We start from the raw sequence: 252,226 nt of genomic DNA, 5'->3' as shown, positions 1-252,226 counted from the left end.
AGTTATTTCCTTGTTGTGAAATATAACAAATGTGCAAAAACAATAACTTTCAAAGTATATAGGAAACAAGTAACTATATAGGAAATTTCCAAAAATGTTATGAGTTACAGTACCATAGTATCAGTTATTTCCTGATGGAGAAATGTAACATATATACAAAAAGCTAGTAGCTTTCAAATTACAATTTAACAAGCAGCTATGGGTTATAGTTCCACTATGTCTGTTATTTCCTTCTAGCTATTTTAATACCCTAACAACTAAGAAGAAGAAAATTATATATAGATTGAGTATTCGTAATCCTTTGTTAAATTCCATCTTGCATGTCTGCTACCCATTCATCTCCTTTAATCACTTTCAGGGATGAAGATCATGATCTTCCGGGATGTGTAGGCAGTGACCAACCTAACTTGTTCATGTTGAAAAGGGGTGTCAACATTATGGGAAAAGGGGACACATCTGGTTGATGTTCTTTAAGAGGCTATTGCCCCTGGGTTTTGGGACTTAGCTGGCATAGGAGCTCTCTGGAGGATTGCAGTTTCTTAGCAATATACTTAATGAGTGAAACTTTTATAGAGCCTCACCTAGAAACATATTCTGTAGAGATTTCAGGACTATGGTTGACTTGCATTGATCATACTGTGGCCATTTGGCATATCTATGTGAAGCCTGCATAGGAGTAACCTCCAGGACAGTCTCACCTGTATTTGAAATCTTTAGTCACTGAAACCTTATTGTGTTGTCTTTTTCTTCTTCTGGTAAAAAAGGCATTCAATTCCCCCTCAATGCCAGGATCAGTTTCCATCCCAGAATCCATGTCCCACATCACCTGGGAGACTCATTCATCTAGTGGGTCCTGTACCACATCAGGGGTGCGTGATTAATTTGTGGAGTTGGGCATAGAGAAAGTCTGCATTAGAGCAACAAAAGAAGTTCTCTGGAGGTGACTCCTAGGCATAAATGTAGGTGAATTTAGCCTCCCCTTTAGTACCATAAGTAGGGGTCCTAAGTTCATATAGCATGTTCTGCTGAAAATTCATCAGTATCTCACATTAACACTTAGTTGTACAGTCCTCATCTACATTTTAAACAATTCTGATGACAGAAACATCCCATAGCTCTTTGAAACCTTGATTTGTCTCTAGTATTTGGTACTAGTAAGGTATTCCTATTAATTATACTCCCTGGTATTCAATAGGTAGATTTTCCCCATATACCATTCTGTTCTCAATTCTCTTTTCCAGTGTCATACTTTAGAATTTATATCATGCTAGCACCTATCTATGTTTGTAGTTCTAGTCTGTGGGATATATGCCTTTAAACAGCCTCTTTCAAATGCTATTCCCCTTCAATGCAGGTCTGATACATATAATCCCAGTAACAGTCATCACCCCATCCAATTTCATATCTTTGAATTCACCTCATTAACATATGTGAACATATTAGATTATAATCCCCCCTTGACTAGTTTCTGTCTGTCACTAAGTCTCCCATATTCTCCATTATAAAACATTGATTTTATATTGTTCATGTATTTTCATAGTAGTGGTAACATACAATATCTCTCCTTTCATGGGTGTCTTATTTAGCTCATTTTATTTTCAATGTTTTATTTTCAAAGTTCAACCATGTTGTCATATGTTTCAGGGCACTGTTTCTTACTACTGCATAGTATTCCATCATATGAATGTACCACATTTTGTTTACTCATCTGTTGAAGGACACTTGGATTGTTTCCATCTCTTGGCAGTTGTGAACAGTGCCAGGATAAACATCAGTGCACAAATATCTGTTTTCACTGCTTTCAGATCTGGGTATATATCAAGAAGTGGAATTGCCAGATTGCAGGATAATTTGATATCTAGTTTTCTGAGAAACCACCAAACCGTCTTCCACGGCAGCTGTACCATTATACATTCTCACAAGCAATGAAAAAATTCCAGTTTCTCCCTTTCCTCTCCAGCATTTATTGTCTCCTGTTTGTTTAATGGTGGCCATTCTTATTGGTGTGAGATGGTATCTCATTGTGGTTTTGATTTGCATTTCTCTAATAGCTAGTGTAGATGAACATTTTTTCATGTATTTTTTAGCCACCTGAATTTCATCTGTGGAAAAATGTCTTTAAATATTTTTTCCCCTATTTCATAACTGGGCTGTTTGTACTTTTGTTGTTGAATTATAGGATTTCTTTATATATGCAGGATATCAGTCTCATAAGATAAATGGTTTCCAAATACTTTCTCCCATTGAGTTGGCAACCTCTGCACCTTTTTGGCAGTCTTTTAAGGCATAGGAGTTTTGAATTTGAGGAGTTCCTATTTATCTGTTTTTTACTTTGTTGCTGGTGCTTTGGGGTAAAGCCTAAGAGGCTACCTCCTATTACTAGGTCTCAAAGATGTTTACCTATATTATCTTCTAAGTGTTTTATTGTACTGTCACCTTTATTGAGGTCTTGGTCCACTTTTCTATAGGGTGAGGTAGGGGTACTCATGTTCTCTGGCTTTTGGACATCTAGTTCTCACAGCCCCATTTGTTGAAGACACTGTTCTGTCCCAACTCCGTAGATTTGTGGGCCTTATCAAAAATCAGTTGACCATAGATCTGAGGGATTATTTCTGAACTCTCAGTTTGACTTCACCGATCAATATGTCTGTCTTTGTGCCAGTACTGTGCTGTTTTGACCAGTGTGGCTTTATATTAGTCTTCATTGTCTGGAAGTGTAAGTCCTCCCACTTCATTCTTCTTTCTTAGGATGTTTTTGGCAATTCAAGCTCCCTTTCCCTTCCAAATAAATTTGATAACTAACTTTTCCGTATCTGCAAAGTAGGTTATTGGAATTTTGATTGGAATTGCATTGAATCTGTAGATAGTTTAGATAGAATTGACGTCTTAATGATTTTTAACCTTCCTATCCATGAGCGTAGAATATCTTTCCACCTATTTAGGTCCTTTTTTATTTCTTTTAATATGGTTTTGTAATTTTCTGTGCTGAGGTCTTTTACATCTTTGACTCAGTTTATTCCTAGGTACCTACTTTTTTTAGTTGCTATTGTGAATGGAAACTTTTTGAGTGTTCCGGTTTGCTAATGCTGCTGGGATGCAAAATATCAGAAATGGATTGGCTTTTATACAAGGGTTTATTTGGTTACATAGTTACAGTTTTAAGTCCATGAAGTGTCCAAAGTAATGCATCAACAATCGGGTACCTTCAAACTAGAGGATGGCCAATGGCATCCAGAAAACCTCTGTCAGCTGGGAAGGCACATGGCTGGCATGTGCTCCAAGTTCTGGTTTCAAAATTGCTTTCTCCTAGGACATTCTTCTTAGCTGCAGCTCCTCTTCAAAATGTCACTCTCAGTTGCTCTTGGGTCATTTTGTCTTCTCTTAGCTTTTCCAGGGCAAAGGCACTGCTTTCAACAGTTGTCTTCAAACTGTCTCTAATCTGCAGCTCCTCTCTCAGCTCCTGTGCATTCTTGAAAGTGTCCCTCCTGGCTGTAGCTGTGTGCTTCTTCTGTCTGACCTTATATAGTGCTCCAGTAATTTAATTCAGACCCACCCTGAAGGGGTGGGCCGATATCTCCATGAAAATTATCGAATCAGTGTCATCACCCATTACTATTTATTGTTATTACTGTAATGGCATTACTTCTATCATTTTGTTTTTTGGATTTTATGTTATGTCTTATTTTTTCTGCACTCTTTTTATATCTTTCTCCTGTCTTTTCCTATCAGCCTGTAGCACTCCCTTTAGTATTTCTTGTAGTGCCAGTAGCTTTGTGAGAAACTCTGATTGTGTCTGAAAGTACTTTAATCTTTCTCTCATTTTTTTAAAAATTCAGTTTTATTAAGATACATTCACATACCTACATTCATCCATAGTGTACAATCAGCTCTTCACAGTGTCATATTATAGTTCTGCATTCATCACCCGAATCTATTTTTGAACACTTTCCTTGCACCAGAAACAATCAGAATAAGAATAAAAAATAAAAATAAAAAAACACCCAAATCACCTCCCACATCCCACCCTATTTTTGATTTTGGTTTTGTCCCCATTTTTCTACTCATCCATCCATACACTGGATAAAAGGAGTGCTATCCAGAGGGTTTTCACAGTCACACTGTCATCCCTTGTAAGCTACAGTGTTGTACAAACATTTTCGAGAATCAAGGTTACTGGATTGGAGTTTGGTAGTTTTAGGTATATTTTCTTCTAGCTATTCCAATATATTAAAACCTAAAAAGTGCTATCTAGTGCATGAGAATGTCCAACAGAGTGACCTCTCAACTCCATTTGTAATCTTTCAGTCATTGAAGCTTTACTTTGTTTCGTTTTGTATCCCCCTATTCATCAAGAAGATATTCTCACTCCCATGGTGCCTGGTCCAGATTCATCCCTGGAGTTACATCCTGCATTGCCAGGGAGATTTACACCCATAGGAGTCAGGTCCCATGTAGGAGGGAGGGGTGTGAGATCACCCGCAATGGTGCCTTAGAGATAGCCACATGTGAGCAACAGAGACACTCAGGGAGAGACTTAGGTACAATTATAAGCAAGTTTAACCTCCTGCAGCAACAAGCCTCATAGGGGCCACCCCCAAGACAGAGGGCTCAGCACATCAAGCTGTCAGTCCCCAATGTTTGTGAGAACATCGGCAGCAATTGAGGTGAGGAAGTCCAACACCTGCATCTTCCCCCAGCTCTTCAGAGGGGCCCCGAATATATATTTTTATTCTCCACCCAAATTACTTTAGCATGTGTTGCTGTTTCATTCTAATCTATACAGACCTACCATAGCTCACTTCATATTCAAAGTTCCATGTAATTGTAGTGTTTGAACAAACTGTAGAAGTTATATTGTTTAGAAAATATAGATCCGACACCAAATAGACATCTCTTCCCTTGTTCTCACATGGAAGTTGAAGGTTTAACACACAGTTTCAACCTTTACCCTTTGGCCCAATTTTTTCTAGTCTTAACCAGATCTGTTTTATTCATATCTCTGAAGTCTGGGCTCTATTTCAGCTTTTTTTGTTTTTTTTTGGTTCCTGTATGCATTAATAGTGATATTCATATGTGCTGAGCTCACCCTCTTGAGTTTCAGGTGTAACACAGTTACCCAATGTTTCAGAAACTAATTGGGTTATAGACTAAGGAATCAGTATCTCGGAGTTTGGAGATTGCCATTATAATTCAGGAAGAGATTTGACTGTTCTAAGAGCTTACAATCCAGGGACCATTACAATGATTTCCCTGTTATGCTGTGCTCTAAGATTTGATGCTGAGTTTACACATTATAGTTAGTCCATATTAGTGAAGCATTATAGTGTTTGCCTTTTTTTTCTGGTGTACTTCACTCAACATGCTGTCTACGTATTCCATTCACCTCATTGCATTTCTTACCGCTTAATTCCTTATAGTTGCTCAATATTCCATTTATGCATACACCAGTTTATTCTGTTCCTCAGTCGGTGTACCCTTGGGCCACCTCCACCCATTGCAAATCATGAATACTGCCTCCATAAACACCAATATGCAAATGTCCATATCTTTGATCTCAGATCTTCCAAGTACATAGTCTTACTGAGCTTGCCTTGTATGTGATGGATTCCTTTTCCCTTGCTGCTTTCAAAATTCTCTTTTTGTCTTTGACATTGGACAATCTGATCAGTAAGTGTCTTGGAGTAGGTCCATTGGGGTCTGTTCTGTTTGTGGTGCACTGTACTTCTTGAATCTCTAATTTTCTGTCTTCTATAAGAGTTAGGAAATTTTCAGTGATTATTTCTTCTGTTATTTTTCCTGCCTCTTTTCCCCTCTCTGTTCCCTGAGGGACACCCATAACATGTATATTTGAGCATTCATGTCACTCCACTCCCTTAGTCCCTGCTCATATATTTCCATTCTTTTCACCACCTTTGTGTGTGTTTGTGAATTTCGATGTCTGATCTCCCAATTCATTTATCCTTTCTTCTGCCTGTTCAAATCTGTTGTATCCCTCCATTGTCTTTTTTATTTTAATTCAATTTTGAGATATATACATACATGCAGTCCTACAAAGTGTACATTCAGTTTACAGTAGCATTACATAGTTGTGCATTCATCACCAAAATTAATTTTTGAATATTTTAATTAGCCCACACACAAATAATAAAAATTACAGTGAAAAAGAACAAAGTAGAAAAGAACACTGGGTTCCTTTTTTCCCCCATTTTTCTACTCATCCATCTATACACTGGACAAAGGGGAATGTGGTCTCTATGGCTTTCCCAATCACATTGTCACCCCTTATAAGATACATTTTTATACAGTTGTCTTCAAGATTCATGGGTTCTTAGTGGTAGTTTGATAGTTTACAGGTATTTAGTGCTAGCTATTCCAATTCATTAGAACTTAAAAAGGGTTATCTTATTGTGCATAAGTGCGCCCAGCAGAGTGACCTCTCGGCTCCATTTGGAATCTCTCTGCCACTGAAGCTTGTTTTATTCCCTTTCACATCCCCCTTTTAGTCAAGATATTCTCCATCCCATGAAGCCAGGTCTAGATTCCTCCCCGAGAGTCATATTCCATGTTGCCAGGGGGATTTATACCCCTGGGTGTCAGATCCCATGTAGGGAGGAGGGCAGTGGTTTCACCTGCCATGTTGGCTTAGCTAGAGAGAGAGGGACACATCTGAGCAACAAAGGTGAAAAATGTGAAAGGTGAAGAGGCAGCCAACTCAATGGAAAAAATTTTTGGAAACCATGTAGCTGATAACTGATTGATATCTTGCATGTATAAAGAAATCCTATAACTCAATGAAAGTATTACAGACAGCCCAATTATAAAATGGGCAAAAGATAGGAAAAAGAAAAGACGGTTCTCTGAAGAGGAAATACAAATCCCAAGGAACACTTGAAAAGTTCAGCTTCACTAGCTATTAGAGATGCAAATTAAGACCACAATGAGATACCATCTTACACCCATTAGAATGGCTGCCATTAAACAAACAGGAAACTACAAATGCTGGAGAGGATATGGATGGATCAGAATGCTTATTTATTTTTGGGACTTTATAATGTTTCAGCTACTCTGGAAGTCTGGCAGTTCCTTTATCTTTTTCTTCTCCTCCATTATGCCCTTCATTCCCATAAGTTCTGCCATTTGTTTTTTTCAAGTCTGTGAATTCTTCCTTATGGTCATCCATTGTCCCCTTATATCCTCCTTCTCTTTTGCTTTGTCTTCCCTCAGTTCATTTACTAGGTTTTTGAATTGATTTAGCTTTGTTTAAACATCTCCAGTTCTTTCAGTTCATTGAATTGATTTTGCAATAATTGCTTCAACTCCTGTATTTTGGTTGAACTATTAGTTTGTTCCTTTGGCTGGTCCATATTTTGGTGTTTCCTAGTATGGCTTATCTTAAGTTATCTAGGCATCTGACTTTCTTGATTAGTTTATTCTGGAGCTTGTTTTCACTCTTTTACCTAGGGTTTTCCTGTTGGTTTGCTTTCTTCTTTAACTTTGGTATTCAGTTCAGCTTATTCGAGAACTTTAACTTAGATTCTGTTTTGTTGATCAGTTTTTCACCTCTTGTTTTTCTGTTTCCTGCCGTCTCTCTATGTAGCCTTTTTGTGTGATGTTCTCCACAGATATTGTCAACCCCAGTCTGGTTTTCACAGTCCAGAGAGGCACAGCTCTCATGAGGAGGGTATGGAGTTTCCTTGAGAATGAGACCCTCCTGTGAGGCCTTTAGCCTCTATGCTTCTCCTATGCTGTCCAGCCGGTAGTGCTTGCCAGCTTGCAGTTCCACCATTAGTGTAAGGAGGCATGGAGACTTTAGTTCTCCCTGTGACCCTGACCTTGTCAAGGGTGTGGCTGATGCTGGTTTCTCAATTCCAGCCCCTGGGGTCTGAGTTCCCAAAAGTAGGTCTACTCCTGGATCTGGGCAATGCCGTCTTTTTCTTGGGAACTACGGTGTTTAGCAAATTTTTTCCATATCTACACTTATTGCTTTATCTCTCACAGCTATCTTAGCTCTGCTCTTGCCTGGGACCAAATTGCAAGTCTTTGAGGCTTTGTGTAATGGGCTTCTTAGAATAATTATTTTTTGAAAACAGAAAAAGGTTTTTAAAAAGGAACAGAAAAAGGATGGCCCAGTATGGACTATGTACACTCCTTGCAGTTCTAGTGGGCTATTGAGATGCTAAAAGACAAGGAGTTGAGGGTGATTAAGGAACAATCAAGAAAGCAGAGGAGCCAGCTTTTCATACAAGGGTTCTCCTCTCCTGGATTTGCATATGTGTCTGATTCTGTTTGAGCCCTGCCCTTCTCAGTATTATGTTCACCCTGAACTCCAAGAAATCCCCCTTTTTTTTTTTTGTTTTTTTGTTTGTTTGTTTTTTGCCAGCCCTATCTCCTCTTTGCCGGGCTCACTGCTTCCCGATTAGCTGGTTTCTCATCTCAGTTTATTTATGGTTGGACTTTTTGTTAAGGAGTCTGAGCTTTTCAGTCAATTCTGCAACTACAGTTCTCTCTCCTGGTTCCTAGCACTGATGGCTCCTCCTCCCTCAGGACTGTGCCTGGATGGGAGGGATGTGGGCCCACTATCCATGAGAACTCACAGATTTCACTGATCTCAGCTGGTCCATGCATCTGTGAATGTTGTATGAAGCATGCCCAAGCTCAAACTCCTCTGTTATGTCTGGTCTGTGCAGTTTCTTGCTTTCTACCACTTGCCCTGGATGAGTAACTAGAACCCACACCTCAACACTCTGCCATTTTATCCTGCCCCTCTAGAATGTTTTTTAGCTATTAAAGGCATGTTTTTCTTCCAAATAAATTTGATAACTAACTTTTCCAAATCTGCAGTCGGTTTGTTGGAATTTTGATTGGAATTTCATTGACTCTGTAGATGAGTTGCAGTAGAATTGACATTGTAATGATATTTATGCTTCCTATCTATGGACACAGAATTCTTTTCCATCTTTTAAATGCCACCTATGTGGGAAAATCTTCAGTCAATATTCTAATCTTAGATAACATGAGAGAACCAGCTGAAGAGAAACCTTATGAATACCATACATGTGGGAAGGCTTTCATTGTTCCACCCTCATACAACATGAGAGAACTTAAACTAGAGAGAAAACCCTTGAGTGTCATCTATGCAGGAAGCTTTTTCTTATACTTCCCCCCTCAGGCAACATGAGAGAATGCGCAGTGTACTGAAGCCATAAGAATGTCATCTGTACGGAAACACCTTAATTTTTGTAAATTTAGGTGTCATGAAATTATTCAAACTTGAGAGGAAACCTATGAATGTCATCAGTGTAGGGAACCCTTCTGTTAGTATTCTCACCTTAGATGGAACAAGACAACTCACACTACACATCTCGAATATGGAAGAGATTTCAGCCATTGTTGTAACCTTTAAACACAGAAATTCACGTACTGAAGAGATGGTATGTAATCAATGCAATAGCATCTTTAGTCATCAGTTTCCTTCTAAGATCTGGAACAAGACAAGGATGCACACTGCTATTGAAAATTATAGCATAAGTTCTAGCCAGAGTAGTTAGGCCAGAAAAAGAAATAAAAATATATATAAAAAATTAACCTCTTGCAGAGATAATGATCCTATATGTAGAAAGTCTGGAAAAATCTACATGGGAATTAGAGCTAAGAAATGAATTAAGCAAAATCAACACTGAAAATCAGTGATGTAATGAGCAATCTGAGGAGAAAATTAAAAAATTAAACTTACAAGAGCAACTTCAAGAAATGAAGTATCTAAGAATAAATTTAACCAAGGCAGTAAAGGATTTATACACAGAAAACTACAGAACATTGCCTTATTTAAAGCAAAATATGACTTTAAAGCATATTACAAAGCTGCAGTGGACAAAACAGCGTATACTGGCACAAGGATAGATATATCAACTAATGGAATTGAGATTTCAGAAATAGTCTCATATCTATGGCCAATTGATTTTTGGCAAGTCTGTCAAATCCACTCAATTGGGAAAGAATAGTCTCCTCAAGAAGTGGTGCTGGGAGAAACCATACAGACGTATGGAAAAAAATGAAAAAGGATCCCATCTCAAAACGTTATACAAAAAGTAACTCAAAATAGTTCAAAGTCCTAAGTATAAGATTTGTGAATATAAATTTCCTAGAAAAAAATTTTGGAAAGCGTCTTCAAGATCTCTTGTTAGGAATGATTTCTTAGAATTTACAACCATAACACAAGCAATGAAAAAATAGATAAATGAGACATCCTCTAAATTAAAAAAACTATTGTGTCAAAGGACATTGTCATGAAAGTGTGGAAACAATTTAGTGGGAGAAATATTTGGAAACAACATAGCTGAAAGCGTTCAATATAAAGAACATTCAAGGAAATCCTAAAACTCAACAAGAAGTAGACAAACAGCTCAAAACTATGGGCAAAAAAAGCTTTGAATAGTTATTTCTTCAAAGAGGTTATACAAATGGCCAGAAATCACATTAAATGATGCCCTACATCATTAGCCACATATGACTACATGCTGACTACTCATTGAGCACCATGGAGGGAACAAGACAGTGGTAACATATATTTAAGATTTTGAAAGAGAAAATTTGCCAGCTAAGAATTCTTTATCTCCCTTCAAACCTGAGGGACAATTCAAAATATTCTCAAAAAAAAAAAAAAATGCTCAGAGGATTTTTTAACAGACCTGCCCTACAAGAAATAAGAAAGGGAGTTTTGTTAGCTGAAAAAAAATGATGAGAGAGAGTTCTGGATGAGGGCATGGAATTGTAGGCTACTAGTAAGGGTAACTTAAAGGATAAAAAGAGAGGGGAAAAATAGATCTGAGAAGTAAAAATGAAAGAAAAAGTGATTGTCAAGAACTGCCTTTAGAGAAATAACTTTGAATGTTCTCACATTCTTCAATTAAAAGATGCAGATAAAATGGGTTTTTAAAAATGATCTGTATGCTGCTTACAAGAGACTGATCTTAGACCCAAAGATGCAAATGGGTAGAAAGTTTAAGAGACAAGAGAAAAATATTCCATGGAAGTACCAACAATGCAAGCTGCAGTAGCTGTATTAATATGAGACAAAATGGACTTTAAATGTAAAGATGTTATTAGAGACAAGGACAGTCAACATATATTAATAAAAGGGGACATCCACCAAGAAGTAATAACAATCCAAAAGGATTATGTACCCAGTCAAGAAGCCCCAAAATACCTGAGGCAAACATTGGCAAAACTGAAGGGAACAGTTTACATTTCTACAATAGTAGATTTCAACACACCACTCTTCTACAAATAGAACCACCAGAGGATCAATAAGGAAATATAGAACCTAAACACTATGATAAATGAATTAGACTTACACACACATTTACACTGTAGAACACCAGGGTATACATTTCTCTGAGCTGAATGTTCACAGAACATTCTCCAGGATAGATCATATGCTGGGGCACAAAGCAATTCTTAATTATTTTAAAATGATTGAAATCATTCAAAGCACTTTCTCTGATCATAGTGTCAAGAAGCTGGAAATTAATAACTACTGAATAATTGGAACTTTTACAAATATGGAAGTTAAACCACGCAATCAGTGAGTCAAATAAGAAATCAAGAAAAATCAGTAAATATCTGAAGATGAATGAAGTAGAGAATGCAGCATATCAGAACCTATGGAATGCAGTGGAAGTGATACTGAGGGAAATTTATAGCTCTAAACAGCTATATTAGAAAGGAGGAAAGCACTAAAACCAAAGACCTAAGTGAACAACTGAAAAAATTTGTAAAAGAGCAAACTAACCATAAAGCAAGTAGAAGAAAAGGAATATCAAATTGAAAATAAATGAACTGGAGAAAAAAAGCAATAGAATGATTAAAACCAAAAGTTTGTTCTTTGAGCAGATCAATAAGATTGAGAAACCCTTAGACTGACAAAACAAAAAGATGCAAATAAATGAAATCTGAAATGAGATGGTGGTCAATATCATGGATCCCAAAGAAATAAAAGAGATGACATGATTTTTCCCATTCGATTTATTAATGTATTGTAATACATTGATTTTCTTGTGTTGAACCACCTTTGCGTACCTGGAATAAACCCCACATGGTTGTAGTGTATTATTATTTCAGTGTGATTTTGGATTTGATTTCCAAGTATTTTGCTGAGAATTTTTGCATCTGTATTCATTAGATCTGTAGTTTTCCTTTCTTGATGGCAAAAAGACATTCAACAAAATTCAGCATCCCTTCTTGATACAGACACCTAAACACTGGGAATGGAAGGAAATGTCCTTACTATGATAATCGACATATATGAAATACCCACAGTTGAGAGACTGAAATCCTTCCTCCTAATACTGGGAATGATACACGATGCCCACTGTCAACGTCTTATTCAGCCCTGTGCTAGAAGATCTATCTGGAGCAATTAGGCAAGAAAAAGAAAAGGCCTCCAAATTGGAAAGGAAGAAATAAAACTCCAATTATTTGCAGATGATGTGATCCTGTATTTGGAATTCAACAAAGCTACTTGAGCTAATAAATTCAGCAAATTGGCAGGATACACGATTAATGCACAGATACCAGTAATGTTTCCATAAACTTAGTGACCTAACTGATGTGATGAATAAGAAAGGAAATCCGTTCACAGTAGCAAGTAAAAGAATCAAGTGTCAAGGGATAAGCTTATGCAAGTATGTAAAGGACCTGTACATAGAAAAATACAAAACATTGCTAAAAGAAATCAAGGAAGAACTACATAGATGGAAATACATTCAGTGTTCCTGCACACGAAGGCTAAATGTCGTTAAGATGTCAAATCTACCCCAATTGACCTACATTTCAATGCAATACCAATCAAAATTCCAAAAACCTACTTTGAAGTCTTGGAAAACTTTCAGATGTATTTGAAAAGGAAAGGGGCCTTGAATAGCCCCAAAATGTCCTAAAATAGAATGAGGTGGGAGGACTTACACTTCCTTACTTTAAAGGTTTTTTTAAAGCCACAGTGGTCCAAACAGCATTGTGCTGATAGATAGACATAGTGATCAATGAAATAAAATTGAGAGTTTGTAAATGGACTTTCAGACCCATGGTCAGTAGATTTTTAACAAAAGCCCCAACCACAGTACTAGGACAGAATAGCCTCTTCAGTAAATATTGCTGGGAGAACTAGATATCCATATCCAAAGGAATGAAAGAGGACCCCTACAACACACCACAAAATGGCCTTAAATTCTTTATTTTTATTCTTGTTTCTGTTATGGAGTGATGAAAATGTTCTGAAATTCATCATGGGGATGTATGCACAACTATGTGTTGATACTTTGAGCCAGTGATTGTGTACTTCAGATGGTTTGTGTCATGTATGAATATATCTCAAGAAAAGTAGTAAAAAAAGTATTGAAGAGGATGTTAAGAAATAGGAACACTCATTTATTGCTGGTAGTAATATAGCATGGTGCAGCTGCTGTGAAAGATAGTTTGGCTCTTCCTCAGGAAGCTAAATACAGAACATCCATATGAACCAATAATCCATCTACTATGTATATATGAAGAAGATTTGAAAGCATGGACTGAGACAGATATTTGCACATCAATGTTCAAACTTATTATTCCCAATTCATAAAAGTTGGATGCATCCCAAGTGTCCATCAACTGATGAATGGTAAAACAAATAGTGTATAAATGTGGAATATTAAGCTGTAAAAAGGAATGAAATCCTGATACATGCAGCAACATGGATGACATGCTGTGTGAAATAAGCCAGACAAAAAAGGACAAACATTTTCTGATATCACTGATATAAACCTATTTTAATAAGCAAACTCACAGATTTAGTATGTAAAATATAGGTTATTAGGGGATAGATTGGAGGTAGCAAAGAGGGAGCTGATGCTTCATTTGTACAGAATTCCTATTTAAGTTAATTGTAAAGGTTGCTAAAATAAATCATGGAACTGTATAACAATGTACCCTTTTGAGCACAAATGTACTGGGGTTAATAGTACAAGTGTAAGAATGTTCTTTCATGAATTAGAGCAAATGTATAACAGTAATACAAGGTGTTAAGAATAGGGTGGAATGTGGGGAAAATACACCTACTGCAAATGGTGGACTGAAATTATTACTACTATATTAGAATTCTTTTGTCAGTTGTGACAAAGATAACACACTAATGCAAAGGGTCAACAATATGGGGTTTAAAGGAATGCTGTAGTTTTACATGATTTTCTGTGAACCTACAACTTTTCTAAATAATTGTAATAATAACAGGACATATTTCACAGGCCTGGTATTGGGTATTTTAAATGAAGTAATCCATGTGAATTGCTTCATACAGTGCCTAGAACATAGAATCTCTCACTAAATGCAGTGTATTATGGTTAAAAGAAGTGCAATTATAAAATGCACTGTCATCAATTATAACAAAAGTTCTACACCAGTGCAAAGTGTTGGGGCAGTGGGGTGTATGTGAACCCTGTATTTATGAGTGATTGCATACATTTGAGTTTATTGACAAAATCAAATTAAGATTTGGAAATTGGATGTTCTTGTTTAAAAATAAGGTGTTTTGAAACCATCAGTTTTTGTCTGAATTAGCTATAGCACATGCGTGTTGTCCTATTGGTCTATTTGTTTGAATTATAGAGGTCTGCAGACTGTGTGCTGGAATAGTTTCTGTAGAAAGGATTTAAAAAATCAGGTGGGAGTGATAAAAGATGGCAGATTATGAGTCAGGGCAAAAACGTCTCCATGGAAAACACTAGATAAAAGACAGAAAAGTGTTCCAGAATAAAAGTTCCAGTATTGCACTGATGACAAGTTCTGCTAAATCCCCAGGGACTGTGCACTTGATGAAACCAAGGTCTTCATTCAGAAACTAGTGAGTGAAGATTCTAGGGAGCAAGGAGCAACACTGCAGTCAGGAGAAACTGAGGTTTGACATTTGTAGAGGGATTAGTTTAAAAAAACCCAAAGCAGCTGTGGATCTGGCAGTGAAAGCTGTGGATTCAATCATGGGTGGTGTGCCTTCCACCCCCTGGGCACCTGCCTCAGGATCTGTTGTGCGTGATAGCCTTTCACACACCTGGAGTTTGTTGTACCAGACCTAGGAAGATGGAGGTCCATGAAAAGGGAATTTCACACCCATACAGTCATCTTTTCAGGGGACTGGGAATGCCTCTGCATGCAATACGGCCCAGAGCTATGATGCATAGTCAAGTACAGCAGGAAGTGCCTTCCAGTCTGTGGGCACCTGCCTCAGAATCTGGCATGGATAATAGCCTTATGGACACCTACAGCTAATTGTCCTAGAGCTAGGAAGGTGGAGGCCACTGAAGGGGGAATTTACCATGCCCCATACTTCTCAGTGGGCTGGGAATGCTCCTGCATGGTGCAGGAGCCCAGAGCTTCCCTTGGAGACTGCACTCACCTGTGATGTGCTGTGTTAACCACATGGAGGCCATTGGAGGGGGGACCCACACAGAAGTCCCAGGAGCCCTACTCTAATACCAGTGGCTTGTGGGTCCACAGCAGAGACAGACTATCTGGAGACTGAGCCAAAGCTTTGGACTCATGCAACAGCTTTGAAACTCAAGGAATGCCTGGGAGATTTGATTCTTAATGATACCCTCCCCCCATAACCACTCAGAAAAAGCCCCCATATTCAGGGCTGGCAGCACCAATTACACATGGAAATTTAGTGCACTGATTGGACACCCACAAGACTTGGACCCCCATTCACCACATAGACAAAGTTGGGGAGAACTGGCTTGAGGTTAATAGGTGGCTTGCAGTCGCCATCAGCTGGTAACTCAGAGAAAGTGCACTCCACCAAGCTGTAGCTCTGACAACTTAGAGATGATTGTTCAAATAAGACTGCATATCCTAAAAGAACTCTATCAAGATAAGCAAATGCCAAGAGGCCAAAAACAACAGAAAATTTTGAAGTACTTGAAGAAGCCAGAAAATCTGGATAACATAAACCCAAACACCCAATCAAAAGATTAGAGGAGACACAGTACTTGGAGCAATTAATCAAAGAGCTAATGAAAAATAATGAGGTCATGGCATAGGATATAAAGGGTATGAAGACCCTAAAAGAGCGTAAGGAATTTGCAAGAATAAATTAAAAAAAGATCTAATGGAAGTAAAAGAAACTGTTGATCAAATTAAATAGATTCTGGATACACACAGTACTAGACTAGAGGAAACTGAGTAGAGAATCAGTGAGCTGGAAGAGTCCACAATGGACAGTAAAAGTACAAAAGAAAGAATGGGGAAAATTTTTTTAAATGAATATGGAAGTCAGGGATATTATGCACACCATAAAACACCCTAATATAAGAATCATTGGTGTTCCAGAAGGGGAAGAGAAGCATAAAGGTCTAGGAAGAGTATTCAAAGAAATGGTAGAGGAAAACTTCCCAAGCCCTCTAAACATAAATACACAAATCATAGCTGCCTGGTGAACTCCAAAGTGAATAAATTCAAATAAAACCCACTGAGACATATTCTGATCACATTGTCAAATGCTGAAGAGCAGGAGCAAGTTCTCAAAGCAGCAAGAGAGAAGCAATTCACCACATACAAGGGAAACAGCATAAGACTAAGCAGTGACTACTTCCCAGCCAACATGGAGAAGACAAGGCAGTGGCATGACATATTTAAAATTCTGAAAGAGAAAAATTGCCTATCAGTAATTCTTTATCAAGCAGGGCTGCTCTCCTTCAAATTTGCAGGAGATTAAATTTTTCACAGACAAATTTGAGAGAATTTGCTAACAGTCCCTCCCTACTTGAGGTGGTGAAGGAAGCCCTACCACAAGGGAGAAAAGAGAGATGGAGAAAGACTCAGAACTAAAGAGATTTAGTAAGGGTACATTAAATATTAAGGGGGGGGGGAATATTTCTGAAAAACATGAACAAAAGGATTCATTAACCTTGAATGTAAATGGATTAAACTACTCAAAAGATATAGATGGGCAGAATGGATTAAAAATTATGAACTATCAATATGTTGCATACAAGAGACCCATATTAGATACAGGGACACAAAGAAATTGAAAGTGAAAGGATGGAAAAAATATTTCATGCATGCTATAGCCAAAAGAAAGTAGGAGTATCAATATTAATCTCTGATAAAATAGACTTTAAAAGCAAGGATATTAAGAGAGACAAGGCCACTACATACTAATAAAAGAGGCAATTCAACAAAGAAATAGCACATAAATGTTTATGCACCCAATGAAGGTGCCTCAAAATACATGAGACAAACACTGGCAAAGCTAAACAAAGCAATTATTGTTTCCACAATAATAGTGGGAGATTTCCACACATCACTCCCTCCAGTAGATCGACCAGACAGAAGACAATAAGGAAACTGGAAACCTAACAATCTGATAAATGAATTGGATTTAACAGACATATATAGAACATTACAACCCAAATCACCAGGATACACATTCTTCTCTAGTGCTCATGGAACTTTCTTCAGAGTAGATCATATGCTGGGACATAAAACAAGCCTCAATAAATAAAAAAAAAATGAAATTACTCAAAGCACATTATCTGACCACAATGCAATACAATTAGAAATCAGTATGAATAGAGACTTAGAAAATTCACAAATACCTGGTGGTTAGGCAACATGCTCTTAACAATCAGTAGGTTAAAGAAGAAAGAGGAAGAGAAATTGCTAAATATATAGAGATGAATGAAAATGAGAATACAACATGTCAAAACCTATGGGATGCAGCAATAGCGGTTCTGAGGGGGAAATTTATAGCACTAAATGCATACATCAAAAAGGAGGAAAAATGAAAGAACTAATGGAGCAATGGAAGAAGCTAGAAAATGAATAGCAAACCAGTCTTAAGCCAAGTAGAAGAAAAATAACAACATTAAAGCAGAAATAGATGACAGAGAACAAAGAAACAATAGAATAAATAACAAAAGTTGATTCTTTGGGAAGATCAAGTTTCACATGCCCCTAGCTAGACTGACAAAATCAATGAGAGAAGACCCTTACAAACAAAGTACTAAATGAGAAAGGTGACATTACTGTGGATCCTGAAGAAATTTAAAAAAATCATGAGGATACTATGAACTGTATGCCAACAAACTGGATAATGTAGAGGAAATGGACAATTTCCTGAAACTAAATAAACTTAGACTGACCAGTGAATAATTAGAAGACCTCAGCCAACCAATCACAAGCAAGGAGATCCAAATAATCAACAAAAAACTTCCCACAAATAAATGCCCGGGGCCATCTGGCTTCATGGGAATTCTACCAAATTTCCCAAAAAGAACTGACACCAATCTCACTTAAACTCTTTCAAAACATCGAAGAAAATGGAACAGTGCCTAACATTTTATGAAGCTGACATCAATCTAATGCCAAAACCAGGCAAAGATGTTACAAAAAAGGAAAACTGCAGGCTAATCTCCCTAATGATTATAGATGGAAATATTCTCAAATACTTGCAAATTGAATACAAAGACACATTAAAAAATCATACACCATGACCAAGTAGGGTTAATTCCAGGCATGCAAGGATGTTTCAACATAAGAAAATCAATCAATGTATTACAACACATTAACAAATCAAGAGAAAAATCAAATGATCGTCTCAATAGATGCTGAAAAATCATTTGACAAAATCCAAAATCCCTTTTTTTGATAAAAACACTTCAAAAGGTAGGAACTGAAGGAAAGTTCAATATGATAAAGACCATATATGAAAATCCCACAGCCAGCATAGTACTCAATGGTGACAGATTGAAACCCTTCCAAGATCAGAGATGAGAAAAGGATGCCCACTGTTACCACTGTCATTCAACATTGTGCTACAAGTGCTAGCCAGGGGAATCTGGAAAGACAAAGAAATAAAGTTCCAAATTGAAAAGGAAGTAAAACTATATTTGCAGATATGATCTTATATCTACAAAAACCTGAGAAATTGATGGTACAGCTACTGCAGCTAATAAATTTAGCAAAGTAGCAGAATACAAGATTAATACATATAATTCAGTAATGTTTCTATGCTAGAAATGAACAAGGTGAATAGACATTCAAGATACCATTTTCAAAAGCAACTAAAAAATCAAGTACCTAGGAATAAACTTAACCAAAGATGAAAAAGACCTATGTAAAGAAAACTACATAACTCTACTAAAAGAAATAGGGACCTTAAAAGGTGGAAAAATATTCCATGTTCATGGATAGGAAGGTTAAATGTCATTAAGTTGCCAATTCTACCCAAACTCTCCAGATTCAGTGAAATCCCTATCAAAATTTCAGCAACCTACATTGCAGACTTGGACAAGCTAGTAATCAAATTTACTTGAAAAGTGAAGACGCTTGAATTGCTAAAAACACTCTAAAAAAGAGAAACAAAGTGGCAAGACTTACACTCCCTGACTTTGAAGCTTATTATAAAGCTACAGTTGTCAAAACAGCATGGTACTGACATAAAGATAGACATATTGATCAATTGAATTGAACTGAGAATTTGGAGATAGACCCCCAGAGCTACAGCTGACTGACCTTTGATAAGGCCGCCAAAGCCATGGAACTGGGTCATAACAGTCTTTTCAACAAATGGGGCTGGGAGAGTTGGATATCCATATCCAAAAGAATGAAAGAGGACCCCTACCTCACACTCTACACAAAAATTAACTCAAAGTGGATCAAAGACCTCAGTATAAAAGACAGTACCATAAAACTCCTAGAAGAAAATGTAGGGAAATGTCTTCAAGACCTTGTATTAAGCAGTCACTTCCTAAACTTAAACCCAAAGCACAAGCGATAAAAGAAAAAATAGACAAATGGGAAATCCTCAAGCTTAGAAGTTTCTGTACCTCAAAAGAATTTGTGAAAAAGGTGAACAGGCAGCCAACTCAAGGGGAGAAAAGTTTGGGAAGACATGTATTGGACAAAAGACTGATATCTTGAATATATAAAGAAGTCCTAGAACTCAACGACAATAGTAAAGACTGCCCAATTATACAATGGCAAAAGATATGAAAAGACAGTTCTCTGAAGAGGAAACAGAAATGGCCAAGGAACACATGAAAAAATGTTCAGTTTCAAGTGGTGTTCTAGTTTGCTACTGCTGCTGGAATGCAAAACACCAGGAATTGATTGGCTTTTATAAAAGAGGGTTTATTTGGTTACACAGTTACAGCTTTAAGGCCATAAAGTGTCCAAGGTAAAACATCAGCAACTGGATACCTTCAGTGGAGAATGGCCGATGAAGTCCAGAATGCCTCTGTTAGCTGGGAAGGCATGTGGCTGGCATCTGTTCCAAAGTTCTGGGGTCAAAAATGGCTTTCTCCTGGGATGTTCCTCTCTAGGCTGCAGTTCCTCAAAAATGTCATTCTCACTTGCTGTTGGAGTGTTTGTAGTCTCTTAGCTTCTCCAGAGCAAAAGTCTGCTTCAACGGCTGTCTTCAAACTCTCTTTCATCTGCAGCTACTCTCTCAGCTCCTGTGCATTCTTCAAAGTATCCCTATTGGCTGTAGCAAGCCCACTCTTGTCTGAGCTTATATAGTGCTCTAGTAAACTAATCAAGGCCCATGCTGAATGGGCAGGACCACAACTCCAGGGAAATTATACAGAGGTGCCACCTGCAGTTAAGTGGGTTGCATTTTCATGCAACCAACCTAATCCAAACATTCCAACCTAATCCCCAGAAATATGTCTACCCCCACAAGATTTCTTCAAAGAAGTTGGCTTTTTCCGGAGGACATAATATACACAAACTAGTACATTCACCCCCTGGACCCCAGAAAAACATGATCTTGCCACACACAAAATACATTCATCCCATCACAATATCAAGAAAACTTAAGTCATTTCAGTAACAATAGTTAACTACAAGATCCCATCAAAATAAATTACAGGTGTCATTAGTCCTAAGGTATAATTCCCCTCTGGGTCTGTACCTGTGAAACTTAGAGGAAGTTATCTGCTTCCAATATACAAAGGAGGGACAGTCATAGGGTAAACATCCCCATTGCCGTAAGGGCAAGCTAAAAGGAAAACGGTTTAAGGAACTAAAACAATTTCTAAAAACCACATGACAAACCCCATTAGATTTTAAAGTCTGAGAGTAATTAACAGAGTGATGTATCCTTGGGGCTTGAGAGAGCGGGAGTCTAATCCTTCCTAAGGGTCTTTGTGGCAGCCCTTTTCTCTCCAAATTCTGGGGTGAGAGCTCCAACATATTCACACACTGGGGAGACCACCTTCTCGATCCCACCCTCCTCAAACATTGGGGCAGCACCCTGATTCTCTTCCTTCTCTGGGGCACATGCTCAACCCATTGAATACAGTGGATTGGTGGCCAGGCCCCAGTCCCTTGGGAATGTTCTCCCCCTCTTTGAGGCCTGAGGTGGCAGCACCTTTCCTGAACATTGAGGTGAAAGGCCCAACCTCCACCTCCTGGGCAAACTCACCCTTTCCATGTGTGTGTGCCACTCCACTCTCCCAGCCTGAGGTCTCTTGACTCCAGACTTCAACCTCCATGGTTGCCTCTTTGAAGAAACTTTTCCTTCAATATGTTCCTTGTCTGTCTCCTCCAGTCCAGACCAGCAGCATCTCCATTTATAAAGATCTTCCAAAAATTATGTTGGCTTCACATGCAGCACACAGGTATCAAAGCTGCCAGACAATAGGACATTCCACATAACCTTTCTGGATAACTGCATCCAATTTTGGCTTGTACTGGAAGAGGGTTGGGCTCCATGTTTGGTTACATCCTCACATTGGGCTGTAGCTTCTGGGGTTTCATCCACTGGAAGCCCAGAGTTTTTCAGGCCATCAATTTCTGGTTTCTTTGAAACCAAGAGTTCATTTCTCAGCTTATCTCTGTCCTCTCACATTTTACTATATGCTGCAAATAAAAGCCAGGCTGCTGCTGTATTTTGCTTGGAGAGCTCATCAGCTAAATATTCCAGGTCATCGCTTTCAAATTCTGCCTTCCATCCAACACCAGGACTCAATTTTGCCAAATTCTCTGCCACTTTAAAATAAGGATTGCCTTCCTCCCAGTTACTGACAACACTTTCATCATTTCTGCTCAAATCCTCATTAGAAGTATCTTTAGAGTCCATATTTCCACAGTCTCTTCATAGCAGTTTAGACCTTTTCTATCAAGCTCCTCACAATTCTTACAGAATCTTCCCCTTACCCATTTAAAAGGTCTTTGCAACATGTTTGGTATTTGGAAACTCAGTAGCACCAGCACCCCACTTCTCTGTTACCAAAATCTGTTCTAGTTTGATATTGCTGCTGGAATGTGAAATACCAGAAATGGATCAGCTTTTATAAAAGGGGATTTATTTGGTTACACAGTTGCAGTCTTAAGGCCATAAAGTGTCCTGGGTAACACATAAGTAATCAGGTAGCTACACTGTAGGATGACCAATGCTGTCTAGAAAATCTCTGTTAGCTGGGAAGGCACATGGCTGGCATCTGCTCCAAAGTACTGGGTTCAAAAGGGCTTTCTCCCAGACATTCTAGGCTGCAGTTCCTCAGAAATGTCACTCTCACTTGCTCTTTGGGCGTTTGTCCTATCTTAGCTTCTCTGGAGCAAAAGTCAGCTTTCAACAGCTGTCTTCAAACTGTCTCTCATCTGCAGCTTCTCTCTCAGCTCCTGTGCATTCTTGAAAGTGCCCCTCTTGGCTGTAGCAAGCCTTCTCCTTCTGTCTGACCTTATATACAGACCTTATCTGCACTATATAAGGTTGGGGTGCATTTCCCATGGAAACAATTTAATCTGAAGGTTCCAACTTAATCCCAACTAATACATCTGCCCCACAAGATTACATCAAAGTACATGGCTTTTCCTTTCGGACATAATATATACAAACTGGTAAAATAGCTTTTGGGGAGATATACCATCACACCAATTAGAATGGCTGCCATTAAACAATCAGGAATCTACAAATGCTGGAGAAGATGTGGAGAAATTGGAACTCTTATTCATTGTGGGACTGCATAGTGGTACAGCCACTCAGGAAATCAGTCTGGCAGTTCCTTAGAAAACTAGATATAGATTTACCTTTTCATCCAGTAATTGCACATTTTAGTATATACCAAGAGTTTCTGAAAGCAATGACATTAATGGATATCTGTATGCCAGTGTTCATAACAGCATTATTCACAATTGCCAAGAGATGGAAACAACCCAAATGTCCTTCAACAGATGAGTGGATAAATAAAATGTGGTGTATACACACGATGGAATACTACGCGGCAGTAAGAAGGAACGATCTCAACATGGATGAACCTTGAAGACATAATGCTAAGCGAAATAAGCCAGGCACAAAAAGAGAAATATTATATGCTACCACTAATGTGACCTTTGAAAAATGTAAAACAAATGGCTTATAATGTAGTATGTAGTGGAACTAGTAGTGATAGGGAGCAATTAATGAAGGGGTAATGATAATGCAATAAGAATTGATAAGCTATCATGGTTAAATTTATCATTCTGGGAATGCCCAGGAATGACTATGGTTTGTTAATTTCTGGTGGGTATGTTAGGAACAAGTTCACAGAAATGTTGCTATGTTAGGTTATTTTCTTGGGATAGAGTAGGAACATGTTGGAAGTAAAGTAGTTATTTTAGGTTATTTGCCTTTTTCTTACCCACTTGTTATGGTTTGTTTGAAATGGTTTTTTTGAGAAGAGCGGGGCAATTCGCAGTTAATCAGGGTCAGCCATAACAAGCAACCCCCAACTTGCATTGGTTTGTTATACTACAAAATTTAGTTCTCACACACAGAGTCCAATCAGAAATTTCTGGTTAGAAGCTTTCATCTAAACAATGACAAAATCCCAGATATTCCCATTCAGTGATTCTTACATCCACTAGGATCTCTTCAGAGTCCTCTTCTGAATGTTCTGCAGTCAGCCAGTCAACAGGCAAAAAGAATGAGACCTTGGAAGATTGAGTGCATAATACTAACCACTTCGGCTTGTAATAGATACACCTATATCTGTCTGTAGTGCATTAGCAAGAACTAGTTGTATAGCCCCACCTAGATGCAAAAGAAACTGAGAAAAAGCAGTTGGGCAGCCACTTCCCAGAAACAACTGTAAGCAGTGGAAGGGAAGTGTGAGTCTGTGTTGCTCAGTTCGCCATGTCTGTCACAAACACCCAGGTGCTAGGAATAGATCAACTTTTAAAAGAAAAAAAAGTCCCTCCTCTCATGTAGCTTACAGTCTAGTTCATTCTAATAAGGAGCACCCTTCTAATTGTACAAAGTGCTGAATTGCCTTTTTTTAATTTTTATTTTGACATAAATTCAAAGTTATAGTAACAGTTGCAAAAGCAATATAAAGCCCATACGCTGACCTCCAGCATACACTGACCCCCCTCCCCCGATACCCCAATCCACCAACTTCAACATGCTGTCACATCGCTATTTCTGTCCTGTCCCTCCCTTGCTCCCTATCATCCATCATCTGTTGCTCTGTCTTCTGAACATATGAGAGCTAGCTGCACATATCCTTGAACAAACACTATAATTCACATATACACTTCCATGAACAAGAACATTGTTTTATGCAATCCCATTAAGTGCAGCTAAGAAGTACAAGAGATTCAACAATGATACAAAGCTTACTTTCTATATTTCCTTTTCCTTATGTCTCAACTGTGTCCCTTTGAGCCTCGTGTCCTCCATTCTCCAATCCCATCCAGGTTCATCCTTGGCATTCAATTGTCATCTATTTAGACTGTCTTTTTAATATTTTTTTTCAATTGTGGAAATATATATATACAGCCTAAATCTTCCCATTCCACCCCCTCCCTAGCATTCCATTAGTGGGATTAATCACCTTTAGAATGTTGTATTGCTCTTTCCCACCATCCATTACTAGAAATTTCCCTTCACCTCAAACAGCAACCCTACACTCATTTCTTAACTCCCCATTGCCCCTTCTCCCACTTCTCATAAAACATACTCTACTTTTCATCTCTATGGTCATATTCTCTGATAATTTCTTTGTGTTTACTGTGGGGCTTAAATTTAACCTCTTAAATCTATAACAGTCTTGTTTTTCTTTGATACCCCCTTCACTTCAATAGGACACATAAACTATGTTCCTATACTCCTCCATTCCCCCACCTTTATATAGTTGTCAAAAATTACATATTTTACATTGAGTTCAAAACTACTGATTTGTCATTAGAGTTTCTGTATTTTATATCATGTAGGAAGTAAACAGTGGAGTTAACAATTCAAACATTATTGACTTCTATTTGTATTCCATTGTGGTCGGAGAATGTGCTTTAAATATATTCAATTTTTTAAAAAAATTTCTTGAGGCTTGTTATATGTCCCAGCTTATGGTCCCTTCTGGAGAAAGATCCGTGATCACTAGAGAAAAATGAGTGTCCTGGTGATTTGGGATGTAAGGTTCTATATATGTCTGTTAAATTTCTCTATATCTCTTTCTCCTTTCTTTCTTTCTCTGTTCGTAGGGCTCCCTTTAGTATCTGAATTAGGGCAGGTCTTTTATTGGCAAAGTCTCTCAGCATCTGTTTGTCTGTGAAAAATTTAAGCTCTCCCTCAAATTTGAAGGAGAGTTTTGCTGGATAAAGTATTCTTGGTTGGAAATTTTTCTCTCTCAGAATTTTAAATATGTCATGCCACTGCCTTCTTGCCTCCATGGTGGCCGCTGAGTAGTCACAACTTAGTCTTATGTTGTTTCCTCTGTATGTGGTGAATTGCTTTTCTCTTGCTGCTTTCAGAACTTGCTCCTTCTCATCAGTATTTGAGAGTCTGATCAGAATATGTCTTGGAATGGGTTTATGTGGATTTATTCTATTTGGAGTTTGCTGGGCTTTTATGCTTTGTGTATTTATATTGTGTAGAAGGTTTGGGAAGTTTTCCCCAGCAATTTCTTTCAATATTCTTTCTGTTCTAGTTTGCTAATGCTGCAGAATTGAAAACACCCGGATAGTCTTTTATAAAATGGGGGTTTATTTCGCTACACAGTTACAGTCTTAAGGCTATGAACCATCCAAGGTAACACATCAGCAAATGGGTACCTTCACCGGAGGATGGCCAATGGCGTCCAGAAAACCTCTGCTAGCTAGGAAGGCAGCGAGTGTCCGCTCCAAGGCTCTGGCCTCAAAATGGCTTTCTCCCAGGACGCTCCTCTCCAGCAAGCTTGCTCCTCTTCCGGCGTCTGCTCCAAAGCTCTGGCCTCAAAATGGCTTTTTCCCAGGATGCTCTTCTCCAGCAAGCTTGCTCCCTTCAAAACATCACTGACAGCTGCACTAAGTTCCCTCTCTCTGAGTCAGCTCATTTATATGGCTCCACTGATCAAGACCCACCCTGAATGGGCAGGGCCACACCTCCATGGGAACATCTCATCAAAATCATCACCCACAGCTGGGTGGGGCACATTCCGAGCAAATCTAACCAGCACCAAAACGTCTGCCCCACAAGACCACAAAGATAATGGCATTTGGGGGACACAATACATTCAAACTGGCACACCTTCTCTTCCCCTTCTGGGACACCAATGAGTCTTAAGTTTGGACATTTTGTCTATTGTATTGCTGAGATCCATTTTGATTTTGATTTTTTCCCCATTCTTTCTTTTATTCTTTCATTTTCTGTTCTGTGGAATTCTAGGACACTGATACATTGTTCAACTTCCTCTAATCTTGTATTGTGTGTATGCAGAGTCTTTTTAATTTGGCAAACAGTTTCTTTTATTTCTATAAGATCTTCTATTTTTTTATTTACTCTTGCAATGTCTTCTTTATGTTCTTCTAGGGTCTTCTTTATGGCACTTATATCCTGGGCCATGGTCTTCATGTCCTTTAAATCCTTTGCCATGTTTTTGTTCCTTGATTGTAGTTCTTTGATTAATTGTGCCAAGTACTGTGTCTCTTCTGATATTTTGATTTGGCTGTTTCGAATTGGGTTCTCTATATCATCTGGTTTTATCATATGCATTAAGATTTTCTGTTGTTTTTGGCCTCTTGGCATTTGCTTTGCTTGATAGGGTTCTTTCAAGTTGTGAAAAAAGATACCAGTCTAGTTTTTCAGAAACAGAAGTTGGTGGCGTACACTTTAACTAACCAGCAGATGGCATCTGTGAGTCACCTGTACCCCTCAGGTCAGTTGTCCTCAACTTTGTCCTTGTTGTGTGTGGGGAAATGATTCTTGTGGGGTTCAGCTGGTGAACTCAGTTTGGGTGTGTTGCTGGAGCTGTCTGCCCTGTTTGTGGGGCGTGTGTCCGGGTGGCCAGGGAGGAAGGACAGCTATAATATTCAAACCCCCAGGTGTTCCCAGAGATTCAAGGCCACTGCAAGAGTCTAAGCCTTCATTTCAGTTCTGCCCCATACCCTCTCTCGCTGACCCACAATCTGTGGACTTGGCATAGCATCCCTGGGTTTTCCGAGCGGGCCCCCTTTCTCAGCTGTGATCTTCCAGGACCTCTGCTGAGGTAATGCTTGCTACATCACCAGTGCACGCTGTCCCTCAAGGGAAGCCGTGGGCCACCGCCCCATGCAGGGGCGCTCTCAGCCTGACACAAAGGTGGCAAATGGGGTGTCTCTACCCCCCTTCACACAGTTCCTCCTTCCCAGCTCTGGGACAACTGTCAGGGCTCTGGGCTGTGGGCATGGCCCTGGACAGGAGTTCCTCCAGCCATCTCGGGAGCCAGCTTCAAGCCGCAGGGTTTCTTTCTGCTTCCAGCTCTCCCTTCCACTCCCCTGGCCCTGAGGGTATCTGCAGCAGGCTATCCTCCAGGCCAGATACCGAGAGGCTGGCTCAGCCCTCTCCTGCCATTTTACTGCATGGTTCCCACTGTCACAACTGCAGCCGCTCTTGGGTTTTTCTCTCTTTTTTTTTTAAAGGAACCAGTTGGTCTTGAAACGCCAACCCATGACTTCCCCACACTGCAGTGCGGCTGCAGGTCTTCCAGCCAGCTTACTCGTTTCAGAATACAGACTTCCGGTTTCACCAAGTATACAGCCCCTGTGGTACTAGCAGACCTCGTCCAGCTGGCGCTTCACTGAAAACAGTATTCTGGGACACTTTCTGGTTTTTATCTAGTATTTTTCATGGAGGTGTTTTTTTGCCCTGTCTCACCTAGCTTCCATCTTAGGTTCTCCTCTGAAATGGTTTTTTAATGTATGTTTTTAAAAAAATTTTTTTTAAAAAGTTAATAGTTAATTTTAAACAAAGAGTTAATTTTCTAAAAGATGAAAAAAATATGCAGACCACCCCTGAGGAGCTGGCGGAGAATGCAGTGATGTTGGGCTTCCCCACCCTGATGGTTGCTGATGTGCTTACAGACACAGGGGACTCTTAATTTGATGGGCTGAGTCCTCTACCACAGGACTTGCCCTTGGGAAGACTTGCTGCAAAGGAGAAGCTAGGCCTGCCTGTAATTATGTCTAAATGTCTCCTCCTGAATGATTCTTTGTTGCTCAAATGTGGCCCTCTTTCTCTAGCTAAGCGAACTTGGCAGGTGAAATCACTGCCCTCCCCCCTACTTAGGATCTGACACCCAGGGGAGTAAATCTCCCTGGCAGCGTGGATTATGACTCCCAGGGATGAATCTTGACCTGGCATCATAGGATGGAGAACATCTTCTTGACCAAAAGGGGGATGTGAAAGGAAATGAAATAAGCTTCAGTGACAGAGAGATTCCAAAAGGAGCCAAGAGGTCACTCTGGTGGGCACTCTTATGCACAATATAGACAACCCTTTTTAGGTTCTAAAGAATTGGGGTAGCTGGTGGTGGATACCTGAAACTATCATACTACAACCAGAACCCATGAATCTTGAAGACGATTGTATAAAAATGGAGCTTATGAGAGTTGACAATGTGATTGGGAAAGCCATGTGGATCACACTCCCCTTTGTCCAGTGTATGGATGGATGAGTAGAAAAATGGGGACAAAATAAAAAGGCACTCAGTGTTCTTTTTTACTTTCAAAAATCAATTTTGGTGATGAACACACAACTATATAATGGTACTGTGAAAAATTGCACGCTTTGTGTTACTATATGGCATGTGAATATATCTCCATTAAATTGAATTTAAAAAAATGCCTTCAGAGTGATAACATTGAATGTGAGTGGATTAAACTCCTCAATTAAAAGACATAAATTGGCAGAATGGATTAAAAAATATGAACCATCAATATGTTGCTTACAATATTCTCATATTAGACACAGGGAATGAAAAAAATTGAAAGTGAAAGGATGGAAAAAATATTTCATTTAAGCTACAGCCAAAAGAAAGCAGAAGTACCAATATTAATCTCAGGTAAAATAGACTTTAAATGCAAGGGCTTTATGAGAAACAAAGAAGGCTGCTGCATACTAATAAAAGTGACAATTCAAGAAGAAGAAACAATCATAAATGTTTATGCACCCAATGTGCCCCAAAATACATGAGACAAACATTGGGAAAGCTGAAGGAAACAATTGATATTTCCACAATAATTGTGGGAGACTTTGATATATCACTCCTATAGCAGAACAGCCAGACAGAAGACCAATAAGTAAATTGAAAACCAAATCAATCTGATAAATGAATTTGAATTGACAGACATATATATAACATTATCTTCCAGATCACCAGGATACGCTTTGTTCTCTACTGCTCATGGAACTTTCTCCCAAAAAGATCATATGCAGGGCCGTAAAAGAAGCCTCACTAAACTTAAAAAGATTGAAATTATTCAAAGGACATTCTACTAAACAATCAGTTGGTTAAAGAAGAAATGACAGGAGAAATTGGTAAATATATAGAAATGAATGGAAATGAGAACACAATATATCAAAACTTATGGGATGTAGCCAAGGCAATATTGAGCAGAAAATTTATAGCTCTAAATGCATACATTGAAAAGGGAGAAAGAGCTAATATCAAAGAACTAATGGAGCAACTGAAGAAGCTAGAAATTGAACAGCAAACTAATCCTAAACCAAGTAGAATAAAAGAAATAACAAGGATTAAAACAGAAATAAATGACATAGAGAACAAAAAAAGAAAAATAATAAGGCTAAAATTTGGTTCTTTGGAAAGATCAACAAGGTTGACAAGCCCCTAGCCAGACTGACAAAATGAAATACAGAGAAGACCCAAATAATCAAAATAATGAATGAGAGGTAACATTACTGTGAATCCTGAAGAAGTTAAAAAAATTATGAGGATACTGGGAATAACTGTATGCCAACAAACTAGATAATTTAGAGGAAATGGACAATTTCCTGGAAACACGTGAACAACCTAGACTGATGAGAGAAGAAATAGAAGACCTCAACCAACCAGTTACAAGTAAAGAAATCCAGTCATCCAAAAGCTTCCCATGAATAAATGACCAAGACTAGATCACTTCACAGCGAATTCTACCAAACATTCCAAAATGAAATGACACAAATCTTGATTAAATTCTTTTAAAACATTGAAGGAAATGGAACACTACTTAATGCATTTTATGAAGCAAACATGATTCTATTACCTAAACCAAGTAAAGATGCAACGAGAAAGGAAAACTACAGGCCAGTCTCCCTAATACAGATGCAAAAATTCTCAGCAAATACTTGCAAATCGAATTCAAAGACACACTAAGACATCATACTCCATGAGTAAGTGGGCTTCATTCCAGGCATGGCAGGATGGTTCAACATAAGAAAATTTATCAATGTATTACAAACAATTAACAATCAAAAGGGAAAGATTAAATGATCATCTCAGTAGATGCTGAACAATAATTTGAAAAAATTCAGCATTCTTTTTTTTTAAAAAAAAAATCATTTCAAAATGTAGGAATTGTTCTAGAAGTACTAGCCAGAGCAGTACGGCATGATAAAGAAATAAGAGGCATCCATATTGGAATGGAAGATGTAAAACTGTCATTATTTGCATATGATTTGATCTTATATGTAGAAAACTCTCAGCAATCGACACAGCTACTTGAGCTAATAAACAAATTTAGCAAAGTAGCTGGATACAGGATTAATGCACACAAGTCAGTAATTTTCCTATACACTAGACATGTCCAAACTGAATAGACACTCAAGAAAAAGATACCATTTTCAATAGCAACTAAAAAAATCATGTACCTAGGAATAAACTTAAAAACCAGAGACATAACAGACCTATACAAAGAAAATTACATAACTTTGCTAAAAGAAAGAGAAGGGAACCTAAAAAGATAGAAATATATTCCTTATTCATGCATAGGAAGGCTAAATGTTGTTAACATGTTAATTCTACCCAAACTCGTCTACAGATTCAATGCAATCCCTATCAAAATTCCAACAACCTACTGACATCTTTCATATATAAAGAAATTCTACAGCTCAGCGACAGTACTACAGACAGCCCATTTATAAAGTGGGCAAAAGATACGAAAACACAGTTCTTTGAAGAGGAAATACAAAGGACCAAAAATCACATGAAAAATGTTCAGTGTCACTAGCTATTAGGGAGATGTAAATTAAGACCACAATGAGAATCCATCTCACACCCATTAGAATGGCTGCCATTAAACAGGTAACTACAAATGCTGGAGAGGGTGTGGAGAAACTGGAACTCTTATCCATTGTTGGTGGGACTGTATAACGGTAAAGCCACTCTGGAAGACAGTCTGGCAGTTCCTTAGAAAACTAGATGCAGAGTTACCCTTCAATCCAGTAATCACACTTCTTGTTATACACCTGGAAGTTCTGAAAGCAGTGACATGAATAGATATCTGCACGCCAATGTAAACAGCAATATTCACCATTACCAAGAAATGGAAACAACCCAAATGTCCTTCAACAAATGAACGGGTAAACAAAATTTGGTGTATGCACACAATGTAATACTACACAGAAGTAAGAAGGAACAATGTTGTGAAACATGACAACATGTATGAACCTTGAAGACATAATGCTGAGCAAAATAAACCAGGCACAAAAAGAGAAATATTGTATGTTACCACTAATGTGAGCACTGAGAAGATGTAAAATACTTATTTTATAATGTAGAATGTAGGGCATCTAGCAATAGGTAACCAATAGTTAAGGGGGAATGACAATCTAATAAGAACAGATAAGCTATTGAGGCCAAGTTATTGTGGGTAAACAATGTTCTGGGAGTGCTCAGGACTGTCTGTGGTGTGTTAATTTCTGGGGGAATGGTAGGAACAAGTTTGCAGAATTGTAGTTATTTTAGATTACTTGTTTTTCTTATTCCTTTGCTTGGTCATAATCTGTTTTCTCAGGGTAGAGTAGTAAACTTTTGGAAGTAATGTAATTATGGGATTTTTTCTTATTTCTTTATTTTGCTTTTGTTTGAATTGTTTTTGTCTGTTGCTTTTAATTTTCTGATAATGTTAAATGGAAAAAAATACAATGAGAAAAATATATATTCAAAGCCCCCCTGAGGAGCTGGGGGGAAATGCAGAGGTGTTGGGCTTCCTCACCTGAATGGCTGTTAATGGTCTCACAAACATTGAGGACTGGTGGTATGATGGGCCAAGCCCTCTATCTCAGGACTTGTCCCTATGAAAGTTGTTACTGCAAAGGAGAGGCTAAATGTGGTTGTAACTGTGGCTAAGTCTCCCCATGAACACCCCTTTGTTGCTCAGATGTGGCCCTCTCTCTCTAGCTAAGCCAGTTTGGCAGGTGAAATCACTGCCCTCGCCCCTAATGGGATCTGACACCCAGGTGTGTAAATCTCCCAGGCAACATGGAATCTAGCTTCTGGGTATGAATCTGGACCAACATTGTGGAATTGAGAACACCTTGACAAAACAGGGATGCAAAATGAAAGGAAATAAAGTTTCAGTGGCTGATAGGTTTCAAATGGATTCTAGATGTCACTCTGGTGGGCACTCTTATGCATTAACACTTTTTAGGTTTTATTGTCTTGGAATAACTAGAAGCAAATACCTGAAACTAGCAAACTGCAATGCAGTAGCCTTGACTCTTCAAGATGTATGTATAACAGTGTAGCTTACAAGGGGAAACAATGTGATTGGGAAAGGCTTGGGGATCACACTCCCCTTTATCCAGTGTATGGATGGATGAATAGAAAAATTAGGACAAAAGGTAAAGGAAAAATAGGGTGGGGGGATGATGTGGGTGTTCTTTTTTTTTTTTCCCCACTTTATCAGGTACAAGAAATAATGTTCAAAAAATAGATTGGGGTCATGAATGAACAACTATATGATTGTAATGTGAAAAATTGTTTTTATACTTCGGATAATTTTATGGCATGTAAATATATCAATAAAATTGAAAATAAAAAAGAACATTTTGTGCAACCCTAAATATTGGTGATTTTTCCCCACTTAAAAAGCAGGGTGTTGGAAGAACTAAGCCTATGTATTTTTGTTTTTGCATTGCACTTATTAGGTATCTTATAAGTAGTGGTTTGTTGTCACTCTTGATCTGCCAGAGGTTAACATTTTTAAGTTTATTCACTTTATTTTAAGGAGTATGGTCTTATAATTTTTGAAGATGTCTTGACTTTTAAACAGAGTTTGTATACTCAGGGCTTTAAAAAAATAGCAGTATGTGTTTAACAGTAGGAATTTATGCCAAAAAAGTTTTAAGTTTTCAACTGAGATAATTTGCATAGCAGCAAAATGTGCTTTGAGTAAAGTACAAATATAAAAATGACCCAATATCTTATTTGATAATTTATCAGAGTATAAGAATTACCCAATAGTTACTACATAATGCCATAAATTAACACAAAAAATTGTAATACATTATGTAAAGTGATACTTCTGATTTTGCTGTTGAACATTCAGTTCTCACAGTTTGAGAAAAAACAATTTCTGTCTGCATAAGTCCTTATAGGAACAGGGCCTTCTATGACATAAAAACTTTTAAAAAGTCATTAGGCAGCAATTTTATACATTGAGTGTATCACCACAGTTTCCCTTCTGTTCCAAGTAAATGACTTAGGACAAAAGATGACAAACTCAAATGTAACATTTTTTTCTAGTGAATCACTTAAAAAGCTTCATTTACCAAACTATCAGCTTATTTCTTAGGAAACCTAATGTACTGGTTTGTATATATTATGTCCCCCAGAAAAAGCCATGTTCTTTGATGCACTCTTGTGGGGGCAGACATATTAGTGGGGATTAAGTTACAACATTTGGATTAGGTTGTTTCCATGGAAATGTGCCCCACCCCACTGTGGGTAATAAGTCTGATTGGATAATTTCCATGGAGGTGAGTCCCCACCCATTCAGCATGATCCTTGATTAGTTTACTAGAGTACCATATGAGCTCAGCCAGGAGCAAGCTTTCTACAGCCAAGAGGGACACCTTGGTCATGCACAGGAGCTGAGAGAGAAGCTGCAGATGAGAAACAGTTTGAAGATAGCTGTTGAAAGCAAACTTTTGCTCTGGAGAAGCTAAGAGAGGACAGGTGCCCCATGAGCCACTGAGAGTGACATTTTGGAGAGAAGCTGGCACCTAGAGAGGAACATCCTGGGAGAAAGCCATTTTGAAACCAGAAATTGGAACAGATGCCAGCCACATGCCTTCCCAGCTAACAGGTTTCTTGATGCCATTGGCCATCCTTGACTGAAGGTACCGAAATGTTGATGCATTACCCTGGATATTTTATGGCCTTAAGAGTGTAACTATGTAACAAAATAAACCCCCTTTATAAAAGCCAGTCCATTTCTGGTGTTCTGCATTCCAGCAGCATTAGCAAACTAGAACAGATTTTGATACAAGAGAAGTGGGGTGCTGCTGAGTTTGCAAATACCAAACATGTTGGAATGGCTTTTTAAATGGATAAGGGGAAGCTTCTGGAAGAATTATGATGAACTTGATAGAAAATGCCTAAACTGCTTTGAAGAAACTATTGGTAGAAATATGGACTCTAAAGATGCTTCTGAAGAGTCCTTGAACAAAAATGAATGTGTCATTGCCAACTGGAAGAAAGGTGATCCTTGATTTAAAGTGGCAGAGAATTTGGCAAAATTGAATCCTGGTGTCAGATGGAAGGCAGAAGTTGTGAATGATTAGCTGGGATACTTGGCTGATAAAATCTTGAAACTAAAATTTGTGGATATACCATGACTTCTTGCAGCTTGTAGTAAAATGTGAGCAGAAAGAAATAAATTTGGAACTGAACACTTGGGTTCAAAGAAACCAGAAACTGATGGTTTGGAAAATTCCAGGCTTCTAGAGGGTGGAAGCCCAGAATCTATAGTGCAATGTGAGGATTTAACCAAACATTGTACCCAAGTGCCGTTCCAGTACAAGACAAAATTGGAGATGGAATTATCCAGAAAGGATTTGTGGAAAGTCCTTTTGTCTGACAGCTTTGACTTCTTTGTGCTTCATGCAAAGCCAACAGAATTTTTGCAAGATCTTTATAGATGGAGCCCACTGCTGGTCTGTACTAGAGGAGATAGACAAGAAACAAATTTAAGGAAAAATTTCTTCAAAGAGAGCCATGGAAGTTGAGGTCTGAGTCAAGAGGTCTCAGGCTGGGAGAACAGAGTGGCCCACATGCATGGAAAGGGTGAGTTTGCCCCAGAGGTCGAGGGCAGGCCTCCCACATGGATGTTCAGGAAAGGTATTGCCACCTCAGGAGTCAGAGGATGGATCACATTCCCAGAGGACTGGGGAGAACCTGGCCATCACCCCACTGTTCTGAAGAGTTTGAGCATGTGCCCCCAAGAAGGAAGAGAATATAGGTGCTGCCCCAATGTTTGAGGAGGGTGGGGCTGAGAAGGTGGTCTCCCCAATGTGTGGACATGTTGGAGCTCTCACCCCAGTGTTTGGAGAGGAAAGGGCTACTGCAAAGGCCCTTGGGAACGTTTGGACTCCTGCTCTCTCAAGCCCCAAGGATGCAACGTCATTTTGTAAATGACTCTCAGACTTTGAAATCTAATGGAGTTTGTCCTGCTGGTTTTAGGAACTGTTTTGTTCCTGTGAACCCTGTTTTGCTTTCATTTTCTCCTTATGGCAATGGGAATGTTTACCTTATGACTGTCCTTCCTTTGAATATTGGAAGCAGATAACTTGTTCTAAGTTGCACAGGTACAGAGCCAGAGGGTAATTTTACTTTTGGACAGACCATGCTTGTAACAGATTTTGATGGTATCTTGTATTTAACTATTGTTACTGAAATGATTTAAGTTTCTGTGATATTGTGATGGGTTAAATGTCTTTTGTATATGGAAAGATAATGTTTTTCTGGGGTCCAGGTTTGGAATGTGCCAGTTTGTATGTATTGTGTCCCCAAGAAAAAGCCACGTTCTTTGATGCACTCATGGGGGCAGACATGTTATTGGGGATTAAGTTGGAACGTTTGGATTAGGTTGTTTCCATTGAAATGCATCCCACCCAACTGTGGGTGGCAACTCTGATTGGATAGTTTCCATGGAGTTGTGGCCCCAGCCATTCAGCATGGGCCTTGATTAGTTGACTAGAGCACTATATAAGCTCAGACAGGTGAAAGCTTGCTAGAGCCAAGAGGGACACTTTGAAGAATGCACAGAAGCTGAGAGAGAAGCTGCAGATGAGAGTTTGAAGACAGCCATTGAAAGCAGACTTTTGCTCTGGAGAAGCTAAGAGAGGACAGATGCCCCAAGAACAGCTGAGAGTGACATTTTGGAGAGAAACTGATGTCTAGAGAGGAACATCCTGGGAGAAAGCCATTTTGAAACCAGAACTTGGAGCAGATGCCAGCCACATGCTTTCCCAGCTAACAGAGGTTTTCCAGATGCCATTGGCCATCCTCTAATTAAGGTACCTGAAAGTTGATGCATTACCTTGGACATTGTATGGCCTTAAGAGTGTAACTGTGTAACCAAATAAACCCCCTTTATAAAAGCCAGTCCATTTCTGGTGTTTTGTGTTCCAGCAGCATTAGCAAATGAGAACACCGAATGTGTACTATTTTCAAGATAAAGAAGAAACAGCATGTCTCTGCATAAAAGCATTTGTTTCCAATTCATTTGTCTGACTTAAATATTCTACTCTTGTGCTAAAAGAAATGCAATTTAGATTGCACAAAGCCTTTCCTTTAAAGAAAATATAACTCAAGTGACTATTTGCAGTATTTTTTCAGATGAAATTCTAACAATCAGCTGTGAATGGCATAAAAAATAGAAAATTATTAAAATATTAGTTTTGAGGGTTTTCTAGAGGGAGAAAAATAAAACAGGACCAAAGAGTATGTAATTTCTTCAGTACTCTTGACTTTCTGTTCCTATTTCAGAGTAAAGGTGTCAATATTCTGGTTTTCAGCATATATGTTCAATATTTTTTTAAATGTCCCACAGATTATTCATACAAGCAAAGAACTGTAACTGTATAAATGTGGTCTCGGTTATACTTTTGCTTTATCAAATAGTATTCATTCTATAGCATTGTGCAGGTATCCTGTAAGAAAGCTACTCTCCATCTTTCTGGTAGTTCAGTTTTATAACCTGAGACATGTGTTACAGAGGAGGGGGATATCTGTCTCATCCAGTGACCTTAGTGATAATATTTATGATTGAAAACAGCTTATGGCAAGCTGAAATCAACACTCCAAGGCAATTTTTATTTTCAGTTCTTGAGTCTATGTAGTAGTTGCAGGAATAAATTCAAAAGTAGCTATTATTTGGTGCCATTTAAATAAATCATATTCTGGCCTTTCCCCACTCTTACCATTATTATATCATTAAAAGTCATTCCACATCCTAAAAGTTCTAATTATAAAGATTGGTAACCAAGCACAGTTTTACGTCAAAATGTCACCTTATTTTGCTGACCAAAGAAAACTCCTCTCTGTTAATCATTTTTCTCCCGTGCTCCTTTCTGAAGGAAGATCCAGTGCAATGTGGCCGTTACTTTCTGCTTCCTATTGGTGAATAGATTACTTAGGGAAAATGGAAGTTTAAATGTGAACAGAATGGATTAGGATGACAAGGTTTGATGGACATTTTCAGTACAGTATGGCATCCAATGGAAAAAAAATAGAGCTAGGATCATCTGACATTGTCTCATGTTTTACATAGTCTGTTCATAAAATTCCTTTTTACTATTTCTAAGAATGTTCATCTAACAGAAGAAATGCTGTACATATTCGTAGCAACATTTTAACCAGGCCAAAAGAGAAAAAAAAAAGGTTTTGGAAAAAAAAATTATTAAGTGGTTTTGTGTAAAACACTGATTTTTTTGTATATTTTGATAAGCAGAAGTATCAGCTTTCATTTGCAACCATTTGTGGCATTGGAAGGATTCAGTGATTTTTGAAATATGTAAAGCAGAGAGATGAAATATTTAAAAAACATAGTTTCACACACCATAGAATCTATCCTAAGTGTACAATGGCCTTTTGTATAATATCGTCTTAAACATATAACAATGTGGTATGCTTTTAATAAATGATATCTGTACTCTCTAAAAAAAGAAACACTGGAATACTTAGTCTACATTAAGAAAAAAGAAGACCTACAAAGGATAGGCTGAAATTTTGCAAGTAGTGATATTAGACTTCCCACTCAAGTTCATTTTAATTGGCATCATGTTCTTGCTCCCAACTATCCTCCCATTTTGGTCTCATCACTTTTCTTTCCTTTTCTTTAACAGTAGCATGAGCTTCCAGGAACTTTGCATGTGATCTGCCCCTCCTCCAACTTCACTGATTTATATTTACATAAAGTAAATTCAATCCCTGGCTCCTGATTTCTAGGTCATCCACATCCCTATCTCTTTCAAACATTGATATACCTCTACTTGTTTCACAGGCACTTGAATCTGGAGCTCTTGGAGAAAAGTATTGTTTTTACAATAAATGTAACTTACCTATTTTTTTATCTTCATTTTATTGAGATATATTCACATACCATGCAGTCATACAAAACAAATCGTACATTCGATTGTTCACAGTACCATTACATAGTGTACATTCATCACCTAAATCAATCCCTGACACCATCATTAGCACACACACAAAAATAACAAGAATAATAATTAGAGTGAAAAAGAGCAATTGAAGTAAAAAAGAACACTGGGTACCTTTGTCTGTTTGTTTGTTTCCTTCCCCTATTTTTCTATTCATCCAGCCATAAACTAGATAAAGTGGAGTGTGGTCCTTATGGCTTTCCCAATCCCATTGTCACCCCTCATAAGCTACGTTTTTATACAATTGTCTTTGAGATTCATGGGTTCTGGGTTGTAGTTTGATAGTTTCAGGTATCCACCACCAGCTACCCCAATTCTTTAGAACCTAAAAAGGGTTGTCTAAATTGTGCATTAAGAGTGCCCACCAGAGTGACCTCTCGGCTCCTTTTGGAATCTCTTTGCCACTGAAGCTTATTTCATTTCCTTTCACATCCCCCTTTTGGTCAAGAAGATGTTCTCCGTCCCACGATGCTGGGTCTACATTCCTCCCCGGGAGTCATGTTCCACGTTGCCAGGGAGATTCACTCCCCTGAGTGTCTGATCCCACGTAGGGGGGAGGGAAGTGATTTCACCTTTCAAGTTGGCTTAGGTAGAGAGAGAGGGCCACATCTGAGCAACAAAGAGGCATTCGGGAGGAGGCTCTTAGGCACAATTATAGGGAGGCCTAGCCTCTCCTTTGCAGCAACCATCTTCCCAAGGGTAAAACCTATGGTAGAGGGCTCAACCCATCAAACCACCAGTCCCCTATGTCTGTGGTCATGTTAGCAACCATGGAGGTGGGGTAGGCCAATACCCCTGCATTCTCCACAGGCTCCTCAAGGGGGCTCTACATATTTTTTTCCTTGTTTTTTTTTTAGCTTTTTTTTTTAAATCAACTGTATGAAAAAAAAAAAGAAAAACAAAAACCATACAATAAAAGAACATTTCAAAGAGACCGTAACAAGGGAGTAAGAAAAAGACAACTAACCAAAGATAACTGCTTTACTTCTACCATGTTCCTACTTTACCTGAAGAAAGTTACCTCATATAGCAACATTTCTGTGAACTTGTTATGCTATATCCATCAAAAATTAAAAGACCATAGTCATTCCTGGGCATCCCCAGAGCATTAAATAGCTTATCTGTTCTTCCTGGATTATTGTTCCCCCTTCCTTAATTGCTCTCTATTGCTAGTTCCCCTACATTCTACATTATAAACCATTTGTTTTACATTTTTCAAAGTTCACATTAGTGGTAGCATATAATATTTCTCTTTTTGTGCCTGGCTTATTTTGCTCAGCAGTATGTCTTCAAGGTTCATCCATGTTGTCATATGTTTCACGAGATCATTCCATCGCGTGTGTATACCACATTTTATTTATCCACTCATCTGTTGAAGGACATTTGGGTTGTTTCCATCTCTTGGCAATTGTGAATAATGCTGCTATGAACATTGGCGTGCAGATATCTGTTCGTGTCACTGCTTTCCGATCTTCCGGGTATATACCGAGAAGTGCAGTCACTGGATCGAATGGTAGCTCTATAGTTTTCTAAGGAACTGCCAGACTGACTTCCAGAGTGGCTGAACCATTATACAGTCCCACCAACAATGAATAAGAGTTCCAATTTCTCCACATCCCCTCCAGCATTTGTAATTTCCTGTTTGTTTCATGGCAGCCATTCTAACCGGTGTTAGATGGTATCTCATTGTGGTCTTAATTTGCATCTCTCTAATAGCTAGTGAAGCTGAACATTTTTTCATGTCTTTCTTGGCCATCTGTATTTCATCTTCAGAGAACTGTCTTTTCATATCTTTTGCCCATTTTATAATTGGGCTGTCTGTACTATTGTCATTGAGTTTTAGGATTTCTTTATATATGCAAGATATCAGTCTTGTCAGATACATGGTATCCAAAAATTTTTTTCCCATTGAGTTGGCTGCCTCTTTACCTTTATGAGAAATTCCTTTGAGGTGCAGAAACTTCTAAGCTTGAGGAGTTCCCATTTATCTATTTTTTCTTTTGTTGCTTGTGCTTTGGGTGTAAAGTCTAGGAAGTGGCCACCTAATACAAGGTCTTGAAGATGTTTTCCTACATTATCTTCTAGGAGTTTTATGGTACTTTCTTTTATATTGAGATCTTTCGTCCATTTTGAGTTAATTTTTGTGTAGGGTGTGAGGTAGGGACCCTCTTTCATTCTTTTGGATATGGATATCCAACTCTCCCAGCCCCAGTTGCTGAAAACACCAGTATAACCCAGTTCAGTGACTTTGGGGGCCTTATCAAAGATCAGTCGGCCATAGATCTGGGGGTCTATCTCTGAATTCTCGATTTGATTCCATTGATCTATATGTCTGTCTTTGTGCCAGAACCATGCTGTTTTGACAACTGTGGCTTTATAATAAGCTTCAAAGTCAGGGATTGTAAGTCCTCCCACTTCGTTTTTCTTTTTTAGAGTGTCTTTAGCAATTCGAGGCATCTTCCCTTTCCAAATAAATTTGATAACTAGCTTTTCCAAGTCTGCAAAGTAGGTTGTTGGAATTTTGATTGGGATTGCATTGAATCTGTAGATGAGTTTGGGTAGAATTGACATCTTAATGACATTTAGCCTTCCTATCCATGAAAATGGAATATTTTTCCATCTTTTAAGGTCCCCTTCTATTTCTTTTAGTAGCGTTATGTAGTTTTCTTTGTATAGGTCTTTTACATCTTTGGTTAAGTTGATTCCTAGGTACTTGATTTTTTTAGTTGCTATTGAAAATGGTATCTTTTTCTTGAGTGTCTCTTCAGTTTGTTCATTTCTAGCATATAGAAACATTACTGACTTATGTGCATTAATCTTGTATCCCGCTACTTTGCTAAATTTGTTTATTAGCTCTAGTAGCTGTATCGTTGATTTCTCAGGGTTTTCTAGATATAAGATCATATCATCTTATGGTAGAGGGCTCTTTTTGTGTGTGTGCTAATGAAGGTGTCAGGGATTGATTTAGGTGATGAATGTACAACTATGTAATGGTACTGTAAACAATCGAAAGTACAATTTGTTTTGTATGACTGCGTGGTATGTGAATATATCTCAATAAAATGATGATTAAAAAAAAAAAAAAAAGAAGGGAAAGTTAAAAAAAAAAAAAAGAAAAGAAAAAAGACAAACAAGGAAAAAAAAAAAAAAAGATGTAGTGCCCCCCCTTGAGGAGCCTGTGGAGAATGCAGGGGTATTTGCCTACCCCACCTCCATGGTTGCTAACATGACCACAGACATAGGGAACTGGTGGTTTGATGGGTTGAGCCCTCTACCATAAGTTTTACCCTTGGGAAGACAGTTGCTGCAAAGGAGAGGCTAGGCCTCCCTGTATTTGTGCCTAAGAGTCTCCTCCTGAATGCCTCTTTGTTGCTCAGATGTGGCCCTGTCTCTCTGGCTAAGCCAACTTGAAAGGTGAAATCACTGCCCTCCCCCCTACGTGGGATCAGACACCCAGGGAAGTGAATCTCCCTGGCAACGTGGAATATGACTCCCGGGGAGGAATGTAGACCCGGCATCGTGGGATGGAGAACATCTTCTTGACCAAAAGGGGGATGTGAAAGGAAATGAAATAAGCTTCAGTGGCAGAGAGATTCCAAAACGAGCCGAGAGATCACTCTGGTGGGCACTCTTACGCACACTTTAGACAACCTTTTTTAGGTTCTAAAGAATTGGGGTAGCTGGTGGTGGATACCTGAAACTATTAAACTACAACCCAGAACCCATGAATCTCGAAGACAGTTGTATAAAAATGTAGCTTATGAGGGGTGACAGTGGGATTGGGAATGCCATAAGGACCAAACTCCACTTTGTCTAGTTTATGGATGGATGTGTAGAAAAGTAGGGGAAGCAAACAAACAGACAAAGGTACCTAGTGTTCTTTTTTACTTCAATTGCTCTTTTTCACTCTAATTATTATTCTTGTTATTTTTGTGTGTGTGCTAATGAAGGTGTCAGGGATTGATTTAGGTGATGAATGTACAACTATGTAATGGTACTGTAAACAATCGAAAGTACAATTTGTTTTGTATGACTGCGTGGTATGTGAATATATCTCAATAAAATGATGATTAAAAAAAAAAAAAAAAAAAAAAAAGATCATATCATCTGCAAACAATGACAGTTTTACTTCTTCTTTTCCAATTTGGATGCCTTTTATTTCTTTGTCTTGCCGGATTGCCCTGGCTAGCACTTCCAGCACAATGTTGAATAACAGTGGTGACAGCGGGCATCCTTGTCTTGTTCCTGATCTTAGAGGGAAGGCTTTCAGTCTCTCACCATTGAGTACTATGCTGGCTGTGGGTTTTTCATATATGCTCTTTATCATATTGAGGAAGTTTCCTTCAATTCCTACCTTTTGAAGTGTTTTTATCAAAAACGGATGTTGGATTTTGTCAAATGCATTTTCAGCATCTATTGAGATGATCATTTGATTTTTCCCTTTCGAATTTTTAATGTGTTGTAATGCATTGATTGATTTTCTTATGTTGAACCATCCTTGCATGCCTGGAATGAACCCCACTTGGTCATGGTGTATGATTTTTTTAATGTATCTTTGGATTCGATTTGCAAGTATTTTGTTCAGGATTTTTGCATCTATATTCATTAGGGAGATTGGCCGGTAGTTTTCCTTTTTTGTAGCATCTTTGCCTGGTTTTGGTATTACATTGATGTTAGCTTCATAAAATGATTTAGGTAGTGTTCCATTTCCTTCAATATTTTGAAAGATATTGAGTAAGACTGGTGTCAGTTCTTTCTGGACAGTTTGGTAGAATTCCCCTGTGAAGCCATCTGGCCCTGGGCATTTATTTGTGGGAAGGTTTTTGATGACTGATTGGATCTCTTTGCTTGTGATTGGTTTATTGAGGTCTTCTGTTTCTTGTCTGGTCAGTCTAGGTTGTTCGTATGTTTCCAGGAAATTGCCCATTTCCTCTACATTATCCAGTTTGTTGCCATACAATTGTTCATAGTATCCTCATATAATTTTTTTAATTTCTTCAGGATCTACAGTTATGTCACCTTTTTCATTCATTATTTTGTTTATATGGGTCTTCTCTCTTTTTGATTTTGTCAGTCTAGCTAGGGGCTTGTCAGTCTTGTTGATCTTCTCAAAGAACCAACTTTTCGTGATATTTATCCTATTGTTTTTCTGTTCTCTATGTAGTTTATTTCTGCTTTAATCCTTGTTATTTCTTTTCTTCTACTTGGTTTAGGATTGGTTTGCTGTTCATTTTCTAGCTTCTTCAGTTGATCCATTGGTTCTTTGATTTTGGCTCTTTCTTCCTTTTTAATATATGCATTTAGTGCTATAAATTTCCCCCTCAGTACTGCTTTTGCTGCATTCCATAGGTTTTGGTATGTTGTGTTCTCATTTTCATTCGTCTGTATATATTTAGCAATTTCTCTTGCTACTTCTTCTTTAACCCACTGATTGTTTAGGAGTGTGTTGTTTAACCTCCAGGTATTTGTGAATTTTCTAACTCTCTGATGGTTATTGACTTGTAATTGTATTTCATTGTGGTCAGAGAATGTGCTTTGAATAATTTCAATCTTTTTAAATTTATTGAGGCTTGTTTTATGTGCCAGCATATGATCTACTCTGGAGAAAGTTCCGTGAGCACTAGAAAAGTATGTGTATCCTGGTGATTTGGGATGTAATGTTCTGTATATGTCTGTTAAATCTAATTGATTTATCAGATTGTTTTGGTTTTCAGTTTCCTTATTGGTCTTCTGTATGGTTGATCTATCTATAGGAGAGAGTGATGTGTTGAAGTCTCCCACAAGTATTGTGGAAACATCAATTGCTTCGTTTAGTTTTGCCAGTGATTCTCTCATATATTTTGTGGCACCTTGATTGGGTGCATAGACATTTACGATTGTTATTTCTTCTTGCTGAATTGCCCCTTTTATTAGTATGTAGTGGCCTTCTTTGTCTCTCAAAACATCCCTGCATTTGAAGTCTATTTTGTCTGAGATTAATATTGCTACACCTGCTTTCTTTTGGCTGTAGCTTGCATGAAATATTTTTTTCCATCCTTTCACTTTCAGTTTCTTTGTGTCCCTGTGTCTAAGATGAGTCTCTTGTATGCAACATATTGATGGTTCATTTTTTTTTATCCATTCTGCGAATCTATATCTTTTAATTGGGGAGTTTAATCCATTTACATTCAATGTTATAACCATGAAGGCATTTCTTGAATCATCCATCTTATCCTTTGGTTTATGTTTGTCATATATATTTTTCCTCTCTCTCTATTAATATCCTTTATTGTACCCATACCAAATCTCTTTAGCACTGAACCTTTCCCCAAGTCTCTCTGTCCTTTCTTTGTTTCTCTGTCTGTAGGGCTCCCTTTAGTATCTCCAGTAGGGCAAGTCTCTTGTTAGCAAATTCTCTCAGCATTTGTTTGTCTGTGAAAAATTTAAGTTCTCCCTCAAATTTGAAGGAGAGCTTTGCTGGATAAAGTATTCTTGGTTGGAAATTTTTCTCACTCAGAATTTTAAATATATCGTGCCACTGCCTTCTTGCCTCCATGGTGGCTGCTGAGTAGTCACTACTTGGTCTTATGCTGTTTCCTTTGTATGTGGTGAATTGCTTTTCTCTTGCTGCTTTCAGAACTTGCTCCTTCTCTTCCGTGTTTGACAGTGTGATCAGAATATGTCACGGAGTGGGTTTATTTGGATTTATTCTATTTGGAGTTCGCTGGGGATTTATGATTTGTGTATTTATGTTGCTTACAAGATTTGGGAAATTTTCCCCAATAATTTCTTTGAATACTCTTCCTAGACCTTTACCCTTTTCTTCCCCTTCTGGAAAACCAATGAGTCTTATATTCAGATGATTTATATTATCTGTCATATCCCTGAGGTCTGTTTCAATTTTTTCAATTTTTTTCCCCATTCTTTCTTTTATGCTTTCATTTTCCATTCTGTCATCTTCCAGGTCACTGATTCGTTGTTCAACTTCCTCTAGTCTTGTAGTATGAGTGTCCAGAATGTTTTTAATTTTGTCAACAGTTTCTTTAATTTCCATTAGATCTTCTATTTTTTTTATTATTCTTGCAATGTCTTCTTTATGCTCTTCTAGGGTCTTCTTGTTATCCTCTGTATCCTGTACTATGGTCTCATTGTTCATCTTTAGTTCTTTGAGTAGCTGCTCTAGATGCTGTGTCTCTTCTGATCTTTTGATTTGGGTGCTTGGTCTTGGGTTATCCATACCGTCTGGTTTTTTCATTTGCTTTATAATTTTGTGTTGTTTTTGGCCTCTTGGCATTTGCTTAACTTGACTGGGATGTTTTAGGATTTGTAGACCAATTGAAGTCCTTATCTCTAATTTATCAGATCTACAGCTTCGTGGAGTACACTTTCTCTAACTAACCAGCAGGTGGCATCCACGAGCCACCTGTTCTCCACAATCCAGTTCTCCCCTGCTTTGCCTTTGTGGTGAGTGGGGGAATGAGTCTTGTGGGGTACAATTGGTGTACCAAGCTTGCGTGTGTAGTTGGTGTTGCCCGCCCTGTATATGGGGCATGTGTCTGGGCAGTCAGGGAGGGGGGTGGCTCTAACAATCATATCTCCCTGGTGATCCTGGAGCTTTAAAGCTGCTGCAATAGTCTAATCCTTCAGTTCAGTCCTGCCACTGTTTGTCTCTGCCACTGGCCCACAAGTCCTTGGTATTGGTGTATCGCTCCTTAGACTTGCAAGTGGGTCCCTCTTCCAAGCTGTGCACCCCGGGTCCTCTGTTGAGGGATGACTGTGCTATGTCACAGGTGAGTGCCGTCCCCCCAGGGCAGTTCTGGGCTGCTGGGCTGTGTAGGGAGGCTCCCAGTCTGCTGAAATGATGGCTGAATGGGACTTTGTTAATTCACACTGCTCCACCTTCCCAACTCTGGGACAATCAGCTGAGGTTGCAGGGAAGGCTCATGTCCACGCCCAGTTTTGTGGTGTGTGCCTGTTATTTGAATCACTTCCGTCACACTGGGTTGTCTGGGGCACTTCTGGGCTATGGGGCTGGCGATGGGCAGGAGTGTTTCCTGTCTACCAGGATGATGGCTGTGAGCGGACACCCCCCTTTTCTTGGGAAGTTGTGGTGTTTAGTGAATTTTCTCAGCCACTGGATTATTGTCTTTTGTCTCAGAGCTCTGTTAGTTCTGCTCTTGTCTTGACCTGCCCAAATTGCAAGTCTTTGAGGCTTTCTGTATTGGGCTTCTTAGGGTAATTGTTTTAGAAAAAGAAAAAAGGATTAAAAAAAAAAAAAAGGGCCCTCTTCACAGATCTAATGGGTTATTGAAATGCTAAGAGACAAAGCAATTTGGGCCATTAAGGAAAGGTCCACAGGGCAGAGAGATCAGCTTTTCTTTGGGATTTGCATATGAGCCTGAGGGCCTGAGCTCTGCCCTTCCCCTTTCTATGTTCACCAGAACTCCAAAAATCCTCTGCTTGTATTTTGGAGTTTTTCGTGCTGTTTTTTTTCTATGCCTGTCTCCTCTCTGCTGGGCTGGCTGCTCTCAGATTCTCTGCTGTCTGGTCTCAGTCTGTCTATGGTTGGAGTTTGGATCAGTAGAATGAGTTTCCGATAAGGGCTGCCGCTGCATTTCTCCCTTCTTCCTGGAGCTGACAGCCCCTCTTCCCAGGGGACTGAGCCTGGCAGGGAGGGGTGCGGGTCCCCTGGCCACAAAACTTACAGATTTCGCTGATCTCAGCAGTTCCACGTTTTCATGAGTGTTGTATGAATTATGCCCAAAGTCAGATTGCTCTGTGGTGTCCAGTCCACGCAGTTCCTGGCTTTCTACCTACTTTCCTGGAGGAGTAACTAAAACATACAGCTCACCAGTCCTGACTTACCTATTTTTAAGATAAAATACAAGCCCCTAACCCTCCAGGTGATGATAATTTTAAGGTATTTTCAACAGCACAGTATTTTCTTCATCAGCAACATGTAGTGAGAAAGTTCTTTCATACTCTGCTTCATGCTGGGAGCCATGCTGAGGCAGTCATGCCCAGTGCCAGGCCCACAGAGGTCCACAGCATTCTGGATCCTCTCATCCCTCAGGGACTGAAAGGGTTTGTGGTCTGTAGCAATCACATAAACACCCTGTCTCCCCAACTTTCTACCTCCTCTTGCTGGTCACCATGGAGTTCTACATGGGGTTGTTTGAAACCACTGTGATAAATTACATTTAGACCAATTCGAAGTCTTTAATTCAATGCTTATATTCTTTGAAACCACTGAGGCAACATCTGAGAGAGAAGTGAAGGAAATGAGCATGTATGCATATCGGGGCATGGTTTCAAAACAAATGAGCAGAAAATTCAATGGAAAAAATGTCAGGGGCATAGCTGACACATTCAAGGAATGGCAGGAAGGCCTGTAAGCCTGAAACAGTGTGAGTGAGGGTGAAATGTGGAATGACATGAGAGATTTAATTGAGTCCGATCAGGTAGGATCTTTTGGGTAAAATGTGCATTTCTGCTTTAACTTTGATGAGCTGAAAATGGATCCTGTGGTTAGAGTCAAGGAGTGATCTGACATGATAATTGTGGTGTTTGGTAGAAAGCAGACTGTAAGTGTGAGTGTGTGAGAAGGAGCATGGTAAGGAGGGATCTCAGTTATCCTGTCAGGAGATAATGATGGCTCTGACCAGTGTAGAAAATGGGGAAGAAAAGTGGTCAGTTGACATATTCTAAAGCCAAGGTTGGAAAGTCAAGAAAGACTGCAGAGGTATGACCTGAAAACCTGTCCCAATGGAGTTCTTATACATGGAAAAGGGGAGATTAAGAGCAGCCTTGGGGCAAAAATCTAGTATGCAGTTGTGGTATGTTAGAAGTACATGTGGAAGTGTCGAGAAGTCAGCTGGATTGAATGGAAAGGTTTGTGATTGAAATATAAATTTAAAATTCATGGCAGTATAGAGGATTTTTAAAGACAAGGGAGTGGATGAGATCAACAGGGGAATGAGTTTCTGAGGTAGAAAATTTTTCCTAGGACAGATTCCTGTGTCAAATTTAATGTGTATTTTTTTTAGAAAAATAGAAACCAGCAAAATTAAAAGGAAGAAAAGCATAGTGAGGTCACATTTAAAAGAAAACAAGGAAGCAGGGAAAGATGGCAGCATAGAGAGAGGTAGAATTTTTTTTTAATTTAGAAAATGTGTTTATATTTTTAGTCACTTTATTTTTATTTTTTTAAATTTTTTTTATTAAATTCAGTTTTATTGAAATACATTCACACACCATACAATCATCCATGGTATACAATCCACCGTCCACAGTATGATAACATAGTTATGCGTTCATCACCACAATCTATCTCGGAACATTTTCCTTACATCAGGAGAACCAGAAGAAGAATAAAAAATAAAAGTGAAAAAAGACCACCCAAATCATCCCCCCATCCCATCCCATTTGTCCTTTAGTTTTTATCCCCATTTTTCTATTCATCCATACACTAGATAAAGGGGGTGTGATCCACAAGGTCTTCACAATCACACTGTCACCCCTTGTAATCTACATTATTATATAATTGTCTTCAGGAGTCCAGACTGCTGGGTTGGAGTTTGGTAGTTTCGGGTATTTACTTCTAGCTACTCCAGCGCATTAAAACCTAAGAGGTGTTATCTATATAGTGCATAAGAATGTACACCAGAGTGACCTCTCGACTCCATTTGAAATCTCTCAGCCATTGAAACTATTTAGTCTCATTTTGCATCCCCCTTTTGGTCAAGAAGATACTCTCAGTCCCACGATGCCGGGTCCACATTCATCCCCGGGAGTCATACTCTGCATTGCCAGGGAGATTTACACCCCTGGGAGTCGGGTCCCACGTAGGGGGGAGGGCAGCAGGTTCACCTGTCGAGATGGCTCAGTTAGAGAGAGAGAGGGCCACATCTGAGCAACAAAGAGGTAGAGAGGTAGAATTTTGTTAGTCTTCTAAAGCAGCTAGTAAATAGCCAGGAACAACTAGTACATAGTCTGGAACAACATTTGGGGGAAGTCTGTAACGGCACACATGGTACAGCAGTCTGGAATGGGGGGAGTGCCTGAGATTGTAGCACAGAACTGCAGTTTGGGGAGCTTTACTTACAGTTCTATGCTGCAGTCTCAGCTATCACCCAATATTCCAAATAAGGATCTAGCAGGGGAAAGTAAATAAGCTTCCAAAGCCATCACATAAGATGTCTTTTTAGCCCTCCTCCAGACTCACTGTCAACAGCTTTCCATGGGAACACAGCTTATCTTGCTTGCTTTTTACTATGAGGTGTTTCCTCAGGGCTACCTTGGTGTCTCTGCCAAATGCATGAGATGGTAACTGACCCCCTTGCCAAAGGGAGGTTTTAATAAACAGCCTCTGTTACCATTTGAATTGAATTTATTTCTCGCCATCGAACTCCAGTCCCCTAGAAACAGTTAAAAATGGAGAAAAGGCAGGAGAGGGGAGTAGGGTACCAGGGGAAACAGCAGTTTGGTCTCTGCCATCACCCTCTTGGAGTGAATGGCCACCTGGCAGCTATTGCCTGTAATCCCCTTCTCTAGTTTCTCAGGCAGTTCCGCACAACATTTGAAAGTTGAAGGCTGTATAATTTGGAGGCAATGCTGTTGAAGGCCATGGAGGTGCACATACACTCTGCAGGTGAACCCTGCTGTGTGGGCCACAGCATCTGCATGTCTCCATCCTCCAGTGTCCAAAGTCCTCCAGAACAGTGTGCTGCTCATGCCCAGCAAAATGTTGTTTGGGCCAACATATATCTATGAATCCAGCACCTGCCCATCTCCAACATCCAACATATATCTATGAATCCAGCACCTGCCCATCTCCAACATCATCTTTTTGGGCACTGTGGAACTTGTGATCTTTCTCCTCCATGGAAGGTTACTTAGAACAGCTTGGCCTCTTGAAGCGTTTTCTTTATTTGGTTGTTGCCTCTACTGCCCACCAAATGTGTTGGGAGTATCTTTTCTCACTCTTGCTTTCAGGTTCAAAATCAGAAGCTCTGGAGGCCTGTACACAAACTGCATTGGAGGGTCCTTTCTGGATGGAAGCCAAGGCCAGTACTTTGCAAAAGTGCTGACTTCCTACTTTGATTTGTGCTGTTGTTGAGCTCACTGTTCCCTGAGGAAATAGGGATGGTCTTTTCCATCTCCAGGCAAAGTAGGGGTTCTGCAGGCACATAGTTTGTGCTGCAGGCCTACCCACCTGATCTCTATCCCTCCACAGGTGACTGATTTTCTGTGCATATCTGGGTATTCTTTAGGATATTGATTTGTGATGCCAATTGAGCTGGTTTAGGGTTGGCAGAGACCCTTATGCTGTAACTTATTGCCTAGGAAAGGATTAATGAAATTTCAGATAACTGAAGATTTTGAATTCCTGGTTAATTGGGAGGAGGATTCCAGCTGGAATCTCCTATTCCCTAATGACTAAAGAGGTAGAATATATTTTCAAGTGCCTATTGCTCATTTGTATATATTGTATGAGGAAGTATCTATTTAATTCCCTTGCTCTTTTTTTGTCTTTTCTTGTTGAGTTTTGAAGTTCTTTATATATTCTGGAAACTAAACTCTTGACAGATATATGATTTACAGTTATTTTACCAAACTCTGTAGCTGGTCTTTTGACATTTTGATTGTTTTTTGAAATAAAATTTTTTTTTAGTTTTGATCAAGTCCATTTAGCTACAATTTTTCTTGCTTGCAGTTTTGATGTCACAGCCATTGCTAAATACCAGGTCATTGAGATGTATTTCTATCTTTTCCTCTAAGAGTTTTGTCAATGGAGGTCTTATATTCAGTCAACAATCCATTCTGAATTAATTTTTGTTCCTAGTTTAAAAGCAAGTACACATCTTCATTCATTTGCATGTAGAAACACAGTTGTCCCATAAGAATTTCTTAAAGACAGTGTTCTATTCCCATTGAATGGTCTTGGAACCCTTTTCAGATGTCAGTTGCTCATACAAGTCTGGGATAGTTTCTAGACTATTGATTTTATTCCTTTGGTCAGTATGCCTGTCCTTAGGCCAGTACAACATTCTACAATTATGTTAGCTTTGTAATAAGTTCTGAAATTTGGAGATGTGAATCTTCTTCTTTGGTTCTTCTTTGGAAATATTGTCTTAGATATGCAGAATCTCAATTTCATATGAATTTGAAGATCTGTTTTTGCAGTTCTTAAAAAAATGGCTTTGGAATTCTGATAGAGATTGTGTTGAATAGAAGATTGCTCTGGGGTTTGTGGACATTTTGCAACATGAAATCTTCCCACCCATGAACATTGTTTCTCTTTCAATTTATTTGTCTTTCATTTCATACAGTAATGTTTTAAACACACAAGTCCTTAATATCATTGGCAAAACTTAGTCCCTAGGATTTTATTCTTCCAGATGATATTGTACATACAATTGCTTTCTTAATTTCCTTTTTGGACTGTTCAATGCAGGGTTATAGAAAAAAAATTCTGCTGCCATCTCCCAGACCCGCTCACCAGCACCAGGAATCCAAGATAGCTGGCTACACAGCTCACAACAGCCCATCACAGTCCCTAGATGCCCCCATAGAGACTCACAATGAAGGGCTATGATCCAGCAAAGACAGCAGCATGGTTCTGTGGCCTCCCCTCCATCAACATCAGCAGCAGGGATGGAACCCCAAAGGGGACCATTCTTTCATGTACTGAGTTAAAAGAGAGCTCTGTCCATGTTGGGCATCTCCCAAAGGTAGGGAAGCAGGAGAATTTTCCTTGCAGTGGGACCCCAGACTTTTGCTCTAGCAACAGCCAGGGCCAGCATGGGGCTTGTGGGATGAGGGCTTAGATTTTATAAGACAAAGTAGGAATGGCCTTTTCCTAGGTAAAGCAGGAGGATGATGGCATAGGATGATTGTTCCATTTTCCTAATGCTGCCATTTTGCAAAACACCAGAAATGGATTGGCTTTTATAAGGGGGTTTATTTTGTTACAAAGTTAATCTGAAGGCAATGAAAATATCCAAATTAAGCAATCGACACAAGTATACTTTCACTGAAGTAAGGTCAGTGGCATCCAGAAAAGCACTGTTAACTGGGAAGGCACGTGGCTTGTGTCTGCTTATCCCAGACTGTGTTTGAGCTCGACTCTCAGCACCTGTGCATTCTTCAAAGTGTCTCTTGGCTGCAGCAGCAAGCACCTTCTGTCTGAGCTCTTATATAGGACCCTAGTAAATTAATCAGTGTCCACACTTAATGGGCAAGGTCACACCTCCACGGAAATTATCTACTTAGAGTTATCACCTACAGTTCAGTGGGTCACATCTTCATGGAAACAACCTATTAATTCAAAGGTTCCAACCTTATCAACAATAATGCATCTTCCCAAAGAAGATTGCACTTTGAGGGGCATAATACATCCAAAACAGCACAAACATTTAACCAAAAAAGCAGCAGAGACCTTCAGGATCTATCTGGTTAGTGTCTTTCAGAGCAAACTTTCTTTTTTTATTTTTTTAACTTGTTGAATCATCTCTCCATTTTACTGTTCCATGTTTCTCATTTAACTTCAGTTCACCTTCATACATACTTCATAGGATGGGCAATGTACTCCTTTCTCTGCCCAAGTCCGTTCTGTGCAGTTTCCTTCGTATGCTTGTTCTACAAGTAAGGTCATTGTTTTGTTTTTGTTTCCCTTGTTTTGTCATTTTTGCCCCTTCTCTCATAATTTGTAATTTAAATAGAGGAAAATATTTTTTGGCAAAACTAAAATACTTAGTAGTATATATTTTATTTCCATCAATGACTTTTAGAGGTTTTTATTACTAGAGTGCACTTTACATGATTTATAAATTATTTGTACATGAACTGTTTCATGTACTTATTTCCAAACTACTATATGCATTGCTTCATCACATTTTCTTCACTGAAAGATGGATTTTCTGATTGCTGAAAGATGAAAGGGCTTTTTTTCTCGGAGACATCAAGTAGGAAACAGCATGTGTACATCTAAACAGGCACTTATGAATGGAGAGAATAGAATATTTAAATATTTTGAGAAAAGTGAAATATCTGTTAGTTGATATTTGAAATCAGTGAAATACATGTTCCTACAAGTAATACTGTTTATCAGTGACATCCCATTAGGACAGAAGATTCTATGTCACCGTGGTATCTTGTGTTTATTGGAATCCTATGCCATCTTGGTTTTTCTTACAAATCCCTCTTGGTCTTTCTGGTCACTCAGGGTTTCCTTGCTTCATTAACTACTGGATATTTTCATAGACGTTTCTCTAGAATGAGGAGACGTTCCTGTCTGGTAGGACAAAGTATTATCTGAGCACTTTTCATTATCCTGGTCCTTCAACTCTCAGGCCAACCTTTCCTTGCATTTGCTTATGTGGGCTCCCTTCATAGTTTTCAACTCATCTCCTACATAAGTGTGTAATTCAGTTAGGACTATTAAAGACAAAGTATGCATTTCTAGATAAATATTGTGTTCTTTAGAACATTAACTCCTCTGACAGTCAACAAATACACTTCTTTGTTTCATTAAATATAATGGAAACTGGTCAACTGATTTTCCACCTGTCTTTAAGGGTCTTAAAAACATCACAAACATCATAAATTGCCTTAAAAATTCACTTTATGATTCACGAAAAGAAATGGTAGAGGGAGAACCTAAGATGGTGGCTAGGAGAGACAGGGCAAAAAAACACCTCCATGAAAAATACTAGATAAAAGCCAGAGAGTGGCCCAGAACACCAGCTCCAGAGATGCACCAGCTGGACATGGTCTGCTCCACAGGGACTGTGCACTTGGTGAAACTGGGAGTCTGTGTTCTGAAATGAGTGAGTGAACCTGCTGAATGTCTGGCAGCCATGCTGTGTGGGGAAACCATGGGTTGGCGTTCGGAGGCAGACTAGTTTTTTTTTTAATATTCATTTTATTGAGATATATTCACATACCACACAGTCATATAAAACAAATCATACATTCGATTGTTCACAGTACCATTACATAGTTGTACATTCATCACCAAAATCAATCCCTGACACCTTCATTACCACACACAAAAATAACAAGAATAATTATTGAAGTGAAAAAGAGCAATTAAAGTAAAAAAGAACACTGGGTGCCTTTGTTTGTTTCCTTCCCCTATTTTTCTACTCATCCATCCATAAACTAGACAAAGGGGAGTGTGGTCCTTATGGCTTTCCCAATCCCATTGCCACCCCTCATTAGCTACATTTTTATACAATTGTCTTCAAGATTCATGGGTTCTGGGTTGTAGTTTGATAGTTTCAGGTATCCTGGTTAAAAAAACAGGTATCCACTTTAAAAAAAAAAACAACAAAACAAAACAGGATCACCTGCAGATACAGCAGCGAGAACCACACAGTGAAGTGCAGTGGGAATGGGCTGTGCCAATGCCTCATTATCTGGCATGGAAGATAGCCTTTCATGGACCACTGCTAATTGTCTCAGAGTGGGAAGGGCAGAGTTGAGCCACAAGGAGAAAAAAATCCATGCCCCTTGCAGCCATCTTCCCAGCAGTCTGGGAACACTCCTGCCTGGTGCCAGAGCCCCAGATGAGAGCTGCACCAAGGGACCCAGTGTAATGGGAAGTGTTTCCCACAACACTGTGCACACACCACAATTTTGGATGTGGACAGTGGCCTTTCATGCACAGCTGGTTGTCCCAGAGCTGGGAAAGCAGAGCTGTGCAAAAAGGGGGAGGTTAACATGCCCCATTCAGCCATCTTTACAGCAGGCTGAGAACACCCCTGCATAGCCCAGTGGCCCAGGGCTTCCCTTGAGGGATGGCATGCACTTCTGAAATAGCAAGCCTTCCCCCAGTAGAGGCCCTGGAAGGGCACAACTGGGAAGAGGAATCCACTCAGAAATCCCAGGGACCCTAGGCCAATACCAAGTACTTGTGGGTCAGTGACAGAAACAAACTTTGGCAAGACTTAAATGAAGGTTTAGACTCTCTTGCAACAACCTTAAATCTCCAGGAACACCTGGGAGGTTTGATTATTAAAGCTGCCCTGCCTCCCTAACTGCTCAGATACATGTCCCACATTCAGGGTGGACAGCACCAACACACCCAAACTTGGGGCACCGGTTGGACCCCACAAGGACCAGACACCACACACCACAAAGACAAAGTTGGGGAGAACTGGCTTGAGGGGAATAGGTGAATTGTGGATGCCATCTGCTGGTTAAAGTGTATGCCACCAAGCTGTAGATCTGACAAATTAGGGATTGGGGTTTCAGTAATCCTTCATATACTAAAAGAACACTAACAACTAAAGCAAATGCCAAGAGCCCAAAAACAACAGAAAATTTTAAAGCAGATGAAAAAACCAGATGATGTGGATAACCCAATCCCAAACACCCAAATCAGAAGATTAGAGGAGACATAGTACTTGGAGCAATTAATTAAAGAACTAAAAACAATGACAGTATGACAGAGGATATAAAGGACATGAAGAGGAGCATGGCACAAGATATAAAGAACATGAAGACCCTAGAAGAGCATAAAGAAGAAATTGCAAGAGTAAATAAAAAAATACGTGACATGGAAACAAAAGAAACTGTTGACCAAATTAAAAAGATTCTGGTTACTCATAATACAAGACTAGAGAAAGCTGAACAACATCTCAGCAACCTCGAGAACCACAGAATGGAAAATGTAAAAATGAAAGAACGGGGAAAAAATAAAATCAAAGTGGATCTCATAGACATGATAGATAAAACATGCAAACATAAGACTCATTGGTGTACCAGAAGAGGAAGAAAAGGGTAAAGGTCTGGAAAGAGTATTCAAAGAAATTGTTGGGGAAAACTTCCCAAACCTTCTACACAATATAAATACACAAAGCATAAATGCCCAGTGAACTCCAAATAGAATGAATCCAAATAAACCCACTCCAAGACATATTCTGATCAGACTCTCAAATACTAAAGAGGAGCAAGTTCTGAAAGCAGCAAGAGAAAAGCAATTCACCACATACAAAGGAAACAACATAAGACAAAGTAGTGACTACTCAGCAGCCCCCATGGAGGCAAGAAGGCAGTGGCATGACATATTTAAAATTCTGAGAAAAATTTCCAACCAAGAATACTTTATCCAGCATGGATACTTTATCCAGGTGGAAAGATTGATAAGGATGCAAGCAAGTCCTTATTTAAGAAACCTGTATACAAGGATGGCATATTAAACATCACACATATTAAACATTCTTCAAATTTGAGGGAGAGCTTTAATTTTTCACAGACAAATGCTGAGAGATTTTGCTAATTAAAGATACTAAAGGGAGCCCTACTCACAGAGAAAGAAAGAAAGGAGGGAGAGATATAGAGAAATTTAACAGACATATATAGAATATTACATCCCAAATCACCAGGATACACATTCTTCTCTAGTGATCACAGAACTTTCTCCAGAATAGACCATAGGCTGGGACATACAAGTCTCAATAAATTTAAAAAACATGAAATTATTCAAAGCACATTCTCTGACCCCAGTGGAGTACAAATAGAATACAGTAACCATCAGAGACTTTGAAAATTCATAAACACCTGGAGGTTTAAAATGAGGGGGAGATGAAAACATTCCCAGACAATCAAAAGCTGAGGGACTTCATCACCAGTAGATCAGTCCTATATAAGAAATGCTAAAGGGAACTGAGCAGGCTGAAAGGAAGGGACACTAAACAGTTGACTGAAACCACATGAAGAAATAAAGATTTCCAGTAAAGATCACAAGTTAAATATTAAATACCAATACTATTGTATTTTTGATTTGTAGCTCCACTATTTACTTCCTACAGGATCTAAAATACATAAAGTGTAATGATAAGTCAGTGGTTTTGGACTCAATGTAAAATATGTAATTTTTGACAACTACATAAAGGTGTAATGGAGGAGTATAGGGACATAGTTTATGTGTCCTGTTGAAGTTAAGTTGGTATCAAAGAAAACAAGATTGTTATAGACATAGGATGTTAAATTTAAGCCACACAGTAAACACAAAGAAAGTATCAGAGAATATGATCATAGAGATGAAAAGTACAGTATGGGTTATGAGAAGTGGGGGTAGGGGCAATGGGGAATTAAGAAATGAGTGCAGGGTTTCTGTTAGGGTTGAGAGGAAATTTCTAGTAACGGATGGTGGGAAGGTGATGGCATTGCAACATTGTGAATGTGATTAATCCCACTAAGTGGAATGCTTGGGAGGTGTTGGAATGTGAAGATTTATGCTGTAGATATGTGTCCACAATTGAAAAAAAAGTCTAAATAGATAATGACAATTATATGCCATAGATGATCCTGGACAAGATCTAAGAATGGAGGAGAAAAGGCTCAAAAGAGGCTCAAAAGGACAGAATTGGGACATAAGAGGAAAAAATGAAATAAAATGTAAGCTTTATATCAATGTTCAATTTCTTGAACTTCTTAACTACACTTAATGTGATTACAGAAATGAGTATTCTTGTTCATGGGGAATGTATATGTGAATTATATTGTTTGTTCAAGGATGTGTGAAACTTGCTCTGATATGTTCAGAAGACAGAGCAATAGATGATGGATGATAGGGAGGGAGGGAAAGAACAAAATGGTAAAGTGACAAAATATTAAAGCTGGTAGATCGGGGTATTGGTGGAGGGGGGTTGGGGTATGCTGGAGTTCTGTATATGGGGTTTGGATTATTTTTGCCTCTGTTCCTGTAGCTTTGAATTTACTTCAAAATAAATTTTAAAAAAGTAAAATTAAATAAAAGAAATGATAGTCATTGATCCTCATGAATGTGGAAGATTGCTGTACTGGAGAAATTAAATTTTGACAAAATATTTTCAGGAAATTGATTGTAGACAGTGTATTGAGTTCAGCAGTTATGATGGAAGTGGCTTTCCAGAGCAGATAACTGTGCAGATAGAACACATTTCTCTGTAGAACCAAGTTATTACTAAGAGCACTTCAATTTTTGGTGTCAAATGAGTTTGCACACCTGAAGAAAAATTGATATAAATCTGGCAATGTACATAATTTAATTTCTTTGTTTCCACTGAGATCAATGCCCCATGGATCTAACACTTTTTGGCAGAAGGAGCCTTGCTTATTATGGCTGTGTTCAATTCCATTTGAGCATAGTTTAAAGTGATGTTTTTCCCATGTGTGAATTCTTCCCCAGAAATTTTATCTACAAACATAAAAACATGTATAACTTTCTAAGATGAGTAGATCAATGCCAGAAAACTCTGTCATATCCCTTCTCTACTTTTTTAGCACTTTGTTGTGAAGAAAATTACTGAGTCTATCTGTGTGTTTATATGACCATAAAGGAAAAGGATTAGATCACTTTCTTTAAGCTTTCTATTTATAAAAAGACATCAGGGACAGTGCTCTTTAAACAATTCAAGTTCTATATGTAAAACTGGTAATAGAGAATCTTTGATTTGAGGAAGCTGTAAACCTATAACCGAAGCCCCCACAGCACCTCTGTGTTGTCTGCCGTGTAGAGAAAGTTCTCTGATGTCCAGTGGATTTTCTTCCTGTGGCCATGTCTTGTCATTTTCTGAACCCTGTATTTAAATCAGCATAGCAACTGCAACTAAAATGAGTGAGATAATACTTAGTCTTCATATATTAGCTAAAGTCATCCTACATTTTCTCATATTAGAAGACACACCTAAAAATTTGGCAAAATTCTGCTAAATATCTTTCCCTGTGTGTGTAGGGGGGTGTGTTTCTGTATTTCACTGTCCTGGTCCCAGGTCACTCTTGTTGGTTTAGGTTCCCGAGGTACCTTCACCCTAGACCTAAGTTGGGTGTTCTGGGCTTTCTGGTAGTGAGATAAGTAAGTACCTTTTCAAAAAGTAGATGCATGTGATACACCACTTTGAAGAATATTTCTAATAAAATAATCTTACAACTGTGCTATATTTTAAACATTCTCTTTTATTCAAATGTCTTTTTAGGATTGCCATGACTTGGAGAATAAAGGAAAAATTGACATATAGAAGTTAAAATTAGATGAATAGATAAATTTGTACATTTTCAGTTTTCATTTCTCATAGAATTGTAAAACTACTCTATAACAAAATATTTGAATTTTTATAGTGACTGTGAATTTAATAGTGAGTATCAGTTATGAAACCCAGGGAGAACAAAGAAATTAGTTTAAAAATTAGCTTTACTATTTCTTGATATGTATTTGGGGTCCACAAATTTCAATTGTTAATCTATGCACAGTCACCTGGTCCTCACATTTCTCATAGGTAAAGTGGATATTATGATAAATAACTGTATCATTGAGTGAATTCTCATATAGAATTCCATAGTTCTTACTGTCTTAGGTAAAGAATTTCTTCATTAAAGGAATGATGGTATAGTCAAGAGAAATGGAGAGGAGCAGAGATCTAAGAAAATTATGGGAGCTAGAAATCTGAGAATAGGAAAGTACACATGCCAACCATCCCAAGGAGTATATTGGAATCTCCAGTTACTTAGAGTATGTAATTTAATACAGAAATTGCTGAGTTGATTAAGGTTTCCAATTAATGACTCAGATGGGCATAAATTGGGAATATGCTGTGAAAACCACAACAAATATCAAAGTATATATTTAAAAATAAAGACCTTTAATTATTAGAGTGATTTGATAATGAACTTTGGCACACAGTATATCACATATCTTCTTAAACTGCCTATCAGTAGGCTGGAATCACATTCAATACCAACAACTATTACCACAAATGGAAGAAGAGACAACCAGAAAAGACCCAGGCACACTTCTGGAGACCCACTGTTGTGTAAAATACAATGATTGTAAAACAATTATGGGTGAGTCTTTATATACAATTGTTCTTTTATGATCTTGGCACTTCTTCAGCTATATGTGAATGATGAGGCACTGTGGCCAGTCCTGAGTATCTTAGTGCTATATCAATCTTGGTGTTATCACAGTGAAAGATGAGTGGGTTTTCAATGCATTTTTATTGAGATATATTCACAGAACATACAATCAAATTGTACACAGTCAATTGTTTGCAGTACCATCATATAGTTGTGCATTCATCACCATAATCAATCTTTGAACATTTTTATTACTCCAAAAACTAATATAAAATTAAAATAAAGTTTCCAAAGTACCCCCTTTCCCTCCTCCCCTTATTGTTCATTTACTTTTATATTAGTTTTATTGAAACATATTCACCCATCCTAAGAAATTCAGTGTACAATCTTATTCATAGCATCACCACACATCTGTGCATTCATCACCAGAACCTTTTTCTTACTCCAAAATAAAAATAAAAGCACAAAAGAACACCTAGATCTTTCCATCCCACCCTATTCTTCATATAATTTTTGTCTCCATTTTTCCAATCATCTTTCCATACACTGGATAATGGGAATGCAAGCCACAAGGTTTTCACAATCACTCAGTCTCACTGTGCAAGGTACAAAGTTATATTTAATCATCTTCAACAATCAGGGTCACTGGATTGCAGTTCAACAGCTTCAGGTATTTCCCTCTAGCCATTCCAACACACCAAATACTAAATGGTGATACCTATATAGTGCATAAGAATGCCCTCTGAGTGACCTCTTGATTCCATTTGAAATCTCTCAGGCACTGGAACCTTATTTGGTTTCATCTCTCTTCCCCCTTTTGGTGAAGAGGATCCTCAATCCCACAATGCTGGGTTCAGGCTCATCCCCAGGAGTCATTTTGTCCATTGCCAGGGGTATTTACACCATTGGGTGTCATGTCTCACCTAGGAGGGGAGGGTAGTGAGTTTAGCTGAAAATTGTGCTTAGAGAGGGAGCCACATCTGAGCAACACAGAAGCTCCCTGGGGGTACCCCTAGGCACAATTTTAAGTAGGATTGGCCTCTTCCTTGCAGCAACTAGCCTCATAAGGGAGAGCTCCCAGATCGAGGGCTCAGCCCACTAAATTGGCAGACCTCAATGTTTATGGTAAAATCAGCAATAACCCAGGAGGGGAAGTTCAACCTTTCCACATTTCTTCCCAAATACACTTTTACTCTCTGCCCATATCTGGGATGTACTGGGATTTCACCCCAGCCTGTACAAACTCATAAAGTCTCACTTCCCTTTCAAATCTCCATGCACTTAATGGTGTTCAAACAACTGATCATACAGGTTAAATTATCTAGTGAGCTACAGAAAATGTAGATTCTGCACCAAATAAATATCTTCTCCCTTGGTCTCACAAAAGTTGTAGTTTTAAAACCCAGTCAGTATCATCCTTTACCCTTGGGCCTGATTTGCCTTAGTCCTAACTGTATCTGCTTCACAGAAGTCTGAACTTTTTTTCAGGTTTCTCAAAAGTTGCCTTATGGGAGGATGCAAAATGGGATGAAATAGTTTCAGTGGCTGAGAGATTTCAAATGGAGTCAAGAGGTCACTCTGGTGGACATTCTTACGCACTATATAGATAACACATCTTAGGTTTTAATGTATTGGAATAGCTAGAAGTAAATACCTGAAACTACCAAACTCCAACCCAGCAGTCTGGACTCCTGAAGACAATTATATAGTAATGTAGATTACAAGGGGTGACAGTGTGATTGTGAAGACCTTGTGGATCACACCCCCTTTATCTAGTGTATGGATGAGTAGAAAAATGGGGATAAAAACTAAAGGACAAATGGGGTGGGATGGGGGATGATTTGGGTGTTCTTTTTTCACTTTTATTTTGTATTCTTGCTCTGGTTCTTTCTGATGTAAGGAAAATGTTCAGAGATAGATTGTGGTGTTGAACACATAACTATGTTATCATACTGTGGACAGTGGATTGTATACCATGGATGATTATATGGTGTGTGAATGTATTTCAATAAAACTGAATTTAATAAAAAAAACAAAACAAAACAAAGTTGCCTTATGGGATAACAAAGACATCCATAGCTGCCAAGTTGTAGCTCTGAGTCTCATGTTTCACACACATACCCATAGTTCCAGAGATTGACAAGGTTATATGCAAGGAGTTCAGCATCTCAGGATTTAGAGATAACCATTACAACTCAGGAATTGAGGTGACTGCTGTAAGAGCTCACAATATAGGGATCAGTATAATAAGCATTTCCCTGATACAGAGTACCCTAAGATTTGGCTCTCAAGGTTTAAACACTGTCATAGTCTATATTAGTGAGGCATTTTAATGTTTGTTCTCTTATTTCTGGCATGCTTCACTCAAAATGCTGTTCTCAGATCCATTCACCTAGTTCTGTCTCACAGCTTCATTTCTTGTGTGCTCAATATTCTACTGTATGCATACACCACAGTTCACCATTCTGTTCACCAATGTACCCCTAGACAACCTCCATCCATTGCAGATCATGAATATGGCCACCATAAACAGTAGTGTGCAAATGTCCATTCATGTTCCTGATCTCAGATCTTCCAGGAATATACCCTATAGTGGGATTGCATGACTTTGTGACACTCACATACCTAGCTTCTTGTGAAAACACCACTCTCCTGCATATGGGCTACACCATTCCACTTCTCCACCAAACAGTGAATACATACATCTCTCCAAGATCTTTCCAACACTGTGTCCCTCTGTTTATTTTTCCCTGCAATTTTATAAGGATATATTGAAATACCATACAATATCCATGGTGTGCAATCAATTTTTTACAGTATCATCATAGAGTTCTGCATTTGTAACCACAATTGGTACTTACATATATTCATTACTCAGAGAAGGAATTGAAACAAAAGAATAATAAAAAGAATAAAAGGAAAAGTAAAAATAAGATACAATAAAGCCACAAAGAAAGAGGAAGAAGCAAAAAAAAAGTACAAATACAAAAGAAAAATGAAAAGAAAGAAAACTTGGCAACTAAAAAGCCACAAAGGAAAAGGTTAAAATAAAATAAAATACCAAAAAAAAAAGTTAGAGAACAACACTAATGCCCAAAATCCCATACTCCTCACATATGTCCCTCTCATATGGGCATTTAGCCTTGGTGTATTGCCCTTGTTACAGCAAAAGGAAGTATATGGAAATGTTACTCTTAACTATAGATTCTAGTCTGCACTGATTGTTTTCCCCCAATATCACCCTCTTTTTAATGCCTTGTAAAGTTGACACTCATTTGTTCTCCTTCATGCAAAAACATATTTGCACATTTTATCACAATCATTGACCGCTCTAGGTTTCACTAAGCCACACAGTCCCAGTCTTTATCTTCTATCTTTCCTTCTGGTGTCCTACATGCCCCTTACCTTTCTCTTTCAACCATGCTCACTGTCATATTTTTCTCAGTTTACTTACATTTTTGTGCTACCATCTCCCAACACTGTGCTCCAAACTTCTCTCTTGTCTTTTCCTATCTGTCTTTACTGTTCCCTTCAGTATTTCCTGTAGAGCAGGTATCTTCTTAATGAACTCTCTCATTGTGTTTGAGAATATTTTCAACTCTCCTTCATAATTAAAGGATAATTTTGCCAGATATAAAATTCTTGGTTGGTGATTTTTCTCTTTCAATATCTTAAATATAAACCACTGCCTTCTTACTTCCATAGTTTCTACTGAGAAATCTGTACATAGTCTTATTGATCTTCCCTTATCTGTAATGGATCACTTTTATCTTGCTACTTACAGAATTCTCATTGTCTTTGACATTTGATAATCTGATTATTAAGTGTCTTGTAAGTCTGTTTAGATCTGTTCTGTTTGAAGCTCACTGCACTTCATCTGTAATTTTATGCCTTTCATAAGGGATGGGAAATTTTCAGTGACTATTTTCTCCATTATTGCCTCTGCCCATTTCCCTTCTCTTTGCCTTCCAGGATACCCGTGACATGTACATTCTTGGCTTCATGTTGTCACTCAGTTCCCTGAGATCTTGCTCATATCTCTCCATTCTTTTCCTCATGTGTTCTTTTGTGTGTATGGTTTCAGATGTCCTGTTCTCCAGTTCATGAATTTTTTTTTCTGCCTCCTGAAATCTGCTGTATGTCACCATTGTGTCTTTCATCCCTTGTGTTGTGCTTTTCATTCCCATAAGTTTGGCCAATTGTTTTGAGAAACTTGCAATTTCATCCTTGTGTTCACCCAATGTCTTCTTTATATCCTTCATCTCTTTTGCCATATCCTCTCAACTCATTGAAGTGATTTTTGGATTGGTTTTTAATTGACTTAGGAGATTTGATTAATAATCAGTTGTTTCAATTCCTGTATCTCAGTGGAAGTGTTCCTTACAAAGGAACAAGTTTACACTTCAACTGAGATACAGTAATATCTTCATTTTCCCTTGTGTGATTTTTTTGCCCAGGCATCTGGTTTCCTTGAATGCCCCAATCAGATTTTCCCAGATGAGAGGAGCTCAGGTCTCAGGAGGAGGATGTGTATTCTGTATTAGGTTTCCCTGAGGGTGGGTCCTAGAAGATTGATAGACTTTTCTGTGAGACTTCTGGACACTGTGCTTTTGCTATCCAGCCCAGCAGATGGTGCTTGTCAGCCTGCAACTCCCCTCCAGCATAAGCAGATTGGTCCCTTTAACTCACAGTGGACCCTGACCTCATGAGGGTTGATGAAAGAATATTAAAATATTACTCTAAACTATACTTAGTTTGCAATAGGTGCATTTTTCCATATACTTTCTATTGACTCCTTATAATAGTGATGTACTTTTGTTCTAGTTCATGCAATAATTTTTTTATTTGTAATATTTATTACAATATCAACAAGCACAGGAATCATTGTGTCATTCTTTACTGTGTTGAAACCTCTACTGTCATTCTAGTGACATACCCAACTCAAAACATCCACTTTTAACCAAAATCAAACACATAATTCACATAATTAGTTATATAACCATAATACATTACCATCACCTTTGATTCCAAACATTTAAATTCAACCTAGTTAAAAATTTTGCACACATTAAGCATTCACTTCACATTCTTTAACCTCATTCTATCTCCTGGTTGTCAATATTCTGGATTTTAACTCTATGAGTTTATATACTATAATTAGTTCATATTAGTGAGATTCTACATTTGTCCCTTTGTGTCTGACTTATTTTACTCAATTTAATGTCATCAAGGTTCATCCATGTTGCATTTGTCAGGTCTTCATTTTTTCTTACTGCTGAATAAAAATTCAAATGTATTGCGGGGGGCAGGGCAAGATGGTGGAGTGGTGAGGTGTACATTTTAGTTACTCTTACAGGGCAGTAGGTAGAAAGCCAGGAACTGCATGGACTGGACACCACAGAGCAATGTGACTTTGGGCATACTTCATACAACACTCATGAACATGTGCAACAGCTGAGATCAGTGAAATCTGTGAGTTTTCCTGGCCAGGGGACCTGTGCCCCTCCATGCCAGGCTCAGTCCCATGGGAGGAGGGGCCATCAGTGCTGGGAACAAGGGAGAACTGCACTTGTGGCCCTTATTAGAAACTCATTCTACTGAGCCAAACTCCAAGCATAGAAAGACTGAGACCAGACACCTGAGAATCTGGGAGCAGCCAGCCCAGCAGAGAGGAGATAGGGGTAGCAAAAACATCAAGAAAAACCCAAAAATAAAAGCAGAGGCTTTTTGGAGTTCTGGTGAACATAGAACGGGGAAGGGCAGAGCCCAGGCAGAGTCAAGCTCATATGCAAATCCAGAAGATGAGTTTCTTTGAAAAACCTGTTTCTCTGTCCCTGAAGCATTCCTTAATGGCCCTAATTGCCTTGTCTCTTAGCATTACAATAACCCATTAGATCTGCAAGGAGGGCCTCCCTCCCCCCCTTTTTTAAAAATCTTTTTCTCGTTTTCTAAAACAATTATTCTAAGAAGCCCAATACAGAAAGCCTCAAAGACTTGCAATTTGGGCAAGTCAAGACAAGAGCAGAACTAAGAGAGCTCTGAGACACAAGGCAATAAGTCCAGTGGCTGAGAAAATTCACTAAACACCACAACTTCCCAAGAAAAGGGGGCATCCCCTCACAACCATCTTCCCAGTGGGCAGGGAAAACTCCTGCCAGTCACTGGCCCCACAGCCCAGAGCTGCCCCAGACAGAAAACCCAGTGTGACAGGAAATGTTTCCAACAACACATGCACACACCACAAAATCAGGCATGGACATTAGCATTCCCTGCACCCTCAGCTGGTTGTCCCAGAGTTGGGAAGGCAGAGCAGTGTGAATTAACATGCCCCATTCATCTGTCCTTTCAGCAGACTGGCAGTTGATGAAATGAAAGTTGTTTTTTCATTTTCCGTTCTGTTATCTTTCAGGTCATTTATTTGTGTTTCAACTTTCTATAGTCTTGTTCTATGAGTATCAAGAATCTTTTTAATTCTACACAGCCCTGCAGCCCAGAACTGCCCTGGGGGGAGGGCACTCACCTGTGACATAGCACAGTCGTCCCCCAACAGAGGACCTGGGGATACACAGCCTGGAAGAGGGACCCACTTGCAAGTCTCAGGAGCCATACGCCAATACCAAGGACTTGTGGGTCAGTGGCAGAGAAAAACTTTGGCAGGAATGAACTGAAGGATTAGACTACTGCAGCATCTTTAAATCTCCAGGAACACCAGGGAGATTTGATTGTTAGAGCCAACCACCATCCCTGACCACCCAGACACATGCCCCATACACACGGTGGGCAACCCCAACTGCACATGCAAGCTTGGCACACCAATTGGACCCCACAAAACTCACACCAACACTCACCACAAAGACAAAGCAGGGAAGGACTGGCTTGAGGGGAATAGGTGGCTTATGGATGCCACCTGCTGGTTAGTTAAATAAAGTGTATTCCATGAAGCTGTAGATCTGAGTTAACGGTTTTAATCAGTCTACAAATCATAAAAGAACCCTATCAAGTAAAGTAAATGCCAACAGGCCAAAAACAACAGAAAATTTTAAGGCATTTTTTAAAAAAAACAGATGATATGGATAACCCAAGCCCAAGCACCCAAATCAAAAGATCAGAGGAGACACAGTAATTGGAGAAATTAATCAAAGAACTAAAGATGAACAATCAGACCATGGCACTGGATATAAAGGACATCAAGAAGGCCCTAGAAGAGCATAAAGAAGAAATTGCAAGAGTAAATAAAATAATAGATGATCTTATGGAAATTAAAGAAACTGACCAAATAAAAACATTCTGGATACTCATAGAAAAAGACTATAGAAAGTTGAACAACAAATCAATGACCTGGAAGATGACAGAATGGAAAATGAAAAAACAAAAGAAAGAATGGCAGAAAAATAATCAAAAAAATTGAAATGGACCTCAGGGAAATGATAGATAAAATAAAACATCCAAATATAACACTCATTGGTGTTCCAAAAGGGGAAGAGGAGGGTAAAGGTCTAGGAAGAGTATTCAAAGAAATTGTTGGGGAAAACTTCCCAAAACTTCTAAGCACCATAAATACACAGATCATAAATGCCCAATGAACTCCATATAGAATAAATCCTAATAAAGCCATTCTGAGACATGTTTTGATCCCACTGTCAAATATGGGAGAGAAGGAGCATGTTCTGAAAGCAGGAAGAGAAAAGCAACTAACCATATACAAAGGAAACAGCATAAGACTAAGTAGTGACTACTCAGTAGCCACCTTGGAGTCAAGAAGGCAGTGGCATGACATATTTAAAATTCTGAGCAAGAAAAATTGCCAACCAAGAATTCTTTATCTAGCAAAGCTCTCCTTCAAATTTGAGGGAATCAAAGGCTACAGGTTGCAGTTCAACAGTTTCAGGGACTTCCTTCTAGCTATTCCAATACAGTAAAAACTAAGAAGAAGTATCTATGTAACACATAAATGTAACGTCAAAAATGATTTCTTGACTCCATTTAAAATCTCTCCATCACTGAAACTTTATTTTTTTCATTTCTCTTCCCCTGTTGGTCAAGAAGTCTTTCTTTATTCCAAGATGATGGGTCCAGGCTCATCCCTGGGAGTTGGATCCCACAATGCCAGGGAGATTTACACCTCTGGGAGTCACATCCCACATGGGGTGGTGAGAAGTGTGTTTACATGCTGAATGGGCATAGGGAAAGTAGCCACATCTGAGCAACAAAAAGGTTCTCTGGGGTGACTCAAGGACAATTATAAGTAGGCTTAGCTTCTTTTTTGCAGCAACAAGCTTGATAATGGCAGGCCCCAAGATCAAGGGCTTGGCCTTCTAAATCATTAGTCCTCAATGATTGTGAGAATATCAGTAATTTCCCAGGTGGGGAAGATCATAGGTTTGAGGTGTAAAGTGACAACCCATGACAATTGGCACCCAATGTGGGGCTGGAGACAAGAATAATTTTGATTTGTACCTTGGTTAATTTTCCCTAGGGACTTTAGGCACTGTCTGAAATAATGGCTCAACCTCAAAATTTAGATGTTGCAGGATTACATGTGTTAATAGGGCTGTCAGGAGGTAGGACTCCATGGCATCATGATATTCTTACAGTAAGAGTTGATGCAGGGCTATGGGGAGTAGGCAGCAAGTTTGCTAGGAATCAAATTGATCTTCAGGATGGAAATGGACAGCTTTTACTACAACCAACCTATAAACCTGCTCCTGGACCTGTTGATTTAATTACAGATATTTTTCTGAATGTTTCTTATGCACAATTAATGGCTAAATTAGGGATGTACCATTTTTAACTGAGTATATAGACATGGACCATTATATTCTGGTCATTGGCTGCCAGGGGATGATATAAGCCATCATTTCCTACCCATAACAATGGCTGAATTATCACTCTTAAATAACCAGCAGATACAATAATAAGTTTCTTAAACATATCATATCACTGCCTTTTCACGTCCATTTTCTGTGGCGATATCTGTACATAGTCTTATCAAGCTTCCCTTGTAAGTTATGGATTCCTTTTCTCTTGTTGCTTTCAGAATTCACTGTTTCTCTTTGACTTCGGACAATCTGATTTGAAAGTGTCTTGGAGTATGTATATTGGGATCTGTTCTCTTTGGGGTATGCTGTACTTCTTGAATCTGTAATTTTATGTCTTCCATAAGAGTTGGGAAATTTTCAGTGGATATTTCTTCTATTAATCTTTCTTCTCCTTCTTCCCTCTCTTCTCCTTCTGGGACACCCATAACATATATATTCTTGGGCTTCATGTTGTCATTCAGCTCGCTATGTCCTTGCTTATATTTTTCCATCCTTTTCCCTGTGTGCTCTTTTGCGTGTATGAATTCCAGTTCACTGATCCTTTTTTCTGCCTCTTCAAATCTACTGTTGTAGTATGTCTCCATTATGTTTTTCATCTCTTCTATCATGCCTTTCATTCCCATAAGTTCTGTCATTTTTTCAAGCTTATGAATTCTTCTTTATGGTTTTCCACTGTCTTCTTTATATCCTTCATTTCTTTTGGCATAGCTTCCCTAAATTCATTGAATTGATTTTTGAATTGATTTTGGTGGTTTGTTTGAACTTTAGTTAGTTGTCTCAACTGCTGTATCTCAGTTGAACTATTAATTTGTTCCTTTGGCTGGACCATATTTTTATGTTTCCTAGTATAGCTTGTTATTTTAAGCTCTCTAGGCATCTGATTTTCTTGATTAATTTATTCTGGAGCTTGTTTCTTTCTTTTTCCTAGGGTTTTCTTGTTTGTTGACTTTTTTCTCTCTCTTTGGTGTTCAGTTCAACTTATTCTGGACCTCTACCTTACCTTCTATTTAGTTGATCAGAATTTTTCACCTCTTGTTTTTCTGTTTCTTGCCCTACCTCTATGTAGCCTTTGTGTGAGAGGGTCTCCTCAGATATGATTGACCCCAGTCAGGTTTTCCTCAGTTCAGAGAGGCACAGGTCTCAGGAGGAGGCTACATAGTTTCCCTGAGAATGAGACCCTCCTGTAGGCCTCTAGACTCTATGTTTTCCTATCCTGTCCAGCAGTTGGTGCTTGTCATCCCACAGCTTCCCTGTTGGGGTCATGGCTGACTGAAGCTGGTTTCTGTTTTCCACCCCCTGGGTTCTGAGTTCTTTGAAGGAGGGTTGCCAATTGAGCTGGATCATGTCCCCCTTTTCTTGGGGAAGTTATGCCCTTGAGAGAATTGTCTCCCCCACATGGTTCATTGATTTGTCTGTCAGACCTATCTCAGCTCTTCATTGCCTGGGTCCAGAGGCCAGTTGCAAATCTCTGAGACTTTTGTAAAGAGCTACTTAGAATAGTTATTTAAAAAAGAAAAACCTCCCCTTTTAAGGTCTTTCCCCATCCCCCAAGTTGTGTCAGTCTCAGTATAGCATACTTAAAGGTATGTGCTGTAGACAATAGTCTTTCACCTGGATAGTTACTCTCCAACACCTTTAATTCTGCCCTTTCCAGGGGTTATTGAAGTGTAAAAAGATAAGGAGTCAGAGAACAAGGAAAGAAGATGGCAAAAAAGTAAAAAAAAATAAAAAGTCATTTCAGAGCAGCTGAATGAGAGCCTGATTGGTGCCTCCTTCTATGAGTCCTTCTCCCTGGAGCCCAGTCCTTCTCTAGCACACCAAACACCCCCAACTTCAAAAGTTATTTCTGCAGTTGAGGCTGCTTTGAGCCCTCTTTCTTGTTCCCAGCACAGATTGTTTCTTTTTCCCTCAGGGAGTCAGCTTCAAGACCATTGTGTCTGGGGGAAGGGGCACCGGTTACCTGGCTAGGGAAACTTATAGGTTTTTCTGTGATCTCAGCTGTTACACCCATTCCAGGCTAGTGTACAATGCATGACCTGTCACTGAAGATCCCAAATATGCTGTTTCATACTGTTCCTATGTATCTACCAGCTGCCCTAGAGGAGTACCTAAATTCCACATCTCACCACTCTGCCATCTTGCCCTGCCCCCTCCTATGATTATCTTGGTGATAATCTTCTGAAAAATAGTTTCCCTCTCTTGTCTAAGATTTTGTTGTTGTTTGGGTTTCTCCTAAAGCTCTTATTTGGCACAGGATTTGTATTTCCCAACAAAAACAGGGACAAAGTCCAACATAGGGGTTGCAGAGCATTTCCAAATGGTCCTGGGGAGAGGGTCAGGAAAGCACCTTCCCAAGGTGGCACTTTCCCAGCCTTCTAGCTGATGCTGCTCATTGGGAACATATTCCTCATGGGATTTACAAAGACAAGTTATTCTTAGTCCTGTTTCTTAGCTGGATGGAAACAATGGCATTGCAGATGACTGGAAAAAGCCAGTGAAGAGGGACTCAGAAGTCCAATTTCACTGGCCAACAGTTGGACCAGAACTGTGCTTCACACCCCTCTGTTCCTGGGGGGAGGCTTCCATGACTCCCTGTCTGCAATAACCTTTTGAGCAACAACAAATAGAAACTGGAGGCCTAAACTGTGCGGGATGGATGCTGTGAGCCATGGCCAACTGAGTCATTCACTGCAGTTTCTCCGTCTGTAGGAAAAATGGTACCATACGCATCACAGCTGACTGTCTGGAAAGAGCCAAGGCAGTGGGACCGAGATGTCCAGTTTTGCCAGGCAACAGTTGGATCATAACTGTGGCACTTCTTACTGTGTTCCTGGAGGAAGTTCTTCCCTAACTCTCCCAGTTTGCAGCAGTCTCCTGGGGAAGAACTGGTATGGAAAGAACCAACTGTACTTGAGGGTGGGAGTGGGTGCCAGGAGGAAAAGCTGAGCAAGTCACTCACTTTAGTTTCTCAGGCAGAGCTACACTATTACAGTTTCTCTGTCTCCTTATCTAGCATAATACTCTGCTGGTCTCCTGAGACCCAGAAGAGATGTTCTGGGCCATTTCTGCCTGTCCCCTGGGGGTTTTTGGTGAAGAATTGAGCTCTGCCACTCCTTATTCCACCATCTCCTGCTCTGGAGATTTTAAATGCAAGTTTAGGGATCACCATCAGTTGATGTACTTTCACTCTCATGATTCTGTAGGTTTTTCTCTGCTTGGAAACTGCCTGATTTTGCCTGCATCCTTATGGGCTTCCCCTTGTCAGTGGGGTCTAACCCTGTGCTCCCTGGGACAAGACTCAATATTAGACATGACTACTGGACACATGACTAAGTACTGATTTTCCTCAAGAAGCTCTTGATGTTGAATATTACTGACTGACAAAGTGGAGTCCAGGACAAAGCACAATGCAGATCTAGGTGAATTACCCCTTGCCAAATATCTGATTCTCAGCACTCCATTCTGAGCTCTGTGTCTACCAATATCTTTATTGTTCTGTTTGCAGCTGTATCTTTTTCTTTGACTTAAGTTTTCCTTCTTCTTTAAGCAACAGGATACATATAATGGGTTTTCATATGATGTAAATTGAATAAAGGAATTTCTTAGGATTTTTTAGGAGGAAAATGCAGCAAATGGAAAAGCAACCTCTAGAATATGCATCCAAGATAATTTGAAAGATATGTGGCATGATTTCAGTGTCCTTAAAATAAAAAACAAAATATTTTATGTTAATTAGAATAATTGCATAAACTAAGCTGCCAATACAAACTATGCAATACAATTTTCAGTATATCTGATCAATTTCTTCCACTAAAATTTTTGCTTCCTCAGTGGTCAGGGAGAGATTTATAAATGATTAAGGAGATAAATGATAAAATTGGAAAATGAGAAATATTTGATGACTAATTGGACAGAATATTCATTTCCTATACCTTATAATAGAAATTTATGAATCTTTATGTTTCCCAAAGACACAGTGGGTGTTTTGAAAGAAAGTAATGAAATAATATTATCAGGATTTTTTTAGCATTCTATAAATTTGAACATGGACAATGATATAGATATTCTTAAAAGATATCCTTATACATTTTCATTTCATTACAATGGGAAAACAATTTTTGTATGTGTGTTGAGAAACCTGGAGAAAGTTCACAGTTAGCAAGTTGACATCCCCAAAGTTGGGGTAGGTGGATTTTGGGCCCCTCCTGATGGGATGAATTGAGATGAGGACAGCATCAGGCTTGGGTTTTCTGTTGGAATGCAGGCCTGCATCTGTTCAGAAGGCAGTGGGAAGATTTGAGTTGCTGTCATCTTTGCCTGCCAAATACGTCAAAGACATGAAGGAATATATCAGTGACAGTTCCAATTTAAAGGAGCATAGACTAAAATGAACAATGAGACATTTCCCCATTGTAGAGACAATTGGTGAAACTTGAAAATGATCTGTGGGTTGAATCATAATATGGAAAGTATGTTGTTTCCTGATTTTGGTTTGTATGGTTACCTAGGTGAGTATTCCTGTTTTCAGGAAACATATACTGGAGTATTTTGTGTTAAGGGCTAGATGTGGTGAAAGTATACACATTGTGGTATCTGAGGGGATCACAAGTTCTTTATACTGTTATTGAAATTTTTATATAAGATCTGTAAGTTCTATAATTATTACAAAATTATACATATATTACAATTACTATGTGGATACCATGCTATTAAAGGGAACAAGATTAAACATCATTATAGAGACTAAACTCTACATAAATCCAGGTCAAAGTTGTGAAATTACCCCTCTCCTGAGAGTTTGAATTTAATTAAAGAAGCAGGGTGTGAATATTATATGAATGGTGGCTATGCCTTTGGTGTTATGATGTGGGGATGCTGTGGAAACAGCACGATGTTTGGATTCCATTTTTGCCCATAAGGTCATTCTCCAACTGGGCCCTCTGATGACTGCCCTATACCCAAGGAAGAATGCTGCAGAGAAAGGCAGTTACTTGTGTAGCTGCCTCTTCTAATCTAGCCACATGACCCTCTATATTTTCTGACACATTTCTCTCTCCATTATTGCCAAAGGCTGCTTGGACACACTTCTGATTTTCTCTCTTTGGCTGCACTGCTGTGAGTCTGTTGCATAAATGTGTGATTCATAGTTCAGGCAAGGAGATGCTTGGACAGAGTCTGGTGAACCCTCACTGACTCTTCCCCTCCAGGCTCCTAGTGGAGGTTTTAGGGTTTATGAGGTCAGAAAGCATTGACTTTTCATGACTGCCATTTGCCAGCTGATAATGTGCTTGAGCGTTATCAGATACTAGCATTTTCCCATATGTGTCAATGAAACATAACTTTCTGTGTGGCCCTGTGCAGGGAGCTTGTTTGGGGCAAACTCTAGAATTAGCTTAGAAAAGGGTTAGGGGTGTCCATCAAGAGAACTTGTGCCCTCTCCTGGCCTCTCAGAGGAGTCATGTGGAGAACAGTTTTAGGAAGCCCTGAGACTCAGTGACTATTATGGGATGTAAGGTCCTTGGAGGGAAGAGCAGGCAGGTGGAAGGGGATTGGTGAGGTCAGGATAACTAGGCCAAGCCAGAAACTCCAGGGCAGCTACAGTGGGAAAGTGATCCAAGATGATGGAGGAGAAAGGAGAGGGGAGAAGCACCTAAAAGAGGGCAGGTGCCTGAGCATCCAGGAACAAAAAGTACCCAAGGGAGAAGCCAGGGGAGACAGTGAGAAAAGAGCCTGGGATTTCCTACCCTGGTGACTGGGGACAGGGAGTTATTGAAAAGCATATAGGTAGGAAGTAAGCACTTGGAAAAGGATGGAGAACTGAAGGACAGAAAAGAGTAATGACATCTTCTGAAAAATGAGGTGTTATGAAATGTGATGAAACCCATGTAGACCATGGTGTAAGCTGACATGTCTTGATAGTTCCTAAAACAAAGGCAGGGTGGGGTGAATGTCTACCTGAGGGAAAGAATAAAGAGTTGGGGTAAAATAAGGGGAGCAGTGGTGCAGGGAGAATTGAAGTGTGGAATGGGAAGAAAAGTTGTTGCACTCCAGGAAGGTGAGAGGCCAAATAGTCTTCCTAAGTGAGATGCATCCATGAGAGAGAAGAACTGGGGTGACCCTTGAGGCATGGTGATGTTGGGCCAATTTTTGTGAGGGAACAGGCAGAATTAGAAGAGTGGTCCAGTGAGAGTAGGGGATTCTCTGCATATTTCTGGCAGGGGACAGTGGTTCAGAGGCTCATGGTGGGCAGATGAGTTGAATGAAGGAGGAGAATGGAGAGTGGGCCTGGGAGGAAAAGTCAGTTAATGGGGGAGAGCTGATTGACCTGAAGTGAATGGGATCTAGAAATGAGGTCAAGGCCATAGAGGAGAGACTATCTCACAGAAGGTGAACAGGTAAGTGGGGTTGCTGAGTGAAGGGCAGAATCTAAGGGATGTAAGGTGGGCCCAGTGAAACTTTCTGATGGATTTTACATGAGAGGCAAAGATGAGAGTTCCCTGAAAAGCAGAGTGACTGGTGTAAGCCTGATTGGAAATGAAGGGACAGTGAGAGAAACTGGTGGGTGAGAGGAAAAACCTAGGTGCCCAGGGTGATCTGAGGCAATTGTTGGGCAAAGGTGGAAGGAGAGAGTGGACAAGGTAGGCAGGATGGGATCCAGGGGAGACCACGACTGATTGGGGCAAATTCAGCAATAAGAACTGAGGCCATGAATGTGAAGAGGAAAAGAGAGAAGAGGGTCATAGAGTCCAGGCCAGAGAAGAAAAACTAACTGAATGTAACTACATCTCAAATTATATAAAACATGCCATTTCTCTTTGAATTTATGAAGAGATACCTGTGGCATATTGCATATACATAACCATGATATAGATGGGTCCTGGTTTTTATTCCATTCTGCCCATCTATGTCTTTTTATTGGGGAGTTTAATCCATTAACATTTAGTGTTATAACTGTAAGGGCATTACTTCTATCATTTTGCCTTTTGGATTTTATGTCATGTCTTATTTTTTCCTCTCTCTCTTTTGAACTCTTTCACCTCTCTTTTCCTATCAGCCTGTAGCACTCCCTTTAGCATTTCTTGTAGTGCTGGTCTCTTAGTCACAAACTCTCTCAGTGTCTATTTGTCTGAAAATATTTTAATCTTTCTCTCATTTTTGAAGGACAGTATTACCAGATATAGAATGCTTGGTTGGAAGTTCTTCTCTTTCAGTATCTTAAATATATCATACCACTGTCTTCTCCCCTCCAAGTGATTTCTGGAGAAGAAATAAATGACCTCAAAAAACCAATCACAAGTAAAGAGATTCAGTCAGTCATTGAAAAGCTCCCCAGAAAGAAATGCCCAGAACCAGATGGCTTCACATGTGAATTCTACCAAGTATTCAAGAAAGAATTAGTGCCAATCCTACTCAAGGTCTTCAAAAAATTGAAGAGGAGGTAAAGCTACCCAACTCATTCTATGAAACCAACATCACCCTAATACCAAAACAAGATAAAGATACTACAAAAAAAGGAAATTATATTCCAATCTTTTTAATGAATATAGGTGCAAAAATCCTCTACAAGATACTCACAAATTGAATCCAGCAGCATATTAAAAGAATTATATAGCACAATCACATGGGGTTTATTCCAGGTATGCAAGGCTGATTCAGCAAAAGAAAATCTATCAATGTAATACACCATATCAATAAATCAAAGCAAAAGAACCACATGATCATCTCTATCAATGCAGAAAAGACATCTGACAAAATTCCACATCCTTTCTTGATGAAAACACTTCAAAGGGTAGGAATAGAAGGGAATTTTCTCAATATGATAAAGGCAATATATGAAAATCCCACAGCTAACATCATACTCAATGAGGAGAGGCTGAAAGTTTTCCCTCTAAGATCAGGAACAAGACAGGGATGCCCACTGTCAACATTGTTATTCAACATTGTGCTAGAACTAGTGCTAGCTAGAGCAATTAGGAAAGAAAAAGAAATAAAATGTATCCAAATAGGAGAGGAAAAAGTAAAACTTTCAGTATTTGCAGATGACGTGATTCCATATGTAGAAAATCCAGAAAAATCTACAGTAAAGCTATTAGAGCTAATCAGTGAATACAGCAAAGTGGCAGGCTATAAGATCAACATGCAAAAATCTGTAGTGTTCATATACACAAGTAATGTGCAACAAGAGGAAGAAATTTTTTAAAAATCCATTTACAATAGCATCTGAAAGAATCAAGTATTTGGGAATAAGCTTAAGGAAGCCCACAAAAGACCTGTACAAAGAAAATTGTAAGGAACTGCTAAAAGTAATTGAACAGGTCCTAAAAAATGTGGAAGAGCATACTGCGTTCGTGGCTTGGAAGACCAAGTATAACTGTGGTATATACACATGATGGAATATTATGCAGCTGTAAGGCAGAACAAAGACATGGAACATATAACAAGGTGGATGAACCTTTAGGACATTATATTGACTGAAGTGAGTCAGAATCAAAAGGACAAATGCTCTATGGTCTCACTGATATGAACACTGATGAGCAAACTTTGAGAGTTAAAAGGTGATAACACAGGCTACCAAGAAATAGAAAGAGGGTAGAGTTTGGGCATTTGATGCTGAAGGACTACAGAATGTTCAGCAAGACTGACTGTATAGATCCAGAAACAGCATGATACTGTGTGAAGGTAACACAATATTGTAAGCACACTAAACAAATATGTCTGTGAGTAAAGCTGAAGGAGATGGGGTAGGGAAATGTATGACACAAGAGGCAAAGATAGATGAAAAAGACTGGGACTCTATATTTTGGCAAAAACTGGAGTGGCCAATGACTGCAGCTAAATGTACAAATATAAAAATGCCTTTACATGTGAGAGAACAAATGAAGGTCAACCATGCAGAGTGTTGAAAAGGGGATGGAATTTGGGAAAAAGTATAATCAAAGCAAACTGGAGTCTATGGTCAACAGTAACATTGTAATATACTTTTACTGAATGTAACAAAGGCAATATACCAAAGTTAAATGTGTACAAGAGGGTGATATAAGAGAGGGATATGAGACTCTTGGTAGTGGTGTTGTTTTCTGTCCTTACTACTATATTGTACTGTATGACACTTTATTTTTCGTTTTATTATCTTTTTATTAATTTCCAGAAAAAAAACTTTTTTATAGTAATCAATATGTTCAAGTGCTGACTATGCTGATATACATATAACTATATGATGATACCATGAACAACTGATTGTACACTGTGTATAATTGTATGATATGTGAATATATCTCCATAAAATTGTAGGAAAAATACAAAAATGGGTAAAAGCACCAGAGAAAATATGGAGAAAGGGATGTACCCTTTACTGTTGATGAGCAGGTACAACGGTATAGCCTTTCTGGAGGTCAGTGTGGTGGTTCCACAAGAAGCTAAGTATGTAGGGGCCGTAAGGTCCTGCAACCCCATTATGGGGTATGTACTTGGAAGAAGTGAGAGCAGAGACATGAATGGACATTTGCACACTGGTGTTCATGGAGGCAGTATTCATGATTTGCAGTGGGTGGACGTGGCCTAAGGGTACACTGACTGAGGAACAGAATGGTGAACTGTGGTGTGTGCATAAAATGGTATATTGGGAAACAAGAAAGAGTGAAGCTGTGAGACACGCAATGAGGTGAATGGATCCTGTAGACAGTGTTTTGAGTGAAGTATGCCAAAAACCAAGGAAAACACTATACTGCCTCACCAATATGGACTAACTACAATGTGTGAACTCAGAATTGAATCTTAGAGCACAGCCTAAGTATTCCACAGCCTAAGAGTCTCCCACTGAGTGCCTCTTTGTTGCTCAGATGTGGTCCTCTCTAGCTAAGCCATACTGGCAGGTGATCTTGCTGCCCTCTACCCTACATGAGGCCTGACTCTCAGGGTTGTAAATCTCCCTGGCTATGTTGGATATGACTCCTGGGGATGAATCTGGACCCACCATCATGGTATTGAGAACATCTTGACCAAAAGGGAGATGTGCAGTGAAATGAAATAAAGCTTCAGTGGCTGAGAGATTTCAAATGGAGTTGAGAGGTCACTCTGGTGGACACTCTTACACACTATAGAGACAACACTTTTTATGTTTTAATGTATTGGAATAGCTAGAAATAAATGCCTGAAATTATCAAACTCCAATCCAGTAGCCTTGACTCTTGAAGATGATTCTATAACAGTGTAGCATAAAAGAGGTGACAGTGTGATTGTGAAAATCTTGCAGATTGCATTCCCTTTATCCAGTGTATGGATGGGTAAGTAGGAAAATGGAGACATAGACTGAATGAAAACTAGGGTGGGATAGGGGGATGATTTGGGTTTACTTTTTAACTTTTTTTCCTTATTCTTATTCTGATTCTTTCTGGTGTATGGAAAAGGGTCAAATAGATTGGGGTGATGAAGGCACAACTATATGATGGTGCTGTGAACAGCTGATTGTACACCATGGATGATTGTATGGTATGTGAATATATATCAATAAAATTTAATTTAATCAAAAACAATAAAAAATAAAAACATTCTAAAAAAGAAAAACAAAGGGAGAGGACTTACATTTCCTGATTTTCAAGCTTATTATAAAGCCACAATACTAAAAAAAAAAACAACAACCGCATGGCACTGGAGAAAGATAGACATATTGATCAATGGAACTGAATTGGGAATTTGGAAATAGAGCCCCAGAACTACAGTCAAGTGATCTTTGATAAGGTCCCCCAAACCACTGAACTGGGACATTAACATTCTCTTCAACAAATGATGCTGGGAGAACTGGATATCCATATTCAAAAGAATGAATGAGGATACCTCAATATAAGAAAAGACCTCAATGTAAGAAAGTACCATAAAACCCTAGAAGATAATGTAGGGAAATATCTTCAAGACTTTGTATTTGGAGGTCACTTCTTAAACCTTACACCCAAAGCACAAGCAACAAAAGAAAAAATAGATAAATGTGAACTCCACAAAATTAAAAGCTTCTGTACCTCAAAGGAATTTGTTCAAAAAGGTGAAAAGGCAAGCAGCTCAATGGTAAAAAAAATTTGCAAAGCATGTATCTGATAAAAGACTGATATCTTACATAGATAAAACCTACAACACAAGAACAATAGTACAAAGAACCCAATTATAAAATGGGCAAAAGACATGAAAAGTGATTACTCTGAAGACGAAACACAAATGGTAAAAAAAAAAAAAAAAAAAAAAAAAAAAAATGAAAAAATATTCATCTTCTCTATTAGGGAAATGGAAATTAAGACCATAATGAGATATCATCTCACAACAATTAGAATGGCTGCCATTAAACAAACAGCAAACTACAAATGCTGGAGAGAATGTAGAGAAATCTGAACTCTTATTCATTGCTGGTGGTACTCTGTAATGGTACAGCCACTCTGGAGGACAGACTGGTGGTACTCTGTAATGGTACAGCCACTCTGGAGGACAGTCTGGTGGTTCTTTAGAAAACTAGATATCAAGTCACCCTTCAATCCAGCAATTTCATTTCTCAGTATATACCCAGAAAATCTGAAAGCAGACATGAACAGATATTTGCACCACCAATTTTCATGACAGCCTTGTTCACAATTGGCAAGAGATGGAAAAAATTCAAACATTCTTCAACAGATGAGTGGATAAACAAAATGTGGTATATACACATGACTGAATACTACCTGGCAGTAAGAAAGAATGAGGTCATGAAGCATATGACAACATGGATGAAAATTGAAGACTTAATGCTGAGTGAAATAAGCCAGAACAAAAAGAGACATATTGTTTGTTACTACTAATGTGAACTCAGTGAATATGTCAAATGTTTTATGTTCTAGAATATGAGAAACCTAGAGATAGCCAGCAACTAGTGAAGGGAAACTATAATCTAATAAGAACAGAAAGTCATGGAGGGTAATCTTAATGTTATGGGATGCTCAGGAATGTCTATGGTTTGTTAATTTTCTTGGGGTATTGTAGGAATATGAAGAAATGCAGTTATTTTAGGTAACTTGTTTTTCTTATCCCTTTGTTTTGTTACAGTTTGTTAATTTTCTTGGGGTGTGGTAGGAATATGTTGGAAGCAATGTAGTTATTTTAGGTTATGCTTTTCTTATTCCTTTGTTTTGTTTTGTTTGAAAATGTGTTTTTTAAACTTTTTTGATAAACACAGTTGAAAATAATAGTGTTTCTATGCACTACTACTTAGCTCTCTGAGGTGGTAATGAAGAAAAAAATTCCATTTACAAAAGCAACTAAAAGATTCATATGTCTAGGAATAAACCTAACAGGGGATGAAAAGGACTTGCATGCAGAAAACTACAAAATATTACTGAAAATAATCAAAGAAGACCTAAATAAATGGAAAGACATTTTGTGTTCAGGGAGTGGAAGGTTAAATGTCATTAAGATGTAAATTCTACCCAAACTGATATACAGAGGCAACACAATATCAACCAAACACCAACAGCTGGCTTTGCAGCCACAGAAAAAAAAAAATCAAATTTATTTGGAAGGGCAAGGTGCCCTGAAAGCTAAAAACATCTTAAAAAGAAAAATGAAGTTGGAGCTCTCATACTTCTTGACTTTGAAACATTAAAATGCAACAATGGTCAAGGCAAAAAGTACTGGCCTAAGGATGGATACACTGACCAATGGTAATATCTTAATGATCATGTGGTAGGGGGAGGTTTCCCGGACCTTACACCCACAGAAAATCAATGAAAGAAGAAAACAAAGGAATTAGTCAAGAAAATAAAAGGGCAGCCTGCACAATTAGGAGAAAATATTAAGAAACTACCTATCTGATAAGGGTTTAATATCCACAATATAAAAAGCAACCCTGCAACTCAACAACCAAAAGATGAACAGCCTAGTTAAAAAATGGACAAAAGACATGGATAAACACTTTTCCAAAGAGGAAATGCAAAGGGGTTTTCTTTTTTTATGTCTATTAGTTTTCATTTGGGAACAATGAAAATTGTTCCCAACTAGGGCTGGAAACACAGTCTCTGTCCACATTTTTTTCACATTCTTAGACCATCACTGACCTGGGCCTTGAAATGTCCTCCCCTGTCCCTCAGGTCCCCAAACAGCTGATTTGGGTATTTTCTGCCTGTCTGCTCACTGATTTTAGGGAAGGCTTTGTTGTTCCCTCCCTATTCCTACAGTTTGGAAAATCATCCTTACTGCCTTCTTGTATTCTGCCCTCCCCAGGGGTTAATTCCTGCTGTGGGTCTCTGTGGGCTTGGGTCTGTGTCTGGATATAGGTGGGGATCTGTCTCACTGCTGTAAGAGATGTTATGGACTTTGTCCCTGATGGGAGGTGGGACAGATCCTGGCTGCTGCCTCTGTGAATTTCCTGATTTGTGTGGGACTGATGGGGAGGGGAGAGGACCAGCTGGTCTTGGACAAAATTTCCTAACTGATATTTTTCTCTTTGATTCAGCCTTTGTGGGCTCCTTCTCCAGTCTATAACTTCCTCCAAAGTTCTGAAAAAGTGAGAATTGTCCTGTTTTGCTTTTTTTTTTCCTGCTGAACCTCTGGAGAGAGGTTTTCATTAGCTCTTTTTGTCACCATATTGATCTCCCCAACACTTTTAGTTTCCTGATTCTTTTTAAAACATTAGCAATTATAGTGGGTGTGAAATGATATTTCATTGTGGTTTTGATTTGCCTAATAGCTAGTGATGTAGATCATCATTTCATGTGATTTCTGGCCATTTGTATCACCTCTTTGAAGAAACACCTATTCAAGGCTTTTTTTTTGGCCATTGTTTCATTGAGCTGTTTATCTACTTGTTGAGTTGTAGAATTTCTTTATATGTTCTTGGTATTAAACCTTTTAGGCTATGTTGTTTCCAAAGATTTCTCCCATTGAGTAAATTGTTTCTTCACTTTCATGACAATGTCCAATGCAAATTTTTTTTTTTTTTAATTTAGAGAATGTCCCATTTATCTATTTTTTTTGTTGCTTGTGTTATGGTTGTAAATTCTAAGAACCCATTTCCTAACATGAGATCCTGAAGATGATTTCCAAAATATTCTGGGAGATTTATAGCCACAGCTCTTATATTTAGGTCTTTGATTCATTTTGAGTTAATTTTTATATAATATTTTGAGATGTGGTCCTCTTTCATTCTTTTCCATATGGCTGTATTGTTTTCCCCAGCACCATTTCTTGAAGGACTATTCTTTCCCAAATGAGTGGACTGGAGAGGCTTGTCAAAACTCAAGAGGCCATGGATGTGAGGGGCTATTTCTGAAACCTCAGTTTGTTTCCATTAGTCAATATATCTATCCTTGTGCTAGTACCATGCTGTTTTGTTCACTGCAGGTTTGTAATATGCTTTAAAGTCATACTTTGCTTTAAATAAAGCAATGTTCTGTAGTTTTCCATGTATAAGTCCTTTACTTTTTTGGTTAAACATTCATAAATATTTTATCTTTTTATTTGCTCTTGTAATTGCAATTTTTTTCTGAATTTTCCCCTCAGATTGCTCATTATATCACTGATTTTTGGGTGTTGATATTGCAAATTCATTTAATAGCTCTAGTTCCCTTGCAGATTTTTCAGGACTTTCTACATATAGGATCATTTCCTCTGCAAAAGGTTAAATTTTTAATATATTTTTATTTCTTTATCTTTCCTAACTGTTCTGGCTAGAAATTACACTACAATTTTGAATAACAGAGTAGACTGTAGGCATCCTTGTCTTCTTCCAGATCTTAGAAGGAAAGCTTTCAGTGTTTCACCATTAAGTGTGATATCAGCTGGGAGCTTTTCATATATTCCCATTATCATGTTGAAGAAGGTTTTATAAGTTTTTTTTTTTTTTTAAATTTTATTTTGAAATAAATTCAAAGTTATAGGAAGATTTGCAAAAACAATACAGACCCCATACACAGAACTCCAGCATACCCTGATCCCCCTCCCCTGATACCCTAATCCACCAACTTTAACATGCTGTCACACTGATAATTCTTTCCCTCCCTCTCTCCCTATCATCCATCATCTGTTGCTCTTTCTGAACATATGAGAGCAAGCTGCACACATCCTTGAACAAACACTATGATTCACATATACACTTCCCATGAACAAGAATATTCTTTTATGCAATCCCGTTAGTGCAGCTAAGAAGTACGAGATTCAACATTGATATAAAGCTTACATTCTATATTTCCTTTTTTATTTCCTTATGTCTCAACTATGTCCCTTTCAGCCTCCTGTCCTCCATCATCAGATCCCATGCAGGGTCATCCTTGGCATTCAATTGTCATCTATTTAGATTTTTTTTTCCTCAATTGTGGAACCATATATACAGCCTAAATCTTCCCATTCCACCCCTCCCTAGCATTCCATTAGTGGGATTAATCACATTTAGAATGTTGTACTGCTATCACATTCCCACCATTCATTACTAGAAATTTCTCTTCACCTCAAACAGCAACCCTACACTTATTTCTTAACTCCCCATTGCCCCTTCCCCCATTTCTCTTAACCCATACTCTACTTTTCATCTCTATGGCCATATTCTTGGATAATTTCTTTCTGTTTACTGTGGGGCTTAAAATTAACCTCTTAAATTCTTAACAATCTTGTTTTTCTTTGATACCAACTTAACTTCAATATGACACATAAACTATGTTCCTATACTCCTCCATTCCCCCACCTTTATATAGTTCTTGTCAAAAATTACATATTTTACATTGAGTTCAAAACCACTGATTTATCATTAGAATTTGTGTATTTTATATCATGTAGGAAGTAAATAGTGGGGTTAAAATTAAAAAATTATTGACTTCTATTTGTATTCCATTGTGGTCAGAGAATGTGCTTTGCATATATTCATTTTTTTTTTTTTAAATTTATTGAGGCTTGTTTTATGTCCCAGCATATGGTCCATTCTGGAGAAAGATCCATGATCACTAGAGAGAAACGAGTGTTCTGGTGATTTGGGATGTAAGTTTCTATATATGTCTGTTACAATTCTCTATATCTCTTTCTCCTTTCTTTGTTTCTCTGTTGGTAGGGCTCCCTTTAGTATCTGAAGTAGGGCAGGTCTTTTATTGGCAAAGTCTCTCAGCATTTGTTTGTGAAAAATTTTATCTCTCCCTCAAATTTGAAGGAGAGTTTTGCTGGATAAAGTATTCTTGGTTGGAAATTTTTCTCTCTCAGAATTTTAAATATGTCATGCCTGATGCAAAGATGGCTGAATGGGGCATCTCAACTCCCCCCCCCCCCCCTTTTAGCACAGTTCCTCCTTCCCAGCTCCAGGACAACTGGCATGACTCTGGGCTGTGGGCATGGCCCCAGGCAGGAGTGTCTCCAGCCCACCAGGGAGCAGGCTGCAAGCAGTGGGGTTTCTTTCTTTTGGCTCTCCCCTCCAGTCCCCTGGCCCTGAGGGAATCTGCAGCAGGCTATCCTCCATGCCCGACACTGAGAGGTTGGCTCACACACTCCTGCTGTGTTTCACTGCATGGTTCCCACCATCACAACTGCAGCTGCTCCTGGGTACCCCCCTGTTTTTTAAAGAACCAGTCTGTCTCCAAATGCCAACCCCTGGCTTCTCCACACCACAGCATGGCTGTGGGACTTTCAGCTGGCTTATTCACTCATTTCAGAATGCAGACTCCCAGTTTCACCAAGTGCACAGTCCCTGTGGTTCTAGCAGACCTTGTTCAGCTGATGCATCACTGAAAACAGTATTTTGGGTCACCTTCTAATTTTTATCTAGTATTTTTCATGGAGGTGTTTTTTTGCCCTGTCTCACCTAGCTGCCATCTTAGGTTCTCCCTGTAAGTGTGTTTAATCAATGGTGCTGGAGTTTTTCAAATGCCCTTTCTGCATCCATTGAGACAATCATTTGGTCTTTTACCTTCATTTTGCTAATGTGGTGTATTACATTATTTTATGTTGAACCAACCTTGAACACCTGGCATAAAACCCTCTTGATCATGGACTGTAATTCTCTTGAAGTGCTGGATTTGATTTACAGGTATATTCTTGAGAATTTCTGCATCTATATTCATAAGAGAAATTGATCTGTAATTTCCTTTCTTGTAGTATCTTTATCTGACTTTGCTACTGGATTCATAGAATGAGGTAGGTGTTTCCCTTCTCTCAAATTTTTGGAAAACTTTGAACAGTACTGGTGTGAATTCTTCTCTGAATAACCAGTAAAATTAATCTGTAAAACTGTCTTGTCCTGGGCTTTTCTTTCTTGGGAAGCTTTTGATGGCTGATTCTATCTCTTTACTTGTAATGGATGTGTTTGAATATCCTTGATTACTTGTTCCAACTTCTGAGTCTCCTCTGAAGTTTTAAATTTTTCCCTTGACTGAGACATATTTTTCTTTTTCTAAGTATGGCTTGTAATTTTTTGCTGATATTTAGTCATCTATCTTGATTAATTAATGCTGAATGTCCATATCTCCCTCATTTAGGGTTTTGTTGTATATTGGATTTGTTACAGGTCTTCTTTGAAACTTGGTCTGACTTATGCTAGATGTTTAGAATATCTCTGTTTAACTCTTCACCTTTTCTCAGCTCTTCTCCATCTGATGCTTGTCCTGGATATGTGGTGCAATTTTGCAAATTGTACTTTTATTTCAATTGTATCACCCCCAGGAGAAAGCTTCCTTTCCTCTGTTCCTTCTCTGGGAATGTTGATCTTTTTTATTTGTTTTGCCATGCAATTTTCTCCCCACTCCTATGATTTATTTAAATTTTCTCCCTAATTCAGTGTCCCATTTTTCTTATAATTTTCAGTTCTAGGACACATCTTATTTTATATAAGTTCAGTTTAATGAACTGCCCTATTTAATGGGAGAATTTTCTGCCTCCATTTTCTCCACATTATGTTTTGCCAGCCTGGGAAAGTACATGGTGTCAATCCCAAAAGCTGGGTCACTTCCAAAAATCAGTTTTGCATTTAGGTAGTCCAGCCAACAGAAACTGCACTGAGTGTGGGCACAACAGTTTGGGCCAGAAGTTGTACCATGGTCTCTCCTATTTTGCCCCATTGGGGGCCCTTTTGTATGCAGCACCTTCTCTTCTGCCCTGGGTCCTGTGGTATAGGGTCCCTCTGCCTGTATATGCATGGGTATCTAACTCACTGTGGTGACTGGCTCTATATTTTCTGTCTGTGGTGGGAGGGACCTGAGCCACTGACTCTGAGTGACTCCCAAGCCTAGTGGAAGAGAGTGATGGGAAGGGAATCAGACTCTCAGGTCCAGGACAGATATTTCCCACCTGATAATTTTTCCATTGATTCATGATTTGTGGAGTACTTCTGCAATCTCTGCTAGCCTTCAGAGTTCAAACCTCCCTGGACATTGGTGGTGTTGATGGTGACATAAAGATGTGGCACTCCCCATGTGTGTGGGGTCCATTACCAGAAGGGCTGCATTTTCTGGGAAGGTGAAGAAAGCTATCTTTTAGAGCCATCAGAGCAGTTTTTGGTGCCTTTACTTATCCCTTCTGCAGGGCACTTTGGAGCTGGTCTGTTCCCTCTTCCTGGGGTAGATCAGTCCTATCAAGAAATGCTAAAGGGAACTGAGCAGCTGATGAAAGGAAGGGACACTAACAGTTGACTGAAACCACATGAAGATAGAATAAAGATTTCCAGTAAAGATCACAGTTAAATATTAAATACCAATACTATTGTATTTTGATTTGTAGCTCCACTATTTACTTCCTACAGGATCTAAAATACATAAAGTGTAATGATAAGTCAGTGGTTTTGGACTCAATGTAAAATATGTAATTTTTGACAACTACATAAAGGTGTAATGGAGGAGTATAGGGACATAGTTTATGTGTCCTGTTGAAGTTAAGTTGGTATCAAAGAAAACAAGATTGTTATAGACATAGGATGTTAAATTTAAGCCACACAGTAAACACAAAGAAAGTATCAGAGAATATGATCATAGAGATGAAAAGTACAGTATGGGTTATGAGAAGTGGGGGTAGGGGCAATGGGGAATTAAGAAATGAGTGCAGGGTTTCTGTTAGGGTTGAGAGGAAATTTCTAGTAACGGATGGTGGGAAGGTGATGGCATTGCAACATTGTGAATGTGATTAATCCCACTAAGTGGAATGCTTGGGAGGTGTTGGAATGTGAAGATTTATGCTGTAGATATGTGTCCACAATTGAAAAAAAAGTCTAAATAGATAATGACAATTATGCCATAGATGATCCTGGACAAGATCTAAGAATGGAGGAGAAAAGGCTCAAAAGAGGCTCAAAAGGACAGAATTGGGACATAAGAGGAAAAAATGAAATAAAATGTAAGCTTTATATCAATGTTCAATTTCTTGAACTTCTTAACTACACTTAATGTGATTACAGAAATGAGTATTCTTGTTCATAGGAATGTATATGTGAATTATTGTTTGTTCAAGGATGTGTGAAACTTGCTCTGATATGTTCAGAAGACAGAGCAATAGATGATGGATGATAGGGAGGGAGGGAAAGAACAAAATGGTAAAGTGACAAAATATTAAAGCTGGTAGATCGGGGTATTGGTGGAGGGGGGTTGGGGTATGCTGGAGTTCTGTATATGGGGTTTGGATTATTTTTGCCTCTGTTCCTGTAGCTTTGAATTTATTTCAAAATAAATTTTAAAAAAGTAAAATTAAATAAAAGAAATGATAGTCATTGATCTTCATGAATGTGAAAGATTGCTGTATTGGAGAAATTAAATTTTGACAAAATATTTTCAGGAAATTGATTGTAGACAGTGTATTGAGTTCAGCAGTTATGATGGAAGTGGCTTTCCAGAGCAGATAACTTTGCAGATAGAACACATTTCTCTGTAGAACCAGGTTATTATTAAGAGCACTTCAATTTTTGGTGTCAAATGAGTTTGCACACCTGAAGAAAAATTGATATAAATCTGGCAATGTACATAATTTAATTTCTTTGTTTACACTGAGATCAATGCCCCATGGATCTAACACTTTTTGGCAGAAGGAGCCTTGCTTATTATGGCTGTGTTCAATTCCATTTGAGCATAGTTTAAAGTGATGTTTTTCCCATGTGTGAATTCTTCCCCAGAAATTTTATCTACAAACATAAAAACATGTATAACTTTCTAAGATGAGTAGATCAATGCCAGAAAACTCTGTATCCCTTCTCTACTTTTTTAGCACTTTGTTGTGAAGAAAATTACTGAGTCTATCTGTGTGTTTATATGACCATAAAGGAAAATGATTAGATCACTTTCTTTAAGCTTTCTATTTATAAAAAGACATCAGGGACAGTGCTCTTTAAACAATTCAAGTTCTATATGTAAAACTGGTAATAGAGAATCTTTGATTTGAGGAAGCTGTAAACCTGTAACCGAAGCCCCCACAGCACCTCTGTGTTGTCTGCCATGTAGGAAAGTTCTCTGATGTCCAGTGGATTTTCTTCCTGTGGCCATGTCTTGTCATTTTCTGAACCCTGTATTTAAATCAGCATAGCAACTGCAACTAAAATGAGTGAGATAATACTTAGTCTTCATATATTAGCTAAAGTCATCCTACATTTTCTCATATTAGAAGACACACCTAAAAATTTGGCAAAATTCTGCTAATATCTTTCCCTGTGTGTGGGGGGGTGTGTTTCTGTATTTCACTGTCCTGGTCCCAGGTCACTCTTGTTGGTTTAGGTTCCCGAGGTACCTTCACCCTAGACCTAAGTTGGGTGTTCTGGGCTTTCTGGTAGTGAGATAAGTAAGTACCTTTTCAAAAAGTAGATGCATGTGATGCACCACTTTGAAGAATATTTCTAATAAAATAATCTTACAACTGTGCTATATTTTAAACATTCTCTTTTATTCAATGTCTTTTTAGGATTGCCATGACTTGGAGAATAAAGGAAAAATTGACATATAGAAGTTAAAATTAGATGAATAGATAAATTTGTACATTTTCAGTTTTCATTTCTCATAGAATTGTAAAACTACTCTATAACAAAATATTTGAATTTTTATAGTGACTGTGAATTTAATAGTGAGTATCAGTTATGAAACCAGGGAGATCAAAGAAATTAGTTTAAAAATTAGCTTTACTATTTCTTGATATGTATTTGGGGTCCACAAATTTCAATTGTTAATCTATGCACAGTCACCTGGTCCTCACATTTCTCATAGGTAAAGTGGATATATATAAATAACTGTATCATTGAGTGAATTCTCATATAGAATTCCATAGTTCTTACTGTCTTAGGTAAAGAATTTCTTCATTAAAGGAATGATGGTATAGTCAAGAGAAATGGAGAGGAGCAGAGATCTAAGAAAATTATGGAAGCTAGAAATCTGAGAATAGGAAAGTACACATGCCAACCATCCCAAGGAGTATATTGGAATCTCCAGTTACTTAGAGTAGTAATTTAATACAGAAATTACTGAGTTGATTAAGGTTTCCAATTAATGACTCAGATGGGCATAAATTGGGAATATGCTGTGAAAACCACAACAAATATCAAAGTATATATTTAAAAATAAAGACCTTTAATTATTAGAGTGATTTGATAATGAACTTTGGCACACAGTATATCAATATCTTCTTAAACTGCCTATCAGTAGGCTGGAATCACATTCAATACCAACAACTATTACCACAAATGGAAGAAGAGACAACCAGAAAAGACCCAGGCACACTTCTGGAGACCCACTGTTGTGTAAAATACAATGACTGTAAAACAATTATGGGTGAGTCTTTATATACAATTGTTCTTTTATGATCTTGGCACTTCTTCAGCTATATGTGAATGATGAGGCACTGTGGCCAGTCCTGAGTATCTTAGTGCTATATCAATCTTGGTGTCATCACAGTGAAAGATGAGTGGGTTTTCAATGCATTTTTATTGAGATATTTCACAGAACATACAATCAAATTGTACACAGTCAATTGTTTGCAGTACCATCATATAGTTGTGCATTCATCACCATAATCAATCTTTGAACATTTTTATTACTCCAAAAACTAATATAAAATTAAAATAAAGTTTCCAAAGTACCCCCTTTCCCTCCTCCCCTTATTGTTCATTTACTTTTATATTAGTTTTATTGAAACATATTCACCCATCCTAAGAAATTCAGTGTACAATCTTATTCATAGCATCACCACACATCTGTGCATTCATCACCAGAACCTTTTCCTTACTCCAAAATAAAAATAAAAGCACAAAAGAACACCTAGATCTTTCCATCCCACCCTATTCTTCATATAATTTTTGTCTCCATTTTTCCAATCATCTTTCCATACACTGGATAATGGGAATGCAAGCCACAAGGTTTTCACAATCACTCAGTCTCACTGTGCAAGGTACAAAGTTATATTTAATCATCTTCAAGAATCAGGGTCACTGGATTGCAGTTCAACAGCTTCAGGTATTTCCCTCTAGCCATTCCAACACCAAATACTAAATGGTGATACTGTATAGTGCATAAGAATGCCCTCTGAGTGACCTCTTGATTCCATTTGAAATCTCTCAGGCACTGGAACCTTATTTGTTTCATCTCTCTTCCCCCTTTTGGTGAAGAGGATCCTCAATCCCACAATGCTGGGTTCAGGCTCATCCCCAGGAGTCATTTTGTCCATTGCCAGGGGTATTTACACCATTGGGTGTCATGTCTCACCTAGGAGGGGAGGGTAGTGAGTTTAGCTGAAAATTGTGCTTAGAGAGGGAGCCACATCTGAGCAACACAGAAGCTCCCTGGGGGTACCCCTAGGCACAATTTTAAGTAGGATTGGCCTCTTCCTTGCAGCAACTAGCCTCATAAGGGAGAGCTCCCAGATCGAGGGCTCAGCCCACTAAATTGGCAGACCTCAATGTTTATGGTAAAATCAGCAATAACCCAGGAGGGGAAGTTCAACCTTTCCACATTTCTTCCCAAATACACTTTTACTCTCTGCCCATATCTGGGATGTACTGGGATTTCACCCCAGCCTGTACAAACTCATAAAGTCTCACTTCCCTTTCAAATCTCCATGCACTTAATGGTGTTCAAACAACTGATCATACAGGTTAAATTATCTAGTGAGCTACAGAAAATGTAGATTCTGCACCAAATAAATATCTTCTCCCTTGGTCTCACAAAAGTTGTAGTTTTAAAACCCAGTCAGTATCATCCTTTACCCTTGGGCCTGATTTGCCTTAGTCCTAACTGTATCTGCTTCACAGAAGTCTGAACTTTTTTTTAGGTTTCTCAAAAGTTGCCTTATGGGAGGATGCAAAATGGGATGAAATAGTTTCAGTGGCTGAGAGATTTCAAATGGAGTCGAGAGGTCACTCTGGTGGACATTCTTACGCACTATATAGATAACACATCTTAGGTTTTAATGTATTGGAATAGCTAGAAGTAAATACCTGAAACTACCAAACTCCAACCCAGCAATCTGGACTCCTGAAGACAATTATATAGTAATGTAGATTACAAGGGGTGACAGTGTGATTGTGAAGACCTTGTGGATCACACCCCCTTTATCTAGTGTATGGATGAGTAGAAATATGGGGATAAAAACTAAAGGACAAATGGGGTGGGATGGGGGATGATTTGGGTGTTCTTTTTTCACTTTTATTTTGTATTCTTGCTCTGGTTCTTTCTGATGTAAGGAAAATGTTCAGAGATAGATTGTGGTGTTGAACACATAACTATGTTATCATACTGTGGACAGTGGATTGTATCCCATGGATGATTATATGGTGTGTGAATGTATTTCAATAAAACTGAATTTAATAAAAAAAAAAAAACAAAGTTGCCTTATGGGATAACAAAGACATCCATAGCTGCCAAGTTCTAGCTCTGAGTCTCATGTTTCACACACATACCCATAGTTCCAGAGATTGACAAGGTTATATGCAAGGAGTTCAGCATCTCAGGATTTAGAGATAACCATTACAACTCAGGAATTGAGGTGACTGCTGTAAGAGCTCACAATATAGGGATCAGTATAATAAGCATTTCCCTGATACAGAGTACCCTAAGATTTGGCTCTCAAGGTTTAAACACTGTCATAGTCTATATTAGTGAGGCATTTTAATGTTTGTTCTCTTATTTCTGGCATGCTTCACTCAAAATGCTGTTCTCAGATCCATTCACCTAGTTCTGTCTCACAGCTTCATTTCTTGTGTGCTCAATATTCTATTGTATGCATACACCACAGTTCACCATTCTGTTCACCAATGTACCCCTAGACAACCTCCATCCATTGCAGATCATGAATATGGCCACCATAAACAGTAGTGTGCAAATGTCCATTCATGTCCCTGATCTCAGATCTTCCAGGAATATACCCTGTAGTGGGATTGCATGACTTTGTGACACTCACATACCTAGCTTCTTGTGAAAACACCACTCTCCTGCATATGGGCTACACCATTCCACTTCTCCACCAAACAGTGAATACATACATCTCTCCAAGATCTTTCCAACACTGTGTCCCTCTGTTTATTTTTCCCTGCAATTTTATAAGGATATATTGAAATACCATACAATATCCATGGTGTGCAATCAATTTTTTACAGTATCATCATAGAGTTCTGCATTTGTAACCACAATTGGTACTTACATATATTCATTACTCAGAGAAGGAACTGAAACAAAAGAATAATAAAAAGAATAAAAGGAAAAGTAAAATAAGATACAATAAAGCCACAAAGAAAGAGGAAGAAGCCAAAAAAAAGTACAAATACAAAAGAAAAATGAAAAGAAAGAAAACTTGGCAACTAAAAAGCCACAAAGGAAAAGGTTAAAATAAAATAAAATACCAAAAAAAAAAAGTTAGAGAACAACACTAATGCCCAAAATCCCATACTCCTCACATATGTCCCTCTCATATGGGCATTTAGCTTGGTGTATTGCCCTTGTTACAGCAAAAGGAAGTATATGGAAATGTTACTCTTAACTATAGATTCTAGTCTGCTGATTGTTTTCCCCCAATATCACCCTCTTTTTAATGCCTTGTAAAGTTGACACTCATTTGTTCTCCTTCATGAAAACATATTTGCACATTTTATCACAATCATTGACCGCTCTAGGTTTCACTAAGCCACACAGTCCCAGTCTTTATCTTCTATCTTTCCTTCTGGTGTCCTACATGCCCCTTACCTTTCTCTTTCAGCCATGCTCACTGTCATATTTTTTTCAGTTTACTTACATTTTTGTGCTACCATCTCCCAACACTGTGCTCCAAACTTCTCTCTTGTCTTTTCCTATCTGTCTTTACTGTTCCCTTCAGTATTTCCTGTAGAGCAGGTATCTTCTTAATGAACTCTCTCATTGTGTTTGAGAATATTTTCAACTCTCCTTCATAATTAAAGGATAATTTTGCCAGATATAAAATTCTTGGTTGGTGATTTTTCTCTTTCAATATCTTAAATATAAACCACTGCCTTCTTACTTCCATAGTTTCTACTGAGAAATCTGTACATAGTCTAATTGATCTTCCCTTATCTGTAATGGATCACTTTTATCTTGCTACTTACAGAATTCTCATTGTCTTTGACATTTGATAATCTGTATTAAGTGTCTTGTAAGTCTGTTTAGATCTGTTCTGTTTGAAGTTCACTGCACTTCATCTGTAATTTTATGCCTTTCATAAGGGATGGGAAATTTTCAGTGACTATTTTCTCCATTATTGCCTCTGCCCATTTCCCTTCTCTTTGCCTTCCAGGATACCCGTGACATGTACATTCATGGCTTCATGTTGTCACTCAGTTCCCTGAGATCTTGCTCATATCTCTCCATTCTTTTCCTCATGTTCTTTTGTGTGTATGGTTTCAGATGTCCTGTTTTCCAGTTCATGAATTTTTTTTTCTGCCTCCTGAAATCTGCTGTATGTCACCATTGTGTCTTTCATCCCTTGTGTTGTGCTTTTCATTCCCATAAGTTTGGCCAATTGTTTTGAGAAACTTGCAATTTCATCCTTGTGTTCACCCAATGTCTTCTTTATATCCTTCATCTCTTTTGCCATATCCTCTCAACTCATTGAAGTGATTTTTGGATTGGTTTTTAATTGACTTAGGAGATTTGATTAATAATCAGTTGTTTCAATTCCTGTATCTCAGTGGAAGTGTTCCTTACAAAGGAACAAGCTTACACTTCAACTGAGATACAGTAATATCTTCATTTTCCCTTGTGTGATTTTTTGCCCAGGCATCTGGTTTCCTTGAATGCCCCAATCAGATTTTCCCAGATGAGAGGAGCTCAGGTCTCAGGAGGAGGATGTGTATTCTGTATTAGGTTTCCCTGAGGGTGGGTCCTAGAAGATTGATAGACTTTTCTGTGAGCTTCTGGACACTGTGCTTTTGCTATCCAGCCCAGCAGATGGTGCTTGTCAGCCTGCAACTCCCCACCAGCAAGCAGATTGGTCCCTTTAACTCACAGTGGACCCTGACCTCATGAGGGTTGATGAAAGAATATTAAAATATTACTCTAAACTATACTTAGTTTGCAATAGGTGCATTTTTCCATATACTTTCTATTGACTCCTTATAATAGTGATGTACTTTTGTTCTAGTTCATGCAATAATTTTTTTATTTGTAATATTTATTACAATATCAACAAGCACAGGAATCATTGTGTCATTCTTTACTGTGTTGAAACCTCTACTGTCATTCTAGTGACATACCCAACTCAAAACATCCACTTTTAACCAAAATCAAACACATAATTCACATAATTAGTTATATACCATAATACATTACCATCACCTTTGATTCCAAACATTTAAATTCAACCTAGTTAAAAATTTTGCACACATTAAGCATTCACTTCACATTCTTTAACCTATTCTATCTCCTGGTTGTCAATATTCTGGATTTTAACTCTATGAGTTTATATACTATAATTAGTTCATATTAGTGAGATTCTACATTTGTCCCTTTGTGTCTGACTTTTACTCAATTTAATGTCATCAAGGTTCATCCATGTTGCATTTGTCAGGTCTTCATTTTTCTTACTGCTGAATGAAAATTCAAATGTATTGCGGGGGGGCAGGGCAAGATGGTGGAGTGGTGAGGTGTACATTTTAGTTACTCTTACAGGGCAGTAGGTAGAAAGCCAGGAACTGCATGGACCGACACCACAGAGCAATGTGACTTTGGGCATACTTCATACAACACTCATGAACATGTGCAACAGCTGAGATCAGTGAAATCTGTGAGTTTTCCTGGCCAGGGGACCTGTGCCCCTCCCTGCCAGGCTGAGTCCCATGGGAGGAGGGGCCATCAGTGCTGGGAACAAGGGAGAACTGCACTTGTGGCCCTTATTAGAAGCTCATTCTACTGAGCCAAACTCCAAGCGTAGAAAGACTGAGACCAGACACCAGAGAATCTGGGAGCAGCCAGCCCAGCAGAGAGGAGATAGGGGTAGCAAAAACAGCAAGAAAAACCCAAAAATAAAAGCAGAGGCTTTTTGGAGTTCTGGTGAACATAGAACGGGGAAGGGCAGAGCCCAGGCAGAGTCAAGCTCATATGCAAATCCAGAAGATGAGTTTCTTTGAAAAACCTGTTTCTCTGTCCCTGAGCATTCCTTAATGGCCCTAATTGCCTTGTCTCTTAGCATTACAATAACCCATTAGATCTGCAAGGAGGGCCTCCCTCCCCCCCCTTTTTTAAAAATCTTTTTCTCGTTTTCTAAAACAATTATTCTAAGAAGCCCAATACAGAAAGCCTCAAAGACTTGCAATTTGGGCAAGTCAAGACAAGAGCAGAACTAAGAGAGCTCTGAGACACAAGGCAATAATCCAGTGGCTGAGAAAATTCACTAAACACCACAACTTCCCAAGAAAAGGGGGCATCCCCTCACAACCATCTTCCCAGTGGGCAGGGAAAACTCCTGCCAGTCACTGGCCCCACAGCCCAGAGCTGCCCCAGACAGAAAACCCAGTGTGACAGGAAATGTTTCCAACAACACATGCACACACCACAAAATCAGGCATGGACATTAGCATTCCCTGCAACCCTCAGCTGGTTGTCCCAGAGTTGGGGAAGGCAGAGCAGTGTGAATTAACATGCCCCATTCATCTGTCCTTTCAGCAGACTGGCAGTTGATGAAATGAAAGTTGTTTTTTCATTTTCCGTTCTGTTATCTTTCAGGTCATTTATTTGTTTTTCAACTTTCTATAGTCTTGTTCTATGAGTATCCAGAATCTTTTAATTCTGCACAGCCCTGCAGCCCTAACTGCCCTGGGGGAGGGCACTCACCTGTGACATAGCAGCAAGTCATCCCTCAACAGAGGGACCTGGGGGATGCACAGCCTGGAAGAGGGACCCACTGCAAGTCTCAGGAGCCATACACCAAATACCAAGGACTTGTGGGTCAGCGGCAGAGAAGACTTTGGCAGGAATGAACTGAAGGATTAGACTACTGCAGCATCTTTAAATCTCCAGGAACACCAGGGAGATTTGATTGTTAGAGCTAACCACCATCCCTGACCCACCCAGACACATGCCCCATATACACGGTGGGCAACCCCAACTGCACATGCAAGCTTGGCACACCAATTGGACCCCACAAACTCACACCAACACTCACCACAAAGACAAAGCAGGGAAGGACTGGCTTGAGGGGAATAGGTGGCTTATGGATTCCACCTGCTGGTTAGTTAAATAAAGTGTATTCCATGAAGCTGTAGATCTGAGTTAAGGGTTTTAATCAGTCTACAAATCATAAAAGAACCCTATCAAGTAAAGTTAATGCCAACAGGCCAAAAACAACAGAAAATTTTAAAGCATTTTTTAAAAAAAAACAGATGATATGGATAACCCAAGCCCAAGCACCCAAATCAAAAAGATCAGAGGAGACACAGTAATTGGAGAAATTAATCAAAGAACTAAAGATGAACAATCAGACCATGGCACTGGATATAAAGGACATCAAGAAGGGCCCTAGAAGAGCATAAGAAGAAAATTGCAAGAGTAAATAAAATAATAGATGATCTTATGGAAATTAAAGAAACTGACCAAATAAAAAACATTCTGGATACTCATAGAAAAAGACTATAGAAAGTTGAACAACAAATCAATGACCTGGAAGATGACAGAATGGAAAATGAAAAAACAAAAGAAAGAATGGCAGAAAAAAAATCAAAAAAAAATTGAAATGGACCTCAGGGAAATGATAGATAAATAATACATCCAAATATAAACACTCATTGGTGTTCCAAAAGGGGAAGAGGAGGGTAAAGGTCTAGGAAGAGTATTCAAAGAAATTGTTGGGGAAAACTTCCCAAACTTCTAAGCACCATAAATACACAGATCATAAATGCCCAATGAACTCCATATAGAATAAATCCTAATAAAGCCACTCTGAGACATGTTTTGATCACACTGTCAAATATGGGAGAGAAGGAGCATGTTCTGAAAGCAGGAAGAGAAAAGCAACTAATCATATACAAAGGAAACAGCATAAGACTAAGTAGTGACTACTCAGTAGCCACCTTGGAGTCAAGAAGGCAGTGGCATGACATATTTAAAATTCTGAGCAAGAAAAATTGCCAGCCAAGAATTCTTTATCTAGCAAAGCTCTCCTTCAAATTTGAGGGAATCAAAGGCTACAGGTTGCAGTTTCAACAGTTTCAGGGATTTCCTTCTAGCTATTCCAATACAGTAAAAACTAAGAGAAGTATCTATGTAACACATAAATGTAATGTCAAAAATGATTTCTTGACTCCATTTAAAATCTCTCCATCACTGAAACTTTATTTTTTCATTTCTCTTCCCCTGTTGGTCAAGAAGTCTTTCTCTATTCCAAGATGATGGGGTCCAGGCCTCATCCCTGGGAGTTGGATCCCACAATGCCAGGGAGATTTACACCTCTGGGAGTCACATCCCGGTGGTGAGAAGTGTGTTTACATGCTGAATGGGCATAGAGAAAGTAGCCACATCTGAGCAACAAAAAAGGTTCTCTGGGGTGACTCAAGGACAATTATAAGTAGGCTTAGCTTCTTTTTGCAGCAACAAGCTTGATAATGGCAGGCCCCAAGATCAAGGGCTTGGCCTTCTAAATCATTAGTCCTCAATGATTGTGAGAATATCAGTAATTTCCCAGGTGGGGAAGATCATAGGTTTGAGGTGTAAAGTGACAACCCATGACAATTGGCACCCAATGTGGGGCTGGAGACAAGAATAATTTCATTTGTACCTTGGTTAAGTTTCCCTAGGGACTTTAGGCACTGTCTAAAATAATGGCTCAACCTCAAAATTTAGATGTTGCAGGATTACATGTGTTAATAGGGCTGTCAGGAGGTAGGACTCCATGGCATCATGATATTCTTACAGTAGAGGTTGATGCAGGGCTATGGGGAGTAGGCAGCAAGTTTGCTAGGAATCAAATTGATCTTCAGGATGGAAATGGACAGCTTTTACTACAACCAACCTATAACCTGCTCCTGGACCTGTTGATTTAATTACAGATATTTTCTGAATGTTTCTTATGCACAATTAATGGCTAAATTAGGGATGTACCATTTTAACTGAGTATATAGACATGGACCATTATATTCTGGTCATTGGCTGCCAGGGGATGATATAAGCCATCATTTCCTACCCATAACAATGGCTGAATTATCACTCTTAAATAACCAGCAGATACAATAATAAGTTTCTTAAACATATCATATCACTGCCTTTTCACGTCCATTTTCTGTGGCGATATCTGTACATAGTCTTATCAAGCTTCCCTTGTAAGTTATGGATTCCTTTTCTCTTGTTGCTTTCAGAATTCACTGTTTCTCTTTGACTTCGGACAATCTGATTTGAAAGTGTCTTGGAGTATGTATATTGGGATCTGTTCTCTTTGGGGTATGCTGTACTTCTTGAATCTGTAATTTTATGTCTTCCATAAGAGTTGGGGAATTTTCAGTGGATATTTCTTCTATTAATCTTTCTTCTCCTTCTTCCCTCTCTTCTCCTTCTGGGACACCCATAACATATATATTCATGGGCTTCATGTTGTCATTCAGCTCGCTATGTCCTTGCTTATATTTTTCCATCCTTTTCCCTGTGTGCTCTTTTGCGTGTATGAATTCCAGTTCACTGATCCTTTTTTCTGCCTCTTCAAATCTACTGTTGTAGTATGTCTCCATTATGTTTTTCATCTCTTCTATCATGCCTTTCATTCCCATAAGTTCTGTCATTTTTTCAAGCTTATGAATTCTTCTTTATGGTTTTCCACTGTCTTCTTTATATCCTTCATTTCTTTTGGCATAGCTTCTCTAAATTCATTGAACTGATTTTTGAATTGATTTTGGTGGTTTGTTTGAACTTTAGTTAGTTGTCTCAACTGCTGTATCTCAGTTGAACTATTAATTTGTTCCTTTGGCTGGACCGTATTTTTATGTTTCCTAGTATAGCTTGTTATTTTAAGCTCTCTAGGCATCTGATTTTCTTGATTAATTTATTCTGGAGCTTGTTTCTTTCTTTTTTTCCTAGGGTTTTCTTGTTTGTTGACTTTTTTTCTCTCTCTTTGGTGTTCAGTTCAACTTATTCTGGACCTCTACCTTACCTTCTATTTAGTTGATCAGAATTTTTCACCTCTTGTTTTTCTGTTTCTTGCCCTACCTCTATGTAGCCTTTGTGTGAGAGGGTGTCCTCAGATATGATTGACCCCAGTCAGGTTTTCCTCAGTTCAGAGAGGCCCAGGTCTCAGGAGGAGGCTACATAGTTTCCCTGAGAATGAGACCCTCCTGTAGGCCTCTAGACTCTATGTTTTCCTATCCTGTCCAGCAGTTGGTGCTTGTCATCCCACAGCTTCCCTATTGGGGTCATGGCTGACTGAAGCTGGTTTCTGTTTTCCACCCACTGGGTTCTGAGTTCTTTGAAGAAGGGTTGCCAATTGAGCTGGATCATGTCCCCCTTTTCTTGGGGAAGTTATGCCCTTGAGGGAATTGTCTCCCCCACATGGTTCATTGATTTGTCTGTCAGACCTATCTCAGCTCTTCATTGCCTGGGTCCAGAGGCCAGTTGCAAATCTCTGAGACTTTTGTAAAGAGCTACTTAGAATAGTTATTTAAAAAAGAAAAACCTCCCCTTTTAAGGTCATTCCCCATCCCCCAAGTTGTGTCAGTCTCAGTATAGCATACTTAAAGGTATGTGCTGTAGACAATAGTCTTTCACCTGGATAGTTACTCTCCAACACCTTTAATTCTGCCCTTTCCAGGGGTTATTGAAGTGTAAAAAGATAAGGAGTCAGAGAACAAGGAAAGAAGATGGCAAAAAGTAAAAAAAAATAAAAAGTCATTTCAGAGCAGCTGAATGAGAGCCTGATTGGTGCCTCCTTCTATGAGTCCCTTCTCCCTGGAGCCCAGTCCTTCTCTAGCACACCAAACACCCCCAACTTCAAAAGTTATTTCTGCAGTTGAGGCTGCTTTGAGCCCTCTTTCTTGTTCCCAGCACAGATTGTTTCTTTTTCCCTCAGGGAGTCAGCTTCAAGACCATTGTGTCTGGGGGAAGGGGCACCGGTTACCTGGCTAGGGAAACTTATAGGTTTTTCTGTGATCTTCAGCTGTTACACCCATTCCAGGCTAGTGTACAATGCATGACCTGTCACTGAAGATCCCAAATATGCTGTTTCATACTGTTCCTATGTATCTACCAGCTGCCCTAGAGGAGTACCTAATTCCACATCTCACCACTCTGCCATCTTGCCCTGCCCCCTCCTATGATTATCTTGGTGATAATCTTCTGAAAAATAGTTTCCCTCTCTTGTCTAAGATTTTGTTGTTGTTTGGGTTTCTCCTAAAGCTCTTATTTGGCACAGGATTTGTATTTCCCAACAAAAACAGGGACAAAGTCCCAACATAGGGTTGCAGAGCATTTCCAAATGGTCCTGGGGAGAGGGTCAGGAAAGCACCTTCCCAAGTGGCACTTTCCCAGCCTTCTAGCTGATGCTGCTCTTTGGGAACATATTCCTCATGGGATTTACAAAGAGAAGTTATTCTTAGTCATGTTCTTAGCTGGGTGGAAACAATGGCATTGCAGATGGACTGGAAAAAGCCAGTGAAGAGGGACTCAGAAGTCCAATTTCACTGGCCAACAGTTGGACCAGAACTGTGCTTCACACCCCTCTGTTCCTGGGGGGAGGCTTCCATGACTCCCTGTCTGCAATAGCCTTTTGAGCAACAACAAATAGAAACTGGAGGCCTAAACTGTGCGGGATGGATGCTGTGAGCCATGGCCAACTGAGTCATTCACTGCAGTTTCTCCGTCTGTAGGAAAAATGGTACCATACACATCACAGCTGACTGTCTGGAAAGAGCCAAGGCTGTGGGACCGAGATGTCCAGTTTTGCCAGGCAACAGTTGGATCATAACTGTGGCACTTCTTACTGTGTTCCTGGAGGAAGTTCTTCCCTAACTCTCCCAGTTTGCAGCAGTCTCCTGGGGAAGAACTGGTATGGAAAGAACCAACTGTACTTGAGGGTGGGAGTGGGTGCCAGGAGGAAAAGCTGAGCAAGTCACTCACTTTAGTTTCTCAGCCAGAGCTACACTATTACAGTTTCTCTGTCTCCTTATCTAGCATAATACTCTGCTGGTCTCCTGAGACCCAGAAGAGATGTTCTGGGCCATTTCTGCCTGTCCCCTGGGGGTTTTTGGTGAAGAATTGAGCTCTGCCACTCCTTATTCCACCATCTCCTGCTCTGGAGATTTTAAATGCAAGTTTAGGGATCACCATCAGTTGATGTACTTTCACTCTCATGATTCTGTAGGTTTTTCTCTGCCTGGAAACTGCCTGATTTTGCCTGCATCCTTATGGGCTTCCCCTTGTCAGTGAGGTCTAACCCTGTGCTCCCTGGGACAAGACTCAATATTAGACATGACTACTGGACACATGACTAAGTACTGATTTTCCTCAAGAAGCTCTTGATGTTGAATATTACTGACTGACAAAGTGGAGTCCAGGACAAAGCACAATGCAGATCTAGGTGAATTACCCCTTGCCAAGTATCTGATTCTCAGCACTCCATTCTGAGCTCTGTGTCTACCAATATCTTTATTGTTCTGTTTGCAGCTGTATCTTTTTCTTTGACTTAAGTTTTCCTTCTTCTTTAAGCAATAGGATACATATAATGGGTTTTCATATGATGTAAATTGAATAAAGGAATTTCTTATGATTTTTATAGGAGGAAAATGCAGCAAATGGAAAAGCAACCTCTAGAATATGCATCCAAGATAATTTGAAAGATATTTGGCATGATTTCAGTGTCCTTAAAATAAAAAACAAAATATTTTATGTTAATTAGAATAATTGCATAAACTAAGCTGCCAATACAAACTATGCAATACAATTTTCAGTATATATGATCAATTTCTTCCACTAAAATTTTTGCTTCCTCAGTGGTCAGGGAGAGATTTATAAATGATTAAGGAGACAGATTATAAAATTGGAAAATGAGAAATATTTGATAACTAATTGGACAGAATATTCATTTCCTATACCTTATAATAGAAATTTATGAATCTTTATGTTTCCCAAAGACACGGTGGGTGTTTTGAAAGAAAGTAATGAAATAATATTATCAGGATTTTTTTAGCATTCTATAAATTTGAACATGGACAATGATATAGATATTCTTAAAATATATCCTTATACATTTTCATTTCATTACAATGGGAAAACAGTTTTTGCATGTGTGTTGAGAAACCTGGAGAAAGTTCACAGTTAGCAAGTTGACATCCCCAAAGTTGGGGTAGGTGGATTTTGGGCCCCTCCTGATGGGATGAATTGAGATGAGGACAGCATCAGGCTGGGGTTTTCTGTTGGAATGCAGGCCTGCATCTGTTCAGAAGGCAGTGGGAATATTTGAGTTGCTGTCATCTTTGCTTGCCAAATACATCAAAGACATGAAGGAATATATCAGTGACAGTTCCAATTTAAAGGACCGTAGACTAAAATGAACAATGAGACATTTCCCCATTGTAGAGACAATTGGTGAAACTTGAAAATGATCTGTGGGTTGAATCATAATATGGAAAGTATGTTGTTTCCTGATTTTGGTTTGTATGGTTACCTAGGTGAGTATTCCTGTTTTCAGGAAACATATACTGGAGTATTTTGTGTTAAGGGCTAGATGTGGTGAAAGTATACACATTGTGGTATCTGAGGGGATCACAAGTTCTTTATATTGTTATTGAAATTTTTATATAAGATCTGTAAGTTCTATAATTATTACAAAATTATACATATATTACAATTACTATGTGGATACCATGCTATTAAAGGGAACAAGATTAAAACATCATTATAGAGACTAAACTCTACATAAATCCAGGTCAAAGTTGTGAAATTACCCCTCTCCTGAGAGTTTGAATTTAATTAAAGAAGCAGGGTGTGAATATTATATGAATGGTGGCTATGCCTTTGGTGTTATGATGTGGGGATGCTGTGGAAACAGCACGATGTTTGGATTCCATTTTTGCCCATAAGGTCATTCTCCAACTGGGCCCTCTGATGACTGCCCTATACCCAAGGAAGAATGCTGCAGAGAAAGGCAGTTACTTGTGTAGCTGCCTCTTCTAATCTAGCCACATGACCCTCTATATTTTCTGACACATTTCTCTCTCCATTATTGCCAAAGACTGCTTGGACACACTTCTGATTTTCTCTCTTTGGCTGCACTGCTGTGAGTCTGTTGCATAAATGTGTGATTCATAGTTCAGGCAAGGAGATGCTTGGACAGAGTCTGGTGAACCCTCACTGACTCTTCCCCTCCAGGCTCCTAGTGGAGGTTTTAGGGTTTATGAGGTCAGAAAGCATTCACTTTTCATGACTGCCATTTGCCAGCTGATAATGTGCTTGAGCGTTATCAGATACTAGCATTTTCCCATATGTGTCAATGAAACATAACTTTCTGTGTGGCCCTGTGCAGGGAGCTTGTTTGGGGCAAACTCTAGAATTAGCTTAGAAAAGGGTTAGGGGTGTCCATCAAGAGAACTTGTGCCCTCTCCTGGCCTCTCAGAGGAGTCATGTGGAGAACAGTTTTAGGAAGCCCTGAGACTCAGTGACTATTATGGGATGTAAGGTCCTTAGAGGGAAGAGCATGCAGGTGGAAGGGGATTGGTGAGGTCAGGATAACTAGGCCAAGCCAGGAACTCCAGGGCAGCTACAGTGGGAAAGTGATCCAAGATGATGGAGGAGAAAGGAGAGGGGAGAAGCACCTAAAAGAGGGCAGGTGCCTGAGCATCCAGAAACAAAAAGTACCCAAGGGAGAAGCCAGGGGAGACAGTGAGAAAAGAGCCTGGGATTTCCTACCCTGGTGACTGGGGACAGGGAGTTATTGAAAAGCATATAGGTAGGAAGTAAGCACTTGGAAAAGGATGGAGAACTGAAGGACGGAAAAGAGTAATGACATCTTCTGAAAAATGAGGTGTTATGAAATGTGATGAAACCCATGTAGACCATGGTGTAAGCTGACATGTCTTGATAGTTCCTAAAACAAAGGCAGGGTGGGGTGAATGTCTACCTGAGGGAAAGAATAAAGAGTTGGGCTAAAAGAAGGGGAGCAGTGGTGCAGGGAGAATTGAAGTGTGGAATGGGAAGAAAAGTTGCTGCACTCCAGGAAGGTGAGAGGCCAAATAGTCTTCCTAAGTGAGATGCATCCATGAGAGAGAAGAACTGGGGTGACCCTTGAGGCATGGTGATGTTGGGCCAATTTTTGTGAGGGAACAGGCAGAATTAGAAGAGTGGTCCAGTGAGAGTAGGGGATTCTCTGCATATTTCTGGCAGGGGACGGTGGTTCAGAGGCTCATGGTGGGCAGATGAGTTGAATGAAGGAGGAGAATGGAGAGTGGGCCTGGGAGGAAAAGTCAGTTAATGGGGGAGAGCTGATTGACCTGAAGTGAATGGGATCTAGAAATGAGGTCAAGGCCATAGAGGAGAGACTATCTCACAGAAGGTGAACAGGTAAGTGGGGTTGCTGAGTGAAGGGCAGAATCTAAGGGATGTAAGGTGGGCCCAGTGAAACTTTCTGATGGATTTTACATGAGAGGCAAAGATGAGAGTTCCCTGAAAAGCAGAGTGACTGGTGTAAGCCTGATTGGAAATGAAGGGACAGTGAGAGAAACTGGTGGGTGAGAGGAAAAACCTAGGTGCCCAGGGTGATCTGAGGCAATTGTTGGGCAAAGGTGGAAGGAGAGAGTGGACAAGGTAGGCAGGATGGGATCCAGGGGAGACCACGATTGATTGGGGCAAATTCAGCAATAAGAACTGAGGCCACGAATGTGAAGAGGAAAAGAGAGAAGAGGGTCATAGAGTCCAGGCCAGAGAAGAAAAACTAACTGAATGTAACTACATCTCAAATTATATAAAACATGCCATTTCTCTTTGAATTTATAAAGAGATACCTGTGGCATATTGCATATACATAACCATGATATAGATGGGTCCTGGTTTTTATTCCATTCTGCCCATCTTTGTCTTTTTATTGGGGAGTTTAATCCATTAACATTTAGTGTTATAACTGTAAGGGCATTACTTCTATCATTTTGCCTTTTGGATTTTATGTCATGTCTTATTTTTTCCTCTCTCTCTTTTGAACTCTTTCACCTCTCTTTTCCTATCAGCCTGTAGCACTCCCTTTAGCATTTCTTGTAGTGCTGGTCTCTTAGTCACAAACTCTCTCAGTGTCTATTTGTCTGAAAATATTTTAATCTTTCCCTCATTTTTGAAGGACAGTATTACCGGATATAGAATGCTTGGTTGGAAGTTCTTCTCTTTCAGTATCTTAAATATATCATACCATTGTCTTCTCCCCTCCAAGTGATTTCTGGAGAAGAAATAAATGACCTCAAAAAACCAATCACAAGTAAAGAGATTCAGTCAGTCATTGAAAAGCTCCCCAGAAAGAAATGCCCAGAACCAGATGGCTTCACATGTGAATTCTACCAAGCATTCAAGAAAGAATTAGTGCCAATCCTACTCAAGGTCTTCAAAAAATTGAAGAGGAGGTAAAGCTACCCAACTCATTCTATGAAACCAACATCACCCTAATACCAAAACAAGATAAAGATACTACAAAAAAAGAAAATTATATTCCAATCTTTTTAATGAATATAGGTGCAAAAATCCTCTACAAGATACTCACAAATTGAATCCAGCAGCATATTAAAAGAATTACATAGCACAATCACATGGGGTTTATTCCAGGTATGCAAGGCTGATTCAACAAAAGAAAATCTATCAATGTAATACACCATATCAATAAATCAAAGCAAAAGAACCACATGATCATCTCTATCAATGCAGAAAAGGCATCTGACAAAATTCCACATCCTTTCTTGATGAAAACACTGCAAAGGGTAGGAATAGAAGGGAATTTTCTCAATATGATAAAGGCAATATATGAAAATCCCACAGCTAACATCATACTCAATGAGGAGAGGCTGAAAGTTTTCCCTCTAAGATCAGGAACAAGACAGGGATGGCCACTGTCAACATTGTTATTCAACATTGTGCTAGAACTAGTGCTAGCTACAGCAATTAGGAAAGAAAAAGAAATAAAATGTATCCAAATAGGAGAGGAAAAAGTAAAACTTTCAGTATTTGCAGATGACGTGATTTCATATGTAGAAAATCCAGAAAAATCTACAGGAAAGCTATTAGAGCTAATCAGTGAATACAGCAAAGTGGCAGGCTATAAGATCAACATGCAAAAATCTGTAGTGTTCATATACACAAGTAATGTGCAACAAGAGGAAGAAATTTTTAAAAAATCCATTTACAGTAGCATCTGAAAGAATCAAGTATTTAGGAATAAGCTTAAGGAAGCCCACAAAAGACCTGTACAAAGAAAATTGTAAGGAACTGCTAAAAGTAATTGAACAGGTCCTAAAAAATGTGGAAGAGCATACTGCGTTCGTGGCTTGGAAGACCAAGTATAACTGTGGTATATACACATGATGGAATATTATGCAGCTGTCAGGCAGAACAAAGACATGGAACATATAACAAGGTGGATGAACCTTTAGGACATTACATTGACTGAAGTGAGTCAGAATCAAAAGGACAAATGCTCTATGGTCTCACTGATATGAACACTGATGAGCAAACTTTGAGAGTTAAAAGGTGATAACACAGGCTACCAAGAAATAGAAAGAGGGTAGAGTTTGGGCATTTGATGCTGAAGGACTACAGAATGTTCAGCAGGATTGACTGTATAGATCCAGAAACAGCATGATACTGTGTGAAGGTAACACAATATTGTAAGCACACTAAACAAATATGTCTGTGAGTAAAGCTGAAGGAGATGGGGTAGGGGAATGTATGACACAAGAGGCAAAGATAGATGAAAAAGACTGGGACTCTGTATTTTGGCAAAAACTGGAGTGGCCAATGACTGCAGCTAAATGTACAAATATAAAAATGCCTTTACATGTGAGAGAACAAATGAAGGTCAACCATGCAGAGTGTTGAAAAGGGGATGGAATTTGGGAAAAAGTATAATCAAAGCAAACTGGAGTCTATGGTCAACAGTAACATTGTAATATACTTTCACTGAATGTAACAAAGGCAATATACCAAAGTTAAATGTGTACAAGAGGGTGATATAAGAGAGGGATATGAGACTCTTGGTAGTGGTGTTGTTTTCTGTCCTTACTACTATATTGTACTGTATGACACTTTATTTTTCGTTTTATTATCTTTTTATTAATTTCCAGAAAAAAAACTTTTTTATAGTAATCAATATGTTCAAGTGCTGACTATGCTGATATACGTAGAACTATATGATGATACCATGAACAACTGATTGTACACTGTGTATAATTGTATGATATCTGAATATATCTCCATAAAATTGTAGGAAAAATACAAAAATGGGTAAAAGCACCAGAGAAAATATGGAGAAAGGGATGTACCCTTTACTGTTGATGAGCAGGTACAATGGTATAGCCTTTCTGGAGGTCAGTGTGGTGGTTCCACAAGAAGCTAAGTATGTAGGGGCCGTAAGGTCCTGCAACCCCATTATGGGGTATGTACTTGGAAGAAGTGAGAGCAGAGACATGAATGGACATTTGCACACTGGTGTTCATGGAGGCAGTATTCATGATTTGCAGTGGGTGGACGTGGCCTAAGGGTACATTGACTGAGGAACAGAATGGTGAACTGTGGTGTGTCCATAAAATGGTACATTGGGAAACAAGAAAGAGTGGAGCTGTGAGACACGCAATGAGGTGAATGGATCCTGTAGACAGTGTTTTGAGTGAAGTATGCCAAAAACCAAGGAAAACACTATACTGCCTCACCAATATGGACTAACTACAATGTGTAAACTCAGAATTGAATCTTAGAGCACAGCCTAAGTATTCCACAGCCTAAGAGTCTCCCACTGGGTGCCTCTTTGTTGCTCAGATGTGGTCCTCTCTAGCTAAGCCATACTGGCAGGTGATCTTGCTGCCCTCTACCCTACATGAGGCCTGACTCTCAGGGTTGTAAATCTCCCTGGCTATGTTGGATATGACTCCTGGGGATGAATCTGGACCCACCATCATGGTATTGAGAACATCTTGACCAAAAGGGAGATGTGCAATGAAATGAAATAAAGCTTCAGTGGCTGAGAGATTTCAAATGGAGTTGAGAGGTCACTCTGGTGGACACTCTTACACACTATAGAGACAACACTTTTTATGTTTTAATGTATTGGAATAGCTAGAAATAAATGCCTGAAATTATCAAACTCCAATCCAGTAGCCTTGACTCTTGAAGATGATTCTATAATAGTGTAGCATAAAAGAGGTGACAGTGTGATTGTGAAAATCTTGCAGATTGCATTCCCTTTATCCAGTCTATGGATGGGTAAGTAGAAAAATGGAGACATAGACTGAATGAAAACTAGGGTGGGATGGGGGGATGATTTGGGTTTACTTTTTAACTTTTTTTTCTTATTCTTATTCTGATTCTTTCTGGTGTGTGGAAAAGGGTCAAATAGATTGGGGTGATGAAGGCACAACTATATGATGGTACTGTGAACAGCTGATTGTACACCATAGATGATTGTATGGTATGTGAATATATATCAACAAAATTTAATTTAATAAAAAATAAAAACATTCTAAAAAAGAAAAACAAAGGGAGAGGACTTACATTTCCTGATTTTCAAGCTTATTATAAAGCCACAATACTAAAAAAAAAAAAAAAACAGCATGGCACTGGGGAAAGATAGACATATTGATCAATGGAACTGAATTGGGAATTTGGAAATAGAGCCCCAGAACTACAGTCAAGTGATCTTTGATAAGGCCCCCAAAACCATTGAACTGGGACATTAACATTCTCTTCAACAAATGATGCTGGGAGAACTGGATATCCATACTCAAAAGAATGAATGAGGATACCTCAATATAAGAAAAGACCTCAATGTAAGAAAGTACCATAAAACCCTAGAAGATAATGTACGGAAATATCTTCAAGACTTTGTATTTGGAGGTCACTTCTTAAACCTTACACCCAAAGCACAAGCAGCAAAAGAAAAAATAGATAAATGTGAACTCCACAAAATTAAAAGCTTCTGTACCTCAAAGGAATTTGTTCAGAAAGGTGAAGAGGCAAGCAACTCAATGGTAAAAAATATTTGCAAAGCATGTATCTGATAAAAGACTGATATCTTACATAGATAAAACCTACAACTCAAGAACAATAGTACAAAGAACCCAATTATAAAATGGGCAAAAGACATGAAAAGTGATTACTCTGAAGAGGAAACACAAATGGTAAAAAAACAAAACAAACAAACAAAAAAAAAAAACACATGAAAAAATATTCATCTTCTCTATTAGGGAAATGGAAATTAAGACCACAATGAGATATCATCTCACAACAATTAGAATGGCTGCCATTAAACTAACAGCAAACTACAAATGCTGGAGAGAATGTAGAGAAATCTGAACTCTTAATTCATTGCTGGTGGTACTCTGTAATGGTACAGCCACTCTGGAGGACAGTCTGGTGGTACTCTGTAATGGTACAGCCACTCTGGAGGACAGTCTGGTGGTTCTTTAGAAAACTAGATATCAAGTCACCCTTCAATCCAGCAATTTCATTTCTCAGTATATACCCAGAAAATCTGAAAGCAGACATGAACAGATATTTGCACCACCAATTTTCATGACAGCCTTGTTCACAATTGGCAAGAGATGGAAAAAATTCAAACATTCTTCAACAGATGAGTGGATAAACAAAATGTGGTATATACACATGACTGAATACTACCTGGCAGTAAGAAAGAATGAGGTCATGAAACATATGACAACATGGATGAAAATTGAAGACTTAATGCTGAGTGAAATAAGCCAGAACAAAAAGAGACATATTGTTTGTTACTACTAATGTGAACTCAGTGAATATGTCAAATGTTTTATGTTCTAGAATATGAGAAACCTAGAGATAGCCAGCAACTAGTGAAGGGGAACTATAATCTAATAAGAACAGAAAGTCATGGAGGGTAATCTTAATGTTATGGGATGCTCAGGAATGTCTATGGTTTGTTAATTTTCTTGGGATATTGTAGGAATATGAAGAAATGCAGTTATTTTAGGTAACTTGTTTTTCTTATCCCTTTGTTTTGTTACAGTTTGTTAATTTTCTTGGGGTGTGGTAGGAATATGTTGGAAGCAATGTAGTTATTTTAGGTTATGCTTTTCTTATTCCTTTGTTTTGTTTTGTTTGAAAATGTGTTTTTTAAACTTTTTTGATAAACACAGTTGAAAATAATAGTGTTTCTATGCACTACTACTTAGCTCTCTGAGGTGGTAATGAAGAAAAAAATTCCATTTACAAAAGCAACTAAAAGATTCATATGTCTAGGAATAAACCTAACAGGGGATGAAAAGGACTTGCATGCAGAAAACTACAAAATATTACTGAAAATAATCAAAGAAGACCTAAATAAATGGAAAGACATTTTGTGTTCAGGGAGTGGAAGGTTAAATGTCATTAAGATGTAAATTCTACCCAAACTGATATACAGAGGCAACACAATATCAACCAAACACCAACAGCTGGCTTTGCAGCCACAGAAAAAAAAAAATCAAATTTATTTGGAAGGGCAAGGTGCCCTGAAAGCTAAAAACATCTTAAAAAGAAAAATGAAGTTGGAGCCCTCATACTTCTTGACTTTAAAACATTAAAATGCAACAATGGTCAAGGCAAAAAGTACTGGCCTAAGGATGGATACACTGACCAATGGAAATATCTTAATGATCATGTGGTAGGGGGTGGTTTCTGGACCTTACACCCACAGAAAATCAATGAAAGAAGAAAACAAAGGAATTTGTCAAGAAAATAAAAAGGCAGCCTGCACAATTGGGAGAAAATATTAAGAAACTACCTATCTGATAAGGGTTTAATATCCACAATATAAAAAGAAACCCTACAACTCAACAACCAAAAGATGAACAGCCTAGTTAAAAAATGGACAAAAGACATGGATAAACACTTTTCCAAAGAGGAAATGCAAAGGGGTTTTCTTTTTTTATGTCTATTAGTTTTCATTTGGGAACAATGAAAATTGTTCCCAACTAGGGCTGGAAACACAGTCTCTGTCCACATTTTTTTCACATTCTTAGACCATCATTGACCTGGGCCTTGAAATGTCCTCCCCTGTCCTTCAGGTCCCCAAACAGTTGATTTGGGTATTTTCTGCCTGTCTACTCACTGATTTTAGGGAAGGCTTTGTTGTTCCCTCCCTATTCCTACAGTTTGGAAAATCATCCTTACTGCCTTCTTGTATTCTGCCTTCCCCAGGGGTTAATTCCTGCTGTGGGTCTCTGTGGGCTTGGGTCTGTGTCTGGATATAGGTGGGGATCTGTCTCACTGCTGTAAGAGATTTTATGGACTTTGTCCCTGATGGTAGGTGGGACAGATCCTGGCTGCTGCCTCTGTGAATTTCCTGATTTGTGTGGGACTGATGGGGAGGGGAGAGGACCAGCTGGTCTTGGACAAAATTTCCTAACTGATATTTTTCTCTTTGATTCAGCCTTTGAGGGCTCCTTCTCCAGTCTATAACTTCCTCTAAAGTTCTGAAAAAGTGAGAATTGTCCTGTTTTGCTTTTTTTTTTCCTGCTGAACCTCTGGAGAGAGGTTTTCATTAGCTCTTTTTGTCACCATATTGATCTCCCCAACACTTTTAATTTCCTGATTCTTTTTAAAACATTAGCAATTATAGTGGGTGCGAAATGATATTTCATTGTGGTTTTGATTTGCCTAATAGCTAGTGATGTGGATCATCATTTCATGTGATTTCTGGCCATTTGTATCACCTCTTTGAAGAAACACCTATTCAAGGCTTTTTTTTTTGGCCATTGTTTCATTGAGCTGTTTATCTACTTGTTGAGTTGTAGAATTTCTTTATATGTTCTTGGTATTAAACCTTTTAGGCTATGTTGTTTCCAAAGATTTCTCCCATTGAGTAAATTGTTTCTTCACTTTCATGACAATGTCCAATGCAATTTTTTTAATTTAGAGAATGTCCAATTTATCTATTTTTTTTTTGTTGCTTGTGTTATGGTTGTAAATTCTAAGAACCCATTTCCTAACATGAGATCCTGAAGATGATTTCCAAAATATTCTGGGAGATTTATAGCCACAGCTCTTATATTTAAGTCTTTGATTCATTCTGAGTTAATTTTTATATAATATTTTAACATGTGGTCCTCTTTCATTCTTTTCCATATGGCTGTATTGTTTTCCCCAGCACCATTTCTTGAAGGACTATTCTCTCCCAAATGAGTGGACTGGACAGGCTTGTCAAAACTCAAGAGGCCATGGATGTGAGGGGCTATTTCTGAAACCTCAGTTTGTTTCCATTAGTCAATATATCTATCCTTGTGCTAGTACCATGCTGTTTTGTTCACTGCAGGTTTGTAATATGCTTTAAAGTCATACTTTGCTTTAAATAAAGCAATGTTCTGTAGTTTTCCATGTATAAGTCCTTTACTTTTTTGGTTAAACATTCATAAATATTTTATCTTTTTATTTGCTCTTGTAATTGCAATTTTTTTCTGAATTTTCCCCTCAGATTGCTCATTATATCACTGATTTTTGGGTGTTGATATTGCAAATTCATTTAATAGCTCTAGTTCCCTTGCAGATTTTTCAGGACTTTCTACATATAGGATCATTTCCTCTGCAAAAGGTTAAATTTTTAACATATTTTTATTTCTTTATCTTTCCTAACTGTTCTGGCTAGAAATTACACTACAATTTTGAATAACAGAGTAGACTGTAGGCATCCTTGTCTTGTTCCAGATCTTAGAAGGAAAGCTTTCAGTGTTTCACCATTAAGTGTAATATCAGCTGGGAGCTTTTCATATATTCCCATTATCATGTTGAAGAAGGTTTTATAAGTTTTTTTCTTTTTTTAAATTTTATTTTGAAATAAATTCAAAGTTATAGGAAGATTTGCAAAAACAATACAGACCCCATACACAGAACTCCAGCATACCGTGATCCCCCTCCCCTGATACCCTAATCCACCAACTTTAACATGCTGTCACACTGATAATTCTTTCCCTCCCTCTCTCCCTATCATCCATCATCTGTTGCTGTCTTCTGAACATATGAGAGCTAGCTGCACACATCCTTGAACAAACACTATGATTCGCATATACAATTCCCATGAACAAGAATATTCTTTTATGCAGTCCCGTTAGTGCAGCTAAGAAGTATGAGATTCAACATTGATATAAAGCTTACATTCTATATTTCCTTTTTTATTTCCTTATGTCTCAACTATGTCCCTTTCAGCCTCCTGTCCTCCATCATCAGATCCCATGCAGGGTCATCCTTGGCATTCAATTGTCATCTATTTAGATTTTTTTTTCCTCAATTGTGGAACCATATATACAGCCTAAATCTTCCCATTCCACCCCTCCCTAGCATTCCATTAGTGGGATTAATCACATTTAGAATGTTGTACTGCTATCACATTCCCACCATTCATTACTAGAAATTTCCCTTCACCTCAAACAGCAACCCTACACTCATTTCTTAACTCCCCATTGCCCCTTCCCCCATTTCTCTTAACCCATACTCTACTTTTCATCTCTATGGCCATATTCTTGGATAATTTCTTTGTGTTTACTGTGGGGCTTAAAATTAACCTCTTAAATCCATAACAATCTTGTTTTTCTTTGATACCAACTTAACTTCAATATGACACATAAACTATGTTCCTATACTCCTCCATTACCCCACCTTTATATAGTTCTTGTCAAAAATTACATATTTTACATTAAGTTCAAAACCACTGATTTGTCATTAGAATTTGTGTATTTTATATCATGTAGGAAGTAAATAGTGGGGTTAAAAGTAAAAAATTATTGACTTCTATTTGTATTCCATTGTGGTCAGAGAATGTGCTTTGAATATATTCAATTTTTTTTTTTTAATTTATTGAGGCTTGTTTTATGTCCCAGCATATGGTCCATTCTGGAGAAAGATCCATGATCACTAGAGAAAAACGAGTGTTCTGGTGATTTGGGATGTAAGTTTCTATATATGTCTGTTACAATTCTCTATATCTCTTTCTCCTTTCTTTGTTTCTCTGTTGGTAGGGCTCCCTTTAGTATCTGAAGTAGGGCAGGTCTTTTATTGGCAAAGTCTCTCAGCATTTGTTTGTGAAAAATTTTATCTCTCTCTCAAATTTGAAGGAGAGTTTTGCTGGATAAAGTATTCTTGGTTGGAAATTTTTCTCTCTCAGAATTTTCAATACGTCATGCCTGATGCAAAGATGGCTGAATGGGGCATCTCAACCCCCCCCCCCCCCCCCTTTTAGCTCAGTTCCTCCTTCCCAGCTCCAGGACAACTGGCATGACTCTGGGCTGTGGGCATGGCCCCAAGCAGGAGTGTCTCCAGCCCACCAGGGAGCAGGCTGCAAGCAGTGGGGTTTCTTTCTTTTGGCTCTCCCCTCCAGTCCCCTGGCCCTGAGGGAATCTGCAGCAGGCTATCCTCCATGCCAGACACTGAGAGGTTGGCTCACACACTCCTGCTGTGTTTCACTGCATGGTTCCCACCATCACAACTGCAGCTGCTCCTGGGTACCCCCCTTTTTTTTAAAGAAAAGTCTGTCTCCAAATGCCAACCCCTGGCTTCTCCACACCACAGCATGGCTGTGGGACTTTCAGCTGGCTTATTCACTCATTTCAGAATGCAGACTCCTGGTTTCACCAAGTTCACAGCCCCTGTGGTTCTAGCAGACCTTGTCCAGCTGGTGCATCACTGAAAACAGTATTCTGGGTCACCTTCTGGTTTTTATCTAGTATTTTTCATGGAGCTGTTTTTTTTTTGCCCTGTCTCACCTAGCTGCCATCTTAGGTTCTCCCTGTAAGTGTTTTTAATCAATGGTGCTGGAGTTTTTCAAATGCCCTTTCTGCATCCATTGAGACAATCATTTGGTCTTTTACCTTCATTTTGCTAATGTGGTGTATTACATTATTTTATGTTGAACCAACCTTGAACACCTGGCATAAAACCCTCTTGATCATGGACTGTAATTCTCTTGAAGTGCTGGATTTGATTTACAGGCATATTCTTGAGAATTTCTGCATCTATATTCATAAGAGAAATTGATCTGTAATTTCCTTTCTTGTAGTATCTTTATCTGACTTTGCTACTGGATTCAAAGAATGAGGTAGGTGTTTCCCTTCTCTCAAATTTTTGGAAAACTTTGAACAGTACTGGTGTGAATTCTTCTCTGAATAATCTGTAAAATTAATCTGTAAAACTATCTTGTCCTGGGCTTTTCTTTCTTGGGAAGCTTTTGATGGCTGATTCTATCTCTTTACTTGTAATGGATGTGTTTGAATATCCTTGATTACTTGTTCCAACTTCTGAGTCTCCTCTGAAGTTTTAAATTTTTCCCTTGACTGAGACATATTTTTCTTTTTCTAAGTATGGCTTGTAATTTTTTGCTGATATTTAGTCATCTATCTTGATTAATTAATGCTGAATGTCCATATCTCCCTCATGTAGGGTTTTGTTGTATATTGGATTTGTTACAGGTCTTCTTTGAAACTTGGTCTGACTTATGCTAGATGTTTAGAATATCCCTGTTTAACTCTTCACCTTTTCTCAGCTCTTCTCCATCTGATGCTTGTCCTGGATATGTGGTGCAATTTTGCAAATTGTACTTTTATTTCAATTGTATCACCCCCAGGAAAAAGCTTCCTTTCCTCTGTTCCTTCTCTAGGAATGCTGATCTTTTTTATTTGTTTTTCCATGCAATTTTCTCCCCACTCCTATGATTTATTTAAATTTTCTCCCTAATTCAGTGTCCCATTTTCCTTATAATTTTCAGTTCTAGGACACATCTTATTTTATATAAGTTCAGTTTAATGAACTGCCCTATTTAATGGGAGGATTTTCTTCCTCCATTTTCTCCACATTATGTTTTGCCAGCCTGGGAAAGTACATGGGGTCAATCCCAAAAGCTGGGTCACTTCCAAAAATCAGTTTTGCATTTAGGTAGTCCAGCCAACAGAAACTGCACTGAGTGTGGGCACAACAGTTTGGGCCAGAAGTTGTACCATGGTCTCTCCTGTTTTGCCCCATTGGGGGTCGTGTGGTGTTTGGTCCCTCGGCCTGTATATGCATGGGTATCTAACTCACTGTGGTGATTGGCTCTATATTTTCTGTCTGTGGTGGGAGGGACCTGAGCCACTGACTCTGAGTGATTCCCAAGCCTAGTGGAAGAGAGTGATGGGAAGGGAATCAGACTCTCAGGACCAGGATAGATATTTCCCACCTGATAATTTTTCCATTGATTCATGATTTGTGGAGTACTTCTGCAATCTCTGCTAGCCTTCAGAGTTCAAACTTCCCTGGACATTGGTGGTGTTGATGGTGACATAAAGATGTGGCACTCCCATGTGTGTGGGGTCAGTTACCAGAAAGGCTGCATTTTCTGGGAAGGTGAAGAAAGCTGATCTTTTAGAGCCATCAGAGCAGTTTTGGGTGCCTTTCCTTATCCCTTCTGCAGGGCACTTTGGAGCTGGTCTGTTCCCTCTTCCTGGGATACTTGCTCAGATATGGTTGGGAAAGACTACCTTGGCAAAGTCCTCCCAAGCATCCCTCCCTCCAGAATTTTCTCTCCAGGCAAAGGCAGCTGGAGGCAATGAAAAGAGTATAAAAACTGTAGAAGCAGATAGTCTGAGACAAAAGACTGCTGGCTTCAAAGAACTGGGAGAACAATGTATGACCCTGGGAAACAGGGGCAATGAAACTTCTGAAAACGGGAATTCCAAAAACAACTGGCAAAAGCCCAGTACAAGACAGAGGTAAAGAAATACAGGGAAAACCTTGCACACTGCATTCTCTTTGGACAGACCTTACTGATAGGAGGGGTAAAGCTGAAGAAAATCTGTCATATCACCAGTTGGTTATAAAACTGATTTCTCAGGAAATAAACCCGAGTTGGCATTTTTAAATATTAAAATATTCTGTATGCAACAAAAGAGTGCAAGACAAAGGAACAGGAGGTAATTGTCCATCCAATGGAAGAAGATAAAATATAGAAAACACCAATGAAGGTGAAAATATGGACATGCTGAACGAAGTCCTTAAAAAAGATCTTAAAAATGCTCAAGGAGCTGAAGTAAAATACAGAGAATGAACTAAAGGATATCAGGAAAGCAATGAATGAGCAGTATGAAAGTCTTAGTTAAGAGGCAGAAATTTTAAAATGTAACTAAATAAAACTACTGTAGTTGAAGACAACAAAAACTGAAGTGAAAAATTTCCAGGAGAGATTCAAGGGTAGATAGGAGCTGGCAGAAGAAAGAATCAGTGAACTTCAAGACAAAACACTTGAAAAGAGTCAGACTGAGGGGCAGAAAGAAAAGAGAAATACTAAAGGTGAAAATTAGGTTAAGGTACTCCTTGGATACAAACAAGTCACCAATATATGCATAATGAGAGTCCCAGAAGGAGAAGAGGGAAAGTAGCAGAAGGAATATTCAAAGAAATAGTGTCAGAGAACTTTCCAAACTTAGCAAAAAACATGAATATGCACATCCAAGAAGCCCAGAGAACACCAAACAAGGTAAACATTAAGAAAACTACACTCCATCATATATCATTCACACTATCAAATTTAAAAAACAAGGACACATTTCTGAAAGCTGCAAGAGAAAAGCAAGTTGTTATACACAAGGGAGTCCCAATTCAATTGACGATTTCTCAACACAAACCAGGGAGGAAAGAGGCTATTGACCACTGCTTTCTCCCCTCCATGGTTTCTGAGGATAAATCTGTACATGGTCTTATCAAGCTCATGTGTAAGTGATGGATTGCTTTCCTCTCACTGCTTTCAGAATTCTCTTTATCTTTGACATTGGACAGTATGATCATTAAGTGTCTTGGAGTAGATCTATTGGGGTCTATTCTCTTTGGGGTATGCTGCACTTCTTGAGTCTCTAAGTTTCTGTCTGTCCTAAGATTGGGAAATTTTCAGTATTTCTTCTAGCATTCTTTCTGTTCCCTTTCTCTTCTCTTCTCTGGGACACCCAAAACACATATATTCATGTGCTTCATGTTTTCATTAAGCTCACTAAGACTCTGCTCATATTTTTCCATTCATTTCCCTATCTTTTCCTTTGTGTGTATGAATTCAAATGTTGCCTTCCAGGTCACTGATCCTTTCTTCTGCCTGATCAAATCTGTTGTGTTTTTCTATTGTACCTTTTTTCCCATAAGTTCTACCATTTGTCTTTAAGTTTTTTTTAATTGTTTTACTGTGATATATTCACATACCATGCCTTCATCCAATGTGTATAATCAACTGTTCACAGTACCATCACATAGTTGTGCATTCATCACTCCAATCTATTTTTGAACATTTTCCTTACACCAGAAAGAAACAGAATAAAAACTAACAGTGGAAAGCAACACCCAAATCATCCCTCCCACCCTATTTGTCATTTAGTTTTTGTTCCCATTTTTCTACTCATCCATCTATACACTGTATAAAGGGAGTGCAATTGACAAGGTTTTCACAATCACACTGTCACCCCTTGCAAGATACATTGTTATACAATCATCTCCAAGAATCAAGGCTACTGGATTGTAGTTTGATAGTTTCAGGTGTTTACTTCTAGCTATTCCAATGCATTAAAACCTAAAAATGGTTATCTATATAGTGCATAAGAATGCCCACCAGAGTGACCTCTTGACTCCACTTGGGAATCTCTCAGCCACTGAAGCTTTATTTTATTTCATTTTGTTTTCCCTTTTTGGTCAAGATGTTCTCAATCACATGATGCTGGGTCCAGATTCATCCCTGGGAGTCATATCCTGTATTGCCAGGGAGATTTACACACCTGGGAGTCAGGTCCCACATAGGGGGGAGGGCAGTGGGATCACCTGCCAAGGTGGCTTAGAGAGAGAAGGTCACATCTGAGCAACAAATAGGCACTCAGAGGGAGATACTTAGGCACAATTATAAGCAGGTTTAGCCTCTCCTTTGCAGTGATGAGCTTAATAGAGGCAAGCCCCAAGACAGAGGACTCAGCATGTCAAGCCATTAGTTCCCAATGCCTGTGAGAACATCAGCAACAATCCAGGTGAGGAAGTCAAATACCTCTTCATCCTCCCCCAGCTATTCAAGGGGGCCCCAAATATATATTTTTATTCTCCACCCAAATTACTTAGGGATGTATTGCTATTTCACTCTAACCTATACAGACACAAAGAGATTAACATCTCAATGTTTGGAGATAGTCATTACAATTTAGGAATAGATTTGACTGCTGTAAGAGCTTACAATCTAAAGACCATTACAATAATCATTTCCCTGTTAGACTTGCTCTAAGATTCAATAATGAGTTTAAACATTGTAGTTAGTCTACATTGGTGACGCATTACAGTGTTTGCCTTGGTTTCTGGTGTACTTCACTCAAAATGCTGTCTACAGGATCCATTCACCTCATTGCATTTTTTGCAGCTTTAAACCTTCTCATGGTTTTTTAATATTCCATTTTATGCATATGCCATAGTTCACCATTCTGTTCCTCAGTTGATGTACAGTTAGGCCACCTCCACCCACTACAAATCATGAATACTGCCTCCACAAACACCAATGTGCAAATGTCCATTCATGTCTCTGCTCTCAGATGTTCCAAGTACATACGCCATGAGGTTGCAGGATCTTATGACCCCCACATACTTAGCTTCCTGTGGAACCACCACAGTGACCTCCAGAAAGGGTGACACCATTCTGCCTCAACAGTAAATAGGTACATCCCTCTCTCCATGTTGTCTCCAGCAATTTTACCCCTATTTATATTATTCCTACAATTTCATAGAGATATATTCACATAATATAAATTATCCACAGTGTACAATCAGTTGTTCATGGTATCATCATATAGTTGTTCATTTATCACCACAGTCAGCACTTGAACATATTATTATGAAAAAGTTTTTTTTAGTGAATAATAAAAAAGATAATAAAAGGAAAAATAAAATGCCATACAATACAATACAATAGTAAGGACAGAAAATAGCACCAATACCAATAATTTGATATCCCTCCTTTGTATCACTCTCTCATACACATTTAACTTTGGTATATTACAATGCTACTGTTGACCGTAGACCCAGTTTGCTTTGATTACATTTTTCCAAAATACCATCCCTTTTTCAACACTCTGCATGATTGACATACATATGTTCTCCCACATGTGAGAACATATTTATATTTGTACATTTAGTAACAGTCATTGGCCACTTCAGTTTTTGTTAAGTTATACACTCCCAGTCTTTATCAACTATCTTTATGTCTGGTGTCATACATATCCCTAGCCACCTCTTTCAGCTTTACTTACAGACATCTTTGTTCAATGTTCTTACAATATTTGCTAACATCACACAGTACTATGCTATGCATATGTGGATCTATACAATCAATCCTGAATATTCTACAGTCCTTCAGCATTAAATTCCTGAACTCTACCCTCTATCACCTGATAGCCTATCCACCTTTAAATCTCAAAATTGCTCATTACTGTTAGTTCATATTAGTGAGACCACACAGTATTTGTCCTTTTATTTCTGGCTAACTGCCACTTTGTCTTCCAGAGTGGTTGTATCATTCTACACTCCCACCTATAGTGAATAAGAATACCTCTTTCTCTAGACCCTCTCCACCACTTACAATTTTCTGCTTTTTTTTAATGGCCATTCTGGTAGGTGTGAGATGATATCTCACTGTGGTCTTGATTTGCATTTCCCTAAGAGCCAGTGAAGTTGAGCATTTTTTCATGTTTTTGAACCATTTGTATTTCCTCTTCAGAAAAGTGTCTATCCATATCTTTTGACCATTTATTAATTCAGTTGTTTTGCTTTCTGTTGTTGAATTGTAGGATCCCTTCATGTATTCAGGATATTAAACCCCTATCTGATATGTGGTTTCCAAATATTGTCTCCCATTGCATAGACTGCCTTTTTACTTTTCTGACAAAATCCTTTGATGTACAAAAGTGTTTAATTTTGAGGAGATCCCATTTGTCTATTTGTCCTTTGGTTGCTTACACTTTGTATGTAAGATCTAGGAAACCACTTCCTATTGCAAGATCTTTAAGATGTTGCCCAAAATTTTCTTCTAAGAGTCTTATGGTCTCAGCACTAATGTTAAGGCTTTTGATCCACTTTTAGTTAATTTTTGAATAAGGTGTGAGATAGAAGTCCTCCATTCTTTTGGAAATGGATATTCAGTTCACCAAATACCATTTATTGAGGAGGCTGCTCTGTCCCATTTGCTTTGGCTTGACTGCCTTATCAAAGATCAACTGTAGATGTGAGGGTCTATTTCTGAACACTCAAATTGATTCTATTGATCAGTATATCTATGCTTATGCCAGTACCATGCTGTTTTGACCACTGCAGCTTTGTAATGTTTCAAAGTCAGGAAGTGCGAAACTCCAACACTACACTTCCTAGATTTTTGCTCTCTCTTCTAATATAAAAGTTTAGGGCAATGAAGTTCCCTGTCAACACTACATTTGCTGCATCCCATAAATTTTGATATGTTGTGTTTCCATTTTCATATGCCTTTAGGTATTTACTTTCTCTTGTAATTTCTTACTTTACCCACTAGTTTTCTAAGAGTATGTTGTTTAGCTTCTGTATATTTGTGAAGGTTATGAACTTCTGCCAGTTATTTATTTCCAAGTTCATTCCATTATGATTCAAAAAAGTGTTTTGTATAGTATCATTATTTTTAAATTTTTGAGACTTGCTTTATTATCCAATATATGGTCTGATAGAGAATGTTCCATGAGCCCTTGAGAAAAATGTTTAACCTGCTGTTGTGTGGTGTAATGTTTCAGAAATGTCTGACAAGTCTAGTTCATTTATTTTAAAATTCAGTATTTCCATTTCCTTATTCTCTGTCTAGATGTTCTGTTGATGAGAGCAGTGTACTGAAATCTCAAACTATTATTGTACTGGTATCTGTTTCTCCTTTCAGTGTTCTTAGTGTTTTCCCTGTGTATTATGGGGCAGTCTTGCTTGGTGCATGTTTATGATTGTTCTGTTTTCTTGATGAATTGCCCATTTTATTAACATATAGTGTCCTTTTTGTCTTTTCTTAATTGATTTACTTTTGTAGTCTAATTTGTCTGATATTAATAGAGCCAATCCTGCCTTTTTCTGGTTGTTTGTGTTAAATATCTTTTTCCAACCTTTCACCTTCAGCCCATTTTTGTCCTTGTGTCTAAAATGGGTTTCTTGTAGATAGCATATACATAGGTATTGATTTTTAATCCATCTTGCCAGTCTGTCTTGTGATTGGGGAGATAAATCCATTAACATTTAGTGTTATTCCTGTAAGGGCAGTACTTTCTTCTACCATTTTTTCTTTCAGATTTTATATATCATATCTTATTTTTTCTCTCTCTCTCCTTTTACCTTCCTGGTAGTCTTCATTTCTACACTCTTCTCTGAACTTCTCTCTCCTGTCTTTCCTACTGGTCTGTAGAACTCCCTTTAGTATTTCTTGTTGTGCCCATCTCTTATTTGCAGGGTCTCTCAGTGTCTGTTGGTCTGAAAATACTTTAAACTCTCCCTCATTTTTGAAGGACAGTTTTACCAGATATTGAATTCCTGTAGGTAGTTTTTCAGTATGTTAAATATATCAAACAACTGCTTTCTCACCTCCACCACTTCTGTGGATAAATCTGTACATGGTCTTATCAAGCTTCCCTTGCATGTGATGGATTGCTTTTTTCTTGCTGCTTTCAGAATTCTCTCTTTCCCTTTAACATTGGACAATCTGAGTAGCAAGTGTCTTGGAGTAGATTAGGGTCTTTTCTGTTTGGGGTCTGCTCTACTTCTTGAGTCTCTCATTTTCTGTCTGTCCTAAGAATTGGGACATTTTCAGTGAGTGTTTCTTCTAGTATTCTTTCTGTCCCCTTTCCCTTCTCTGCTCCTTCTGGGACACACATAACACAAGTATTCATGTGCTTCATGTCTTCATTCAGTTCCCTAGGACCCTGCTCATATTTTTCCATTCATTTCCCTGTCTGTTCTTTTGTGGGTTTAAATTCAAACATCATCTTCCAGTTCACTGATTTTTTCTTCTGCCTGATCAATTCTGTTGTTTTTCATCTCTTCTATTGTGCATTTCATTCCCATAAGTTCTGTTTGTTTTTACAAGCTTACAAATTCTTGTGTTCATCCAGTGTCTTCTTTATATCCTTCATCTCTTTTGCCATATCTTCCCTCAGTTTGTTGAATTGATTTAGATTTGTTTGAACATCTTTAATTGTTGTGTCAACTCCTGTATCTCAACTGAACTATTAGTTTTTTCCTCTGGCTGGTCATAGTCTCATGTTTCCTAGTATGGCTCATTATCTTAAGCTAGCTACACTTCTGATTTTCTTGATTAGTTTATTCTAGAGCTTATTTTCTCACTTTTACCTAGGGCTTTCTTTTTGGTTGGCTTAGTTCTGTATCCTTTGGTATTCAGTTCTTCATTTTTATTTTTTTATATTCATTTTATTCAGATATATTCACATACCACGCAGTCATACAAAACAAATCATACATTCGATTGTTCACAGTACCATTACATAGTTGTGCATTCATCACCAAAATCAATCCCTGACACCTTCATTATCACAAACACAAAAATAACAATAAAGTGAAAAGGAGCAATTAAAGTAAAAAAGAACACTGGGTGCCTTTGTTTGTTGGTTTTTTTCCTTCCCCCATTTTTCTACTTATCCATCCATCAGCTAGACAAATGGTAGTGTGGTCCTTATGGCTTTCCCAATCCCATTGTCACCCCTCATAAGCTACATTTTTATACAATCGTCTTCAAGATTCATGGGTTCTGGGTTGTAGTTTGATAGTTTCAAGTATCTACCACCAGCTACCCCAATTCATTAGAACCTAAAAAGGGTTGTCTATATTGTGTGAACAGTGCCCACCAGAGTGACCTCTTGGCTCCTTTTGGAATCTCTGCCACTGAAGCTTATTTCATTTCCTTTCATTTCCCCCTTGTGGTCAAGATGTTCTCCATCCCATGAGGCTGGGTCTACACTCCTCCCTGGGAGTCATATTCCACACTGCCAGGGAGATTCACTCCCCTGGGTGTCTGAAACCACATAGGGGGAGAGCAGTGATTTCACCTGCCAAGTTGGCTTAGCTAGAGAGGACCACATCTGAAGATGTCCTCTTCAGTTCTTATTCTAGACCTCTTAGTTTCTATTAAGATCATGATTTCTCAACTCTTGTTTTCCTGTTTCTTGCCATGCCTCTAGGTAACCTATTTGTGAGAGGGTGTCCTCAGATATGTTGATCCCAGTCAGGTTTTCCCAGTCCATGGAGATGCCCAGGTCTCAGGAGGAGGATATGGAGTTTCCCTGAGAGTAAGACCCTCCTACGAAGCCTCCAGATTCTGTGCATTTTCTATCCTATCCAGCAGGTGGTATTTGTCATCCCACAGCTTCCCACCAGTGTAAAGAAATATGGTTCATTTAGTTTTCCACAGACTTGTTCCTGGTACAAGTCATGGCTGACTGGAGCTGGTTTCTGTTTTCCAGTCACTGGGGTCTTTCTTTGTTCCTTGGAGAAGGGCTGCCACTCAAGCTGTACCATGCTGTCATTTTCTTGAGTTAATTATGCCCATTATGGAATTGTCTCCCCCACTAGGTTCTTTGCTTTGTCTGTCAGACCTATCTCAGCTCTCTGTTGCCTTGGTCCAGAGGCCAGTTGCAAATATCTGAGGCATTCTCTAAAGAGCTCTTTAGAATAGTTAGTGTAAAAAAAATGAAAAATAAAAGGAATAAAAGAAATCCCTTTTTAAGCCTTTACCCAGCCAAGGTTTGTCAGTCACAGTATAGGGTATTTGAAAATATGTGCTGGAGGCGGGGCAAGATGTCAGCGTGGAGAGGTGTACATTTTAGTTACTCCTCCAGGGCAGTAGATAGAAAGCCAGGAACTGCATGGACCAGACACCACAGAGCAATTTGACTTTCGGCATACTTCATACACCACTCATGAACATGTGGAACTGCTGAGTTCAGCAAAATCTGTAATTTTTTTGGCCAGGGGACCCATGCCTCTCCCTACCAGGCTCAGTCCTGTGAGAGGTCTCTTCAGAAGCTCAGGTGGACAGAGTTTGGGCCACATATTTCCATCTACGCAGAGCTATGTGCTATGCATGAACTGGCAGTGTAGCATTCTGTTTAATAGCTTGACCTCTGGAGGAGTACTTGGCAAAATTCTACCTCAGTCACCTACTAACTGAACATCCTTAGAAAACGTTATTTAACTGCTCTGTTCCTCCATTTGGGGAAAATAACAGAAATTAATTCATAAGAGATTTAAAAAGTTAAATATTTTAGTATGTGTAAAGTTCTCAGAACTATAATACATAATGATATATCAAATTTGGTTAATAAGGAAATGGCATTTTCTCACAAATGAGTATTAGAACACCAACTTCTCATTCTTAAAAATTAAGGAAGATCATGTATTTGTGTATTCACTGCCATCACCACTATCTATTTAAGGACATCTCCATTTCTTGCACAAAGGGGGTTTGCTATTGCAAACGACATACTACAGTTAGTATGTTAGTAGTATGTTAATATTCTTTCATCAAGAGTAACAAACGTACTATACCAATACCTTGAGTCAATAATGGAGGGGACGGGGTTAGGGGTATGGAAGGATTTGAGTTTTATTGTTTTATTTTCCTAGAATAATGGATGCACGGCTGTATGATGGTACCATGGGCAATTGTGCACACTGGATGTTTGTATGGTATGTGAATAATCTCAATAAAATTGAATTAAAAAATTAAGGAAGAACTCACTCTAATCACTTGTATGAGGGTCAGGGCGTCCATGGAGAAATAAGTCATAGGCAATGCAGCTGGTTGTAATGGTCTGGGACACACCATAGAAAATGTAATGCCACTGAAGAGAGACAAACCACAAAAACGTGATCACAATCAATAAACATTTCTGCTTGAAGTAATATAAATACACATATTTTGAATGGAATTCTGAATGTTATTAAAGAAACGCAATTGCTAGACCACAATTTAATTCTGGATGGTCTATAAACTGAGAGGATGGAAGCTATTGGGAGATGGTCTATGCTGCTTAGTACAGACATGTAGGATGGCCATGGGATTAAACTTTGAACTTCCTCAAATTCTGTTGCCAGTTTTCAGTTACCCCATACTCCAGTGAATGCCATGTCTATTTATCTTGTACTTCATTACTGCAAGCTCTTCCTTGGCACTTCCCATTCTCACATTGAAAATGTTGAAAGTGGATGGCCTGCTGGCTCATTCCTTCCTCTTGGCTCATAGCATATATAAACATTCACTGGAGACTCTGTGGCTATGTAGGTGCATTTTATGTCACCTGGACCATCCCCATTGCTATATGTTAACAGCAGTGAGGGAGTGAGGTGTCTTACCTACAGAGCAGTTAAGAGGTATGCATATAGAGTATCTCCCTATGGCTTCAGAGGGGACCTGCTGGCCATGGGGAAGTGATGCTCACTAGTGAAGCTCATCTTGCTTTGTCTCTTTTCTATGTGATTAAGCAGTGTTCCATCTGCCTGTGTAAGTCAATCTATCTTTTGTGGGCAAATCCAACATATATATGGAATGGGTTGACACCTCTCAGGTAGGACTCAGAACCTACCACAAGTGTCTCTTCCCCAAAAGGTTTGGTGTGAGCATGATCACCAACAAATCACCCCATGGCAAGTTGGGGGCATAGGAATTCTTCAGTTCAGTAATCCCTGTATGGTTTTGGAACCCTGGACAACAGGCTAACTTGCCTTCCTCTACATTCATGGGAACAACTGAAATGTGAGAAAACTCCCAGTTAACAAATATGAACTGGTTTGATGGCTGAAGATGGATATGTGAGTAGTGGGTCCTAGGAACAGCAAGGAATCTTTACCCTGGCTCCTGGTTGCACACTCCCACACCACCCACCAACCATCATGGTGTCTCAAGGATGTAAATGTTTCTCAAGGGGAATGTGAAATATTCTCCCACAAGTTAAACACAAAAGTTAAGATATAGAAAAAAGCCAGGTGAGTATCCTGTGGCTTGGTTAGTGCATGTATTCAGTAGGGTGCCACTTTAGACTCAGATGTCTTGAGCTAAATGGCACAGCTTAAGGAAATTACTGACCCCTGCTAAAACGTATTTTTGCCCACATTGAACAGCCAACACAACAAACCCATGCCACTTTTAGTCTAAGTTCCTTGCAACATGATAGCATTGTTCCCAACTGGGGAGAACCTCTCAACAAAATTCCCATGTAAAATTGTTCACGAGGCCATAACTGCCCTCTACATTAAGGTGACAGACATGGCTGTATGATTCAACTACAGGACGGGATGTGGCTGAAACAGTACTGCATCAAACAGCACTGGAGTTATTCATGAGACAAGGGACTCTCCAGTGGAAGACACCCCTGCTCCTTTTGCTCTGTGAATGGTGGGCAAAGTCTTGGAAAATATCCAACACCACATCCCACTTTGGCATGGAAACAGCTGCATAGAGGCAGGCTAGATAGATGTAAACCAGGGAAAAAGAGATGCACTGAGGGATCAGACAAGGAAGACAAAGAAAAACCACCAGGGAAAGACAGGAGAAGAGGTGAGGCCCACCTTCAGGGCACTGTGACTTTGGTTACTAAAACAGAATAGATGATGATGCAGAAATTGCTGTGATGCCTCTGGAAGATCACTGCTAATGCCAACACTAGAGGAGAAGGGAGCCCTCTAAATTAGAGGTTGAAGCCATCATAGGAGCCAATAAGGGGCAGGAGGCAAAGGAATGGCAGGACTGGAAAGATTTAGAATACTGCATAGCTGCTCTGAGTGCTGAGTACTGAGAGTGATGCGTATCTACCCTGTACACCTATTGGGACAGTGTGGAAGGCAATTCCAAGGATGAGTATAATGAGACCAATAGAAAGATGATTCACCTTGACTGCAGCCCAATATTACTATGGAAGGTGGCAACTAAATACCACACCCTGCTTTGAATAACAGCATTTAGCCTGTTATTGGATCTTAGTGGAGACTGAGCATTTAACCACTGATGTGCCCTCTGACTCTATGGCCGGAACTGCCCATGGTTCTCACTAATCCTCCTAACAAAGTAAGACAGGTTCAACAAAACATCCTTATTAAATGGAAATGGTACATTTCAGAACAAGCCCCAGCAGGACCTTAGGGAGAGAACTGGTACCATGAACAAAGTTCTACTTTGCTGAATGGGGCCAAACAGCACACAGAGGTTGGTCCTGCCTCACCCTTGGCTGTGTGGGGTAGTCCAGCAGATGGTATGGCTTGGTTCAGAGATCAAACTGCAAACCTCATGGCTGATGGACTCCATTAGGCCACTGTGGGAATCTGTTCAAAGAATGACCACCTTTTGATTGAGACAGGATGAGGGTGCTCTGTCCAGTGGGTTGAATTCCATGTGGTGGTGATGGCTGTTCAGACTACTCCACCAACATCCTGCTACATATTTATGGAGTCATTGACTTTTGCAAACTATCAATATTGTCCAAACTGGCAAGTCAATGATTGGATTATAAGAAGCTCCTCAATGTGGGCACAGGTGCTACAGCAACAGCTTGTTAGGTGGGAAGATGAATTTGTAACCATTATTGAGACCCATTACAAAAGGCTATTTAAAACAAAACACAAATGGAATTTCCATGCTAACCAACCATGTACCCAAGTTGCCATGATTGCCTATTGGATCCACTACAGAACAGGACACAAGCCCAAAACAGATGCAGGAAAGGGCAAAATTATGAGAACTCATTCTAGAAGAGGCAGAGGCCAAAGGCAAAGCAGTCATGTGACAATGACCTCAGGTGACACATCATGGTGTCATGGACCATATCAGGTGAGGATTAGGACTTACATGTAAGTATCAACCACATTAAACTGCTACCCCTAGTCATGGGTTCCAATGATGTCTCACCACTTGAAAGATCCAAGATGTGGGAGAGCAATTCACATACAGCATGTGGATGCAGCCTTGAAGGAACTCATAGGCTATGTGAACGGATATACAAGACTCCAATCAGATGAAGATTCTTTCACAACTTACATGGCCAAGCAATGGGTCTGCTCCCATGGCATGATAAAGGCCATATAATCTTCAAGAAAATGGGGCAATAGAACATCGGATTGGATGACTCAAGTAACAACTACGTAATGGCCATAAGGGAGAACTTATTGAATGGTACCCCTGTGTAATTAAAGCTACTGGAACACTGAAAGATGTATTCCAGTACAAGGGAAATATAACTGTTGTCACATGTAACCAAGAGCTAGGGATTTTAGAACACAGAGTTTACAGAGCAGCCCAACATATCTCCTAAGAAAGGAAACTCCTGGTGTACTATTGGGATATGTTGGAAATTGAAAGGGTTACCAAGAGCTCAGTCCTCATGGGGATAGAAATCCCCATCATATACTGGGTTCTGGGTAATCAATATCCCCACCCAGGCAGTGCCCAATGAGAGTATCATCAAGTAGAATTGGTAAATCTAGGACTTGATTGCCTGGGTTCCCAGGAAGTGAAATGCTTGAATACACAGTTGGCAAAGGTGCCCATCAAATATGACCCTGTTGAAATACCAGAAGACGGCCCTTTCCTACATGCATTGTAGTGACAATGCCAACTCATGGATATCCCCCCAGATGCTCAGTGCTGATTCACTCATGGGTAAGCCAAGATGAAGTCATGTGGCATCATTTGGGCAGCAGCCACTCTTCCCCTTGTATCAGTCAGATGACATACCACCTCTGGCACTGGAAAAAGTGGCCAATGGGCTGAACAGTGAGTGGTTCTAATACTCTTGGAACACTTGGATCTAAGCACCCCCATGTCCCGATCAATGGCTTAGCAGTCTGGTCTTGTTTGTGAACAAAATGGAGAATTAAATATTCCTTAGTGTAGCAAAGGGACCTCTGAAACAACTGATTGTGTGGAAAGGCACCATTTATCTTACTCATGTTTATGCACATGGCAATGGTACTATTACAATGGAAGTCACTGGAATGACAGCATATGAAGGATACACCAAATTGGTTTTTACACCTAATGAGGCTAGAGATCCTAGTGGGAGGCTGAGGATGATCTCTTCCAGGAGGATGAGCATAATGGACTTAACTTCAGGGACTTCCATGAAAAGCTGAATTTCCCATGACTGCTTTCACTTCAGGCCAGATCCAACACTGACTAGGACATGCAAATTCTGACACCCTGAAAGTAATTACTTCTCAATAAATTTCCAGTATATAGAAAATGGGCTTTACCTTTACTTCAGATACTGTGAAATTCCTAAAATTGTTAATGACCTCTTTTGCAAATCTAATAGTGATTCCTATATACCCAGCATGTCTTCAGCAAACAAAAAGTTTCCTTTTTCTCCCAGATTTTCTGCTTTTTCTTTTCACTCTGACTTATTACACTACACAAGTCCACCCTTATGTCTATGTATAGTGGAACTTATGATAGAAGACAACCTGTTCTTGGTCTCTATTTAGGGTAAAGCAGTCTTTCAATATTTCATAAAACACAAATAGTGATGAGAATAGAAATACTTCATGCCCCCAGTTTTAGTAGGAAAGAATTTACCAGTTTTTTTAAATTAAGAAAGTAGCTGAAAATTTCTCATATGCACACTCTGGATAACTTTTCAAAAATTAATGTCAAGGACTGGATTTCCACATTGGACCATCATAATGCCATTTTCTAAGGGTCATATAGATTTTGGAATCCATTACCTTTGATTACTAAGATAATTAGTGGGTTCTGACCAATACTCCCTAAATTGTCATTAGTGAGGGGAAATGGAAACTGTTTTGAACCTCTGCTTGACTCAGTGAACTACTGTGTGCAGGACCCTCTAACCAAATGATAAATACTGTTGTGACTTAGATGAAGTATTGGTCCATCTAAGATCAGAAACAAAGCAAACATACTTATTACTACCCTTCAGGTATCTAATCACTGACCCAAAAAGTGTCCATCACTGATTCACTAGAGGCAACCAAAGAAGCATATTCATTCACATTAGAAAACTCCCAAAGCAGACTTCACATTCTCCCATCCCAAAACCTGTATCATTTCCACCACTGATCTATATAACTTAGCCACCAAATAGTCAATTTGTCCAATCCCCTCAAAGAATCCTGAGAAACACAGTAACACATGCCCACAGCCTCCCCTACTTCTGAATAAATGATTTATCATGATTTTGTATTGAATACATTCTCCATCATGAAATTTTGGATCTCCCACAAGGGATTTCATCCTGCTAATAAAGATATTTCCCTCTTATATTGTTTCATGACTTTTCCCTCTAATTTCATGTTATTATGGCTGTTCTCTAATTCAGTACTTTTAGCATACCAAGGCTTGTGTTTCACTGAACACTGTACAGTAATAACAGACCTAGTGATACATTCCTATGGAGTATACTCTTTTTATTTAAAGGATAAATTACAAATTAAGGCATTCCCATATTGAGTACATATAATTCCTCACATGTAATTTCTCTGGCTTGCTTTTCAGAGTGGTAGATGAGGACTTTCAGCTTCCATTAGATGTATATTGTGTTTTCTAATATGGCAGATCATCAGACCAACTACTAAGGGCTTTGCTACAAAGATGCCATTCATATGGGTTCTTTTCTGTATAAGTTTCCCTATATTAACTGAAGTAGTACTGATGACTAAAGGCACTAAGTACTGACTACACAGCATCTAGTCAGTATGTGAATTCCATGATGTTTAAAGGTTAAAACTATGGCTGAAATCACTTCCATATTCTAGATGTGTAGTGTGAGTTCTCTCATTTCATCTAAGGTCAGAATACTGACTGAAGGCTTCCCTACACTAATGACATTCATAGGTTTCCTCTCAAGTTTGAATAATTTCATGTTGCCTAAGTTTAGAAAAATTAAGGTGTTCCCATACAGATGTCATTCTTATGGCTTCTGTCTACTTGGCATTCTCTCATGTTGCCTGAGGACAGAAATATGAGCAAAAGCTTTCCTACATAGATGACACTCATGGGTTTTCTCTCCAGTCTAAGTTCTCTCATGTTGTCTCAGGTTAGAACAATGAATGAAGGCCTTTCCACATGTATGGCATTCATAAGGTTTCTCTTCAGGTGTGTGTTCTTTCATGTTGTCTAAGATCAGAATATTAACTGAAGATTTTCCCATATAGATGGCATTCATAGGGTTTCTCTCCAGTGTGCATTCTCTAAAGTTGTTTAAGATGAGAATATCAACTGAAGGCTTTACTGCACGTACATTCATAGGGTTTCTCTCCCATGTGTGTTCTCATGTTGTTTAAGATGAAAATATCAAATGAAGGCTTTATTGAATATATGGCATTCACAGGAATTCTCTCTAGTGTGTTCTCTCATGTCGTCTGCGGTTAGAACAATCACTGAAGGCTTTCCCACATGTATAGCATTTATAGGGTTTCTCTCCAGTGTGTGTTCTCTCATGTTGTCGAAGATTAGAAGGTTGAGTGAAGGCTTTCCTACACAGATTACATTCATAGGGTTTCTCTCCAGTGTGAGTTCTCTCATGTCGCTGGAGGGTAGAACAAACATTGAAGGCTTTCCCACATATAGGACATTCATAGGGTTTCTCTCCAGTGTGAGTTCTCTCATGTTGTTGAAGATTAGAAGGTCGTGTGAAGGCTTTCCCACACAGATTACATTCATAGGGTTTCTCTCCAGTGTGAGTTCTCTCATGATGTTGAAGATTAGCAGGTCGTGTGAAGGCTTTCCCACACAGATTACATTCATAAGGTTTCTCTCCAGTGTGTGTTCTCTCATGTTGTCTCAGGGTAGAAAAAGCAATGAAGGCTTTCCCACATGTTTGACATTCATAGGGTTTCTCTCCATTGTGTGTTCTTTCATGTTGTCTCAGGGCAGAACAAACAATGAAGGCTTTCCCACATGTATGACATTGATAGGGTTTCTCTCCAGTGTGAGTTCTATCATGTTGTTTGAGGGCAGAACAATCATTGAAGGCTTTCCCACATGTATGACATTCATAGGGTTTCTTTCCAGTGTGAGTTCTCTCATGTCGTTTGACAGCAGAACAATCATTGAAGGCTTTCCCACATAAATGACATTCATAGGGTTTCTCTCCAGTGTGTGTTATATCATGTTGTCTAAGTTGAGAATATTGATTGAAGGTTTTCCCACATAGATGGCATTCATGGGGTTTCTCTCCAGTGTGAGTTCTCTCATGTCGTCTGAGGGCAGAACAGCCAATGAAGGCTTTCCCACATGTATGACATTCATAGGGTTTCTCTCCAGTGTGTGTTCTCCCGTGTTGGCTAAGATAAGAATAATGACTGAAGGTTTTTCCACATAGATGACATTCAGGGCATTCCTCTCCAGTGTGTGTTCTCTCATGATGTCTAAGATAATAAAATTGACTGAAGGCTTTCCCACATACATGGCATTCATAAGGCTTCTCTCCAGTGTGTGTTCTTTCATGGTGTCTAAGATGAGAATATTGGCTGAAGGTTTTCCTACATAGATGGCATTCATAGGGTTTCTTTCCAGTGTGTGTTCTCTCATGTTGTCTAAGGGCAGAACAATCAATGAAGGCTTCCCCACATGTATTGCATTCATAGGGTTTGTCTCCAGAGTGATTTCCCTCATTTTGTTGAAGATTAGAAGTTTGACTGAAGGCTTTTCCAGATAGGTTACATTCATCGTGTTTCTCTCCAGTGAGTGTTCTCTCATGTTGTCTAAAGTCAATAAATCTAATGAATGCTTTCCCACAGAGAAGGCATTTGTATGGTTTATCTCCAGTTTGAGTTCTGTTGTATTGTCTGTGGGCAGCACTTTTAATAAAGGCTTTAGCATTTCGATGGCACTCATAGGATTTACTTCCAGTGTGAATCTGCTTATGTTGATTAAAAGATGACTTGTCACTGAGGACTTTCCCAAGTGGTTTGCTTAAATATGGTTTCTTTCTCATGGGAATTAATGCATGTTGAGTTACTGTGGATCTGAGGGTGGAATCTTCTTGCATATAATTACATTTAAAGGAATTCTTCTGAGTGTGAGGTATCTGCTGTGAGGAATTAGATAAGAGTGTCAAGCATTTGTTCATATAAATATATTACTTCATTTCCCTACATATAAATTGACTAATCCTTCAGCAAGTCTCCAATTAAAATCTTTCCCATTTTAGTTTCATATACACATTATTCATCTTCTAGATGGACATTTTCTGTAATATACCACCCCAATTGCAGAGCTTTCCAATTCTGATCATGATGTCTCTGTTTATACATGTGAACCAGGTTTATGCAATCATCTTCTATAATAACTGCATTTTGTGATCAGTTTAATATTTCCCTAAATTCAAACTATCACAGATTTTTGCTGGATTAGCTTTTAACTCCAACAGTAATTACAGCTAGATGATTGCACTGAATTCTGCATTTATTCAATCTCCAGGTAATTGGAAAAGTAGGGTTCACACCAATGAAGCTTACCAATGAAATGTCCTCAGAATTGTCATTCCTGGAGATAAGTTGCATTAATATCATCTCTTGCTTTTTACAGGCAATTTTCATGCCTATAATTATTTGCAGCAAAAACATCAAATGTTAGAGTCACAATATGGGAAAAAAGAAAACATTGGAAGTCCAAAATATCCATCACTATGTTTCAAACATTGACACTTGGCTGAGAAATAATATCAAATTAAGGAATACTGTAGTCAAAAGAAAACATTTTAGGGCATCAAAAATCAGAATATTTTCAGGATTGAAATATGAGAAAAATAAAAAGAAGTTGGGATATCAGGGAGGTAAAAAGAGGGAAAATCTGCCAAGAGTATTGTGCCGGTTTGAGTGTATTGTGTCCCCCAAATGCCATTATCTTTGTGGTCTTGTGTGGGGCAGAAGTTTTGGTGTTGGTTAGATTTGCTTGGAGTGTGCCCCACCCAGCTGTGGGAAATAATTTTGATGAGATGTTCCCATGGAGGCTTGGCCCCACCCATTCGGGATGGGCCTTGATCGGTGGAGCTATATAAATGAGCTGACTCAAAGAGGAAAGAGAGTGCAGCTGGGAGTGATGTTTTGAAGAGAAGCAAGCTTGCTAGAGAGGAACGTCCTGGGAGAAAGCCGTTTTGAGGCCGGAGCTTTGGAGCAGATGCCAGCTGCCTTCCTAGCTAACAGAGGTTTTCCGGAGGCCATTGGCCATCCTCCGGTGAGGGTACCCGATTGCTGATGTGTTGCCTTGGACGCTTTGTGGCCTTAAGACTGTAACTGTGTAGCGAAATAAATCCCCGTTTTATAAAAGCCAATCCATCTCTGGTGTTTTGCGTTCTGCAGCATTAGCAAACTAGGACAAGTATGAAAAGAAAAAGATTCATTATGTGAAAGCTTAGTTCCAATAGTATAAGAATATTCCCTTTGCAAAGTCAAAGTCACTTGAGTACATCTTGATAAGCTTATAGAATAATGATCACATATGAAGAAAATTTCCCTAATATCCTCACCTTCATTTCAGAAATCATAACTCAATCAAGAAAACCTGAAGTTGATATTTCTAAGGACCTACTCACTTAATGATAAGGCCCCTCCACAACTGATGCACAGGTTGCTAGAACTCACATGGATTCTGGTTTTGGAGAAATTCCATTCCTTCTCTCCAAATCGCCTCTCCCTGTGCCAACTTGGAAAACACATCTGATTTGCAGACCTGACATCCTGTTTGTAGGAAAAAAGATACCTGGAATTTGAGTTAAGTATTAATAGTGTTTTATCAAGTCCATGGCAGGCTATCAAAGAAAAAGGTAAGCACCGGGGATTAGTAAGGCTATATATATATATATATAAAATACAGAACATTGACAATATTTCACCAGCAAAGGGTAACTCTTGTCCTTGTTCTCATTATAGTGGGTACCTCTGGTTGCTGCCCATGCACAAGTTCAAATAGAGACTGCAGAATCCTCCATATTCCAAATGGGGATAAATTCTGTTTCCACAGTTGATAATTTTCAAAAACAATCCAGTAAGCATAAACTCTTCAGAAAAAATCGAAATTGTATGTGGATAATGATATATGTGGTATTCTTACTACTGTGTTCTGAAGCCTTGGTGTAGCCCTTGGTGCAGAATAATTTCAAAATGTGCAGTCCCTTATTTATCCATTCAGAAATTCTTCATTGACTTCCCAGCATTGCTCTGATATTAGAGATTGAGATTCAAGAAAGACATTAAGCTGTGGTCAAGAAGTTTAAATTCTATGGGGTGAATTAGATGTAAGTAAAGAGTAAGAAAACATAATCCATTTAGTTGGTTGAAAGCATAATAAAATAAAGTAAAATAAATTAAATGTATTTACAATATAAAATATAAACATAAAGAATATAAAAAGGTTATACAATATGGAGAAGATGACATAGGTACTTGAAATTAAAAAAAAACATATGTGATAGATGCTAGCTACACAGGTAGATAGTAGATTGCTTAGACAGATACATATCAATGATAGGTAAATTTTCAGGACTCACCCACTGAGACCAGATGATTGATATTCTCCAGCATCACTTCTCTGAACAGATTTCTCTGGGATGTGTCTAGCAAAGCCCACTCCTCCTGGGTGAAGTCTACAGCTACATCTTTGAAGGACATCAACTCCTAACATATCACAGAAATTTGTGTTCACATAAGCCCATCCTTAAAAATGTCCTGAGTGTGATGCTCAAAATGACAGCACTGAGGAAGCAGAGACTGTGATTATAAAGCTCAAAATGTGTTTGAAGATCCAGTAAAATCAATCGCATTGCTCAACTGCCATCTGACTTTCAGATTCACTTACAAACACAAACATTCTAAATACATACAACCACATTGTAAAGGATTACATGACTTGTGGTGTGACATAAATCTGGAAATTTCCAAAAGACCTGAAATGACTTTCTGAGGTTGTTGATAATACTCATCCTAGAGCATCCATTAACTGAAATATTTTCCAATTTCAGGTAGAACTATAGTCATGATAAAGCAAGAAATATCAATTATATATCACTTGTAAAAATTGATTAGGGTTAGATTATTCTGGTATTTGGATGACCTCACTTTTCTCTCATTTATAACACTGTTTAACATTACGTTATGCATTTGAATAGATCCAATGTGCTAATGTATGAAGCACTTTCTACCTAAATTCAATTCACTAGCCTAATTATTAATGTAGCAGGGAACTTTGAAGCAATATCTAGAATTCCACAGAAATGAAAAGGTTTCTTACAGAACTCTGGATCAGTAAATGCTGTCTCCCTCAATTCTACATAACTTAGCTGCTCATGATAATGTTAAGCACACTTGGTGTATGACCACAAGTCACGGACCACTGAGTCAGTTGTATCGAAAGATGGCCCTAGTCTCACCATTCCTGTAGTAGAAGACCTCCCATTCTCAATATTTTCTGGGGTCTACAAAACCAGTTTTTATTTTCCCTCTTATATCATCATCTCATCTGTTTGTTCAAGATTAAAAGAAGCTCCTTCATTGCTTCTGGTCTCTTCGAAACTTGAGAATTTTCAGTTCCATAAATTTTACTCTACCTAAGGGAACAATACTTCTTATACTTTGCAACCATTTATAAAATTTGAATAAAATTGATTAAAAAAATTGAAACTGAGAAATAGTGAACAGTATTTGTAAGGAGAATTTTTTTTACATTTCAAAAAATGTGCAAATATATTCTATCAATACTTGGGGAAAATAAATAAATGATTGCTGATTCACTTTTATTTCCTAACCTTCTCTAGTGCTCTGGTCAACAATGCACAGTCTTACACCCCGCACATGTAAAGCTGGATTAACTGAAAGTACCTCCTGAAACATCAGCCTCCCCTGTTAACTTCTGCTCTTACTCATCCCTATCACCTATGTTCAATGCATGTCTAAGCCAACTTCAGGCACTGACATGATCCATGAAGGCATTATTTTCCCAGTGATGCCACAGGCTGGGTGAGGAAAAAAAAAAAACATTGCTCATCCCTTAAAAGAATACACCTTAATGAAGGCTGGAACAAATTATTGTAATGTTAGGAAGGTTACTTACTGATGAGCCCAAACTTTACCATAACTATTCTAATGACTGGATAAACTAAACTGAAACTCAGCTCCTTGAATAGCTCATCAAATTGACTCAGAATGTTTATGCTAATAGAAACCTCCCCATTTGCTGGCAACAGTGGCATAACTTCAGCTGAAGAACTTCCTACTCACCTGTGGTTGCATTGTTAATAGCTCAGCTGACAACTGTCTTCCTTTGGATTTTCACTCACAACCAGACAAGCAGTATGTGAGCAAAGCTGAGAAAAGAGATAGATGTCTTCACACCCAAGCTTGATGACAATTCCCAGACCCACCTGTCATAAATCCTAAACCCTTCATCTGGGAGCAAACCCAGTCCAATCAATATGAACATGAAGTGTGTTCCAAGAGAAATAGGGGGAGGTTTCTCCTTTACCAGGGTCAAGATATAGGAGGTCCTGGCTTCTCTAACAAATAATGAAGATATGGATACCTTCATTTTATAAACAAGGAATGAAAATCACTGACTGTTAGGTACTAATTATCCCATAGTGTTCAGGAACTTTTAATAATCCTCTTTCCAAAACATAGGAATTCCTGACCCATGCCTCATATGGAATTAGGTCTCTGCCATCAGAGAAAGCAGTCTGGAATTCTCAGATATAATCATGCTTGGTTTCTGCCCTAGCATTGTTTCTCCAACACCCATCTCTGTTCTCCGGGCTCTCACTCCCTGCTCTAACCTGCACCTGCCTTCTAGGTTCACTTACCCTAAATCATCTTGGTTCTTTCACATGGGATGTAAAACAATGTAACACCCTCAACACTAATTTCTATATCGCAACCTAATGGATTTGCATATCAACCAATAAACTTTATGTTTAATTATGAGGTAGACCTATTCAAGGTCTTGATAAATTTGGAGGATCAATGCAAAACTAACCACGAAAATCACCTGCATCAGAAAATAGGAGAAGTATGGGGTCATAATGTCACTGTCTTGTCCCACAAGCCTCATAGTATTAGAAGGCTGAGAAGACACAGAATGAAGAGATTTGAGGGAAAATCTATTTTCTCCCTGTGATATTTTTCTAAAGGGGTAGCTGAAGTCTTTTTCATGTATTAATCATCACATGCAACACCTCATATTTTATTATTTATATACGTGAACCAATGTGTATAATGTAAACTCTCCTCCAAAACATCATTGCATGCACTGCATGGATGAATAATGATAATGTGCCATAAACAGAGGTAGGATCAACTTACTCATTTGCACCTGAAGACCTGGGAAAAAGTGGTTGTATTAAATATACTTGGAGAATTATATATTTTTAAAAGTTTAATCCTCATACTAACCCTGATGATAAAGGTCATTTCCCTCCATATATTTCTTGAGAACAGTATTTCTGAGGTCCCTTTGAGTATTTACCCCATCAGTCAAACATCTGAGTATTTACCAGATCAACCCCGTGGGAAGTGACTCTATCCGCCTTGTCCATTACTGCATCTGACATAGCACATTACTAAGCTATTGCTTTAGATTGAAATGCAGAGTTCAATTCCTAGTCCTTTCAGATATATCCTAATAACTGAATCATTCTTCCACACTCTATAATCAGTTCATGTCCCAGTTTTGAATCTCACATACTCTCATATTTCACATTTCTTTCAGCAGATAGGATTAAACTCATAATAAATGAATGTTGTAATTTCACAAGTCACCTCGGTTTAGCACCAAAAGCTCTATAATTATTCCTGCATTCATATCCATTAGTTATTTTTTCTGTGTCATTGAAGGGGCAAGTTATCCCTGATTGAATTCCTGTATTCCCTATTTCTTCATAACCCATGCTAGTGATTAAAATTGAAATCTTTATCAGCAACCACTCCTCTTGTTACAATCAACCCCCTCATCAATTACATTCATTTTCTCTTCTATTTTGAAACAAAATGCACCTGTACCAATTTCCTTATGCCTGACCCCCTGTTCCTCCTTTCACAAACTGCAAGACCATTTTCTCACACTGCTTTGACCATCACTACAGAGTCCTCTTAAATCGTGCTACCATTCCCAATGAGTTCCCCTTAAATAAATCAAGTCTGTGGGTCTCAGTCTATAACTGGGAACCAAAGAAGTATTGGAACATGACCTGCTTTGGGTAACTTTCTTTTTCCTAGACTTCTCTGACATCTCAGCTCCCTGAGTGTATTCAAGCTATTCTAGTCATCCCTTCCTCTTGTGTTCTGCATGGTACTCCTAAAACAATACTAGAACATCTCAAGACTCAATGCTCCCCTCTCTTCTCATACATTTCTAGAGTTGAAGTAACTGGGGAAAAGTAAAAATGTGACAAAAATGTGACAAAAATGAAACAGGTTACTGAGATGGAAGATGGGGGAGGGAAGTGGAGGGACAGAGGCCATATAGTAGTTTCTAAGACTTGTTAAAGATGTTTAGTAACTCTCCAAGATAAAATTGGAAGTCATTTCACAAGTCTGTTTTTGCAGAGGTAAAAACTAAAATTTAAGTACCTATCACAGTGTACTACATACTTTACTGTTTTCTTACTAAGAAATTGAACTTATGTTTGAGTGAAATTCAAGGGAGTCACTTTTATTAATCCCTAATTTTGCTAGATTTAAAATCTGAATATGGTTGCAAGTATCACTAGAAAAAAAATTGATATATAAGCCTGATGCATATATATCAGAATAAGTTTCCATTTTAAGATAACAGGCAATTGTTTTTTATGACTATTTCCATACTTAATGTAGATGTTTCCCACACTGCACTGCATACCCTAAGGAAATGGACCTCAAAAGTCACCTACACACTGAAATCTCCTGGGAATTTTGAAAACAATGAAGAGGACCAGAAATGGGACTTAGCAAGATTGTTTAAAAATGGTCCTCGAAATTGCTCAAGCTAATAAAGGAAAACATGGACAAAAATGAAAGGAAATCAGGAAAAAGAAGAACACAGAGAGAATACAGTGGAGAGACAGAAATTATGAAGAAGAACCAAACAGACATGAATACCACAGTAACAAAATTTAAAAAAAATCCATAGAGTTTCAAAAACAGATTGGAATGATTATGGGGAAGGTGGGGGAGTAAAAAGCTTTAGGAATCATTCCTCCACCAAAGACGCTAACAAATTGATAGGAACTACTTGAATCAATCGCTTTGAAACTTCAGAGTCTTGTGGAACATGGTGCAACATCCAGCAAAGAGCAGGAGGAAGATATTGGTAAACTGTAACAAACACCAATGAGTCCCACCCTTCCTGCAGTAGCTACCATCCCCTTTACTCAGCCTCATGGCAGGCAGCAATGGGAAACAGAGCTCTGGCTCCTATGCAGCCTATTGTGGCACATACACAGTCCTCCAAACACTGGAGGTGTTTTGATTCACAGATCTGTACTTTTGACCAGGTACTTCAGATTGCTGTGGCCCGGCTCCGAAGTTGCCATTGTTCCAAACCCACTCAGAAAAAGCAGCAGAGGAATTTTAAAGATAGGAACCTTCCTCAAAACTACAGAAAACCATAAAAGGGCTGCATTAACCAGGCAAGTGCAGAATCAAGAAAACACAGCTTCAAAAGCCACAGAAGATGCTCCTGGCTCAGTTACTGGTCCCCCACCCTCATCCCCTCCACAATGCAGGGTACAGACAACTTGCACTTGCATTGTGGGCTCCAGGCTCTATTCCACAGTGAGAAGAGTGGCCCCTGTGTGCCTACTGGGGTGCACAGAGGTCAGTTCTAATCTTTCAGGTGGAAGTCTAAGAGACCAAGTCCAGGAATATGTCTTGAGCATATTCCCAAAATTTGTCCTGAGGCCAGAGAAGCTCCATGCAGACGGCTGGGATAGCGTGAGAATCAATGAAGGTAAAGCAGCCTGGAGCAATGTGAAACCTGCATTAAGTAACTAAAGACAGTACCCAGGAGGGGACATGGCCTATTTCAAAGGAGAAGTGGGGGCATTCATTTAAAATCCCCTAAACTAAATGGGGAATTCCTATGCCATCTAGCAAGCACAAGCCCAGGAAAAGAAGCAGATTCTCAAGCTCCAGCTCCACACAGTCTCAGATATGAGAGGAGCCCACACTTCCCATTTGCCTTGGGCTGATCTTCTTGTTCAGAAAGAGACCATCAGTCAAAGCAGAGCCAATTTGCAGACTGTAAAAGGTGATTTTTGCCTTAGTTTATTTGTGTTGATTAGCTCCTAGCAATCAAGATAATCTTATATCAATAGCTACATAGAAACATAAGGAACAGACAGCTAAGAAACTAAATCCCAGAGTTAACACTTTAAATTATTAAAATGTACAGTGTACAACAGAAAATTCCAACACAAAGAAACAGGAAATGATGGATCACCCAAAGGCAAAAGATAAAAATCCCAAAACTATCAAAAAAGAAACCAGAATTTGGAATTACTGGAGAGAGACTTGAAAATAATGATCCTCAATATTTTCAAGAAGATAAAGGAAAACAGAGGAAGAACTAAAGGATATGAGGAAAAATAAAAAGAAAAGTAAGAAAGAACAGGCAGAGTCTAAGAGATTTGTGGGACACAAGTATAACAATATATGCACTGGGGAGTCACAGGAGAAGAAAGTGGAAGGAGGAATATTCAAAGACATAATGGCATAAAACTATGCAAGTTTAATGAAGGACACGAATGAGATTCAAGAATCTCAACAAAGTTCACAAAGGATCAACTCAATGAAAATCATACCGAGACATATAATCATATTGCCTAATGCCAAGGACAAGGAGAGTGTCCTGAAAGCTGCAAGAGAAAAGCAACAAGTTATCTACAAGGGAATCCCCATAAAATTAACTTTCAATTTATATTCAGAAACCATGGACACAAGAAGCCAGTAGTATGAAATATTTACAGGGTAGCAACATGGATAAATAAAATGAAAGTACATTCTATTTTAGTTTGTAAAACCAATTTTTACTTCCTACCCAATCTAAAAGACAAATGCATAACATGTAAGAAGAAATAAATGATGTTGGACACAATATATAAACATGCAATTTGTGACAATACATAAAAGTAGAGGGATGCAGGGGTATAGGGAACAGTTTGTGTATAATACTGAAGTTAATTTAGTATCATAGGAAATTAGATTGTTACAGATTTAGGATGTTAAATTTAAGCCCTATCTTTCCTTCTGGTGTCATACTTGCCTTAGCACACCTCTTCCAGCTTTACTCACAGACATATTTGTTCAGTGTACTTACACTATTTGTACTACCATCACACAGTATTATGCTATCCATTTCTGGATTTATACAGCCAATCCTGTTGAACATTCTACACTCCTTTAGCATCAAATGCCTGATTTCTACCCTCTTCAAATGGTGTAGTTTCTCCGGAGGACACTGTAGTGGTTTCACAAGAAGCTAAGCATGTGGGTGCCATAAGGTCCTGCAATCTCATTATGGGGTATATACTTGGAAAATATGAGATCAGAGACATGAATGGACATTGACATACTGGTGTTTATGATGGCAGTACTCATGATTTGCAATGGATGGAGGTGGCCTAAGGGTACATCGACTGATGAACAGAATGGTGAACTGTGGCATATGCATACAATAGAATACTGAGCAGCTGCAAAAAGGAATGAAGCTGTGAGACCTGGAACTAAGTGATTGGATCTTGAGAACAGCATTTGCAGTGAAGTACACCAAAAACAAAAAGACAAACATTATAATGCCTCACAAATATGGACTAACTATAATGTATAAAATCTGAGAATTGAATCTTAGAGCACAGCTTATCAGGGGAATGCTTATTGTAATGGTCCCTAGATTGTAAGGTCTTGGAGCAGTCACGTCTATTCCTGAGTTGTAATGGTCACCTCTAAATTCTGAGATGCTGACTTCTTTGGGTATAACCTGGTCAGTCTCTGGAAATTTGGGTATCTGTATGACACCTGAAACTCAGAGCTAGAGCTTGGCAGCTGTGAATGTCAATATTACCTGGTACAGTAACTGTTTAAAAAGTAGAAAGAGTTTAGATCTCAAATAGAAAATGAGTGAAGTGGACATGGTTAGGACTAAGGCAAATCAGGCCAAAGGGCAAAGGACAATACTGTGTTTTAAAACTTTAAGCTTTGCAAGATGGCGACATAGAAAGAAATGGAAGACTTAGTCTCCCCCAGAACAATTCATAAATGAACAAAAAACCAGTAAATAACCTGGAATAACAGCGGGGAGACAAACGTGACTGTACACCCAACATCCACTGACATGAATTGGGAGGAATGCCCAAGATCACAGCATAAAATCTGTAAGTGAAACTGCAGACCCGCGCTGGGAGCCGAGAACCTAGAGCCGAGAGCCCCTCCCTCACGGAAGCCACACCGTGCACTTTGTCAGCCCAGCTCCAAGTGAGGTTTTAATATTAACTGCTCAATAAAGACAGCGAATCCTCAACAAGCAGACAGAGGCTTTTGGTGACAACTGACCTTGGGAGAATCGTAGGATAGGGAGCCCAGAGGAGTGGGTGCTATATCTGGCTGACGGGCAAACCTGGGAGTTTTGTCCATCTCTCGCTCTCTGTGGAGAAAACCTAAGCTGTTCTCAGCCCACAAGGCATTGCAGTAAAAGCCTCACATATTCTGCATTCTGAAACAAGCTGAGAGCCCCACGGCGTGGCCCAGTGGCCCAGGGCTTCCCTTGGGGGACGGCGCACACTGATGACGTAGCATGGCATTTTCTCTCGGCTGAGGGAGGATCACGGCTGGGAGGGGGATCCGCTCAGAGAGCCCTGGGGCGCTGCGCCAAGTCCAGTTGTTTGTGGGACACTGAGAGAGAACTGCCCTTCCTCCCTGGCCACCCGTGCACGTGCCCCACATCCAGGGCAGACAGCTCCAGTGGCACACCCAGGCTGAGTTCTCCAACTGAACACATGAGAATCATTTCCCCACACTCCATGGAAAAAAGGTTCAGAACTGACTTGAGGGATATAGGTGACTCACAGAGGCCATCTGCTGGTTAGTTAGAGAAAGTGTATGTCACCAAACTCTGTCTCTGAAAAATTAGATCGATATCCTTCTTTTTGATACAACTTAAAAGAACCCTATCAAGCAAAACAAATTCCAAGAGGCCAAAAACAACAGAAAATCTTAATGCATATGATAAAACCAGACGATATGAAGAATCCAGCTCCAAACACACAAATCAAGATTTTGGAGGAAACATTATACCTCGCAAAATTAATTAAAGAACTACAATCAAAGAACGAAAACATGGCAAAGGATTTAAAGGACACAAGAGCACCATGGCTCAGGATATAAGTGCCATAAAGAAGACGCTAGAAGAGCATAAAGAAGACATTGCAAGAGTAAATAAAAAAATAGAAGATCTTATGGAAATAAAAGAAACTGTTGGCCAAACTAAAAAGACTCTGGATATTCACAATACAAGACTAGAGGAAGCTGAACAACATCTCAATGTCCTAGAAATCCACAGAACAGAAAATGAAAGAACAAAAGAAATAATGGAGAAAAAATTGAAATAATCGCAATGGATCTCAGGGATACGATAGATAAAATAAAACGTCCAAACTTAAGACTCATTGGTGTCCCAGAAGGGGAAGAGAAGGGTAAAGGTCTAGAAAGAGTATTCAAAGAAATTGTTGGGGAAAACTTCCCCAACCTTCTACACAATATAAACACACAAAGCATAAATGCCCAGCGAACTCCAAATAGAATAAATCCAAATAAATCCACCCCAAGACATATTCTGATCAGACTCTCAAACACTGAAGAGAAGGAGCAAGTTCTGAAAGCAGCAAGAGAAAAGCAATTCACCACATACAAAGGAAACAATATAAGACTAAGTAATGACTACTCAGTGGCCACTACGGAGGCGAGAAGGCAGTGGCATGACATATTTAAAATTCTGAGAGAGAAAAATTTCCAGCCAAGAATACTTTATCCAGCAAAACTCTCCTTCAAATTTGAGGGAGAGCTTAAATTTTTCACAAACAAATGCTGAGAGACTTTGCCAATAAAAGACCTGCCCTACTTCAGCTTCTAAAGGAAGCCCTACCAACAGAGCGACAAAGAAAGGAGAAAGAGATATAGAGAATTTTAACAGACATACATAGTACCTTACATCCCAAATCACCAGGACACTCATTTTTCTCTAATGATCACAGATCGTTCTCCAGAAGGGACCATAAGCTGGGACATAAAACAAGCCTCAAGAAATTAAAAAAAAAAATTGAATATACTCAAAGCACATTCTCCAAACACAATGGAATACAAATAGAAGTCAATAATTTTTGAAATATAACTCCACTATTTACTTCCTACATGATAAAAAATACACAAACTCTAAGCACAAATCAGTGGTTTTGAACTCAATGTAAAATATGTAATTTTAGACAACTAAATAAAGGTGGGGGAATGAGGAAGTATAGGAACATAGTTTATGTGCCCTATTGAAGTGAAGGTGGTATCAAAGAAAAACAAGATTGATAGGGATTTAAGAGGTTAATTTTAAGCCCCACAGTACCCACAATGAAATTATCAGAGAATATAACCATAGAGATGAAAAGTAGAGTTTGGGTTAAGAGAAATGGGGGAAGGGGCAATGGGGAGTTAAGAAAGGAGTGTAGGGTTGCTGTTTGAGGTGAAGGGAAATTTCTAGTAATGGATGGTGGGAAAGAGTATAACATCATTCTAAATGTGATTAATCCCACTAATGGAAGGCTAGGGAGGGGGTGGAATGGGAAGATTTAGGCTGTATATATGTTTCCACAATTGAAAAAAGAAAAAAAAAGTCTAACTAGACAACAATTGAATGCTAAGGATGAACTTGGATGGGACTGGAGGGTGGAGGACAGGTGGCTCGAAGGGACACAGTTGAGACATAAGGAAAAGGAAATATAGAATGTAAGCATTGTATCATTGTTGAATCTCTTATACTTCTTAGCTTCGTTTAATGGAATTACATAAAAGAATGTTCTTGTTCATGGAAGTACATACTTGAATTATAGTGTATGTTCAAGGATGTGTGCAACTAACTCTCATATGTTCAGAAGACAGAGAAATATATGATAGATGATAGATAGGGAGGGAGGGAAAGAAATAGTGATGTGACAGCATGTTAAAGTTGGTGGACTGAGCTATCGGGGGAGGGGGTCAGGGTATGATGGAATTCTGTGTATGGGGTTAGTATTGTTTTTGCAGCTATTCATGTAACTTTGAATTTATTTCAAAAAAAAAAAAACTTTAAGCTTTGTGTGAGACCAAGGGAAGAGATATTTATTTGGTACAGGGTCTATCTATTCTGCAGTAAACTAAATAATTGAATGTGTATGGTCAGTTTATTCAAATACTAAAATTACAAAAAACTTTTTTTTAAATTCAATTTTATTGAGATATATTCACATACCATGCAGTCATACAAAGTGTACATACAATTGTTCACAGTACCATTATATAGCATGTTCATCACCAAAATTAATTTTTGAACATTTTCATTACCACACACACAAAAATAATAATAAACATTAAAGTGAAAAAGAACCATTAAAGTAAAAAAGAACACTGGGTGCCATTTTTGGCCCCATTTTTCTACTCATCCATCCATACACTGGACAAAGGGGAGTGTGGTCCATATGGCTTCCCCAATCACATTGTCACCCCTCATAAGTTACATTTTTATACAATCATCATCAAGATTCAGGGATTCTGGGTTGTAGTTTGATAGTTTCTGGTATTTACTGCTAGCTCTTCCAATTCAAATTCACTGATCTGACACTTAGCCTTCCTATCCATGAACATGGAATATTTTTCCATCTTTTAAGGTCCCTTTCTATTTCTTTTAGTATTTTCTATTTCTTTTAGTAGAGTTGTGTAGTTTTCTTCGCATAGATCTTTTACATCTTTGCTTAAGTTCATTCCTGGGTACTTGATTTTTTTAGTTGCTATTGAAAATGGCATCTTTTTCTTGAGTGTCTCTTCACTTTGTTCATTTCTAGCATATAGAAACATTACTTATATCTTGTGCCCTGCTACTTTGCTAAATTTGTTTATTAGCTCTAGTAGCTGTTCATCGATTTCTCAGGGTTTTCCAGATATAAGATCATATCTGCAAATAATGACAGTTTTACTTCTTACTTCCCAATTTAGATGCCTTTTATTTCTTTTCTTGCTGGATCTCCCTGTCTAGCACCTCTAGCACAATGTTGAACAGCAGTGGTGACAGCGGGCATCCTTGTCTCATTCCTGATATTAGAAAGAACTCTTTCTGTCTCTCACTTTTGAGTACTATGCTGGCTGTGGGTTTTTCATATATGCTCTTTATCATATTGAGCAAATTTCCTTCAATTACTACTTTCTGAAGTGTCTTTATCAAAAAGGGCTGTGGGATTTTCTTGAATGCTTTTCCAGCATCTAATGAGATGATCATTTGATTTTTCTTTCATTTGTTAATGTGCTGTAATACAATGATTGGTTTTCTTATGTTGAACCATCCTTGCATGCCTGGAATGAACCCCACTTAGTCATGGTGGATGATTTTTTTAATGTGCCTTTGGATTTGATTTGCAAGTATTTTGCTGAGAATTTTTGCATCTATATTCATTAGGGAGATTAGGCTTTAGTTTTCCTTTTTTGTAGCATCTTTGCCTGGTTTTGGTATTAGATTGATGTTAGCTTCATAAAATGTGTTAGGCAGTGTTCCATTTTCTTCAATGTTTTGAAAGATTTTAAGTAAGATTGGTGTCAGTTCTTTCTGGATAATCTGGTAGAATTGCCTTGTGAAGCCATTTGGCTCTGGGTATTTATTTGTGGGAAGTTTTTTGATGACTGATTGGATCTTTTTGCTTGTGACTGGCTGGTTGAGCTTTTCTACTTCTTCTCTGGGCAGTCTAGGTTGTTCATATGTCTCCAGGAAATTGTCGATTTCTTCTACATTATCCAGTTTGTTGGCATATCATTACTTATGGTATCCTCTTATAATTTTTTAAATTTCTTTGGTATCTGCAGTAATACCACCTTTCTCATTCCTTATTTTGTTTATATGGGTCTTCTCTCTTTGATTTTGTCAGTCTAGGTAGCGGCTTGTCAATCTTGATCTTCTCAAAGAACCAAATTTTGGTGCTATTTATTCTATTGTTTCATTTTTCTTTATGTCATTTATTTCTTCTTCAATCCTTGTTATTTCTTTTTTTCTACTGGGTTTAGGATTAGTTTGCTGTTCATTTTCTAGCTTCTTCAGTTGCTCCATTAGTTCTTTGATTTTAGCTCATTCTTCCTTTTTGATGTATGAATTTAGTGCTATAAATTTCCCCCTCCGTACTGCTTTTGCTGCATCTCATAGGTTTTGATACGTTGTGTTCTGATTTTCATTCATCGCTATATATTTAGCAATTTCTCGTGCTATTTCTTCTTTAACTCACTGTTTAGGAGTGTGTTGTTTAACCTCCAGGTATTTCTGAATTTTCTAAGTCTCTGATGGTTATTGTCTTCTAATTGTATTCCTCTGTGCTCGGAGAATGTGCTTTGAATAATTTCAGTGTTTTTAAATTATAGAGGCTTGTTTTACGCCCCAGCATATGATCTATTCTGGAGAAAGTTCCATGAGCACTAGAGAAGAATGTGTATCCTAGTGATGTGGGATGTAGTGTTCTATATATGTCTGTTAAATCAAGTTTATTTATCAGATTGTTTAGGTCTTCAATTTCTTTATTGGTCTTCAACATCTATCTATAGGAGAGAGTGATGTGTTGAAATCTCCCACAATTATTGTGGAAACATCAATTACTTCCTTTAGTTTTGCCAGTGTTTGTCTCATGCATTTTGTGGCACCTTGATTGGGTGCATAAACATTTATGATTGTTATTTCTTCTTGTTGAATTGCCCCCTTTATTAGCATGCAGTGGCCTTATTTGTCTCTTACAACATTCTTGCATTTAAAGACTATTTTATCTGTTATTAATGTTGCTACTCCTGTTTTCTTTTGCTGTAGCTTGCATAAAATGTTTATTCCATCCTTTCACTTTCAATTTCTTTGTGTCCCTGTGTCTAAGATGAGTCTCTTGTATGCAACATATTGATGGTCCATATGTTTTTTAACCTTTCTGACAATCTATATCTTTTAATAGGGGAGTTTAATCTATTTATATTCAATGTTATTCCTGTGAAGGCATTTCTTGAATCAGCCATCCTATCCTTTATGTGTTTCAGATATATTTTTCCATCTCTCTCTTAATGTCCTTTAATGTAACCATACTGAATCTCTTTAGTACTGAAACTTTGTCCATATCTCTCCCTCCTTCCCTTGTTTCTCTGTCAGTAGGGCTCCCTTTAATATCTCAAGTAGGGCAGGTCTCTTTTAAGAAAATTCAGCATTTGATTGTGAAAAATTTAAGCTCTCCCTCAAATTTGACAGAGAGCTTTGCTGGATAAAGAATTCTTGGTTGGCAATTTTTCTCTCTCAGAATTTTAAATATGTGATGCCACTGCCTTCTCACCTCCATGGTGGCCCCTGAGTAGTCACTACTGAGTAGTATTACTGTTAGTAACACTAACAGTGTTAGTCTTAACACTGTTTCCATTGTAAGTGGTCAATTGCTTTTCTCTTGCTTCTTTCAGAATTGGTCAGAATATGTCTTGGAGTGGATTTATTTGGATTTATTCTATTTGGAGTTCACCAGGCATTTCTGTATTTACACTGTTTAGATGGGCTGGGAACGCTTCTGTCTAGTGCCAGTGCTACAGCCCAGAGCTGCCCCAAACAACCCAGTGTGACAGGAAGTGTTTCCAGCAACACCCACAGATGCCACAATATCTGGTGTGGACAACAGCCTTTCACATACCTCCAGGTAACTGACCCAGAGCTGGGCAGGTGGAGCCGTGTGAAAGGGGGGAAATTAACATGCCCCATTCAGCCATCTTTTCAGCAGGCTGGGAATGCCTCTACATGGCCCTGCAGCCCAAAATTTCCCTTGGGGAATGGCACTCACCTGTGATGTAGCACAGTCTTCCCTCAGCAGAGGCCCTAGGCAGGCACTGCTTGGAAGAGGGACCCACTCACAAGTCCCAGGGTCCATACACCAATGCCAAGGACTTGTGTGACAGCAGCAGAGACAAACTGTGGTGAGACTGAACTGAAGGATTAGAATATTGCAACAGCTTTAAATCTCCAGGAACCCCTGGGAGATTTGATTATTAAAGCCACCATCCCTCCCTAACCGCTGGAACATCCCACATTCAGGGTGGACAGCACCAACTACACATGAAACTTGGTACACCAACTGGACCCCCATCTAGGCCATGCAGTTCCTGGCTTTCTACCTATGGCCTGGAGTAACTAAAACCCACACCTTACCACTCTGCCATCTTGCCCCACCCCCACATGAAACTTTGAATAGGATGTGAGATCTGGTAGGTTTGTATAGATTAGTGTGAAATACTGATACATCCCAAAGTAATTTGGGCAAAGAATGAGGTGATATTTGAACACCCCCCTTGGGGAATTGGGGAAAAATGCAGAAATGTTGGATTTCTCCACCTGCATTATTACTGATATTCTCACAAACAGTGAGGACTAACAATTTGGTAGGATGAGTCCTCGATCTTGGCACTTGCCCTTATGAAGTTTGTTACTGAAGAGGCTAAGCCTACTTATAATTATCCCTAAGAGTCTCCTCCAGACAACCTCTGTTACTCATATGTGGCCCTCTCTCTATATAAGCCCACACAGCAGGTGAATTCACTGCCCTCCCCACTTGTACTATGAGTATCCAGGATCTTTTTAATTTGGTCAACTAATGTCACTATGTGGGACATTAGTCCCAGGGGTAAAAAAAACTCCCTGGCAAAGTGAGACATGACTCCTGGGGGTGAGCCTGGACCCAGCATTGTGGGAGTGAGAAAATCTTCTTGACCAAAAGGAGGAAATGAAATGAAACACAATAAAGTTTCAGTGGCTGAGAGATTTCAAATGGAGTTGAAAGGTCACTCTGAAGGGCACACTTATTGCTACACTAACTACTTTTTAGTAGTTAGTGCATTGGAAGAGCTAGAAGAAAATACCTGAAGCTGTCAAACTTCAACTCAGTGACCCTGATTCTTGAAGATGCCTGTGTAACTATGTAGCTTACACGGTGTGACTATGTGATTGTGAGGACCTCATCACTCACACTCCCTTTGTCCAGTGTATTGACAGATGAGAATGGGGACAAAAACTAAATGAAAAAATAGGGTGGGATGGGGGATGGGATGTTTGGGGTGTTCCTTTTTACTTTTTTTCTTATTTGGAGTAAGGAAAATGTTTAAGGTTTGATTCTGGTGATGAGTACACAACGATGTGATGGTGCTGTGAATGGTTGATTGTACACTGTGGACGATAGTAGGGTATGTGAATGTATCTCTTTAAAAATGTATTTTTTTAAAAAAATTAAGCCATGAGATAACTGTAAAACTTATGAGACTATGCAAGCTCTACAAAGGAAAAGAAGAGTATACGTTGTCAGGAGTGGGCAGAATGGGAAGATGGGAAAGTTTTAGTAGTGGAAAGTAGTGAGGGAACCACAATATTGTGAATGTGATTCATCCCACCCAATGTTAACCTTAGGAGTGGCTGACATGGGAAAGTTTATGTTTTATATATGTTACTACAATTAAAAAATTTTAAAAAGAGCAACCAAATAGATAATGACAATTAAATGCAATGTGATCTTGGATGTGATCTAACAAGGGAGAAGGAAAGGCTAAAAAGGAAATTATTAGACAATATGAAAATGGAATATAGACTATAATCTTTATTATAAATGTTGAATTTCTTGAATTTGGTAACCACATTTAAGGTTACATAAGTGAATATTCTATTAGGTAATGTACAGGGCAGAAATAATCTTCAACAACTATGATATATACAATCTATAATCAAATGTTCAGAAAATGAATTGAGATGGATAGATATGGATTATGGCAAAGTTGGAAAACTGTTAAATTAGTAGACCTGGGAACCTAGAGTGAAATGGGTGTAAATTATTTTTTGTAGCAACACTGTAAGTTTGAAAGTATTTCAAAATAAAAGTTCTTTTTTTAAATATCAGTTGGCCATGGATGTGAGAATTTCTGAACTCTCAATTCTATTCCATTAGTCTATACTTCTCTGCTTCTGCCAGAACCACACAGTTTTGATTGCTGTAGCTTTGCAATAAAATCTGAAATCAGGAAATGTGAGTCCTCCAGCTTGGTTCTTTTTTAACATGACAGTTTTTGCTATTCAGGACCATTTACCTTTTTGTATAAATTTGATAACTGAATTTTCCACTTACACAAAGAAGGATCTTGGAATTTTATTGTAATTGTGATTGCAATAAATCTGTAATCTGCTTGGGGTGCTTTTGGCTTCTTAACATATAGTTTCTCCAAACCATGAAGAGGGGGTGTCTATTTAGTTTTTTTTTTTTTTTTAATTCTTTCAGCAATATTTTGCAGTTGATTTGCACAAGTCCTTTACATCCCTTGGTTAAATTTATTCCTATTTTATTCTTTTAGCTACTTTTGTAAATTCAATTATTTTCTTCATTTCCTCCTTGGATTGTTCACTAATGGAAAATAAAAACACCTTGATTGTTCCATATTGAACTTTAACCCATTAATTAGTTCAAGTAGCTTCCTTCTAGAATCTTTTTTCATTTTTCTATACTTATGATCATGTCATCTATGAATAGGGAGAGTTCTACCTCTTCTTTTCTATTCTGTACTCACTTTATTTCATTTTCTTTCCTAATTGTTCTGGCTAGAATTTCCAGTAAAATTTTGAAAGGCAGTGGTGAAAGAGGGCATCCTTTTCTTGTTCCTGATCGGGGGGGAAATCTAGCAGTCTTTCACTGCTTAGGTTATCTGTAGTTTTTCATGTATGTCTTATCATGTTGAGAATTCCAATGCTTTCTAGATTTTTTTGTGTATTTTAATGTAGAAAGGGTGCTATATTTTGTCAAATGCCTTTTCTGTGTCAAATGACATGACCATGTCATTTATTCCCTTCATTCCTTTAATATGGTTTATTGGTTGTCTTATGTTGAGCCACCATTCCATTCCTGGCATCAAGCAGGATAGAGACAGTATATAATAATTTTAATGTGCAGTTGAATTTGGCTGGTATTTTGTTGAGGATTTTTGCATTTTATATTCATTAGAAATACTGGATTGAATTTTGTTTTTCCAGAAACTTTGGTATTAGAATGATGCTAGCCTTGCAGAATGAGTTGGGAATAGTTACTTAATCCTCAAATTTGGAAGTTTTTCAGAATTAAAGGTGTTAGTTTTTCTTAGAGTATTTAGGAAAATAAACCAGTGAAGCTATATGATGCAGGATTTCCCTTTGGTAACATGATTTTTTAATTACAAACCTTTGGGTTTTCAGAACAATCATAAATTCAGGATTCCCATATACTGATCCATTACTAATACCTTGCATTGGTGTGGGACACTTGTTACAACCGATGGTAGCATATTTTTATGACTTTACTATTAACTATAGTCCATGGTTCAACTTTGGGTTCACTGCATAGTGCTGTTCTATGGACTCAAAAAATTTTCATTCTATTGTCATATATACAATCTAACACTGTCCCCTTTTAATTATATTCATATATATTTCAGTAATGTTATTGCATTCATAATGTGCTACCATCACCACCATTCACTGTGAAAACATTTCCTTCATTCCAAATAGGAACCCTGCAAATGTTAAGCCTTAACTTCCCATTCCTATCACTACCTCTTCACATAGTAATCTATATTCTAGATTGTGACTCCATGACTTTGCTTATTCTAATTGTTTCAAATCAGTGAGACAATACAATATTTGTCCTTTTCTGTCTGGATGATTTCACTCAACATATCCATGTTGTCACATATAACAGGATTGACACCTTAATATTTAGAATTCCAACCCATGAACACAGAATGTCCTTCCATTTCTTTCAGTCTGATTTCTTTTAGCAATATCTTGAGCTTACCTTGTACAAATTCTTTACATCTTTGGTTAGATTTAATCCTGTATGTTTAGATTCTTTAGTGGCAATTATGAATGGAATATTTTTCTTGATTTCTCTGGCCAATTGTACATTCTTTGTGTATAAAAATACTGATTTTTGGGTGTTGATCTAGTACCCCAACTCTTTACTGAATCCATTTATTATCTTTAGAAGCTTTGTTGATGATTTTTGCATCTACATTCATAAGAGATATTGGTGTGTAGTTCTCCTGTCTTGTGGTATCATTATCTGGTTTTGGTATGAAGATGATGTAGTCCTTGTAAAATGAATTACATATTCTCCCCTCCTCTTCAATATTTTTTAAGAGTATGAGCAGAATTGGAGTTGTCTTGGAATGTTTGATAGAATTCCTCTGTGAGGCCATCTGGTCCTGGGCTCTTTTGAGTTGGGAGGTAATGACTATGATTCAATCTCTTTACTACCAATTGGTTTGTTGAGAACTTCTATTTATTTTTTGTTCTTTATATGTAGTTTGTTTCTAAAAATTCATCCATTCATCTAAATTATCTTATTAGCATACAGTTCTTCACAGTATTTGTTACAGTGCTTTTTATTTCAATGGGGACAGTAGTAAACTCCCTCTTTTCATTTATATTTGAGATTTGTATTCTCTCTTTTCTCAGTCTAGCTAAAGGCTTGTTCATTTCATTGATTTTTTTCAAAGAGCCAATTTTTGGTTTGTTGATTCTCTGTATTGCTTTTTCTTCCCTAGGTTCTCTACTATTATTTCCTTCCTTCTGCCCCCTTTGTGCTTAGTATGCACTTCTTTTTCTAGTTCTTCCAGTTTTGAGGTTGGGTCTCTGACTAGAACTCTTTCTCCATTTCATTGTAAGTATTAACGGTATAAATTTGCCTTTCAGCACTGCCTTTGCTGCACACCATAAATTTTTGTATGTCCTATTTTCATTTTCATCAGCCTCAAGATATTTCCTAATTTTCCTTATGATTTCCTCGATAATACATTGGTTGTTTAAAAGTATACAGTTTAATTTCTATATATTTGTGAGTTTTCCATGTTTCTGTTATTGATTTTTGGCTTCCTTTCATTGTGGTCACAAAATACATATTATATGATTTCAATATTCTTTAATTTATTAAAATGTTTTCTAATCTAACATATGGTCTAATCTGAAGAATGATCCATGTGCACTATAGAAAAATTTATGTTCTATTGTTGGGTGTAGTGTTCTATATCTCTGTTAGGTCTATTTGGCTTAAAGTAGCATCCTATCCTTGTACTTCCTTATATCTTTGTCTAAATGTTCTATGTATTGTTGAAGGTCATGCACTGGTTGGGAGCTGTTATGTATCCCACCAAAGGCCATGTTCTTTTAATCCATTATTGTGGGGGCAGCCCTATTGTGGGTAGGACATTTTGGTTAGGCTATTTCAATTGAGATGTAACGCAGCCCATTCAAGATGGGTCTTAATCCTTCTTTGGAGACTTCTGTAAGAGGATGAAAGACAGAAACACTGAGAGTTAAGAGAAAAATGCCCACAGAAGCTTAGAGACACTTTGGAGAAAAGAACCAGCAGACATTACAATGTGCCTTCTCATGTAACAGATGAACCCTGAATGCCAGCAGCCTTTCCTGGCGGAAGGTGTCTTCTTCTGATGCCTTAACTTGAAAATTTTTATGGCCCTAAAACTAAATTGTAACTAATAAATTCCAATTGTAAAAGCCAATCAACTTCTGGTATATTGCATTCTGGCAGATTTGGCAAACCAAAAAAGTGTATTAAAGTCTCTTACCCAAATTACTCTACAGATTCAATGCCATAGCAATAAGAATTACAAAAGCCTACTCTGCTGAAATGGAAAAGCTGATTATCAAATTTCCTTGGAAGGGAAAAGGGCCTTAAATAGCAAAAATTAAATAAATAATCTTAAAAAAGAATTGGGAGGACTCACAATTCCAGACTTTAAAGCATATTATAAAACCACAATAGTCAAAACCGCATGGTAAAGGCATCATGATAGAAATGTTGGTCAATGGAATTGAATTGAGAGTTCAGAAATGGACCCTCACATCTCTGATCAATTCATTTCTGACATGACTCCCAAGTCCACTCAACTAGGACAGAACAGTCTCTTCAATAATTGTTGCGGGGACAACTGGCTATCCATGACCAAAGAATGAAAGGGGACCCCTATCTCACTCCCTATACAAAAATTAATTCAAAATGAATCAAAGACCTGAATATAAGAGCCAGTACCATAACCCTCCTAGGAGAAAATATAGGGAAAACCTCCAAGACATAGTGATAAGGGGTAAGTTTCTTAGGCCTTATATACAAAGCACAAGTAACAAAAGAAAAACCAGACAAATGGGATATCCTCAAAACTGAATACTTCTGCACATCAAATGAATCTGTCAAAGGGGTGAAAAGGCACCAAACTAAGTGTGAAAAATTATTTGGAAACCACATATCTGATAAGGGTTTGACATCCAGAAAATATGAAGAAATCCCACAGCTCAGCAATAAAAAGAAAAATAACCCAATTAAAAAACAGGCTAAAGATACGAATAGACATTTTTTCCAAAGAAGACATACAAATGTTTAAAAAGAATCTTCACACACTATTAGAGAAATGCAAATCAAAACCACAATGAGGTATCATTTCACACCCACTAGAATGCCCAAAATTAAACAGCAAAATACAAGTGTTGGAGAGGATGTGGAAAAATAGGAATATTTATTCACTATTGGTGAAAGTGTAAAATGATACAGTCACTGTGGAGGATTGTTTGGTGATTCCTCAGAAAAGGTAAGTATAGAGTTGTCTTACAATCCAGCAATCCAACTATTTGGTATGTACCCAGATCTGAAAGCAGGGACAGACCCTGCACACCAATGTTCACAGTGTCATTATTCACATTTCCCAAATAAACAGAAACAATCCAAGTATCCATGAACAGATGAATAGATAAACAAATGCATATACTTACAAGGAAAATTACTCAACAGTAAGAAGTAATAAATTCCTGTAGCATATGACAACATGGATGAACCTTGAGGACATTATCCTGAGTGAAATAAGTCAGGTACAAAAGGACACACATGGTATGAATCATAAAATCTAGAACACAGTTTACCAGAAGATAAAATGAGGGTAGAGAATTGGGAGTAGTTGCTTAATATGTGCAGAATTTTTAACTAGGTTGAACTTAAATGTTTGGAAATAATTGTAGGTGACAGCAGCACGTCATTATGAGTATAATAATGCTGAATTTTATGTGAATGTGGTCAAAAGTAGTAGTTTAGAGTCATGTATGTTACCAGAAACAAAGCTAGGGGTTAAAATATGGGAATGTATCAAAGTGAACCTTGTCATTGACAATAACTATGGTTAGCAGTACAAATGTAAATAAGTTCTTTCATGAACCAGAGCAAATATGTGACACTTTAAGATGGAGTTAATAACAGTGCTATATAAGAAAAAAAATGACCCATAGTAAACTATGGAAAATAGTTAATGGTAATGTCTTATTCTTTTATCAACATTGACAAATGCACCAAAACAAACTTGGGATAAATAATGGGGGTGGGTGCAAATAAGGGGAAAGGCATATTTGGGGTTTCCTTGTATATTTTTATTTTTAATTTTTCTCTTTGGAGTAATGAAAACCTTTAAAAATTGATTGTGGTGGTAAACACACAACTATATGATATTGTGAGCCATCTGGACAGATTATACAGTGTTTTAATATATCAATAAAACTATTAAAAACAAAACAAAGAAAAAGGGACATACTTTAAATATAAGGACAAAGAAAGGTTGGAACAACAGGATGATACTCAACAGGAATACATTAATCTAAAGAAAGCTTGTGTGCCTATTTAATTTCAGACAAAACAGCCTTTGTATCAAAAAGTTTGATTAGCATAAATACATTTTACCATAATAAAAGTCAACTCAACAGAAAGGTACAACAGTCCTAAATTTATCTATACATAACATAGATCCAAATATGCAAAGTAAAAGATGAAAAGTAAAAGAAATAGACAAGCCCAGAATTACACTAAAAATTTTAGCACAACTGCCTTAATATCTCATAGAACAAAGATATCAGTAAAGATTTAGAAGTTTTAATAACATGATTAATCAACTTGATCTGAGTTATCTAGAACTCTGTATCCAATGACTGCAGAAAACATTCTTTGTAAGTGCACATGAAACATTTAACAAAATACATCACATGCCAGGCTGTAAGTATCAAAAATTTTTGGATCAAAATCATATTGAGGCCAAATGAAGAAGATGGCAGCATAGAGTAGTGGAAGCTAGTTACTACCCCTGGAACAACTAATAAGCAACCAGGAACAACTAGTAAATAATCTGGAATAACTGCTGGGGGACAAACATGACTGTCCACACATCATACACCAACCTGGATTGGGAGGAATGCCCAAGATCACATCATAAAATCTGTGAGTAAAAACTATGGATCCAAGCTGAGAGCCCCCTTCCCCCAAGTCAGCCAAAACTGCAAAGCCTTGCTGTGATAGAGAGCAGCACTCTCTGAACAAATGAATAAATCTCAGCCCAGTTCCAACTGAGGCCTTAATTAGCAAATATTTACTGCTCAATACAAGCTATGATTCCAACTGAGGCCTTAATTAGCAAATATTTACTGCTCAATACAAGCTATGAATCCCCAAGCAGGAGGCTGTTGGTGATGACTGACCTTGAAGAGCCAGATGACCTCCATGGGAGGGAAGGGGGGCCCAGAAGACCAGGTGCTACATCTGGCCAACAAATGAAACAGGGTGGCTGTGGACTGGCCTTGAAGGGGGGCTTTCTGACCCAGACAAGGGTGGAGATAGCACAGGCAGAGAGACTATTCAAATGCTAATACCTCCCTAAGGGGTGTATGTTCCCTAAGAGGAAAGAGGTGGTGCCAGGCTCTACTACCTGCCTTTCATTCAGAACCAGAGCCCAGAGCCTGGGGGGAAACAGCCACCAGACACATCTTCTTAAACAAGTCTGGAGTAACAGGCTGACAGGCACCACCTGCTGGGCAGAAAAGTATAGTGGACTGACACCTCACAGGTCATATCAATCTTCTAAGACACACTCCCAAGGAAATCTGATACTATGGCCTTCTGAGATCTGAGTCCATTCTTGTCTGGGAAAACATGATTGGGGTAACCAAGGAAACCAGATGCCTAGACAACAGAAAACTACAACCCATACTAAGAAAAATGAAGTTATGGCCCAGTCAAAGGAACACACTTACACTTCAACTGAGATACAGGAATTGAAACTAATGCTAAATCAATTCAAAAATTTAGGGAAGATACAGCAAAAGAGATGATGCATATAATGAAAACACTGGGCTTACACAATATAGAAATTGAAAGTTTGAAAAAATAACATAAATTACCAGTACATAGAACAAGGCTAAAGTGTGGGGAGCAGTTGCTTATTATGAGCAGAATGTTCAACTAGGGTGAACTTAAATATTTGGAAATGGACAGAGGTGATGGTAGCACATTGTGAGAATAACAGTGCTGAATGGTGTGTGAGTGTGGTAGAAAGGGTAAGATAAGAGTCATGTATGTCACCAGAAGGAAAGTCAGAGGTTAAAAGATGAGAATGTATAAAACAGTGAATCTTGTGGTGGACAATGTCCATGATTAACTGTACAAATATCAGAAATATCTCTCATGAACTAGAACACATGTATGACACTATAACTAGAAATTAATAATAGAGGGGCACATAGGAAAAAAATGTATACCTATCACAAACTATATATTACAGTTAGTATTTTACCATTCTTTCATCAACAGTTAACAAATGTACTATACCAATACTATGAATCAATAATGGGGTGGTGGTTAGGGGTATGGGAGGATTTAAGTTTCCTTTTTTTGTCTTTAATTCTTTTCTGAAGTAATGGAAATATTCTAAAAATTGAAAATATTAATTGTGCTAGATGTACAGCTATATGATGGTACAATGGGCAACTGATTGTACACTCTGGATTGTATGGTATGTGAAAAATTGCAATAAAAAAATAAAAAATATATATTGAGTACTATTCCAGTTTATTAGAGCTGCCATTATGCAAAATACCAGAAATGGAATGGCTTTTATAAAGGGAATTTATTAAGTTACAAATTTACAGTTCTAAGGCCATAGTAGTGTCCAAACTAAGGCATTAACAAGGAGATATCTTCACTGAAGAACAGCTGTTTGCATCCAGAAAACCTCTGTTAGATGGGGAAGCATGTGGCTGACTGCTGTTCCTTTGCTCCTGGGTTGCCTTTCAAAATGGCATTCTCCAAGCATCTCTAAGTGTCAGTAAGCATCTGGGCCTTGGCTTAGCATATCCCAGGACATTTTCATATCTCTGCTGTCTGAAATCTCCCTTTAAAGGCCTCCAATAAACTAATCAAGACTTACCCTGAATGGGTTGGGTCAAATCTCCATGGAAACATCCAATCAAGAGGTCACATGCTAATCAAAAAGATTAATCAATCTGTCCCCACAATATTGCATTAAAGAGTATGACTTTTCTGGAGGACATAATATATCCAACTGGCACAAGTATGTTCTATGACCCTGTGGAATTCAGAAATACAAACAAAAAGATAACCAGATTCTCAAATATTTGGCACTCAAGCAACATGCTTCTAAGTAACCTATAAGACAAAAATGAAATAATGGGAACTAGAAATTATTGTTAAATTATGAAAATATGTCAAACCTCATAGAATGAGTTATATAAAACAAAAGATTCACTCACTAAGTTTTATGTCTCAGAAACTTAAATCCACCAGAGTGTTCCTATGCCAGACAAGTCTTAAAACCCAGAGGCAACAGCTTATACAAGAACAACAATCACATGCAGCCCTTTCCCCATACTGTCAACACCCCCTTTCAATATGAAGAAGTTGGGGTGCTCACTGCACACCCTTGAAGATGGAGAGAGATTAAGTGAGAGGCAGGGGTATCAACCAACAAGACAAGATTTAACAAAGGTCTATGAATATTGAAACATATATATACATAGATATATACATATATATGTGTGTGTGTATATATATATATATATAGGTGCTGGGGTGTTGGAATAGCTGGAAAGAGGTAAATGACATGGTGGAACTGTAACCTATAACACATTTTGAAATTTTCTCTTTAGCTACTCATTGCATTGTGCTTTGAAAGTCTTCACCTTTCTATATATACCCTATATTGCATAAGGAAAGAACTGAAACTGTGGAACTGTAACCCATAACAATTTTTGAAATTACCAACATAACTGTTGAGCTGTACACTCAGAGTTAAAACCTTTCTGTATGTGTATTTTACAATAATGGAAATAGCCGGAATTGTGGAACTGTGCCCCCATGACAGACTTTGAAATTTGTTCTCTAACTACTTGTTAAATCATATTTTGAATGTTATCACTGTTATATATATATGTTAAGGTTCAAAATAAAAAATGCATTAAAAACTCATAAGATGAGCTAAAGGACAATTAAGAGGGAAAGTTATATTTCCAAATGCTATTTTAGAAAAGAAGAAATGTTGGAAAGTCAATGACTAGTGATATGTTTCAATCCTAAGAATCTGGAAAAAGACAACCAAGTTAAATCCCAATAAAGTAGAAGGATAAGAAAGATAAGCACAGAAATTGATCAAGTAGAAAATAAAAATGCAAATAAGAGAAAATCAATATCACAAAACTATATTTTTTAAAACATTAATAAAATTATTACACACCTCACAAGACTGATAAGAGTGAGAGAAGGAGACAGTTGGAGGATGGGAGAGAACATGAATTACCCATATCAGGAATGAAATAGGAGGATATATGAACAAGTTTATGTTGATAAATTTAATGATTTGGATGAAATGGACAAGTTCCTTGAAAAATGTTACATACCAAAACTGTCACAAAGAGAAAATCGGAATTATCTTATGCCTATTAAAGAAATTATATCTATAATTAAAAACCTTTCCAAAACACATCTCTAAGCACAGATAGTTTTGCATGTAAATTCCCTGAATCATTAAAGGAGAAATAATACCATTCTTTAAAAATTATCCTAAAGAAGAGAAAGAGAGGAAATAGTTGCCAACTTGTGTTATGGGGGTAGCATAAGCAATATATTAAAAGATTCTTCCAGGAATGCAAGGTAATTTTACATATAAAAATCAATGAAATTAAGTACAGAAACAGAATAAGACAAAAAAATATAGGATTATCTCAATAAAGGGAGATAAAATGGAAAAAAATCAACACTTCAAACTAGACAAAGAAGAGAGCTTCTTTAATCTGATAAAGGTGTCTATAAACATCTTCAGGGTTAAATTTTGAATACATTCCTTCTGAGATCAGGAACAAGTCAATGGATATCTACTATCATCATAGCACCTCTTCTAGTCTACATTGTACTAGAGGTCCTAGAAAGTGAAATAAGGCAAAAAAATAGAAGGTAAAAGTTTGGAGGGGAAGAAATACCACTGTTAATTAGATTAGGTTACAGGGTCACACATGATAGAAATCCAAAAGAATCTACAAACTATTACAATTTATTGTAAAGATGTATATTCTTCCCAAATACATCTATAGATTCAATGCAATTTCAATGAAAATCTCGGCAATTTTTTTATGGAAAAGTTTTTTCGCTGATTCTAAAATTTATGTGGAAATGTAAAGGACCTATAAGAGTCAAAATGATTATGGAAAAGAACAAAATAGGAGTTCCCATAACATCTGATTTCAAGGCAACTTATCAAATTACAGTACTCAAGACAGGGTCCTATTGTGTTAAGGATAGATATTGATCTCAATGGAAAAGAACAGAGAGTTCAGAACTGATCATATGTAGGTCAATTGATTTTTGCCCAAGGAGTGCACCAAAGCAATTCAACGGTGAAGAAAAGTCTTGTCAATAAACAGTGCTGAAATAACTGGCTATTTATGTGACAAAAATGAATCCAACCCATACCTCATGGAGTATACAAAATGAGTTGAAGATGGAACATAAACTTAAATATAAAAGCTAACACTATAAAGCTTCTAGAAGAAAAAAAATACAATATGGTTCATGACCTTGAGGTAGGCAAAGGTTTCTTCAACAGAACACAAAAACTTTAACCATAAAAGAAAAGAATGATTTACTGGGCTTTTTAAAAAAAAAATGAGCCATTAAGAGTCTCCATAGACATGCACAAATTAATTGTTCCACACTTAAGATTTGTGTACTTTTATGGTATACAAAATACTATAAAAGCAAAAATTGTAAAAAGCAAAAAGAGGTGAAGAAAATAAAAGTCTCCTACTATTAATGTAGAACCATCACTTTTTCCTTCAAATCTGCCAGCATTGGTTTCATATATTTGGGGGATCTACCGTTAGGTGCACATGTTTATAGTTATTATGTCTTCATGCTGAATTGACCCTTTTATCAGTATATTATGAACATCTTTGTCTCTTGTAACTGTTTTGACTTAATGTTTATTGTATCTGTGATTAGTATAGTTACACCAGCTCTCTTCTGGTTACTAGTTGCAGGTTTTTTTTTAAATCCATCATATTTTTTAATATTTCTATACATTTTTACATATTTATTTTTATATATTTTATATATTTATATCTTTAATATATTTTTCATATATGGATAATTTTTTAATCCATATTTTTAATCCATCATATTTTTTTAATCCAGCATTCTGCTTATACTCACTGATGTTTTCTGGATTTTTATCCTTTTCCTGTGGATGGGCCATAATTTGTTGTTTCTGTCTTCCACTATTATGGCACACTGCACATTTTTAATATTTTAAAATGTGAACTCTGGGATTTGGTTCCTGAAATATCTTTTTCCTGATTTTGTAACCAGCTGGTGATAACAGGGATTTTCCTGAGCCCCAACCCTCTTGTCATGAAGGTCCACCCAAGGCATACGCAGAGTGCAGTGTCAACCCTGTCTTCTGTTGGCCTGTGTCTTCTCCTGGGATTTTGCTTGTTGTTTTAGAGTTCCCTCTTTACAGGAGTTTGATTGCCCTATTTTCCAGGAGACAGATCTCCCTCTTCCAGGTGTTCAAAGAAGGCAAGCATTTGCTGCAGGTTGTCCACTTCTGTAATATCGTAGACCCTTCATTGCCTCAAACCAATTTCCTGCAGAGTAATTTGGGATGGGAAGAGGCAGGCATGTTGGGGAGATTTTATGCAAGTCAGAATTTAGCAGCAGACACAGGGTCAGGGACCCATGGAGGGGAGTCAGACTGGTTCAATGGTGCCCTGGGGAGTGCATCAAGAATGGATCCAGCAGCTTCCTCCACCTTTCCCCAAATGAGCTTTCTTGACCTGCAGAGCAAGCATAGCCCTTGAGTTTTTCCCGCAACAGTCCTGAGGAAGCCCTGCATCTTTAAGTCTTCCCTGCCACCTTTGGGATGGAGTGGAACACTGGCTAACCTCAGAGCCAATCCCCTGCTATCTGAAGTTGCTAATCAAATGGCATGATAAGCAAATGGTTGTGCTCACCCCTGGTCCTGGGTAAAAGAATTTTGAATGCCTTTCATTCACCAGTGAAGTAGCCAGGGACTGAAAAGAGTGGGGGAGAGGCACCAGTAACCATCACACAGAGAGAAGGTTTTATGGTAATTTAGCAGCTTCCTCCTCCTGCTCTTCCCTGGATGCTATAAAGTATTCTACTGGTCTCTGGAGCATGAAAATATTTGTTTCAGACAATTCTTTCCTGTTTCATAGTTGTTCTGGTGGATGGACTGAACTGTGGAGCTCCCTACTTCAATATCATGCTACAATCTCTCCTTCATTTTTTCTTAATTCATATTTATTGAGATATATTCAGTCACACAAAACAAAATGTACATTCAGTTGTTTACAGTACCATTATATAGTTGTGCATTCATAACCAAAATTAATTTTTGACATTTTCATTACCACACACACAAAAATAATGAGAATAAAAAAAGTAAAAAAGAACACAGGGTGCCTTTTTTTTCTTCTCCCATTTTTCTACTAATCCATCCATAAACTAGACAAAGGGGAGTGTGGTCCATATGGCTTTCCCAATCACACTGTCTCCCCTCATAAGCTAAATTTTTATACAATCATCTTCAAGAATTACGGGTTCTGGGTGGTAGTTTGATAGTTTCAGGTATTTATTACTAGCTATTCCAATTCATTAGAACCTAAAAAGGGTTGTCTATATTGTGCATGAGAGTGGCCACCAGAGTGACCTCTCAGCTTCTTTTGGAATCTCTCTGCCACTGCAGCTTATTTCATTTCTTTCACATCCCCCTTTTGGTCAAGATGTTCTCCATCCCATGATGCCAGGTCTAGATTCCTCCCTGGGAGTCATAGTCCATGTTGCCAAGCAGATTCACTCCTCTGGGTGTCAGATCCCACATAGGGGGTAGGGCAGTGATTTCACTTGCCAAGTTGGCTTAGCTAGAGAGAGAGACAGAGAGAGGGCCACATCTGAGCAACAAAGTGGCATCCAGGAGGAGGCTCTTAGGCACAATTATAGGGAGGTCTAGCCTCTCCTTTGCAGCAACAGTCTTCCCAAGGGCAAGCCCTGTGGTAGAGGGCTCAGCCCATCAAACCAACAGTCCCCTATGTCTGTGAGCACATCAGCAAGCATCAAGGTGGGGGAGCCCAACACCCCTGCATTCTCTACCAGCTCCTCAAGGGGGCTGTGCATACTTTTTTCATTGTTTTTTTTAATTAACTTTTTTTAAATCAACTATATCAAAAAAAATTTTTTAAAAACATACAAAAAAAATATTACAAACAAACCATAACAAGGGAGTCCAACGTGTTCCTACTCTACCCCAAGAAAATAACCTAATATAGCAACATTTCTGTGAACTTGTTCCTACCATACCCATCAGTAATTAACAAACCATAGTCATTCCTGGGCATTCCCAGAACACTAAATTTATCCACAATAGCTTATCTATTCTTACTGGATTATTGTTCCCCCTTCATTAGTTGCTCTCTATTGCTAGTTCCCCTACTTTCTACATTATAAACCATTTATTTTAGGAGTGTGTTCTTTAACCTCCAGATGTTTGTGGATTTTCTAAGTCTCTGATGGTTACTGGTTTCTAATTGTATTCTATTGTGGTCAGAGAATGTGCTTTGAATAATTTCAATTTTTTTTAAATTTATTGAGGCCTGTTTTACATCCCAGCATATGGTCTATTCTGGAGAAAGTTCCATGATCACTAGAGAAGAATATGTATCCTGGTGATTTGGGATGTAATGTTCTATTTATGTCTGTTAAATTAAATTCATTTATCTGATTGTTTAGGTTTTCAATTTCCTTATTGGTCTTCTGTCTGGTTGATCTATCTATAGGAGAGAGTGATGTGTTGAAGTCTCCCACAATTATTGTGGAAACATCAATTGCTTCCTTTAGTTTTGCCAGTGTTTGTCTGATGTATTTTGTGGCACCATGATTGGGTGCATAAACATTTATGATTGTTATTTCTTCTTGTTGAAATGACCCTTTTATTTGAATGTAGTGGCCTTCTTTGTCTCTCATAACATCCTTGCTTTTAAAGTCTATTTTACCTGAGATTAATATTGCTACTCCTGCTTTCTTTTGGCTGTAGCTTGCATGAAATATTTTTTCCATCCTTTCACTTTCAATTTCTTTGTTTCCCTGTGTCTGAGTGTCTTGTATGCAACATATCGATGGTTCATATTTTTTGATCCATTCTGCCAATCTACATCTTTTAATTGGGGAGTTTAATCCATTTACATTCAACATTATTACTGTGAAGGCATTTCTTGAATCAGCCATCCTATCCTTTGATTTATGTTTATCAGATATATTTTTCCCTCTCTTATTGTCCTTTAATAAACCAATATTGAGCCTCTTTAGTACTGAACCTTTCTCCATGTCTCTCTCTCCTTTCTTTGTTTCTCTGTCAGTAGGGCTCCCTTTAATATCTGAAGTAGAGCAGGTCTTTTATTAGCAAAATCTCTCAGCATTTGTTTGTGAAAAATTTAAGCTCTCCCTCAAATTTGAAGGAGAGCTTTGCTGGATAAAGAATTCTTGGTTGAAAATTTTTCTCTATCAGAATTTTAAATATGTCATGTTACTGCCTTCTCACCTCCATGGTGGCCACTGAGGATTCACTACTTATTCTTATGTTGTTTCCTTTGTATGTGAATTTCTTTTCTCTTGCTGCTTTCAGAACTTGCTCCTTCTCCAAAGTATTTGACAGTCTGATCAGAATATGTCTTGGAGTGGGTTTATTAGGACTTATTCTATTTGGAGTTCACTGGGCATTTATGCTTTGCGTATTTATACTGTGTAGAAGGTTTGGGAAGTTTTCCCCAACAATTTCCTTGAATACTCTTTCTAGACCTTTACCCTTCTCTTATTTTATTTATCATATCCATGAGGTCTATTTCAATTTTTTCAATTTTTTCCCCATTCTTTCTTGTGTTCTTTCATTTTCCATTCTGTGGCCCTTAAGGTCACTGATCTGTTGTTCAGCTTCCTCTAGTCTTGCACTATGAGTATCCAAAATCTTTTTAATTTGGTCAACAGTTTCTTTTATTTCCAAAAGATCATCTATTTGTTTGTTTACCCTGCAATTTCTTCTTTATGCTCTTCTAGGGTCTTCTTCATGTCCTTTATATCCCGTGCCATGCACTCATTGTCTTTAGTTCTTTGATTAATTGCTCCAAGTACTGTGTCTCCTCTGACGTTTTGATTTGGGTGTTTGGGTCTGAGTTATCCATATCATCTGGTTTTTTCATATGCTTTAAAATTTTCTATTGTTCTTGGCCTCTTGGCATTTGCTTTACTTGATAGGGTTCTTTTAAGACATGTAGGATTATTCAAAGACCAATCTCTAATTTGTTGGATCTACAGCTTGGTGGCGTACACTTTCTCTAACTAACCAGCAGATGGCATCCATGAGTCCCCTATTGCCCTCAAGACAGTTTTCCCCCACTTTGCCTTTGTGGTTTGTGGGGGTTTCATTCTTGTGGGGTTCTAATTGGTGCACCAAGTTTGGGTGTGTTGTTGGTGCCATCCACCCTGAATGTGGGGCATATGTCTGAGCAGTTAGGGAGGGAGGGCAGCTTTAATAATCAAACCTTCCAGGTATTCCTGGAGATTTAAGGCTGTTGCAAGAGTCTAAACCTTCATTTCAGTCTCACCACAGATTGTCTCTGCCACTGACCCACAAGTCCTTGGTATTGGCATATGGTCCCTGGGATTTCTGAGTGGATCCCTCTTCCAAGCCATGCCCTTCTAGGGTTTCTGCTGAGGGAAGGTTGTGCTATGTCACAAGCGCATGTGATACCTCAAGGGAAGTTCTGGGCTGCTGGGTCGTGTAGGTGTGTTCCCAGCCTGCTGTAAGGATGGCTATATGGGGTGTGTTAATTTCCCCCTTTTCACACAGAACTGCCTTCCCAGCTCCTGGACAATTAGCTGTGGGTGCATGAAAGGCTATTGTCCATGCCCAATATTGTGGCATGTGTGTGTGTTGCTGGAAACACTTCCCATCACAATGGGTTATTTGGTGCAGCTCTGGGCTGTGGCTCTGGCACCAGGCAAGAGCATTCCCAGCCCACCTGGCAGATGGCTGTAAGGAGCATGGTTATTTCCCCTTTTGGCTCACCTCTGCCTTCCTCACTCTGAGACCATTAGCAGTGGGTGTGTGGAAGTCTATCTTCCACACCAGATATTGAGGCCTTCACACAGCCCATTCCTGCTGTGCTTCACTGTGTGGTTCTCACTGCCATATCTGCACCCACTTTGGGGTTTTTAAAAGAGAACTAGTCCACCTCCAAATGCCAACCCACAGTTTCCCCAAACCACAGCATGGCTGCCAGATATTCAGCCAGCTTACTCATTTGTTTCAGAACACAGACTCCTGGTTTCACCAAGTGCACAGTCCCTGTGGATTTAGCAGACCTTGTCCAGCTGGTGCATCGCTGGAAATGGCATTCTGGGTCACTTTCTGGATTTTATGTAGTATTTTTCACAGAGGTGTTTTTTTGCCCTGTCTCTCCTAGCCACCATCTTAGGTTCTCCTCTCTCCCTCATTTTTAAAAGACACTTTGGCTGGTGTTTGAGTTTGCTAATGCTACTATTATGCAAAATATCAGAAGTGGATTGGCTTTTATAAAGGGGGTTTATTTGGTTACAAATTGAGTCCAAAAGCCATAAAAATGTCCAAGTTAAGGCATCTACACAAGTATACCTTCAGCAAAGAATGGCCGATTACATCCAGAAAACCTGTTAGCTGGGAAGGCATGTGGACGGTGACTGATTATTTGCTCTGGGATTCTGGCTTCAAAATGGCTTTCTCCAAAATGTCTCTGGGTTTCTCTTAGCTTAGGATCTCCAAACATCCTTCTGTCTGCATCTCCAAGATTCCCTAAGCATCAGCAAGCATCTCAGCTTTTCCAGAGCAAACTGGGCTAGCATCTCAAAGCATCAGCAAGCAACTCTATCAACTTCCAAGCATCTAACATCTATGTGTCCTGACTTAGCATATCCTGGGGCATTTTTTTCTCTGCTGTCTGTGAGAGCTCCCTTTAAAGGGCTCCAGTAAACTAATCAAGACCTACCCTGAATGGGCAGGGTCAAATCTCCATGGAAACATTCAATCAAGAGGTCATACCCTAATCAAAAAGATTAATCAATCTGCCTCCACAAGACTTCATTAAAGAATATGGCTTTTTCTGGGGGACATGATATATAAAAACCAGCAGATATGGATATAGAATCTTTGGCAATATTATGCTTTCAGCACTTTATGCCACCCGCATGCCTTAGAACCTCCATGGTTTTCTGTGAGATAACAGTCTTATTGAGGCTCCTTTGTGCATGCATGTTGTTTCTCTCCTGTGGCTTTCAGAATTCTTTCATTATGTTTGGCATTTGACACTGTGATTTTGGGATTGTCATATGCCTTGCTGCAGGTTTATTTGATTTTATCCTGTGTTCTGGGTTGCTAAAGCTGCTGTTATACAAAAATACCAGAACTTGAGTGGCTTTTATAAAGGGGATTTATTAGGTAAAAAATTTACAGTTCTAAAGCCATAAAAGTGTCCAAACTAAGGCACCAACAAGACAAGAGGATACCCTCACTGAAGAAAGACCAATAGCATCCAGAACACCTGTTAGCTGGAAAGGCACATGGTTGGCATCTGCTGGTCCTTTGCTGCCAGGTTGGTTTCAAAATGGCTTTGTCCAAAATGTCTCTGGGATTCTGTCTCTCTTAGCTTCTCTCTCTCAGCTCCTGTGCATCCTTGCTTATTCTCCATGTTTCTCTAAGCATTAGAAGGTCCTCTCTTACTTTTTTCAGGGCAAACCCTGAGCTTCATCTCTTAGCTTACCATCTCCAGATGTCTTTCTGCATCTCAAGTGTCTCCAAGTGTCTGGATCTATGTCAGCTCTTGAGCTCTCATAAGGTTTCAGGGAACTAATCAAAACCCACCCTGAATATGCAGGGCTACACCTTCATGGAAAGAATCTAATCAAAATATCTCACCCACATTTGGGTAGGTCACATCTCCATGGAAACATTCAAAAAGTTCCACCCATCAAAACTGGATTAAAAGATCATGGCTCTTCTGCAGTCCATAACAGTTTCAAACTGGCACATCTGTTAGGAGTTTGTTGAGCATTGTGGTTGTGTCTATACATGACTTTTGTTAAATCTGGCAAGTTTTCCACCTTTACATTTTTTAATATTCTTTCTGCCCCTTTCTCCATTTCTTCTTGTTTTGGGACCCTCGCAATGTGTATACTGCCATGCCTGCTTGTGTCCCTCAGGTCTCTCAGGCTCTTCACTGTTCTCTATTATTTTCTAATTCTCAGATAGAATGAACTCAATCTTCCTGTCTTCGAGTTCATTAACTCATTTTTTGCCAGCCCCAATTTGCTGTTGAACTCCTCTAGGGAATTTCTGATTTCTGATACTGGGTTTAAGCTCTTTTTTGGCTACTTTTCATGATTTCAATATCTTTATAGACATTTTTTATGTTCTTCCATCAATTTCTTGATTTGCTTTATTTCTTTGGCCACATTTTCTTTCAGTTCTTTGAGCATATTTAGAACTTGTTTCAGTCTGCTAGAGCTGCTGTTATGCAAAATACCAGGAATTGATTGGCTTCTATAAAGGGGATTTACTAGGTTACAAATTTGTAGTTCTGAGGCCAGGAAAATGTCCAAATTAAGGCATCAACAAGAAGATACCTGCACTGAAGAAAGGCCGATGGTGTCCAGAACACCTCTGTCACCTGAGAAGGCATGTGGCTGGCATCTGCTGCTCCTTTGCTCCCAGGTTCTGGTTTAAAATGGCTTTCTCCAAAATGTCTCTGGACTTTTGTCTCTCCTTATTTCTCTCTCTCAGTTCCTGTGCATCATTGCTTGTTCTCCCAGGACATTTTTCTCTAATCTGGGGGACCTCTCTTAGCTTCTCTGTGGCACTCTGGGCTTCATCTCTTAGCTTAGCATCTCCAAACATATATCTTGCTGCATCTCCAAGGGTATCCAAGTGTCTGGGTCTATGTGGGCTCTCAGCTCTCTTAAGGACATAAGTGACCTAATTAAGATCCAACTTGAATGGGCAGGGGCCACAAAACCATGGAAATAATCTAATCAAATTCTCACCCACAGTTGGATGGATCACATCTCCATGGAAACAACCTAATCAAAAGGTCCCACCGACAATAAATCCACATCCACAAGACCAGATAAAAAGAAAAGCCTTTTCCTAGGGCACATAATTTCAAACAGGCACAGGACCATTTTAAAAAATGTTTGTTCAGTGTATAATAGGTCTGGCCCTCCTCTTGATGGTTTCCAATGCTGTAATTGTTTTTTTCCTTTGCCTGGAACATCACTTCCTATTTATGTTTTGAAATCTTTTCTTACAACCTAGATATTTTGATAGTTTAGTTTATTATCTATGAAATTTAGAGGTGTATGTTCCTTAATCCAATTAGTATTATGACATAGAAAAAGGAAAAGAAAAAGCCATCTAAGTTTTGCAGGTTGATTTTGGCATGTGCTGTCCTTCAAAGTTTAGCTTCTTACAAATAATTTTAAACAAGAACTGGAGTCACAAACATAGGTACTTCTTAGGTCTTTTCTGCACATGTGCCTTGTTCTGGGTATATGTGCATGGCCCTGGGATGTCTCTCTTTACACAAATCTGAATTTACCCTTTCCCTAAGAAACAATGTTTCCTTACACACCAGGCAGCAAATCTTTGCCCCAGCTGCAATGTGACTTCTATTCTAGTTTTCTGTTAGAGAGCTATGTGAGATGCCATATGCAGTACAAATTCTGAGACAAGGCTTTGATAAGCAGTGTTCAGTCTTTTAGGTTGTAACTTGACAGACTAGCATTCATGTATCTTTCAAGGATATGCAAAGTGCATACTCAGCTCTCTCTAGAAATGGGACAAGGGATCCCTACTGGAAGCATTGGTTGGCTACTTTCTAAGGGAGGTTTGGGGAGGGGCCAGCAAAGATACCATGAGATCTTAACATTTTAATGTTGCCTTTTCCTTGACTGAATGCTTTCCTTGTTACTGTAACCATTTAAGTCTTTTCTGGAGTGCTGAGAAAGATGGTTCTACAAGCCCATGTCTGTTGTATAAAACTTTGAGGGGAACAGAGCTCCTGGGATGTGTCCATTTTTGTAAATCAACCAATGTAATATCTATATTAAAAGATTGAAAAAAATAAGATCATCCAGTTTGATGCAGGAAAATAACATTTGATAAAACCAACACTTTTCATGATAAAAACAATCAACACACTAGGACTTGAAAGGAACTTCCTTAACTTAATAAAGGGGATTCATGAAAACGCCACAGCTAACTTCATAAACAATGAAGAAGGCCTGAAAGCTTTCCTCCTAAGATCAGGAACAAGATAAGGATGTTTGCTTTCATTATCTGCTATTACACATTGTATTGGATATTCTTGTCAGAGCCATCTGCCTATAAAAAGAATTAAAAGACCTGAAAATTGGAAAGGAATAAGTAAAATTATCTCTATTGTGAGGTAGTATGATCTTATAAAGAATCCTACGGAGGCGGGGCAAGATGGCAGACTGGTGAGCTGTATGTTTTAGTTACTCCTCCAGGAAAGTAGGTAAAAAGCCAGGAACTGCGTGGACTGGACACCACAGAGCAATCTGTCTTTGGGCATACTTCATACAACACTCATGAAAACGTGGAACTGCTGAGATCAGCGAAATCTGTAAGTTTTTGCGGCCAGGGGACCCGCGCCCCTCCCTGCCAGGCTCAGTCCCGGGGGAGGAGGGGCTGTCATCTCCGGGAAGGAGAAGGGAGAATTGCAGTGGCTGCTCTTCTCGGAAACTCATTCTACTGATTCAAACTCCAACCATAGATAGACTGAGACCAGACACCAGAGACTCTGAGAGCAGCCAGCCCAGCAGAGAGGAGACAGGCATAGAAAAAAAACAACACGAAAAAACTCCAAAATAAAAGCAGAGGATTTTTGGAGTTCTGGTGAACACAGAAAGGGGAAGGGCGGAGATCAGGCCTTGAGGCGCATATGCAAATCCCGAAGCAAAGCTGATCTCTCTGCCCTGTGCACCTTTCCTTAATGGCCCTGGTTGCTTTGTCTATTAGCATTTCAATAACCCATTATATCTCTGAGGAGGGCCGTTTTTTTTTTTTTTTTTTTTTTTTTTTTAAATCCTTTTTGCTTTTTCTAAAACAATTACTCTAAGAAGCTCAATACAGAAAGCTTCAAAGAATTGAAATTTGGGCACGTCAAGTCAAGAGCAGAACTAAGAGAGCTCTGAGACAAAAGGCAATAATCCAGTGGCTGAGAAAATTCACTAAACAACACAACTTCCCAAGAAAAGGGGGGTGTCCGCTCACAGCCACCATCCTGGTGGACAGGAAACACTCCTGCCCATCGCCAGCCCCATAGCCCAGAGCTGCCCCAGACAACCCAGTGTGACGGAAGTGCTTCAAATAACAGGCACACACCACAAAACTGGGCGTGGACATTAGCCTTCCCTGCAACCTCAGCTGAATGTCCCAGAGCTGGGAAGGGGGAGCAGTGTGAATTAACAGAGCCCCATTCAGCCATCATTTGAGCAGACTGGGAGCCTCCCAACACAGCCCAGCAGCCCAGAACTGCCCTGGGGGGACGGCACTCACCTGTGACATAGCACAGTCATCCCTCAACAGAGGACCCGGGGTGCACAGCCTGGAAGAGGGGCCCACTTGCAAGTCTCAGGAGCCATACACCAATACCAAAGACTTGTGGGTCAGTGGCAGAGACAAACTGTGGCAGGACTGAACTGAAGGATTAGACTATTGCAGCAGCTTTAAAACTCTAGGATCATCAGGGAGATTTGATTGTTAGGGCCACCCCCCCTCCCCGACTGCCCAGAAACACGCCCCACATACAGGGCAGGCAACACCAACTACACACGCAAGCTTGGTACACCAATTGGGCCCCACAAGACTCACTCCCCCACTCACCAAAAAGGCTAAGCAGGGGAGATCTGGCTTGTGGAGAACAGGTGGCTCGTGGACGCCACCTGCTGGTTAGTTAGAGAAAGTGTACTCCACGAAGCTGTAGATCTGATAAATTAGAGATAAGGACTTCAACTGGTCTACAAACCCTAAAAGAACCCTATCAAGTTCAGCAAATGCCACGAGGCCAAAAACAACAGAAAATTATAAAGCATATGAAAAAACCAGACGATATGGATAACCCAAGCCCAAGCACCCAAATCAAAAGACCAGAAGAGACACAGCACCTAGAGCAGCTACTCAAAGAACTAAAGATGAACAATGAGACCATAGTACGGGATATGAAGGAAATCAAGAAGACCCTAGAAGAGCATAAAGAAGACATTGCAAGACTAAATAAAAAAATGGATGATCTTATGGAAATTAAAGAAACTGTTGACCAAATTAAAAAGATTCTGGACACTCATAGTACAAGACTAGAGGAAGTTGAACAACGAATCAGTGACCTGGAAGATGACAGAATGGAAAATGAAAGCATAAAAGAAAGAATGGGGAAAAAAATTGAAAAACTCGAAATGGACCTCAGGGATATGATAGATAATATGAAACGTCCGAATATAAGACTCATTGGTGTCCCAGAAGGGGAAGAACAGGGTAAAGGTCTAGGAAGAGTATTCAAAGAAATTGTTGGGGAAAACTTCCCAAATCTTCTAAACAACATAAATACACAAATCATAAATGCTCAGCGAACTCCAAATAGAATAAATCCAAAAAAAACCCACTCCGAGACATATACTGATCACACTGTCAAACATAGAAGAGAAGGAGCAAGTTCTGAAAGCAGCAAGAGAAAAGCAATTCACCACATACAAAGGAAACAGCATAAGACTAAGTAGTGACTACTCAGCAGCCACCATGGAGGCAAGAAGGCAGTGGCACGATATATTTAAAATTCTGAGTGAGAGGAATTTCCAGCCAAGAATACTTTATCCAGCAAAGCTCTCCTTCAAATTTGAGGGAGAGCTTAAATTTTTCACAGACAAAGAAATGCTGAGAGAATTTGCTAACAAGAGACCTGCCCTACTGGAGATACTAAAGGGAGCCCTACAGACAGAGAAACAAAGACAGGACAGAGAGACTTGGAGAAAGGTTCAGTACTAAAGAGATTTGGTATGGGTACAATAAAGGATATTAATAGAGAGAGGGAAAAATATGGCAAACATAATCCAAAGGATAAGATGGCCGATTCAAGAAATGCCTTCACGATTTTAACGTTGAATGTAAATGGATTAAACTCCCCAATTAAAAGATATAGATTTGCAGAATGCATCAAAAAAAATGAACCATCAATATGTTGCATACAAGAGACTCATCTTAGACACAGGGACACAAAGAAACTGAAAGTGAAAGGATGGAAAAAAATATTTCATGCAAGCTACAGCCAAAAGAAAGCAGGTGTAGCAATATTAATCTCAGATAAAATAGACTTCAAATGCAGGGATGTTTTGAGAGACAAAGAAGGCCACTACATACTAATAAAAGGGGCAATTCAGCAAGAAGAAATAACAATCGTAAATGTCTATGCACCCAATCAAGGTGCCACAAAATACATGAGAGAAACATTGGCAAAACTAAAGGAAGCAATTGATGTTTCCACAATAATTGTGGGAGACTTCAACACATCACTCTCTCGTATAGATAGATCAACCAGACAGAAGACCAATAAGGAAATTGAAAACCTAAACAATCTGATAAATGAATTAGATTTAACAGACATCTACAGGACATTACATCCCAAATCACCAGGATACACATACTTTTCTAGTGCTCACGGAACTTTCTCCAGAATAGATCATATGCTGGGACATAAAACAAGCCTCAATAAATTTAAAAAGATTGAAATTATTCAAAGCACATTCTCTGACCACAATGGAATACAATTAGAAGTCAATAACCATCAAAGACTTAGAAAATTCACAAATACCTGGAGGTTAAACAACACACTCCTAAACAATCAGTGGGTTAAAGAAGAAATAGCAAGAGAAATTGCTAAATATATAGAGACGAATGAAAATGAGAACACAACATACCAAAACTTATGGGATGCAGCAAAAGCAGTGCTAAGGGGGAAATTTATAGCACTAAACGCATATATTAAAAAGGAAGAAAGAGCCAAAATCAAAGAACTAATGGATCAACTGAAGAAGCTAGAAAATGAACAGCAAACCAATCGTAAACCAAGTACAAGAAAAGAAATAACAAGGATTAAAGCAGAAATAAATGACATAGAGAACAAAAAAACAATAGAAAGGATAAATATCACCAAAAGTTGGTTCTTTGAGAAGATCAACAAGATTGACAAGCCCCTAGCTAGACTGACAAAATCAAAAAGAGAGAAAACCCATATAAACAAAATAATGAATGAAAAAGGTGACATAACTGCAGATCCTGAAGAAATTAAAAAAATTATAAGAGGATATTATGAACAACTGTATGGCAACAAACTGGATAATGTAGAAGAAATGGACAATTTCCTGGAAACATATGAACAACCTAGACTGACCAGAGAAGAAATAGAAGACCTCAACCAACCCATCACAAGCAAAGAGATCCAATCAGTCATCAAAAATCTTCCCACAAATAAATGCCCAGGGCCAGATGGCTTCACAGGGGAATTCTACCAAACTTTCCAGAAAGAACTGACACCAATCTTACTCAAACTCTTTCAAAACATTGAAAAAAATGGAACACTACCTAACTCATTTTATGAAGCTAACATCAATCTAATACCAAAACCAGGCAAAGATGCTACAAAAAAGGAAAACTACCGGCCAAACTCCCTAATGAATATAGATGCAAAAATCCTCAACAAAATACTTGCAAATCGAATCCAAAGACACATTAAAAAAATCATACACCATGACCAAGTGGGGTTCATTCCAGGCATGCAAGGATGGTTCAACATAAGAAAAACAATCAATGTATTACAACACATTAAAAACTCGAAAGGGAAAAATCAATTGATCATCTCAATAGATGCTGAAAAAGCATCTGACAAAATCCAACATCCCTTTTTGATAAAAACACTTCAAAAGGTAGGAATTGAAGGAAACTTCCTCAACATGATAAAGAGCATATATGAAAAAACCCACAGCCAGCATAGTACTCAATGGTGAGAGACTGAAAGCCTTCCCTCTAAGATCAGGAACAAGACAAGGATGCCCGCTGTCACCACTGTTATTCAACATTGTGCTGGAAGTGCTAGCCAGGGCAATCCGGCAAGACAAAGAAATAAAAGGCATCCAAATTGGAAAAGAAGAAGTAAAACTGTCATTGTTTGCAGATGATATGATCTTATATCTAGAAAACCCTGAGAAATCAACGATACACCTACTAGAGCTAATAAACAAATTTAGCAAAGTAGCGGGATACAAGATTAATGCACATAAGTCAGTAATGTTTCTATATGCTAGAAATGAACAAACTGAAGAGACACTCAAGAAAAAGATACCATTTTCAATAGCAACTAAAAAAATCAAGTACCTAGGAATAAACTTAACCAAAGATGTAAAAGACCTATACAAAGAAAACTACATAACTCTACTAAAAGAAATAGAAGGGGACCTTAAAAGATGGAAAAATATTCCATGTTCATGGATAGGAAGGCTAAATGTCATTAAGATGTCAATTCTACCCAAACTCATCTACAGATTCAATGCAATCCCAATCAAAATTCCAACAACCTACTTTGCAGACTTGGAAAAGCTAGTTATCAAATTTATTTGGAAAGGGAAGATGCCTCGAATTGCTAAAGACACTCTAAAAAGAAAAACGAAGTGGGAGGACTTACACTCCCTGACTTTGAAGCTTATTCTAAAGCCACAGTTGCCAAAACAGCATGGTACTGGCACAAAGATAGACATATAGATCAAAGGAATCGAATTGAGAATTCAGAGATAGACCCTCAGATCTATGGCCGACTGATCTTTGATAAGGCCCCCAAAGTCACCGAACTGAGCCATAATGGTCTTTTCAACAAATGGGGCTGGGAGAGTTGGATATCCATATCCAAAAGAATGAAAGAGGACCCCTACCTCACCCCCTACACAAAATTAACTCAAAATGGACCAAAGATCTCAATATAAAAGAAAGTACCATAAAACTCCTAGAAGATAATGTAGGAAAACATCTTCAAGACCTTGTATTAGGAGGCCACTTCCTAGACTTTACACCCAAAGCACAAGCAACAAAAGAGAAAATAGATAAATGGGAACTCCTCAAGCTTAGAAGTTTCTGCACCTCAAAGGAATTTCTCAAAAAGGTAAAGAGGCAGCCAACTCAATGGGAAAAAATTTTTGGAAACCATGTATCTGACAAAAGACTGATATCTTGCATATACAAAGAAATCCTACAACTCAATGACAATAGTACAGACAGCCCAATTATAAAATGGGCAAAAGATATGAAAAGACAGTTCTCTGAAGAGGAAATACAAATGGCCAAGAAACACATGAAAAAATGTTCAGCTTCACTAGCTATTAAGAGAGATGCAAATTAAGACCACAATGAGATACCATCTAACACCGGTTAGAATGGCTGCCATTAAACAAACAGGAAACTACAAATGCTGGAGGGGATGTGGAGAAATTGGAACTCTTATTCATTGTTGGTGGGACTGTATAATGGTTCAGCCACTCTGGAAGTCAGTCTGGCAGTTCCTTAGAAAACTAGATATAGAGTTACCATTCGATCCAGCGATTGCACTTCTCGGTATATACCCGGAAGATTGGAAAGCAGTGACACGAACAGATATCTGCACGCCAATGTTCATAGCAGCATTATTCACAATTGCCAAGAGATGGAAACAACCCAAATGTCCTTCAACAGATGAGTGGATAAATAAAATGTGGTATATACACACGATGGAATACTACGCGGCAGTAAGAAGGAACGATCTGGTGAAACATATGACAACATGGATGAACCTTGAAGACATAATGCTGAGCGAAATAAGCCAGGCACAAAAAGAGAAATATTATATGCTACCACTAATGTGAACTTTGAAAAATGTAAAACAAATGGTTTATAATGTAGAATGTAGGGGAACTAGCAGTAGAGAGCAATTAAGGATGGGGGAACAATAATCCAAGAAGAACAGATAAGCTATTTAACGTTCTGGGGATGCCCAGAAATGACTATGGTCTGTTAATTTCTGATGGATGTAGTAGGAACAAGTTCACTGAAATGTTGCTATATTATGTAACTTTCTTGGGGTAAAGTAGGAACATGTTGGAAGTTAAGCAGTTATCTTAGGTTAGTTGTCTTTTTCTTACTCCCTTGCTATGGTCTCTTTGAAATGTTCTTTTATTGTATGTTTGTTTTCTTTTTAACTTTTTTTTTCATACAGTTGATTTAAAAAAGAAGGGAAAGTTAAAAAAAAAAAAAAAAAGAAAAAAGACAAACAAGGAAAAAAAAAAAAAAAAGATGTAGTGCCCCCTTGAGGAGCCTGTGGAGAATGCAGGGGTATTCGCCTACCCCACCTCCATGGTTGCTAACATGACCACAGACATAGGGGACTGGTGGTTTGATGGGTTGAGCCCTCTACCATAAGTTTTACCCTTGGGAAGAAGGTTGCTGCAAAGGTGAGGCTAGGCCTCCCTGTATTTGTGCCTAAGAGTCTCCTCCTGAATGCCTCTTTGTTGCTCAGATGTGGCCCTCTCTCTCTGGCTAAGCCAACTTGAAAGGTGAAATCACTGCCCTCCCCCCTACGTGGGATCAGACACCCAGGGAAGTGAATCTCCCTGGCAACGTGGAATATGACTCCCGGGGAGGAATGTAGACCCGGCATCGTGGGATGGAGAACATTTTCTTGACCAAAAGGGGGATGTGAAAGGAAATGAAATAAGCTTCAGTGGCAGAGAAACTCCAAAACGAGCCGAGAGATCACTCTGGTGGGCACTCTTACGCACACTTTAGACAACCTTTTTTAGGTTCTAAAGAATTGGGGTAGCTGGTGGTGGATACCTGAAACTTTCAAACTACAACCCAGAACCCATGAATCTCGAAGACAGTTGTATAAAAATGTAGCTTATGAGGGGTGACAGTGGGATTGGGAAGGCCATAAGGACCAAACTCCACTTTGTCTAGTTTATGGATGGATGTGTAGAAAAGTAGGGGAAGCAAACAAACAGACAAAGGTACCCAGTGTTCTTTTTTACTTCAATTGCTCTTTTTCACTCTAATTATTATTCTTGTTATTTTTGTGTGTGTGCTAATGAAGGTGTCAGGGATTGATTTAGGTGATGAATGTACAACTATGTAATGGTACTGTAAACAATCGAAAGTACAATTTGTTTTGTATGACTGCGTGGTATGTGAATATATCTCAATAAAATGATGATTAAAAAAAAAAAAAAGAATCCTACAGAATACATGCACACACAATCACACACTCATGCACTAACAGCCTATTAGAGCTAATAAATGAAAGCAGTAAAGCTGTGGAGTACAACTTTAAAAAGCATAAATCAGTTGATTTTATGCATACAAATTACGAGAAATCCAGAAAGGAAATTAAGGAAAAAATTAATTTACAGTGGCATCAAAAGATTAAAATGCCTAGGAATAATGTTTATGTAATTTAATTGATACATTCACATAACAAATAATCATCCAAAGTGTACAATGGTTCATAGTAACATTAAATAGTTGTGCATTCATCACCACAATCAATTTTTAAACATTTTCACAACTCCAAAAAAAAAATAAAAATAAGAATAAAATTTTTAAAAAGGAACACCAAAACAACCCATACCCCTTATCCCCCTTTTATTTATTTATTTATTGTCTTTGTTTTCATACTCATTTGTCCATACACTGGATAAAGGGAGTGTCAGTTGCAAGGTTTTCACAATTACATAGGCACACATTAAAAGCGATATAGTTATACAAACATCTTCTAGAATCAAAGATACTGGGTTACAGTTCAACAGTTTCAGTTATTTCCTTTCAGCTATTCCAATACACTGAAAACTAAAAAGGGATATCTATATAATGCATAAGGATAACCTCCAGAATGACCTCTCAACTCTATTTGAAAACTCTCAGCCACTGAAACTCTATTTTGCTTCATTTCTCTTCCCCTGTTGGCCCAAGAAGGCTTTCTCAATCCCATGATGCCAGGGCCAGTCTCATCCTGGGAGTTATGTCCCAAGTTGCCAGGGAGACTTACATCCCTGGAAGTCATGTCCCATGTAGTGCCCAGGGCAGTGAGTTTACCTATACAGTTGACTTAGCAAGAGATGCCACATCTGAGCAACAAAGAGGTTCTCTAGGGATGTCTTGTAGGCATAATTATAAGTAGGCTTAGCTTCTCCTTTGCAGGAGTAAGTTTCATAAGGGTAAGTCTGAAGATCAAGGGCTTGGCCTATTAAATCAGTAGTCTCCAATATCTGCAAGAGTATCAGGAATTCCCCAGGTGGGGAAGTTTAATATTTCCATATTTTCCTAGGAATTAATTTAATCAAAGTATGCAATTGTATACTGCTATCTATAAAATCTGGATGAAAGAAACTAAAATGTACCTAAATAAATGGAAAGACATCCCATTTCATGGACTGGGAGATTTAATACTGTTCATGTGGCAATACTCCCCCAAATGATTTAGAGACACACTCAATACCTATAAAAATCAGCAAAGTTATTTAAAAAAGAATGTAGAAGTTGACCCTTAAATCATACAGAATTATAAGAGAACTGGAATAATTAAAACGATCTTGTAAAAGAAGAACAAAGTTGAAGGATACTCAATTCTCTATTTCAAAGGCTACTACAAATCTACTGTAATCAAAATATATTGTCAGAGTTTGCTCATTATAGTTAGTTTATATTAGTGAGACCATAAAATATTTGTCCTTCATTTTTGGCTTATTTCACTCAACATAATGTTCTCAAGGTTCATTCCCTTAGTTGCATGCCTCATGATTTCATCCCTTTCTGCAGCTGCTCAACATTCCATTGTATGTATACTACACACTTCACACTTCCACTCACCAGTCCATGCACCCTCAGGCCACCTCCACCTATTGACAATCATGAATAATGCCGCCATAAACACCAGTGTACAAATGTCTATTTATGTCTCTGCTTTCAGTTTTTCCAAGAATACACATAGCAAAGGGGCTGCAGGATCATATGGCGACCCTATACATAGCCTCTTGAGGAACCACCACAGTATGCCAAACCCCAACCAACAGTATTCCCGGAAGCCCTAAAGAACACCCTGGGCTCTAAAACTCTATAAAACTTATACTTAGAAAGTTTAATTTTCATAAACTTAAGGCTTCTAGATTGTTCCTATGCCAGATAAGCCCTGAAACCCAGGGGTAACAGTCTCTACAAGAATATCAATCAGTTTCATTCCTATAACCCATAAGGTCAACATCCCTTTCCAGCATGAAAAAGTTAAAATGGTCATTGCCCAGATATGCCTGAAGACTGAGAGAACATCAAATGAAGATGAGGCATAACTGAGAAATTAGGATTTAACAAATGATTATGACTACAAACTCAATACATAGATATTTCTTTTTAGTTTCCAGTGCATTAAAATAGCTTGAAGGAAATACCTGAAATTGTTGAACTGTAATCCTTGATCGTTGATAATGATTAGGTAACTATATAGCTTTTCTCATGTAACTGTGATTTTAAAACCTTTAGCCAATATATGAGTTGGTGAGAAATAAAATAAAGACATGAAAGAAAAAAATTAATAATACATCAGGAAAATGGGGAAAAATACCACACCATAAACTATGGTCAATGGTTTTAATACTACTTTAATAATTTTTCATCAATTGTAACAAATGCAATTACTGTTACAAAACAGAATCACAAAAAAGTGTTATCAATTGTAACAAATTTCCACACAAAAGCAAGTGATGGTGGGGTGGTGTATGGGAATCCTCTATTTTATGTATTGTTCTGTAAACTGATTTCTCTAATAAAATGTTTTTAATAATATATATTTATACTGCCATGAAGGTAAATATATAGACCAATGGAATAGAATTGATAGTTCAGAAATAAACCAATGCATCTATGGTCAATTAATTGTAAACATAGCACCAAGATCATGCTCTCTGGAAAGACAATGACTTCACTAAATGCTGGTGAGACAACTGGATATTCACATACAAAGCATGAAGCTTAATTCCTATTTTTACTTACAAAAAGGCAAGTTATTTAGAGAAGTAAATATAAGACAAAAACTATAAAAACACTCTTACAAGAAAATGTAGGGGTAAATCTTCAACACCTTGGATTTGGCCATTAATGCTTAGATATGACATTAAAAGCACTAGAACCAAAAACAATAAATTGAACTTCATAAAAGCCAAAAACTTTTGTTCATCATAAGAGTCTCAAGACATTGAAAAGGCAACCTGCTGAATGGAAGAAAATACTTGCAAATCACAGATCTGACAAGGGCCTAATATACACACTATATTAAATAAAATCCCTTACCACATAAAAATAAAGACAAATAACACCGTGATCAATGAGCAAAGGATTTGAAATGACCATTCTTTAAGGAATATATGCAAATGGCCAACAGGCACATGAAAAGATGCTAAACATCTTTAGTCATTAGAGACAGGCAAATCAAAATGACAATGAGGCACCACTACACTCCCACTAGGATGGTTATAACAATTTTAAAATCTGAAATAACAGTTGTTGAGGATGTGGAGAATTGGAACAATTTTACACTGCTGGTGGGAATGTACAATATTTTCCACTGTGGAAAACATTTGGGCAGTTCCTCAGTAAGTTTTACACAGAATTAGCAGATGATCCAGCAATTCTACCCTCATAAAGAAATTCTACCCTGATAAAGACCCAAATAAAGAAAATCGTGAGAGGGCAGACATTACTGTGGATCCCGAAGAAATAAAAAAAAAATCATAAAGGGATACTATGAACAACTGTACACCAACAAACTAGACAATTTAGAGGAAATGGATAATTTCCTGGAAACACATGAAAAACTAGACTGACCAGAGAAGAAACAGAAGAGCTCAACAAACAATTCATGAGTAAAGAGAGTGAATCAGTCACCAAAATGCTTCCTATAAATAAAAGCCCAGGGCCAAATGGCTTCAAAGGGGAATTTTACCAAATTCCCAAAAAGAACTGGCACCACTCCTGCTCAAACTATTTCAAAAAATTGAAGAAAATGGAACACTAACTCATGTTATGAAGTCAACATCACTCTAATACCAAAACAAGATAAAGATTCTACAAGAAAGGAAAACTACAGGCCAATCTTCCTAATATAGATGTAAAACTTCTCAACAGAATACTTGCAAATCAAATCCAAAAACACATTTTTAAAAATCATACACCATGATCAAGCGGGGTTCTTCCCAGGCATGCAGGGATGGTTCAACATAAGAAAGTCAATGTATTACAACAAGCTAAAAATTGAAAGGGAAAAATCAAATGATCATCTCAATAGATGCTGAAAAAGCATTTGACAAAATTCAGCATCCTTTTTTGACAAAAACAATTCTAAAGGTAGGAATCAAAGGAAACTTTCTCAATATGATAAAGGGCATATATGAAAAACCAACAGCCAGCATAATACTGAATGGTGAGACACTGAAATCCTTCCCCTTAAGACTGGTAATGAGACAAGGATGATGCTGTCACCACTATTATTCAGTGTTGTGCTAGAAGTTCTATCCAGAGCAATCTGGCAAAACAAAGAACTAAAGGCACCCAAATTAGAAAGGAAGAAGTAAAACTCATTATTTACAGATGATATGATCATATATTTGGGAAATTCTGAGAAATCAATAACAAAGGTACTTGAGCTAATAAAAAATATTCAGCAAAGTAATGGGATTCAAGATTAATGGACAGAAGTCAGTAATGTTCCCATAAACTAGAAATGACCTAACCGAAGAGACACTCAAGAATAAAACATCCACTCAATACAGCAATTAAAAAAATCAAGTCCCTAGGAATAACTTAATCAAGGATGTAAAAGAACTCCACATGGTAAATTATATAGTTACTAAAAGAAATGAAAGGAGACCTAAAGAGACAGAATGATATTCCATGTTCATGGATAGGAAGGCTAACTATAAAATGGGCAAAAGACATGAAAAGACAGTTCTCCAAAGAGGAAATACAAATTGCAAAAAAAAAAAAAAAAAAAAAAAAAAATGAAAAAAGGTTCATATTCACTAGCTATTAGGGAAAAGCAAATCAAGACCACAATGAGATAAGAATGGCAGTCACAACACAAACAAGAAACTACAAATGCTGGAGAAGATGTGGAGAAATTGGAACTCTAATTCATTACTGGTGTGACTGTATAATGTTAAAGCCGCATGGAAGACAGTTTGGTAATTCCTCAGAAAACTAGATATCGAGTTACCCTATGGTCCAGCAATTTTATGTCTCACTATATACCCAGAAGACTTGAAAGCAGTGACAGGAACAGACATTTGCACACTGATGTTCACAGCAACATTGTTGACAGCTGCCGAAAGATGGAATCAATCCAAGTGTCCTTTAACAGATGAGTGAATAAACAAAATATGGTATATACATATAATGGAATACTACCCAGCAGTAAGAAATAAGGTCTTGTAACATAGGACAACATGGATGAACCCTGAAGACATAATGCTGACTGAAATAAGTCAGGCACAAAAAGAGAGATGTATGTTACCATTAATGTGAACTCCATGAAAAATGCACAATAAGTATGTTATACTGTAGAATATACTGGACCTAGAGATAGAAGCTAGTGACGGGGGAATGATAAATCTAATATGTATAGAAATGATAATGAGGGTGAACTTAATGGTATGGGAATGGTCAAGTTGGTTAGGGCTCAATAATGGTATTGTAAGTATCAATAATGTATTGAAGGCAAACATATAAATAATTGTTTAAAGGCATGTAACCCACAGAGTAGCACTACAGACATTAGCATGATATACTTACAAGGTATGACACTGGTATAAAGAATTAACAAAAGAGTGGTAAATGGAAAATTACCCATTGCATATTAGACTATATTTAACAGGAATATCTTACCAGCACTACATTAATACTAGGGATGAATAATTAGCAGATAAGAACTCTGGGATGTTTTACATTATGATCATTGTTTAAAGTTGAGAGTGATGAAGAGCTTCACTAAGTGAAGATAGTGTGAGAAACTGTTTATCATGGGACAGAACATATATTATGTGAAATTAGGAACCCAATACTTAATAAATCAGGCCCTCAACCTGAGGCTTGCTCTTTTCACACTTAGGGCTGTAAAAGGGAGGCTACGCCTTTCTATAATTATGTCTAAGAGACACCTCCAGAGAAGCTCTTTTATTGCTCAGATGGGCCTTTCTCTTTCTAAGCCCAACTTGGCAAATAAAATACATTAACCCTTCATCACCATGTGATTCATGATTTCCAGATTAATAAATCTCCCTGGTGACATGGGACACAACTCCCAGGAATGAACCTGGACCTGGCAGCAAGGGATTGAAAATCCCTACTTAACTTAAAGGTGGGAAAAGAAAGGTAACAAAGTAAGGTTACAGAAGCTAAGAGATCTAAAATAGATTTGAGAGGCTATCCTGGAGATTTCTCTTTTGCAAGCTCCATATCACAAATGGCCACAGCATGCCATGCCCTTACCAACAGTATTCCTGAAATACCTAAACCCTATCTGAGATTCTATAAAAGATTCAATCACTAAGTTTTATCTCTCAGAAACTTAAACACACCAGTGTTCCTATGCAAGACAAGTCCTAAAACCTAAAGGAAACAGGCCCTTTAAGAACAATCTGAAGAGTCTGGTGCGAAGCATGGGTCTGCCCCAGGTGTGTCATTTCTCTGCAGGCCTGCAACTGAGCTTGGTGCAGGTGTTAGTAATAATTATAGTAACGACACCAAGGACTGCTTTGAGATTTCACGGAGTACTACCTGTTTGGAACTCACATCAGTGTTGCATATAACATTGCTGCCAAGCAAGGCCTCTCTGCCTGATGAACACGAAGGACCAATTCAGTGACACCTGGTTTTCAAAGAGAGAAATAAATTTATTATGGAGCAAAAGGTAATAGACCTGATTATCAGTAAAGATTAAACTCACTTGCATATGGGAAAAAGCCAAAGTAAGTGGCTTATGTCCAAAGATGAGATATGAAAAGGTAGAAACATGGTCCACAGTCATCAGAGATAGAGGCTCCTACTGCTGCTGCTTCACAGCCCACAACACAAAGCTTCCATTATCAAGATGGTCTGATTATTTAAGATGCTTCTGAACCTGCATCCATGGAATTCCTGTTACAGAAAGGAAGAAATGGGGGGGGGGGGAGCATAACACAGCATCCATGGCAGATGGATATATCTAACATAAAATAACACACCGAGGTTGAAGCTCAATATGTGGAACAAGATGTCTGAGAAAAACTTGTAGGAGGAGGGACAAGATGGCAGCATAGAGAGGAGTGGAAAAATAAACAAGGAACAACTAGTAAATCATTTGGAATAACTGCTGGGGGACAACCATGACTGTCCACACATCATACACTAACCCGGATTGGGAGCAATGCCCGAGATCTCAGCAGAGAATCTGTAAGTGAAAGCTCTGGACCCGTGCTGAGAGACCCCTCCCCCCATGGCAGTCTGAGCTGCAAGCACTCTCTGTGGTAGAAACTAGCAGCACTCCCCGAGCCAGTGACTATAGCTCAGCTGAGCACCACCTGGGGTTTTACTTAAACAAATGTGGGCTGCTGAATACAAGCTACAAACTCCCAACAAGCAGACAAAGGCTTTTAGTGATGACTGACCTTTAAAGAACAAAAGACTCATCTTTCCTGGGAGGGGGAGTCCAGAAGTCCGGGTGTTACTTCTGGCCGATGAGTGAAACTGGGGGGCCGTGTACTGAATCCAAATGGGGGCTTTCTGTCCCTTTTTCTCTCTTTCAATCTAAGGGGCTCAGAAGAGAAAGCCACAGCCATTTTCAGTTCACAGCACTCTGACTCAGATGGGGTGGAGATAACAGAGTCAGAGAGACTATTCAAATGCAGATGATAACTCCCTAGGGGGTTTATCTTCCCTAAGAGTAAGGAGGTGGGGCCCAGCTTTCCCTTCAGAACCAGACCCCAGAGCCTGGGGGAAAACAGCCAAACAAGAAACCAAGGAGGCCACACCTCCTTACACCAGTTGGGAGTGACAGGCTGACAGGTGCCACCTGCTGGGAAGGTTAGGAAAAGCACAGTGACTGGAAACCTCACAGGAAAGTCTATCATTCCTCTCAAATACACCCTGAATATAACCCCATTCTCAGACCTGAACTGTGCTGGTCTGGGAAAATCTGACTGGGGTAATGAAGGAAACCAGATGTCCAGACAACAGAAAATTACAACCTACACTAAGAAAAACGAAGTTATGGCCCAAAGGAACAAACTTACACCTCAATCAAGGTACAGTTGACACTTGGTTTCACTTTAATGAAACAATCAAAGATTTTCAAAGAAATATGCTAAATCAAATCAAAAACCAAATCAATAAGTTCAGGGAAGATATAACAAAAGAGACAAAGGCTATAAAAAAAAACAACGGACAAACATAAGGTAGAAATTGAAAGTTTGAAAACAACTGGCAGAATCTATGGAAATGAAAGGCACAACACAAAGAGATGAAAAACACAATGAGACATAAAACAGCAGATCTCAAGAAGCAGAAGAAAATACTTAGGAACTGGAGAACAAGACACTGGAAATCCTAAACACAAAAGAACAGATAAGGAAAAGAAGGGAAAAATATGAGCAACGTTTCAGGGAATTAAATGACAACATGAAACACATAAATGTGCGTGTCATGGGTGTCCCAGAAGGAAAAGAGAAGGGAAAGGGGGCAGAAGCAATAATAGAGGAAATAATCAATAAAAATTTTCTATCTCTTATGAAAGACATAAAACTACAGATCCAAGAAGAGCAGCGTACCCCAAACAGAATAGATCAGAATAGACCTATGCCAAGACACTTAATAACCAGATTATCAGACATCAAAGATAAAGACAGAAGAATCCTGAAAACAGCAAGAGAAAAGTGATCCATCACATACAAAGGAAGCTTGATAAGACTATGCACGGATTTCTCAATGGAAACCATGGAGGCAAGAAGGAAGTGGGGTGATATATTTAAGATACTGAAAGAGAAAAAACACCAACCAAGAATCCTATATCTGGCAAAACTGTCCTTTAAATATGAGAGAGAGCTTAAAATATTCTGTGGTAAACAGACAATGACAGAGTTTGTGAACAAGATACCTGCTCTACAGGAAACACTAAAGGAAGCACTGCAGACAGAAAGGAAAAGACAGGAGTGAGAGGTTTGGAAAACAATTTTGGGAGATAGTATCACAGCAATGTAAGTACACTGAACAAGATGACTGTGAATATGGTTGAAAGAGGAAGGTTACAAGCATGTGGGACACCAGAATGAAAGATGAATGAGAAAGACCAGGACTGTGTAACTCAGGGAAACCTAGGGTGCTTGACGATTGTAATAAAAGGTACAAATACGTTTTTACACAAGGTAGAACAAATGAATGTCAACATTGCAAGATGTTAAAAATAGGATAGAACGGGGGGGGGGGAATACAATCAATGCAAATTAGAGACTATAATTAACAGAAACATTGTGTGCCAGTTTGAATATACTGTGTCCCCCAAATGCCATTATCTTTGATGTAATCTTCTGTGGGCAGACATTATCAGTGTTGATTAGATTGTAGTTCTTTGAGTGTTTCTTTGGAATGTGCCTCACCCAGGTGTGGGTGATGACTCTGATTGGATAATTTCCATGGAGGTGTTGCTCCACCCATTCACGGTGAGTCTAAGTTGATCAGTGGAGCCATATAAATGAGCTGACATAACAGAGGGAACTCAGTGCAGCTGTGAGTGGTGTTTTGAAGAGGAACTACAGCCAAGAGAGACACTTAAAGAAAGCACGGGAGCTGCAGATGAGAGAAATTTTGAAGATGGCCCTTGAAATCAGACTCTTGCTCTGGAGAACCTAAGAGAGGACAAATACCCCAAGCGCAACTAAGAGTGACATTTTTGAGGAACTGCAGCCTAGAGAGGAACTTCCTGGGAGAAAGTCATTTTGAAATCAGAACTTTGGGGCAGACACCAGCCACATGCCTTCCCAGCTAACAGAGGTTTTCCGGACGCCACTGGCCATCCTCCAGTGAAGGTACCCGATTGCTGATGCGTTACCTTGGACACTTTATGGCCTTAAGACTGTAACTGTGTAACCAAATAAGCCCCCTTTTATAAAAGCCAATCCATCTCTGGTATTTTGCATTCTGGCAGCATTAGCAAACTAAAACACATTGTATTATGCTTCCTTTAATATAACAAAGGCAATATACCAAAGCTAAATGCATATGGTGGGTGGGGAACAGGGGAAGGTTATGGGACTCCTGGCATTGATGATGCTGTCTTACTCTTTACTCAACTTTAGGTTAATGCTATCTTTCCTTTTGTTGCTCTCTAGCTGTCATTTTTTCCTCTCTCTCTCTTTTCTTTTTCTTTTGTCTCTCTGCCTTCTTTGTGGAAGAAATGGAGATGTCCTTATATAAATAGTGGTGATGGTCATGAACACATAAATATGTAACCATAGAGGGAACCATCAATTGTTTACTTAGGACAGAAAGTATGGTGGGTGAACAAAACCATCTTTAAAAAAAAAAAACAGGTTGATGAAGAAACCTTGAGGGTACTACATTGAGTGAAATAAGTTAGATACGTAAGGACAATATTGCATGGTCTCACTGATATGAACCAATTATAATATGTAACAGTAGACATGAAATATAAGTTACCCAGGATATAGAATGAGGCTAAAGAATGGGGAGCAGTTGCTTATTAGGAGCAGAATGTTCAACTAGGTTGAACCTAAGTGTTTGGAAGTGGACAGAGGTGATGGTAACACGTTATTGTGAGAACAACTAACAGTGCTAAATGGTGTGTGAATGTGGCGGAAAGGGGAAGCTTAGAGTCATGTATGTAGCCAGAAGGAAAATTTGAGGTTAAAAGATGGGAACATATAAAATAGTGAATCTTGTGATGGACAATGTCCATGATTAACTGTACAAGTATTAGAAATCTATTTCATGAACTAGAACAAATGTATGACACTATAACTAGAAGCTAATAATAGAGGAGTATATAGGGAAAAATATACCTATTGCAAACTATGTACTACAGTTAACAGTATTTATCATTATTTCATCAACAGTAACAAATATACTATACCCATACAGTGAATCAATAATTGGGGGGGTGGTTAGGGGTAGGGGAGGAATTGAGTTTTCTTTTTTGTCTTTATTTCTTTTCTGGAGTAATGAAAATGTTCTAGAAATTGGAAAAAAATTATTTGTAGTGATGGATGCACAGCTGTATGATGGTACCATGGGCAACTGATTGTGCACTTTGAATTTTTGGATAATTGTATGGTATGTGAACAATCTCAATAAAATAAAATTAAAAAAAAAAAAAAACAATCTGATGCATCCCCATTCCCAATACTGTCAAAACCCCCTTTCAATATGAACAAGTGTGAATGGTCACTGCCTATATACCACTTAAGATCAAGGAACAGAAAAAGCAAGAGGAAGGGTAACAACAGAGAAGACAGAACTTGAAAAGAATTATGAAAACTAAAACTTTATATATATATATATATATATATATTTAGATGCTAGGGTTTTAGAATAGTTGAAAAGAATAACTGAAATGGTGGAACTGAACCGTGTAACATTCTTTGAAATTTGTTTTATAGCTATTCCTTGAACTGTTCTTTGAGGTTTTCACCTTTCTGTATTACCCAGTGTTTCATTATAAGGAAAGAACTGAAACTGTGGAACTATAACCCAAAATAATGTTTGAAATTACCTAAGTGCTTGTTGAGGTTTACATGGAAAGGTAACACCTTTCAGTATATATATTTTACAATGGAAGTAACTGAAATTGTGTAACTGTAACCCAAAACAATCTTTGAAATTTGCTCTCTACATATTAAATCATACTTTGAAAGTTATCACTGTTAGGTATATATGTTAAAACTCACAATTTTTAAAATGCATTAAAATTTTTGAAAAGGAATGAAATAATGGCACAACCTATAACATGGACAAATCTCTAAGCCATGAAAAGTGAAAGAAGCCAGATTTTACAAGGTCACTTTTAAAAAAGACTGCAGTAATATACAACATGGACTGGGCAATTGATGATGTAGGAGTGTGGATTCAATAAGTCTTGTAAAGGTTCATAGGTGGTAGGTTCTTACAGCACCCACATCTATTCCTGAGTTTGACTTAACAGATTTTTTAGTTGGTAAAAAAAAAAATTATATTCTCTATAGCACACTTTCAAAGTCTTAGAGAGATTTGAATTCCAGAGTGGATTTATCTTGAAACATGTGCTCACACACCCCAGGAATGTCCAGAGGACACACCATTTACCAGGACCATGAGGAATAAATTTGTGAGACTAAATCTGTCATCCATGCAGAGCTCTGTAGCTGCTCTTCTCTGTAGATCAGATATTACTTTGGGAACCACAGTCACAAAGCTAGAATCCTTAAACACAATGGAGATAATAGGATTCCAAGTGGGCAGAAGCCACATGGCAGCGGTTAATCACCAAAGACAAGGTGGGCTTGGGTATCACAATGCACAACAGGCTCAAAACATCAGTAAAATTAATCTGACTTGCAGACAATTATGGTGTTAGCTACATGGAGTTCTTGAAGTAAAATAGATGGCCAATCTACTAAATTCTTGCTTGATCTGTATAAGCAGAAAAATTAGTCACAGACCCTTAATAAATTCCCAGACTTGAGACAGTTTACAAATCCAGAACCCCTTGAATGAGGGGAAGGCTGGGTACCCTTAGGGAAGGACCTGGTTGCACTGCCAAAATTTTATACTGTTAGTCTTCCTTCCAGCCTTCCCCAAGGGGACTTATGGCCTTTTATCAGGATAACTGTACATTGGGGAAAAATAAATAGTCAAATATTTTGAGGATTATGAGGCACTGGTTCTGAAGCAACATTAAATCCAGGAGATGCAAAACATCACTCTGGTTCTCCAGAGTAGGGGCTTATGAAGGTTAAATGATTAATGGAGTTTTAGCTTAGATCCATCTCATAGTGGGTCCAGTGGGTTCCTGTACTCATTCTGGGTTATTTCCCCAGTTCTGGAATGCATAATTGGAATAGATATACTCAGCAACTGGCAGTACCCCCACCTGGGTTCCCTGACTCATGAAATGAGGGCTATCATGGCAGGAGGGCCAAGTGAAAGCCACTAGAACCACTTCTTCCTACAAAAATAGTAAATCAGAGGAATACCAAATTTCTGGAGGGATTAATGCCTTGAAGACTTAAAGATATAGGGGTGGTGATTCCTACCACATCCCCATTCAACTCTCCTATTTGGTGTGTGCAGAAAACAGATGGGTCTTGAAAGATGACAGTGAATTATCATAAGCTTAACAAGGGGGTGACTCCAATTGCAGCTGCTGTTCCAGATGTGGTAACATTGCTTGAGCAAATCAATACAATCTCTGGTACCTCGATGCAGCCATTGATCTGGCAAATGTTTTCTTCTCAATAGCTGTTAATAAGGACCACCACAAACATTTTGCATTCAGCTGGCAAGGCCAGCAATATACCTTCACTGTCTTACCTTAGAGGTATATCAACTCTCCAGCGCTATGTCATAATATTGTGCACAGGAAACTTGATCATTTCTCCCTCCCACAAGATATCACACTGGACCATTAAACTTATGATATCATGATGATTGGACATAGTGAGTATGAAGCACCATCTACTCTACAATTGTTGGTAAGTCATTTGTATGTCAGAGGATGGGAGATAAATCCAACAAAAATGCAGGGGTCTTCCACCTCAGTAAAATTTCTAGGTGTCAGTGGTGTGAGGTATGACAAGTTATCCTTTCTAAGGTGAAGGATAAGTTGTTCCATTTGGCCCATCCTACTACCAAAAAAAAAAAAAAAAAAAAGAGGCACAACACCTAGTTGGCCTCTTTGGATTTTGAAGACAACATATTCCTCATTTGGGTGTGCTCCTTTAGCCCATTTATGAATTGACCAGGAAATCTAGTTTTGAGTCAGGTACAGAACAAGAGGAGGTTCTGTGACTGGTGCAGGCTGCTGGGAAAGCTGCTCTGCCATTTGGACCATATGATCCAGCTAATCCAATGGTGCTGGAAGTGTCTGTGGCAAACAGAGATGCTGTTTGGTGACTTTGGCAGGCTCCTATAGGAGAATCACAATGCAGGCCCTTTGGATTTTGTAGTAAAGCCTTACTATTCTTTGAAGATACCTACTCTCCCATTGAGGAACAGCTTCTGTCCTGCTCTTGGGCCTTAGTAGAGACTGAATGCTTAACCATGAGACCTGAGTTACCTGTCATGAGTTGGGTGTTGTCTGACCCACCAATCCATAAAGTTGGGCATGCACAGCAGCACTCCATCATAAAATGGAAATGGCATATAGAAGCTATGTCTTGCATGGGTCCTGATGGCACATGTAAGTTTCATGAGGAAGTGGCCCAAAGGCCCATAGCCCCCACTCTTGACACATTATATTCTCTTTCCCAGCACAGAGCTGTGGCCTTTTGGGCAGTTCTTACAATCAGTTCACTGAGGAAAATGAAACCCAGGCATGATTTACAGATGGTTCTACACAATTTGCAAGTACCACCCCCAAAGTGGACACCTTTTGGGAATGTCTTTTGGGAATGTGCCAGAAAGATGGTGGTGACAGGAAATCCTCACAGTAGGTGCTACATCAAGCAGTGCACCTGGTGGTTCATTTTGCTTGGAAGGAGAACTGGCAAGAGGTGCCTTTGCATATTGATTCATGGGCTCTTGCTAATGGTTTGGCTGGAGGGTGGGGGACTTGGAAGGAGAAAGATTGAAAAACTGGTGACAATGAAGTCTGTGAGGGATATATGTGGATAGACCTTCCTGGGTAGGCAAAAACATGAAGATATTTGTGTCTTATATGAGTGCTCACCAGAGGGTGACTTCAGCAAAGGAAGATTTTAATTAAAAAGTGGATAAGATGGCCTATTCAGTGGATATCAGCCAGCTTCTTTCCCCTGCCACTCCTGTCTTTGCCCAATGGGCCCATGAACAAAGTGGTCATGGATGTAGGAATGGAGGTTATGCCTGGGTTCAACAATATGGGCTTCCACTCACCAAGGCCAACCTGGCAAAAGCCAGGATTGAGTGTCCAATCTGCCAGCAGAAGAGACACACAGTACCAGATATGGCACCATTCTCTGAGGTGTCCAGCCTGCTACCTGGTGGCAGGCTGATTACATTGGACCACCTCTATCATGGAATGGGCAGCTATTAGTTCTAACTGGAAAAATCACATACTCCAGACATGGGTTTGCCTTCCTTGCATGCACTGCTTCTGCCAGTACTACCATCCATGGACTTACCTAGTGCCTTATACAGCATAATGGTATTCAACACAGCATTGCTTATGATTAAGGAACCCACTTCACAGCAAATGAAGTTAGAGAGCAGGCACATGCTCATGGAATTCTTCAGTCTTATCATGTGCCCAACCATCCAGAGGAAGCTGGGTCAATAGAATAGTGGAATGGTCTTTTGATGACTCAATTACTATACCAAATAGCTGGCAATAACTTACTGGGAAGACTGGGGCAGTGTTCTCCAGGAGATTGTGTATGCTCTGAATCAGCATTCACTCTATCATGCTTTTTCTTCCATAGCAGGGATACAAGGGTTCAGGAATCATGGGGTGGAAACGGGAGTGGCATGATAACCTATTTCTCCTATTGATCCACTAGGAAAGCTTTTGCTTCCTCTCCTGCAGCCTTAAGCTCTGTTGGTCTAAAAGTCTTAGTTCCAAAAGAAGTGCTCCAACCAGGGGGCACAATAATTCCATAGAACTGGTAGTTAAGACTGTCACCTGGCCACTTTGGGCTTCGCAATGCCTCTGAATCACAGGCAAGAAAGGGGATTACTATACTGGCTTAGGGTGATTGATCCTATTGAGGGGAAATAGGATCATACCTCCTAGACAATGGAAGTAAAGAAGGGATATCCTGGAATACAGCAGATCCCCTACAGCATCTCTTAGTACCTCATGCCCTGTGATTAAAGTCAATGGAAACTGCAACAACCCAATCCAGGCAGGACCACCAATGGCCCAGAAACTTCAGGAGTGAAGTGTTGGGTCACCCCACAAGGCAAAGAACCACAGCCAGCTAAAGTGCTTGCTGAGGGTAAAGGGAATATGGATGGGTAGTGGAAGAAGGTAGTGATAAGTATGAACTACAACCATGTTACAGAAATGAGGACTATGATGGCATGAGTATTTCCTCCTTGTTTTGATATGTTTGTATTTGTACATAAAGCAAATAACTGTTTTCTTCTCTATCTTATCCTCTTATCAAATGACATAAGTTGTATCATTCATTTCACAGTATTTAAATTACAGGATATCAAGTTTAAGAGTGAATGTTACCCAAGGACTTGCACCCTATTCTGGAGAGATTTAGTGCATTTCCAGTTGTATACAGGACAGCTGTGTATTGTTAGGTGAAAGACTTCTGCCGTGTTCTATTTAGAGATTAATTATGGTTTATGGTGATGCGTATAGCTGCCAAGTTGACAAGGGGTTGATTATGATGGTTATGTTCATGTTTCAACTTGGTCAGGTAATGGTGCCCAGTTGTCTGATAAAGCCAGCACTGACATAACCATTACTGCAAGGACATTTGTGGCTGGTTAATAAACCAGAAGGCTGGTTCATTAAGCCATCAGCCAACTGACTGCATCTGTGGCTGATTACATCAAGGTGTATCTTTCACAATGAGATAATTCAATCAGCTGGATTTAAACCAAGCAGTTGAAGACTTCTAAGGGAGAAGAGAGAGAACTTTCACTTCTTTTTCAGCCAGCCAGCCTCTTCTTTGGAGTTCACTGAAGACTTCCATTGGAGTTGCCAGCTCCCTGCCTGCCCTAGAGTATTTGGACTCATGCACCCTGCCCTATGGAATCTGGATTCATGCATCTCCACACTTGTGAAAGACACTTTTATAAAATCTCATGTTTACAAATATCTTCTGTTCATTCTGTTTTCCTATATAATCCTAACTAATAAAACCTGTATGGTCAGTTTAAACAACAAGGTTGCACAGAACCCAGAATGGGGAATGAGATCTTGTTATTCTGTACAGGTAAATGTGATAGTGATACTCTGATGAACTCCAAGAGTATTTTGGGCAGAAAATGAAAAAGTATTTGCAAAAATAAAAAGTCTCTGTAGGGACTGGGGAAAAATGTGGAAACATTAAAGTACCTCACCTGGGGAATTCCTGATAGTCTTGCAAACATTATGGACTCTCGATTTAGTAAGTCAAGCTCTCAAACTTGGGGCTTGCCCTTTTGTAAATTGCTCTTGCAAAGGAGAATCTAAGCATACTTATAATTATGCCTGAGTCACTCCCAGAAAAACCTCTTTTGTTGCTTTAATGTGCCCACTTTCTCTCAGCCAACTCTGCAAATAAGTTCACTACTCTCATCCCCCTACATGGAACATGACTCCCAATGGTGTAAGTCTCTATGGTAATGAGGGATCAGACTCCAAGGGATGATCCTGGTCTGGCATTATGGGATTGACAATGCTGATTTGACCAAAAGGGGGAATGGAATGAAACCATGTAAAGTTTCAGTGGCTGAGAGATTTCAAATCAGAGTTGAGAGATCAATCTCTTACATATTATATATATTCCTTTTCCGCTTCCAGGGTATTAGAATTGCTAGAAGGAAATGCCTGAATCTGTTAAACTGTAATCCAAAAGACTTGATTCTTGGTGATAACTATATGACTATATAGCTTTTATCATGAGACTGTATGATTATGATTACCTTGTGACTGACACTCTTTTTACCCCGTCTACGGGTAGATGAGTAATAAAGTGACAAAAATTATAAATAGGAGAGGATAAGGGGTCTGGGATGTTTTGGATGTTCTTTTTTATTATTTTTGTTGTAGTTTATTCTGGATTAAATATTCTAAAATTGATTGTGGTGATGAATGCACAACCATAAGATGATACTGTGAGCCACTGATTGTATACTTTGGATGGTTTGTATGTTGTGTGAGTATATTAATAAAATTGCATTTAAAAAAAGGCAAGGTGCAGAACAGGAATAAAAGCACTAATATTAGGAGAGATAGTGCCAAAGTAATGGGAAATTGTAAAATATGCATTGAGCTTTTTTCTTCTCCCAGTGCACAATGTCCTTCAAGTCCAATATTTCCAAATCTGTGACCACTATTAAGGTACCAACACATTAGTTAGTGTGATGGAGAAGCAATTTATTAAACAATACTCTGATGCCCTGGATCATTTTAAATGTAGGCTTTTACATGCTCAGAAATTCCTGGAAAATCAATTTTGTTCACAGCATAAAATGTGTTATATTCTCCAAGATACCACATCTGTAATTTAAATTATGCTCAATGATCCCTTATGGGAGATTAAATTTCTAAAACCCCAAATATTGACATTTTCAAGTGTGGCCCATCCCATCTGCTTCCTCTGCTGCAAGATATGAGAGAAATACTAGATAATATTACATGAGCCTTTGCAGGTCTCTACAAATAAGGCACCCTATAGATCAAATTTTTACTAATTCTATTAGTGCTTATCTCTTGAAATCTGAATGGCTTCATAATTACCAAAGTGTACATGGCCTGCAATGTGACTTTTTATTTTTATATGAACTTTTAAATTTTACAATAGTTTAAATCTAACAGAAAAGTTGTGAAGACAGTACAGATTTCCCATATACCTCCCACCAGTTTCATCTATTATTAACATTTTGCATTACTGTGGTACATTTGTCAGAATGAATGGACCAACACTGACACATTATTAAAGTCCATATATTGTTTAGATGTACTTAATTTTTATCTAATATCTTTTAGTGGTTGTTGTTCAAGGATCCTTTCCAGGATATCACAATACATTTGACTTTGTTTTTGATAACCTTGACTGTTTTGAGTACTGGTCACATATTTTGTAGAATATTTCTAAATTGGCATGTGTTTAATGTTTTTCTCATGGTTAGAAGAGGATTTGGGGTTTGGGGTAAGATCACAAAGATTAAAAATGTCATTCTCATCACATTATATGAAGGGTATATATTATCAGCCCAATTCATCATTGTTGTTAGCCTTGAACATCTGGCTGAGGCAGTGTTTCTAAAGTTTTCCCACTCCAAAGTTACTTTTAGCCCCCCCTTCCCATACCCTTTGGAAGGATCACTATGCACATCCCACATGTAAGGGGCAGAGAGTTTTGCTCTACCTCCCTGAGAGGATAATATTTGAACTACTTCTGTATGACAGATTTGTCTATTCTGTGACATTTGTGTATTCAGTCATTTATTTTTATCAGTAGGGACACATGGATATTAGTTTATACTTTGGGTTACAATCCAAAACTCTTATTTCTTTTCTTGCACAGTTTGTCCAGCCTTGACTGTTGGGAGCTCTTTCAGTTAGCACCTGTGTCCCATAAACTTAGCTCAAACATTGTGCAAATGTGGGTGCACTGGAGCACTTCCTAACTTTCTGACACCAAAATGGGTCCCATGGTCTTTTATATTCCATGTCCCAATCCTATGATCAGTCGTTTCTCCAAAAAGTTCTGGTTCCTTTCATTGGAGATGATATTAGAAACCAAGATGTGGGTGCTGGGTGTGATCATTGCTATTTGGGGTTTGATTACTTCTTGGCCCTCTCTGCTGACAGAATGGAAATATATGTATGCTATGTATGTGTGCATATATGTATGCATACTAACCCATGTTTATACACATGACTTCTAAATTATCTGTCTTATGTATAAAGTCTTTTCCTTTTTGATGTCATCAACCAAAGAGAAAGTGTTCCTCTCCCAGAACTGATCACCCAGTCAACTAGAGTACATTTTTTAATTGATAGTGGTTTGGACATTACAGTGCAGAACTTAAGAGTTTCCTTCTTGTGGCTGCCTCATTGTTTCATGGTAGAATTCTCTGACAGACTCCATTGTGCATTTCATTTCTGGTCACTTTCTCTGGTCCTAGCATGTGGCTTGGCATATGGCAACAATCCACAAGTACTTGTTGAACAAATGCACAAGGGAATGCATGCATAGATAACGCCTATAACCTTCCTCTACACTCTCAGAGTGCTTTCCTTCTTAATCCATAGAAGAAATAGAGGCCATGTTGTGGAAGCTGCCTCAACTTCAGGCTCTCCTTCATACAAGTATACCTGCATCATACCCATCTTGTGTCCTATTTCCCATTGCAGTGGAAAAGGTATTTGTTTTCAGCCAATGTTAATAGCTCTACCTGTGGTTTTGAATCTCCCTGCCTCTCCAGAGATCTAGTTTCAACAGTTCTTTGCCTGCTCCATCCTGTATTTTCAACTTCTCCCTAATCCCTTTCTCCTCCACACCTACACTCAATTCTCACCTATCCTTTTACAAATAAAGGTTTTTATACCCCTAACCCAAAGTTATGTCCTAACTTATGTCCTGTTTTTCTTAATCTTCATAGCCCTGTTCCTTGAAAAAAAATCTAAATAATCTCACCTCTCATCCACTTTTCAACTATTATCTGGCTACTACCACTAAAGGAAAACAATCAATTCCTACCTAATTTCAATCTAATTCCAGTGGATTCATTTTTATAATTTAATTGATCTAAGACAGGACAAGCCAAAAAAAAAAAAAAAAATGGCATACATTATTCAATTAAACTTGTTGAAAAATCTGTTTAGCAACTTAGAAAAAAGTTTTCATTTACATGCAAAATAAATTCATATGACGGAATTAAAAAGCATTCAAGAACTACATTTAAAATAAGTCAAAAATTTAGGACAAGAAAATACTGATAAAATTATTGCTATCTGCTATGGAGAAAGACCATTTAAGAATTCTTAAAATAGAAGCAAGAAACCTATCCAAAAAGTAAAAAAATACACATTTCAAAAAAATATAAAGTATTTGCCAAGCAACATATTTGAAATGTTTCACCATCAATGAATAATATTATTTTAAATATTATAAATATTTAAAATGTTAATGAGAAGACAATTCATGAGAAAATACAAGTGACTAATAAACATAAAATGTTTAGCTTCACAAATAATAAATTAAATGTGAATTAAATAAGTGAGCTATTCTTTTTTACCTAACAAATTTGTAAATAATTCAAATATCCAGCCTAATTTAACTAATTATGAATTAAGACTATCATTATATTAATGGCTTTTAAAGAAAGAATAGAAATAGATATGATTTTTATTTTCTATTCTATCCATTTCTGGATTTTCTAACCTGCACTAAAGAGAAGAAAAGTCACACTACAATCGGAAGACAAAACACTAAAATCATCTAGTAATAAAAATTGAGAGATATAAAATTATAAATTCAGGGTCAGATATTATGAAAAAGTGAAACAGGCTGAGACATAGGCTAGAATTTTCATATTCCAAAGATGCCCCCCTCAACATAGTTCCCCCACCTATTTACCTCTGTTTTAAATGGAAAAAAAGTCTTCACTTCATTGGAAATTCAGCTTTTCAGTACTTCTAAGGAATCACTCTAAGAAAAGTAATTAACCCTAAGATATAAATAATAATGTGTTTCTGCAAAAGATGTCTTGCCAAAATTACTTTGGGATGTACTGGGGCTTCACGCTAACCCATACAAACCAACCGATCTCATTTTGTATTCAAGGTTCCATGTATTTATGGTGTTTGAATAAACTGACCATATAAGTTAAATTATATAGTGTGCTCCAAACACATAGGCTTTTCACCTAATAAACATCTCTTCCTTTAGTCTCACACAGAATTTGAAATTTTAAAAACACCATGAATATCCCTTACCCTTTAGTCTAATTTACCTTAGTCCTAACCAAGTCCATTTCATTCATATCTGTAATTGAAGTCTGATCTCTTTTTCCAGACTCCTTAATATTTGCTGTATTGTGTAATGCTGACATTCGTAGCTGTTGGACTCTGGCTCTGAGTCTCGGGTGTCACACAGATACCCAATGTTCCAGGGACTGACCAGGTTACACACAAAGAGCTCAGCATCTCAGAATTTAGAAATAGCCATTACAACTCAGGAATAGACGTAACTGCTCTAAGAGCTTACAATCTAGGAACCTTTATGCTAAGCCTTCCCCTGATAACCTATGCTCTCAGACTCAATTCTCAGAGCATGCACATTACAGTTAGTCCATATTAGTGAGGCATTGTAAAGTTTTTCTTTCCATTTCTGGTTTATTTCACTCAACATATTGTCCTAAGTATCCATTCACCTCACAACTTCACTCCTTGTAGCAGAGCAATATTCCATTTTATGTATACACCACAGTTCACCATTCCAGTCATCAGTCAGTGTAAGCTTAGGCCACTTCCATCCACTGAAAATCACAAATACTGACACCATAAACCCACTGTGCAGATGTCCATTCATGCCCTTCTTTTCAGATTAGGGACATCCCTTTCTCTACATTTCTCCAGCATTTGTATCACTGTTTATTTTTTAGATGGTTTCAATCACATGCAATACATTCCATACTAAGTAAACAATCATTAGTTCCCTCTATAATCAAAAAGTTATGCATTCACCAACACTATCTATATAAGAACATTTCCATTTCTTCCAAAGAAAGAGGAAGAGGTGAAAAAAGTAAAAAGAAAAAAGAAAAAGAAAGAAAAAATGACAATTAAAAAGCAACAAAAGAAAAATTACAATTGAAATAAAACACAATAAAAAAGCCAACCACAACCCCAATGCCAACATCCCATACCCTTCCCCTGTATCCCCCTCTTACAGACATTTAGTTTTGGAATGTTGTCTTTGTTACAATTAATGGAAGCATATCACAATGTTACTATTAACTATAGACTCTAGTTTGCATTGACTGTATTTTTTCCCAATATCACCCCATTTTAACACCATGCAAAGTTGACATCCATTTGTTCTCCCTCATGTAAAAACATATTTGTACATTTAATCACAATCATTAATCAGTCTATGTTTCACTAAATTATACTGTCCCAGTCTTTATCTTCTATCTTTCCTTCTGGTGTCCAACATGCCCCTAACCTTCCTTTTTCAATTGTACTCATTCATCTTTCAGTGCACCTACATTATTGTGCTACCATCACCCAAAATTGTGCTCCAAACTTCTCTGTCCTTCTCTCCTGTCTTTTCCTATCTGCCTATATTGCTTCCTTTAGAATTTCCTGTAGAGCCAGTATCTTACTTGCAAACTCTCTCACTCTCTGAGAATATTTTAAACTCTCCCTCATTTTTGAAGGACAGTTTTGCCGGATATAGAATTCTTGGATGGCAGTTTTTCTCCTTCAGTATGTTAAATGTATCATACCACTGCCTTCTCACCTCCATGGTTTCTACTGAGAAATCCACACATAGACCTATTGAGCTTCCCCTGTATGTGAAGGGTTGCTTTTCTCTTCCTGCTCTCAGAATTCTCTCTTTGTCTTTGACATTTGATTATGTGATTATTAAGTGTCTCGGCATAGTTCTATTTGGATCTATTCTGTTTGGGGTATGCAGCACTTCTTGGATCTGTAATTTTATGTCTTTCATAAGGGATGGGAAATTTTCAGTAATTATTTCCTCCATCATTGTTTCTGTCTCTTTTCCCTTCTCCTTCTGGGATACCTAAGACATGTACATTCATATGCTTCATGTTGTCATTCAGTTCCATGAGACATTGTTCCTATTTTTCCATTCTTTTCCCTATCAATTCTTTTGTTTGTAGAGTTCCAGATGCCCTGTCCTCCAGTTTATGAATCTTTTCTTCTGCCCCTTCAAATCTGCTGTTGTATGTCTCCATTGTGTTTTTCATCTCTTGTGTCTTTCATTCCCATCAGTTCTGTCAATTTTTTTCAAACTTTTGAGTTCTTCCTTATGCTAGCACAATGTCTTCTTTATAACCTTCATCTCTTTTACCCTAACCCCCAACTCACTGATTTGATTTTTCATTGATTTAAGAGATTTGTTTGATTAATAATTTGTTGTTTCAATTCCTGTATCTCAGTTGAAGTGTAAGTTTTTTTTTCCTTTGACTGGGCCATATTTTTGTTTTTCCTACTGTGACTCATGATTTTTGGCTTTCTAGGCATCTGGTTTCCTTGATCACCCCAATCAGATTTACCCAGACCAAACAGGCCCAGGTCTCAGGAGGAAGGTGTAATCACTATCAAGTTTCCCTGAGGAAAAGGTTGTCAAACTTTCCTGTGAGGCCTTTAGACTTGGTGCCTCTATCCTGCCCAGCAGGGGGTGCTTGCAGCTCTCCACTGGTGTAAAGAGGTGTGGTCCCTTTACTCTCTCCTGGCCAGGGTCCTTGGGTATCAGAAGCCAAGCTTAAGTTCCCCACTCCTGGCCATGGGGTCTGAATTCTAAGGGAGGGCATCCACTTGAGCTGGACCCCAACCTCTTTTCTTAGGGAAGATACACCCTTTTAGGGGGTTATCTTCTACACTTGAAATCCTTCTTTGTCTAACTCTGTTATCTCTACCATTGCCTGGGTCAGTGCTGACAATTAAAAATGCCTGAGTCTTTCTCTAATAAGCTTAGAGTCAGAGAAAAAAAATGGGAGATAGAATGAGCAAAATATCCTTTTCAGAGCCAGTCTCCAGTCCCCAGTTTTGCTGGTCAACCAGGGTTGGCACCCAGTTCTCTGTGCCCCTTTTCTTGGGACACAGCTGTTTTCCAGTATTCTGAGCTCAGAATTCTCCAAAAGCCTCTATTTTTATTTATGTATGTATTCTTTGTTTCCATCAGCTCTGCCTCCTCTATCCCTGGAGGAACCTAAGGTTCCTTCCCTTTTATTGTGGGTTTATTGCAGCTTGTATTCAGTAGTCCAAATTTGTTAACTAAAACTGTAATTACAGCTTAGTTGAGTTACTTTCCATCATTTCAGGTAACCAGATTCTTTTTTCAGAGGGAAGTATTTCAGCTCAGCCTGCTGTGCCACTGGGGGAGTGGTAACAGTACTACAATTTGGGGAGCTTTACTTGCAGCTATATGCTGTGATTGCAGCTGTTCCATCCATTCCAGGCTGGTGTATGATGTGTGTTCCAGTCACACATGTCCCCCAACAGTTGTTCTAGAGTATATACAAGTTGTTCCTGGCTATATATTAGTTGCTCTAGAGGACTAACTAAATTCCACACCTGTCTATGCTGCCATCTTGCCCCACCTCAGGATCTGGAATTTTTATCTGACCAGTATAGAAAGCCATTTGTTGGGGATTAAATCATGTTCACCACCAAAGCATGTTCAAGTTCCAACCCGTGGTCCTGGGAGTATGAACCAATTTGTAAATAAGTCCTTTGAAGATGTTAATAATCAAAGTATGCCCAAAGTGACTAAGGATGGGCTTTATATAATATGACCAAGTCCTTATAAGCAAAGGAAATTGGATGTAGAAATAGAAGCCACAGTCAGCAGCTGGAATTTGGAAATCAACAAAATAGAGAAGAGAAAGAAGACACTTTCATATGTATCCACGTAACAGAAAGTCCAGCAGCCAGTCTCAGAATGCAGAATGCTAGTCTTCTAGGAAAAAGCCTTAAAAACAACTTGATTTTAGACTTCTAGCCTCAAAACCATGAGCCAATAATCTCCTGTTGTTTAAGCCAATAATAAGCATGTCTGCTTTCAGGTTTGACACTGGCTATGAGAAAGAGTCACAATACAAATAAATTTTCATCAATTCCTTATTTGTGTTCACAATATCACACACCCTCAGTTATTAAGGACAAATGACAGTATTCATAGTAATAGGTCTATAAAAAGCATCACCTTGGCTGGAGTTACATTGTTCTGTTAGGCTTTTTACTTGAAGAGGCTTTGATAAGCTATTTGCCTGGGCAATAAATTGCCATAATAGCTGGTAATGTCTGGTCAACAAGCACTTGGTCTCTTCCCTGACCCCTAGGCACTTTATAATCAATCTGGAACTTCACACTAGACCATTCCCCTCAATCTACATCCTCAGAAAAAAAAATGGGAATCACCCAGGGGGTTCACAATCCCATTGCATATTTACATGTCTTTCTCATACATACCAGCATTTTTCATCCACTAACATATACATTCTGTTCTTCTTATATTGGATTTCTGACATTGTGCATGATTAAGAGCTGCTCTCAAAAGAGCAGATTACTTTATGTCTAATGAACAGGCCAAATATCTAATCTGCCACCATTAAATGATATTAACCTGCTTCTATCCAGTGGGCCTTTGATTTGAATAACAAAATGAGACCACATCTGTGTCAACATCTGCTTCCTTTTAGGCAAGAGATATTCTGGGGAGGGCCTTTTAAACAGTATGTACAAAAAATGCATGTTTCAGTATCAGGCAAAGCATGTTTTAGTCTTCCAGGCCTTTGGTTTGCCATCTGCTTTTACCCTTAGTGTGTGTGTACCTCCTTTGTCTCACTAAAGTATCTTCTGTTTCCTTTATCAAGATATCTTTTGCAGAAACACTTAATCATTTATATCTTAGGGTGAATTACTTTTCCTGGAAGTAACTGTTTAGAAATATTAAAACATTTAATTTCCAATGAAATGAAGACTTTTTTCCATTAAAAATAGAATTGTGGGTGCAGACTTATTGTGGGTGGGACCCTTTCATTAGGTTGTTTTAATTGAGAAGTGACCCAACCAATTCAAGGTACGTCTTAATCCTTTTTACTGGAGGCCTTTATGAGGATAAAAGACAGAAAAATCCATAGAGCTCAGAGTGAAACACAGAGAGAGAAACACCCAGAGAATTTTGGAGTGAGCTTAGAAATAAAAGACCCTGGAGGAGCTGAGGGAGCCACTGAAACCATAACCCACAGGAGAAGGATCAGAAGTCATTGCCATGTACATTCCCACGTGACAGAGGTATCCTAGATGCCAGGTGCCTTTCTTCAGAGTCCAGGTATCATCCCAAGAATGCCTTTAGGGCATTTTCATGCCCCTAGAACTGTAAATTTTATGTTAAATCCCCAGTGTAAATGCAATCCACTTCTGTTACATTGCATTCTGGAAGCTTTAGCAAACCAAAACAGGTAGCATCCAATCCAGAAAACAGGGAACGCCTAAAGACCAAGACCAAGGCTCTTGCAGGCAGAAAAGGGATGTCTTAAAATATAATCTTATTGGTTAGTACAGGAAATTTCCTTGGCTTTTCTTAGAGTTAGAGGATATAAGCTACAGAAAAAACAAGGTTATGATTGGGTGTTCTCAGGTTTCAGGTACTGGGAGAATAGGCACTTATAAGAAATAGGAACTTGATAAGCTTCAGTTTGCTGACATACAGCTTAGCACAGGGGACACATCTCAAGCCTACTTATTTAACAATTTCCCTCATTTTGATTTAGCTCTTAACCATTGACAGCTGTGATCAAAATTTTTGCTGTTGAGCATGACTCATAGTTAATGTATGAGTCTTGGAGTAGTAATTGCAGGTTGTTTTGATGTTGAGCTCATAGGTGGTCATGATGTTGACAATTTTTCCTTGTTTTCTTTTGTGTTGTTCCAGGCATGAAGAAAGCATTTGCTAGTACACAAGCAGTTGCATACCCCCATTTAATAATGTGGAGGCAAAACAGTGCACCAGGGAGACTATAATAAGTACTATGAGTAATAAAATGCCCAAATGTCTATTTCTTAATATGCTCCTAAGCTCAGGTCCAATGTTTTAAACCAGCTGAAATCAAGGAGATTTAAAAATGGCCTTGAGGAAAACTTAATTATTTAATGCAATAAAGTCTCAACTTCCCCAGAGGTGTTTTCCCAGGTATAAGAGGTGGTATTGGCAATGGCAAAAATGCCTCCTTTTTCAACTAATAAGTAGTCAAGATCAACAATGCTATTGTCTAAAACAAGTTTAGCTAATGAATCTAATGACTGTTGCTGTGTAGCTATAGCTCTACCAGTAGATTCAGCAAGTTCTCCTACTGTGATTGACAGATATCTACTCATGTTTTCAGGATTACCCAAGTCAAGATAGCAACAATCTGCCATGTTCTTGGCCCCATCCTCTTCAAGCATATGAGTAACAGCCAGACTCTGTGCCATCTCCAGAGCACAGACTCAGCCCCTCAAAACAGTGAGGTGGTGACCAGGCTCTCCTTGATCCCTGGGGAATGTGCCCCACCATCTCTGAAGCCTGGAGAAGCAGCATTCTCCTGAATAACATGGAGGAAGGCCTGCCTTCTGCAAGCTCACCTTTTCCATATGCATGGGTGGTCTGCTCTCCCAGCCCAAGGTTTCTTGATTCCAGACCTCAGCCTCCATGGTTCTGCCTTTGAGGTTATTTTTCCTTCAATCTATTCCTTTTCTTTCCCTTTTATTCCAGGCTGGCAATGGTTTCATTCATAAAGGTCTTGCAGAAAATTTGTTGGTTTCATATGCAATACACAGGGGTCCCATCCATCACACAACAGGACTCTCCACAAATCCTTTCTGGATAACTTCATCTCCAATCTTTACTTGCACTGAAATGGCTAATTGGTTCCGGGTTTGGTTAAATCCTCACATGGGGCACTATTCTCTGGGGAATCACTTTCCAAAAGCTCAAAAATTTCCACTCTCACTTTTTGTTTTCTTTGTACCCAAGAGTTCAGTTCTCAACTTATCCCTTTCCTCTTGCATTTTACTATAAACTGCAAAGATAAGCCAGGGTACATTTTCCACATTAAGTATGGAAATTTCCTCAGTTAAATATCCAAGTTCATCATTTTCAAATTCTGTCTTCCATCTAACAGCAGAACTCAATTTTGCCAAATTCTCTGCCACTTTAATACAGGGATCACCTTTGATCTAGTTGGCAGTGACACAGTAATCATTACTATTTAAGGCCTTGTGCCAGTTTGAATGTATTATGTCCCCCAGAAAAAGCCATATTCTTTGATGCAATCTTGTGGGGCAGACATATTAGTGGGGATTAAACTAGGATATTTGGATTAGGTTGTTTCCATGGAAATGCACCTCACCCAACTGTGGGTGATAACTCTGGATAATTTCCATGGAGGTGTGGTCCTGCCCATTCAGCATGGGCCTTGATTAGTTTACTGGGGCACTATATAAGCTCAGACAGAGAAGTGGGCTTGCTACAGTCAAGAGAGACACTTTGAAGAATGCACAGGAGCTGAGAGAGGAACTGCAGTTTACAGAGACATTTTGGAGATGGCCTTTGAAAGTAGACTTTTGCTTCAGAGAAGCTAAGAGTGGACAAATGCCCCAAGAGCAACTGAGAGTGACATTTTGGAGAGAAGCTGAAGCCTAGCAAGGAGAATCCTGGGAGAAAGCCATTTTGAAACCAGAACTCCAGAGCAGATGCCAGCCACATGCCTTCCCAGCTAACAGAGGTTTTCCAGACATCACTGGCCACCCTCCAGTGAAGGGACCCGATTGTTGATGCATTACCTTGATCACTTCATGGCCTGAAGACTGTAACTGTGTAACCAAATAAATCCCCTTTTATAAAAGCCAATCCATTTCTGGTGTTTTGCATTCCAGCAGCATTAGCAAACTAGAGCAGAACTCATCAGAAATACCTTTAGTATCCGTATTTCTACCAACAGTCTCTTCAAAGCAATCTAGGCCTTTTCTATCAAACACCGTACAATCATTCCAGAATTTTCCCCTTATCCATTTATAAAGATGTTCCAGCATTTTTGGTGATTGCATCTTGCAGCACCCTTCTTCTCTGTACCAAATCTGTTTTTGTTTCCTAAAGCTGCAGGAATGCAATATACCAGAAACGGTTTTGCTTTTACAATGAGAATTAACTTACAATATACAGTTCTTAGGCTGTGAAAACGTCCCAATTAAGGCATCAACAGGATGATCCCTTGGATCTGAAGAAAGGCTGCCAGCATCTGGGACACCTGTGTCACATGGGAAGGCACATGGCTGGTGTCTGCTGGTCCTTTGCTCCCAGGTTTCACTGCTTTCAGCTTCTGGGTCTCTTCAAGTCTGTGCCTCCCCTTTTAGCTCCCTGGGGTTTTCTTGTCTTTCCTCTGGGCTTTTCCTGAATTTTATCCTCTCATAAAGGACTCCAGTGAGGGGATTAAGACCCACCTTGAATGGGCTGGGTCACATCTCAATTCAACCAGAAGGTCCCACCCAAAATAGGTCTGCACACACAGGGACGGATTAAAAGACTATGGCCTTTTCTGAGGTACACAACAGCTTCAAACTAGCACACTATCCATTTCACATATTGCTTAATAAAGCTCTGATATCTGATTAATTTCCTGTGAATACTTTCTGATCTGTTGACACAGAGACAGCAGAAATTTATTTCTTGCTCTGATCATTCTGGACTCCCAGATCACTCTATGGAAAGGTCACCACCTTATGTAGACAAGATAATATTCAAAACATAAAAGAGCACGAATTTGAAACAGGTTTCAAGACAATGACTAAATATGTACAAAGTGAAGAGAAATAAAAAGGTAGCTTCCTTCTTTCCTTTCATGAGTAAATTATGTATGTTTATAAAAGTATGAGTCATTCTGGGGAAAAATATTCATCTTGCTTTCCTCCATACTCCAGCAAAAATAATTTCTGGTCCTAGGCTGTGCAAAGAAAGAAAAATATAGTGACATTAGTTTCACGCAAACTTCAAGACCATGACCTAACCATGCTAACCATCTTCCTTGTTTCAAAAGTTTAATACTTTTTTTATCTACACCAACCAGTACACTGCATTATATCCCCATTGAAGTTTTCAATGAAATTGGAGTTAATGACTTTCAAGACCAAGAAAGGATACGCCAGACTATTGTTTGTTCTTTGTGATACATAAAAGATAAACATCCCTCTAACAGCACAGGTCCAAGAAGTAATGCATAAAGCACTGGATGCAGGGCATTATGATGCACTAGGACTATCACCAAGGATAGTGGAGGTACAGCATAGGAAATTTCAGCCAAGCCTGACTTTTAATTGTACCCGGATATCAACAGATCTTAGGCTCCACATCACTGACAAGGCCAGAGCTCTTCTCCAGAACAGTGTCAAGAAGGCCAAGGTTGTTTAAACTAGTCAGGAACACCAGTACCCCATGACTTGTTAATGAACATGTCCCTAATGGCACATCACAAACATTACTTACCTAGTAAGCAATAATTAAAGTTCTTGTCTAGGGCAAATGACACAAAATTAGGTAATGAGGTTCCCAATACACAACTGCTAAGATTATTTAGTGTAGCTTTAAACTAAAGCAGTTCAAAATGGCTAATTCCACATAATAAAGGCAAGTTTTGCTCTAATGTTTCTCAAAAGCCAATTATGTCTGCAGCTTTAGCCTCAGTTTAACAGGTTTTCATAAAATATAACTTTGGTATGCCAGAGTCAGGTAAAAAGGGAGTTGAGAGCAAGATAACCTCTATCCAGAGTCCCTGGAATAGAAAATACTTTAGAACCCAGTGGGCATATGCACATTCAAGCCACGGGACTTGGCATTATGAGTCTGTGCTGATTGTTTCTTCCCTTCCATCACATGTCCATCTTGCACGGCTTGAAGATTTCTGGATCCTCAGCTATTCAGGTGGCCTGCACATGGATCAGTTCTATTGGAGGAGTTTCTGAACTGTAGCATACTACAAGAAGAATAAATCCAAATAGACCTACTCCAAGACACTTACTCATCAGACTGACAAATGCCAAAGACAAAGAATTCTAAAAGCAGCAAGAAAAATGCAATCCAGGACATGCGAGGGAAATCTGATAAACCTAAATGAAAATTTGGCATCAGAAACCATAGAGGTGAGAAGACAGTGGTTTGATAAATTTAAGATATTGAAAGAAAAAAAAAAAAACTGTGAGGCAAGAATTCTACATCTGGGAAAACTGTTCATCAAAAATTAGGGAGAGAGGCGGGGCAAGATGGCAGACTGGTGAGCTGTAAGTTTTAGTTACTCCTCCAGGAAAGTAGGTAGAAAGCCAGGAACTGCGTGGACTGGACACCACAGAGCAATCTGTCTTTGGGCATACTTCATACAACACTCATGGGGGTGTCGAACTGCTGAGATCAGCGAAATCTGTGGGTTTTTGCGGCCAGGGGACCTGCGCCCCTCCCTGCCAGGCTCGGTCCCGTGGGAGAAGGGGATGCCGGCTCCGGGAAGGAGAAGGGAGAACTGCAGTGGTAGCCCTTCTCGGAAACTCATTCCACTGATCCATACTCCAACCATAGATAGACTGAGACCAGACACCAGAGAATCTGAGAGCTGCCAGCCCAGCAGAGACAAGACAGGCATAGAAAAAAAAAAACAACACGAAAAACTCCAAAATAAAAGCAGAGGATTTTTGGAGTTCTGGTGAACACAGAAAGGGGAAGGGCAAAGCTCAGGCCTTGAGGCGCATATGCAAATCCCGAAGAAAAGCTGATCTCTCTGCCCTGTGGACATTTCCTTAATGGCCCTGGTTGCTTTGTCTATTAGCATTTCAATAACCCATTAGATCTCTGAGGAGGGCCCTTTTTTTTTTTTTTTTTTTTAATCCTTTTTTCTTTTTCTAAAACAATTACTCTAAGAAGCCCAATACAGAAAGCTTCAAAGATTTTCAATTTGGGCACGTCAAGTCAAGAGCAGAACTAAGAGAGCTCTGAGACAAAAGGCAATAATCCAGTGGCTGAGAAAATTCACTAAACACCACAACTTCCCAAGAAAAGGGGGGTGTCCACTCAAAGCCACCATCCTGGTGGACAGGAAACACTCCTGCCCATCGCCAGCCCCATAGCCCAGAGCTGCCCCAGACAACCCAGTGTGACGGAAGTGCTTCAAATAACAGGCACACACCACAAAACTGGGCGTGGACATTAGCCTTCCCTGCAACCTCAGCTGATTGTCCCAGAGCTGGGAAGGTGGAGCAGTGTGAATTAACAAAGCCCCATTCAGCCATCATTTGAGCAGACTGGGAGCCTCCCTACACAGCCCAGCAGCCCAGAACCGCCCTGGGGGGACGGCACTCACCTGTGACATAGCACAGTCATCCCTGAACAGAGGACCCGGGGTGCACAACCTGGAAGAGGGGCCCACTTGCAAGTCTCAGGAGCCATACACCAATACCAAAGACTTGTGGGTCAGTGGCAGAGACAAACTGTGGCAGGACTGAACTGAAGGATTAGACTATTGCAGCAGCTTTAAAACTCTAGGATCATCAGGGAGATTTGATTGTTAGGGCCACCCCCCCTCCCCGACTGCCCAGAAACACGCCCCACATACAGGGCAGGCAACACCAACTACACACGCAAGCTTGGTACACCAATTGGGCCCCACAAGACTCACTCCCCCACTCACCAAAAAGGCTAAGCAGGGGAGAACTGGCTTGTGGAGAACAGGTGGCTCGTGGATGCCACCTGCTGGTTAGTTAGAGAAAGTGTACTCCATGAAGCTGTAGATCTGATAAATTAGAGATAAGGACTTCAATAGGTCTACAAACACTAAAAGAACCCTATCAAGTTCAGCAAATGCCACGAGGCCAATAACAACAGAAAATTATAAAGCATATGAAAAAACCAGACGATATGGATAACCCAAGCCCAAGCACCCAAATCAAAAGACCAGAAGAGACACAGCACCTAGAGCAGCTACTCAAAGAACTAAAGATGAACAATGAGACCATAGTACGGGATATGAAGGAAATCAAGAAGACTCTAGAAGAGCATAAAGAAGACATTGCAAGACTAAATAAAAAAATGGATGATCTTATGGAAATTAAAGAAACTGTTGACCAAATTAAACAGATTCTGGACACTCATAGTACAAGACTAGAGGAAGTGGAACAACGAATCAGTGACCTGGAAGATGACAGAATGGAAAATGAAAGCATAAAAGAAACAATGGGGAAAAAAATTGAAAAAATCGAAATGGACCTCAGGGATATGATAGATAATATGAAACGTCCAAATATAAGACTCATTGGTGTCCCAGAAGGGGAAGAAAAGGGTAAAGGTCTAGGAAGAGTATTCAAAGAAATTGTTGGGGAAAACTTCCCAAATCTTCTAAACAACATAAATACACAAATCATAAATGCTCAGCGAACTCCAAACAGAATAAATCCAAATAAACCCACTCCGAGACATATACTGATCACACTGTCAAACACAGAAGAGAAGGAGCAAGTTCTGAAAGCAGCAAGAGAAAAGCAATTCAACACATACAAAGGAAACAGCATAAGACCAAGTAGTGACTACTCAGCAGCCACCATGGAGGCGAGAAGGCAGTGGCACGATATATTTAAAATTCTGAGTGAGAAAAATTTCCAGCCAAGAATACTTTATCCAGCAAAGCTCTCCTTCAAATTTGAGGGAGAGCTTAAATTTTTCACAGACAAACAAATGCTGAGAGAATTTGCTAACAAGAGACCTGCCCTACTGGAGATACTCAAGGGAGCCCTACAGACAGAGAAACAAAGAAAGGACAGAGAGACTTGGAGAAAGGTTCAGTACTAAAGAGATTCGGTATGGGTACAATAAAGGATATTAATAGAGAGAGGGAAAAATACGGCAAACATAAACCAAAGGATAAGATGGCCGATTCAAGAAATGCCTTCACGGTTTTAACGTTGAATGTAAATGGATTAAACTCCCCAATTAAAAGATATAGATGCGCAGAATGGATCAAAAAAAATGAACCATCAATATGTTGCATACAAGAGACTCATCTTAGACACAGGGACACAAAGAAATTGAAAGTGAAAGGATGGAAAAAAATATTTCATGCAAGCTACAGCTAAAAGAAAGCAGGTGTAGCAATATTAATCTCAGATAAAATAGACTTCAAATGCAGGGATGTTTTGAGAGACAAAGAAGGCCACTACGTACTAATAAAAGAGGCAATTCAGCAAGAAGAAATAACAATCGTAAATGTCTATGCACCCAATCAAGGTGCCAGAAAATACATGAGAGAAATACTGGCAAAACTAAAGGAAGCAATTGATGTTTCCACAATAATTGTGGGAGACTTCAACACATCACTCTCTCCTATAGATAGATCAACCAGACAGAAGACCAATAAGGAAATTGAAAACCTAAACAATCTGATAAATGAATTAGATTTAACAGACATATACAGGACATTACATCCCAAATCACCAGGATACACATACTTTTCTAGTGCTCACGGAACTTTCTCCAGAATAGATCATATGCTGGGACATAAAACAAGCCTCAATAAATTTAAAAAGATTGAAATTATTCAAAGCACATTCTCTGACCAAAATGGAATACAATTAGAAGTCAATAACCATCAGAGACTTAGAAAATTCACAAATACCTGGAGGTTAAACAACACACTCCTAAACAATCAGTGGGTTAAAGAAGAAATAGCAAGAGAAATTGCTAAATATATAGAGACAAATGAAAATGAGAACACAACATACCAAAACTTATGGGATGAGGCAAAAGAAGTGCTAAGAGGGAAATTTATAGCACTAAACGCATATATTAAAAAGGAAGAAAGAGCCAAAATCAAAGAACTAATGGATCAACTGAAGAAGCTAGAAAATGAACAGCAAACCAATCCTAAACCAAGTAGAAGAAAAGAAATAACAAGGATTAAAGCAGAAATAAATGACATAGAGAACAAAAAAACAATAGAGAGGATAAATATCACCAAAAGTTGGTTCTTTGAGAAGATCAACAAGACTGACAAGCCTCTAGGTAGACTGACAAAATCAAAAAGAGAGAAGACCCATATAAACAAAATAATGAATGAAAAAGGTGACATAACTGCAGATCCTGAAGAAATTAAAAAAATTATAAGAGGATATTATGAACAACTGTATGGCAACAAACTGGATAATGTAGAAGAAATGGACAATTTCCTGGAAACATATGAACAACCTAGACTGACCAGAGAAGAAATAGAAGACCTCAACCAACCCATCACAAGCAAAGAGATCCAATCAGTCATCAAAAATCTTCCCACAAATAAATGCCCAGGGCCAGATGGCTTCACAGGGGAATTCTACCAAACTTTCCAGAAAGAACTGACAACAATCTTACTCAAACTCTTTCAAAACATTGAAAAAAATGGAACACTACCTAACTCATTTTATGAAGCTAACATCAATCTAATACCAAAACCAGGCAAAGATGCTACAAAAAAGGAAAACTACCGGCCAATCTCCCTAATGAATATAGATGCAAAAATCCTCAACAAAATACTTGCAAATCGAATCGAAAGACACATTAAAAAAATCATACACCATGACCAAGTGGGGTTCATTCCAGGCATGCAAGGATGGTTCAACATAAGAAAAACAATCAATGTATTACAACACATTAAAAACTCGAAAGGGAAAAATCAATTGATCATCTCAATAGATGCTGAAAAAGCATTTGACAAAATCCAACATCCCTTTTTGATAAAAACACTTCAAAAGGTAGGAATTGAAGGAAACTTCCTCAACATGATAAAGAGCATATATGAAAAACCCACAGCCAGCATAGTACTCAATGGTGAGAGACTGAAAGCCTTCCCTCTAAGATCAGGAACAAGACAAGGATGCCCGCTGTCACCACTGTTATTCAACATTGTGCTGGAAGTGCTAGCCAGGGCAATCTGGCAAGACAAAGAAATAAAAGGCATCCAAATTGGAAAAGAAGAAGTAAAACTGTCATTGTTTGCAGATGATATGATCTTATATCTAGAAAACCCTGAGAAATCAACGATACACCTACTAGAGCTAATAAACAAATTTAGCAAAGTAGCGGGATACAAGATTAATGCACATAAGTCAGTAATGTTTCTATATGCTAGAAATGAACAAACTGAAGAGACACTCAAGAAAAAGATACCATTTTCAATAGCAACTAAAAAAATCAAGTACCTAGGAATCAACTTAACCAAAGATGTAAAAGACCTATACAAAGAAAACTACATAACTCTACTAAAAGAAATAGAAGGGGACCTTAAAAGATGGAAAAATATTCCATGTTCATGGATAGGAAGACTAAATGTCATTAAGATGTCAATTCTACCCAAACTCATCTACAGAGTCAATGCAATCCCAATCAAAATTCCAACAACCTACTTTGCAGACTTGGAAAAGCTAGTTATCAAATTTATTTGGAAAGGGAAGATGCCTCGAATTGCTAAAGACACTCTAAAAAAGAAAAACGAAGTGGGAGGACTTACACTCCCTGACTTTGAAGCTTATTATAAAGCCACAGTTGCCAAAACAGCATGGTACTGGCACAAAGATAGACATATAGATCAATGGAATCGAATTGAGAATTCAGAGATAGACCCTCAGATCTATGGCCGACTGATCTTTGATAAGGCCCCCAAAGTCACCGAACTGAGTCATAATGGTCTTTTCAACAAATGCGGCTGGGAGAGTTGGATATCCATATCCAAAAGAATGAAAGAGGACCCCTACCTCACCCCCTACACAAAAATTAACTCAAAATGGACCAAAGATCTCAATATAAAAGAAAGTACCATAAAACTCCTAGAAGATAATGTAGGAAAACATCTTCAAGACCTTGTATTAGGAGGCCACTTCCTAGACTTTACACCCAAAGCACAAGCAACAAAAGAGAAAATAGATAAATGGGAACTCCTCAAGCTTAGAAGTTTCTGCACCTCAAAGGAATTTCTCAAAAAGGTAAAGAGGCAGCCAACTCAATGGGAAAAAATTTTTGGAAACCATGTATCTGACAAAAGACTGATATCTTGCATATACAAAGAAATCCTACAACTCAACGACAATAGTACAGACAGCCCAATTATAAAATGGGCAAAAGATATGAAAAGACAGTTCTCTGAAGAGGAAATACAAATGGCCAAGAAACACATGAAAAAATGTTCAGCTTCACTAGCTATTCGAGAGATGCAAATTAAGACCACAATGAGATACCATCTAACACCGATTAGAATGGCTGCCATTAAACAAACAGGAAACTACAAATGCTGGAGGGGATGTGGAGAAATTGGAACTCTTATTCATTGTTGGTGGGACTGTATAATGGTTCAGCCACTCTGGAAGTCAGTCTGGCAGTTCCTTAGAAAACTAGATATAGAGCTACCATTCGATCCAGCGATTGCACTTCTCGGTATATACCCGGAAGATCGGAAAGCAGTGACACGAACAGATATCTGCACGCCAATGTTCATAGCAGCATTATTCACAATTGCCAAGAGATGGAAACAACCCAAATGTCCTTCAACAGATGAGTGGATAAATAAAATGTGGTATATACACACGATGGAATACTACGCGGCAGTAAGAAGGAACGATCTGGTGAAACATATGACAACATGGATGAAACTTGAAGACATAATGCTGAGCGAAATAAGCCAGGCACAAAAAGAGAAATATTATATGCTACCACTAATGTGAACTTTGAAAAATGTAAAACAAATGGTTTATAATGTAGAATGTAGGGGAACTAGCAGTAGAGAGCAATTAAGGATGGGGGAACAATAATCCAAGAAGAACAGATAAGCTATTTAACGTTCTGGGGATGCCCAGAAATGACTATGGTCTGTTAATTTCTGATGGATGTAGTAGGAACAAGTTCACTGAAATGTTGCTATATTATGTAACTTTCTTGGGGTAAAGTAGGAACATGTTGGAAGTTAAGCAGTTATCTTAGGTTAGTTGTCTTTTTCTTACTCCCTTGTTATGGTCTCTTTGAAATGTTCTTTTATTGTATGTTTGTTTTCTTTTTAACTTTTTTTTTCATACAGTTGATTTAAAAAAGAAGGGAAAGTTAAAAAAAAAAAAAAGAAAGAAAAAAGACAAACAAGGAAAAAAAAAAAAAAAGATGTAGTGCCCCCTTGAGGAGCCTGTGGAGAATGCAGGGGTATTCGCCTACCCCACCTCCATGGTTGCTAACATGACCAGAGACATAGGGGACTGGTGGTTTGATGGGTTGAGCCCTCTACCATAAGTTTTACCCTTGGGAAGACGGTTACTGCAAAGGAGAGGCTAGGCCTCCCTGTATTTGTGCCTAAGAGTCTCCTCCTGAATGCCTCTTTGTTGCTCAGATGTGGCCCTCTCTCTCTGGCTAAGCCAACTTGAAAGGTGAAATCACTGCCCTCCCCCCTACGTGGGATCAGACACCCAGGGAAGTGAATCTCCCTGGCAACGTGGAATATGACTCCCGGGGAGGAATGTAGACCCGGCATCGTGGGATGGAGAACATCTTCTTGACCAAAAGGGGGATGTGAAAGGAAATGAAATAAGCTTCAGTGGCAGAGAGATTCCAAAACGAGCCGAGAGATCACTCTGGTGGGCACTCTTACGCACACTTTAGACAACCTTTTTTTAGGTTCTAAAGAATTGGGGTAGCTGGTGGTGGATACCTGAAACTATTAAACTACAACCCAGAACCCATGAATCTCGAAGACAGTTGTATAAAAATGTAGCTTATGAGGGGTGACAGTGGGATTGGGAATGCCATAAGGACCAAACTCCAATTTGTCTAGTTTATGGATGGATGTGTAGAAAAGTAGGGGAAGCAAACAAACAGACAAAGGTACCCAGTGTTCTTTTTTACTTCAATTGCTCTTTTTCACTCTAATTATTATTCTTGTTATTTTTGTGTGTGTGCTAATGAAGGTGTCAGGGATTGATTTAGGTGATGAATGCACAACTATGTAATGGTACTGTAAACAATCGAAAGTACAATTTGTTTTGTATGACTGCGTGGTATGTGAATATATCTCAATAAAATGATGATTAAAAAAAAAAAAAAAAAAAAAGAGGATATTGTGAACAACTGTATGGCAACAAACTGGATAATGTAGAAGAAATGGACAATTTCCTGGAAACATATGAACAACCTAGACTGACCAGAGAAGAAATAGAAGACCTCAACCAACCCATCACAAGCAAAGAGATCCAATCAGTCATCAAAAATCTTCCCACAAATAAATGCCCAGGGCCAGATGGCTTCACAGGGGAATTCTACCAAACTTTCCAGAAAGAACTGACAACAATCTTACTCAAACTCTTTCAAAACATTGAAAAAAATGGAACACTACCTAACTCATTTTATGAAGCTAACATCAATCTAATACCAAAACCAGGCAAAGATGCCACAAAAAAGGAAAACTACCGGCCAATCTCCCTAATGAATATAGATGCAAAAATCCTCAACAAAATACTTGCAAATCGAATCCAAAGACACATTAAAAAAATCATACACCATGACCAAGTGGGGTTCATTCCAGGCATGCAAGGATGGTTCAACATAAGAAAAACAATCAATGTATTACAACACATTAAAAACTCGAAAGGGAAAAATCAATTGATCATCTCAATAGATGCTGAAAAAGCATTTGACAAAATCCAACATCCCTTTTTGATAAAAACACTTCAAAAGGTAGGAATTGAAGGAAACTTCCTCAACATGATAAAGAGCATATATGAAAAACCCACAGCCAGCATAGTACTCAATGTTGAGAGACTGAAAGCCTTCCCTCTAAGATCAGGAACAAGACAAGGATGCCCGCTGTCACCACTGTTATTCAACATGGTGCTGGAAGTGCTAGCCAGGGCAATCCGGCAAGACAAAGAAATAAAAGGCATCCAAATTGGAAAAGAAGAAGTAAAACTGTCATTGTTTGCAGATGATATGATCTTATATCTAGAAAACCCTGAGAAATCAACGATACACCTACTAGAGCTAATAAACAAATTTAGCAAAGTAGCGGGATACAAGATTAATGCACATAAGTCAGTAATGTTTCTATATGCTAGAAATGAACAAACTGAAGAGACACTCAAGAAAAAGATACCATTTTCAATAGCAACTAAAAAAATCAAGTACCTAGGAACAAACTTAACCAAAGATGTAAAAGACCTATACAAAGAAAACTACATAACTCTACTAAAAGAAATAGAAGGGGACCTTAAAAGATGGAAAAATATTCCATGTTCATGGATAGGAAGGCTAAATGTCATTAAGATGTCAATTCTACCCAAACTCATCTACAGATTCAATGCAATCCCAATCAAAATTCCAACAACCTACTTTGCAGACTTGGAAAAGCTAGTTATCAAATTTATTTGGAAAGGGAAGATGCCTCGAATTGCTAAAGACACTCTAAAAAAGAAAAACGAAGTGGGAGGACTTACACTCCCTGACTTTGAAGCTTATTATAAAGCCACAGTTGCCAAAACAGCATGGTACTGGCACAAAGATAGACATATAGATCAATGGAATCGAATTGAGAATTCAGAGATAGACCCTCAGATCTATGGCCGACTGATCTTTGATAAGGCCCCCAAAGTCACTGAACTGAGCCATAATGGTCTTTTCAACAAATGGGGCTGGGAGAGTTGGATATCCATATCCAAAAGAATGAAAGAGGACCCCTACCTCAACCCCTACACAAAAATTAACTCAAAATGGACCAAAGATCTCAATATAAAAGAAAGTACCATAAAACTCCTAGAAGATAATGTAGGAAAACATCTTCAAGACCTTGTATTAGGCGGCCACTTCCTAGACTTTACACCCAAAGCACAAGGAACAAATGAGAAAATAGATAAATGGGAACTCCTCAAGCTTAGAAGTTTCTGCACCTCAAAGGAATTTCTCAAAAAGGTAAAGAGGCAGCCAACTCAATGGGAAAAAATTTTTGGAAACCATGTATCTGACAAAAGACTGATATCTTGCATATACAAAGAAATCCTACAACTCAATGACAATAGTACAGACAGCCCAATTATAAAATGGGCAAAAGATATGAAAAGACAGTTCTCTGAAGAGGAAATACAAATGGCCAAGAAACACATGAAAAAATGTTCAGCTTCACTAGCTATTAAAGAGATGCAAATTAAAAACACAATGAGATACCATCTAACACCGGTTAGAATGGCTGCCATTAAACAAACAGAAAACTACAAATGCTGGAGGGGATGTGGAGAAACTGGAACTCTTATTCATTGTTGGTGGGACTGTATAATGGTTCAGCCACTCTGGAAGTCAGTCTGGCAGTTCCTTAGAAAACTAGATATAGAGCTACCATTCGATCCAGCGATTGCACTTCTCGGTATATACGTGGAAGATCGGAAAGCAGTGACACGAACAGATATCTGCACACCAGTGTTCATAGCAGCATTATTCACAATTGCCAAGAGATGGAAACAACCCAAATGTCCTTCAACAGATGAGTGGATAAATAAAATGTGGTATATACAGATGATGGAATACTATGCGGCAGTAAGAAGGAACGATCTCGTGAAACATATGACAACGTGGATGAACCTTGAAGACATAATGCTGAGTGAAATAAGCCAGGCACAAAAAGAGAAATATTATATGCTACCACTAATGTGAACTTTGAAAAATGTAAAACAAATGGTTTATAATGTAGAATGTAGGGGAACTAGCAGTAGAGAGCAATTAAGGAAGGGGGAACAATAATCCAAGAAGAACAGATAAGCTATTTAACGTTCTGGGGATGCCCAGAAATGACTATGGTCTGTTAATTTCTGATGGATATAGTAGGAACAAGTTCACAGAAATGTTGCTATATTATGTAACTTTCTTGGGGTAAAGTAGGAACATGTTGGAAGTTAAGCAGTTATCTTAGGTTAGTTGTCTTTTTCTTACTCCCTTGTTATGGTCTCTTTGAAATGTTCTTTTATTGTATGTTTGTTTTCTTTTTAACTTTTTTTTTCATACAGTTGATTTAAAAAAGAAGGGAAAGTTAATAAAAAAAAAAAAAGAAAGAAAGAAAAACAAGGAAAAAAAAAAGATGTAGTGCCCCCTTGAGGAGCCTGTGGAGAGTGCAGGGGTATTCGCCTACCCCACCTCCATGGTTGCTAACATGACCACAGACATAGGGGACTGGTGGTTTGATGGGTTGAGCCCTGTACCATAAGTTTTACCCTTGGGAAGACGGTTGCTGCAAAGGAGAGGCTAGGCCTCCCTATATTTGTGCCTAAGAGTCTCCTCCTGAATGCCTCTTTGTTGCTCAGATGTGGCCCTCTCTCTCTGGCTAAGCCAACTTGAAAGGTGAAATCACTGCCCTCCCCGCTACGTGGGATCAGACACCCAGGGGAGTGAATCTCCCTGGCAACGTGGAATATGACTCCCGGGGAGGAATGTAGACCCGGCATCGTGGGTCGGAGAACATCTTCTTGACCAAAAGGGGGATGTGAAAGGAAATGAAATAAGCTTCAGTGGCAGAGAGATTCCAAAAGGAGCCGAGAGGTCACTCTGGTGGGCACTCTTACGCACACTTTAGACAACCCTTTTTACGTTCTAAAGAATTGGGGTAGCTGGTGGTGGATACCTGAAACTATCAAACTACAACCCAGAACCCATGAATCTCGAAGACAGTTGTATAAAAATGTAGCTTATGAGGGGTGACAACGGGGTTGGGAAAGCCATAAGGACCAAACTCCACTTTGTCTAGTTTATGGATGGATGTGTAGAAAAGTAGGGGAAGGAAACAAACAGACAAAGGTACCCAGTGTTCTTTTTTACTTCAATTGCTCTTTTTCACTCTAATTATTATTCTTGTTATTTTTGTGTGTGTGTGCGAATGAAGGTGTCAGGGATTGATTTAGGTGATGAATGTACAACTATGTAATGGTACTGTAAACAATCGAAAGTACAATTTGTTTTGTATGACTGCGTGGTATGTGAATATATCTCAATAAAATGATGATTAAAAAAATAAATAAATAAATAAATAAAACAGAGTCAAAGACCCTGCCAGGGACAGACAATCCTGAGGTCCCAATGTAGTCTTGGTTTAAAGCAGCTGGGATTTGTTTGCTTTTCAAATTAGAGACATAGGTTTGTTTGGAAAAGTGATCTACATTTTTTTACTATAAAAGCTCTGAATTAAAAAAAGAAATTAGGGAGAGTTTAAAATATTCACAGATAAACAGAAACTGAGAGAGTTCATTAACAAGAGATCTCCCCTAAAAGAAATACTGAAAGGAATGCTACAAGCTGATAGGAAAACAGGGGAGAGAGAGGATTGGAGGAGAGTGTAGATGTGAAGAATAACAGTAAATGCAGCTAAAAGGGTAAACAGAGAGCAAAAATAAGATATGACATAAAATGCAAAGGATAAAATGGTTGGAAGTACTGCCTTTACAGTAATAATATTGAAACTTAATGGATTAAACTCCCCAATGAAAGACATAGATTAGTTGAATGGATAAAACATGATCCATCTACATGCTATCTACAAGAGTCACACATTAGACCCAAAGGCACACACAGGTTAAAAATGAAAACCTGGAAAAAGATTCTACACAAGCAGTAACCAAAAAAAAAAAAAAAAAAAAAAAAAGAAAATCTGTGGCAGCTATACTAATATCAGAAAAAAAACAGATTTTAGGTGCAAAAAATGTTTAAAAGAGACAAAAAGAACACTACATAGTAATAAAAGAGGCAATCCACCAAGAAGAAATAACAATTATAAATATTTAAACAACTCACCAGGGTGCTCAATAACACACAAGGCAAACATTGGCACCACTGAAGGGAGAAATAGACATTTCTACAATAATAATTGGAGATTTCAATACACCACTCTCATCACAGGATAGAGCATCTAGAAAGAGGATCAATAATGAACAGAGATCTTGAATAATATGATAAATGAACTAGACTTAACAGACATTTATTTTAGAACATTGTACCCCAAAACAGCAGGATATACATTCTTCTGAAGTGCTCATGGGTCATTCCCCAGGATAGACCACATGTTGGGTCACAAATCAGGCCTCAATAAATTAAAAAAGATTGAAATTATACAAAGCCCTTTCGCTGATCATAATGGAAAGAAGCCAGAAGTCAATATTAGGAGGAGAACTGGAAAATTCACACATTTATGTAGGCTAAACAAGGCTCTCTTGAACAGTGGGTCAAAGAAGAAATTACAAGAGAAATCAGTGAATATCATGAGGCAAATGAAAATGAGAACACAATATATCAAAACTTATGGGACACAGCATAGGCAGTGCTGAGAAGGAAATTTATTGCCCTAAATGCCTACATTAAAAAAGAAGGAAGAGCTAAAATCAAAGGCAACTGCCCATCTGGAGGAATTAGAAAAAGAACAGCAAACTAAATCCAAAGCAAACAGAAGGAATGAAATAATGGCATCTGGAAAACCTCTGTTAGCTCTGAAGACCACATGCTTAGCATCTGCTTGCTCCCAGACTGCATTTCAAAATGGTATTCACCAAAATATCAGCATCAGCTTTCAATGGCCATCTTCAAAATGTCTCTGTAAGTTGCAGCAAGCATTTGGGGTCCACAACTCCAAGCATTTCTGAGCTAAGCCAGCTGCGTCTGGGTCTGTGCCAGTGTTTTTAAAGGACTCCAGTGACTAAATCACGACCCATGCTAAATGGGTGGGGGTACACCTCCATGGAAATTATATAATCAGAGGTATCACCTACAGTTCAGTGGATCACATCTCCATGGAAACAACCTAATCCAAAGGTTCAAACCTAATCAACACTAATACATCTGTTCCCACAAGACTGCATTCAAGGACATGGCATTTTGGGGGACATAATACATGTAAACAAGCACAAGAGGATATTATGAGCTACCGTATGCCAACAAACTAGAGAGCTTACATGAAGTGGATGGCTTTCTAGAAACACATGGACAACCTATGTTGACAAAAGAAGAAATAGAAGACTTCAAAACACCAATCACAAGAAAAGATACTGAAACAGTAATCAAAAATCTCCCAGCAAAGAAAAGCCGAGGACCAGATGACTTCACAGGTGAACTCTAATGAGCATTCCAATAAGAATACCAGTCCTGCACAAATTCTTCCAAAAAACTGAGGAAGGACTGCTATATAACTCATTCTACAAAGCCAACATCACCCTACTACCAAAGTCAGACAAAAATACTACAAGAAAACGTCAGACCAATATCTCCAATGAATATAGATGCAAAAATCCTCAACAAATACTGGCAAATCAAATCCACCAGTACAATAAAAGAACTATACACCATAATAAGTGGATTTTACCCCAGGTATGCAAGGGAGGTTCAATACAAGAAAATCAATTAATATAATATTACCACATTAACAAATTGAAGAGGAAAAACAACAGAATTATCTCAATTGAGGCAGAAAGCATATCTGACAAAACCAAACATCTTTTTTTGATAAAAACACCTGGAAAGATAGGAATTGAAGGAAGTCTTCTCAATATGATAAAAGGCATATATGAAAAACCCACAGCTAACATCATACTCAATGGGGAAAGATTGGAAGCTTTTTCTCTAAGATCTAGAACAAGATATGTATGCCCATTCTCACTATTGTTATTCAACACTGTGCTGGAAATTCTAGCTGGAGCAATTATGCAAGAAAAAGAAACAAAAGGCATCCAAATTGGAAAGAAGTCAAACTTTGCAGTTGACATGATCCTGTAGTTAGAAAATTATGGAGAAAAAATAACACAAGAAAGCAACCTGAGCTAATAAACAAGTTCAGCAAAGTAGCAAGATACAAGATCAGCACACAATAATCAATGGGGGGGGGGTGTCCAAGATGGTGGATTAGTAGAGACAGAGCAAAATTCTCCTCCATGAAAAACATTAGATAAAACACAGAAAGTGCTCCAGAATAGCGGTTTCAGGGCTCCACTCACTGGGCAGGGACTTCTACACCCACAGTGATTGTGTACTTGGAGAAACTGAGAGACTGTTCAGAGACGTGTGAGTGTTTAGTCCAGAAATCTGCCAAAATGGCAGCCAGAGTCATAGTCAAGCACAGTGGGGACAAAGCAAGAGACTGTGTTCAGAGGTGGATTAGTCCGAGACCCAGAAAGCTGCCAGGGAACCAGCAGCAGAGCTGCAGTCAAGCAAGGTGGGGAGAAACTGAGACAATGTGTTTGGATATGGGTTACATGAAGACCCAGAAAGCCACCAGGAAACTGTCAGCTGGTCCCACAGTTGAGCATGGTGGGAAGTACCCTCCACATCCAAGACACCCAACTCAGGTTGGTGATAAGCCTTCATACACCCTCAGCTAAAAGACCCCATGCCAGGGATGGGCCACTGCAGAAGGCAGACGATCGCAGAAGTGGGTAGTTTCCACATCCTGAGCAGATATCTTTGTAACTGCCTTGGAGAAATCCTTCATTGTGCTGTGGACAAGAGCTTCCCTGAAGAAATTCAGGATTTGGCTGGCATTTGATGGTGCAAACCCTTCTCTGTGGAAGCCTGCAGTGTACATAGTCTAGATGCAGGGGTGCTGCATGGAAGTGCCAGGAGCCTACACCAATCCAAGGTACTTGCAGGCTCATGGCAGAGAGGGACTGTGGGAAATATGAGTTGAAGGGTTAGACATGTTCTGCAGCCCCAGGGTATTCCAACCACAGCCCTGGGGAAAAGCTGGCAGTACTGTGTTTTAGAGCCATCTTCCTAACACACTGCCAAGGGCATGTCCTCAACCAACAGGGCTTTTGGTCCCCATTGCACATGGAAAATTGTTGCACTGATTGGACCTCCACATGGTTTGGGCCCCCACTCAGTGCATAGCAAAGATGGGGAGAAATGATATGACGGTAAGAGGTGGACTTGGGAGCACTGTCTGCTGGTAGGTCAGGGAAAGTGCACTCCACAAAGCTGTAGATCTGTGAACTTATAGACAGTTGTTTAAATTAGCCTGCATATCCTAAAAGAACCCCATCAATATAAGCAAATGCCAAGAGGCCAAAAACAACAGAAAATTGTAACGCATATGAAGAAACCAGAAGATATGGATAACCCAAATGCCAAAATTAAAAAACCAGAGGAAACAAAGAACTTCTAGCAATGAATCAAAGAAGTAATCACAAACCCCAATACCATGGCTCAGGATTTAAAGGACATCAAGAAGACCCTAGAAGAGAATAAAGAAGAATTTGCAAGAGTAAATAAAAATATAGCAGATCTTAAGGAAATAAAAGAAACTGTTGATAAAATAAAAAAGATTCTTGAGTCACACAACACCAGATTGAAGAACTAGAGGAAAAAATAAATGAACTCAAAGGAAGTCTGTTGGAAAGTGAAAGAACAAAAGTATGAATGGTGAAAAAAATAAAAAAATTTGAAATGGAGCTCAAGTAAACGATGGACAACATGAAGCACACAAATATATGAATCACTGGTGTTCCAGAAGAGGAAGAGAATGGTAAAGAACTAGGAAGAGTACTCAAAGACATTGTTGGTAAAAACTAATCAACCCTTCTAAATTACATAGATACACAAATCACAGAAGTCCAACAAACCCCAAATATGATAAATCCAAAGAAACTCACTCCAAGACACATTCTGATCAGATTGCCAAACACTGAAGAGAAGAAGCAAGTTCTGAAAGCAGCAAGAGAGAAGTGAATCACCACATACAATGGAAACAACATAAGACCAAGTAGTGACTAATCAGCATCCACCATGGAGGCAAGAAGGCAGTGGTTCAACATATTTAAAATTCTACAAAAGGAAAGTTGCCAACCAAGAATTCATTATCCAGCAAAGCTCTCCTTCAAATTTGAGGGAGAGCTTAAAATTTGCACAGACAAACAAATGCTGAGAGAATTTGCTAACAAGATACCTGCCATACAAGAAAGACTAAAGGGAGCATTATTGGCTGAGAAAAAAAGGGAGGACAGAGAGGTCTGGAGAAGGGCACAGAACAAATAGAGTTTTTGTAAGGGTACAGTAAAGGAAATAGAGAGAGGGAAAAAATACATCTGACAAATAAAAACCAAAGGATATAATGGCTGATTCAAGAACTGCCTTCACAGTAATAACATGGAATGTGAATGGATTAAACTCCCAAATTAAAAGATATAGACAGGCAGAATGGATTTAAAAATGTTAACCATCAGTATGTTGCTTACAAGAGACTCCCAGAGAAACAAAGAAATTGAAAGTGAAAGGACGGAAAAAAATATTCCATGCAAGCTACAGTCAAAAAAAAAAGCAGGAGTATCAATATTAATCTCAGATAAAATAGACTTTAAGTGCAAGGATGTCATAAAAGACAAAGAATGAGACTATACACTAATAAAAGGGGCAATTCAACAAGAAGAAATAATCATACATGTCTACGCACCCAATAAAGGTGCTCCAAACTACATGAGAAAAACACTGGAAAAACTGAAGGAAGCAATAGACGTTTCCACAATAATTGTGGGAGACTTCAATACATCACTCTCTCCTATAGACAGATCAACCAGACAGAGGGCCAATAAGGAAACTGAAAGCCTAAACAATGTGATAAATGAATTTGACTTAACAGACATATGTAGAGCATTGCATCTTAAATCACCAGGATACGCATACTTCTCTAGTGCTCATGGAACCTTCTCCAGGATAGATCACATGCTGTGGCATAAAACAAGCATCTATAAATTTATAAAGATTGAAATCATTCAAAGCACATTCTCTTATCACAATAGAATACAACTTGAAGTCAATAACCATCAAAGATCTAGGACATTCACAAATATCTGGAGGTTAAACAATACACTCCTAAAGAGTGGGTTAAAGAAGAAACAGCAAGAGAAATTGCTAAATATATAGAGACAAATGAAAATGAGAGCACAAAATATCAAAATTTATGGCATGCAGTGAAGGCAATATTGAGGGGGAAATTTATAGCTCTAAATGCATACATTAAAAAGGAAGAAAGAGCTAAAATCAAAGAACTAATGAACAATGGAAACAGAAGGCAACTAAGAAGATGGAAAAATATTCCATGCTTATGGATAGGAAGGCTAAATGTTGTCAAGATGTCAACTCTACCTAAACTCATCTACAGATTCAAAGCAATTCCATTCAAAATTTCAAAAACCTACTTTGCAGACTTGGAAAAGCTACTTATCAAATTTATCTGGAAGGGAAAGATGCCTCAAATTCCTAAAAACTTTCTAAAAAAGAAAAATGAAGTGGGAAGACTTACATTTCCTGACATTGAAACTTACTATAAAGCCACAGTAGTCAAAACAGCATGGTACTGGTGCAAATACAGACATATTGATCAATGAAATCAAATTGAGAATTTGGGAATAGACCCCAAGATCTACATTAAACTGATTTTTTCATAAGGCCCCTGTTCCAGTTTGCTAATGCTGTCATTCAGCAAAATACCAGAAATGGATTGGTTTTTATAAAGGCGGTTTAGTTGGTTACAAAGTTACAGTCTTAAGGCCAGAAAGTGTCCAAGGTAAGGCATCAGCAATAGGGTATCTTCACTGAAGGATTGGCCACTGGCATCCAGAAAACCTGTTAGCTTGGAAGTCACATGGCTTGTATCTGCTTGGTCCCAGGTTGCATTTCAAAATGGCATTGTCCAAAATGTTGCTCTTGGGGCATTTTGTCCTCTCTTAGCTGCAGCTCCTCTTCAAAATGTCGCTCTCAGTTGCTCTGAGTTCCTTCTTTCTGTGCTCTTATATAGGGCTCTAATAAACTAATCAAGGCCCATGCTGAAAGGGCAGGGCCATATCCCCACAGAAATTATCCAAATCAGTTATCACCTAAAGTTGGGTGGGTCACATCTCCATGGAAACAACCTAATTCATAGGTTCCAACCTAATCAACACTAACACGACTGGCCCCACAAGACTGCATCAAAGAACATGGTGTTTTGGGGGACATAATACATCCAAACTGGCACAGCCCCCAAACACACTGAACCGGGACATAACAGTCTATTCAACAAATGGGGTTGGTAGAACTGGATATCCATATCCAAAGGAATGAAAGAGGACCCCTACATCACACCCTATGCAAAAATTAACTCAAGGTGGATAGAAGACCTCAATATTAGACACCATACCAAAAAACTCCTAGGAGATAATGTAGGGAAACATCTTTAAGACCTTGTATTAGGAGGTCACTTCTTAGACCTTACACCCAAAGCACAAGCAACAAATGAAAAAAAAAATAGATAAACAGGAACTCCTCAAAATTAAAAGCTTCTGTACCTCAAAGGAATTTGTAAAAAAGGTAAAGAGGTGGCCAAATCAATGGGAAAAAGTATTTGGAAACCATGTATCTGATAAAAGACTGTTATCTTGCATATATAAAGAAAACCTGAAACTCAACAATAGTACAAACAACCCAATTATAAATGGGCAAAAGATATGAAAAGACATTTCTTTGAAGAGGAAATACAAATGGCTAAAAAACACATGAAAAAATGTTCATCTTCACTAGCTATTTAGGAAATGCAAATTAAGACCAAAATGAGACATCATCTCACACCAATTAGAATGGCTGTCATTAACAAACAGGAAACTACAAAAGCTGGTGAGGATGTGGAGAAATTGGAACCCTTATTCATTGCTGGTGGGACTGTAAAATTGTATAGGTACTATGGAGGGCAGTCTGACAGTTCCTTAGAAAACCAGATACTGAGTTACCCTTCAATCCAGCAATTTCACTTCTCAGTATATACCCAGAGATCTGAAAGTAGTGACACAAACAGATATTTGCATAACAATGTTCATGTTGGCACTATTCACAATTGCCAAAAGATGGAAAAAATTCAAATGTCCTTCAACAGATGAGTGGAGAAACAAAATGTGATATATATACATGATGGAATACTATGTACCAGTAAGAAAGAATGAGGTTGTGAAATATATGACAGCACAGATGAACCTTGAAGACATAATGAGTGAAATAAGCCAGACACAAAAAGATATTGTGTGTTACTACTAATGTGAACTCTGTGAATAATGCAAAATAAATGTTTTATATTGTAGAATGTAGGGGAGCTAGAGATAGACAGCAACTAGTAAAGGGGGAATGACAATCTAATAAAAACAAATGTTATGGAGGGTAATCTTAATGTTATGGGAATGCTCAGGAATGACTATGGTTTATTAATTTTCTTGGGGTATGGTAGGAACATGTTGGAAGCAGTATATTTATTTAGGTTATTTGTTTTTATTCCTTTGTTTTGTGTTGTATGAAAAGTTTTTAAAAAATATTTTTGATAAATAAAGTTTAAAAAAAATAATTAATGCTGTTTCTATACATTAGTAATGAGTTACCTGAGGAAGTAATGAAAAAAAAAATTCCATTTACAAAAGAAACCAAATGCTTCAAATATCTAGAAGTGAACTTAACCAAGGATGAAAGGGACTTACACAAAGAACACTACAAAATATTACAAAAAAAAAATCAAAGATCTAAATAAATGGAAAGACATTCCATGTTCAGGGAGTGGAAGGCTAAACATCATTAAGATGTCAATTCTAGCCAGATTGATCTATAGAGTAAACAAAATATCAATCCAAACCCCAAAAGCTGGCTTTGCAGACACAGAAAAATCAATAATCAAATTTATTTGGAAGGGCAAGGTGCCCCGAACAGCTAAAAACATCTTGAAAAAGAAAAATGAGGTTGGAGGTCTCAGATTTCCTGACTTTAAAGCATATTAAAAAGCAACAGTGGTCAAAACAGCAAGGTATTGGCCTAAGGATAGATATGCTAGCCAACAGAAATATCTTAAAGATCATGTGGTAGGTGGTGGTTTCCTGGACCTTAAACCCAAAGCAAAATCAATAAAAGAAGAACTCAAAGGACTCTGTCAAGAAAGTAAAAAGGCAGCCTACTGAATGGGGGAAAATATTCAGAAACTACCTGTCTGATAAGGGCTTAATATCCAAAACATATAAAGAAATCGTACAACTCAACAACAAAAAGATGAACAACCTAATTTAAAAATGGGCAAAAAACATTGTTCCAGTTTGCTAATACTGCCATTATGCAAAATACCAGATATGGATTGGCTTTTATACAGCAGGTTTATTTGGTTACACAGTACACTCTTAAGGCATAAAGTGTCCAAGGTAAGGCATCAGCAATTGGGTACCTTCATTGAAGAAATGGCCAATGGCATCCAGAAAACCTCAGTTAGGTGGGAAGGCATGTGGCTGGTGTCTGCTCCGGAGTTCTGGTTTCAAAATGGCTTTTTCCAAAATGTCAGTGTCAGCTTCCAATGGCCATCTTCAAAATGTGTCTCTCAGGTGCAGCTCCTCTTCAAAATGTCACTCTCAGTTGCTCTGAGGTCCTTATCTGTAAACTCCTTTATATTACTCCAGTGATCCAATTAACACTCACCCTGAATGGGCAGGGTAAAACCTCCATGGAAATTATCCAAACCTTTCATTCACAGTTGATTGAGTCACATTTCCATGGAAGCACTCAATCAAAGAATTCCAATCAATCAACACTAATACATCTGCCCACACAAGACTGCATCAAAGAACACGAAATTTTGGGGGACATAATACATCCAAACTGGCACAGACATGGATAAACACTTTTCCAAAGAGGAAATACAAATGGGTTTTCTTTTTATATGTTTATTAGTTTTCATTTGAGAACAATGAAAATGGTTGAAAATTGAAATGTGATGATGATTGCACAACTAGGTGATTATACTGTGATACATTGATTGTATACTTTGGATGGAATATATGGTACATGAATATATCCCAATAAAATCTGAAGGCATAAAATGGCCAAAAGTCATGGATAGACACTTGTCCAAAGAGGAAATACAAATGGCTAAAAAGCTTATGGAAAAATGCTCAACTTAACTAGCTGTCAGGGAAACACATATCAAAACCACAGTGAAATACCACTTCACAGGTACCAGAATGGCTATTACCAAAATAACCAGAAAACTACAAGTGCTAGAAAGCATGTGGAGAAATAGGTACACCTATTCACTGTTGGTGGGAATGTAAAATGATGCAGCCATTCTGGAAGACAGTTTAGTGATTCCTCAATAATCTAAGTATAAATTGTCAGATCATCCAGCAATCTTGTCACTAGGTATATACTTGGAAGAACTAAAAGCAGGGACATGAACAGACATTTGCATGCCAGTGTTTATAGCAGCATTATTCACAGTTGCCAATAGATGAAAAAGAGCCCAAATATCCACCAACTGATGAGTGGATAAACAAACTGTGGTATACAAAAATGATGGAATATTACACAGCAGTAAGAAGGAATGAAGTCATGATGCATGCAACAATGTGGATGACCTTGATGACATTATGTTGAATGAAATAAGCCAGAAATAATAGAATATTCTATGGCCTCACTAACATGAACTAAATATAATAAGCAAACTCTGGGAGTTAATTTCAAGAGCACAGATTATTGGGAGATAAAGGGTAGAAACTGGGCAATTGATGATTGAGTACAGAATGTTTAACAAAGTAGAGTGTAAAGGTTCAGAAATGCATAGCACAATACTGTGTGATGGTAACACAATACTATAAATGTAATTACTAACAAACTGAGTGTGAGTACAGTTGAAAGAGGAAGACTAGGGTCGTGTATGTCACCAGAAGGAAAGCTATAAGAGAAAACCTGAATGCACTGGTTAGAGTTTTGGGGTGAGTTCGCCTTTCTATGCTCTCATTTTCCACTCTGTGAAGTGGGAACAATAAGAGGACCTCCCTATTATTTAAGCGTATAACCCTTGATCCTGAGACCACCCCTGAGGACGATCATGAGTGACAAGTTTTATTAATTGACAGAATTTGTAAAGTTGCTTATCCTCTTTCCCTAAGGTTTCTCATCTACCAATGTGAATAATAATTACGTGTATGTCCTATGTAACATTTTGAGAAATAATGAGTTAGTACATTCTAAGTACACAGAATTTTGTCTGATGTGCATTAAGGTTTCATGGGAGATTTATTATGACCTGATAACCCTCCTATGCTTTGAAAGGAAAAGTTAACTCCCTTTTGGGAAGTTTTAATCAAATTAGAAAAATGCATGCAAACTGATAAGAACCATAAGGAAGAGTTGAACTAGCAACCCAATAGATCTATACACAAACACCTTCAACCACCTAGAATACGTGAGCGATTGCTCACAATTTTCTTAATACCTACTATCTTTTTAAATCTTAATGCATTACAATTAGAACAGCAATACCTATACAAATTAGTTTTCATTGATTAAATATAAAATAACATAATTAAAAACTTTTACCTGGTATTCTCGGGCGGGTGCTGCCAGCGCACTCCCCCGCCCCACTCTAGAGGAAGGGCGGCCAGGGTTCACACGGCCCGGGTGGCAGCGCCGCGCCTCTGGGAAGCCCTCCGCCCGCACCGGGCCAGGGACCAGCTCCCGCCAGCCGAGAGGCGGCCTGCGGGAACCACGGACTCACGGGAATTGTAGTCGCCGTCGCCATCTTACTGCGTCACTGCTCCTCGCGCGCCCCAAGCTGCTGCTCCCTCGGCGTTGTCCGCGACCTGAGAACTGGCGGAAGTTCCCGGAAATACGGAACTGTCGCGATAATACGGAACTGTCGCGATAATAGGCCTTTCCTCGGACACAGTGAAAGGAGGAAGGAACGAGCTTCAGGTGTCGTCTGCGCACTCTGACCGGGGAGGCGAGGAAAAGAACGGCAGCCTCAGAAGCCCGTCTCCCTAAACTATCACGACGAGAAAAGTAATGAAATAACCGCCATATTCCATCGATTTTAATATGTATATCCTTTTTTAATATGTCTAAAAAGTCAGGATGTGTCTAAAAATGAATGGTGTGTTCTTGCTAAATTGGCAGCATTTTCTCTTTCCTAGTGACTCAGATCAAACACAGTAGGTAGAACTCCAACCCAGTTGATGGGGCCTGTGAAGCCAATCCGTCTGGAAGGGTCTGCAGGCAGAGTCCCCTTAGTCCCTGAACTTCTTTAAAAGGCTCAGTGTGGTCATCTGTGGTTTTGGAAAAGCTGCGCTGTGCAATTGCCATGTGGTGGACCCAGTCCCAAGCTTGGAATTCAGTTTTCCAACCCGGGAAAAGAGACTCTGGAGAGACTTAAGCTTTGACAGAAAAGCCTTTTGTTGATCTATTAAAATCTCTTTTGTAGTTTTAAGAATTAATAATTGTTAGCCTAAGGTAAATCTTATGCCTAGATGATGGCTGTCTTTAGACTGAAATTATCATACAACTCTTGGTTCTTAGGTAAGTCAGATATGTAAGATTAGTCATAGTAATTTAGCTGTGGCAATTCTGTTTTGAACTTTTCAAAAATTACTAACTGATCTAAACTATTTTGGGTATAATAGGGCTATATCTCGGAATCAGTAAACATGCATATTACGTGCATAAGTTTTCCTTCTCCAAAATATACCAGTGGTTTTATGTTTTATTTTTAAAGCAATGATCTATGTAATACAGGGGTCTAACAGTTTTCTAACATATTAAAGCTCAGTTTTAGTGTGTCAAATTGCCCTTTTCATGAAACAAAGGACGATAAATACTGCGTAGGTAATTAAAGAATTTAGTTGGGTTTATTTTTATCCACGTTTCCAGGCATCCATGCCTGGATAATAAACTGTAAGAGAAAGGAGAATTTAAATGCAATTGCTATATAAAATTTTTAAAAAATCTATTAATTTGAAAATAATACCAAGTGTTATGATTTTAGTTACTCCCTTTTAATTTTGGAGCAATACTGTTTATATTAATTTAAGGTACATTTTTACATTTTCTCTGGTTATGGAAGTTTTTCTTCGTGCTTGATTAAAGCATTTTTTTTTTTCTTTCTAGGCTATAGAAGATATCATGTTATTTTTGTTTTGTTTAAGTTTTATTTTGTAGGTTATCCAGGGATGTTTTGATTATTTGGAACTATTGTACTCAAATATTTGACATCTAAAATCTTTGGCATTGAGGATGATGTGAGTGTGTTTTTTGCTTATATATACTTCAGTGACTTGATAAAAAATCAAACACACTAATAATGAACTAAGTGAGTTATTAAAGTGTTATTGTTTAAATGAAATTCCAGGTTGAAGTCTGCCTGCTTATTATTTTATCTATTTACTATAAAATAAACTAAATCTGACTGCAGGTAAGCCTCTATTCTCCAAATCAGATTTTTTGACACAATTCTCGTATTTTATTTATTTTTCTATATAACAAAAATTTTTTAATTTTAAAGCAAGGAAACTAGACATTTGAGCACACATTTTAAGTATATACAGCTGTTTTTCTCTGACTCTTTATAATTCGCTTATGTAGTAGATAAAGACACCATATTCAGACCCTCTTACACTATAAATCATTGTATAGTCTTGCTTTCTCTTTTTTCTGTTTTCCAGATTTCTGGTCAGTTCTCTATAAAAGTTGTGTTTATAAGGCTTTATGTACAATAGGATTTAAAAAGCGCTTCAGTATTTTCCAATTTAATCCAAGTTGGTCTTATTCAGAGAAGACTTTTTCTCCCATTTGGAAGTTGAGTAGAAGAGAAAATAAAATGAGAAGAATTCTGGTTTATAATTTTAAGGATGCTTCCTACCCATGATGGTTTTCCTATTTATTTTAGTTTTTTTAAATCAGCTAAAGTCTGGAGGCTCTCAAAGATTTAATTAAAAGAAAAAGCAACACAACAACCAACATGGAAAGTGTAAAATATACAGTATGTCTTTCCTGTATTCATTTTTATTGGCTTTCTTCCTTCTTAAATAGACTAAAGCTGTGATTTTGAAATTAGGTTCTGTGAAGTCCTAGGATTTCCAAAGGCTCTTCCTCGGGGCTCAACTACTCTCCTCTAGCCCCTTCCCTGCTAGCCTCTCTTTTCTGCAGAGCAGCTTCACATTAGCCTCTTACATATTGGACATTTGCATAGGTTTTTGTTTTGTTTTTTTGTTTTTTGTTTTATGTTTTTTGCTTTTTATGAACAAGGAAATTGATTTGCTTAATAATGATTGAAAACACCTTGGCTATCATATGCGCCATGTAAACCCTACTGAGACATTTTCTAAGAATATAAAACTATGGTCTAAAATGCATTTATTTATTCACCTATTTGCTGTGCATTGCCTGCTCTGTGCTTGGCAGTGGAATGCATGGAGATACAAAGCTGAACAAGGCATGGTGTCATGGGCAATGGGAACAATTCCTAGCAGTCACAGTACAATGTAATTAATTCTATGATAAAACTAAAGTACAAGTGCTGCAGGAATCCGCAGGGAAGGCTTCTGGAGTTAACTGTTAACATGAGAGCTTAAAGAGGGATTGAGTCAGCCAGGCTGTAAGTGAGCAGGAAAACAGTGAAAGAGCCCAAGTCCCCGGTTTATGGACTCTGCCTTCTCAGTGGAAGAGGGCAAGCCAGTTAAGGAATGGATTCATATTAACATGAACATTGTCATTTCTGTCACAGCCCTATGTCAAATGGGGGCCATAAAAAGTACTGCAGTACTGCAGACACAGTTATTTCCAAATTAGAAATTGTTGGAAGTTTAATACTTTAGATTCTGTAAATATTTTTCAAGGACGTATGTTAAGGCTACCCAGTTCTTGAGAAGTATTTTCCGTGTACCCTTTTCTATTAGGACAATTTCTCAGTATATTCCTATTTTCACATCCCTTTTCCTATCAACATGTTTTTGGTAGAAGCCTAATGAGCTGGAAACTATGGATAAAGTCTTTGTAATTTACAAATTGTATCAAACTATCAGCAGTGAATTCGGAGGGCTTTAACAAACTTTCACTCTGAAAACCCCATGTTCTTTCAGCAGAATGTAGCATTTAAAATCATGGGCTCTGGTGTCAGATAGGTCTAGGTTCAGTCGTAATTGCCATTTTTTACCTGTGAGAATTTCAGGCAATATACCGAAATAAAAAGCACTTGCACGGAGTGGCATGGGTTTAGTGCTCAATAAATATTAGCTGCTGTGTCATCATTGTTGTTTATTGTCATGAGAGGAATTTGTCAAATGCCTTGTCTGCATCTATTAAGATGTTATACAGTTTTTCTTCCTTTGTTATTATGGTGTATTACATTAATTTATTTTCATATATTAAATAAACCTTGCATTCCTGGGATAAATCCCAATCAGTCATGTTTTGTTATCCTTTTTATGTGTTTCTGAATTTTTTTTCCTAATATTTTCTCAAAGAATTTTTTTGTACCTGTGTTCATGAGGGATACTGGTTTGTATATTTTTTTCTTGTGATGTCTTTTCCTGGCTTTTTTGTCAGGATAATACTGGCTTCAAAGAATGAATTAGGAAGAGTTCCCTCTGAAAGTGCTTGTGTAGGACTGGTTTTATTTCTTCCTTAAATATTTGATAAAATTTACCAATGAAGCTATCTGGCCTTAGACTTTTGCTTGTAGGAATATTTTTAATTGCTAATTCAACATCTTTATTGTTCCTCTTTCTTCTTGAGATACTTTTGGCAATTTATGTCTTTCTAGGAATTTGTCTATTTCATCTAAGTTGTCTAGTTGTTGGCTTATAGTTATCTATAATATTATCATCCTTTTAATTTCTCTTGAGTTATTAGTAGTATCCCCCCCCCCCCATTCCTGATTTTTGTGAGCTTTGCCTTTTCTCTCTCTTTTTTTCTCCTTGGATCATCTAGCCTAACACTTACTTTCTTTGATCTTTTCAAAGAGCACTTTTGATTTCATTGATTTGCTCTATTATCTTTCTGTTTTGTATATCATTGATTCACCTCTACTTACTATGAATTGCTTCCTTCTGCTTGTTTGGTGTTAATTTGCTGTTCTTTTTCTAGTTCTTAAGGGGAAATCTTAGATTATTCTCATGAGACTTTTTAAATACAGATGTTTAAAGCTATACATTTCCCTCTCAACACTGCTTTAGCTGCATTTCATCAATTTTTGCTATGTTTTGTTTTTGTTCTCACTCAGTTCAAGATAATTTCTAATTGCCCCTGTGATTTCTTTTTTGACTAATAGATTATTTAGATGTATGTTGTTTAATTCGTTTCTGTTATTGATTTCTAATTTGATTCCACTGCATTTATAGAACATACTCAAATATTTTAAACTTTATTGAAAACATTCTTGGCTTAGCATTAATCTGTCTTATGTTCCATGTGTGTTAAAAAAAAAGTGAGTGCCTTCTACTGAGTGGAGTGTTCTATAACTGTCAGTTAATCAATGATTGATTGTGTTTTTTTGTGTCTCCTATCTCCCTGCTGAATTTCTGTCTAGTTTTTTTAACAGTTATTAAGAGTGAGATATTTAAAAACTCTGCAATTGTTGCATTGCTCATTTCTCTTTTCAATTGTGTCACTTCTTGCTGCATGATATAGGGGATCCATGGTTAGATGCACACATTTATAATTGTTATGTCTTCCTAAAGAATCACCCATTTTATCATTAAGAGTCTCCCTATTTGTCTCTAGTAAAATTTCTTGCCTTCAGTTCAAATTTGGTATCCCTGAAGACTGAGACAGTGATCAAATGAGAGGGAAGCATAGCAACAGGCAAGAGAGGATTTAACAGAGGATTACGAATATTGAATCTTTATATAATATTTTTTAGATTCTAGGGTATTAGGATAGCTAGAAGGAAATAACTGAAATGGTGGAATTGTAACCCATAACATTCTTTGAAATTTGCTCTCTTATGACTTGTTAAATTGTACTTCGAAAGTTATCACTTTTCTGTATATATATGTATGTATGTTATGTTTCACAATAAGATGTATTTATATTTCACAATTAAAAATGTAAAAATGTAAAAAAAAGTAAACAAAGTTTTAAAAGTGTTAAAAAAGTCAACTCTGTCTTATATGGATTATAATTACCCCAGCTATAACAGTTTCCATTGCATATCTTTCTCTGTCCTTTTACTTTCAAGTTATTTATGTTATTGAATCTAGGGTGTCTGTTGTATACAACATATAGTTTGACCTTATCTATTTGTCTATTTTGACAATATTTGCCTTTTGATTGGAGCAGGAGTCCATTCATAATTAATTTAATTATGATAAATCAATGCAGTTATGGTTTCAATTTGCTATTTTTCCACCTCTGTCTCATGGTTGTGTGTGTGTCTGTGTACATGCATGTTTGTTCCTCTTCTCTCCTTTCTGCCGCCTTTTGTGTTAAACAGATATTTTGTTCTGGTTGACCATTTCAAACCCTCTGTTGATTTTTCACCTGTATAATTTTTAGTTTCTTAATGGCTGCTTTGGGATTACAATATTAATTTTATTTTATACAGTCTACTTCAGGCTAATCCTGAAATCTTATATCATTTAAATAACCTAAGAGAAAAAAATTTGTTTATGTTTCCATATTTACCCACATAATTACCATTTTTACTGCTCTTTCTTTCTTCCAGTGAACTTAAGTTGCTGTCTGATATCATTTCCTTTGAAGCTGAAGGATTTCTTTTAGTAATTCAAGCAAGGCAACTCTGCTAAGAATGGGCTCTCTCAGGCTTTGTTTCTCAATTACTACTCTCAGATAGGGATGCCTTTGATAGCAAGCCTGGAACAAGTAGTCTTTAAAATTTATATTCATTTATATGCTATCTAAATGACATATTCTTTAAGAAATAAGAAACATGTCTTCATGCCAGTTCAGGTATTGAACAATTGCTGCTTTATGGATAACACAAAATCCAGATCTGCCTGTGCACTGTTTGTGAAATTTTTACATTAGGTTGAACATGTGACCTGTAAATAACTGCTTTCTTTCTGTGTGTTTTTGTCCAGAGAATTTGATCAGGCCATCTCACACACCATCCCATTTTTCCCAAAACTAACCCAATGATTTGATTGGTTCATGTAATGAGAATGAGTTTGGGGATGAATTTTTTAATGCAATATGTCCCAGGTGGCAAATAAAGAATGATGTACATGACATGCCTACATAGAGTATAAACCCAAACCAGAAAGTGACTGGAGACACTAATCTAAATATCTCAAAGTCTGAAATGCTTTGACTTAGTTAAGGGGGTTAGTTTAGGCATTCTTCAAATTCCAATTGCTGAAATACCAAAATAGTGTATTATATGCTCCAAAGAAGTGGTGAAATTTAGGAAAGTACCTGGAGGTTTGAATTGTTTTGAGATATATCTATTTAAAATGAAAATATTTGAAATTAATTTTGATAGAAGGCCTAACCAAACAATGTAAAGACTGGAAGCCAATCTGCATTTTGTTTACAGTTGGTTGAGGAGAACACAAGCTCTGAGCAGTCTTGGTGGTGAGGGGGTGGAAGTGGCAAATGCTTGAAGAGATCAATGTTTCTTTATTTTCAAATCATTTATTAAAATTTAATTGCTATTTAAAAGTTTTTTAGCTATTTCTAAAAGTAAAGAATTCATGTATGGTCAAAAGATACAGAAAAAGGTGCTGGAGAGGATTGTAGTCAGGACTGGTTAGTGGAGAATGGCAGGAAGACATCTAGAATTGACTTACACAAAATTAAGTAGTTCAGTTTGGGATATTGGGGATCCAGAGAAGTGAAGTGCTACAGGCAGCAGGGCTGCCCTGGGATCTTTGGTCTAAAATCAGGGAATCATCATGCACAGAGAGGATTCCATCTGTGTCCCATCCATGAGTCAGAAACAACTTCTGGGTGTCTGTGGACAGTTTTCACCTTCTCAAGTTGGCACCTGTAGTCTAGGTTTCTAAAATAAGGTTTAAAAGAGAACCTTCAAGTTCTGTATGGCTGGCTTCAGAGGATATTAATTTGAAACCTACCAGTCATCTTCTCCCATTTATAAAAATACCCTTGCTAATTCAATGAAATGACTGGTTTCTTAGAAAAGCACTCACAAGCATAAAAAGAGCTGATAAAACTCAACTGGTATATTTTCTCTTTATTTAAACAGCTGTTTTCCCACACCATACAGTCCATCCTAAGTGTGCAAACAATGTCTCTTGGACTAACCATATAGTTATGCCTTCACCACCACAGTCAAAATGAGAACATTATCATTTCTTTTGGAAAACAAACAAAAATCCCAAACCCATTATATATGGGCATTTGGGCCACTTCCTCATGTAACTTGTGCCTTCAGAAACCACTCAAGCTCTATCTCTTATATTCCATTTCCATTTTATGATGGAGTGCTACTGTGCATGCCCAACTTTATGGCTTGATGGCTCAGACAGCATCCAGCTCAAGATAGGTAACACAGGTCTTATGGTAAATTAGTAGCACATGGTTAAGCATTCTGTCTCTCCTAAGGCGCAATAGCAGGCCAAAAGCTGTTTCTCAAATGGACAGTAGTTATCTGCAGAGGATGTTAAGGCTTTACTACAAAATCCTAAGGGCCTGCATTGTGATTCCCCTATAGGAGCCTGCCAAAGGCTCCAAACAGTGTCTCTATTTGCCACTGACACTTCCAACACCATTGGATCAGCTGGATCATATGTTTCAAGTGGCAGAGCAGCTTGCACAGCAGCATGGGCCTGTCCCAGAGCCTAATCTTGTTTCACTCCCCACTCAAAACTAGAAGCCTTTCTGGTCACTTGGTAAATGGGCCAGAGTAGCACTCCCAAATGAGGAATATGTTGTCTCCAAAATCCAAAGAGATCAACTAAGCATTGTGCCTCTTTTTTAGTAGTAGGAGGGGGCACATGCAATAGCTTATCCTTCACCTTAGAAGGGATATCTTGACATACCACTCACCACTGGACACCTAGAAATTTTACTGAGGTGGAAGGCCCCTGTATTTTTGTTGGATTTATCTCCCATCTGCCATGCAAATATCTTACCAACAAATCTAAAGTAGTTGCTACTTCTTGCTCACTAGGTCCAATCAACATGATATCATCAATATAATGGACCAGTGTGGTGCCTTGGGGGGGGGGGAGTAATGATCAAGATCCCTTGCAGACAATGTTATGACATAGGGCTGGAGAGTTGATATACCCCTGAGGTAGCACAGTGAATGTAAACTGTTGGCCTTGCCAGCTGAATGCAAACTGTCTCTGTGGTCCTTACTAATAGCTATTGAGAAAAAAGCATTTGCCAGCTCAATAGCTTACTACCAGATACCAGGGGATGTGTTGATTTGCTCAAGCAATTTTACCACATCTGGAACAGCAGCTGCAGTTGGAGTCACCACCTGGTTAAACATTCACAAATAACTGGAGTTTAAAAAACACATTCTTAAACAATCAGTGGGTTAATGAAGAAATTGCAAGAGAAATTGGTAAATATCTAGAAATGAACGAAAATGAGATCACAACATATCAAAACTTTTATGGGATGCACTGAAGGTAGTATTGGGGAAATTTATAGCTCTAAATGCATACACAAAAACGGAAGAAAGAGCTAAATTCAAAGAACTAATGGAACAACTGAAGAAGCTAGAAAATGAACAGCAAACTAATTCTAAACCAAGCAGAAGAAAAGAAACAACAGGCATTAAAGCAGAAATAAATGACATAGAGAACAACAATAACAACAACAACAGAAAAAAACATTAGAGGGAATAAATAAAACCAAAAGTTGGTTCTTTGAGAAGATCAATGAGATTGACAAACCCCTACCTAGACTGACAAAATCAAAAAGAGAGAAGACCCAAATAAACAATATAATAAATCAGAGAGGTGACCTTACAGCAAATCCCAAAGAAATTTAAAAACATATATAAGAAGATACTAAGAACAACTCTATGCCAAAGAAACTAGATAATTTAGAAGAAATGGACAATTTCCTGGAAAAAAAAGAACAACCAGATTGACCAGAGAAGAAATAGAAGACCTCAACAAACCAATCACAGGCAAAGAGATCCAATCAGTCATCAAAAACTTCCCACAAATAAATGTCCAGGACCAGGTGGTTTCACAGGGGAATTATACTAAACTTTCCAAAAAGAACCGGCACCAATCTTACTTAAAATTTTTAAAAAATTGAAGAAAATGGAATACTACCGAACTCATTTTATGAAGTTAAGACTACTCTAATACCAAAACCAGGTCAAGACACTACAAGAAAGGAAAACGACAGGCCAATCTCCTTCATGAATATAGATGTAAAAATTCTTAACAAAATACTTGCAAATTGAATCCAAAGACACGTTAAAAAATCACACAGCATGACAAAGTGGGGTTACTTCTGGGCATGCAAGGTTGGCTCAACATAAAATCAATCAATGTAACACAACACATTAACAAATCAAAAGAGAAAAATCAAATGATCATCTCAAGAGATGTGGGAAAAGTGTTCAACAAAATCCATCATCCTTTTTTGATAAAAATGCTTCAAAAGGTAGGAATTGAGGGAAACTTCCTCAATATGATAAAGAGCATATATGAAAAACCCACAGCCAGCATAGTACTCAATGGCGAGAGACTGAAAGCCTTCCCTCTAAGATCAGGAATGAAACAAGGATGCCTGCTGTCACCACTGTCATTCAACATTGTGGTAGAAGTGCAAGCCAGAGCAATCCACCAAGATAAAGAAACAAAAGGCATCTGAATTGGAAAGGAAGAAATAAAACTGTTATTATTTGCAGATGATATGATCTTATATCTGGAAAACCGTGAGAAATCAATGACACATCTACTCGAGCTAATACGCAAATTTAGCAAAGTAGCAGAATACAAGATTAATTCACATAAGTCAGTAATGTTCTTATACACCAGAAATGTTCTAACTGAGGAGACAATCAAGAAAAAGATTTAATTCTCCATACCAACTAAAAAAATCAAGTACCTAGGCATAAACTTAACCAAGGATGTAAAAGACCTATATATAGAAAACTACATAACTTTACCAAAAGAAGTAGAAGGGGAACTAAAAAGATGGAAAAAATACTCTATGTTCATGGACCGGAAGGCTAAATGTTGTTAACATGTCAACTCTACACAAACTCCTCTAGAGATTCAATGCAATTCCAATCAAAATTCCAACAACCTACTTTGCAGACTTGAAAATGCTAGTTAACAATTTTATTTGGAAGGGAACAATGCCTCAAATTGCTAAAAACATTCTAATACAGAAAAATGAAGTGGGAGGACTTACACTCCCTGACTTTGAAGCTTATTATAAACCCACAGTAATCAAAACAGCATGGTACTGGCACAAAATGGACATATTGATCATTGGAATTATATTAAGAATTCAGAGATAGACCCCCAGATCTATGGTCAACTGATATTTGATAACGCCCCAAAAACCACTGTACTGCAACATAACAGTCTTTTCAACAAATGGGGCTGGGAGAGCTGGATATACATATCCAAAAGAATGAAAAAGGTCCCCTACATCACACCCTACACAAAAATTAACTCAAAATGGATTAAAGACCTCAACATAAGAGACAGTACCATAAAACTCCTAGAAAATAATGTATGGAAACATCTTCAACACCTTGTATTAGGAAGTCACTTCTTAGACCTTACACCCAAAGCACAAGCAACAACAAAAATAGATAAATTCTGTACCTCAAAGGAATGTGTCAAAAATGGTGAAGAGGCAGCCAATTCAATGGAATAAAAATTTTTGGAAACCATGTATCTGACAAAAGACTGATATCTTGCATATATAAAGAAATCCTACAACTCAGCAACAATAGTATAAACAGCCCAATTATAAAATGGGCAAAAGATATGAAAAGAAACTTTTCTGAAGAGGAGATGCAAATGGCCAAAAACACACAAAAATTGTTCATCTTCACTAGCTATTAGGGAGATGCAAATTAAGACCACAATGAGATATCATCTCACACCAAGTAGATTGGTTGCCACTAAAGAAACAGGAAACTACACATCCTGGAGAGGATGTGGAGAAATTGGAACACTTATTCATTGTTGATGTGGCTGTATAATGGTACAGCCACTCTGGAAAGCAGTCTGGCAGTTCCTTAGAAAACTAGAGTTACCCTTCAATCCAGCAATTGCACTTCTCAGTATATACCCGGATCCAGCAATTGCACTTCTCAGTATATACCTGGAAGATCTGAAACCAGTGAAAAGAACAGATACTGCATGCCAGTGTTCATAGAAGCATTATTCATTATTGCTAAGAGATGGAAACAACCCAAAAGTCCTTCAACAGATGAGTGTATAAACAAAATGTGGTATATACACATGATGGAATACTACACAGCATTAGAAGGAACAATGTCGTGAATCATGAAAATGTGGATGAACCTTGAATACATAATGCTGAGTGAAATAAGCCAGACACAAAAAGAGATATTCTATGTTACCACTAATGTGTACTCTGTGAAAAATGTGAAATAAATGGCTTATATTGTAGAATGTAGGTGACCTAGTGAGAGACAGCAAATAGTGAAGGGGAATGATAATCTAATGAGAACAGATAAGTTATGGGGGGTAAACTTGATGTTATGGGAATGCTCATGAATGACTATGGTTTGTTAATTTCTGGGGGGGTTGGTAGGAACAAGTTTGCAGAAATGTAGTTATTTTAGGTTAAATTTTTTTCTTATTCCTTCATTTTTAATAGTTTATTTTCTTGGGGTAGGGTTGGAACATAGAAGCAATGTATTTATTTTAGGTTAGTTGTTTTTCTTATTCCTTTGTTCAGTTATGGTTTATTAATTTTCTTGGAGTATGGCAGGAAGCAATGTAGTTATTTTAGGTTACTTTTTTTCTAATTCCTTTTTTTGGATTTTGTTTGAAATGTCATTTTTTATTGTTTGTTTTTTAATTTTTTGATAAAGTTAAAAAAAATAAAAGCAAAACAAACAAACAAACAAAGAACACTGAAAACATTCTGGGGAAAAAAAGAATTTCTTTGTCGCCAAATGTAAGATCGACTATTTTACATGTTCTGTGGACACATGAGGGGTGGAAGTGAGTGTATCTTCTCTATCTAAATGATATAGGCTCTTTCTCTCTCCCATAAACCTAAGTCTGTATGTGCACACACACACACAAAGGTGCACACCTGGCTACACACATTCAAGGATGAAGGCAGGCTTACTTTTTGTGCTGTTTAATTCTTTTATGTCCTTACTTATTTTTTGCCTCCTGTAGTTGTACAGTTTTGATACATACATGCTAAATTCACTCATTATAATTATTGGGTTTTATCTCACTCATCAATAAAATTAAGATTGACCCCTGAACACGAATTTGAAGTATCAAGTCATAGTCTTTCATTGAATAAGACACTGAAGACAAGGAACATGGAAAGAGCTAAGGAGGTGATGATGATAGGGCAAGCAGAGGATTTTGGTTTTTAGAGGAATTTTTATTTCCTGATTTCATGATTATGAAATGTCTGCACATTTATAAGGTATTTTCTGTTTAGTTTGCTGTATATGATGGCTTAGAGCTATGTACCCTAGAAAAATATGTTCTTAAATTTAATCTATTCCTGTGGGGTGAACTTCTATAAATTGGGCCTTTTGCTGAGGTTGCTTCCACTAAGGTGTGGCCCAGCTGAACTAGGACGTGTCTTAATCCTATTACTGGAGGCCTTATGGGAAATGTCACCCAGCGAAAGCCTGAGGAAGAGCCAGGACATGAACATCAAAGGAACCCGTAAGAGAAGGGAGAAGCCAGGAGAGGCCGTCATGTGCATTGCCAT

General features: G+C 38.4%; 1 protein-coding gene and 2 long non-coding RNA genes across 7 annotated transcripts; 2 read left to right on the top strand and 1 right to left on the bottom strand.

Annotated features, from left to right (window-relative positions):
* The first annotated feature begins 58,234 nt into the window (after nucleotides 1–58,234).
* On the top strand, nucleotides 58,235–73,169 carry LOC119524550. Its single transcript, XR_005214839.1, has 3 exons — nucleotides 58,235–58,294; nucleotides 60,590–60,718; nucleotides 72,259–73,169. It is a non-coding gene; the product is annotated as an uncharacterized LOC119524550 (long non-coding RNA).
* A 15,628-nt stretch (nucleotides 73,170–88,797) lies between these two features.
* Nucleotides 88,798–104,781, top strand: LOC119524549. The gene is made up of 3 exons (XR_005214838.1): nucleotides 88,798–88,857; nucleotides 91,137–91,265; nucleotides 102,776–104,781. It is a non-coding gene; the product is annotated as an uncharacterized LOC119524549 (long non-coding RNA).
* On the bottom strand, nucleotides 90,025–239,142 carry LOC119524544 (zinc finger protein 596-like). 5 transcript variants are annotated; one of them, XR_005214836.1, is made up of 8 exons: nucleotides 238,925–239,141; nucleotides 140,358–140,443; nucleotides 138,632–138,758; nucleotides 137,727–137,822; nucleotides 136,602–136,684; nucleotides 133,609–136,174; nucleotides 127,873–127,975; nucleotides 90,025–90,042 (listed from the first exon to the last, which is right to left on the bottom strand). XR_005214836.1 is itself a non-coding variant. In XM_037823229.1 (6 exons), the coding sequence occupies exons 2-6, from the start codon at nucleotides 140,367–140,369 to the stop codon at nucleotides 134,480–134,482; spliced, it is 2,010 nt and encodes a 669-aa protein (XP_037679157.1). In that variant the 5' UTR covers nucleotides 140,370–140,443; nucleotides 238,925–239,142; the 3' UTR covers nucleotides 133,531–134,479. The 5 variants fall into 5 exon arrangements, 4 of the variants coding, with proteins under 4 accessions (XP_037679157.1, XP_037679155.1, XP_037679156.1 ...); XM_037823229.1 differs by lacking the exons at nucleotides 90,025–90,042; nucleotides 127,873–127,975 and having other exon boundaries at nucleotides 133,531–136,171; nucleotides 238,925–239,142; XM_037823227.1 differs by lacking the exons at nucleotides 90,025–90,042; nucleotides 127,873–127,975 and having other exon boundaries at nucleotides 133,531–136,174.
* Nucleotides 239,143–252,226: the final 13,084 nt, after the last annotated feature.

Source organism: Choloepus didactylus (assembly GCF_015220235.1).
Source record: "Choloepus didactylus isolate mChoDid1 chromosome 11 unlocalized genomic scaffold, mChoDid1.pri SUPER_11_unloc2, whole genome shotgun sequence".
Taxonomy (NCBI): Eukaryota; Metazoa; Chordata; class Mammalia; order Pilosa; family Megalonychidae; genus Choloepus; species Choloepus didactylus.
The sequence above is the reverse complement of the archived record's forward strand: the minus strand, read 5'-3'. Positions and strand labels throughout refer to the sequence as shown.

Excerpts from the sequence above, each read along its gene's own strand:
- LOC119524544 (XM_037823227.1), bottom strand. Across the intron at positions 136,685-137,726 it reads TCTCCAAAACCAGAATCCAT|GCATGAAAATTGCCTGTAAA; the intron begins GTGAGTTCTAGC and ends AAATAATTATAG. Across the intron at positions 136,175-136,601 it reads ATTCTGAGGACATTTCATTG|CAGATACCTCACACTCAGAA; the intron begins GTAAGCTTCATT and ends AATTCCTCACAG.